Genomic DNA, 239790 nt, shown 5'->3' with positions numbered 1-239790 from the left:
GTATTTATTCAACCATATAAATCCTACAGCTTCTACCTATGCACACAACTCACATAACTGATCTAGGACCCCCAATTTGAATCTAACCTCGGTCATCATCTCTTCTAGTGGCCATTGTAAAGCCAAATTAACAGAATAACAACACTGTCATCAATAAAGATCTGAAGGTTACTTTGTGGATCAGGAATATTAGATGACAACAGATTGACAGTCCTTTCACAGAGAGAAGAAAATCATATCCAACAGACCTGCTGACAACTTTGGATAACTGTGACTGAGAGGATGAAATTTAGCAAGGTTGAAAGTGAAAGTTAATGGTGGTTGGTATAAGTCTGGCGTACAACTCACAGCTTTATAGCACCAGTTCATTATAAAAGATATCTCATTGCACTTTTCATATAGCGCAGGCCTAGACTGTAGGCTAACCCTTGTAATATTATGAAGCCCCAACAGTTCCCACCATGAGCAAGCATAGGTGAGAACAAACTCCCTTTCAGCAGGTATAGAAACCTTGAACAGAATTGTGACTCAGGGTGGGCGGCCATCTGCTTTCACTGGTTGGGGGGGGGGGAGCCAACACTATATCCAATATAAAAACATTAAAAGTGATAGTGTTACAGACAGAACATGAATAGCAGTACTAGTAATGATAGCAACATTAATGATAATAATAGTAATAGGACTAATAATAATATTTGTAGCAACGGGTGTCAAGCAGGAATATAAGGGCTGCAGTCGGCCCGCAACCACAGATGCAGACCCCACAGCCCAAAGCCATGTCTTCTTTGGCATGCTTTGTCCTATTTTTAACACTTAAATATTTATTTACTTATTACTTGACATGACTACAGAGTTTTTACTATAGATGTTTGGTATGACTTAGGCTAGACCAGGTTATGTGACTGAGGAAATCAACATGCACCATCCTAACATAAAGTATCCATTCAAAAGCGGGTCTCTTTTACTCTCTCTCCTGTAGAAGAGCACAACAGCAGATGGAGGGAAAAGAGAAAGTGTGGCAGCAGCATGACAGATGCAGGATCAGAATTAAACAGATGTTGTGTTTAAAACAAGAAAACTGCCTGGTCAAAAGCCTGGTCATAAAGGGACAAAACTTAAATTAGATTTATTAGAAGGCCTAGGATATATATTGTATAGTCTACAAGCTAGGCTCCAGTTTCTTTCTTAAAAAGTAACCACATAAATATTTATTAATTAATCAAATTCAATCATTATTACTTCTTAACTTCATTTTATATAAGGTTGGAGGATTTCAACTCAGAAACTGATGAAGTGGACGTGTTAACACCATACACTGTAGCCTATATAAAAAATACACTATTTTCTTTCATCTTAAGAGTTTAAATTTGCCGTTTTATGTCAATCCCTGCTCCCAGGAGAAAAAACGTGCTCAAATTTCGCTCCTTTTTCTCTGCTAATCAGCCCTCCAAAACTGTAAGCTTTTTAATCAAATGCAGGACTTTTACTTTAACTGAGTTTTATTATGTGATACCAATGAAAACTAATAGATAATTTATTTTAAAACAGATCTTCTTCTAAAACAGTTATGCACATGAAATGCTCCTTTATTATTTTACAGGATGTAAAAATGAAGGATTTTTATTTAAAAAATCACAAAATGATTAATGGTCTTGTATTAACACGAATTTATATTTAAAAATGAAAAGTACTAATCTCATTTATTTGCGACTTTAATAATCATGGATTAGCACGCACGCGACTCCGCCGGGAGAGACAAGAGGGAGGAGTTGGGTGGGTGGTACGTCTCGGGAGCGCGCGCTCCACCGTCGTGACGTCACAGCAGCGCCCGAGCAGTTGGGAAAGCCACTAGTGGTGGACCTGGCAAAGACGGAAAGGAGGGAAAGATAGACAGAAGAGATAGACAGGAGCCAGAGAGACGGATACGAGACGCGGAGACATCCCCGAAAGAGAGCATTTGACCTCGGCTGAGCGTCCGTTACGTCGCGAAACGTCATATCGTTGAGGTTTGACAGCAGCAGAATAACTGAAGAGGATACTGTGATTGGCCTTTCTTAACGGAACACATAGCTTATTTCACAACCGTGGGCAGCAACGTAAACACACCGCAGTGAGTAACGTTATGTGAACTTAGCAGGCAGTCTGGGTGTGCGCGTGTGTATATGCATGTTTTATTACACAGGCCTACGTTTGTGTGTGTGTGTGTTGGCCACTTCTCAGCCTGACGCGTGTGCCCTCTGTTTGTGTGACTCGTAATAAAAAAGGAACATCAGCGCTAATTAAATTGTGACGGCTGCTTTGAGGTGCAGCAGTTTCAGGTCAGCTGTGAGACCTAACAGTAGGGCTCTGTTACATTTCCGCCGGAGGGGAGCAGTAGACGTGTTATGGCCACAGATGATAGGCTACATTTCGTATTTTTGCCAGACGTGCCAGACGAGCCCATTCAACAAGGCTTCCCCGCGTTGTGTTCAATAAACCAATTGTAGCTGTGCAGCCGGAGGCTTTCCCCGGAATAACAGGCTAATAACACCATGTCTCGTCTCTGTACCTCTAAATGCGATTATCAATCTGTTAGCTGTCTTCCAGGCGTGCTGCTGACAGCCTGGTAGTTTCTCAAAGCCATATATTTGCTTCCATAATCCAAAAGTATTATTTTACAGCACCAGTTAAGTGACCTTATTGCACTTTATAGTGGGTTTATCTCCTGTAGCCCGGCGACCCTGTGCGCTTGACGATGAGTGAGTGAGTATCTCCTGTAGATATCACTAATATTCTTATGCCTTAAAATTCTCAATTTCTTCAGACCGTTTGCTTGTTTTCTGAACTCTTTCAAGGCACATATCTGTGTTCTTCTCTAAAATTGGGGGTTTAGTGCTGCTATGGTTGTACAGGACTGTCAACAGCCATGTCTCAGTCGAGACAAGATCAAGCAACACGTAAAATACTGGATAACAACATCTATGCAAACCAAATCACTGCGAGCAAACTATCTAGATCCGATATGACTTGTGTCGATTAAGGCGGGGAGGTGAAATCAGCTGCGTGTGTTTTGCAATGTTCCCTTGTATTTGCACCGCCCCTCCTCCGGGAAAACAGTCAGGGAACTGATCTGCTTCCTCCCACTGAGATTATTGTCAACACTGGACATTTTTAAATGTCCAGGCTCTGCACACCTTAGGGTAGTTTGAGCAAAAGTTGCCCTAGTACTTTTGGGTGTTTTTTTGTTGTTGTTGTAGTATTTGTTTTAATATTTCTTTTCAAAACTTAGCATATCCTGGCCCATAGTTATATCTTTCTGAACTTTTGGGGGGGTTTTTTTGCACTGGCTCCAGGCTCAACATCTATTGTAAAAACCTTAAGGGCTCAACATGACCAACATGCAGAACTTCTCCTGATAAACACATTAGCTCTTTCAAATCACTTCCCAAAACTGACTTTTATCATAAGACCATAATCTTTGATCCCTTGTTTTTTATTTATTTATTCGTTTATCACTTTGCCAGGGGTATGATTTATTTCTATCACCTCAGATAAATAGATAGACTTTCAGAGGGTTTTCGGGTCACCTTCTCAACTCCCTTCATCTTTATTTAAACTGGCAAGTCGACTGTACGAGCACATTCCCCTTTCCAGGACAAGCCTGGGGGAGTCACACTGTCACTTTCTCTTCCATTAACTACTACACACTCCTGAATTACTTTTGTGCTTCCCTGCCTTTGTGTTAATTGTGGAGTCTCAACGGTACATTTTCCATATTTGTTACGTAGGCGGCAGCCATGATTAGATAAGTGTGCGATGTGTGTTTGCATGTGCATGACACCGATGTACTTTTTTGTGCATCCGTGTGTTTATGTGCATGAATGCGGGTGAGTCATAGTGCGTGTGAATGTGCGTTTTGTTTGCCCAGCCTGCATCTCGGATTAATTTCCTGTGGTACACAATAGACTGGAGCTGATAGTATCTGTTCCTTATCAGTGTTGTGCTTTCCAGTGTCTAAACCATATTATATATCTTATCACTGATAGGACTGGTGAAGCAGAGTGAAGTTACAAGTAGCACAGTCCCTCGAGTGTGCCAAAATCTGTATCTTGCCCAGACATCTTCTGCCTAATATTTTCTCCCAAGTGTAATTGGGCTGTTCTGTTCATTGAAAAAGCTCCCATGCAGTTTTGGCAATTTCCAATTCCCATATCAATGTGCAGAATTAGTTGGTTTTTCTCCTTGCGGGAAATGTGTTGCACACAGCCTAAAAAAAATGGCAAATCTCTCATCTTAAAAAAATAAATAATAATTACATACAGGTTTGCATTAACCAAGAGTGCAAACAACACAATTAAAGCAGGAATTAATTTTGCTTGCAGTTACGTTTCATACGTTTTCATTGTCCAGCAGATTTTCTTTCCTGCTCCAATTTGGCTTTGTTTTTGTTTTCATGTCAGCCAGTTCCTTCTTAATATGTCCCTTTTTGTATGTAATTGCTACTTGAGATGTTAAGTAAAATAAACTTCTTTAAAGATTAAGATTACATAATACAGTACAATACAATATACAATTTAAAATCCTTGTGTCTCATTGGCTATTCTCAGTTCACACATGTAATGATAACTTGAGAGTTGCTCTTACACTTTGCTGTACGTTGGATTAAGTATCTTGATAAATGTGTTTTATTGCTCAGGCCAAGCATAACGTTTTTACTCCTAAATTGAAACATAAACATTTTTAAATGTAATTCTGAGAAGTTGCATTTACTATGAAGTATTAGTAATGCTAATTCACCTCACCTTTGCGCTCTTTAGAGAAACACCAATCAGATTTTCAGAGAATTAAAGTTATCATCATAATAAAGCAGCTGTGAGGGTTAAAAAATCCATCCCTTTAAATCTTCACACAGATTAGGTGCAGAATGAGTACGGCTCTCCCCTTCAGCCGGGCTGTCGAGTTGACTTTCAGTGAGATGTGTGACCCCAGACAGCACCAGTGAGTCCTTTCCAGCCACATCATATCACAACGAGCCTGACAGGAACAGCGAGTAATGGAGAATAATAATATTCAAGTTGAGTATAATGTGTTTTTATGAACGCTCATCCCAAGGCAGGAGGCGAACTTTTGTCAAATTTGGCTCCCACGCTGAAACACCAGCCGGCTAAGTATAGGCGCAGTGGGGCGCGTGTTTGTGTGTGTTGCCTTGTGCAGTGTGACAGATGGATGGGTGGTCATCGCATAAATAGAACATGCTGAACACTTTCAGGAATGCTGATAGAGAAAGAGAGAGGCGGTGAGAGGAAGTGAAAGCATCAGGGAGACAAGTGAGAGTCAGGGAGGGAGAAGAGGGATTAGAGGGAGGAGAAAGAGCGACGGGAATAAACAGGTGTAAGTATTTTAATCAAACGTCATCCTCTCTCGTATTGGTAACTAAAAGCATCCCCATCATGTCTGCTTGGCTCTTAAGCGCGATAGTGACATGTTAATTGTAAAGCTATTATAATCAAAAATTTTATAATGACAATGGATCACAGGACTACTTTTAAAAGTTTGCTCATTGTGATGAACCGAAAGGTACAGGTCAGTACTTGGCATTCAACCATGGATGCTTTCTTCGTAGCCTTGTGTGATATTCTAGGATTTTATGAGGCCCAAGACAACATTGTGTGTGTGTGAGAACGGAGGGTGTGGAGGAAAGATGAGACATGCAGAATGCATTTAGTAGCAGTTCAGGGAGGCAGAGGATGAAACACAGGGCGTTGTGTGTACTGGTGTTTCCTGTGTTTTGAACATAAAGGGCATGAAGTTATTGTGGGTCTCAGGTTCAGTCCTGGGCCTGTTTCAGGTGCAATCCTGATTTCACAACACTAACATTAGTCCAAATATTGATCTGCTTAGAGCTGAAAGGATTAGTCTGTTAGTCGATTGACATAAAATAAATCAATAACCAAAAAAAAGAGGCTTCTATGATATTAACTGAATATCGTTGGCTTTAGACTGTAGTCGGACAAAATAAGACATTTGTGGATGTCACCTTGGGCTCTAAATTTGCATTTGGGCTCTATAATCCGTAGATTAAACAATAAAATAAAATAAAAAGTAGATTAGTTAAACATTAGTTGCAGCACTAGATATGATCACAACTTCTGTAACATATTTTACCAGGGCATCGTATTCATTGCAAAGCATGAACTTTAACTCAAGGTCGACTTACTAGCTTTTTTCAGGGCTTTCAGCTCCATCTCCTGGTTTCCAAGGTCAAGAATGAACTCTTATGAACTCTCAGTGCAGCAGTGTTTAACAGATGTTTCTTACGCCAGCACCATATTGCTTTTTCACACGGGTGTGAAAGGGCAAGAGGGATGGTAAGCCTCTTGACAGATGGGTCTTGGACAGTCATATGCTAGCGTTTTCTCCACCTCATGATGCCAACTGCGTCATGGATGTGTTTGTTTGTGTGCTTGTTTCCAGTGCCATTGGTGCGTTTGTATTTGTTGTTTCATCTCTTCAAAGATCTTCCTTGAAATTTTGTTGAAAGCGCAGATTCATTGAACAGTTAGCCAGAGGGGTAGGTTCCTGTGACATTATAAGCTTGAGGTTAATATTATTTTCATCTGACTCTAAAACCACCACAAATCTGTGGGACGCACTGGTGTTTTTTTCATGTGACCCTTAGACTTGAACTGTGGAAAACACAACATGGTGTGTGTTTTTCCATGACGTCCTTGTGTCCGTAAAAATAAAAAGTAGTGTATTTGTGTGTAGCCTTGTGATAGATTGATGACCTGTTCTGGGTGCCCATCACCCATCATTGACTAGTGCCTGCTGGGATAGGCTCCAGCACTACAGCCCTAAACTAGGTGTACCACTTTCAGACTAAACAAATGACCCAGGAGATTTATGTTATTATTAAATTGTGATTGATGATTGTTGCTGCCCTACAATTGGACAATTGGCAGCATTCTGGTCACAGAGGAGAGCCTGTGGATCTTACCACTGGGTTGTCTTCTACAACCAAGCAGAAATGCCTTAACCCTCTAACTGCTCAATGCCTAACTAGCAGAGGCTTGTCATGGCTGAAAAAGTGTATGTTTAATAAATGCTTAAATAAAGGCTTAAAAAGAAGGTAGATGTGCTGAACATTTTTGCATTATAGGGAGAATTGGGTTGGGACATGGGCATATAAATTATCTACAGGTCAGCAGGACCAGAGGGGGTGGAGGAGGAGGAAAGCCCTGAACACACTTTCACACTCTCTCAATCTGTCTGTGCCAATTAAAATTGCGTGTTTGTAGATTGACCTATCTATTTTTCTGTATGTGTTTGGTTTGACTGATTGTGGAGATCTACTCATCTGCTCAGTTTTTGCATTTATTTGTGTAAGTGCATGTACTGAATGTAAGTGTGTGTGTGTGTGTGTGTGTGTGTGTGTGTGCATGTGTGTGGGTGTGTGTCTGTGCTGGAAGCGGGGCCCTGGCCTGTTTCTGTCCAGGTGTGTGTTTTTGGCCTGAGGGGAGACAGAGCAGATGGTCCCCTGTTTGGGTTTGAGTGTGTGTGGCTGTAACCGACTGGTTGTCAGTAACGACTCCCTGGCATAAGGTCTGTTCCTAGCAGAACATCAGCGGGAAAGATGCTGTTACAGGCCTGGGTCGGGATCCAAAGTAGTGGTCGGCTGAAGGGCTTTACAGTTAATCACACTTACTGAAATGTTAACTTCTGTAGTTAGCAATTTGTAAGAGGCCGCATGTTGAGGGAAAGATTTTTAAGACAAACTACAAGAAATGTGTAGAATCTCTACCAAACTGTAAAAGCAAAATCACTTTATATTGAAACTAAGCTAATTATATCGCCACTGTCCAACGTTTATGTGTATGTTCAACTTTTATTGATAATGTAGTGACAATATCTGAATACTTAGTGTCATATTGTGCAATATTGGAAATTGGCATATATTTCACTTTTTGTGAACTGAAGCTCCAGAGTAAATTTAACAGCTTACAATCCTTCATTGCTAACATTACAGTTTTAAGGTCAGAGCCACAGTTTGTACTGTAAGTACTAGAGGGTAAATACTTCTGCACTCTAAGATTTATCATGTGTTATAGAGAAGAAAAAAGTCCAATTTCTGAAGTGGTTTAGTTCTCTTTAGCTCATGCTAGTGAGATGAGAGTGTGGCCATGTGTGTGTCCAGGGGGTCATGTGTCCACTGACCTCGGGATGGCTGAATGATACTGCTGACCAGCTGGACACTGAGTCTAAATATCTGTAAATGTACTGTCTTTATCCAATACAGTAACTCAGTTCTTCTCAAAGTGGGTTCCGGGGACCCCAGGGGTCCTTGAGTAACACACACACGATGACAGAATGTATGACTGTTTTGGTCATGGGTTTAATACACTTTCTGTAATAAAACCAAAAAACCAAAAAATCCTATCAGAAGGCCGACCCTGGGACAAAATCTTATCAAATAGGGTCCCATTGGTGTCAGTTTAAGGGTCCTTGATGTGAAAAAGTTAAAGAACCACTGCAGTAAGTGACTCTAGAGATAACACCTAAAACCAGCTAAAGTTTGTCAGAGTCTGAACAAAGTGAAACTAAGTGGATAGCACATGGTGGGTAGTTCAGGGAGGCTGGGATAGTGCAGTGCAGCCACGGAGGCATTTTTAGCAACATCTGTGAGACGTTGCTCATAAGTTATGTTAATTTCTTGCAAAAGACAGTTGAATGTTACTGATTACACCTTTTAAATTGAGTTCACAGAAGACTCTGATAGGAATTACATTGTACATTATTTTCACAGCTGTGTTAAGTTCAGGGTTTCTTTGACCTGACTGACTTAATCAGACAGTTTGAATATTTATTTCATCCACCACACAAACACACACAGACACTTACCAGGCTGTAAAAGTATGACAAAACACTATTTCATGGCTCTGTGGCAGTTTACATTCTTGGGAACTGCTATCATTAATAATGTAGCCCATATTCACTGTGACTCATGACTCATATTATTAACAGGACCCATGAGCAATAATTTATTTTTCTTTTAGATGTATTTTTTCATCCCACCTTATTGTTGCAGAGTGAAATGGATTAATATCTAGATTTAATTGACTGAATTAAAAAAAACATGCATTATTCAATTTTAGTATAATCTAACTCAACCAGCAGCGAATTATTAGCTTGTATGAAGATTAAATCAGCTGATTGAATGTTATCTGCCATCACCCTGTTAACTAAGGCTGCAGGACAGTAAGTTTGATGTGATGACCAGAGAAGTTAGGACATAGTGGAATCTTGAGAAGAAGGTGTAACGGGTGGCGGAGAGATGACCCGGCCTGTGTGATCATACGATCCGACACATCAGGTGATGCTTTTGCCTTTGGCACAAATTGTGGATTATGTGAAAGCTTTTTTTGACTGTAGTCTGTGAACTGAGCATATCAGCCTTACATATCTCTCCCTCTTGCTGTGTATGTGTGTCCGTGTCAGTGTGGTGGCAGAAATAAAAAGAGTCGTGGGCATCTTTAATGAGTGATTTTTGGCAAAGAGGGCAGATGATTTAATAGATTGCTTCACATGATTTTCTGTTGAGCACCTAGTGGATTGTTTGGCTATTTTTTGGCCTTACAGAAGTGCACAAGTAAATACTGAACACAACAAGAATAAACCAGTGTATTGCTTAAAAGTATGTTAATCAAAACCATAACCTGTTAAGAATCCAGTGTATTTCTTTGTACCTTAAATGCAGTATATCTTTATTCCTCTGATCACTAAGGTTTTGTCTCTTTCTCAATATCTTTTAGGTGATCTCATCATCCTGGGCCTTGCGGATTCCTTTATCTAAAGGAAACCCGTATTGATTACTGCTTTCTAACAAAGCCCACTTATTACAGTGAGGTGTTGGAAAGGCCTTGATCACAGCTATGTCAACACTGCAGCAAGATATTTCAAGTCAAGAAGGACTACAGTAGAAGACTGACCGGGAGTTAATCAGCTGTTACATTTAGTACTTCAGATTTGACTATGTATTTTTGATTCACTTGCTTTATAAATTTGATCCAGACACTCTTTCGTCTCTACAGTATATACCATATTCTCTTATCATGTACGGTAGCTCCCGTTCCGTCTCAAAGCTGGATGTTGTTGGATCTAATGGGAACGGGTCAGTGTCTGGGAGTCCTGGGCGCTCCCCACGCCTCCCTCGCTCCCCACGCCTTGGACACCGGCGAAACAGCAGCAGCAGCTCCACTGGCGGACTTACTGGATCCGGTAAAACCCTGTCCATGGAGAACATTCAGTCTCTAAATGCTGCCTATGCTACAGGCGGTCCTATGTACTTCACTGACACAGTTGACGACCCGGTCGGCATTGGGAGCCTGGGCAGTGGGCTGAACCCCTCGCTTCCCAAAAGCACCATGACCCTGGGCAGGGCTGGGGCCAGGGTGCCCTACGGAATCAGGGCGGCCATCATGGGGAGCAGTCCTAATATAAACACTGGAGGAGGAGGGGGAGGTGGTGGTGCGGTTATACCCAGTGATGCGATTGCGTTTGGTGGGGAGATGCAAAACCAGCTTTCACAGGCGGCTACTGTGCCCCACTCCATGAGACAGGTGAGGCATCGCAGTTCTTTCTTCTTTTATTGCTGCAACCTTGAAGTCAGCATTTTGTGCATGCTGAAGTTTGCACCAACAAAATTTGAGATTTTCATTGTCATTTTCTTCCTCTGTATTCCATTTGTGCTCAGGGTCTATTTACTTTTTCTCTTCAAATCTGTATGCCCTAAACATTTGACATGTAGTTGAAAGTATGATGGAGTTTTAAGAACCTAATGCCACAAGAGCAGACATTTTAAAAGCTGCTGTGTTGTGTGACCATTAAGACACAGCATGGTTTTCTGGAAGTTACCCAGTCTCTCTGTAAAACCATCTCCTCATTCCACTTCACATCGTACACATATGTCTTCTCATTTACTAACTCATGGTAAGAAAACAAAGTGTGTTTTCCAAAAAGTTGTGTAAAAGTATTCCATCAAAAGATGAGTTCAATTTGTTTTCTGGCCTAAAAAATAAATCCTGTAACAGCAGACAAAACAGTTGAGCTCAAATAAACTTCAAATAAATAGGAAATATGTGGATGAAATTGATTTAGGTTGTCAATAATCTTTGTCTCAGCTTTGAGCGAGGAGTGAGGAGTCTGACATAAACATAAAAAGATAAAATCAATTGCACTTAGCAAACACAATGTTTTGTCCCACATGAATTGTCCAATGCTGGAGGGGCTGTGAGATAGATGTTCAGATAACTGTAAAGCTTAATATTTTCTTCTTAAGTCATGCTTCAGCTTAATAAAATAAGAGTTGTGTGGGTATTCATGCAGTATGTTTAAATAGACTAAGTTCTGCCCTCCCACTTCATCTGCACCATTAGTCATAAACTGAAAGCTCATCTCTCCAAGATGTATCTCTCCTTCCTCACCCCTACCTCCCTCCTCCACTTGTTTCTAATTATTTCTTAAACAAGAAGTCCTCTCCATAACCCTCTAAAGCTTTCCTCTATTGCAGGGGTTTCAAAGTCTGGGATTGTGGGCCTCCCTTCAGACAAAGCTTGGAAAAATGTGCCCTTAGTTTACTTAGTTTTGCTCAATTCCTGGATACCTTTGGGATCACGATTATGTTATTTGATCCCATAGACACTCAGCAGTTGAGCCAAGGTAGCCTAATATTGCTGTTTGACATAACTTCTGACGAAAAAGGTCTGTCCTAAGGCATTTATTAATATCTGACTCTGGGAAAGTGGGAAAAATTCCCCCTAAACTACTGTATAGCTGAACTATATCTGTAACCAGAACACACACATTTAGGCACTTCTATGTGATCTCCTTTTGATAATTAATGTTAATATTTTTTTCACTTCTATTCTCTGAGCCTCCCCTTAATCTGCTTGTTGCCTCCATCTCTGAAATTCTCTGCTCTATTGTATGTCACTTTATATGGATTGTATGTCATGTCTGTTGTGCGGATGCTAAGACTCCAAAGCTTGACTCTCTTATTTGTAATTAAAAAGTGTGATTTAAACATTTTGAACCTATTCTACCTTTTTGCTTGCAGAACTGTAAGACACTTTGTGCGTCAGCTAAATTCCTAAAACCAGTTTTTCAAACCAAAGCATCTCTGTTTGTTGTTTAAAAATTAATTGAACATCTTTTAATTTTTTAATACACTGCTGTCCTTGTGTCAAGATTAATTTAACATTTTTATGGGTAGCATGTTCTCATTAATATTGCAGTCAGGTGTGCACTATATGAAGAAATTTTGTATACAAATAACCCAACTTATCTTGAAACAATGGTTTGTTGTAAAATATTGTCTTGATATACTGTAAATCATAAATATTTGCATGCATATTTGTAGTCTTGACAAGTTTTAATCACAGTAACAGTCTCTAAGTGCTTCATCTACAGTATTCAAGTCTGTCTTTGTATGTGTATATTTTTGAGCACCAGCAGTGGCTTTCAGGAGTAGTTTACAGAATGTTTATAACATCAGGCATGAGCAAAAATGATGGTATTGCTGGTGTCAAACATTTTGCACTAATACTGTATGTGTGTTACCAGGTGAGAGACGGTGCAATGTCAGACCTACAGACACAGTTAAGAGAAGTGCTGAGAGAGAACGAACTACTCCGCAGAGAAGTAAGGACACTTGCATATACACATACATACTCCTATCTGAAGGTATAGGCCTTTATTTTACAGTCTATTGTTCTTAATTTAGTTATATGGACAAACTAAAAGCCAGTAAATTGAATATGTAATACATGGAGGCAAGTCATCAATGATGAAGAATTCCTAAGGCCCCAATCAATACAAATATACAAATATACATTTATTAAAACAAAGTCACAACATTTGATGATGATTTCTTTTAGCTGGAGGCTAAAGAATCGAAGTTGAGCTCCTCTATGAACTCCATTAAGACGTTTTGGAGCCCAGAGCTGAAGAAAGAGAGGGCGCTGAGGAAGGATGAAGCCACAAAGATGGCCGTGTGGAAGGAACAGTACAGAGTGGTACAGGAGGAAACACAGGTAGGATAAAAAGCATCTGTGTGTGAACAACTATGTGTGTGTTTCTGTGGGACAAATTCTTTGACAGTGATTTACTGTTTGCGTCTCCGGGCTGGCTTTGCTTGAAACCTAGTAACAAATGAACAAAGATGAAAACGTCAACAACAATCTCCTGACCTTGGTTGAGTTACTTTCATTATGATCGCAGCTAATCCAGGACCTCGAAAGTCAAGAAATCAAAGTTAGAAATGACCTTTAGCCCAACCCTTTTAATTTTTGCTTTGCATAAGGTTTTTCCTTTACTACCTGTGATAGAGTTGATCTAGTCAGTTTTATGTAAAAATATGTGGACTGGCACAAAGGGGAGCATACCCTGATCATTTTGTGGACTGTTCTGGTGGATTTGTCTCGCTGATGTAAGGCGGTAAGACCGGTAAACAGATGAAGCGGGCTTGCTGGTTGGGGACTCCCAGCTGTCTGTTGGTTCAGAAGCCATCTGGATGAGACAGAGACACAGCTAGTCTGGCAGAAGGCCGCACTATTATACAAGAGATGACATGCACGCTTACCCACTTGCAGTCGCACGCTGCCTCACAGTGACTCATTTCACACGCTGTCATCTTGAAACCAGTGCAGAAAGTGCTCAGTCCTCACTACATTTATTCGTAATTTAAAAAAGGAATACATTACATTTCAGTCATTAACCGGTGCTCTTATCTCCGCGTATGTCTGTGTTTGAATTTTTTGGGGGCTTTGATGTTGGTCCAAAGGCTCCCAAGACAAATTGAAATGAAGTAATATGTGGGAAAGGATTTCAGGTTGTGAAATTACATCACTAGAATATTAAATCACTCCCACAAAATTTACAGCCAGTTTGGCGGGTGTGTGAACAGTGTGCGCATGCCTGCGTCTACGCGTCCATAAATCTGAGTGTAAATGTGTGCCATGTGTGCAAAGTGATGCCGTGTGTGAGAGAACAAAAGAACAGATGATAAGTTGATCACTCTATCATGTATTTCCCACCACCACTTTAAAAATCCTCAGTTGCCTTCACACTTATACACACACTCCCCTTTGGGGATGTGTGTGTGCAGTTGTACACATGTTGAGACATGTAAGACTAGTTTGTAATCTCTAATGCTGGGAAACAATATACTCTTAATATCTTTCACTTCCATGCCCTTTCTTTCCTCCGGACAAATCACACCCTTTTAACCAAAGGCATGCTTTTCATTTCACGCTCTCATTATCTCGTCACTTTCCTTCTTTTTACTCTCCCTTTTTCTGTTCTTCTCTGGCTTTTCTCCATCCCCTCGCGCCTTTCCCCCCTCTCTTCTTACTAATTCTCCTTCTCTTCTGCTATTTCTGTCATCACATGGTGAGTCAGCTCTCGCTTTCTTCCCTCCCTCCTACTGTCCTTCCTCTCTCTCTCTCTCTTTGCCATCATCTTCGTGTTAGAAATTGAATTAAGTTACCTCCCAGTCATTTTAGGATATGCGCTTACACACACGCACACACACGTACGCTGTGTCACGCCCCTGCTGAGGAATGCACATCTCATCTCCACCCTCCTTCTTTCCTCCACACTTCCTCACTTATTCACCTCCTCCTTCATGCTCGGCCCACTGTGTTCACCTCGCTTCCGCCCGCCTCTGTCTTTATCTTTTCTTGTCCCTCTGTCTGCACTCCCTCTGCATGAATCCTTTTCTTCTCATATACTTACAAGTGTCAGATTCAAAACCAGAATAACAGACATTCCTAATCTCGTGTTTGTACTTGTTGGGCTCCGGTCCTTGTTAGCAAGATCCAATAAATGACGGTATAATAATCTACAATATTGTCATACTATATGTAACAACTGATCAATTAATGTGAATGATTTCATGACATTAGAAAAGATTAATTTTCTTAATTACTATTTGGTTTGATACTTTTCTACTGTGGATATTTCTTACTTTTCTTTGAAAAGTGTTGTTAAAAACTATTGTTAAAGGTACAGCAGAACAGGCCAGAAACACAACACTGATATCCCATCACCTTATAAATTTGATATTGGTGATTATGTAGCAAACAGTTGCCTATTTCCACATTCAGCAGACATGGAGCAAGATTAGCATTAACCATTGTGTGTCTTGCCAACTGATAAGTCCAAAATTCACTCTCCTCTTAGTACTATTTTGGTTTCCACCAACTTCTAGAGAAACTTCAGGCTTCTTAGCTGATACATGTGTTTATTATGTTCACCAGCTGGTTGCTAACTTTGTCTTTCTGCCAGGCAGGTAGTGTACAGTTGATTTATCAGATCTTTTTTGGTGAAACCAACTGCCTGCTGTGGCTGAAAAAAACACAATGAGAGCGGTAAGAGTGAACCAAAACATTAAAGATGTGGACAGGAAAACCACAACATTGAGCTGAAAGATGCTGAAAGGCCCCATAGAGCTGGTGATCTTTCTGGGTTTTTCACTATGAGCAACACCTTTCACATACAGAAATTGGATCAATTTTTGTATGAAAATCGGTTTAAGGTTGAGCCCAATTGCCTCTGTACTTGTGCTTTCTCTTGTGTCGCCTCCCACAGCCAGTAATTTTCTCTTACCACACCTTCCACTCACTGTCACCACACACTCCATCTCTTTTTGCCTGTCTCACCATTTCACTCCCACTTTCGGACTCCCGCTCTTTCACAGCCCCCTGTCCTTCTCTTCCCTCTCCTTCACTCTCCATCTGGGCCTGTGGAGCTGTTTTAACACAGAACTGAATTCAATAGAACAGACACACCCTGTTCTAATAAATCTATTGACCTGAAAACAGATGCCTGCTGTAATACTGTCAGTGTTGTCTGTCTCCTTTGTCACTTTTAGTGCACTGCCTTCCTTTGGTTTCTGTTGTGTGTTTGATTTCGTCCAGTTTGTTCCACCTCTTTGATCACAGCAGGTAAGCACGATGTTTCACGCAGAAAGAAAGAGAAGCACAGATGAAAAAAATAAAGGAATGTCTGGAATGAAAAAGCTTTACTTACAAGCACACCTTTTGTCTCTTTCCATCTCTTTCCTCTTCTGCCCTCTACGCTTCTGACAATGGTCCATTTGCAAGCAGAAGCAGCAGCAAACATTCATGATTGTAACCATGACATCCAGGGTTTAACTCAGCATCACTGTTTCCATTCTGCTACTAATTACTCTGAAAATAATTCCATTTAACTAAGGAGTCTTAATGCTAAAATGACACATTACTAATGTTGTTATGTTATAGCTAAAATCTAAACAAGATGATCACAATAAGGTGTATTGATATTTGTGTTTTTCTAAATGAATTTAAGAACTGCTACGTTTTTGAACAGTGTGTACTTCTTGTTCTCTGTTCTACATTGTTTATCCCAGCTCTGAATCATACCAACTGAACAATATCCACTCTGTCCATTTCTGGGCCTGCTAGATTCAATCTATCATCTACTGTACTCCAGGCGAGCCATGTGACGTCAGAAACAGCATGTGTGTGAGTTTTGGAGTTTGTGAGAGACAGAGGGAGACCGTTTAAATGTTTGAAAAAGGGGGTTGTATGGAGACTAGGCTTTGTCTGCAGTCTCATACATGTTTCAGGTGTGTTGAGACTGTAGTGTGTGTTTGTGTATGTGTTTGTTTTGTGATAGAGAGAGAAGAGTACCAGGAGGGAGTCTGTGTCCTTGCGCATTTGTTGGCAGGCTTATGTGTGTGTCAGGACAATTGGGCTTTTTGTACAGACAAGTGTGTGTCTGTGGAGGCGCTAGTGGCACAGTATACACAATTACAATTATAAACATGCAGGCATGTTTATAATTGTGTATTTGGATGGTTGTGTATTTTTGCAGAGACAGTGCATGAGTGTTTCTGTGCATGTATTGTATAGGACTACTCTGTACTGCGTCTGCCATTTTTATCAAGTGTGTATGTTGTTGTTTTCATTCTCTGTGTTTTATGGAAATAGAAGGTACGTGGCAGTGGGATGATTTCAGAAGTTGTGTTTGTGTGTGTGGAAAAGTAGAGGTGTTGTGTTTTCATTCTGTTCAATGTGTGTGTGTGTGTGTGTGTGTGTGTGTGTGTGTGTGTGTGTGTGTGTTCGTTTGTGTCCGCTAGAAAGGAAGAAAAGATTAATCCTCTATGATAATAACATGAATCTCAATGAGGCTGTTTTCAACTTGTTAGCAGGTTTTATAGACTGACACTGGTTCAGTAAGATCATGTGATCGTATTGGTATAGGACTATCTGTTCATAGATTTTCACCAAATGCCATTATTGTCCAAATATTTTGGTCTATCTTCAGCCCAGAAGTTCAGTTTTGTATTTGGTTGAGTTAAAGTGGCAAACCTACTAACTACCGAGGCCAGTGGGCAAAAGGTTCACCAGCTCTTTCTTTGTGTGTGTGTGTGAGGAGGTTAATCCAAATTGGCAGGTGAGCACAGTGCCCCTTACACCTGTGCGGCACTTTGCCTTCAGGTCGAGGGCAGGATAGCAGAGACAGAGACATGAGAGGAAAGGGGAGATTTTCTTTTCTCTCTACTCCTTCCTTATTCTTTTTCCTGCCCTTTTCTCATTTGCTCAGTGCAACAAAGTTAGAGCAACAGAGAGAAGGAAACACAGACGGGCACTTGAGTGTCTTTTCCACTCTATGAACATGGCAGTAAATCAGGCCTTCAGGTTAATGTGTAAATCCAATGTGTCACCTGAACTCCGATATTTTTGTTGGAAATGCTTAACCCATCTTCAACAAGTTAAATAACCACAACCAAAAACATTTTAGAAGAGCACACTAAATAAAGACTTAACTACAGTTCTGTATTAAAGACAAAAGGTAGTACTAAAACACATAATAGATATTTTACTGTTTGTGTGCTGACTGAGTAATTATAATTGCTGCTCAGTGCACTTAATGTTATTACACCTGAATTTGAACTGAGCATCTTGCATTTTTAATTTCATTACTCCAAGCTGTCATTGAGCTTGTCCTCATGGGTTCAGATTAGTTTGAATCCAATAGAAATGGACGGTGCCAAGTGTTTCCTGTGAGAGATTTCCATTTACTGTACAGAGAAAAAAAATTTTGCCAGCAAGAGTTTCTGCGCCAACTGGCTGCAAAAAAAAAAAAACAACCCGATTGGCAATCCGTATACCAGCATAGACCTGAGAGAAAGAGAGGGGGGTGGAGAAGAATGGATCATGAAGATGGATTAAGATGTAGAGATGTGTAAAACTCAGACAGGAAGGGGGAGGAAATTAGGAAAGTGGATAAGAAGGATAGATCAAACTGGAACGATTGGGCCAAGTGCCAGGAGGAGGGAGGAGAGCGGGGGAGATGAGTGGAAGGCACGGACGAGTTGAGCTGAGAACAGCAGATGCAGCACAGAGAAATGGAAAGACTGATGAATGTGACGGGAGAGAAACGGGTGAAGAAAAGGAGGGTGGATGGAAACAGAAGTGATAGATTGGGGATGATGATGAAGAAGAAAGGAGAGACGGGAAATAGGGAAAACTTTAGGAAATGTGGCATTATTGTACTGATCACATATTGACGTGTTATTACTAGCCATTTGGCTTATATCCTTTTCTATTTATCTAAGTCTCAACAACAACATGTGAGCAGGAAGTACAGACACAGATGATGCCTTCAGAGAACAAGATTTATATTGAATCTGAGTTTTTGACAAGATGGCAGCTGGATTTTCATGTTAAAAACTTGGATGTAAATCTCTTGGATGGGAGTTACAGATGAGGCAGAGGAAGGAGAGGAGAAGGATTTTTGGAAAGAGAGTCAGAGAAAAAAAGCTGAATGTGCACACACACAACTCTCACAAGGATTCTGCAAACATTTTGTGCATTCCTCAGAAGTCAACGCTTCTCAGCTGCACATCTACAACTCTGCAATTGCATGATTCTTGCAATTCTTGGGTTGCATCCACATGGTTGAATGCGCTTATTGTAATACAGTCGCTTTGTAATAAATGTAATGTATCTGCTGTCTCTCCTCTGTTCTTTGATGTAATCAGACAGCTGACCTTGTCATCATTAGACAAATGAGTTTGGTCAACCAGTCATCTTACCCAACATCTGATGAGAAGATGGGGATGTTTACCAAAATGATCATTGTTTCCTCCTTGGGGGGACCCTTACTTGAGATGTGGGTAAAGTGATCAAATAACCTATGTTCCATGCTTGGAGGATCTGTCAGGGACTCTTAAGAGGGAAATTCCAGTTTATCACAACTTGGATGTTATTGTTTTAGATGTAACCATTGTTTCTTTTGGTTATGAAAACACTGTAGTTGCATACTCACAGCAACATCTCCAAAACAAGGTCCAAATAAGGAAAAAACATTGGTCAGCTCAGTAGACAGGTTGTAGACAAGCCAACAGTAACACCGCCCTCATTGCACAGTTAAACTGTGTGCATGCACAATTATGATAAGTATAGTAGCTCACAGTCAGACCAGGAAGCATTTAAGTTGAGATGAATGTCAATGTGACAGTTATTTAACCACTTCACCTTCCTCACAATCCAAAGTAAGGATGTTTTTGTGTCCACCAGAAAACCCATGTTTCATCAGATGTATGATGACCAAATCAGCTGATATAATCAAACAGATGGGGAAGAGAGAGCAGGGCCTGCTGAGGTTTTCTTTGAATTTCTGAATGGTGGAAGGGCTGAAGCTGGACTGGGCAAATCTGAGTGTGAATGTGTTTGACGGTCTGAATATGATGCAGGACAGTCCTGGAAAAGACAGCATGTTCGCTCAGCAAATTTTTTTTTTTGCCTGTCTTTGATACATATGATACATGAACAGCCTTTAAAACACAGTGACGGTCATCTCTTCGCCTCTCTCTGCCTAACTTGTCTTCCCCCTTCTGTTGCCTGCAGTCTGCACCTCTTATCCTCTGCTCATAAACCCATGACTCATTTTTCCTCTCTTGTGTGTGTGTGTGTGCGCTCATGCCAGCATACTGTACATGTGTGTGTGTATCCAAGTCTATGTGTATGTGTGCAACACTTACTGCCCCCCCACCACGTCTTGGAGTTCACATGTCTTGACTAAAAGATAAAAACCTTGAAAAAATGGTTATTTCGTTATTATTATTATCTCTGCATTCGAATATGTGTGCGTGTGTGTTCATGTGTTGGGCGTGTTTTGTGTGTGCGTTTTTCACACATGAATGCTCATCAGTAGCAGATGGTCCTCAAACCTGTGTTTATTTAGCCAGGATGGAGAGATAGGTGAGAGCGAGAAAGAGAGGGATGGAGAGGAAGAGGGAATAAGGTAAATACAGGGAATGATAGCAGGGGGAGGAAAAGGCAGATGGGCAGAGGGAGGAGGAAGTGGAGTTGGCGATAAATGGACTAGAAAGAGCAAAAAGGAGATTCGCGGAATTCACGGAGAAAGAGAGGAGGAAGAGGGAGAGAGAAAAGGGGGAGTCTCATGCTCAGGAGTCTCATAAAACTTTAACTCTAATGCAGAGCGAGAGAGAGGGATAGAGAGAGGGAGAGATGGAGAAATAGCACTCTTCTGTCTGCATTCCTTCTAAAAAGGCACAGTGTTCTTTTTATATTGGAAAGAAACAGAGAGACAAGAGAGATTTTAAACTGAAAGGAAAGAGAGGGTTAGTTTTCCCTCTTTTCCTACAAGGCTGTGATTTTGTGAGTTTCTTCTCTCACTTTCACTCTCTGTAAGTGTGTGTGCGTGTGTGTGTGTGTGTGTGTGTGTGTGTGTGTGTGTGTGTGGAAGCCTTTGGTAGCCATGTCTTTCCTTATAAGGAGTGGGTTTGGGAAGAGTCAGTGAGGAATGAGCAGAATTGCAGTGCAGTCACGCCCCTTTTTCTCCTGCTCTTCTCTTCTTTCCCCTTACTCTGCCCCTCTAAAATCTATCTCTATGCCAGTCGGTCGCTCTGTCTGTCTATTTGGTTCAAAGAGCTTGACATCTGAAATGCGTTAATGTTAAATAAATGTGACAGCTGCAATGTTTCTTCCCTTCTCTTCTCTCCTCTCTCTCTTTAAACCCACTACTGACCCTGATGTTGCATCTCAAAGTGACTGATTAGGGTCAGCAGTTCTCACTCGCTTTCTCCCTTTCGCTCTCCCCTCGGGGCTATTTTTTAGTCATTATATTCCTTCATTTACCTCTTCCTCTCTTCCATCCACACTTATTCTTGTCTCCCTCTTTTGGTTTTCATACGTATGTATAATCTGACACCATTTTCTTCCGTCAGCTCATTCTTTCGGAAAATGAGGGATTTTCTTCCACTCATTCGTCTTTAAAGAAAAAAAAAGTAATTTCCTCCTCTTCATTATGTTCTTCATCCTCCACCTTTATCCTCGGAGACAGAAGAGAGGGAGCATGTTAATCTCCCTGTTGTCTGATGCCTGAGTGGGCGACGCTTTCAAACTGCTCACGGTCATTACACACACACACACACACACACACACACACATCATGAGCACTGCCTCTAACATTATGTCTGCGTGTGTGCATGCGTTTGTCTATCCAAGTGTGTTTGTATGTGTTGCTTTCACAGTGTGTGTCTGTTTGTTGGGGGGGGCGCAGAATAAGCGAGGGATGAGACAGAGGAGTAATAACTGAGAGATGGTTAATATTGAACGACAGATGAGCAGTGTCCTCAGGGAGGGATGACTAGCGAATGGAAAAATTGTCACCATATTCACAAACGGACTTTCTCTCTTTTTCCTCTAAATATGGATAGGGATTATGTAGACTGCTCATTAGACAACAATGTCTTTTTTGTCGTCATGAATTCATGTTTTTATATTTTAGTTCAAGTGTGTTTCTGCTTCCAAAGATACAGTAATGTATCAGTTATATTAAATTCCAAATACAATTTTCTAGACGAAGCCATTCGATTTGTGAGAAGCCCATTTTAGTCCTTCTACTGAGGTGAATTTGTTACCCAGTGTAGAAAAGTCATAATCAGGTCATGTCGAGCAACCTCCATACTACTGAAAACTGGATCTCAGTTCAGTCATGAAACTTTGCTTTAAGCAGGGCTGTAATGCTGTAATGCAACCTAAGGTGCTTGTCTGTAAGGGGACACAAGCAAATAAGAAATGGAACCATTGCTGTAATGGACTGACTGCAGGCCAATGGTGGTTGCAGCTTCTTTGTGAGACTCATTTCAGGTTCTTCCACTAGGTTTTTGCTCATGAAGCAACCCAGAAGTGTGTTGCTTTAAAGTTTGTAGAGTAAAATAAAAGAGAGCGCAGTAGAGCTGAATAGTGGCGTTTTATTGCAGTCATGTGGATCATTTGATGCTTCTGGGTACTTTTGTTTCTGATATAAACTGACAACAGAGTCACAGGTGGCCACCAGCTCTAATCAGTCGGGCAAAAAAAACAGGATGCTGATAGAGGCTCTTATAAGCAGGTTCTTGGGGGACCTTGTTGTATTTTCTATTAGCATTTATTCATTTCAGACCAGAGTGACCACTAATGTTGTAATTTGCCAGTGATAGATTGCTGAAGAGAATAAAATATTTGCAGACTTCGTAACAAACAGTCGTTTGTCGTTGTTTTATTTACAGCAGAGCGCAGAAGCCTAAACCTGACCTAAGCAATGTCATTTCCCCTTTTCAAGGAGGCTGTTGGAGTGCATGTAAACTCTGGTTTTTGAATAACCTGGTTCCTTAAGTGCATGTATTTACAGTCATGGTGGTTAATAGAGATCGTATTTACAGTCATCATGAAATTTGAGGAGTTTTCAGACTCTCTCGTGCTCATAAAGTACACAGAAATGTAATTTCAGTCCGCTTTGCTCCGGTGTGTATACATAAATGCAATTCCGTCTTATTCATAAAATAAATAACAAATAACATGTTTTGATTTATTAAACATCACTGGGATCAAGATAATTTCCCATCTTGCACTTGTTTTCAGTAAGCTTGATGAGTTTATCTTTCCCTCCCTTTGACAACTGAAGGAAATATTTGTCTTCTTAATTTGTGTCTTTTTCACATTTATACAGTTTAGATTTGTTTCTCTGTCTTGCTGTTTTATCATTGGAATCTGAAAAAATGTAAATACCTTATTTTTAATATAAGATTAAAATTTCTTTACATGTTTTGTTTTACGTGTTGCATGACTTGTTTGTTTTTGTGATCCGACTCACAGTGTAAAACGTGACTATGTCAAGAGTGTGTACAGTACATGTTTGTCTGTTTGCGTTTCTGTCTCTGTTCTGAGCGCTCCCCTTTGTAATCAGGAAGTGTCTGACAGGGTCAAAGGTGAAGGAGCCAAACACCACTCAGCAGAAACTGAGAAGAAAAACAAAAACTTGTATTCTGACCCTCTCTCTATCGTTCTCCTTTTTTCATCCCTCCTTCTGCGTCTGCTGGACACAATTAACACTCTGTTTTCTCGAACGTCTCTCGCTGCCGTCTCCTTATCTCACTCTGTTTTTGTTTCTTTCTGCCTCCTTCCTTTTTAGAACTCACTCCCTCTTTTCCTTCTTTCTCTCTTGTGGTCTGGCATTTCTCCGCTCTACATTCCAGCTGTGTGTGTGTTTGGGGGGAATTTGAAAGAAGCTTGTGTGTGGGTGTGTGTGTGAGAGAGATTCTGAATTCTTTATATGTAACCCTTCAAAGTTGTGTGTATGTGTTCATACTGTGCTTGCTTGACTTTGTTACTGTGAGCAACGCACATTCATTTCTGCAACTCTGACATACTTTTGGATGCTGGAAGTGAAGGGGTGTGTGTGACACTGTGTGTATGTGTGTACTTTCCTGATTACAGTATATAATTATACATATAGGGCATGCATGTGCATTTCTTTAATGCCTAAATAGCACATGAAATATACAATATCCTATACATATTACTGTAATGAACACATTTTTCTTTGTACATACTGATTATAATAATAACTATGGCTGCAACCAATGATTAATTTCATTGTTTCATTGATCTACTTATTGTTTACTGTTAATCGATTCATTGCTCAAAAGGCAATGGCGAAATCATTTATATAACACTAGTCATACATGAGGCATTTGAGGTTACAGACTTCAGAAGGAACTGGAAACAAACTTTAAAAGGTTGAATAAAATAAATTGTACAGGACTGTGCAAATGGTTTAGGCAGGCGTGGAAAAATGCAGTAAAGTAAGAATGTTTTCAAAAATAGACATGTTCAAACATTTATTAGTTATCAGTTAACAAAATACGAAGTGAGTGAACAAAGAAAATTCAAAATCAAATCAATATTTGGTGTCACCATCCTTCAAAACAGCATCAGCTCTTCTAGGTACACTTGCACAAAGTCAGGGATTTTGTAGGCATATCTACAGGTGTATAATTAAACAGTTATACCAAACAGTAGCTAATAATCACCAATTTAATATGTAGATTGAAACACAATCATTAACTGAAACATACACAGCTGTGTAGGAGGAAGACAACTGGGTGAAGCTAACAAGGTGAGGTTACCGAAGACAGTTTACTGTCAAAAGTCATACACCCTGGCAAGACTGAGCACAGCAACAAGACACAAGGTAGTTATACTGCATCAGCAAGGTCTCTCCCAGGCAGAAGTTTCAAGGCAGAAAGTGGTTTCCAGATGTGCTGTCTGAGGTCTTTTAAATGCATACTAAGATTTACTGCAGCAGATGAAAGACACATTATGTTAATTTACTGAATAAATATAATTTATTCTGCAGCATGACAATGACCCCAAACATACAGCAAAAGTAATTAAGAACTATCTTCAGCGTAAAAGAAGAACTAGAAGTCTAGGAATAGTAGATCCCTTATCTCAAAATCATCGTACGTCTGGGATTACATGAAGGGAGGGAAGCAACTGAGGCTGCCTAAATACACAGAAGGACTGTGGGTAGTTCTCCAAGATGTTTGGCACAACCTACCTGCAGAGTTATGTGCAAGTTTACCTAGAAGAATTGATGCTGATTGGAAGGCAAAGGGTGGTCACACCAAATGTTGATTTGATTGAGAATTTTTCTGTTCACTAGCTTTGAATTTTGTTAATTGATAAATATAATCTATTAACATTATTACGGCAGTATGTGTTTCCCTATGCTGTGTCCATGTTCTTTTCTGTCCTCCAGTTCTGCTCTGGGAGTGCTCCAGCTAATTACTGAACAAGGTCCACCTGGCCTTGGAAGGCGGGCTTTAAAAGCTCCTGCGCAAGCATCAGAAGAGAGGCTTCTTGATTTGGGACTGCTGGTCTTGCTGCATCTCACCTGGGGCATTTTTGTGTTATGTTCTTGTGTTTTTGGTGTTCTTAATTTATCGTCTTGTTATGTTAATAAATTCCCTTAATTTGGTTGTTTTAAAAGTGTTTATATGTGTTAAGTTTGGGTCAGTGTTGGGGTGTTGTTCGCCCCATGTTGCCAAAGGGTGGGGCGTAACAACATGTTTATTTTTGAAAGCATTCTCACTTCCACACCTGTTTCCACACAGTACTGTATGTAAGTGTGCGTAATGTATACACATTTTGAGGCAATCCTGACAAAACAAAATTAAAGTGGTAAATAAAAAAGTAAATTGCCCAAGTTTCTAAAGGCCAACAGCCAAAAAAAACAAAAGGATTAAGTTTACAGTGAGATGACAGAAAAGATGCAAATTTTCACAATGGGGAAAGCAGAACAATAATTTTACTCATTTGGCAGATGCTTTTATCCAAAGCGACTTACATTTGTGGAACAACATACAATCATCAACAAATCATCAATACAGCACGAGATCTACAACTGACAATGCATACTAGTAAGAGCAGCAATAAATACTAGTAAGAGCTAATAGCATGTATGGCATCAATCGGGTAAATACTTAGGGAAAGAAGTTAGAGTAAAAAAGTGCAGTCAATACAAGAGAATTGTAAGGGGATAGAAGAAGAAGAAGAAGAAGAGCACAGGAAGTGCATGTTAGATGTTAGAGGTGTTATAAGAGATAATGTTCTCGGAAGAGATGAGATTTCAAGAGCTTGTTGAAGATAGAGACGGACACCCCTGCTCTGATGGCATATCGTAGCTCGTTCCACCATCACGGTGACACAGATCAGAACAGCCGGGATTGCAAATGCTTTGTGTATAGGGATGGCAGAGCCAGGTGGTGTTCATTGGAGGAGAGCAGTGACCGAGAAGGACCCATAAATGTTTTTGTTTTTGTTTTGATAAAGTTCTTCAAACAAATAATTATGTTTTTTTCATGCTTCTGGTGATTGACAAATAAATCAACTTTGTATATGTGCATTATTTAAAAACATGTTTTAGTTGAGCCTGTGTTTGCATGTCTGAGGGAGGAATCATAGTTGGCTGGGAGACAGAGCCTATATCTGCCTGTCTTCAGGGAAGTACTATAAATGTCAGAGTATGCCGTCAACACGTGTGTGTGTGTGTGTGCGTGTGTGTGTGTGCGTGTGTAGCTATTGTATGAGTCAGCAGACCAACCCGCTCACCAACACAAACACACAGACAATAAGCGGAGAAAAGGATAAAATATAATTTAAAATTGTTAATCGTATTTTATTCACGACATTTGTAGAAATATAGAAATAACCACGACTGGACAAGACACTGGCTGTCATGCAATATAAAGAAGAGCTATCGTAAAAGACAGTTGCTTTGATATTATCTCATTACCTGTCATCCAGTCCTCATCCAGATCTCATCTGTCTCTTTCTTTTTTTTCCTGTAATCTTGTTCTTTCTCCCGTCAATGTTGATTAACGATAGCTGCAAGGGAGCGATAGCATCTCTGCCCTTATTTTTTTCTCTTCACTTTCTTTTTCTTCTTTAATCTACTGTTTACTTATACTCTAATTTGTGCACTTTCTCTTATAGCACTTTACTACCTGCATTATTTTTTATCTCTGGAAATACACCATGACTCATGTTGTGATGACCTGGATGTTGTTCAGGTTATGTGTGACGCATTTTTAAAAAAGCTTGGGGACATCATTGTGACAACACACACACACACACACACACTCGGTTTAAACTCTTCCTTTTTCTGACTCAGGGATAGTCATGTCACATTGTCCTCATCCTTGATTGTAGTGGTATTAACCTGCCAACCAACTTTTATAACCCGCTCACCCACTTAAGATGACAGAAACATGCTGTCTTATGTGATATAATCCCTCAGGCAGGCTCTGGGATGCTCTCCCAGCGGACATTGCCAGGACCCCTCAACCAGGAGGTGGAAAAATGTTTTCCTGCAGCCGATGCCCCCAAGTGACGTCTAAGTGAACAATATCTTTTTACCATCAAATTACCACAAACCACTTGACATGCATTAAACAGACGGCCTTTAGGCCCCAGGCGCCTGTTTTTTTTTGGCAATTTCGGATCCATAACCTAGTCTTCATATGGTCATAGGTTTGGAAATCCCCAAATCTGAGTTTCAGTAAAGGTTAAGTCGATAGTACTGATTAACAACCATGTCAGCCCTCTGCAAATGTTTTATAGTCCTGCTGTGCAACAGAAGAGTCTTACTTTGTACTCTCACAATCTCTTCAGCAGCTTCACCTCACGCACCTGTTAATCTCTTACTCCTATTTGTAACTCTAAATTGAACTTCTTTCTCTCCTTGCAGCATCTTCAATGCAACATCCAGGCTTTACAAGACGAGCTCAGAATCCAGCGAGATCTAAACCAGCTCTTCCAGTCCGACTACTCAGAGTCCGGTCACCTCGGTAACCAGGGCATCCCCCCTCAGGAAATGACAGAGGAGAACTTCTTGCGTCTCCACGGCGAGTACGAGCGTCAGGTCAAAGAGCTCTTCCTACTAAGGAAGACTGTGGAAGAAATGGAGCTGAGGATAGACACACAGAAACACACACTAACCGCCAGGTAAAGATAAAATGAAATTCGTTAAGATACGTCATTTTGGGGATCTGTTGCTGCCATTTTGGGCTGCCAATGTGTGAAATGGAACTTTAAATCAATGTTTCTTCTCTAACAGGGATGAATCCATAAAGAAGTTACTGGAAATGTTGCAGAGTAAAGGCCTGTCGTCACGGGCAACCGAGGAGGACCATGAACGAACGAGGCGACTGGCCGATGCTGAGATGACGATCCACCAACTGGAGGGCCTACTGGAGCAAAAAGACAAGGAGATGCTACAACTCAGAGAGGTATTTGTGTGTGTGTGTGTGTGTGTGTGTGTGTGTGTGCACAGGTGTGTGGGTGTGACTGGCGAAGAAGAAACAATGTGCATTCAAGCATTCCCGTGTGAGCGGGTATATGTCTTTTTGTATATCCAGATGTGAGTGTGCGCAAATCAAACCATGTAATATCCAGGCAAGGCCCTTGGCTGCTTCCACTCTTGGCTCATAATCCAGTGTTAATGCAACACAGAAACATCAGCGCACACAAACACAGGAATGCACTATTCATGCTATTTTTTCTACTCTCTCTTGTTCGCTGTGTCTCTTTTCTAACATCTCTCTCAGCTGTTTTAACTCTCCGTTCATCATTGTGTTTATTGTCTCATACAACAGCTTCCTCTAGTGGTAAGATGTTGTTAATGAACAATTCTCTAACAAGGACCACACCACAACAATATGTCATTTAAAGGTTTAATGGAAATTAAGAATGTATAAATGTTTCAGGATGTATGTAAAGGGGAGGGGTGATGATGGAAGAAGGATGTTGTCTGTTAGACTAGTGTTGGAGGCCACCAGGCGGGAAAGGGAGGTTGGGTCGAGCAATCTGAGACAAACGGAGCAGGAGACCAGGGATAGATGGGCTTGACAGGTAATTAGAGGTGTGGTTGAGGTGTGGCCCTGCTGCCGAACCTTAAAAAGTTAACTTGATCAAATGATCAAAGGTGGACATTAACATTTTCAGTAACAAAATGTTTATTTCGGTATACAAGATACCTGTGATGCACTTTGAAAAGTGCAACGCTGCATTGAGTAACAAAAAAAGACTTTAACAGACAGGGAATGAATCAAAATGAAATGTTTATTAATCACTGATAGATCAAATACAGTACACTAACAAAAACAAAAATACACTAATGTGTTTGTCAGTGTACAGACCGACATGTTTTTTTACCTCTTGATGGTAAAGGACAAAGGATTTTAAGGACAAATACAGTATAATATTATATGTCTGAAAATAATAATTATCATAAACAGTTGACAACTTGTTTTGTTACAAGCCACCAGGTTGACAAGTGTTTCAGTTACACACTGAAAGATAACATACAGAAGCAAATGATGCATCATTAAATGTATCATAGGCAGCAAATGACTGAGAAAGTGACTTGGGAAGCGAAATGAAAGGGTTTAAAGGATAATGAGGAGATACAGTCTCTTCAAACTATTATATTTTCTGGCCAGTGTTGCTTTATATTGCATCAGTGTGCTGGACAGGGTTTCTGTTTTTGACAGTTTTTGACAACAGTCATTGGTAATTGCACAACAGAAAACTCCTCAGGGAAACCGGAATAAGGTTACGCAATATCTGGAAGATAGTTAAATAGTAGATAGTTAAAGTGACAATTGCATTTGTCTTGCAGACTTCCCGCTGCACCGCTGACACTTCTTTTTTGGACATTGTTCATTTCACTAATTAACAGAGCAGCCCTGGCAACTTCCTACAGCTGACTGTAAGAGAAATATTTCCCTATTGGGGATGGAGCTGAGGAAGACTATAAGGATTTGAATTTAAGCTACTGAGTACCTAATTGTGCATAATCACTTGACTTTAAGCGCTGAAAATCAAATTTATAGCAATGGAATATTTTATTTTACTATTATTAAAATGATCAAGTACAGTAACACTCACAAAACAGCTTTTATTAAAGAGTAGCTACAGATAATGCTCTAACAAGGGCCTTTTGGAGGAGATTAAAGAGGCCTGTCGATATTTGCTTGGTCACAGATCTGACCTGATGAAAATGGGTATAACAGTGTCAATTAATCAGCAACTGCTATAGAAATGTGCCAGTAGTTATTGTCTTGTAAAAGTACAAGTCAGGTCTAAAACGTTTGCTCGTTGGTTGAAGGTTGGGTAACTGGAGAAGGCCAACAACATGACCAATACCATAATATAGAGGGAACAACGACACTGCAAGTAATGTCACTAAAGTTAGCTAAGTTGTGGCTTAACAGTTGCATCTGTGAAGCTAGCATGCAGAGAGGACATGACGGTTTCCCAGAGCCAGCATACCAGCTCTAGAAAGCGCTACTTACACCTCTCCTGCTTCTATAGCTAACATCACAACAGCAGTATACCTTGGCAAAGTAGAACGTGAGCTGAATGTCCGTGGGCAAGCCATTTAACGTTACCTGACACACAAATCATGACTGGAACGACTGGAAAAATGTTGTAAGGCTTGGTCTGAGGCACTTTGTTTCCCATTTACTGAGCCAGGGCTGAGTACAAACACCTGATTATTATATATTTTACAAATACAAATTCTTTTATTTTTAAGATGTAGTTGTTATAGCTTTGCTTCCATGCTTGTGCAATGGCTGCATCAAATTTACCAGAAACACTCCCCAGGAAGTGATTACCAAACAAAAAATATTTTTTAAGGGAATATCTGAATGTGTGTATGAGTATGTGTGTATGTGTGGGAGGGGTGGGGGGTGGGTCCTGAACATAACATAGCATTCATGTGTGCGCCTTAAGCCATGGCACCCTACTATCCCTTTTACATATGTGTGTTGTTGTGCTTCCTGGCTCATGCATTAGCTGTCTTTGTTAGCCTCTGAGTGTGTTTCCTCCAAAGAAAAGCAGTGGTGCGTACACTGCTGCGTCCTCCCCTCTGCTTTCATTCCCTCCCTCTCTAGTACTCTTTTCTCCTTGTCCTTTTTGTGCTTTTTTGTGCCTTTACATACCGCTACACTCCCCCTTTGCTCTCACTTCATTTGACTAGTGAGATGTGATGTGGTAACAACAGCAAACAGATAGGATTATGTTTCATGTAACTCAGTAAATTAGGGTAGTTAAAATTTAGATTTTTTTTTAGAATTTAGGGGATTTTTTGTGAAAAGAAATTTAGTGTAGATCTACCAAATTCTTGCAGGATTTTCAGTATGCTGCTGAAGGAGATTTACACTGGTATCCCATGAGGCTAGATTTCTTCATTTGAAACGAATTTGTGATCTAATGTGGATTTTTAAAGATTCTTAATCATTTTACATTTTATTTGAACCTAGAATTAGCATCATTTCAGGCTGTCAGATTCGATCCTTCGTTCAGATTTGAGGCTGAAACGGTGTCAGCTTAGTTAGTGGCGTTCCTCGCAGTTTTGGAGGATGTGGGATGGACGGATCGACCCAAGGAGGCTAAAAGCCAGCGCCTTCATGAGAGGGAAACAACTCATTCCCTCCTCCCCCTCCATGCCCGTCTCTCCCTCTTTTCCTGTTTCTCCTTCCATCCCTATTCCACCTCCTTTCCACGTTTCTCCCCCCTTCCAACCCTCTCTTCCTTTCTCCCCCTCATGGCATTCCCCACTGTGTTCCTCTCCATCCTTCCCTGCACCTTCCCCTCGTTCCCATCGCCACTCCATCCATCCCATTGCCCTCCCCTCCTCCTGTCCTCCCCATTATCCCTCTTTCGACGCCACCTCCTCGGTCCATCCTTCCCTCCAGCGCTCGCCATCCTTCCCTGCTCCCGCTCCACGGCCTACACCCACCATTCAGCCCCCCCGCCATCCCTTTCCGTCAGTTGTTGTCGCCTCCTGTCCTGGCCCACGACCTTCTCCCTGCTCACACCATCCCTCGCTCCATCCCTCTGTGTCTTTCTCACTGCCGTCTGCTGACCACCGCGGTGTCTGTGTCTCTCAGGAGCTACACAGGAGATACGAAGCAGCTCCAGAATCAACCAAGACCAAGGCTTTGCAGACAGTCATCGAAATGAAGGTAAACATGTGTTTGATATCAGGTATCAGCTTCAGATATCCAGGATCATCTGGCTGTATTTATTAGCAACCAATGTAATCATACTGATGATTTTTTTCAATGTTATGAATCATGATAAATAAAGTTAACACTATGAAGCTGTTACCAAGTCTGAGTTTTTGCAGGATAATTCAGAAAGATTGTCAAACTGAATTAATTAGTTTCAACCATCAGAGAATCCGCTTTTTATTTTAACTACATGATGAGGATATAGTAGAGTTAGTATTGGCCAACACAGAGTGGACAGTAGAAGTTACCTTTGCAACATGTCAAATTTCCCTGACTAAGTATTGAGCACACAAAGGTGAAATTTTGGAAATTGAAACACTAAACCACATTGAAACCACTATCAAACCTCCTACCGTAGCTCAAATTGCTCCCTTTGGTGGAGGTACATTCGCAGTTTGTCACATATTTTCAAAAACTGCAATATTAAAAGTATTAACAGGAAATAAGTGCCTCTTAAATGTGTCCAATGTAAATGTCAGATAGGACAGATCTGACAAATTAAAGGGGTCCATAATGCAGTCATGTTCACATCAGGACTGGTATTGTTCATTTTTACATTCCTCATATTCATATTTATACTGCATCTCCAAACCATCTACTTTGAATATTGCTAATACTGAAGATCAAGGCTGTAAATTCTGTCAGTAGGTCAGTATTAGCCTTACCTGCCTTCAACATCATATATGTTACATTCCTTAATTCTTCAGTCTGTTACTTTTCAAATGGACTTTCCTGCTGTGCTCATCTGTCAGAAAAACCAATGGAATATATTTCAGTTTTTTTAATCATTTTTATGGCCCAGGTACAGTAAACCACACCCGGTCTTTCTTCTTAACATGAGCATGTTGATGTCCTGCCAGGATGCGAAGATCAGCTCACTGGAGCGCGGCATGAGAGAGCTAGAGGAGGAGGTGAACATGCTCAAGTCCAATGGTGCTCTGAGCAGCGAGGAGCGGGAGGAGGAGATCAAACAGATGGAGGTCTACCGATCCCACTCCAAGTTCATGAAGAACAAGGTGACAGATTCACACATGCACACACCCTATCTACCTGTCTCACCATTTTTATTTTCCGTGTTTTGAAAGATTATGATTACAGGATGTTGCTGGCTGGGAAATAACTCGTCTTCTTTACACTTGACGGATACAACTTAAGTGTCAAGAACAAAAAGGGTTACTGTGGGAGCCACGCTCATTAAAGCGAACCAGTACTTCTGTCATGTGGGGAGATGATTCAGTTAGGGAATTCAGTAGATTTTCTTTTCTCTGTTTGCTTCTTTTGCTTGTTTGAGTCAAAATGTGTTTGTTTTTGTTTCCAGTGGTTTTTGTGGAAGGAAGCAATTCACACCTTTTTTTTTTACTGTAGCTTTTCTTTCTTTTATTTCACGTTTGTCAGCGTGCATTCTTAGATGTTTATAGTAATACACCAAATTATATCATCAGGAATTGGAGGCTTACATGTATTTAGGACCTGGGGCAGTCCTTAATCAACAGCTTTAACATCCACAATCCTCCATGTGATTTGTTAGCCCTGATAAACTGTGAACCAAGATCGCTACTAATTAGTTCTCATGTAATGATCAATATGAATTCTTTAATGGCCAAGTCGCATTAAAACGAATTTTGGTCTGTTTATAAGTGCATAAGGAAGCGATAGAAACTGCTGAGAGAAGTGTATTCTGATTTAAACTACAGTGTCAATATCTTGTAATAGATTTTGAGTAGTTTATGTCATTTTTAATAAAGTTATGTGTTTAATTACCAGAAAATGAAGATATTTTACTAAAAAAACTTTTTCCTTTTTATTTTTTATTTATTTTTATGTATGGTCGTTTATGTGAGAAGCCATAACTCTTTGGTCTTGCAAGCCTTAGACAATCAAGTCCAAAGAGAGTGCAATTTATTTTAAAATACCCTTTTTACCTTTTTACAGGCACATATCAATTAACACATTGTATGATGTATGACACGTTTTAAAGTGGGCCTCCCCTCAGGCAAAGTGTGGGAAAATGGATACCTGTGGGATCATTATTATGTTCTATGATCAGATAGTCTAATATTGCTCTTTGACACATCTTCAGACTACACCAAATACACAAAAACAAAGTCGTTCCTAAGGCATTTATTAGTTTCTGACTGATAAAGAAGGAAAAACTTCCCCTTAACTATGGTATCTCAGTTCTATGTGATGTATTTTGATTGATTGAACTAATAATAATAATATAATAAGTAATGTAATATTTTTTCACTAAGCCTTCCCTGAAACTGTTTGCCACCCCCCTGGAGAGGCCCGCCTCCCACTTTGAAAACCTCTTATGTGTGAGAACCTAAAGTGTGTTAGGTTTTCATAAGTCAATCGTCTCATGGTCTCCCATGTCATAAAGTTTGACAGACATTAAAACTGCACTACTCACTAGCATGCACTCATACTAGTGCATGATGGTAGTAGTGATGCAGGGTAGGATCTACAGTAGGTGGTTTTCATGTATTATTTCAGCATGTGAGGTGTTTAGATGTGCCATATGCTATGGCAAACAAAAACTCTCTGGTTACTCTCACTTGCCGTGGCACACATTTTATGCAGCGCTGTCACATGACAATAAGCTGAGCCTCGACAGGAGTAGGTTTATTTTGCCTGACTAATTTGGTGTGCGACTGTGGCAAGCAGCTGATTCGTTGTGGTCATGGTGACGCCCCTCCTCTCCTGCCAGGTTGAGCAACTGAAGGAAGAGCTAACTCACAGCCAATCAGAGAAGGAGGAGCTAAGGCAACGAGCCAATGAGCTTCAGCAGGAGTTGTCTGCAGTAAGACACCTCTTACTGCTCTTTCTTTCTTTCTTAGTTTCTTCCTTTGGTGATCTCTCGCCCTCTGTCTCACAGATTGACTAATGGCTTCTGCTTGAGTAGAATCCAAGTAGTGTGACTGTGTGTTCAGACAGCAGTAAGCAACTATAACTCTCAGATGCTGTTCACTCTAAGCAGCTGACACAAAATACTATTTGATTTGAGAGTGGGAGAGCAACATGCTAAATCTATCCATACACTACATTTTATCATCGTGTCACAAGCTATCGTCACTTCATTTTCATTTGGTCAATCAAATAGGCCATATTAGCCCACATTGATCAACACCATGTCTCAGTACAGTGGACAGAGCAGGCAATAGTAGACATTAGTCTGAAATTAATGTAGTAAATGGGCAACAGAGAGCAGTACTTGAAATCGACCTTTATGCTTTAAATTAAGGTGTTAAACTGTGGTTAAGTAATGTGACTTTCTCTAAATCCTAGTCTTCCATAGATGTATTTGTCAGTTGGGGAAGTTTCCTAGGGGACATTATTTTATGTTTATTGTGCTGTGATATTTTGTTCATATGAACAGGTTCTGTCAATGATCAATGGCTGTTGACAGTAATAGTTGTTTCTAGCAGTCTGAACTGTGCAATTACAACCTGGGCCTTCAAGCTGACAATCCAGCTGCACTGTGCTACAGTATGCGTATCTCCAACCCTCTTCCTCTTTCTCCTTGCATGCTTCTCTCAACTAGTGGCTTGGGTTATCTTGCTGAGGTTTTTATATTGTATGATAGATTTTCCTGTGTGTGGTTAGGGTCCATTCTTGTTATTTGTCATGGTAAATTATATCCCAAAATATACTCCCAATCACCTCATTGAGATGCCATAGGAACTTTTAAAGGTGTCACTTGTAGAGATGAAGCTGTTTCTAATAATATTTTTGGGACAGCTGAAAGAATCGACCCTGACCCTCTCATACAGTACTAATTACTAACAAGTAGTTTAGAAGTACAGTATATGTTTTAATAGGGGTGTAGTACTACACTGTATGTGTGTCTAACTGGTGTTTGCTTTTCAGGAGAAAAATTAGGAAGGATGCTAGTTTTTCCTTTTTCGTTAAAAAAGTCTTAATGTGTCTAGATCATACTTGATTGAACTCACAGTTTCCTGCATAAACTGATACAGTAGCCCTTGTAGAAGGCCACGCACAAGTATTACTCCAGTACAGCTAGTACATGTTAGCATGTAATCCTCTCTATTACACACTCTAACTGAGTCTTTCTTCTTTCTATCTCCCCCTCTCTTTTCACGTCACGTGTGTGTGTTGCTCAGATGGAACAGGCAAAGCAGGACCTGAGTCGTAAGGACAGCGAGCTGTTGGCTTTCAGGACCAAACTGGAAACTCTGAACAATCAGTTTTCTGACAGTAAGCAACACGTGGACGTACTCAAGGAGTCACTTACTGCCAAGGAACAGCGAGCCGCTATACTGCAGACTGAGGTACAGCTACTCTTATACTAGTACTTTTTGCTGTATATACTGGTACGAGTAATTATCACAAAAAAGTGATCTTTGGTGTGTAAATATTTATTTCCACTGACTTTTAATCGTGTGTGTGTGTTCGCACAGGTGGATGCGCTGCGTCTGCGTCTCGAGGAAAAGGAGTCTCTCCTCTCTAAAAAGAGTCAGCAGATATCAGAGTTGACAGAGGAGAAAAGTACTCAGCATGGAGAGATCAGCGACCTCAAAGACATGCTGGATGTCAAGGAACGCAAAGTCAACGTGCTGCAGAAGAAGGTAATAAAACACCAAATACTTCTTTGATTTCCAAATCAGACTGGATGTCAATGCAGGTTAAGAAAATATATTAAATTGATCGGGTAAATTCAAATTTATGTGATTCTGCTAAATGTGGCGCTTAACAGACATGGATATGTTTCAGTAGATTAATTTCACCTGGAAAGACATGGAGGACACATGTCAATTGAATAGGCTAAAGGTTAAATAAGCCTGAATAGAAATAGTGATCACAAGAGGTGAAAACAGCTTTTATTTAGATGAACATGTTGTTTGTATAATGGATGACAGACATAGAGACGCACACCATTCACTTTCATTCTGCACATCACAACAAGATATGATGTTGTCATGTAATTTTACAACCACTAGATGGCGCTGTAAGACAGTACGTCGTTTGGGAGCTGAACCAGACAGAAGCACAAATAGACAGACTGGTGAGCAGGCAGACAGGACACACAGACAGGCAGGGATACAGGTGTTTACCGCAGTTTTTTGCAGACTTTTCATTGTGTTTTTGTGTGTGTGCATCTCTGCGGTAATGCTGTCAGTTAGATGGACAGGCAGGAAGGAGTGACCCCCTGACTTTGCTGTCTGGCATACACACAGATAGACATACACACACACACACTGGCATTGGATGGATGGGGGGATGAAGGTTGGGGGTTCAGACAATTGTTTATACAGTAACATCTAACAAATTACATGTAATAATAAGCACCAAAAAAAACCCAAAACCAGTCTACAGTTGTATTCTCACATTACCAGCCCTTTTGCCTCTCTAGCCATAAAAATTCATCCTCTTCCCCTTTTTCTCCCTGTCCCTCCAGTTGTCACTTGTAGAACAAGTGGAGAGTGTGAGCAGATAATTGATAGAGACAATCAAGCAGACAGACATAAAGCAGGACAGGGAGGGGGAGGAGAGAGACAGAGTGTGTTTGAAATCAGATGCATACTAATGAGTTCCTCCTGTTCAATAAATGATGACCTCTGCCGTCTACAAACAGAATCCAGTCCAGTGTCTGAGAGGGAGACAGAGATGCTGCTGACTCCTTGTTTATCTAATCTGCACTTGTGATTTCCTCATTTCTTCTCTTTTTTGCATGTGGAAAAAATAAAAATACCATCTTTCTGTTTCCACTTTGTCCTCCTCCTCCTCCTCCTCCGTCTCTCCCTCTTCAGTAGTGAAGGAAATTACCATATGATTAATTGTGAGGGTATTCTTCTGATCTCCCATCATCCTCGTCTCTTTGTTGTTAAATGTAATTTTCTGCTGTATGTGAGGAACATCATGACATAGATGAAGTGAAGCGTCAGCCGGTTATTGTTTTGTTAACATATTCCAGTTCATTATCACAGACGATTTTGGGAGTGAAATGGGATGAGACAGGCATTGCGTGTGTATGTGTGAGTTTGTAAATACAATATATGTATATATATGTGTGTGTGTGTGTGTGTGCGCGCGCTAAGCATCCAGCAGTTGTCAGTTTCAGGAAGTGCAGACGGGATCAAAGAGTCTCGCTGCCTCTCAATGTCAAGTGTGTGTGTTTTGTGTGTGTGTGTGTGTGTGTGTGTGAAAGAGAGAGAGGGGGATGTGTCAGTCAAGCTGTCAGGTGAACAGTTGATTAATGAGGCGCTGGAAATGTTTTACTGTATGAGTACGCACACCCACAATCTCTGTGGTACTGTAAATGTGTGTGTCTCACCTGCAGTGAAGTCAAAGGTTACATACCAATCAGATTTTTTTTGCGACGGGTTGTCAATCGCTTGATTTCCTTTCTCTCTGGCAAAGGAAAGAGACACAGAGAGAGTGGGAGACTGAAATTTTGTAATTTTTACAGCCCAAGTTCACTCCTAACATTACATAAACTTTCCATCTCACTCTTTTTTCCTCAATTTATTATTTCTGTGCTTTTCAACCTTTTGTTCCATCCATTTTTTAATGAATACCACAAAGTTGACATAACTCCTTATCTTTGTCTGTGATCTCTCTCTCTCTCTCTCTCACACACACACACACACACACACACACACACACACACACACACACACTCATTATGGGCTCAGGGAAATAGTGAGTCCTTGCTGATTTTGTGTTTTAACAGAAAATTAATCTGCTACCAAATCACTGTGAAAGGGAAACAGGAGGAGGCAGAGAGAAGAGGAGAAATAGGTGGAAGTTAAAAAAGTGTGTTTTTGTAAGGGTTAAAGATAGCAAAGTTTGTATTTGACAGCCTTTTTCATAGGTTGAAAATATCCAGATAGAATCGCATTAGAACCCTTGAACAAGGAGTTTTTGACCAGAAGAACTACTTTGAAATCAGTGCGAGAGGAAAAACGAGAGAAACAGGGAATGAGGGAGGGAGAAACAATGTTACTGTAATAAGGCTTTTTTTTTATATCGTCAGTAATTTTTAAATGCATTTCTTGCTGTTTTGTGTGTAGCTTTATTTGTTGTCATATAAACAGTTTTTCCCACCCATTAGTGTAATGGGTGGGAAAAGGGCAGTTTCACCTGAACAGGTTATCTATAATAAGCAAGGAGCACTTTTGCCCAAAAATAAATCAAATAATAAAAAGGCCTTCAATGATTATTGCTTTTAGAATGACACTGACAAACATTTGAATGTCCGTAATATAATCATTTTATCAGATTTGTTAAATTTTTTAATTCAGTTTAAATTATTGGCGATGATGCATTTTGATGATTTTGATGAGAAACTTCAAGTAAATAATCTCAATAATTATTATTTGTTTGATATTTGATCATTTATATTTGTCTTATCAATGAGTTATTGGTATCGGCAGATACAGTGTGCCATGAGGAACAAGAAATTGCCGTTGCAAAAGAATTTTGGAAGAATGAAAGGAGAACATTAAATGAATTGATATAATTCAGTTAAGGTTTATAATTCACACTTGTCCATATCTCATAATATAAACTGTTGTTCAGTGTAGTTTTTAATAATTCAGATTTTTTTTGTATTAATACCCTGCAGGTTTGTATCTTTAAGTCTTAATCACATGTATGTTGTTATATTTGTTGTTGTTCATGGTGTTTCATTTTCAGCTAAAGCTGTTGTATTTGTTTTAGTACTGCAAATATTCAGTATTGTCTGGGCTCTAGCTAAAAGCCAGAGTCCCAGTCCCAGATGCCCCAGTGTTTGAAAGCCGATACACTTGTTATTCTTTGGTAAATAAGGGAATTAATTCATCACAAACATAAAAAACACATTGTTCATGTGTATTTCTCTCATTTTCTCTCTGTAGATAGAGAACCTCCAAGATCAGTTGAGGGATAAAGAGAAGCAGCTGGGCGGTCTGAAAGACAGAGTCAAGTCTTTACAGACAGACACGTCAAACACCGACACAGCACTGGGAACACTGGAGGAGGCTCTGGCTGAGAAGGTATACACACACACACACACACCTACACACAAACACAACGCTGGTCAACCTCAGGTGAACTCTCGAGCAAGGTTACATTAATAAAACCAGTACGAGCAAAACCACCGACCACCCGTGTGACGACCAAATGACTCTGGATGAATGGAACTGAACCAATAATCACATTGGCTGTTTTATTATTAAATCATTCACAGCCTGTGTTCATAAAAGATTAGGAACCATCCAACACGCAGTCACATGGCTCGGACTGGTCAGTGCCTGGGTCTAAACATTCAGGTGCTGTAGCCATAAAACAGTCCTGAGCCACCTGAGCATGGCAACTGCACCCTAAACCACCTGTTTGATGATCTGTTATTCTACAGTCAGGACTCCACCCAGATTCTGGGAAAGGACCCAGTGACACTTTTGACCACTTTTAAGTGTTTGATGAGAATATATTTTTGTACTGTAAAGCGCGGTTTGATCTCCTTCGCACGCACACACACACACACACACACACGCACACACAGGAAACAGGGCTATTAATTGTCCAGTGACTAATATTCAGGGTGTCTGCTGGATGTGTGAGTGTTGGCAGGCGGAGGTGGCCTATGACCCTTCACTCAAATGACTTTCACAAGCTTTTTATCATCCATTTCCATTGTTTTGGTGCCTTTGGATGTCTTCCCTTTTTCCCTTTCTTCCCTTTCATTTTTCTTGCTTTCTTCATTTAGTTACTCCTTGTCACACACGTGGTTTTGCTCTGTTCTGTCAAAGCAGAACCGAAATGAGTTTTGTTACCTTTAAGTGTTTTTACTATGTTTTATGCTTCAATTTTATGCAAAACATCTTGTTTGTGTTTCATGCTGTTTATAGGTAATTGTTCAGATGTTTTGTAGTTTTGTCTTTACATACAGTATAAATAACCCTATGCCATGAAATATCTGAATATTGAACATTCACAATCACCTGTTTCTACAGTATCTATATTTGTGAGGAACCTCATTGACAAAATGCGCTTACTTCTAAATAGATCAGTTTTAATCAGTCAGTCGACTGATAAAATGAATCAACAGCCTATTTAATAATCTATTAATCACGGAAGTCATCTTTTTAAGCAAGAATGTCAAATATTCTTAGGTTCTAGCCTCTCAAATGTAAGAATTTGCCCCTCTCCTCTTTTTCTATCATTAATAATTGTTATAATATATATAGACACACACACACACACTCACACACACACACACAGACACACACACATATACAGGTGCTGGTCATATAATTAGAATATCATCAAAAAGTTGATTTATTTCAGTAATTCCATTCAAAAAGTGAAACTTGTATAATGTATACATTCATTCCACACAGACTTATATATTTCAAGTGTTCATTCCTTTTAATTTTGATGATTATAACTGACAACTTGTGAAAACCCCCAAATCAGTATCTCAGAAAATTAGAATATTGTGAAAAGGTTCAATATTGAAGACACCTGTTTGCCACACTCTAATCAGCTAATTAACTCAAAACACCTGCAAAGGTCTTTAAATGGTCTCTCAGTCTAGTTCTGTAGGCTACACAATCATGGGGAAGACTGCTGACTTGACAGCTGTCCAAAAGACGACCATTGACACCTTGCACAAGGAGGGCAAGACACAAAAGGTCATTGCTAAAGAGGCTGGCTGTTCACAGAGCTCTGTGTCCAAGCACATTAATGGAGAGGCGAAGGGAAGGAAAAGATGTGGTAGAAAAAAGTGTACAAGCAATAGGGATAACCGCACCCTGGAGAGGATTGTGAAACAAAACCCATTCAAAAATGTGGGGGAGATTCACAAAGAGTGGACTGCAGCTGGAGTCAGTGCTTCAAGAACCACCACGCACAGACATATGCAAGACATCGGTTTCAGCTGTTGCATTCCTTGTGTCAAGCCACTCTTGAACAAGACAGCGTCAGAAGCGTCTCGCCTGGGCTAAAGACAAAAAGGACTGGACTGCTGCTGAGTGGTCCAAAGTTATGTTCTCTGATGAAAGTAAATTTTGCATTTCCTTTGGAAATCAAGGTCCCAGAGTCTGGAGGAAGAGAGGAGAGGCACAGAATCCACATTGCTTGAAGTCCAGTGTAAAGTTTCCACAGTCAGTGATGGTTTGGGGTGCCATGTCATCTGCTGGTGTTGGTCCACTGTGTTTTCTGAGGTCCAATGTCAACGCAGCCGCCGTCTACCAGGAAGTTTTAGAGCACTTCACGCTTCCTGCTGCTGACCAGCTTCATGGAGATGCAGATTTCATTTTCCAACAGGACGTGGCACCTGCACACAGTGCCAAAGCTACCAGTATCTGGTTTAAGGACCATGGTATCCCTGTTCTTAATTGGCCAGCAAACTCGCCTGACCTTAACCCTATAGGAAATCTATATTTCCTTTATTTTTTATTGTGAAGAGGAAGATACTCCAGACCCAACAATGCAGAAGAGCTGAAGGCCATAACAACCTGGGCTCATAACACCTGAGCAGTGCCACAGACTGATGGACTCCATGCCACGCCGCATTGCTGCAGTAATTCAGGCAAAAGGAGCCCCAACTAAGTATTGAGTGCTGTACATGCTCATACTTTTCATGTTCATACTTTTCAGTTGGCCAACATTTCCAAAAATCTTTTTTTGTATTGGTCCAAAGTAATATTCTAATTTTCGAGAGATACTGAATTTGGGATTTTCATTAGTTGTCAGTTTTAATCATCACAATTAAATGAAATAAACAATTGAAATATATCAGTCTGTGTGTAATGAATGAATATAATATCCAAGTTTCACTTTTTGAATGGAATTACTGAAATAAATCAACTTTTTGATGATATTCTAAGTATATGACCAGCAGTATGTGTATATATATATATAATTTCTTGATTTTATAGACCAAACAATTTATGGATTAATTATGGAAATAATCTGTAGATTAATCAATAGTTTAAATAATAATTAGTTTAAATCATAACCTAAAACCCAGTCTTGAACCTGAAATAGCTATGTGAGTATATCCTTGCTTTCAAAAAAATTGTTAAAATAATGTGATCTGTCCTCACAAAGATAGAACTACAGTACAAGGACACACACATCACAGCCAGTATATACTCTTTTGTGCTGCTTTTGTGTGTATGTGTGTGAACTTTTATACTTGAGCTGGCCGCTGTGTCGTTCTATAGCTGGAGAGCCTCTATAGTTTTTTAGTGGTTGTGAATATTACATCTTGTGCCAGAACATATTACGTGTCTAAAATCACTGTTGGCTGTCAGATCCTGTCAAAGCTGCCATGTACATAAAGTTTAATGCGACTGTTATTAGTATAGAAACTTGATATTGAGTGGCTGGGCTCTTTCTGTCTCTATTCTTCTAACTTCCATCCCTCATTCCTGTCCTCCTCCTCCTCTTTCTTGATTTCCAGGAGCGAATCATCGAGCGGTTGAAGGAGCAACGTGAGAGGGAGGAGAGAGAAAAGGGAGAGGAGATGGAGTCCAGCAAGAAGGAGCTGAAGGAATTGAGGGAGAAAGTCTCCCAGCTGCAGGCTGACCTGGCTGACCGTGAGGTAGAAGACATACACACACTCCATATCTGTGCTGCAACTCAGAAAAACTACCTCTGTCTCCTCTCCCTCTCTGTGTCAAGGAAACGTGATTGATCTATTGCTGCAGGACAAACCTCGGATCCTCCCAAAGTCCTTCGCGCTGAAGGACAACAGCGATAAACAGTCACATTTCCTTGACAACAAAATGCTTCACAACAAATGAAAACAGCGACTGGAGCTGAGTTCCTTTTGCTTTGTGATTCATACAAAATACCACACAGAGGCAGAGAGTGAGAGACAGAGGATAACAAAGCAGTCTTAAGCAGTCTTTGCTGTATTCATCCTGCAGCGGTTGGGCAGCACATTTACAATTAACCATGTCAGGAAAACCAGTGTTTTGCAAAACAGTGTATTTTGACAAAGAATCACTCAGGAGACATTCGGAGGTGTAAGCCTAGTGTTTAGAAGGCATCATAAAGTAAGTTTCTGCATCCTGCTGTACATCCAAATTGTAGATGAAAACAGGGTCAAGATCACCACTGATGCATAAAAAATAACTATTGTTACATTTAGTGCTAAGTTTTTCTCTACAAAGATTTTAGTACAGACCTAGATCTTAGCCCACTTGTTGAGTGGTTTAAATTTTCCTCACTTAACACCACTTTTTTAAACACACACAAGTTTCATGTAAGGGTATGTTCTCAGTTTTGTTAAGACAAAAAATTACACTTGGCGTCACAAAACTGTGAATGCGTTTTTATGCATTTGCATTATTCGTCTAGATAGTTTGGTCATTTGAAATATCCACTTAATTAGCTTTCTTGCTGAGAGTTAGATGAGAAAATTGATAGCGTTCATGTTTGTGAGCAAAATATAAAGCTAGAGCCAGCAGGGGGTCTCCATAAAACCATAAATTGAAGTTTTTATATTTCAGTTTTGGACAGATTAAACAAACCAGATACAGTGTAAATTACTGAGCTGTAGAGGTGCTGGTAGGCAGATGTTTTTACCTTTGGACAGAGCAGGGCTAGCTGTTTCCCACTGCTTCCAATCTTTATGCTAAGCTAAGTAACCGCTTGCTGACTCAGGCTTTACATGTAGCGTACAGATTTGAGAGTGGTATTGATTTCCTCATTTAAGTCTTGGCAAGAAAGGGAATATGCATATTTCCTCAAAACTATACAGTTAAAATGGAAAAATACACCCTAAAATCAAATGCAAACATGCTGTTGTAATGAAAAGTCCATTATGCTTTTTTTGACTTTGACTCTTAAGCTAATTTAAAGCGATTGTAAGGTCATAAAACCTGTTACAGTCCCATTATACAGTTTGAGAAATACATGGGAAAACTCATGGAGAAAAAAAGAATTCCTTTCTACACTGCTAAACACAGATGTGGGGTTTGTCTGACAACAGCAATATATATGTACCTAAATATAATCAGAGTAAGGAGCAAGGTTTCTCTGACCAAAGCCTAGTCTAACATGATGATCCGTAGTCTGGAGTTGGTATTGTCAGTCAAGGGTAAAATTACACGTCTGAGTGTCTCTCCTTCTGGTCCTGTTGGTTTCTGTTTCACTGGCCCTACCAAAAGAGGAAAAGACCAGAAAAGAAAGGGGGAGAGACTTCACGGATGGAGGGATTGAGCTGGAAGAGTGAGAAAGGAGACAGGTCATGGGGAAAGGTTTTGAAGAACAAGGGACAGTTGATCCCACAACTGGGTAGGAAGGAATTAAAAGAAAATGAAGGTCTTAATACAAGTTGCATTATGTTTTTGGAAAATGATCAGTCCTATCAGTAACAGTAACATTGTGCTCACCAAACATATTTGGCTGAGAAAATGAAGGAAAACATTTTTTAAAAAAAATCTAAACAACTGTCATTGTAAACAACATTGCAGTTTCCAGGTCGAGTTATGGGTTCAACTTTGACCTAGCACACTTGCTGCAGTAACTTTATTGTGTAATGGAGGATTATTATCACCTGCGCTCTCTCTCGGTTTTACCTCAAGTTTTAGGAACTACTTTGTTGAGTACAATGTTATCATAACCAGTAGAAAACATTGCCAAAATAACAAAAATAGGACCCAAGTTGAAATAAACTGGAATTATCCTTTAATGCGGGTTTGTGGCAATAATGTTGATGAGCAATGCACTTAACCTCTAACTGCTTCAGTAGAGCTGCTCAGTTTCTAGCACTAAGACATTTTCCTTATCTGTCTTTATCTGTCCATTCTTCTGTCTTTTTTGCTTTCAGACTTCTGTGTTGGATCTGAAGGAGAAGGCTTCTTCTCTGGCTTCCTCCACTCTGAAGAAGGACAGCAGGCTGAAGAGTCTGGAGATCAGCCTGGAGCAGAAGAGAGAGGAGTGTGTCAAACTAGAAAATCAACTCAAGAAGGTTAGCTGTTTCAGGTTTTGGTTTTGGCTGTGTGAAATAAGGGATTATTAATAAAAAATTATAAAAGCATATAAATTAGATGTTGTAGAGTTCATAAATTGTCTAAAGTTTGGCACCTGTATTTGACTGTATTTGGACCAAAACTGGTGGAATAAAAATATTAAGAACAATATTTGAAAGCTCAATGATGTTACTGATAGATGGGCAACATTAACCACTTAAAATCATCAATAATATGAATCTGAGGGGTGGAAAATACAAACAGAAGACAGAAACACAAGTACACACAAATGGAGGATTTTGAACTAAAGAGCCCCGTGTGTCTTTCTCCTCTTCCTTGATTTCCCTTAACTGTTTTCCAAGAAAGCTGTGTGTGTGTGTGTGTGTTTACACATCACATATTCTCTCCCACACAGCAGCCCATAAAATGGTGTGTGTGTGTGTGTGTGTGTGTGTGTGTGTGTGTGTGTGTGTGTCCTTGACGGCTTGCTGACAGCCTTGCCGTCATTTTCACAGAGTGGAGAAGACAGCATTACCACTACACCCTGAGTGTGTATGTACGCCTGTGTGTGTGTGTGTGAGAGACAGAGAGAAAGAGAATGTGAATGAAGGTGTCAGTGGTTCTCTGGTGTTTCTCTCATTAGAGTTTATTTCTTAGTCTCTTTCTGTTACCATGGAGAGAGAAAAGAGTGAAAACTTGTCTACATGTGTATGTGAACTGATTGTGCATGTGAGATTGTATTTGATGTTTCTTTTTTCCTTTCTTATTTCTCTCTCTGTCTCTTCCCTCCACCCAGATCTTCTTATAATATTGTCAGACACCCAAACATTTCCTCTCCACAAAAAGACCTGTAAAAACTGTTGTTCACTTCCAAAACTAATAGGGTTTATGTATTGTGTGACCAAGGCGTGTGCACACACACACAAAGTCTGTCCCAAGAGCAACATTTGCTTCTGGGAAACGCACACAGCTGTTCTAACCTCTAAGCTGTTTTTTTGTCTTTGTTTTTTATTTCATTTGTTTCTTTTTCTCCTTTTTTGTCATCTTCTGTGTAGCTTAGCAGACCAGCACAAAGAATAAAGATGCTGCAACTCAGATTAAATCACTTTTTAATTCACTTACGTTTTTCATGCTCATGGCAATCTTTACATAAATCAGCATTATGTGCATTTGTGTGTTGTGTGTGTGTAGAAACCAACTCAAATCCAAGACACCATCAGTGAGCCAGACTAAAATGCTTAGACATGTTAATTGCATACTGTAACCAAATAACACACACATATTTATAACACAGCAACATTTATAAGTTAACAAATTTGTGTAATACTTTGGTTTATCCCTGCGACCCTGTACACAGGATAAGCGGTTGATGATGGATGGACTTTGGTTTATATTCAAATATCTGCAAAACTTATAGCATTTCTATGAGCCTTCGCTGTAACACGCTAATCTAAGATGGTGAACATGGTAAACATTATACCTGCTAAACACTGACATTTTAGTATTGTCATTGTGAGCATGCTGATAGTAGCCTTTAGCTCAGCTTCATAGAGCTGCTCACATGGCTACCTGCTCTTAGTACTGAAAAATGCTCAGCTGTTAAAAACAAGAAACCCAGATCACTTCAAATTGATTTTCACCATAATTTTGATGCCCTCACACATGCAACAGTTGTTGTCTTGCCTGCTGTAAGAAGCCATCACAGTTTACAAAAAACAAAGCCCTCTAGGTTTTTGGAGGAACGTGGGGAAAATACTAATGACCTGCAGAATATTTCTCTTAACTTAAAAAATAAATCATGGCTGAACAGGTGTTTTTACATTTTTTCTTCCATTTTAAATTTTTACCACCTTTTGAAATAAAATGTTTTATTGGATTATTACTTTAGAACAAAGGGGCCCTAAATGAATTGTACAAAATTCATTAAAATCCTACATGTTTGTTTGCGTTAGCCCGTCTTGGTATCCACTAAATAAGTAAGTGATGCGGCCTCATTATGTTGAAACATTTCTATTTCAAACTATGGAGACAGTCTGCCAATATATCTAAAGTTAAGATCTGGTATGAAAGTATACACATTTTGTATCAGGTTGCTAAAAGACTGTTGTGTAAATATAATTTTATCAAGCAAAGATTGATTGAATTATAGACCAATTATACTCCTAAACAGTTTCCAACGGCACGTGTCACTTTCATCAAATCCATCCAACCCATCCTCAACACCCATGTTGTTATTGGCATATTCACATCCAGCAAATGGTGGTCACCTAATTTTGAAAGCTAACGCTCGGTTTATTTGTAATAATTAATTTCTGTTCTAGGCTCAGAGTGCAGCAGCAGATTCCCAGGCCAGCACTGAACTCTCCGAACGCATCTCCTGCCTGGAGCAGGAAGTGACCCAGCACAAGGAGGAAGCTGGGAAGGCCCAGTCCGAGGTGGAACGACTTTTGGAGATCCTGAGGGAGATGGAGAATGAAAAGAATGACAAGGAGAAAAAGATTCACGAATTGGAGAGGTGAGAGATGAAATTCAAATCTTCCTCTTTCCTCTATATACTGTTGGAGTCTATGGTAATCTTTCCTGCAGCACTAATCCAGACGTTTTCCCTTTATCTCAACCTTTCTTCTCCCTTCTTTCTTCCCCTTTTCTCCTTCCATTTCGGCTTTTGTCATCACTCTTTTCTAATTTCTGTCATTGTACCTTTGTCACGTGTGCATAAATGTGTATGCATACACGTGATTCTGCATCTGTGTGAGTGCGCTTACGTTTGCTCGTGTGTGTGCGTGTGCCCATCACAACCCAGAGACCCCTCTGCTTCTCATCTGTGGCGTTCTCAGCAGTCGCGAAAACAGGCCCCTCCCTCCGCTGCTTCTCAGCAGCCAATGGGGGGGCTGGTGTGGGACTACCTGGGCACGTGAGTCGCTGGTGGCCCTGTCAGTCAGTTAGACAAATGCACGACAAAACTCACTTTGCTTGTTGGAGGACGGGACATGGGAGCACAATTAAAGCAACCAGTGGAACCATGTGGAAAAGCGATATGGGAGTAAATGCCAAATTTGTCAAAAGGGAATTTGATGGACAATTACACACAAAAAACCTCAATTTTTCCCATTGGGAATTGAACGTGTAACCACTAAAGGACCACAAGTGGAAATCCTAGATGAAATACATGTAGCAGATCTATACACATAGATATTGTAGGTCAGCGGTTCTTTTATTGAGATTAAAATACGATTGAACAGAAGTGTGAGAAATTGTTGTTTTCCTTTGTCGTATATATATTAAACTTAATATACTTTAAATTCAGTTCTTGGAAATTATCATGGATATTTTTCTCTATTTTACAGACAACACAATTCATTAAATAATTGAGAAAATAAACAGCAGATTTATTAATATTGCCCATTAATTGCAGCCCTAAAATCCGTATTTTTCTCAGTGTAGAAAATATAATGTTGAATGTTGCAAGCCTTTTCCACATGGCACAGAGCTGAGTATATTCACTAATAATCACCATCGAAGAGTTGCAGCATTGTTTGAATGTTTCCCAAGCCTCTCTGATAGGGCTTATTTGGACTGTTCGGTTCCGTTAAAGAAAATTCCCCTAAAGTTCAGTTATCGGCTCCGGTTGTACTCACACATCTGTGCATCAGCGGGAGGTTTTGTCTTCTGTTATACTGCAGTATGACAAGCCAAACTGCTCCCAAAAGTTTGTAAAATGAGGGCACGGTTTGGCACTAGAATCTCTACTGTGCAGTCTGAAACTCTTTGAGCCTCTGTGCCTGTCAATGATGCAACTCTTTCATTTAGTGGCTCTGTTTTCACGCTTCACTTTTGTTTTACTTGCAGTCCAGGATGCCTGACTTTGCAGAGTTTAACACACTCTTTTTCTTTCATTAGGAGTCTGGACAGTTCACTCATTTTTTTGTATTTCCTTTATGCTAATATTAATGGTTTGTCAGTTTCTAACTACTTTTTTACCTGTTTGCGTAATTTTGGCTTAACGTGTCTATCTTTCACTCTTTATGTACACTATATCTAACTCATAAACTAGTCTTAATCTTTTCTTTCTGTCTATATCTGATTATATGTCTGCCTGCATGCCTGCCTGCCTCTGTGTTTACCTGTCTCCCTGAATATCTGTCTTATTCTGTTTGTCTGTTATTCTGCCTGTGTGTCTGTTCATAAGTCCGTTATGAAGATTACTTCAGAAAACAGCAGCCTCAGGAGATTAAGTCACTTATTTAACTAAATGTTTTTCTTAAGCAGGGTCAGGTGTCTTCATCTCATGGCCAACAGTTAAATAATAAGGTTAAAAAAACAATTTGATGGGTTATATTTTAGTTTGAGTAGTGAGAGCAAAGTTTGTTAGACAGATCAGAGCTGTCTGTGGTTGAAAACTGGTCCGTCTGTCTGTCTGTACGCTTCTCAGTGGCTTTGATTTCTGAACTATCAGATGCTTTCTGTCTGCGCCTTCTCATCTCTTTCTCTTTCTGTCTCTTTAATCTTTTCCTCCTGTTTCTTCCTTGGACACGATCTCTACCTACTCCTACTCCTCTCTCCTCTCTCCTTTCTGTCTGTGTGTTTAGCGGTTTGACTGTAAGACTAATGGTTGTTAATGATTTTAGGGAGATTCAGTGTTTCCTCACTGTGTCTCCGTCTGGCCAGTAGAAATACTAGACTATTAATAATTCAGCACCTGCTGACTTCAAACTGGAGGGTTTTAACTGTGTGTGTGTGTGTTATTTAGTCTTCCAATAGCCACAGATGCAGATTTACAGCAGTACTAGCTTTCTGGATAACATTGTAACGTAAATTTATAGCCGTTTAAAATTGCAGATCGTTGACCTCTTAAGCTCTTACATCATATGTATTTGAGAGATGTTTCATTTTCCCTGTTGATTACAATAAAATAAAGGCTTCTCTACAACTGATTTTTAATATCTGAACTATGCAGGCTGCTCTTAGGAAACTGGAATGGTATTAAATCTGGCCTTAGTGCCATATGTTTGAGAACAGTATCGTGTAATTGTAAAATTAAGATTAAGTAGATTTTTATGAGGAAATTTGATTTTGCTTTTACACACTGACACACACAGTGATTACTGTGCAGTAAGCGGTTATAGAGGTTATATTACAGGGTGTAAGGACCCATGATACTTTTTACATCTTCACATTTAGTGGTTTTATCTAGCTGTTAGATGTATGATGAGCAAAGTTATCCCTGACTACCTTGAGGCTGTGGTTAAATGTTGACACGGGGTTGAAACATGAAAAGGGCAGAACTCACTGTTTTTAAGCCCCACCCCCCTTAATTACTAGTTGCTTTGCTTGTCAAGGTAGTTTCCCATTTTCACATAGGACATGTGCAGTTAACAATTATAACTTTGGCAGATTTACCACCCAAAAGTCTTATTAAGGTATTAAGTTTTCTGATTTCTGTCATTGTACCTTTTTCACATGTGTTTTATAATTATGTATGCATTCATGTCATTCTGCATCTGTGCGAGTGTGTTTATGTTTGCTTGTGTGTGTGTGCCCATTACAACCCAGAGACTACTCTGCTTCTCACCTGTGGTGTTCTCAACAATTGCCAAAACAGGTCCCTTCCTTGGCTGCCTGTCAGCAGCCAATGGGGGGGCTGGTGTGGGACTACCTGGGCACGTGAGTGGCTCGTATCCCTGTCAGTCAGTTAGTCAGATGCACGACAAAACTCACTTTGCTAGTCGGAGGACGGGATATAGAAGCACAATTAAAGCTACCAGACCCATGTGGAAAAGCTGTATATGAAATGAAATTCAAATTTTTCAAAAGGTTTTTTTTTTTTTTTAAATAATAGGTCATTGATTTCAGACAAAAGAAGGCTTCACAATTCAATCCAGCCCTTGTCAATTTTACAGACTGAAATGACAACTGTCACTGGACAGATTTTGTCAACTGTTGCAAGCCAGCTAATTAACGTTGAGCTGTTTGCAAAGTATAGATACTCCTGTTAAAATATTACTCCAATACAAGTGAAAGTTGTTCAGTGACATTTTTACTTAAGTTAAAGTACTGGAGTAATTTAAAAATACTTAGTATTCTGAAGTACATTTTCTCTTGCATTGTGTTGTTGCCAGTATTTGTACTGTGTTTATTTGTCAAGATTAAAACATGTCTCATTTAGTCAGTAACATTAACTTTGTGCTGCAGTGGATACAAACAGGACCTTGACAGGCAAATACACTAAAATACATAAAAGTAATTTGACCAAGAATAGCACAAGGTTTGATGGCTTCTTTTTGTAGGCAGTGATGAAGTTTGTGCGCGGTGAACTGAGCAAACATTCTAAACGATATGAATCTTTCTACATTTAAAAAATCTCAAACATGGACTTCAGATATGGCCATGGGCACATATGTAATTAATGTTTTTTTATTTTCAAATACTGCTGTAGGTACTAAGCTAGTTAGCTGAAAATGTTAATGATTGCAGCTGATGTTGGAACAAACCAATACACATTTTGCACACTTTGGCTCTTATATTTTTGGTTTTGGAAAGGCTAAAATAACTCACCCAAAGTGTTCACATATGTCAGTATTTGTAACTGTAAAAATATTAAGCATGGTGGTTTGGAAAGCCATGGATTAACAAACAAATGTTCCCTGTTTAAGATTATTATAATGTATTCAGCAACTAGGCTTTTTGGAACCCGCAAGCACTGACCCTGTAACATAAAGTGTACTAATACTGACTTAAGACTTAGCCTTGAGCTAACAGCAACGTCAGAGGAGGATACATTTGCCTGTGGCCAACTCTTAGTTTGGCACCTAGGCTAACCCTGGGCTACGAGTAAGCAGCGGGAACATTACTAATGAAAAGATCAGATGCGGGTAAAACAAGGTGAAAATCAACCCTCTCACTTTCCCCTCTAGTTTCAATCCAGCTGTAATGGTACCACGTTATTTATTTCAGTAACTAGGATGGTAATTGGAGCAGACTGAGTGACTTCACATTGAGGGGAAATGGAGCTGAAAATCTGCCCTGATGGCCAAAATAAAGGATTTGGATGGAAGAGTGGAAAACAGAGAGGGGGAAAGAAAGAGGAAAAGGGAAAGGAAGGTGGTGGTGGAGAGAAAAGAACAGTGAGACCGAAATAACGGGAGAAGACGTAGGGAGAGAAAGAAAAGACAACACGGTAGTGAGAATCAAACGAATCAAATGAAACTGACAGACAAGACTGGAATGGGAAGAAATAAAAACAAAATGAGAGAAAAATAAAGGAGGTTTAGAGCATAAACCCTGTGTAATGGGAAATTAGAGAACTTTATTGCGTGTTATATTGTTCTATAATGGACAATTTGTCTCTGGCACGCTGTCATTAGCGGACGTTCCCAGGCATAAGCTCACCCTGGAGTTTGGGCTCAACCAAACACATGAGGCAGGATTGTGTGGAATACTTTTGGGGTCAACCAATTTAGGAAGTGAATTTTCCTCAAATTTCCCATCTTGACGATTACATGCCATGTGCCTTTTGGTGTAGACGTCTCCACAAATCCACAAGCTGCGTACGTCTCAAGTGTCCCCAGCGGGAAGTAAAAGAAGTCGTCCTCAATATAAAAACCACTGAAGAAGGAATAATTCACAGTGAGCTCTCAGCTCATGCTTTGATTGGCTAATTGCTCGCTTTCTATGGTGTGTGATTGCCGTTTCGTCTGTGTGTGTGCCCTTAAATGTTTGTAGAGGTCATGGGAGGTGAGCAGTCCTCTTATGACCCTTAACACTGTACTGAAAAGAAGAAACGCCTGCTTTAAACCTGTCTATGTGACTGTCTGTCTGCCTGCCTGCCTAGCTGTTTGCTTGGTCATGCCTGTCTCCCTGTTTCTCTATCGTTAATTATGTCTCTCTAGCTGTCTCTTTGTCATTGCCTCTGCGTCTCATCTCTTTCCTCTTTGAATAGTGATCAAGCTGGCTAACCTACCACTCAACTCCTGTCTTCCCTCTCACCTTACCCTCTCTTTCTCTGCCTCTCTTTCCCTTTCTTTTATCTTTACAATGCAACGCTGTCTCCTGCTCTACCCAGTCTTGCCTCAAGGTTAGTACTGCATGCCTGTTTTTCTTCTTCCATCACTGTCTTTCTCTCCCTCTTTCTCTCTCATTGCTCTCTTCTTCATTGTCATACTTCTTGTCCTTGCATTGAGACACTCTCTCATCTCCCTCACTCTGTCATAAACTCTGTTTTTAATCATTCTCACCATGTCTGTCTGTCTTTGAAGGAGACACCTTGACTTTTGCTCTGCTCTCTCTCTCTCTCTTTGCCACATCACTGCTTCTTTGAAGAGGAAACCTTGTTGTTTCTTTCTTGCACCCTCCATTATAGCGCCCTGCTAGTCTTACGAGCACTTAGTTCAAATTTCAGGCTACCGCAGCAAACAAGAAAAATGTTCAAGTAATGTATCGCCATCATTAACTTGGACAACTCTGAACTTTTGCTCAGAGTACTTATAACTTCTGTTGGGTTTCTGGCTTTGTGGCTTTGTGGCTCTTATTGAGAAACTACTCCACATTTTGTTTCGCTACTTTTGTTAAACAGTTCAGACACTATATCACATCTGTTTTTGTCAGTGGCTCCATAATTGTCGTGAACATTGCAATTGGACTGTTACGTCGTGTCGGTTTAAAGGAATAGTTCGAGCTTATGGGAAATACGCTTATTTGCCTTCTTGCTTATACTGTGTCTTTAAGGTAAATATGTTATTGAGCCAAGAGATGGTTAGCTTACCTTAGCATAAAGACTACAAACAGGGTGAAGCTCAGAACAGCTGTAAAATTCCCAAGCCAAGTTCTTATTAACTTTTACAGAGGAGCAATAGAAAGCATCCTGACTGGAAACATCACCAACTGGCATGGGATGTGCATGCCCAGAACCGGAGGGCTCTGCAGGATACTCAAAGACAGTACCCACCTCAGCCACAGCCTGTTCACCCTGTTGCCGTCTGGCAGGAGATACAGAAGCATCTGCTGTTGTACCACCAGACTCCAGAGCAGCTTCTTCCCCCAGGCTATAAGACTAAATTCATCCTCAGCACGGCACCATGCAAAATAGATTTTTTCTGTTTATAATTTTATATTTTTTGAAAATATCGTTTGCTTTGTAGCATAAAGGGAACTGCAAACTGCATCTTATTTGGCAAATAATATGACAAATAACTATGTGTTACTGTGTCTTGTGTCTTGTGGTGCTGTATTAAATTGTAAAAATATCCCAATACCAGCATCTCTAAAGCTAATGTTTACGTTAGCGTAACGTAACCTAACGTTAATGTCCTGTTGTCGTCACCATTGTCTTTGTCCTAAGCTCATCTTAACTGGCTGCTGGCTGGAGCCTCATGTTTACCAAACAGATAACATCTTATTCTTGTCAAGAAAGTGAAAATGTTTCTTTAAGTATGGCATCGTAGAGCATCGTCCATATTCCAAGATGAAAAAACTCCCTTCTTTTTTGAGTTTTAAATATTACTCAGGAGGTGCCTCTGTAATGAGATTTCAGCATGCAAAACCCAAAGTCTGAATTTGTTTTTTTCTAACAGACATATCAAAGATCATATTGAAATTTCTCCGACCTGCACATTGTGATGGACCACATAATAACCACTTCTCCGTTCTGTTTCCTGCATAAAACTGGTGGTCTGAGTGTTTTGTGCGCTCTGCTCAGGTCTCCCCGGTGCCAGCTCCTTCTTTGCTCTCGCTTTCTTTTTCATCTTCCAGAGCCACTGTTCCCCCTGCCGTCTTGTCAGGTTTTTCATCGCTGTTGTTCTGGTGTTTTGTGATTCAACTCTAGAGGGGGAAGAAAGAAAAAGAAAAAGTTAGCATAGACTTCTTTTTCTTCTTCTGTCCTTTTTATGTTTTTTTTTCTTGTCTTGTCTTTTTTTCTGGTTGTTTTGATCTTGAGCTAAGGAACTCCTCATCCACTGCCAAATGTCTGACATCAAGGTTTCCGTAGCTTAAAAAGGAATTGCATTGTTTCTGTGTGTGTGTGTGTGTGTGTGTGATGCCTGTATGACTCTGAGCATTGAGGTTGTGCAGGGATTTGTCAGCTAATAGGTGATAACACTACAATTCTCAGTACTGAGGATTTAATGAAAAACACACTTGTGTTTAAGAGTATTCAGAAAATAGACACATCTACAGTACAGTTTACAGTGGCTTGTCACTGTAAACTCTGCTTTTTTATCCTTTTATATTTTGCTTTGTTGCTTCAATTCCCCACAGAATGCAAAATCAAACATCTTTTCCTCTTTAAGTATTTTATTTATTTTCTTCTGACCTTATTAAAACCCAATTTATAGACAAGTATTAAATTAGTAGCCCTTTGCTTTTTCCACAAACTGAGCTTGCACATTTTATGAAGGTAATAAAATATGTAAATTGCCATAAAGCATTGTTATTATACCAAATAAGGAATGGGCTGTTTATTAACAAATATACATATTCCTTTGGTTTGCTAAGAAGTCATTTACAGACAAAGAAATGTACAGCATGTATGTATTATCCCACATTGTGACATGACTAATGTTTTGGGTCAGTTTTTTATATCTGATATATAAAACTTTAATAAATATAATGAATTCCAATAGGCTTATTTGGGATTTGGGAGGGTTAGTACACTAGAGCTGCAACAATTAGTTGAATCATTGAGCAACAAAAAATTAAATGGCAGCCATTTTGATAATTGATTAATCTTTTTAGTAATTTTTCAAGCAAAAGTGCTTAACAAATTCCCCGGTTCAAGCTTCTCACTTTTGAAGATTTTATACTTTTTATGTCATATTTGATAGTAAACTGATTATATTTTGGCTTTTGGACACTATATAGCAAGCTATATGAATACATCACCTCTGGCTGTGAGAAATTAGAATGATCATTATAATAATTAACAAGATCAAACAGTTAATTGAGTAATAATCATTAGTTGCAGCCCTCAAAATCGCAGTTCTTATAATAGTAAGAAAAAGCTTACGTTGCGTTAAAACAATGTAAAGTATGTGTTTTGAGCTGTTGCAGATCCCGGGGGCCTCCTGAACCCCAATCAGAACATAGAGTAAAGGAATGCTTCTTTATTTAACTGTATGCATGTATTTCATGCATACAGTTAACAGCATACTGTAAGTATTCAGACTTAATAGTAGCAGTCTTTTTGTGCTGTTGACTTATCTACAATGCAAACTAGAGTTCAGATCAGAAGACGAATATTAGGCTAAAGAACAGAGTGTCAGCATTGAATTCAGGGACTTTGTTGTTCTCCAACAGAGACACTGCCAAGATCAACTCCAGCTCTCTATCACATGCTTACACTATTACTATTATCTAAACACTTTCCTTTAGTTGTATGTTTAGTTCTGAAATGTGGATATATCCCGTAAATGGGATTTATTTTCACAAGGACAGATGCTATTAAAAAAGACATTTCATTCCGTCTGCTGTTATATCATAGCATTTTTTATAGCTGGTTTCCAGTAATCCACACTGTGGAAGTTTGCACACATACACATGGGTCTTAGTTGCCTTACCTCCTTATTTACCTTGAAAATTTGCTTCTCTGCTTGAGGGATTATCTGTCATTCTGCAAACAACAACATAAGTATTTCTTTCTTTATTCCTCCAAAATGTCCTGCTTGTACTTTTTTAAAAGTTTTTCTTCCGCACCAACAGTGGGCAAGACTAAACCATTATGTTTTGTTTTTTTTCCTTTTTTATGTTTTATAGTTTTTATGGGCTTAATAAACCAAACCAATTTTTCCTGTATTTTCAAAGGAAATACTGAATTCCAAATGGTTAAAAGGAAATCCTTGATGTTAATGTTGGGTCAACGATGTGCAGTAAACATACACGCCCCGAGCATTTCTGATCAAATATTTATACAGGACTGCAAATGTAATATTAATATTACCTTAATGTGGGTCCCTGAATATCAGCAGCATGCTAATGAGCGAGGTTAAAAAAAATATTTTGGAGACTTTGAGGTTTACTGAAGTTTATGAGATTGTATGTGTCTGTGTTTTTATTTTTACAGCTAGTTGCCTGTAGTATTCACTATTTTTTTAAACTTTAATTTTTATTGAAGGCTATTCTATGTTTGTGTGTATGTCTGTGTTTATATATAACATATATGAGTGTTTGTGTGTGTGTGTGTGTGTGTGTATGGTCAGTACATGAGGGTATTTTTGAGGTTTTGCAAAATTTAGAAAGTTCAAAGTGCTGTATGGTAGTGTGTGTTTACCTTAGCATATGTTTGCAATATGTGCTGCTGCATTTGCATGTGTGTATTTCTGTGCAAATGTTGGAAAACATGTTGTTATGTTAAGTGCAGTTGCATGCACAACTGTGTGTTTGCTTCAAATATTTGTGTGTGGTCCGACTGAGAGACTCTAATACAAAGCAGGTTGTGTTTGGAACAGTTGACAGCACCGACTGTGCATGTGTGTGTGTCCCACTATCAGCACTGTGTTGGTAAATGTCCACCTACACTGTGTGTGAGTGTATGATTCTGTGTAGGTTGTGCGTGTATGTGAGTGTTGAGTCGTGGTTTCACTGCACATTTGTATGTGGTGTTTACAACGTTGTGGGTAAAGTGAACTCTTCTGTGATTCCGCCTCCTCCAGCGGTTTTGCAGCAGTTGTTGAAAGCGATTTCGGAGGGAGAGTGAAGGAAGTATTTTACATATTAAAACCGCATCACATGGCACTTTGCCTCCACTGCATCGAGCCATCGAGTTCACCGAGCAACTTCTGTTACTTGACGAGTGTAATGAAAGTGTTTTAGTGTTTAATTAAACACGAGTAAATTCACAACTGCAACTTTTTACCATATTCCTATCACATATGGGTTGTTAGTCAGGATAGAGAAGACATAAGAAATGGAAAGAAAGGACTGGGCTGACACAGGATTTATGCTACACAGTAGAATTTGAACCCATGTAACACCATCACAGTTACATAATAATATAGACATAACATGAATGCGATACATTATCGTACCCCGTAGGGAAATTCTCCTTTCTCCTGACTTCTCCATCGGAAGGTCAGGATCACACATAGAAAAGCACTCCTGAATATAAGGATTTTTGTGAAATGTAACAAAGTAACTGCTATAGAAATGTAAGACAGAGTCTCTAAATGAGTTCAGAAGGCCATACAGTCATTTAATGTAAAACTGTATGCAATGTCATAGTATTGTAATTAGTGGTACATTATTGTTAGCACACAAAGCCATTACAAACCTCATAGGCTTACGGTAGTAATCTTTACAATTACCATTGCCCAGCAACATCGCTGTAAAAGTTGCTCCGTGTATCATCAGCTTTAGTCAACGTTACCATAATTACCTCCACAGAAATGTGGTTGTTTTTGAGTCACGCGAGTTTACAGCAGGGGGAGCAGCGGTGCAAAACACGTTAGAAGTCTTTAATGTTAATATATTTTCGGTTCATTTTGAAACTGTGGGGGAATAAAAAAGACTGTGGCGGGCCGCCATAGTCTCGTTAATTAATGGGAAACTCTATCATAGTGCACAATAATATTGTTTTAAATTAACGCTAGTTTAAGTTGTTACCTGTTAAAATTGGGAAAGCAAAAAAAAAGAAAAGAAAAGTTTTTGGAGTAGTCTGGGGGAAAGTAAAACACAGGAGATGGAAGTGACAAAAGAGGGAGTGGAGGGAAATGAGAGATGTAATGGTCCATGGATGGATGAGAATATTTCAACCAGAGGAAAGAGTGATTTTGCATTTGGAGAGGGAGCGAGCATGGAGGAAACTGAAAGGACAGGGAGGTGAAGTACATTTGTCCTTGTGCCTTGGTCTGATGCATATAAATGATTGCTTTTCTTGCAAATAATTATAATGCATCATGCAAAAAACATGGGCATGTAATTGGAGGGACAGAGCCGTGTTGCTTTTGAAAATTCCAATGAAACGAGAGAGGAGGAGGAGGATGAACTCACTGTGGCCTGATGCAAATGCGTGATAGTTACCCATGCAAATGATCTACGGGCTGATATACATGTGACAAACATGTGAGCAAAAAAAAGTGTTTAGCGTTAGGAGAGGAAGGAGAGTGGAAACTTAGTGTTGAGTCATTAGGAAACATTGCAAACTAAAAGTATTCATCAGGCTCCTACATTCACCAGGGCACCCGCGGGGTCTTAAAAGTATTAAAAAACTCTTAAATTTCAAATTCCTAAAATAAGCCCTTAAAAGTCTTAATCTCTAAATTTCGTTTACCAAAGTCTTAAATTTTTTCTTGTCCTTTCATAGGATTTAATTAATGCCGTATTTAATTAATGCCGTAACGTCATAAATGAATACTTTGTGTGTGTGACATGTAATAATATACTGCGTTTGGTGTGACTCTGATGGTATACGGCAGTACAGGTAACGTTATTGTTTACGTCAGTGTTCAGCTTCTCTGCGCGAATCAGTCAGTTGTTAGAAAAGAATAGAAAACGTCTCGGACGTGCTACTAACGTTAGCTCGACGACTCAGAATGGGCAAGTGTCTGAAATTCAGAAAGCCAGAGATCCGAACAAGTTGGCGGACGAGGCCGAGGGTAGTGGCGCTGGGGTTAGCACAACAAGCTGATCGGCGTGCGAGCCGGTGTTGTGCCGAGTTTTGCCTGCCTGCCGAGAATTGCATCCACCTCCAAATAATGCGTTTAAACGCTATAAAATTCTTTGTGGGCTTCATCAATGGTGATAAATGATTCGAAGTATATATTTTAGGAATTAATTTTAATACACTTAGTAGAAGTACCATTCCTTGACATTCAGTAAATATAGCCTATGTGGTGATAACGCTGTTTGATCAATGACCATAGCAAAGTGTCTAGACAAGAACCTAAAGAGGTGGATGCATAGTTCGGCAGATCAAATTTTGTAGGCTACCTGCCGAGATTTGCATCACCTGTTTTCTCAGTATAAATTACCGTTAGCACCCACGAGGTGCATGCAATTCTCGGCAGGCAGAATTCGGCACAACACCTGTCACACTGGCGAGCGCTAATAGAACAGCAGAGCTGGAAGACCCGCTGCAGGTTACTGGTCAGTTGATGTTACAACAGCAACAAAAGAGACAGGTGTGTATGAGACGAGGACCGCGACACACAGACACGGCGCATCTGGCGCATCTGGCGCATCTGGGTAAACTTACATCACCCAGATGCGCCGATCACGAGAACGAGGGAAAAACAAACCGGAGCCCAACTCCTTATCCCCGCTGCTTTCAAGCTAATACTATATAATATTATTTTTCAAGCAGCCTTTAGATGCTTTAGAAAAACAGAACAGGATGCATAATCACTGAAGCAATTGGCATATTATATTACTTTACCTTATCTAGCCAAGGTGTAACTAATTGTAACAACTCATACCACACAATTTGTTTGTATTTTTGATTTCACCCCTTAAGAGTTCTTAGTGCACAAATATTGTATTCATTTCACAGGTGTCATTTACACTGTGGATACTGGGGACATGTCTCCATCACTTTTTTTAAAGCATATGTTCTGAAAAATGGCTTGCAACAAGAAATGTTAAAAAAAAAACCAAATGAAAATACTTTGAGAAAGGTTTATTTGCACAATAAAAAAACATGCAATGCAATTTAAAGATAAAAGAAACAAATGTGCTTTTTTCAAAAAAGTTTAAGCTAAAAAAATCTGAATCACTTTATTTAAATAAGACAATTCTACCATAAATTGGTGCATAAAATGTCTCCAGAATGCAGGAAATTAAGTGTTTAGTGCTCAAAATTTCCTAGGGGACCCCCAGACCCCCATTTAAATATATTTCAGCATTGAATGTGTAATCAAATAGTGTTAAAATATCTTCTTGTCTTGTTCTCGTGAACCCAATATTGTGAATTGTTCATGTAAGCTAAGAGTATCGTCCACTTTTCAACACAAAGTGACGTCCTTGATTCATTTTATCTTATCAAAGTACAAACACACCCCAAAATAGCTATAATGTGTAAAATATGAATGTATTATAATAAAATGTTTTATTAAATTCATGTAACTTCGTAAATAATTTTCTCGGGCTTAAAATTAATACAGATTTTCCATTAAACGGCAGTGAAGTTGGTATTATATTTGGTATTGGTATTATATATTTCATCCTAGGTGGTCTTAAAAAGGTCTTAAAAAGTCTTAAATTTAACTTTGAGAATCCTGGGGGTGCCCTGATTCACATACGTACAGTAAATGTAGCATGAAGGGGGGAAACCTCAGAGAGCTAACCAGATGGTTGGAGCTTCTTGGAAATCCTCCAATAGGAACATTCCTGCTGGTTTATGACCTGTCACGCACTCACACAGGGCGTAGAGCACAAAATTGATCCCAAATATTTAAATAACTTTATCCCACATTCGGGGTGCAAACTCAAATCAAGACTGAACAAAGGAAACCAAATCCACCATTATGCATCTGACTCCACGCTTACTTCATCTGCTTTCCTGTTTAACATTTGAACCCAATTTGGATGTGATAATGATGTGAATATGCAGGCCTTTAAAATGCAGACAAAAACAACACAAGTAAAAACCACACGTGCACACGCAGCTTAAGACACTGATTATTATTCTGTTAGCTTTGAGCGGCCAGGTGCCGCAGAGCAGTTTTGGCCCCCGTTGTCGCATTCAGTTTTTCTTCCAGCTTCCCAAATTTCTCTGGACAGTTTGGAATTGGGCCCCCTGGACCTTTTAGCAAACACATAGAGGATTTTATGTTACCATCCTCTGCCAATATCATTTCTCAACTTTTCTGGCAGTGATGCTGATATAAAAGCTATTTGATGGATTACTCCCATTACTTTAGCTTAGTTTAGCAGGTAGTTTATGGCTTATGTGGACAGGAAAGATGAAAGAGAGGGCGTGTCATAAAATATTTAGACACTAGAATATATATATATATATTTATAGCTTTGGATGTAAACAAATAAAGTTTATACTCCTATGAATTCAGACAGAAGATTGCACTCAAAGGAGTAAAGCAGTAGAAATAAAATAAGTGAAACAGCATACTGTGAGTCATAAGATTGCAGATGCATGGGTTTAAGCTCAGAGCTCTGTGGCGCGCAGACAATCGTCAAAGGTCATGAGACGATGTAAACAAAATATGCAGCGTACAGCCTGTAAAAAAGGCTTTCGCTTGAGTGCACATGCTTTGCTGCCGGAGTTTGCTGTGGATTCCCATCACTTGAGGTCTACTGTGAGATCATAGGATTGCAAATGCATGGATTTAAGATGAGAGCTTTGTGGCGCACAGACACAAGTCAAAGGTCATGTGACTATTGCAACCTGTTTACACCTCAGTAAACATAATATGCAGTGTACAGGCCCATAAAAACTTTTTCCATGAAGGCAGATGCTTTGCTGCTGGAGTTTGCTGTGGATTCCCATCACTGGAGGTCAGCTCTTTTACTGGCAGCTGCAGCAATGGAAGTAAAGAAAATGGATTTATCTACGAGCCTGTAAAAAGTATTGAAAAATGCAAACATACAAAAGACCTATGCAGAGCGAAAAGAATTACTTTTACTGAGTTTGATCCATTTTTAACGTGTTAGTCAGCAGTTTAGTTCAGTCTTACAAGTGTCTTTGTTGGATGTGCGCCGGTGTGTGCACATGCTGGTGCGCCTACACGGGTATGCTTACACTTTTATCCTTTGTGTTTGAGTTATCTTTCATCTGTGTCATGATTCAGTAGAGGCTGTGAAACCTTACTGGCAAGAGTGTGTGTGTGTGTGTGTGTGTGTGTGTGTGTGTGTGTGTGAAAGGTATGTAAGGTCCTGATCAAGTCAAGCTGGTGTGATAGCTGATAGGTCTGTGACAGAGCCCCAATGGCTTCCAGACAGCTTAAACAGGGATTAAACCCTTTCTCCAGCTCCCAACCCTGCTGCTCCCATGAGGGAACTCTATTTCTCATTCGCCATCTTTTACTCTTGCTCTCTCTCTCCTTCATTCCCCAGATGATGATTTAGACTCTGCTCCCCGACATCCAGTAATCCCTCCATGAAAAGACCTCCATACTTTGGAGAAACCTTAAATGCTATCTAGTGATTAATTCATAGCTTTTTATTTAATGAATTTACTGATCTTTACATTATATTGGCCCTACGGGATTTCATTATGGCGCTGTATTGCATAGAATAGCAAATCAGATAGTCTTGCAGAATCATCTTAATGGCACTAACAGACAGCGTGTCATGAATATGTTCCACTCTATATATTAAATATCAGCTGCACTTGTGTGACCTGCCAGGGAATACAGTTGCAGCATGTGGGGTCGACAATGGTGTTTAATGCTTTTATAGCATATAGCTGGTACTTCTTGTGGCCTAACCAGTTCTTTATTCTTTTCTTTTTTTGAAGTAGCACCATTCTAAACAACTTCTCTGTGTTTTTGTCGTGTTTAGCTTTTATTTAAGGGAAATAAGGGGAAAGAGGGAAGGAACGACATGCAGAAAAGTTCCCTGGTTGGACTTGACCTCGGGATGTTGAGCTTATATGGTCAGCAACTTAGAGAGGCCACCAGGATGCACCATTTTATTGAGGAATGTGTGCATTTTTTGGACATAATCTAAGTGGCTAAATGAATATAGGCCCATTTGTCCCTTTCCTCTAAGCTCTTACTTAGATAAATGTTTTAAGACGAGGTTATTGAGACAGTTAAATATGTTTGAGTCATACTCTTAGAGGTATTGTATGCAAATATTAATTGTTATGATATATTTTTTTTCAACCTTCTTTCAAATTTTTGTAGTCCAAATGCTAGTGATGCAAAGACATTTTTGGAGCTCAGTGTGCAATTATCCTCTCTTCTAAATAGACCACTGCCATTACAAGTGCCTAATTTTTGGTGTGCATTACTATATTGTTACTTCTAAACACTTGATGCCAGAATTTATTTACAACTATATAAAGAAATTAATTATTTGACTTTCTGCTTTCAAGCTGATGCTAAATTAAGTGGCGATTGTTAATTTGTCTATAGCACACAGGATAGATATAAATTTAGTATATATAAATAATGTATGATGCAAATTAGCGACAACATAAATGGCATAAATGGTTAAAAAAAACATGCAAAAGGTTCCTACGTACGGATTAAATATGCACAAATGGCATTGGGAGAATGCTTACGCTATCTCGGCTGCAGTCTGAATGCATCTTAACTTTGTGAACTCCAAGCAAACTTTTTTGGTCACGATTGGTGAAACACAATTACAAGTTATGAAGACATACAGGAATCTAATTTGTCACAAAAATAAGGAAGTCAAAACTGTGTTTGTTCTGTTGGCATGTGTGTCAATGTCATCAGTTCAGATGTATGGTATGATATCTGGACACTCTGTATTGAAACTAAACAAAGAATTATTGGGAATGAGATTTTCAAAACTTTGCAACTTTGTCTCCTGGGAGTGTTTAGAAATACTGTTTGTAGATGATGCATTGACTTTGATGTTGTATTGTGTGTGTGTGTGTGTGTGTGTGTGTGTGTGTGTGTGTGTGTGTGCAGGCAGATGAAGGACCAGTCAAAGAAGGTGGCCAACATGAAACACAAGGAGCAGGTGGAGAAGAGCAAGAATGCCCAGATGATGGAGGATGCCAAGAAGAGAGAGGACAATCTGAACGAAAGCTCCCAGCAGATAAAGGTTTGGAAGGAGGAAGAGGAGGTGGAGGGAGGAGGTAGAGGAGGAAGCTGGGAGTTAGTGGGTGAGGGTGATGGGGGTGGGAGGGGTGAAAAAAGTAAGAAAGAAAAAGTTTCCCTCCTTCTCTCTGTCCTACCTTGAATATTGTCTGCTATCACAACAATGCTTCATCATAACGTGACAATTGTGACAGGGAGCAGCCTGAGGCAATGTCAAACACACTCACTCACACACACACACACACACACACACACGTGCGCACGATGCAGCTCTCGCTCAGGGAGTGTTAGGGGGTGGGGGGGGCTGAAGAGGATGATTGACAGGGAGAACAGACAGAAGATGGAGAGGAGAGGGAGAGGAGGAAAAATGGTTGGAGAAATGAGGGGGAGAAAAGAGGTGAGGAAGAGAGGTGATTATGGAAGACATGAGGGGCCCACGCACTAAACCATGTAGTGGATGATGTGGATTTTCAAATGCCTCCTGTGGTGTGAGCGCATCTCCTAATTATCTGCTGGGGTGTCAAGGGACCACAAGATGAACAGCCAGATGCGGGGTGATAATTGTGACTGTGGTTTTCATCATATTTCAGTCAGTCAGTCAGTTTTTTTTTTCACCTCTATATCTCTACCTTTAATTTCATTTATTCACCCCTAATTTCCCTTAAACTCTCCCTGACTTCCTCTTTCCTTTTTTTCCCTTATCCATCCACTTTTTCCTCCTCCCCCTCTTCTTCCAGTAATCGTTAACCTCAGTGGTCTCTCTGATTAGAGGCAGATGAAAACACTCTTTCTGTGTGTGTTTGTGTGTGTGTGTGAATAAGCTCCCTCTGGCTAAGATTGATTTTTTGGTTTCAGGAGTTTGGAAGTTGTCATTTATGTGTATGAGTGTGGTTAGGAGATGAGCTGATAGCTATGTGAGTCAATCGGGCTTTTGAGACCGCAGTGGTTACAACCATGACTAGTGTGCGTGTCAACCGTAAGCCATTCTGCATAGTTTAACCAGCACTGAAGGCTGAAAATGGAATGCGAGCATAGATCAGGCCGTAAATTTAATTCAATACAATAAGAAGATTTAATCCAATTAAAGTCCATCTCAGTCTGCATAGTTAGACACCAAGTAATGTTGGATCTGGAGCAGGATTCAGATGCACAGCACATGTCCTGGAGGTTTGTTCATGGGCCACTGTAATATCTCATCCTTTCCCTCCCACTCCGTCTGCATCAGTTATTCATTCAACTCCAATTTAAGCTGGAAAGTCAATTGCCTGGCTGGAGGAAAATAGGTCTTTATTGGGAATTAGAGGGGAAGTTCATGTAGTGACTTTACTTAGAAACAGCTTCACGTGTGATTGGGAATTCCTGGGAGTCCTCAGAGGCAGAATAAGTTCAGATTGTCTAATTTGCAAGTCTTTTGCAGCTTATTCCAGTCACTGGGAGCAGCAAACTGGAATGAGGAGTGTCCAAGGTTTCCTGACACGGGACGTGTTAAGCAGGATGTGACAGGGAAAATTGATGTTACAGGAAACTGATTTGATTTAGTAATACACAGTCTGTCAGATATACGAAGGATGTTAGATTAAGGAAAGTTTTATAATGTATATGAGTAAGCCAATAGATTTTCTGGATGCTGTATGCTTAAATTAAATAATCCTTTTTAGACACAATAAAACCATTTGAATACCCAGAAAACTAACATTATATTATATTATGTCATACTGGGTATTACAAGTATCTAGGGCTGCAATTTACTATTATGTTTGTTCAATGAAATGTCAGAAAATCACAGTCACAATTCCCCAGACCTAAAGCAAGTTAACTTTGTCACTAAGAGCATTTTAACATGCCAATGTTAGCATTTAACTAGAAGCACCGCTGTGCCTAAGGAGAGCCTCACAGAGCTGCATGGTTGTAGTGCAATAATAAACGCTGGATTAATCAACTGATGGTCTCAGCGCTGGAACAGTTTATTGAAGGAGCAGGAACCGCTCACTCTCTTTACATTGCAAACTTTCTCTCTGTAGGACGCCCTACGTCAGAAGGAGGAGCGCATTGAGGAGCTGGAGGAGGCGTTGAGGGAAAGCGTTCAGATCACAGCGGAGAGGGAGGTGGTGCTTGCCCAGGAGGAGCAGGCACGCACACAGTCCGATAAACAGGTACTGTCTCTCTCAGTAGCAAACACACATACACAGAAGTGTGTTGCTGCATGTCTAAGGAGAATCCCTACCCCCAACCAGTAACTGTGCGACCCAAACCTTTCCTTAGACTCAACCCCTATCAGTTACAGTATCTCACAAAAGTGTGTATGTTTCCCTGTGTGTCTGTCTAAATGTCCAGCAAAGGAAAAAATGTAAGAAATCCCAAGAAGCGAAATTATGTGAACAAAAAAATACGTAATCTCACAAAACTGAGTACACCCCTCACATTTTTCTAAATATTTAATTAAATCTTTTCATGTGACAACACTAAAGAAATGACACTTTGCTACAATGTAAAGTAGTGAGTGTACAGCTTGTATAACAGTGTAAATTTGCTGTCCCCTCAAAATAACCCATCACACAGCCATTAATGTCGCTGGCAACGAAAGTTAGTACACCCCTAAGTGAAAATGTCCACACTGGGATGAAAATGTCAATATTTTGTGTGGCCACCACTATTTTCCAGCACTGCCTTAACCCTCTTGGGCATGGAGATCACCAGGGCTTCACAGGTTGCCACTGGAGCGCAAGGTTTCTAACATCCACCAGCTCCGTGACATCCATGGACATCCATAACGACATCACAGAGCTGGTGGATGTTAGAAACCTTGCGCTCCTCCATCTTCTGTTTGAGGATGCCCCACAGATGCTCAATAGGGTTTAGAGACATGCTTGGCCAGTCCATCACCTTTACCCTCAGCTTCTATAGCAAGGCAGTGGTTGTCTTGGAGGTGTGTTTGGGGTCGTTATCATGTTGGAATACTGCCCTGTGGCCCAGTCTCCGAAGTGAGGGGATCATGTTCTGCTTCAATAGTCACAGTACGTGTTGGCATTCACGGTTCCCTCAATGAACTGTAGCTCCCCAGTGCCGGCAGAACTCATGTAGCCCCAGACCACGACACCCCCACCACCATGCTTGACTGTGGGCAAGACACACTTGTCTTTGTACTCCTCACCTGGCTGCCACCGCACACGCTCAAAACCATCGGAACCAAATAAGTTTATCTTGGTCTCATCAGACCACAGGACATGGTTCCAGTAATCCATGTCCTTAGTCTGCTTGTCTTCAGCAGACTGTTTGCGGGCTTTCTTGTCAGAATCAGAATCAGAATCAGCTTTGTTTACTAGGTATGTGTACACATACAAATAATTTGACTCTGGATTGTACAATGCTCATGATTTGCTTACTTATACAATAATACAATAACAATACAGTAGTGAGAACACATGTATATACACTATAAATAAAACAGACAGATTGAGACAATAGTGCAATAGTGCCATGAGCAGAGGAGTACTCCAGGAGTAAATTGTTATCACCATTATTGTTATTATTATGTACATGTCGGAGGTGGATGTGATAAACAGGTGCACATACACATGCAAGCATACATGTACACAGTGTGATGAGTGCAAAGAATGCTGGAATAAATAAGTATTATGTGCGGTGTTATGTACATGAGGTAGGTGGTTTTGGTATACAGTATATACAATATGACAATATGAACAGTATGAAAAGCTTTGAAATGGAGAATGATGAATAAATAAATGGTAATTGGTAGCCAGTCAGCAGGAATTATTGGACAGGAATTGTTCCTGACATTGTGAGTCAGAGTCAGCTGTTCATCAGAGTGATGGCTTGTGGGAAGAAACTGTTGCTGACTCTGTTGGTTTTGGCGTACAGTACTCTGTAGCGCCTACGAGAGGGGAGAAGCTGGAACAAGTTGTGTCCAGGGTGAGATGGATCTGTAGTGATGTTTCTTGCCCATTTCCTGACTCTGGAAATGTCCTGAATGGAGGGCAGGTTGGCACCGATGATCTTTTCTGCAGTCCTGCTTCTGTCCTTTTTGGTGGCAGATCCAAACCAGACAGTGATGGACGTGCAGAGGACAAACTGGATGATGGCTGTGTAGAAGTGGATCAGCAGCTCCTTAGGCAGGTTGAGATTCCTGAGCTGGTGCAGGACGTACATCCTCTGCTGGGCCTTCTTGATGATAGTGTCAGTGTTGGGCTCCTGGGATATAGTGGATTCCAGAAACCTGAAGAATACCACAGCAGACACAGGACTGTTGAGTATGGTGATGGTGGGCAGAGTGGGGGGGCTCCTCCTGAAGTCCACGGTCATCTCCACAGTTGAACGTGTTAAGCTCCAGGTTGTTCTGACCGCACCAGAGAACCAGCTGATCAACCTCCTGTCTGTAGGCCGACTGATCACCGTCCCGGATGAGGCTGCTGACCGTTGTGTCGTCAGCGAACTTCAGGAGTTTGACAGATGGGCCACCTGAGGTGCAGTCGTTGGTGTAGAGGGAGATAAGCAGTGGGGAGAGCACACACCCCTGGGGGGCGCCAGTCCTAATAGTCCGGGTGCTGGATGTGATGTCCCCAGTCTTACCTGCTGACACCTGTCAGTCAGGAAGTTTGTGATCCACTGACAGTTGGAGACTGGCACAGTGAGCTGGGTAAGTTTGGTGCTGAGGATGTCCAGGATGATGGTGTTGAACGCCGAGCTGAAGTCCACGAACAGGATCCTTGCATATGTCCCTGGACAGTCGAGGTGTTGCAGGATGTAATGAAGTCCCAAGTTGACTGCATCATCTTTAGAAGAGGATTCCTTCTGGGACGACAGCCATGCAGACCAATTTGATGCAGTGTGCAGCGTATGGTCTGAGCACTGACAGGCTGACCCCCCACCCCTTCAACCTCTACAGCAATGCTGGCAGCACTCATACGTCTATTTCCCAAAGACAACCTCTGGATATGACACTGAGCACGTACATTCAACTTCTTTGGTCGACCATGGCAAGACCTGTTCTGAGTGGAACCTGTCCTGTTGAACTGCTGTATGGTCTTGGCGACCGTGCTGCAGCTCAGTTTTAAGGGTCTTGGCAATCTTCTTATAGCCTTGGCCATCTTTATGTAGAGCAACAATTCTTCTTTCTCAGATCCTAAGAGAGTTCTTTGCCATGAGGTGCCATGTTGAACTTCCAGTGACCAGTATGAGGGAGTGTGAGAGCAATAACACCAAATTTAACACACCTGCTCCCCATTCACACCTGAGACCTTGTAACACTAACGAGTCACATGACACCGAGGAGGGAAAATGGCTAATGGGCCCAATTTGGACATTTTCACTCAGGGGTGTACTCACTGTTGTTTCCAGCGATTTAGACATTTATGGTTATGTGATGTGTTATTTCGAGGGGTCAGCAAATTTACACTTCTTTACAAGCCGTACAGTCAGTACATTACATTGTAGCAAAGTGTCATTACTTCAGTGTTGTCACATGAAAAGGTATGATTAAATATTAACAAAAATGTAGGGGGTGTACTCACTTTTGTAGGATATTGTATATTTGTATATTGTATATTTTTTTGTTCACATAATTTCACTTCTCGGAATTTCTTACATTTTTCTGCCTTTGCGGGACATTTAGACAGACACACAGGGAAACACACACAGACAAACATCTTTTAACATAAATACTCACATACCTATGCCAAAAGTGGCTCATGGCAGCGGTAATACACATGCCCTGTGCCAGCTGAGCTCATTCAGGTGGGGCTGTGTGTATGTGTTTGCCCAGTCACTCCTCATTTGGAGGAGAGGTAAATACATCCCTATTTAAAGAGCTTGTATTTTGTCCACTTTAGCCGCCAACACACAAACAGCTTTTTTTTAAAAGGAGCACAAGCCGACCACTCCAATTTGCAATCTCTTTTATCTATATTGAGACAGTAGGAAAGCTCATATCGGTGAAGGGAAGGGAAGGGTTTAGTGGATTCAGCCTATGACCAGTGAGTATGTGTGTGTCATTCCCTTGGGTACCAGTGACTTAACGAGGCCATAGAGATGGGAAATGTTCTTCAGAGCCTGGATAGGTTTTGACAAGTGGGAAAAAACAGCGTGGGCTGTAAGGATGAAAACTGCCCTGAGAAAACATGGCACACTGTAGCTGTTGGCAAAACGGCTGGACACCATTGTTATTACTGCCTCTAAATGTTGGCCGTCCTCTCTGGCCTTTACGTACCAGGCTACTTCTGAACAGACACATAAAGACAGGCATGCAAAAACACATTTTATTGCTTACACCCTCGTCCATGGTTAATGTTAATGGCTGCCGCAGCAGAATAAGTTCCAGATAGACAGCAAAGCAAATGGATGTAAGAAGATGATGGACAGACAGAGGCAAATTGTTGATGGTTGTTTTGTCATTGCCATGATGAATTATGCTCATTTAGCAAAGATTTAACTAGGTTTACAAAACAAATGTTTCAGGTCATGTGCGGACCTGTACCATTCATACTCAAAACTTTATTTCCAATTCTAGTCAAGATCCTGAAGTTTCAAAGATGCCAAGTTCTACAGGAAAACATGTTTAAAATGATGCACACAACAGCTTGGATTTTTCTTTTGATGTAATGATGCAACCAAAAAGAAATAGCATTTCAGAGGATATTTGACTCCAAATATGATGGGTTCATACAAGCAGATATGTGTATGTCTCTATAAGTACAGGTGCATTATTTTCTCCAAATTACTCAACAAAATACATAATTTGTATAGTTTATCAAAAAAGATCTATTTTATAATTTATCACATTTTGTGATATGTTATCATGTTACAATAATAACCACGTGGCTAAGGTTAGAGAATGACTGCGGTCATGATTAAAAGAACAGCAACGTTGACTTGTGATAGGAATCAGGAAACAAACTTGGTCTCCGTGTTTAAGTGAGAGGTTTTGTTGACATGTCCATCCTTTGTGACCTCCACCCTATGTTAACTTTGTAGCTCTATAATAATGTCACCTGACTTCTCTTTTGCTACTGAAGGATAAAAGTCATAACTACTACGGCCGCTAGAGGGCTTTGTTACTTGGACGTCAATAGAGGACAGCCTCACATAGCCAGTTTCCACCGCAGTGACTTTTCTGGGCGCCCAGGAACCATGTCAGGAACCTAACCTGCATTTAGACTGAAGGAGCAAAGGTCTAAATTTAGTACCTTGGCCATAGTATCTGGTCCCTAAAAAATTCCCCGCTCAGGGGGTATTACTTTCTGATGGCACAGAATCTCTTGGGGCGACGAAACTGATGGGTCACACACAAACCTTCTTCTCAGTTCTCAGAAAAGTAAGATGAAGAGAGAGACTGTGTGCGAATGAGCTTAGTGCACAAGCAAACAAGAGAGCAGAAGTGGTGATAAAAAAGAGCAAAGCAAGTGAACAAGGGAAACTAAATTTTATTTGCTATTTGCTTCATGTAGCCTATGAAAGCAGAAATAGATAACCATGAAACACATTAAGAAGACTGGAATGGAGACAAGCGCTCCTGGAGCTTCCAGTCTCCATTTCCAGTTGTTCTTTTTCCATTAAAAAGAACAACAGTCGTGTGTTGTTGTGTGTTTTTGTCTCTTACGTCACAAATGCTGCCATCATTTTTTAATCCATTATCTGACTAATTTGCCTAATCGGTATGGTTCTTCAGATCCGGTGGGAACACAAACAAGAATACACCAAAGGGACCTTTAGTTCAGTTTTTAGTTTATGTGATTCTATAGTTCCTGGAACAAATTAGTTGATACAGTAGTAACCTGTGGCTTAATTACAATTCCACAAAACAAAGACACATTTGCAGAGAAGATTCGGTTCCTCTATGTCTAGTATGGTGACCAAACGTCCCAAAAAATGAATCCGGTTTGTCCCGAAAATTAGACTTAACACGACTTTTGATTATAGCCTAATTAAACATTTAATACTGATTGTTGTGTAGTTCTCAGGCTCCAGCAGGGGTTGCAGGTTATCTGTAAATTGTGTCACCAGCGTTGTTATAGCCACAAAGTAACACTCGTGCCCTTTTCCCCTTTTTGTTTTCTTGTGGTTAGTGGAAGTTACAGTTGCGAGGACAGGTCGCTTCAGGCAGCTACGGCGGAGAGAGCTGACACGCGCATTGCGCAGACAGATGTGACACTGCACTGATGACATGAATAAAATAAATGTAAAAATTAGGTAAAAGATCATGACTTACCTACATATCCACAGTTGTGTTTTTCCTAATAACAGACAGGTGACTTCATGAACAAAAGTAATTAATTCTAGCATTGTGTTTTGATTTTCAAGTGTGTTAGTGTTCATTGACACTGAATGTACCGGTAGCTAGCCCTAGTCACCCTAGGCCTAAGGCTTTGGGTTTTCTCAAAATACAAAGGTAGGAACAAGTAACACAGAAAGATGGAAAATAAATCATGTTTAATCAACATGCTTATCCTACTGAAGTTGACTGTGGTTTAATTTGTTTACAGTGATTGTGCAAAGCTGTCACATTTAATTTGGCAGCAATATATTGAAATACTTGAAAATGCTACAAAGTGGCAGCTTTAATTAGACATAACTGAGGCCATTTAGGCCAGGACAGGGTGCTGGAGAGTGTCCTCGCGTTAAAATGCTTCAGTGAAGAAGGAAGGAGAAGAAACGTCAGCGTGTGGTGAATGAGTGGAGATGGCAGCCAAACAGTCACCTCACCCAATATCAACAACACTAACTCAGCCTTACAGCACAGACACACATGCACGCACAGGCAGGATAGTAACACACAAGACAGCGTCCCTCATACATTCACACATTCCTCCCAACACACACACACACACACACACACACACACGGCGGAAAGAAGTGCTAACTGCTATTTAAACAGCAGCAGCACAACATTGCATTCAGCAGGAGCCAGATGGACGCGACTTTGGTTTTCTAACTGGAAACGTGTCTCTATATACATGAGTAAATTGTAAATAAATATTTTTGTGTTCCTGTTTTACAACTGCGTCACTGCAATTAACCTTTCACATAATGATTTATAAAATGATGACAGAGGGAGAGACAATTTCCTCCCTTAATGAGGACGGCCTGTTCAAAGGCACATATTATAGTGTTGGCGCGCACATACACATGCACCAAACCAGGCAGATTTACACACACACCCTGACTATATAGGTGGACATACACGCACACACACCTTTAGTTTGTTGACAACCCGTGTGAGTGTGTGTGTGTGTGTGTGTGTGTGTGTGTGTGTGTGTGTGTGTGTCTGTATCTGGCAAAATCGGTTGACCAAGACCACATGAAAATATATTAAACCTTCTCTGCTAGACATGAGTCACTACTGTATGTGTGATCACTGAAGAAAGGTGTGTGTGTGTGTGTGTGTGTGTGTGTGTGTGTGTGTGTGTGTGTGTGTGTGTGTGTGTGTGTGTGTGTGTGTGTGTGTGTGACAAAAATGAGTCAACAGTATGACACACTCCATCTGTCTCTTCAGAGACGAAACTAAAGACAGACGTTTTCTTCTCCACCTTTCCGTCTTTTATTAACCAGACAATTTTCATTTTTGAACTCAGTGAACCTTTGTCTTTCTTTCTTTCTTCTTAAAATCAAGTTCTTACCCTCAAAAACACACAAATACACACATTCGGAAGACTGAAGGGGTTGCTGTCCTCCTCCCCTCCAGCCCCTTCTTTTCCAGCCGGGCCTTGTCACTCCTCACCCCTCCTTGCATCCCTCCATCTACATCTCTGATGTCGGCCAAAGGTCTTTCCCTCTTCCTTTCCCCTCCATGTCTTCCTTTTTCTGTCCTTATTCTACAGTCATCTGTCTCCTCCTTTTCTCTGGTCCTTTCCTCTCCTCTCCTCTCCTCCTCTTGCGGTCTTGTCTGAATTGCATTTTTAACACTGCCTGTGTTTCTGACTGCTCAGCATTTTGCACTGTCTGCACTTTCTTGTATCTTTTTATCTCTCTCATGTGCATTTGTTTCTTTTGCTTTCTCTATCTCCCCTTTTGCTGTACAGTTTATCTTAAACATTTTTACAGCTTTTCTCTTTCTCCTCTCCTTTTCTCTGCTTTTCCTCCCTGCGTGTTTAATCGTATCCACCCTCTCTTTTCTCCTCTTTATAACCATTGTTTGTGCCTTTGATTTTTTTCTCCTCTATTGTCCTCTATATGTCCTCTATTACACCTCTCTCCTGCTTTCATACTCTTTTCTCCCTCCTTCCCTCTGCCTGTTGATTGTATCCCTCGTTCCCTCCCTAAATCCACCATTGCTCTTTCCCTTTTTCTGTGCTCATTTTCTTTTGTTCCTTCTGTTGTATTTCTTTCTCATTCCCGTCCCTCACCGTCACCATCCCCTTCTCATTCTCTGTTTTCTCTTTCCTGTCCCTGTCTTTCTCTCTCTCTCCCTCTCTCTCTCTATCGCTCTGCTCTTTTTGTATGCAGCTCTCTCACATCCCAATGCATGAGTTCACCACAGCCGGCTTTAGGTGGTCAAAGGTAACAAACAATCATCACAAACCTCACTCACCAGTCTTTTATCGTATAATTCATTCATCTTTCATTCATGTCTTCAACATTCAACTTTTTCTCATTCCACTCACTCCACTCACATTTTTCACATTTTTGTTTTAATGCACTGCAGCATGGGAAGTTGATCACAAATCCTTCTTTACTGTTCCATCTCCCATCAGCCCTATGCATTTTTTCTAAAAGGAGTAAAAATCCAGTTGTATAACAATATTTGTTACAACAACAACAGAGAAAGACCATAAACTCCATTAATGTGTTGTATCTTCAGAAGGCCCATGGAGATAGAAGAAAGGAGACAATCACTAGTCTAGATGCTAAAAGTGGTGGAGGAAAGCCAGAAAGTATCACATGGGATCTGAAGATCACAGTGATGATGGAGGAGGTGGTGGTGGGGCAGGATTGGCAGGGGAAATGACAGAGCTGCAGTGAATTTGAATATGAAAGAGCAGCACCCAACCACTTGTTGGTTCAAAGAACACTGAGGGAAAATATATTGACCAGATATGACGTAATAATTTGTAAATGAGAGGAACTGGCATTGTGGGAAAGAAGTGATGGAGAAGACTTGTGAGATAATTAGTAAAAAATCATAGACATTTATTGGATTTTTTTTCTGTCGATCCCTGCTTCTGTCTGAACAGGAGCTTCTTTCAGTTTCAGCTCATCTTCAGGGTTTTTACTTTTTTTTATTTCTGCTAATGCTGTCTATTTTTTATAAAACATGTGACTGTCATTCTCTCTCAGTCTTAATCCTTTTTCTTCTGCCTTTTGTCTCATGTTGCTGCTCTCCTTTCTTTCTACTTCAACTCTTCAGATACACAGGGAATATATCACTGGAAAAGTGAGAAAGAAGTATCCAAAAAGAAAATGGTTGTATGTTTTTGTGTGTGCTGCTATATTTGTGTGGGTACATCTGTTCAGTGGTCTGCACATGTGTGTTTGTGGTGGCAGGCCAGATTGTCATCACGCTGTGAGAAATACAGTGACCTTGACAGTCCGACTTCAGACATTAAACTGACAAACTGATATATTTACCCAGAGAGAGACTTAGATAGAATATATATAAGACAAGAGAAAGGGAAACAACGTAAAGAGAAAAAGAAAACACAGAGAAGAAAAGTGACACGTTTGATGTTCTGCAATCGAGCATCTCATGTGAAAACAGGGAAATGATTTTATAACATTTCAAAAGCACAGCTGCTGTCACATGCACACACACAGACTGAAGGACAAAGGAACGCTTAGAAACAAAGGCTGAAATCTGTGGAAAGCAAAAGCAAATGAAAAAGTTGAAGGTTAAAATTAATTATAAATATCACATTGAGACAGAGAATTTGGAAAAAACAGAAGCCATGTTTGAAATGTGTTAAAGTGTGTGTGTGTGTGTGTGTGTGTGTGTGTATGTCAGGTGGAAGACCTGCTGGTTGCCATGGAGAAGGTGAAACAGGAACTGGAGGTGATGAAAGCCAAGCTGTCATCAACTCAACTTTCACTGGCTGAGAAGGAAGGTCACCTGACCGCCCTGCGGGCAGAGAGGCGGAAGCACCTGGAGGAGGTCCTGGAGATGAAGTAAGTAATAAAAAAACACACACATTTTATTAACGCACCACTGACAAACACACAGTAAAAATGTATTTCTATTAGTGATGCACAGATCGGCTCTGATGTTATCCAAATCTGCATGTACGCACCCTGAATACTTTTTTTTTCGATTAAGAGACCCACACCCACACGGAAATTTCACCCCATCTCTGCTGGTCTCTGTAGGTTTATATCATGTGTGAGAGTGTCTCAGTGTATGAGTGTTTTCTTTAATGATTAGAGAGGCTGAGGACAACCATTTCCGTGCATGCAGTAATGTCACAGCAAACATTGTGGGACATTTAAGCAGCAAAACTAAACTAAAACTTTTAGTTTATCAGGAGGATAACTACTTTTCTCCAAACAATTTCCCTGTATGAACCTGGACTGTGTGTGAGACCTTTTGATGTGTAAAAGAACACACATCATTATTTAACATAAGATCCTGACTGATCTGTCGGCGTGTTGGGAGATTTAAATAACCAATGAAGTTACACTGCTGTGTCTTAGTAAGGAGACGCTTCACCCTATTTAACCCACCCGCCATTAATCAGAATGTTAATTTTTATGACCCCGTGTGCCCGATCCCGATAACTGCAATCCATTCCATCCATTCCATACGCGCAGGTCGAGTATTTAATATCAACAAAGTCACCTGTGACCTGGGATGATGCGGGGCGTAGCTTATATAAGCCCACGTCATCAGGAAAAATGTCCCTTGATTCTTCTCGCAGATCCGCAAATGCAGGTTGAATTGAAGGAAGGAAGGATGAGAGAATAGCCATCGTATTGTCGCTTGAAGCCCTGCAACCGCATGGTTGGAGCTACGGTATCGTCCTCCAAGGGCTGCGATTAATTAGTACGGCTGCACTCCTAAACCTGCTGTTAGATCTGTGTTTTTGTCAGCTGTTGGCTCTCCGGTACATAAAGCTACATATGGGTGATTTTTTTTTTTTGATTATTAAGTAAAGGAGAGTTATTTAATTTGAGTTAAAATAAAAGACAGACTCTCTCTGATATGTTACTCTAAGTGATTTCGCTTATGGGTACAGTTTACGTTTATTGTGAAAAGGAGGAGTTATTTTGCAGCACGTACCTTGAGATCCTCGGGCAGAGGTCTGTTGTCTGTTCCAGAGTCTCGACTGAAAACTAAAGGGGACAGAGCGTTTGCTGTCAGGGCCCCGAGGCTCTGGAACAGCCTGCCCGAGGAAATCAGGTCGGCTGAGTCAGTGAACTCTTTTAAGTCCCTTCTTAAAACATACTTTTATAGGAGAGCTTTTCCCGATCTTATTTGACTGTATTTTATCCCTTTTATTTTATTGTATTTTACTGATTTTATATATATTTTTCATGCTCTTATCTTGTTTTTTTTGTATTATTCTTTACACTTGTTAAAGCACTTTGTAACTTGTTTTTGAAAAGTGCTCTACAAATAAGGATTATTATTATTATTATTATTTTCATGCGTCTTCAATAACAAGGCAAGGACATAGGAGCTCACTTTGATCTGTTATTTTGGGTGTTTTCGCTCCTAGATAACAGTTATTGTTGTGAAAAAATATATATATAAAAGCTGCAAAAATATGCAGGGTCCCACCATATTAGGGACACATGTTTGTCGCTCCTGCATGGCTCCGCTGCTGGCTGCAGATGGCCATGATGAATCCCCCATGTGCCTCGCTGTTACTCATTTGACAGAGGGGCTGTTGGACAGTCAGTGCATGAATTGCAGTTTTATGCCACGGGAACTGAAGCTAGCTTGGCTAGCGGAAGTGGAAGGACTGCAGCTTGAAGGCCAGTTGCCTTCATCTGGCCTTCTGTGGCCTCACAGGTGCGGAGTAGACATAGTCGCCCCCCACTTTCAGGTGCCCCCCCTAGAAAGAAAGCCAAGAAGGTGGATGGTTTGGCGGCCAAGGTAGACACACTAGCCTCAGAATTTGCTGAGATTAAGGGGTTCCTCCTTAACCTTCAGCCAAGCAGGGGGGCTGCAACCAGTGTGGACTGCCCAGCCGGGGGCTCCACCCCTCATGGATGGGATGACGATGCACTGTCTACGAGGGCTTCCTGCAGCCAGTTTTGCGAGGACAGACCTGGGCAGGGAGAAGTAGAGGCTTCCACCCGTGCTTCTGACACCGGTTCCCAGCATTTGTGGAGCGGGTCCTGAGCAGGCTCAGAGGCTGCCCATGCCACAATTAAGCCAGTGGTCCGTATGGCACTGGCACGCTTGGGCTTGGATGAAGCACCAACTGCAGGTACCACAGCTAGTGCATTCTTTAGGTATCTCCCACCGGAGGCGGGTTTTTCTGTGCCACCTTCCCAGCCATACATTGAGGAGCTCCACAAATGCTGGCCAGACCCCAAGGCTTTTTCTCACCACACAACTGACTGCAGGGCCTTGGCTGCCATGCAGAATGCCAGCAGTTACGAGCTGGGCCAGATGCCGGCTGTGGAGCCAGTTATCGCGTCCCTCATTGTGTCACCCACTGAAGTGTTGAGACCGGGCCGTATTGGGAACTCTTTTTCCAACCTGATATTAGCTCTGTCCCAGTCTCTACAATCCTCTGGCGTGGATGCTTCTGTCCACAGCCTCAGTGATGCAGCTTTGCAGGTGTTTGCCCTTATGACTAGAGAGCTTGGTAGGCTAATGGCAACACTTACCTTGGCTCATCGCCAGGTCTGGCTGGCCCAATCCCTGCTTTTGGAGCCAGGCAGGAGGGCCCTGCGCACTCTCCCTGTAGTACCAGGGGAGCTATTTGGCCCTACAGCGCAGCAGGCTTTGGAGTGGGGAATCCAGGCTAACTAAACTAGGCAGCAGTTTGCTAGCCTTCAGGGGCCTACACCCCTACTGAGACAGGGTTTCACAGGGTTATGGCGTCCCAAGGGTACAATCTTCAGTTCCGACGCCAGCCCCCAGTTTTCAGTGGGATCAGGCTGACCACAGTCACCAATTCCACAAAGTCTCAGGAAATGAGACAAGAAATATCAACCCTCCTGGAAAAGGAGGCCATCGAAATAATAGATCTTTGGACACAGCAAGGTGGGTTTTACTCAGTTTATTTTCTGATTCCAAAAAAAGAGGGTGGGTTTCGCCCTATACTGGACTTACGGGGGCTAAACAAATTTCTGAAAGAGTTGCCTTTCTACATGCTGCGTACAACAGATGTGCTCCACGCCGTGGCGGCGCAAAGTTGGTTCACGTCCATCGATCTGAAGGATGCATATTTTCATGTCCCGATAGCGATACATCACAGGCAGTATCTGCGCTTTGCATTCGGGGGCATGGCCTATCAGTTCAAGGTGCTCCCATTCGGGCTTTCCCTAGCCCCAACGGTCTTCACGAGGTGCATGTGGGCAGCACTGGCCTCGATGCAAGCCAGTGGTATGCAGATCCTCCCATATCTGGACGACTGGCTTATTTGTGTTCCGAGCCAGGAACAGGTGGAGCAGGACGCCTCCCTTCTATGTCATGTGTTAAGGTCAATTACGCCAAAAGCTGTCTGATACCGAGCCAAAGGGTGGTGTTCATTGGATTAACCCGGGACTCCTGTCACATGCTGGCTTTCCCAACTCCACAGCGGGTAGAGGCCATACTCCAGCTTCTCCGTCATTTCCAGAGGGACAGGAGGTTGAGGTACAGCCTTTTTCTCAGGTTTATGGGTATGTTGACCTCTGTCACATCAGTGGTGCCACTGGGCCTCCTGTATTTACGCCCCTTTCAAATTTGGATCAATGGCCTCCATTTAGATCCGCAGTTACACAGATCCAAGAGAGTCGGGGTGTCCACCCGATGCCTACTAGTGTTACGGCCATGGAGAGATGGGGCATATCGGTCCAAGGGCATCTCACTGGGTTTGATCCCATCACGTCGGGAGGTAGTGGTAACCGACGCGTCGCCCACAGGGTGGGGGGCAGTGTGGCAGCACAGGACAGTGTGTGGCCTCTGGACGAGCCAGGAAAGGATGAAGCACATAAATGTGCTCGAACTCCGGGCTATCAGTTTGGCGCTGTACGAGTTCCTGCCGTATTTGAGAGGCAGGCATATTCTTGTTCGATCTGACAACACGTCTGCTATCTACCATGTAAAAATCGGCAAGGGGGCACCAGGTCGGCCACGTCGCTGCAGGTGGCACGGCAACTCCTGGTATGGGCTTTCCCCCGCTTGGCCAGCCTCAAGGCCATGTATTTGCCGGGGCCACAGAAGAGGTGACTACCTCTCCTGCCAGACGCCAGGTAGAGGAAATATGGGGCAAATATGGCACGGCAGAAGTGGACCTGTTTGCCTCAGAGTCCACAACCCACTGCTCCCTTTGGTTTTCACTGGGGGAGGAAACGAGTCCATTGGGACAGGATGCCCTGGCACACCCGTGGCCAGATTGTCTCCTCTATGCATTTCCGCCATTCCCATTGATAACAGTGACGTTGCACAGGGTGCAGCAGAGCAACCACAGGCTCCTGTTGGTGGCCCCGAACTGGCCAGGGAGACTCTGGTTTCCAGTGATGCACAAGCTTCTAGACTGGGTCCCTTGGTGCCTTCCGAGGAGGCAAGACCTGCTGTCGCAGCTGGGGGGCCGCATCTGGCATCCGAGCCCGGAACGCCTGCAGCTATGGGTGTGGCCCTTGAGGGGCCTGACCCACTCCTCGAGTTGTGTGACCAGGCCGTGATCCAAACCATTAGGGACTCCAGAGCACCTTCCACCAGGGAACTTTATGCCAACAGGTGGAAGACTTTTTTGGCGTGGTGTAGAGCTCAAAAAGTAGCTCCTGAAAAGTCTTCTGTGCCGATAGTACTGTTTTTTGCAGTCTTTGCTAGAGAAGAAGCTCTCCGCTTCAACCCTTAGGGTTTACGTGGCAATTTCCGCCAGTCATACTAGAGTGGATAACCAGATGGTGGGGTCTCACATCCTGGTGACCCGGTTCCTTAAAGGAGCCCAGCGACGGAACCCCCCACAAGCTATCATGGTCCCCTCTTGGGACCTACCTTTGGTACTGGAATCCCTTCGTCTCCCTCCTTTTGAGCCTCTGGAGCAGTCGGAACTAAAGTGGTTGTCAGTGAAGGTTGCGTTTCTTCTGGCAATGGCATCAGCGAAGCGAGTGAGTGAGCTTCATGCCTTGTCGGTGAGTGAAGCATGCATGCACTGGAACTCTGATGGCACAGGAGTGGCACTTTGGCCTAACCCATCATTCCTCCCTAAGAGGCTGGCTCCAGCCCACTTTAATCAGGTCATTCGGCTAGCAGCCTATGACTCCTCATGCCCACGGGTTCCTGAAGCTGAGTCAGCAGAACTGCTCTGCCCAGTGAGGGCCTTGAGGCATTACAAGCAGGCAACTGCTTGCTTTCGCCACTCTGATAGCCTGTTTGTCTGCTATGGGGGCCATAGGAAAGGGCACGCCCTGTCTAAACAAAGGCTTTCCAGGTGGGTTGTTGAGGTTATCGAGGGAGCGTACCTGTCAAAGGGACAACCTTTGCCTCTTAACAATCGGGGCCACTCTACCAGGAGTGTCTCCACTTCGTGGGCAACTCTGCGGGGGGTGCCTCTGAGTGAGATTTGCACTGCAGCCACCTGGGCTACACCATGCACCTTTGCCCGTTTTTATGGGTCAATGTCGCTGCCCCCCATGCAGTAGCAGCAGCTGTCTTGCGGGAACCCTCTGACTGTTCCCGGTAAGGTGGGATTCCTCATGACGTTGGTAGTAGTCATCCAGTGTTAAGCACTGCGTCTGCCGGTCATCCAGAATTCATAGAACCGTAGTTGCATACGTATCTCTCGTTTTCTATCCTTTTATGCAGATGTACACAACTTCATATGCACACAAATTTGCTCAAAAAGAGTTAATTCATCCAAATTGCATCACAACATATTTTTCCTCTTAACCACAGCAATCCTTTGCCATGTATAGTTTTACATGCTCAGGTTTTGTTTGTGCTTCTCAAAGCATCAATAAAAAATTTAAAAAAAGAAACTACTCTGAATAATTCACAGCCCTTGCTGTGGACAGTCATTGGAACCTTCTGCATGAGTGGTTTCTATGGACATTGTGAAACTTTTTTCCCCATGAAATTGGGTTTCCGTGTAAACTGTGTATAACCTCCACAAACGAAGAAGCTACACACTTCAGTGCCACCTTTAAAGTCTTCGGAAGTATTTGACACACTGGAGGAGTATTTTTTTAAATGGTCCCAAGGTTTAGAGGTATCCTGGACGCATAAAGGTGTGGCTATCCACTCTTCCCATTCCCAAGCAAGGCCAGACACAAAGGAAATACAGTTTAGCAGTTTTTATTATGTTCAGAGATGACTAGTGCCCAAAACACTAAAACTAAAACTATCCTAAAACTTCCCTAAACCAAAAACAAAAATTAAAGAAAAGACAAAGCTCTAAACTAGGCTTTTAATACCAAAAACAGGAGAAAAAAGGGTGCAAACAAAAAGGACATCTCACTCCTATTAACTGCTAGTAGTTGAAACAAGAAAATCTATGTACACAGCCGACAAAAATGGCTAAGGCCAACAAAACAAGGTTGTCATAGACAAAAATCAGAATAACAAAGTTAAGCTACTCACAAAGTCTAATGTGTTCATTACACAGGTTCTCTACTCACAATGAAAAAAAGACAATACACACAGTACACAGGCTCAGGTTGGGAATGGCAGAGAAAGTTCCTGTCAGATGTGGCTTAAATGGCTGCTGTCATCCAGGCGTCCAATCAGGATGCAGCAATCAGCGCTGCAGGACCAATCCAGGGTGCCCACCTGTTCTCCATTACCTGCATACACTAACACACACTCTAAGGGAGGAGAACAGCTGACAGTCCAGGGAGAGACATAAACAAATAACAAAATATGACCCCAGGGTCATAACAGGTGGTTATTCTATTATTGCTCTGATGTGCTGTGCTGCGTGCAGGTGATCATGCAACGATACAGTATAGTGATGAATTCAGATGCTTAAGGAAGCAGGTGGCCAAAAACAAACAAAGCAGCTCTTCTTATGAGCGATATAATGAAAGCTTTGCTTTTAAAGTAATGATATTGTACTTGGTGTATTTTGCACTGTATTGTTTTGAACACCTGATCATGGTGCTTGTGGAAAAGTCAGAGGAAGTTATTACAATTCATCCTGAGGGGAATATGAACGTGTATTACCTTTCATGGAAATCTACCCAATAGTTGTTATAGATATTTCAGTCTGAACCAAAGACCAACAGACTGATACTGCTAGCCATAGAGTCATGCCCTATCATGGCTAAAATTAAAATATGAAACATTGGAGCTATCTGTTTGACAAAAAAGGTATTTACTTTCCTGTACTGTTTAACCTACGCTTTCTGTACTTGCCTCTTCGCACACAAGGCAACACATACAGTACAAAGTTTCCAACCAGTTGTCAGCTACATCAATTTCAGACACGACCTTTAACACTTTCCCTGAAATTAGAAACTCTTGATATCGCCAGTAGTTTCCCATGTCGCTTTAGTGTTTCAGGAAGGTGGTCACTGGTCACATTGACATGATCTTCACCCCACACCTCATCAGCTTTCTCTTTCCTCTTACTTCCTGTCTTTACCTCTCTCCCCCCTTTCTTCTTTTATCGCCCCTCTCTTTCTCTGTGCACTTTAAAGCCATAGAAGCATGTAGTTTGTTAATGCAATAACCATGTACCGCTGTCTAGCTCTTCATATGATTGATGACATACACAGACACACCGCACACACTCATGCACACACTGTAACTCAGTGTAAATTTTTAATGTAATTATAATAGTTGGGTTTGCTTTTTAAGTGTAGCTAAGAGGAGTCCAGGAGTCCAATGATTTCATGTGTTTTCGGCTGTTTTACATCCTCACTGAGACCTTACAACAAGGTCTAATTTAGTGGAACGACGCTTTGGGCTGAAATGAAAGCCAAGGATAATGTCCGAGTTAGCATGTCCTGCCTGTTTAAACACGCTGTGGGACTATCTTTTACTGTGGCATTATGGGAAAATGAGGGCATGCGCTGTGATTTAGTTTTCCTGCACTCTGCGTCCTCTGCGTTTTCTACTTTCTCTCAACTTTGCATTTCTTTGTTTTTGAGAGAGAGACAAAGCGAAGTGTGTGTGTGTGTGTGTGTCCAGCAGCATGTCCATTCACAGGCCAGGTGAGCGAGTTATTGGCCATTTTATCGCCGTGGTAATGACCCATGTGATTATTGTAGGCATCAGCGCTTCAGAATGCAGGACCTGGTTTTGGTTTGTGAATTTGTGTGAGCGAGCACGTGTGCAAGCACACTGTGATTTATTTATTGATGTCTGACTCGTCCAACGGTCCTTTTAAGAAAATACAGCCACCATGATGAATATTTATGTAACAGGCACACACACGAGTGGACACACACATGCATCCATACTTCATGTACATGCACATACAAACACTATGACAGCATACAAACACACACATACACACACAGATCACCCTACACAAATGCTTGGTTTTGATGGTTTGCCCACTGGGCAGTTCAGTGGCATATTATGCACATCACTATGATGCTTCAGTCACTTCTTAGTCCCAACTCTGAACTTTGGTGTGACATTGTTTCCATACACAGATCATACCTGCTGTACAGAGACGAAATATTTACACTGCTGGTGTTTCTGTAGTAGATACACGACCACACTTTATGTATTCAATTGTGAGACAAATATCCATGGCTCAGTATTGATTGCGTTTGACCTTTTCCATTTGACATCATATTTCTTAATCGTAGAATCATAAGTTCTTAATGCACCAATTCTGTATAGAAGTTGTCTCTTCAGAGAAATTGAAACCTCAGTTATGCTTTTCTTATGCCAAATGTTCTCTGTAGGTAATTTCTAGTTTCCGTTTTTTTATTTAGCCAAAGGTAAATGTCCACTAATATTTGTGTATAATTGTAAAGAAGTAGAATATCTAGCTTTTATTAGTAGTTTGTCTGCACAACTCACTTTTTCAGACGGCCCCTTATCCACTCTTGATGTTATTCTAATAGGGGTATTTTGGTGTCTTTTGGGGTAGGCTTTACTGACCTGTGAAATAACACATTTCAACATCATTAATTGCTATATTAACATGTAAATAAACAAAACGTTTCCTTCGTAAGAGTTTGTTACTCCTTTTTCACTCTCTTTGCTTAAACACTATTTCTGTCCCACCTGTTTTAATTGTTTTTCCCAATATTATTTATTGCCAGCACAGTGGTCCACATTGGCCAACCGTTTGTTTGTCTTCTGAGTATTATCAACACTTCCATACAACCTACTTTTTCTGCTATTTCCATACCGGTTGTTTTTTATTTCGAAAGTAGCTCCAGTTTTCTCACCCAGAACACACTAGTTATTCCTCCTTAAACGGCCCGTGAATTGCCAGCAGGGGAGGAATTGTTGCATTTATATGTGATTATTTGACAACTTACTGAAAAAAAATTGGGATATTGTGTATTTTTTTTCCCCTCCATGGAAAGTTTAGATGTTTCAGGTAGCTGCTAGTTGTCTTGCTGTGAGTTATTTACATATCGCCATTGCTCATATTTTTCACAAGACATTAGGGTTTGGTCAGCAAACACGTCATTTGTTTCTGGATTTCTCCCACGTGTAAAACACGAGATGTTTAAGGTGGCTGCCTCCTGTGTCCATATATCTTGTTGTAATGCACATGAAGCTGTCTCTGCACACGCAGGCTGCAGTAACTCTTCTGGGTTTGATGTCTGATTTGTTGCCCGGTTTTACATCGGTGTAAGGTTTAATGTTACTATAAGACATGATATATGATACGGCATGTTGCAGAGGTTTCTGGGACAGACATAGAATGTATTAACACACACGCTCACTCCCATGCTGAAATATATACCAACTACAGCTGGAATACTAACATTCTGTCTTGCTTTCTTGCCTTCTCTCCTTTCCTCCCTTTCCCTCTGTTGCTTCACACACACAAACTCACACACACATTGTAGTGTAGTTTAGTGAGTGTCTATCTATCTTTGTGCCAGAGTTTTCACCATCTGGTTGTATATGTCTTCTTTACTCCAACGCTACACTAACCTTCAGTCCCTGACGTATATTGTTAATTTGTATGTGTATCTCTGTGTGAGAAGAACACACTGTAGTATATCTTGGTGTAGAATGAAATCATTCACATGTATAATATGAATAATAAATCACTTACAACATGCATAAACATATAAATACACACTAATAACATGTAAATACACATGCAGGGCAATCAGTCGCACCCAACCAATACACACTAATCCAGAGACTGAAAATACACAAACAGACCTACACACAGATACACGCATCTGCCCTGCAGGGCCCCAACTTGCCTTTTTCCCACTGATAAATCATCTGCAGCGACCTTCACACATACACACACACCCTCGTAAAACACACACACAGACATATTTTCTTTGCGATATACATGAAATATGCACATGCTCGTTTTCTTCCCAGCCTCGTGTGTGCTTGTGGGCATGTGTGTTGTCATGTATTTGTGCAGTTTGGAGTATGCAGGTGTGTGTGTGTGTGTCTGTGTGTACGTATATGCGTCGCAGCCAGCTGCAGGAATGTGCTGACACTGTGTGTGTGTGTGTGTAACAGCGGGGTGTCAGATCTGAAATCCCAATCTGGATGAATTAACGGCTATTTTACTCTCTGCTGTTCTGTTTTACTGACATTTAGCACACACCACTGCCTCAATCTCTCAAGTCTTTTGCTCTTCTCCTAGCTCATAACATGGTACAGGTATGTTTGGACAATTTTGAGCAGTAATTTTTGTCATTTGGCTTGTAGGTTTAGGTTGTAGTCAATTTCATTCACAATACTTACCTCGAAAAGGTTTTTCAGTCTGAAAACTATCTATCCTTAGACCTGTGATTTGGATAAAGAAAAAAAAATTTTTTACATCTACAATTTAAACACATCTTGTCATTACAGTGACACCCACACTGCAGCTAAACATCTTAAACAGTTGGAATCTCACATGGTTTATTGTGAAAATGGCATCTTCTTCAATCTTTTCTCTCCAGTGAGTTTGCAGCAGCTTGGCTCAAACAGCAGTTTTTAACCTTGTCCTTTCAAGAAGATCCCTCAGAAATAAAGAAAAATGTCCTCACTCACAGTACCTTTTGGAACGTGAAAAGCACGTTTCTTCTCACGTGGCGTATGGTAAATATTGCAGCCACTGGTGATTTGAATATGAGACTTGCTCAAACAGGCCAAAAACAAGCAATGGTTGAGATTGAGATTATTTCATATATGACTGTCAAAACAGTAAGTTTGACAGTTGTGTGCAAAAATATTGAAGATATTTTAAGAGGTGGTTGAACTTGTGTTAATCATTTCTATCACAAGATCACAGATTCCTGGAAGGACCACTGTACAGTAGACAAACAGTTACAATAGTTCTGCATTGATATCATGTGAAGAAGCAAATTATAATTTATGCGCTTCAGTTGGAAAGCATTCTTAATGTGTTCCACTCAGAACAACCACATCCAAAACCATTTGCGTAAATTTATTTAAAATACGGTTTAACAAATATTTCTTGATTTCGAACTAGCCAAATTCAATTAGTGTGAGTATCACTACAGTCTGGAAGAAGAGAGGAAACAAAAAAGTAGACGAGAGAGGAGGTTAGAGGAGAGAAGGTGGACAGGAGAGGAGAAGACACAAAACAAGATGAGGAAAAGAGTGAAGAGTGGACAAAACAAGGAGAAGAAAAGCCAGTAAAGAGGTCAGGGCAAGGGTTATAAATCTCTTTTTGGAGGAGGGGAGGGCATTGGGAGGATAATAAAATGAAAGAACAGAGGCAGAAATGTTCTTATGGCAGAGAGAAGAAAGGGAGGGAACGCAAAGAGGAGAAAGACAGCTGTCCAACAACAACTTAGTTGAGCCAACAAAACTGTGTGATATCCCGAAGAAATTATATATTATATTCCCTCCAGCTCTGTCTCCCTCTCTCTTCCGTTCATCCATCAATCTTTCAGACTATAGTATATATTGAATATATAACAACTCACATCATGTCCTCCTCCCCTGTATTCATGCAATGTCCCTTTTCACCTAATGCACAAAATTGTCAGCTAACTTATTGGTCATTATTTTTCACCAAACAAGAATTATGCTTAAACTGTTGCATGAGCATTAAATTCATCTGTTACAGCAAATGCTCTGAAACATAAAACAGCAAGACACTGATTTCTGTTTATTTGTGAGGTTGTTATGGCGATTGTAACATTAATGATGCTTGAAAAGGCCATTTATTACAAAAGAAAACACTGAAGCGACACAATGAAAAGCCCCTGCTGTAGAGAAACGAGGGCTGCGATGCACTTGACAATTTTTTTTGGCAATGCAAATGGGTCAAGGCTTCCAGCAGCGGGCAACAAAGTGAGTCATGTTACTTTTGTTTGCTTTAGTAGGGAAATAAAACATGATACTTTAGCTGTGTTCTCTGTGTGGGGGAGGCTGCTTTAGGCTGTCAGTTGATGGGTAGTGATTCACTGAAATGTTTTGGGTAAAACGGCAGACAATACCAAAATCTATTCAGATTTGCTGGAATTGAATCTTTCATATGCCCAGAAGAATATAAAAATCTTACTTTTAGCGGATTCAGCATTTAGAATTAGGATAATTTGATTATGTTTACACACAAACATTGCATTTTGCACTACATGCACAATTACGTACTATGAAGAAAGTCTGCAGAAACACCCAAGTTGCTGCACTGTCGTCAGCCTCCTGCAGTGAGAGCCTTGGCTGATGCCTCAAGGTGAACACTATAAATTCAATTTATTTCTCCTTTGCTCCTCTGTTCTTTGTTTTATCTCCCACCCTGCCTCCCTCTAACCCTCAAACCTCTCCCTTCCCCTCTTCCGACATCCCTCCCTTCATTCCTACCGTCCCTCCTTTCACCCTTTTTCATCTCTTATTCCTTGCATCCTTCTTGTCCTCCTTTCCACCTCCCCTCTTTCCATCCATCTCTCTATTCTGAGCCTACATCTGTCTGGAAACGTCATTATCGCCCGATTTCTTTTCTGGCAGGCTGTATTCTCACTATCTGTCTGCCTGTGTCTTCACTGTTGTCACTACACACTGAAACGAATCAAGGATGTGTGTGTGTGCGTGTGTGTGTTTTTGCGTCCCTCTGTGTGCATGTAGTCAAAGATCCTCTTTTCAATGGAACGACAGCTCTGCTCCTCACAGCCGGAAAGCCACCACTAACAATATGACTGCGTGTGTAAAGACGTACACAAACACACCCTCATGGCAGCTATCCCATCAGTAACATTAGAAGTACATGTTGCCTTCAGAAATAAAACGCACACGCGTACACACACAGTCTCTCACTCACAAAACCAGATGAGACATCATGACTGCTTAGAAGCTTTCACTCCCAAAGGAATGCTTGGAGATGTAAACACACACACACACACACACACACACACACACACACACAGACACACATGCATGAAAATACATCCTCCCACACAAATGAATGTACACATGCTTATGGCAGCACACCTTTTTGGTGTGCTGCCATAAGGCAGAGACAAGCGCTTTGATCCCTCTCCGACAGCAATGAGATTAATCCACAGTGTGCCAAAGCAAGTCTGTGTGTGTGTGTGTATTTGTTGTGTTTTGAGAGCTTAGTATGACAAAAAAGGGGCATGCCGTTTTGACACATAGTCTTACAAGCTCAAATCAGGGCACCTTGCTCTTCGTCTCCCTCTTTTCACTCCATTTTTCTTGTACTCTCTGTACTTGACTTTCTTGCCCTCTTCTTTCTGACTCTGGCTGTCTTGCTCTTTCCTTTTTGATTTCTCATTCTCCCTTGTGAGAGACTGAGGGAGAGATTGAATCGGGAGAATATAAGCAATAAAAGATGTGCTTTAGTTAGAAGTTGTATTCAAATAATAGGGTTTTCTTAAAGCCTCTGAAGCCTTGCAAAGCAGTGATCTTCAGCTGAATATACAGCAGAGAAAAAGAGAAGGCCTTGTTTTTGTAGTGCCAACTGTTCTATATTGTAATTTTATGTGTAATCTGTACATGTGTTGAAGAGCTCTCATACCATTTGCACTGAATTAAGGTGAATAAGAAGAGGACAAAGAATGGGATTTATAAAAAGTAGAGGGAACCGAGAACAACAGCAGAATATTTAGAAAGATGGAAGAAAACCAAGCACATCAGAACAAAAAGAATCAAGTGGAGAGAAAGGACAGATAAAGGAAAAAAGGATGCGGCAAAACCTAAACTCGCCTGTTTTCCTCGGCTTATTACAGGTTGTGCATGCCAGGCCATCAAACAGATCATTAAACAGCAATTAAAGAGGGAGAGGGAGCAATGAAGGGGAAAACATATCAAAAAGTAGAAAACAAAACCTGCGTTTTTTTTCAAAGCCTCTGATTGTAGGTTACGTGTGCCAAACGATTACATTTCTATTCTGGAAATAATAAAACTGCAGTAGATAGACAAGGGCCAACAGGACAAACTAGTGACAGACTTGATATTGGCTTGTTGAATATACTATGAAAATAAGAGAAACTGTGCAAGAAAGACATGAGAAGGAGCGAACAATAGACAGAATTATACACTGACGACTCCGACGTCAACAGTATATTCGCGGTTATAAATTACTGCACCACTACAATGTAAAGTTGCCATTTCTGTTTTAAGACTTTATCCTCCTTAATGGGAAAGTTGGCTCACAGTGAGACATTCAAGTCAGTGGAAACACACAGTGAAGAAAGAAACTTAACACATAAACGTACACCATGAATTCAAATAAATAGTGGATTATGTTTCAGCTAAACTCTGATAGTGAAGTTAATCATCAGCCTTTTATTTTGCTCTTAAAATGGCAGTTAGCTGTAAAAGATAATGAAAATCACTGTCTTTATTGATTATTTCCCCCTGTGAAGTATTGAATTGCAGTAAGACAGAATCAGCAAAGCAGTTGTTGCTTCTGTATGTGGTTACGTTCAATGATAGAGACACTTGAGGGACAGTACTACATTTTTTAGTAAGTGTTAACACTGCCTTGTTGATCATTAACTATTGGTTTCCATTTATTTGTGTATAACGTGAAAATAACAATTTGTCCAAACTATTCTCAAAGGCTTTCATGGTGTTGACTTTGGCTGCAGATCAGCGATGCAATTGGCACTTTGTTTGAAACATACTGGGACGTTTGCTTGAGTTTACTGTGTCTGAAGAAGTTGCTTCCAAGTCACCCACTTAAAGCCTAGTTCACCCTGCACAATTTTAAGCCCGATTTCAGGCTGTGATCAGGGGTAAATCAGCGATTGATTGGCAATCACCAGTCATTATGTGTGAACTACTCAACAACGCATCAAAACTTCTCCCTGACTCATTGCTGACACATCGCAGATGCCAGTCAGATATCTAGCATGTCAAAAATCTGGAGGACTCAACATCCACATCTAGCCAATGAGAGCAGGCAGCTACTTTTTCACCGCAAAACACTTTTTACTCCCCTCCAGCCCTCTTTGTAGCTCAGTCAATCCCTGCTACCTGCGTGTGCTAATCCATTCTTTCACCCATATTCTTTGTCTTTGTAATTGCTATCTTTATAATAACAAACAACAGCTGTTTCATGTGTAGGTATGCGTCATTTCCCGTTTCACATTTCGTGTGTGTTTTCTGTTGTAATCTAGTGTAGTGTGACCCCCTGTCACCGATCAGTCACGTAGTGTGAACGCCACAAAGACTTCAAGACTCCCGTTACAAGAAGGCAAGTTGTGTAGTGTGAACAGCACGGCGATATGCCTACGCTGAAAGTCATGTAGTCTGCAAGAGCCATAATATGCATGCGTATCTGAGCAGTCTGACCAACACGCTACTGTAGAGTAGAGCGGCACCACAGGGAGCATCTATGGTGACAGTGGATCAACAGAAACGCATTTGTCACTCTCACATTGTCAAATAAAGCAAAAAATGTTTTTAATAATCGTCTTTCATGGACATTTGGGAGTCACAGGTGTCCATTACTGTTACAAGAGTGAGTTTGTGCTGACAGATTGTTAGCAGATGTCTTGGTCTCTGTAGCTTAGCGTACAAATGGATTAACTGTGAAGAACCGCAGTGAAGACAAAGCTGCGTCTTCAGTCACACTTCCCAGACTGGTGTGTGTGTGTGTGTGTGTGTGTGTGTGTGTGTGTGTGGTCCCATGGAAAGAGCATACTCCCGCAGACCATGGGTAATGCATTTTTACACCTTTCTTATTAGTCACAGTGTGTGTTTTTAAATGTGTGTGTGTGTGTGTGTGTGTGTGTCTGAGAGGAAGAGAGAGGTGAGGGAGTGAGAGGAGAGAGTGTTTTTCTAAGAGAAAAACGGGAGTGAGAAAAAGGGGAAATGTGTCAAGAACAGATCCTCATTCTGTCATGCTGTAGTCCCACCTGCCCTCCGCTTTCTCTCTCTCCCTCTCCCTCTTACTGCCTTTGTCTCTCTGCCTCCCCTTCCCTCTGCTCTCTCTAACCATCTCCCTCTCTCCCCCTTCACGTCTCTTTGATTTGTTTTCCCTCCAAATCCTCCAGTTATTTTATTCCCTTCCCTGTCAATGCTGTTTCTTTCTGTGTGTGTGTGTGTTTGTGAATGTGTGTGTAAGCCTTCTCGCTGTCTTTCTTTAAGCCTCTCTGATGTACAACAGCTCCTTAAGGGGAGCTTTTCTCTCCCTCTCAAACACACACTTATCCTATGCACCAGCTTTAACCTATTTTCTTAACACTCTCTTTCTGGCTCTCTCACTTTTTCCAATTCTCTCTGATGGTCTCTTGTCCCGTCTTCCCTCTCCATATTAAATCATTCATATCCAGTGTCTCTGACCCACTTCCACTATAGTTTAAGACACACACACAGACACACACAATCACACACACACACACAGCTTTCAAAAAGAAGCCAAAATCCTGCTGTTCTCAGTGTGTACATTATCCAGCGGGCTACTTTAATCTAAGCAGTGTCAGTCAAAGATAAAACAAAGTTTCTACCAAATCAGGACCTGGCTGCTGTACTGACAGTTTGCTAATCACTTAGCCATTTCTCTTTTCAGTTTCTTACAATCTTACTAAACAAGTAAACTCTCCAGATCAGTAAACACATTTATTTTGTTGAAAAAAAACCTAGAGGGCATCCTTAACTGTAATTCCCGATAATCATTTTATCATTATTCTGCTTTTCAACGTACCATTATCCCTTTGATGTGTTTGGCTCCGGCTTAATGTAGCCCTCCGGAACAATTTCAAAGTTTTGAATGCACATAAAAACTGCGGTAGGTGTCGATAATTTTCCCTAATAACGTCTGTCTAGTGTCTAATCTAGTGAAGTGAAACTTTGCATTGGCGCTTTTGCAGTAGAGAGCTGCAGTAAAGGGTTTACTATAAACCAAGGCTTTATTGGCTGTCTTTGCTTTGATGCTGCACACATGGCAGGCCAGCACTAACAAATGTTTCATGAAATGTGCTCTGATGTGTGCGTTCATGGCCCTGTGTTTTCTCTTGGTGGGCTATAAACCAGTAGGTGTGTGTCTGTTTACGTGTTGGTGTGTGCGTGATGCTGCTAGAGGCAGTAGCAAAGCCTAACTAAGGTACTATCAACTCCATGTCAGATATATGTTGGTATATATTTAATGTGTGTGTGTGTGTGTGTGTGTGTGTGTGTGTGTGTGTGTGTGTGTGTGCGTGTTCGCCTCCAGGCAGCATTAGCTACCACTGAGAGCCAGCTGTGCCCTCCTGTACTTCACTCCTCTCATCTCTCCTCCGCTCTCTTCGCTCTTTTTTCTTCAAGTTCACTTATTCAAAACATTCCACATAGTCTTTCTCTCCTTCCCTTCTCCTTTCCGACAAACAGTGAAGGCTGTGGATGGGATTTTGCATGCATGCTACGATCATACAGTTCTACCATGAATTTGTAGAAAATATCTGCTGACTTTGCCACCCTTGTGAATTTCAAATTCTTTAATTTCAATTCAACTTTTTGATCCAGGTATGATCCAAATTCTACTATTGGTGGAAAAAATATTTGGTTGTAATCAGCTGTAAAATCAATAGATCAATCTTAGACTCTGTGATTACCATACATATTGTGGCTCTCGTTGACACATCCTCAGTGCCTTACTTACAGGCTCATCAGGGGTTTATTGTGTTTTAAATGTCTTTTACCTTCCCCTGTGCGAGCCAGCTGAGGCTGATCTGACCTCAGCTTGTATCCAGATGACCACATCCCTAACTCCCTGCAGCTGTAGCCAAAATAAACTTGATATTAAATCAAAACAAAGAAGTGCGATGCATTGAGGCTGTTATAGTGAATCAGCTGCCTAAATCAACACATTTAACAGTCAGTAAAATCACAGTACCCCGTTAGTGCTGTCAGTTTTGCTGCTGATTTGTATGTTCTTTGATCTTCCAGGGATAAATCTTGGACCTGCCTTGTCCAGATTGAATAGCATTAGGGAGGGCAGATCCAGTCCACATGAACTGCTGCATAATTCCATAATTAAAGCTTATTTCAGTTCCTGTGCTGAAATTTGCTTTGTTTCTTTGTTTTTGTTGATTAAAATGAATATATATGAATGAAGTGAAATATGAGTATATTAAAACATGTTCAGTCTACTTTTTTTAAAGTAAACCAAAGCGCATGGCCTTCATGATTACAGTAAATATTGATTATCACATAGTTCTAAATCCCCTGTTGCCAGCCAAATGAAACTACCGCTGATTTCACTCGCCGCAGTTTCAGTTGTTGGTCAATGAGGGTGGAGTAAGTTTTGGAAAAAACGTCCTCAAAGTCTAAGTTGCATTAAAAAGTCTTCCTCTGAGGAAAACCTCCCTCCACAGAAATGAGGCCAAGCTTGACACGCACCATGTCCTACAGAGGTTAAAGAGTAAACTCTGGCGTCCTACAAGCAGCCTCCTGTGTAACCAGAGCAGACAGTGTCACAGAAAACAATGGGGAGCTGCTTTGTTCAGTCGGAAACAGAGAGCTGAGAGAGGGGATTATTTCTAAAATAGCTCTGTGTTTGTCTTAGACAGAGACTGGCCAATGTCACACCGGACTGAATCTCCTTTACACACACACGCGCGCTCTTATACGCACACGCTTACAAGCATGTATGCACAGGATAAAGCCTTGGATACACAAAGACAACTTGTGAACATTCACACATGTGAAAATGCAGAAGTACATCCTTGTGAGCACATACACACCTTCAGAAAGACATGCTGTCATAAACACAGGCTGTCACTTGAACACACACACACTGTAGATTGCAGTCGAGAGTGACAGCATGAAAGAGATAACACACCACACATGGAAGGCTGCTTGTGTGTGTGTGTGTGTGTGTGTGTGTGTGTGTGTATGTATAGAAATATGTGAGTGATCTAAGACTGTGTTTCTGATAAAATGAGGGGGCTTAAGTGGTTTTAGGAAGCAGAGTGCCCCCTCGTGTGTGTGTGTGTGTGTGTGTGTGTGTGTGTGTGTGTGTGTGTGTTGGGGTTGGGGTCAGGTGCCTGGTGCGTTCGTGTGTATCTGCTTACTGTCTGTCTTGTCACCACGGCGATGACATCATGGCACACGACCGCCAAATGAAGGAAAGAATGCCTCCTGTCTTCTTTACAGATGGAGAGAGAGAAGAGGTGGAGAGATAGAGTGATGAAGGATGGAGGGGGGGCATGAAGAAAAAGAGATGAGAGATGAAGGGGGGTGAAAGATGCTGATAGTAAATAGGTGAGAAGGAGCCTGTAAGGAAATGTGAGAGAATATAAGTAAAGAATATAGTAAATGGAAATGGAAACAAAATTTAGAAATCCTGTAAAGTGTTTATATAAATATAATGTTGTTTTACTGCTCACTAAAGTAAGGTGTGTAGGAGGGTTGAGTGACAGATAGGGACTTTCAACTTTAAGGCAGAGACAGAAATTTGCACCTTGTACAATAAATGTTAGCTGCGTCATCACAGTGGTCTCATCGAAATAAATGAGCTATATCACAGCTCACAGAGAAGTGATGTGATGTGATGTGTTGTGCAAAATAACCATCGCAAAAAGACAAAAGATCTTGCCAAACTAAGCAAGTGTGAGAGGTAACCCCTTTAACAAGCTTTATTCTTTGCTCACTTTTAGTACACCTTCTTTTATCCTCCTGTGCTCCTCACATTTCTGCAGAAAGGAAAGACTTGAAAGGAAAGACACAGATCTAAAGGCTGCATGTCCACTGGGAACCTGTCGTTCTCACCGTGCTGGCTGCATTGTCTTTGTTAGTTTCAGTGCTAAGGGCACATTACCAGTAGAGCTGAGAGCATGCTATGTTTTTAAGTGCCCTGTGACGGTAGAATTATCTCAAGATTTGGCAAAAGAGAGCTGCACTTGAAACAGATTTTAATGATCACATTGCAACAGTAGTAGCCACAACCAGCACTTGTCATAAGCATGTGTTTAGCTGTGCAAGCTAAGAAAGCCAAGCAGTGAGTGTTTTATGTGTGTGCGTGCGTGCGTGTGTGCGTGCGTGTGTGTGTGTGCGTTACACGGACATGAAGAGGGGACCATTGAGAGGCCCAAAATGAGACGAACGCATCTGGAATAAATATCATTTTATCACCGGGGTTTATAAGTGCCATGTGCTGGCAGGTAACTCTCAGATATGGTATAAAACTAGACGCACTGTTAGCTTTAACAAGACTAATGTTCCATTAGCCTTCTCTGCATGTGCGTGTGTGTGTGTGTGTGTGTGTGTGTGTGTGTGTGTGTGTGTGTGTGTGTGTGTGTGTACCAGTGTTTATATGACAAAAGAAAGGGAAAGACTGACAGTGTTCCAGTGTCTCACAATCTGGAAGAAAGGAAATGTTCTTTCTGATATAAAAAAAAAGTCCAAGAGCTCACATTGGTTTAAAGTTAAAAAAAATATTTAAATGGTCTACACACTTTGTAGAAAAGAATGGTTTTGTAGAAAAACATTTCTATATTCATATGAGGTATTGCAAAGGTATAATATCATATAATATAAAGGTACAGTATCTTTATCATCTCAAATTGTTAATCCATATTTACAAATGGGAATCAATCTACCAACCCCAGTCTTAACTGCAGTCCAGATGCATGATGGGACACTTGTACACTGACAGTGTGGTCAGTGTGGTTGACCAAAGAATCTCTGTGTCTTCGCACAGTCCAAACATATAATCTGTCTTCATTTAGACTCTCATCACTGCATTCCCGACTGTATCTGTATGTTTGTGTGTGTGTGTGTGTGTGTGTGTGTGTGTGTGTGTGTGTCTGAGAGAGAGAGAGAGAGAGAGAGAACAAAAAAACATAAGAAATGTCGGATGAAATGAAGGATTTCAGCGACAGTGTGGATTTGCAAATGTTTCCGGGTAATTTTATGTTTTTGTGTGTGTGTGTATATGTTCATACATGTGTGTATTTGAAGGTGCAGTGGTGGGGTACATGAGAGCAGTTGGTGGGAAATATGCCCCAAATCTTTCCAAATGTTCTTTTCTTGAACTTCACTGTTGATATATTACCTGACAGGCAGAGAGACAGACAAAGAATATATTTGTTCTTTCATATGCAAGTTTGCATCTTTGTGTGTGTTTATGAGCATTTGTGATTGTGTGTGGCCAATCTAAAAGCCCTGTGGGATTGTGGAAAAACCCGTTTGGAAACGGACATAATTCGTAGAATTCTGAGCCTTGGGTGTCCTCAGAGGCGGATCAGCCAGGTCTGTGGCTGATGACGTAAACGGGATAGATGGGATGCGGCTTGTTGCTTCCCGACCACATGGAATGCTATCTGCTAATCTGTCAGCCCGATCATGTAGGCAAGGGGAAGAGAGAGAGAGTGCTGGAAAGACTGTGAGTGAGAGGCATTTATATATGTGTGTGTACTTATGTAGTTAAATAAAGTTACTAGTAGTTAAACACAATGTGGTTAATTGCTAATTTGTGTAGCTTTGGAACCAAATACACTGTGCTATCAGTATCTTGATTGAAACCAGGAGGCCTTGTGAAGTTACAAGCTTCAAGCCACTGCTTTTCCAATACTCGTTCTGCCATGGGTGAGTATTGGAAGTGTCCATGGGTCCAACAGTCTCCGCATTAGTAATGTTTGTCACTATTAAAGAGAGATATTTGCAGTTCCCCCAGCAAAAAGAACAAAGTAATAGCTGCTCTGCATGCCTAGAAGATGGTATGGAGAGAAACACAATAGAAAGAGAAAGAGTGAACATACACTATGAACAAACTGGAAACATCTTGATCGCATGGTTTGCATCATTCTTGACCACCAGGGAGGCCCATATTTTTCCAAAAAATTCACCAATTTTATCCTCTTAAATTAAAGTACACCCAAATTGATATGTAGTCGTGCAGATAGTTTTGGTTTCCTTTGTCCAGATTTTGAAAAATACATCTCTGGGATTTCTGTCTCCACCCCAATTCATGGCTGACTGGAATTAATTTTGTGGTGCTCATAAAGTTGTGAAATGATATTTAGAAGGAACATCTTGTGACCCTGTTACTCTGGATAATCCACAGGAAATTTCAGCAGAAAAAGATGATCCTGTGAATAAATAGGAAAATAAATCCAAAACAATCTGTATGGCTGGATACCACTAGGAAATGGAAAATAAAATTGTAATTTGGGTGAACCAACTCTTTATGGTGTCTCTTTAACAGCAGTACTTGAGCAAGAAAAAGCTGAAACTGCATTCTCCAGTGTCTTATACACCACATCATTTCTGTCTTAAAAGTTGTGAAAAACAGTTCTAGGAGCAATTAATGTCATTAACGTGGCATACCACCAAATGTGGCTTTAATAAAATCAAATTGATTAAGTGGATTTCTAGTATTACTAACAAAATGTATGATTGTTCTCTGTACAGGCAAGAGGCGCTGCTGGCAGCCATAAGTGAGAAAGATGCAAACATTGCCCTGCTAGAGCTCTCCTCATCCAAGAAGAAGAAAACCCAGGACGAGGTGGCAGCTCTCAAGAGGGAGAAGGATAGTCTGGTTCATCAGCTCAAACAGCAGGTAGGATTACTGTGCACACACTTGCACACATAGTCTACTTTGATATTCAAGTGGACACCAGGACAGATTTTTGGTCAGTTATTTAAACGAGAAAAGTTGGAGAGGAAAAAGTGTTGGAAGAAAGGTGTGTGGGGGTGGGGGGTGGGGGGCTTGTGGATGGGCGCTCAGGTGAGGTGGCAATGACGAGTGGAGCAAAGCAAACAAGAGAGGAGAGAGAAACTGAGTCCAGATGTGACCACAGTCCTCCGACCACCAAGGGTAAATTTAGGATTAACCTGCCCCTCCCACACACAAACACACACAGGGTACAAATGTTCTACAAATCCCCAGTGACAACACTTTCGTATGAATTTGTGTTTATTGAAATTTTATGTCCACAGATAGACACACTAACACACATAACCTTACACGGCACTTCGCTGGTATGGATACCATTTAACAGAGCTCAAGCAAACAAATTTGTACACACATCCCAATATGTACACACCCAGGCCAAAAACAAGGATATAAACATGACCAAATGCCTCTGTGGTTCCACACAGAGGTCTATTCACACACTCGGGGACACGCTCACATGCTGTAAAGGTTCTCGTGGGTCTAGTGAATAAACCAACCCCGTAGTGTATGAGCCTACTGGGAGTTTGGTGTTTTGTTCTCCCCTCTGCACTTCTCTCTCTCTGTCTTGTTTCTTCTCACTTTGTCCAAGTCTGTTTCTCTTCTTTTTAACTTGTTTCTCCAATGAGGCATTTATTTGATGCTCAAATTCACATGGTTTTCCTTGATCAACATTAATAAATAATTTAATACATGACAAGAAGGTCAAAAGTCAGAGCTACATGGGGTGGTGATGGCGCAATGGATAAGACACATGCCTTCAGTGTGGTAGACCCACGTTCAATCCCCTGCTGACCCATCCACCAATGTGTCCCTGAGCAAGACACTTAACCCCTCGTTGCTCCAGAGGCGTGTGACCTCTGACATATGTAGCAATTGTAAGTCGCTTTGGATAAAATTGTCAGCTAAAGGAATAAATGCAATGGTAATGTACATTGCTTAACCTAAAAGCTTTTTCCTTTTGTAATGATTGTGTATGGGAAGAAAGATAATAAGAAAGAAGCGCTTCTTTCTTCAGATGGAGAAAAGGGGTCCTACACAGGTTACATATACACCAATTAATATTCATTACATTCATTCGACTTATACCATTATCATAGCTGCTTTCATTACCCGCATTATGTGAGCTTATGGGATGGTCTGTTAAACCATTGCCCCACTCGGCTGCATACATTTTTATTTCTGCATACGTGGGGCCAACAGTCACAAGACACAATAGTGGCGTATAACATATCAAAACCAAACTGAGATTGAAGAGCTTTGTATTCACTATTATCTCCCTTAATTCACAAACTGTGAAAACTAAACTGCTGTTCAAATAATAACAATAATAATGGCGATGTCATCTTCAAAACCGCTCAGGCGGATAAAATGTAACAATTCCTCTGTTGCTAAAGATTTCCAGCTATTGAATATTGCCAAAAATCCACTTAATGGATAGAATAAGCTCAAAAGGATTCAATAAGAAAGATGTTGCACGCGTAAGAAGGAGAGAATTCATGCGTGTGTGTGTGTCAAAGGGTCTTTAAGAGAAAAGCAAAGGGGTGTTAGAGAATGGCTGTGTCAGATGAAGTCATTATAACATGCATCACTCTCCTCTCTCTTCCTCCCTCATCCCTCCGTCTCTCTCTGTGCTATTTGAAGTCATTTATGACACCTCAGGGTCTCGAAGGTGGTTACTGACAACACAGAGACTCTACTGTCTTCTGCTTTGTATGTGTGTGTGTGCAAAGTGTGAGCGTATTTTCTCCCTTCTTGGTGTCTCTTTCTCCCTTTCTATCTCTCTCTCTTTCTGTCTCTCTCACTTTCTCTCTGTGGTTTCTCTCATAATTTTCAGTCCCCCAAAGATGGATCACAGGCGAGACTTCCTTAATATTCCCGTGTGTGTGTGTTTGCCATGGAACCATGCAGTGAGTTAAGGCTGGTAAAGTATTTTTAGCTCGCTCCTTCAAAGTCACATACACACTGATAACCTTCCAGACAGACGGACAGAGACAGAACTGCGGTATGAAGTTATAAGTGAGTGTAAATCAGCGATGAGGTATATGCTTTGGTGAGCTGTAGACTGCCAAATATGGCAGGTGTGAACAGAAAGCAGTATTTAGAAAATGCAGTTCACTTGTATCTTTGTGATGGACAATCCACGGCGCCATTTTTTAAAGTTGTTCTGAAGTGTTTTTTGACGGCTATCACTCATCGGTCAATCTGTGGTCAGTGGACTGAATGGACGTTTTGCTTGAGATTAAATGCCACAAACATCTCACATCTGGTCTGAAATTGGGTTCATAGCAACACCGCAACCTATGCTGCACAGCTTCCGAGCATGTTCAGAGGATCAGATCAAAGTTTATAACTAGCCCAAGACTATATAATTAGAGAAAAAGACACATTTCAGTGTATCTGTACATTATTGTGTTAGTTACTGTGCACCAATGACAGGGAAAAGATAACCACATGTGGTTAGGACAGACTGATAAATGGATGGATACAAGAGAGAATAATCTTTGTATATGCAGTACTAAACCTACATACATAAAAACACACCTGTGCGTGTGTTAAATAATATATGTGTATCCCTGAAAGGGTTTCCTGTGTTTTGCCCTTTGACCCCCAGCTGCAGTGTAGGCAGGAGGCTGTAGATCAAGGTGACCTCAGCTCTCTTCACTCTTCTTCACTTTCTACCTTTCTCACAGTCTCCTTCGTCTTCTTCGTTTTTATTCTCATTTTTATTTTCTCTAGCGGTATAATGGAGAGAGAGAGAGAGGGAGAGTGTTAGAGAGAAGATGTGGTGAAGAGTGTGTGAAAGCAAAGAGAAGAGGGAGTGATTGTAATGTTTTATGAAATGGAACAAGAGAAAAAAGAGGGAGAAGGTGAGGAATATACCACCATCTGTCCCTGCAAAAGACATGTGGTTAACATTTACAGGCTGTGTATGTGTGACCGTGGACTTGGCCATTGTTCCGCACCTGTGTGGCTAAGACTCAGCTCTATTATGGCCATTTTTAACACTTTGGCTCTTCATATCCATGGCTTTGGATAGGTTCATCTTGGTTAGGTATTTTTTTACCTTAGCCAAAAAAGTCTTAAATGATAATACAGAAACACAAAAAAAGGGGTTTTTCTCTCTCTCTGCACTAAAACATAACCAGACTTTGTGGTGGACACAACACCTTCGGCCACTTTAAACCTCTAAAACTTTGAAGCCTGTGAACACTTGAGTTTAATTTAAAAGTAGCTGCAATTGTAAAGGAATATTTCTGGTATTCAAGGTGTAGATCTCAATCAAAGGGGTAGATTAGTCCCTTTAATTCATCAGTGAGCCTGTTAGTTACAGATTTTACTGTATGTATGTGCATGGAAGCCTATAAACTTGTAAAAAATACCACAATTATTGTAGTATTTCTATTTTTGGAGTCATGGGGATTTTCTTCATGTGTGTCTCCTCTCCTGTTACTGTCAAAAATGAAAAACGTTGGACTAATCTAATTTATTACTCCATAGAGACTTATCAGAATGAAATAATTCCCCTCAGTGCTCCATGGAGACACTATACATTGTCATTTGTAATTTTCCACTTACCAACAACTTTCTCTTCTTGACAGAGAAACGAGGAGGGGGGAAACTTAATTTTTTATCATGATGAAATAGTTCTTGTCCAATCATGACTCAGCACTTTTCATTATTGATAATTGCTCAGATATCAACAAAGGTTCTCCTTTCACCACTGGAGAGAAAGACGAAACAGTAATCTAATCTAATATTCCCGAGGGCCTTATCACAATGAAATTATTTTCTTCTAAGCATGACTCAGCAGTCCCCCCCCCCCCCCAGACTTCACTCCCTGCTCATTTGTTTCTCATTCTGTCCGTTGTCAGCGGGCTGCAGCAGAGCCCCAGGAAGGATAGATGGAGGGAAGAAGAAGAAGGGAACAATGAGGGAGGAGGAGAAGAGAAATAATGGTGCGATGATTAGATTAAGTGAGAAAGAGAGAGTTGGCACAGAAACAAGTGAGCTGAGGTCAGCATTCCTGACAATTAGAGAAGAGGGGGAGATGTAAAGAAAGGCCAGTGAGGAAAATGAGAGAGGAGGATTGGGGAGTGTTAATTTCTTCTTTTCCTTCAGTTCTCTTTGTTTTCCTCTCACTTCTTACCCTCTTTCTTTTCCCCCTCACCTTTACTCACCTTGCTCTCTCCTTTCCTCCTTGTACACCTCTTCTTCCCTCCACCTCCTCCTTTTTGTCTCCACTCTCCTTCTCTAGTTCATGGTTTTAGGGATTTGGTGTTTTGGGTTCAACAGTATTAAATATGAATAGAGAACAGACAAGAGAATAGAGAAAGACTGGGAGAGAGTGTAATCTGTGTATTTTAGTGAAATGCTCTTTTTCAAAAGCTAGGTGAACTACTGTAGCTGGAGAGCTTGGCAGCCAGGACATGCTAGTGCTTCAGTCTCAATAGCCCCCTTTCTATTTCCTCTTTACTGTGCTGTTCACTCCCTCCTGACATTTTTTTCAGAATTGTACATCATTTCATTTAAAAAAAAGTTTTATTTAGGATGGGGGAACGCTCTCAGAGCTAACAACTGGCAAAAGCTTGTTAAATGTCATTTAGTAAGCTTGTAAGCTTGTTAGCTTGGTTGCTAAAGGAACAATAAGTTCTAACAAGTTATGATAGCTTCCTCCTTCCAGCTCTATCTATGTCCCCTTACGGGTCAGCACTATTGAGATGGCTTAATATTGGTCAACGGTACAAATTTTTGAAAATGAACAACCTGAGAATAGGAGAAGAAAGTTGGAAGATACAGAAATGAGGACTTGTTGCAGAGAGGAGGGAGGAAAAGAGTGGGAGAGAGAATTAGTCGGATACAAGGGCTTGTTAAGAGCTCAAAAGTCAAAAGGGAGTAGGGGGGGGCAATACAATGCTGTTTCCACACAGGAGAGAAAAACTTAAAATCAATGTTGAAAAAAGCTGAGATCATTAAAGAAAGAGGGAGAAGGGAGCAGAGGGTTAGGTACATTTAGTTACTAAATGTTAAGAGAGACTTAATCATAAAAACTGTGTATACGAGAGAGCTGAGAGATAAAGACAGGAAGAGAAAAAGGGAGGAACTTTGGGGATTATTTGGATTGAGAAAACTCTAAGATGAGCAGAAAGAAATAAGGGGACAAAGACAGATACAGTGTGTTTGCAGAAGAATAGGGAGATTTGGACTTAGAAAAGCCATGTCAGAGAGATCAGAGATCAGGCTCCCTTTTGACACAGCTTATCTTCTTCAACATAACTCTGCCATATCACACTCGTCCTTTGTTGTTCTTTCTTTCTTGCCCCATCCAAAAGTTTGTCTTTTTCTAAATGTAGGACGAGCAGGTTAATTTTTCAATTGTTCATTCATTATTAATGTTTGCATACATGGATGGACAGACACACTTGCAAGTTGCATGCAAACAAGAATCGTAGGTTCAGCTATGTTCAGCTAAAGCTTCGTCAAACTGGTCAGCAATGGCTGTTTTGAGCAGAAGTGAACTCAAACAGTAGGGGTACGCTTTCTCTTGTTGTTTTCATGTTAAAGGCACCCAGCATTCAGTGTGCTGCTCGCACATGCGTTGCTTAGAGATTATGAGGTGACACACTCCAAAGAGCAACGTGTTGAATACCTTTTGCGTAGCATCTCTGTTCACATACTTGCGTAGACCATGTTTGTGTCACAAGTCTGTCTCTGTCCATCCATCCTGAGTCCAACACAGCCAAAGAAATGTGATATGGTGAGTAGTCCTAAAAGCCCCGCCCAACGTGGGGCTCGAACCCACGACCCTGAGATTAAGAGTCTCATGCTCTACCGACTGAGCTAGCCGGGCTTGTTTTGTTGCTAAATTTTAAAAAAGGTTTGATTTCACGGCGGCATTACTTTGCACACTGAGAAAACTCAAAAGGGTAAAAGGTATGGACTCTCATCACACCAAAATGATATAGATAAAGAAGACTATAGTAAATTATTATGTCTAACTGCTTTAACTTTAAAAGAAAAACACAAATACCTTCATATATCATAAATACCCTGGTGACAAGTAGGGAAGATATTAAGGTATGAAAGAAAATACCCCCAAGTCTAAATGTCATCAGGCTTCAGGGATGAATCTTGCAGGTAAAATCTTTGTCAGGAGTGGGATTTGAACCCAAACCTCCATTTGGAGACCAGAAGTCCCTTAACTGCAAAAGGAGGAAGTTCTTTAGTCTGGTGCCTTAGACCACTCAGCCATCCTGACAACTGAACTGCAGTGTTAATTTACTAGTTTTCTGTATTGATATACTTTTGGTGTGGGGAGAGTCAACCCAAATTCTACCCTCCACCCTTCTGAGCTTTCTCAGCAAGGGAGTTAATGCAGCCGTGAAATCAAACCCATTTTTTTCATTGTTCTCACGTACCAGGCCCCCTAGCTCAGTTGGTAGAGCATGAGACCCTTAATCTCAGGGTCTTGGGCACGAGTGCCACATTGGGCAAAACTGTTTTTGACCACTTATCATATCACTTTCCCTTGGATGAATGGACACACTTGGGGCGCAAACATGGTTGACGCAAGTACACAGATACTTTGCGCTACTCAAAAGCAATTTAACATATTGCTTTCTGATCTTAAATTATCATTCTAATCTTATATTATATTAGTATGACACCTAAAAATCTTTAAGCAACTTTGGGCGGTGGTGTTTTGTAATGTGGAGTATCCAAAGAAGGTTAAAGTCAAGGGCAACTGAACTTGTTTGAAGATACTAGAAGAGATTCGTCCCTCATCCAAAGGACTTCTTCAGTATAAGAAAATAAGTCTGTGGAGTGCTGTGGTGAAATACTTTTAACACTGGCTCACACTCTAAACCTTAACAGGATGTTAAATCACAATGCATAATTAATATTGAAGAAAGGGATCAAGGACTGTGAGCACTCTGAGAATTGTGCTGTCTGGAAGTGTATTGTTATACAAAACAAGGTAATGGGACACAACGACTTTTAACAAGACATATCAAAACACTATATTTTCTCTTTGTCTGACTGTGCAGATTTGCACTTCAAAGTCCGACAAAGGTGCAAATTTGCTGTGCTAAACATGGTGTACAACATGGTGCTCAAAGCATTGTGTGAAGGAGATTTTATTTACTCCGCTACTATCTGTGCAATGTAAGAATAGTAGGAGCACCACCTTTGTGTAGTCCGTGTTTCTGGTAGCGTTTTTCTGTTTGTGTGTGTGTGTGTGTGTGTGTGTGGGTCGGTGTGCGTGTACTTGTGTCTCTGTGTGTGTGTGCAGTGGGAAATCCATCTTCTGTACTTATGTGGTTTCAAGACAAACTGTTGACTTTCCATGTTTGTTTTAAATATCTGTGTGTTTATTTTAAAGCTGTCTTTGGAAAACGAGGAAGTAAATAATGTGTGTGTGCGCACCGGAGGAGGCTCTCTTCAACTTGACTTATGTACAGAAACATACGTGTGTGCACGCACACACACACACACAAACACACACGCACGCTTATATGGTCCCACATACACACCTAGTAAAAACACTTTTTTTAGCGCCACTATCTCTTAAAAATGCAGTCTTTCATTTAGCTTTCATACAAACACATGAAAGTTGGCATTCACATTTTTCTTTCAGTTTCTGTCAAACACACACACACAAAACCTCGGTCGTGCCTGTTTAAGCCTCTGTTCCTTGCTGGGCTCAGTGAGAGGCTAAGGGGATTTCGATTGTACAAGACTGACAGATTTAGACTGACTCCCTCCTTGCTTACTCTCTCTCACTTCTTCTCTCTTTCCAGGCCTACTCTAAAGCTTGAAGTGTAACTATAACATGTGAAACAGATGGAGCAGCCAGAGACGAACACAGAGGAGCGGAAAGGAGGAGAGGATAAAGGACAGTAGGGAGAGGAGCAAATAGCTGATTAGCAAGATGAAAATGAGGAAAGCAAGGGAGATGAAATGGAATAGCCAAAATGACTGTCTATGTATGCTGATGTGTGTGTATGTGTGCTTTGTGTATACAGTCTAATATTTGTCTAGGCTCCTTAAGTGGCATGTTAGCTGCCCTGTTATTTTTCCCCACCAGTTAACAAGCTACACAACAGGTGGTATGTCAGTGGGTGTGTGTTTGCGGGTAATATGTGTGCAGTTCAAAATGCGTAATATCTTTATTGCTCTCTTTAATATAAGCAGAACCAACCTGACAAACACACATGGACAGTTGGGAATCTTTCTCTCGCTCTTTTTTTACTGTCCATTCTTGACTCTCTCTGTCTCTGTGTCTTTCTCTCATCTTTCTCTATGTCTCTTGCACACACACACACACTTATGTTAGCCAAGGCGAAGCTCATGGAAGTCATCCAACGCTCTCCTCTCTTCTTCCTCTCTGCAAATTAACTCCTGGAGGAATTTACGGCTAAGAGTTTTCCTCTTATCACACACACACATGCTGCTGAATGTGATTTGCTGTTGCCGAATTGCCTCCTTTTTCACTGCCTTTGGTGTGAGATATCAAAGAGATCTTATTGTGTGCGACTCTCTTCCTCTGTAGACTCAAAACCGGATGAAGCTGATGGCAGACAACTATGAGGACGACCACCTTAAAGTCTCCTCTCCAAACTCAGAGCAGCCCAACAATCACAAGCCCTCCCCGGACCAGGTAAGATCTCTGCCCAGGACAGTCAGCCCTCATCTGGGGAAAATCTCCAAATATCGTCCCAAACCCCACACATCACTTAAAACTAATATCATTACTCTTATGTGGATGAAAGCATGCTCTGAAACAAGATTTCTAAATATTCCTACTATTTTCATTAACAAGTCATCTTATAATATGTATTAAAATTATTCACCTATTACTAGCTAATATTTTTGTCAAAAACGCTAAAATCTTCAAACATTTCTGCTACATGTTTGTCTACAAAAAAAATTCCTGCTTCGACAAACTAACTTCCTGCTTTCTCCAAACTCACGCTGCGGTTGGACTGAACTAACCAATAGGACGATGAGGAGGGCATTTGGGCCTAGCAAATCACACGCCGTCTTTCTCTCTCTCGGTTTGCCATTTTGTACAGAAGGGTGAGCGTCTTCTTTATCTGGATCCAATCATGTTTGGATGTGCTCGTCAATCATCTTCCATCCTTCTTACGTTTGTGTCGTCCGTGAGTTTGTGATCTGGTTCTGGTGTTGTGATTCTGTCATTTCACTCCACGTTTGTTGTTTCATATCGTTTTTGTCTTGATCAGTTCTTCCATTCTTTGATTGACATTCACTCTTGATACTCTACTTTTCCACAAGACTCTCTTAGTAATTTCGGTTAGGGTTAGTCATTTCAGATTCTCTGGTGTGATCACAAGTGAATTATGTAATTGAATACTTTCAGAGTATCTTTTGCATTATGTGCTTCATCTGTTCACTATCTCATCTCATCCTTTGATTTCAATTCATTTTTTTCTTCTGATGATCAATTCTTCCCAGTCTTAAACTAAATTTATTTCATTTCATTTTCACAACATTTTAATTATCTCTTCATGTACATCTTTGTCACTGATCCTCCTGTTGATCAGTGCATCACTTCTTTTTCTTTTTCTTTTCTCATGTGTCAGTCTTTATGCTTTATGGTCTTTCAGGACATGATAATCTCTCATCTGAACCTACCCTGTGTGTGGGATGTAGTTGAGGATTTAAGGTAGCTGCTGCTTTGCAGTACAGTACAGTAAAAAGTTTAGCTTTTTAGGAATGATAGAAATAAAAAGTTTCACTTGATTCCATCCCTGTACAGTTTTTTTATTTACAGAATGGAGGGTTTCCAGTATTTTTAGGACGCAAAGGTGATTAATCACACTACAACCTTCAAGTCCAGAAAGAACAAAAAATAGCATTGCTACAAATAAATCTTAACACATCTAATGTAGAATAGTCTTTCTTAAAACTTTTTGCTTTTCTGATTCAAATCTAAATGTTTCATAAATTTTCTTGAATTATACAACATGTATTAAGGTGTACTCACACTAGGCCCGGTAGCCTTGTTCCGTGCCCGAGCACGATTGTCCCCACTCCCCCGCTCACGTTTACGTCATCACTGGGTCAGTGTTTCCCATTTTTGCAGTGGCCCGCCACAGTATCAACGGCGACCGGCACATATTGATATGTGATTTTTTTTTTTTACTAGGCCCATTTAAAATCATAGTTGATTGCCGAGTAATGCGCATATATTCGCACAGCACCTTGTCTCCGTCTCTCTCTCCACCTCTCTCTCATGAACACCACTGCAAAAATCTGTCCAACACAACTGTCACTGTTGGAGACTCAGAAAAATTATTAGCAAGCATGTAAGGAGCCTGGCTAATAAGGAGAGCTATGTTAACATTTGATCATAGCTGGGTTGTCTAGATAAGCACGCTGTACATAGCTGAAGGTCAATATTGAATGTCATTCTATGAAGAAAAAGCGTTCTCTCTCTCACACGGCACAGTGGAGTTTGTGTCGGGGTTCCGTGCTCGGGCACGGTTAGCAATCACGCTACATGCGCACCGTGCCGGAGTCCAGTTTAACCATGCTCAGGCCCATCTCCTCAAGTGGGCCTGGGCATGGCATGGATACTACATACTGTGAGTGCGCCCTTACATAGGGCTGGACCTGAATATTCGATCGTTGGGTACACATTCGATTTTTAATTTTGAGATTCGAATGTTGAGGGGGGGTTTTGCACGCCTGACCTCCACTCACAGCGGTGAACGTAAGTTTATGTAAAGGGAAAGCAAAATGAAGCCCTTAGGTGTGTGAGAGCACTTTAAACTGAATGATGACAACGGCAGTGTGGCAGTTATGGGTTTAATTATTTTACAATTGCTTAATTTCATTACAGATCAACAAAAAGTAAAACAGCCTACCTTTTAATATTAATCAGTAGCCTAAACTGTAGGCTACAACAAACTAACAACAACATAATAAACACAATATCATTATATTAGGCCAGTTGAATAAGAACATGTAGTAGGCTATAATAAAAGTTAAAAGTGATAACGCATAATAACGTGTTATTTTAGACCCGCTACCGGAAATAGCGATCATGCTGTCTGCTGTCTAACTCCTCATTCTCTCCCTGCACTAGTGTCTACTAGCCTAGACATAACACAGTTAAAAACAAAGTGTTGGTAATGAGTACCTGCTGTTTTACGCTATGAGAATTTTCTTTTTCTCTCTCTCTCTAAAGTGCTGTTTATACTTATGCCGTCAAATTGACGGCATAGCCTCTGCGTAGCCCCCTACCCTACGCTGTCACCTACGGTGTAGCCTGACTTGCACCTCCTCAAAAATGTAACTACACGTCGACTACAGATTCTCCCTCACTCATGTCATTGCCAGAAGGCATTTATCCTTCTATTGCTTTTCGGCGGCGAAGCTTCAAATAATAGCTGTTAATTACTATCGAAACTCAAAAAAAGGACATTCGGGCCAGCCCTAGTATTGTAAGGATCGGATTATCTGGCAAAGTCACTTGGTGACAGTTCTGTGCGATATGACAAAAAAAATCATATCCCGATATAGGTCATTTCATATCCCAATAACGATACATATCCCAATATAGAACATTTCTAGCAACTTCAATGAAATACGGCATTTCCATCTGTAACTCGGGATATTTCTCTGCATCAAAAAGGTGGGGTAAGCTATTCTTGAGAAATCCAACACCAGTACAAAAACCATAATATAGAGTGAACAATGACACAGCAAGTAATATAACTAAAATCAGCTAGGTTGTGGGTTAGCAAACTGTCGCTAGCAGCAGAGCAGCTCCAGAAAGTGATACTCACAGCTCTCCTGCTACAACAGCTAGTATCACAACAACAGCATGTCTTAGTGAACCACAAAGTAAGCTGTATGTCCGTGGGTAAGTCATTAAACCTTGGATAGGGATGTGTCCATTATTTTTAATGCCAATATCTTCCCGGCAATATCAGCACGTGTGGACAAATGGACCGCGGTTAAGTTAGAAGTTGGACCATCTATCGAATGTCCAAAGTAAAACTAATATCCAAATATCCAAAGTTACTTTCAAGTTGGATATTAGTTTTATGTTGGATATTTGATAGATGAAGTCCAAATTCAAACTAACATCACCGCAGTCCAAAGCGCCGTTCCCCCACCAAAATATTACAGTAAAGTGTGGAATTTGCGACACAACGATATAAACGATACAGCATAATTTTAAACGATTGACGTTTTTTCCTGTAAAACGTTTTAAACTAGAGAATTGGAAATTCATAGACGCGGCTATAAATTTTGAAACGATGTAATGCTGAATTTTAATCACGTTATTCAAAGAGTCGTATTGGTTTAATCTGCTGACAGGACAGTGGAGTTCCACATATGAGTTGCATATGCTGCTTTTAGCGCACAGTTCCTCCGGTGGGATTTTCCATTGGGATGCAAAAAGCCCAGAGGTTCACTAACGGATCTAAGTTTGACCCTGGTTATTAATTAGCGGTAGCACCTCCCTGCTGAGAGAAGGAGGGCAGCCAGCACGCACACAGCTGACACTCTTTTTCTTTCCATCTTCATGAGTAGTTGCACTCACGTGTACTGTATAGACACACTTCTCCTTGGTGTAAGGCTGGTAATTCGCCATAGCGCATTACATCAGGACAGTGAGTGATTGTGTCTCTTCCATCAAGGGAATTTTGGACTACAGTTGGAGTGTGAAATGCTTCAGAAACAACTGTAGCAGAGGAGGACACAGAACTCAGGAGAGCACTCTTGACACACACCAAGCATTGTTGAGGAAATCTTTATGGGATTTTGCATTTTTAATGGTCTTCAGTGGTATTAGATGCTTCACTGAAAAAAGACAGCTAAGACGAGTAAATGATTTTTTATAAAGGAGCTCAGTGTTTTGGTTTGTAAGGTTTTTCAATATTTTTAAATGCCTTCATGAATGAAGTCACAAAGCTCTCACCTGTTATATCAAAGTGAAACCACAGCTCAAAAAGTCCACTCATGATAGAATCAGAGTCAGAATCAGAAAGAGCTTCATTGCCAAGTAGTATTTTACATGTACAAGGAATTTGCTTTGGTGATAAGGTGCTACACGTAGACAAACATACAGTTTGTCAAATTACAAATTGTCCTTAGGTGTAGATGTGAGTGGCTGTTGTCTACGGCCCCATCCACACTACTGTGTTTTCCAATTAAAACGGAGACCTTTTGCTACGTTTTCACCTCCCGTCCAGACTACAATGGCGAAAACGAAGACCTAAAACGGAGAAGTTTAGAAACACTGCCGACCCCATTTTGCGTTTCAAAACTCCGGAGGGCGTTTTAGTGAAGACGGGCCAAAACGGAGGACTTTAGAAACGATGACGCAGAAGTCATGCAAAGCAGAAACACGATGCTACTGACCGGGTTTTTGACATGGTATTTTTATTAAAATATTATGTACTGTGCAAATAACGCTTATCTGCCTACACTTGTACTGTGCATGTCGCTGTATTTACTTTGCAACAACTCCCAGTCTATTTTCCGCCGCCACACTCCTGTGTTACATTCAATAACAGTTCCAGCTCCTTATTGGTGCATGCAAAAAAAAAAAAATCTTCGTCTGTATTTATTTTGTCTTTCGCCAAATCATCTGTAACCTGGAAGAGACATCTGCTTCATGTTTACACCGGCACGCGCATGCCCAGTGTACCTGAACGGCCAATAGATGTGCGTTTTCAGTTGTTTTAATGTAGACGGAGATCAACTCCAAAACCGTATTCGTTTTAATTCTGCGTTTGTAAACTAAAACGGAGTAGTGTGGATGGGGCCTAAGTGTGGCCCTGCGATGGACTGGCGACCTGTCCAGGGTACCCTATATTCAGGTTAAGCGGCTGACGATGGATGGATGGATGGATGGATATATAAGAATAATAAAAGAATAGAGAAAAAAAAATACAATACAACTATGTGCAGAAGCTACACAAAAGATAACAAAAGTATCTAATGATGTCATTACTGCTGATGTTAGATAAGTTATTGATTTCTTTTAGTGAGATTAACTTACTTGACAGAATACAATTAGGAGACTGAAATAACATTCTCTCTTGTGTGATAAACTAACTGTGTATTCACATGCTCCCCAGATTTTTCCATTTCCCGAGTCGTGAAGTTGTTCTTCCGACTTCTGTGTGTTCATGTGCTTTTAAGTTGGAATGTGGAGACAACATGAACGCTACTTCATAGATGTGTTGGATTAGCATTATCAGAGGGTATAACCAATATGTAGACACCTAGGTCACTCTCCACAGACAGCAAACTAACCATATTACAAATGACACGTTAGTAAATAAATCTGCCCTATTAATCAAAAGTTTCTAACCATCAACCATATTGTCTGCCATCTTTCTATGTGTATGACGTCAACAACTCGGCAAGTCATGTACCAAAATTTAGTTTTTATTTGAATTCTTACTTTGACTTAATCTTGGTGGTTTAGAACAAGAACAACTAATGATTATATTTACTATCAGTTAATCTGTTGATTGTTTTCTTTAATTAATGATTTTACCCATAAACACTACATTAATTATAAAAGAAATAAAACAGAAAAGCAGCAAATACTCACGTTAAGAAGCTTGACCTATCAAATGTTTGTTCCTCTGCAGTGGGAATGAAGCTTTGTTTTATATTAAAGAGGTTTTATTTGCGATTATCCTCTTTTAAAGTGTAAAGCGTCAGCAGCAGCCATGATTCCTGCTTGCATTGAAGTCTTACCTCCTCTATAGATGCTCCTCGTGGTCAAATAAATCTGTTTGTGCTTGTGTGCTTGTGTGTATGTTTGTGTGTCTCTGTGGGATCTGTGGAGAAAGAAAAATCCTCATTTCATCATTTTATATGGCCGTAGAAGGTTTTTTAAAAATGCGACCAGTGAGTGAGGCTAGCTGAATGTCTCTCTTTAGAGTAGTTCCCTATTGCAGTAGGAGTCTGGTAGGCAGACATGGGAGGCTAAGAAAGAGTCAAAAAACACACACACTCTGACACACACAGTGCCGTATAAAATTATGTCTCCTCTGGGATTGTTTCATACATTGGAAAACACTGTGGACTCATTAAACACACACACTGCATACATTAACTTGTTCAGGTCGTGTAATATAATAAAAACATACAGGCAATCATATGTACTGTATACCTTTATAAAATCAGTAAATTTAAAACTTTAGGTGCTGCAAAGACTTTCAGAGGTTAGGGTTGTGTTAAATGTTTTCATTATTATTACAGGCATATTTTAGATATTTGTTTTTGGTAGTCATTAACTGTTTCTCAAAAAGGAAAAGAGTGCATCGGTGTTGTTATTTCTCACTAAATGTTTTCCTTATATCACCATCATTCTTTCCATTCTTTCTGTCTGTTTCTCATTTGTCTTGCGTTTGATCCACACAGCTCGACTGCAGATCTGGAAAGTGTGGACAGTCATTTTTTTAAGCTTTCTGACAGAATAGTCTGGTTTAGAAAGTATAAGAGAACAGCTGTTGCACATATGTTGAGTATGTTTTTAAAGCAGTGAAGCCAGATCTTAAGAGATGTGTTCACATATTGTCATATAACACAACACTCTTTGAGCAATAACATCATTGTTGCGTTGCCATTGTCGGCACACATACAACATACAGCAACAGAGATTTTGAAATGCAGAATGCGTAAGATCCCTGCAGCCTTTAACTCCATCATTTTCTCTGTGCCTCTCTTTTTTTTCTCCCTCTCTCCTACGGAGGGAAATGTTCAGTAATGTATTTCGTAATGGACTGTAACCTACTGGCAGGTCCTCACTGGAAAATACTGTAACTAGCGCTATTTACAACTTCGATAACGACCCTGTATGAGTGTATGTGTGTTTTTCTGTGTCACAATGTGTTTGTGTCTCTGCATGTACTGTATATACAAGTATGTGGACTCACACATAATGTGTATAACACTGTGTGTGTGTGTGTGTGTGTGTGTGTGTGTGTGTGTGTGTGTGTGTGTGCGTGTGTGCGTGTGTGCGTGTGTGTGCGTGTGAGAAAAACTAGCAGTTGTGAACCAAGAAGGTTTAGCTATCTTGAATACACCAATGGAGATGGTCTGGAACAACACAAAGCATTGTGTGTGTGTGTGTGTGGGGTGGGGGGGTCTAAATAAGGTAAGGAATCAGAATCAGAAGTGACAGTTACTTTGATTTACTGTCAGCTCTCATTGTTGTGGCGATGCTGCTGGAGAAGAGCTAGCAATAACATTTTTTTCCCAACAAAAAACACCCACATCTAGTTCTTTCAGGATTCTCAGACACATGCAGTTATTGAATAATGGATGTTGGATACACACATAGAGTTTTATATGTTATGTTTTATTCAGACATTATCAATGTCCTATCAACTGCCTATCTGCTTTTTGTTCTTTCACTGTTTTGACAGCTAAGACTGGCTTTCAGATTCATAAAATATGTTAAAGCCATGTGTCTGGGATCACATCAGTCATTTTCAACATGCAAGCAGTGAGACAGCATCAATCACTTCATTTTGCACAGTAAATACAGCACTTGAGCAAAAATGTATGACAAGATGTCCCTGAGATGGAAGTGAAGAGCTCCACAATGTTGAGTCCATTAGATTATATATTTCTGTATTTCTTACAGTGTTATATTTTATTATTTCACCTGTACTAAATGGCCTCCAAAGTGAAAAGGGAGAAGCTGTCTTTAAAATCTGTTTGTCGTCAGTTTAACTCATGCTTGGTTAGTTTAACCAGTCAGCTGACATGACATGGCTCATTTGGAGCAGTGTTTGACCAAAACTATCCTTGAGGTTTCCTGAAATGCAGTTTTAACAAACAGCAATAGAAATAGGTATTTTATATAAAATTTACATAATTCATACTGATTGGAAACCTCCAAACTTCACAGAGAATTCTTCTATCTAAACTGTAAAGAGAGATTCGGGTTCAGGAGCTGAGATCAAGTACAGATAGAGAGAAAAGTGATTTTACTGCGCTGCGTGAATGGATCCTGCCGTTGTGTGTGAGTGATGATGGAGCTGAGGGTGTGGACAGACACCAGTGGGATTGAATGTACTTATCAACACACACACACACACACTCTAACAGCCCTCTTAACATGCTTCCTCTGCACTTAAATCCTTCTATTCCCAGAGGAGAATAATGTGTGTGTCTGTATGTCTTATCTGTGTGTGTGTGTGTGTGTGTGTGTGTGTGTGTGTGTGTGTGTGTGTGTGTGTGTGGTTTGTGTGTGTCTCTTTGGGGGGTCTCGTCTTGTACCCCCAAAATGTGTTTAGTTCCTCATTCCCACACTCTCACACAGGCCAAAGTGAAACAAATGTTGCTGTTAAACAAGGGAATGAGATTTATACCTCTCTCAGTTTTATCAAAGCTGTTACTGTTGCGGTCTGGATCAATTTTCCATAAACAAACTAGAGAAATTCATTTGTGTGATGTATTGCAGTTAGACACCTTCAGCTATGATCAGTGCTGAAAATAAGATGATTCCAAAGGAATTTAGCAGTTTTTGGTCTTTGCCTCTGTTGTATAAAAGGCTAAATTCAGAAAGAAATGTATGTATGTCATGAGATGGGTTTGGTGTAGGACACCACCACACACAGACATGCACAAAGTAACATATTTCATAGCACATACAGTGTTTTTAAATTTTGGCTTTTTCTAGACTGATTAATGTCTCTCGCGTTCATTGTTTTATTAAATTATATTAAAATCAGACACAAGACACTGCAGGGATGCCCTGGTCGCCCACCTGGTTAACTTTGCCCTTTGCTGCATGTTATTATCTCATTCCTGCATTTCCGTGGTCTCAAAAAATAATTTAAAAAAAAACAGTTACTGCATTTACTAAGAAAAACTGATTATACTTAACATAATCATTTAAACCAAATAACTTTTTTTTTTTTTTTTTTAGAAACTTAGTTAACACAACCAAATATACAATTAACTGGGCCTTCAAAGTTTATTTTAAAATGTATTTTAAAGCAGCAGCTTTCACATCAGTCAATAGGTTCCCCAAATAAAACAGAAGACATATGCTAGTGGTGATATCTGTTTTTGGTGTGCATGTAAATGTACCAACCTTGTGACTTATTTTACATCGCAACCTGTCTGTTTTCATCTCGCCCTACATGTTTGAATCAGCCATGCTCTCATTTTAATTTTCCATTAACTTGTTTGGTGTTGCATGCAGTTCATACAATGTGCTTAACTGTGCACTGCAGACCTGGCTAAGAGACTTGAAAAGACTCCAGTGTTTAAAATAATTGCTTATTACCTACATAGTGCACTACTGTATCCAAATTCATGTTTTAAAGTCATTGAATTAAAAAATGTAGTGTCTGTGGCATGTGCACTAATTTCTGTAAACAAGCCCACAATGCAATGTGCCAGTGATGATGCTAAATGATGATTCGTAAGTGTCCCAATATCTCAACTTACCACTCACTAAAGAGTAAACTACTGAGTTACTGATCAACAGGGAGCAGTGAACAGCATTCACTGCTGTCAGACCACCTTGTTCCCTCTCTGTCTCTCTCTGTTAAGACTTATGTTTCTATTCTGGTAAAATTGTTTAAACTGCTATCATGGACAGCGTTTTTTGTTGTTAGATTTTGTGAGCTATAAAATGAATCCCTCTCATTTTTGTCCCCTATCACTCCCTTCCTGCTGCAGATTCTCTCTCCTCTCCTGGATCTCAACCAGAATCGCAGCAAACTGAAGCTGTACATCAGTCACCTGACCTCGCTGTGTCAGGAGCGAGACCCAATCATATTGCAGGACTTCGCCCCGCCCCCCGCCTATCACCGCTCTGACTCCGCCTCCTGGCATACGCAGCTGCACAGCATGACGCAGGAACAGGTGAGACAGTTTGTGCACATTTGTGTGTGTGAAAGATGAGGGGAGAAAATCATGCAAAGTGAAGACATTAGTCTGTGTGTGTGTGTGAGAGAGAGAGAGAGAGAGAGAGAGAGAGAGAGAGAGAGAGAGAGACAGTGCATGTGCTCTATTTTTTTAAAACATGGAAGTGAGGAAAACTGAGGACATTTTGTCACTCCCAATTTATCAGTTCCTAAAATCAGTTACTGAGTGTGTGTGTGTGTGTGTGTGTTTCTGTATGTTTGCTTGTACATATGTGATGACATCTGTGAGTTTGTGTGATGGCTGTGTGTGTGTGTGTGTGTGTGTGTCTGTAACTGTGTGGATGTGTGTAGGAGTTGGGCACACACTGGTCGGCCTGGCAGGTTTTTGGCACTGTCTTTGACATTATTGAAAAGATTTACTCCAGCGGATCACCTGACGACAAGCTCCTGGCTGTGGAACAAATACTGTTTCAGACGTTTTATTTTACAGGGAGTAAACTCGGCTTTGAGCTTTTGGCAGCAGAAGGAGGGTTGGTTCATATATGGAGCAAAGAGAGGAGAGAAGAGTATATTTGTTTAACTGTCAAAAGAGTTGTCATCTGAGAGTGGGAGGAGAGCAAAGAAAAGGGAAATGAGGATAAAGAAAGAAAAGGTGAGGCATAGGGAAAGTTGAAGAAACGTTGGCTAACCTGCTTGCGTTGATGTTGCTCCTTCGTCATGGTAACCACTTGTGTTTTCAGATATTGAATATAAACAGTACATTATTAAATTTTAAAATTTTGTGGCTGTCTATGGCTTCCCCTGTCTCACTCTCTCTCTCTCTGTCTTTTTCTCCATATTGAAAACGTATTATACAATACATGGTCACTACATGTGGTATACATTGAAAAATGGTAACTCTAGATACACACACACACACATTCACAGAGCAATGTGACAGAGTGTGTGGTTAGGGTACAGCAGGACTAGTTTCCTACAGTCCTCATGAAAGCCCTATTGTATGTCTTAATTCTGGGAAATGTCTCTGTTTAGCATGAGTGCTTCAGATATGGCACAGCAGGGTTTGGTGTCACTTTAAATAAACTTTGAATATACAGAATTAACTTGTCATTTAATCACAGTGTACATTAAAGGCACTGAGAAATGGTCTGGGTTACTTTCATGGACAGACAGTTACTATGCGTATTTTTCATCATCAGCCTGTTTTCACACAGAAAAAGGCAGCCAGTAATCTGTGGTCCAGCGGCCAGGATCCACATTTAAAAAAAGTACTCTGAATAAAAACTGATTATGTGGGCTGCTGTGAAAGCTTATCTAACAAAACTGAATGCTTTTAGACAACCAACTAACTTCCACGCAGTATTGTATTCCCACCTTATATTTCTAAAAATATATAAAAATACTGAAATCATTTAAATCAAACTGCGCACATGGCCACATCCAAGATAAATTTACAACTGTGGGATAAAAAGATCTTAAAAGACCGTTTAGACCAATTTACCACAAATCACTTATACTTTACATTACTGCTAAACATGTTCAAGACATGATACATTGTTTGGAAGTGATGAATCGGATTGTGGCTCTAAATTAGTCCATCCCAGAAAAGTATCAGCCTGTTTGGAAGTTAAGTTAGCATTGCATAGTATAATGCAGTTGCACTATACCTGCCGAAAGGACAACATAGGTCATTTGATGGTGTCTTCCAAAATAACTGTACGTATGCTGGTTAAGTTTAGCCCTTTAAGGTTTGGGAATTATTGTGGTCACATTTTTTGTTGTTTTTGAACCCTGTCCTGCCCAGTAACCTGGTATGCAGTATGAGGAGCTGCATATCATGTTGTGCCAGACAGATTTTGTTTTGACAAAGGAGTTTTAATTTAGTCCTTTGTCGTCTTTATTATTTATTTAATTATGTCTGTGTATATATTTGTCACCAGGCCGGACACAGCGGCGGAAATGGGGGTGGGGGGCACAAACGTCACACAGACAGACACCACACAGAAAGGACAGCACCTATAAGAGAACAGGGTTGGGGGGGTGACAACAGGACAAGAATATACACTAATTGCCGAAAACACAGATACCTGCAGGAAAACAGGGAGGGGGCGTATGGAGGAGAAAAAAAGACAAGAGACAACTATTGTGGTCATGGTTAAAAGAAACCAATGTTGACTTTTGTGATGACACAGGGACGTGACATGTGCTCTCCCATGTCAAAGTCACATGATCGCAAGAGCATAAAGTAACAAAAGCATAAAAAATTTGATTCAACTGTTTCTACTGTAGTTGTTACTGCAAATTCATTTTGAAAAGCCTGCACTGCGTTACCATGCAGCGTAATGCAGCATAACTAGCATAGTGTTGTGTACATAGCATAGCATAACATAAAAACATGTTAGCTGTGATCAATCCTGTCAAGTATGTTTTCAGTCTGTGGACCTTGATTTTGTGACTGGATGGAGGTGAATGAAACCAGTGGAAGGTGGGGAAATGTGTTAAACAATTTAAAACACCATTGTATGATTTGGAAATTGCAAACAGTAACAAAAATGATTGCTAGTAAATGAATTAAGACACCCAAAAACACTGGATGCTCTTTCAATGCAAAGTCTTTCATTGTCAGTCATTGGCTGAAGAATGGCAAAAATACTTCTTTTTTTTAGCATGTGTAAGATTATCCTAAAATACAAAATTAGAGATGAAACTGAAAAAGAGTTATTTTAGAGAATGCTCATTGAAATGTTTGGTCAAAGTTGGGTGGAAAAAAAGCAGTTAATTACAATACTTGCAGAGCAACGAGGACACATCTTCTATTCTGAGGTTTTGGTTTTTGTGTGAAAACCCACATTTTTTTTTCGTTGCATTCTTATATCCTCTTCATTCTCTTACATTTCTGCCATCACTTTCTCAGCTTCCTTCTTTCTTCAGGATTTTGTGTTTTCTTTCCATTTTTTCCCCTCAAAGTGCTTCCATCACCATTGCCTTGTACTCTCACCTGCTCCATGTCAGTGTAGTTGTGAGTTTTTAAAAATGCAAGTGGTTGTTTTGTTTTTTGTTTTCTTTCTGTTTTTGGTGACATGTTTCCCTTAACAACATCACAGTTTGAATATTTTTGCCTCTCCTTCCCTTTCTGTCCCACCCATACTCAGGCAGTGCCACTCGGCGCCATGCGTCTGCTTTAGACCCCGACCCTGCCTACACAATATCGCAGACACACACTGCCTGTCTTTCATTCTGGCCCGTGTTTCTTGTTTTCCTTCATCATGTGTCAGCATCACCCTGGCTGACCCTCTTAATCCACACGCACGCTCACACACTCTCACACACAGACTCCCACCAGACTGCCATGTTACAGTGTGCCAGCCTCTCTTCTCTGTCTTGTGGTGTGTGTGTGTGTGTGTGTGTGTGTGTGTTTTACAAGCCTCTCCCTGGCTCTGTTAAAATGCCTGGCACTCTGTAAAGCCATTAGGATCATACTAAAATAGCATGTAAAACACACATGGTCAGACACACAAACACACACACGGAAAACTACGTATCCCGCTCCCACACATGGATTAACATGGAGGCACAACAATCATGAATGACCACTGGAGGCTCGTGTACCTGACTGTTTACTAACACGGTGTCTGGTGTAACTCTCCTCTGTTCTGTTAAACTGGAGTGAGAGCCGACAAAGAAGCCTAGATTGCTTGTAACAGGAAAGGGTGGTGGGTGAGAGCAAGTCAGTCTTTAGGGTTTATCAACTGGGCAACTCCCAGGACAGATAACTGGTTGCATTAAGAGCCAGAAACCCTCAAGGAGCCTCACCAGTAAATTCAGGCCTTACAGAGCAAAATCCATGCTTTCTATACTAAATACTAGATAGCTAAACCGAAATACTACTGGAGAAGTGTTTGAAAAACAAAGTTTTCATTTAAAAGATAAGCCAAAATGTATACAAAGTTATAATGCATTGTAAGCAAAGGTATCAACTGTCACTACACTTTCAACGAGCCAATGTACAGAGTGCCTCAGAGTGCTTTTATTATAAAAGTTTCATTTCTGAGATTTCAAAACGCGAGTTTGGAGGGGTTTTTTTTCAACATGTTTTGGTTTGTTTCTCAACAGCAGATGTAACTATACAAAATATTGGCTTCACAATACCAATAATAATACCCAGTCGTTGTGCACCGGTCAGCAGATTGTGAACAAAGAGCATGTTGAATTGTTTTAATCCATCATGCAAACTGAATCAGGATCCTTTTATTGAACAATACAACAATGTGTTAAAGCACTCCTTAATTTATGATGTTTGCCTGATTTAAATGTGATGATCATGTTCCAGTTTAGTCATTTTAAGCCCTCTTTTTCAATCCCCACTGAAACATTTATGTTTCTGCAGCTAAAGAATCCTGAAGAGGAAAAAAGAGACTTGTAGTAAAGCAATGGCTACAATAGCAAAGCTTTACTTGGAGCACTGTGGCTCTAGGAATGGCAATGTTGGTCAGTCCAATACTTGGGCCCAAACTGAAATATCTCAACATCTTTAGATGGACTGCTATGATTTAGATACATTAGATATATTTGATTTTGGCATCTGGTCCTCAGAGCTTGAATCCTAATACTTTGGTGACGCCCTGCCTTTTTCCCTCTAGTGTTACCATGAGGTTGACAATGATTTTCAGTGAAATGCCTCAACTATGCTAACATGTTAAACTAACATGGGGAACCTGCTAAACATCAGCATTTTAACATTCTCATTGTGAGCTTGTTAGCATGCTCAAATGAGTATTTAGCTCAAAAGCATCGCTGGGCCTAAGTACAGACTCACAGTGGCATCAGCATAGCTAAAGACACTTATGCTGTGACCAAATTCGCGTTCTTCCATACTTAGTTATTTTGAGTGCATAATTGCTTTCACAGTGACAATTATAGCAAAATACAGTGCACTAATAGTACCCAGATGGTGTACTTATAACTTTAGGAAAGTTTAGTATGAAACACTGAACACTTCTTCCCCTCAATGGTCGCCATCTTGGCTACATGGTTGAAGAGTAGGGAAGCTGCAGTGGCCGCGATTACTGCGGTGAACACCACTATGCAAATATAAGTTATACATGTGTTTTTTGCTATGCTCTGTCCAGTTGCAGTTTGTCGTTAAAAAGAAGAGGAAGTAATGGACATTTCCTGTCAGAATTAGAATCAGAATGAGCTTTATTGCCAAGTAGTGTTTTTACACATATGAGGAATTTGCTGTGGTGATAAGGTGCTACATGTAGACAAACATACAGTCGACATAAATAAATGTAGAAATATATAAATATGGAATAGAAGAACAACGTTGCAGATACAGTGGGTACGGAAAGTATTCAGACCCCTTTAAATTTTTCACTCTTTGTTTCATTGCAGCCATTTTCCAAAAATCAAAAAAGTTCATTTTATTTCTCAGTAATGTACACTCAGCACCCTATCTTGACAGAAAAAAACAGAAATGTAGAAATTTTTGCAAATTTATTAAAAAAGAAAAACTGAAATATCACATGGTCATAAGTATTCAGACCCTTTGCCGTGACACTCATATTTAACTCAGGTGCTGTCTATTTCTTCTGATCATCCTTGAGATGGTTCTACACCTTCATTTGAGTCCAGCTGTGTTTGATTATACTGATTGGACTTGATTAGGAAAGCCACACACCTGTCTATATAAGACCTTACAGCTCACAGTGCATGTCAGAGCAAATGAGAATCATGAGGTCAAAGGAACTGCCTGAAGAGCTCAGAGACAGAATTGTGGCAAGGCACAGATCTGGCCAAGGTTACAAAAAAATTTCTGCTGCACTTAAGGTTCCTAAGAGCACAGTGGCCTCCATAATCCTCTAATGGAAGACGTTTGGGACGACCAGAACCCTTCCTAGAGCTGGCCGTCCGGCCAAACTGAGCTATCGGGGGAGAAGAGCCTTGGTGAGAGAGGCAAAGAAGAACCCAAAGGTCACTGTGGCTGAGCTCCAGAGATGCAGTCGGGAGATGGGAGAAAGTTGTAGTAAGTCAACCATCACTGCAGCAATCCACCAGTCGGGGCTTTATGGCAGAGTGGCCCGACGGAAGCCTCTCCTCAGTGCAAGACACATGAAAGCCCGCATGGAGTTTGCTAAAAAACACCTGAAGGACTCCAAGATGGTGATAAATAAGATCCTCTGGTCTGATGAGACCAAGATGGAACTTTTTGGCCTTAATTCTAAGCGGTATGTGTGGAGAAAACCAGGCACTGCTCATCACCTGTCCAATACAGTCTCAACAGTGAAGCATGGTGGTGGCAGCATCATGCTGTGGGGGTGTTTTTCAGCTGCAGGGACAGGACGACTGGTTGCAATCGAGGGAAAGATGAATGCGGCCAAGTACAGGGATATCCTGGACGAAAACCTTTTCCAGAGTGCTCTGGACCTCAGACTGGGCCGAAGGTTTACCTTCCAACAAGACAATGACCCTAAGCACACCGCTAAAATAACGAAGGAGTGGCTTCACAACAACTCCGTGGCTGTTCTTGAATGGCCCAGCCAGAGCCCTGACTTAAACCCAATTGAGCATCTCTGGAGAGACCTGAAATGGCCGTCCACCAACGTTTACCATCCAACCTGACAGAACTGGAGAGGATCTGCAAGGAGGAATGGCAGAGGATACCCAAATCCAGATGTGAAAAACTTGTTGCATCTTTCCCAAAACGACTCATGGCTGTATTAGATCAAAAGGGTGCTTCTATTAAATACTGAGCAAAGGGTCTGAATACTTATGACCATGTGATATTTCAGTTTTTCTTTTTTAATAAATTTGCAAAAATTTCTACATTTCTGTTTTTTTCTGTCAAGATGGGGTGCTGAGTGTACATTACTGAGAAATAAAATGAACTTTTTTGATTTTTGGAAAATGGCTGCAATGAAACAAAGAGTGAAAAATTTAAAGGGGTCTGAATACTTTCCGTACCCACTGTATATACATGTGCATTAGTTTGGGTCTGTAAACTATAAACTGACAATATAAAAATATACAACAACAAATATCAACAATAAATATGTGCAACATGGCAGGTCTGTGCACGACACGAGATGAAACAGTATTTACATGTGCAGAGACATTTGTATCATTTGCAAAGGGGGAGTGTCAGTGGGGGACCCGGGCCTTGTTAATGAGGCTAGCTGCAGACGGGAAAAAACAGTTTTTGTAGTGAGAGGTGTTGGTCCTGATGGACCGCAGCCTCCTGCCAGAGGGGAGAGTCTGAAACAGTTTGTGTCCGGTGTGGGAGGAGTCAGCTGCAATCTTTCCTGCTCGCCTCAGAGTCCTCGAGGAGTACAGGTCCAGAAGAGAAGGAAGATTGCAGCCAATCACCTTCTCTGCAGAGCGAATGATGCGCTGCAGCCTGCCCTTGTCCCTGGCAGTGGCAGCAGCGTACCAGATGGTGATGGAGGAGGTGAGGATGGACTCAATGATGGCGGTGTAGAAGTGCACCATCATTGTCTTTGGCAAGTTGAACTTCTTCAGCTGCCGCAGGAAGTACATCCTCTACTGGGCCTTCTAGGTGAGGGAGGTGATGTTCAGTTCCCACTTGAGTTCCTGGGAGATGATTGTGCCCAGGAAGCGGAAGGAGTCCACAGTGGTGACTGAGGAGTCACACAGGATGATGGGGGAGGGTGTGGCAGGGCTGTTTCTAAAATCCACGACCATCTCCACTGTCTTCTGAGTGTTGACGGCGTGATAGGCACTGCTAACTGTGGTATAGCAGTGATCCAAAGTGTTCCCCTCTCTGGTTGGACACTTTATAAACTGTCTGTATTTGGGGAGTTCTTGGCTGAGATTTCCCCTGTTAAAGTCACCGAGAACAATAACAAAGGGAGTCAAGGTTTGTCTGCTCCACACACAGTATCCGGTCGGCCAGCATGCTCTGCGCGTCCTGAACGTTGGCGTGTGGCAAGATGTAAACACCGACCAGAGTGAGTGAAGCAAACTCACGGGGGGAGTAAAACGGTTTACAGTTAATGATGAGAAATTCCAGATCAGGAGAACAGTGCTGCTGAATCACTGTCACTGTCAGTACACCAGCCATTGTTAGTATAAAAACAGACACCTCCACCTTTTGTTTTGCCGGAGTTCTATGTCCACTCTGTACAGTTGGAAGCCAGCCAGCTGCTGCGCGGAGTCCGGTATCAGTTCACACAGCCACGTCTCCGTGAAGCACAGAACAGAAGATGAATAAAAGTCTCTGTTTTTCCCTACCAGAAGCTGAAGTTTGTCCAGTTTGTTGCACAGTGAGTGTACATTGGAGAGAAATATTGCCGGTAGCGGTGTGCGGAGTCCCCAACCCGGCTCTTTTTCCTCTCCTGCGGCACTTCACAGCGCGAGCGACAGCAAAAGAACCCTTCACCAAAATGTCCAATTATTCCAATTATGACACAAGAAAAGTGGGAATTAAATCCGTTGGAGTTGTTCCCCTGATGTTCATGAGCTCCTCCCTGGTGAAAGAGCTCTGGGAATCACAGCTGAAAACTGAATTAACACACAAAAACAAAACAAAGTGCACCTAACACAGAGGCAGCTAAACTCGCCATCTTGGAGTCAGTGCACAATAACCTTGTTCCATTTGAGACAACACTACCTTGTCAAAATTCAGGCACTACGCAAGTAAGTACATAGTGTATATGGAAGTGTAGCCTACTGATGGAAGTATCCAAATTGAGACAAAGCACCAGACTCTCATAAACAACAACAAAACAGTTGTAATTAAACAGTACCTACAGATAATGCTCCAACCAGAGCGTTTGGAGAGTAGATAGAAGATGCCTGTATTTGCTTGCTGACATGAGACAAAATGGTGAATGTAACAATGTCTGTTAAACTGCAACTGCTGTGGAACTGTGCCAGTAGGGGTTGCTGCTAGCAACATAATGTTGTAACTTCAACCAACTGTTGGTCACTTTCATTGAATCTGACATTTGAACGGCTGACTCCTTTCTTGTTTATCTTCTGTACTGACATTTGCTCGGACTGACCACAGTGAATGTACTTGACTTATATTAAATTCAGTAAGTCTTTACATGGCACATCTTTGAGCAAAACTAAAACACCATCAAGCACAGTAGGGAGCTGTTAGCGAAGGCTATGCTTTCAAGTGATGGTTTTGCTGAAGAATTTTTTTGGGTCGTCTGTTCCTGTGTATTTGTTTCCATGTCTCTCTTTAACCTCAGCTGAACTACAAAAGTAACGCTGATTCCAAAAGTGAGGTTTTACTAAAAGAGCTGTTTTCTCTGCCATAGTCATAATAATAACCTTTATGGCTTAATGACGTCTCTAATGAGCACTGAAGAGAATTGGCATCGTATTCCACGCACACAGGAAGTCTCTCTCTCTCTCTCTCCTCCCCGGCCTGAAGTGTGAAGTGTGTGTGTGTGTGTGTGTGTGTGTGTGTGTGTGTGTGTGTGTGTGTGAGTGTGTCTGTTTCTATCTGTGCATGTTTCATTATGTGAAAAAGCTATCAAGATGAATTTTACACATTGTGTTTTTGTATGCATGAGCATACAGGAGTGTGTTTGTGTGTGTAATTGTGAGTCTATTCCAGTGTACATTTGCGTGTGTTCGGTATTGTAAAAAAAAATGTATTAAGTGTTATTGGCTCAGCCGGACATTATATCGCTGCTCATATGAATCCAGTATGATTTGTCAGCCCATGACCCTCTATCTGCTGAAACTAAAACGGCTCCCAGTGAGTGACTGCAAGTGTTTCAGAGCCAACTCAAGCTGGAAAAACCTCAGTGAAAACTGAGTCCACATATTTACAACTCTGCAAGTCATTGTAATGAAGGAAAATACCACACAATTACAGACATCAAATGTCATTGTTGTTACAGTGTAAACTCCAAATAGAAGGATTTTCAGCGAGGAAGAGGGGAATACTGATTTGTCTCTTTGGCTTACATCGCATACATTTCTAAAGTTATACAACAGGTTTCCAGGGCCTTGTGGCTGTTCAGTCAACTGAAGTGAATCAAATGTCTTTATAACAAACTTCCAATGCAAAATAAACAGCCCCAATAGGCTGCTGCAGCCCTGGTGAATTTAACTCTGCTCTGCGAATCCTTGCTGATGTCAAAGCACTATAAATCTGATGCAACATAATAAAGATCTAAGAGCGATCATTTAGTTTTATGAAGAAGAGAAAACCAGACCAGACTGCGAGGCCATTATGTGGAGATACTAACAGTGAGATTAACAGCACAATAGTTATTCTTATATGTGGTATAAAGATGATCATTCTGGTTATTTCCATAGGAAAATGTAACTAAATTATGTATAAATAAAGCACATCCTGCCTCACATATAAAACCCTTTAAGTTTCAAATGTGCGCAATCGTCGTTTCAACTCTGCAGCCTGATGTGTCAATGTGTGACAACCCCTCATGGCTTTAAGGTCACTGATTGGGTGAATTTTGATTGACAGGAGATATAAAAACAGGAAGGGGTGGAGCTGGAACATAAACATCACAGCTGATAATGTAGAGGGTGACTACAGTCGTACAATCGTACCGATAGTCTGGCTGAGTGTGTGTGTGTCTGCGTATGTGGAACTAAAACATCCCCAGTGATTTAAAAAAATATATTTTTTTTGATAGTAGGTGTGCGTGACAAAAAGTTTCCTAATGATAAAAATCCTGGAGGCCGTTGTACTGACTGTGTACAACAACAGTGCGTCTGCCTATTCACCCTAACCCTATGCCTTTCTTTTTTCTTTTTTTATTTGATTGATAGGGGCAAAGCATGTTAATGAACATCATTATAAAAGAATACAAGACGTAAACATGCCGGAGTTTAGAAAGAATGCTAATTTCCATCCGTTGTCCCTAGACAGGTAACAAAAACATTACAAATGACAATATACAAATTTACGATTCACAAATAGTGCCTCAGAGTACAGTTCACATTGAGGCTGAAAACATACATGGATTTAAATCACACCTGTGTAAATAACACTGAAATGAAGGAACAGAAAGGTAATGTAAGCAAAAGAAAGAGATACAGTGAGAGAGATGACCTGCTGTAGATGACCTGCTGCGTTTTTATTTCTTTCACCCTCAGATACTTGGACTTCAAAATTGCAGCTTGACTTGGACTTGAGTGCATTGAGACTTGACTTACTTGGGACTTGAAAGAACAAATTTATCCCTGTTTAAAGTTTTGACCTGGTAAAATCCTCGAACTATACAAATAGTGCGTGCACAGCTAGAATATTTAATGATAAGGCCTCTGCATTGAAAGGACTTGGTCTCTGCTAGATGAAAAAACACTACTAATACATCTTTGCAAGCATTTTAATTGTCAGCTTTGACTTGCAGTTTACTTGGGAAGACATTTGACGTGGACCTGCCTTTAAAGACCTTAAAAGAACTGCTTTTTTTACAGCGACATATTGCAAAAGAGATGCGTTTTTGTGAAAATGGAGGGAAGACAGAGGACAGAGGAGGTGCAGTAGAGAGGTTTGGGGGTTGTGTAGAGCAGAGAATCAGACCCATCCATTCGTGCTGCATTGTGGTCTGGGGTCTCTCTAGGCTTTCATTAGGCAGCTCTGCTACCTGCTCCAAGGATGATTGTTTTCTCTCTAAATACGACGCAGAGGTCCTCAACGACCATTAGACACACACACACACACACACGGAGAAACACAGACAAAAGGAGAGACAGTCAGACGCACCCACACACACACAGGCAGGCCTTCGCTGGTCATTACAGACTAACTGCTGTGTTTTATGCAGATTTATTGAATCCAGGCTTAATGGCTTTACCAGTCAACCTTTTTTTTTACATGCATTTGTTTTTTCTGTCTTTCTCCCTTGATCTTTCCCTCTGTCTCTGGTTATCACTCTCTCCTCCCCCTCCTCTTGATTTCTGTCCTGTTTTTTTCTATCTATCTATCTGTCTTGGCCAGTCTTTCTCTGTGTCTCCCCCTCCATCTCTCCTTTGCTCCTGTCACTCACTCTTGATCAATCTGCCCCCACCCCACCCCCTGCCGTCTAACTCTCTCTAGCACTCTTTCAGCTTCCACCTCAATCTCTGCTTTTGTTTTCCGTCCTCTGTTGTCTGCAATTAGAAGAGAGGCTGGTGACGGTGACAGTTGAAGGACCGAGACTTAAATTAACACAAAGAGAAAAGCACACAGAAACATGCTCTCCACTCTCACACTCCTCTGGTCACACTGTCCAAATCTTGGTTCACAATGGCAGCTGCTGTGGAAGTCCAGCTTCACGTATTTTTCCTGCGTTATTGCTGCAGACCTTGACAAGTTCAAGTTCCTTTTACTGCTGCGTGACCATGCCAGGGGAATTTATTTCAGCACAGACATAAAATCACTGTGACTTTTACGAACACCGAACAAACTTCAATAGATCGATTAATTAGAGACACTTAAAGGTGTATCAATGCCATGCATATACACTGTTATGTGACCAAATATTGATAGTTGTGTAATGCTACAATGTGTTGTAATAGATGAAGGGAGCAGGTTGCTGCACATGCCATGTAAAACTTTCTTTAATGTGTGGTCAAATTTAGGAGCACTGCAGACCTGCAGATTGTATTTTCTTTTTTATTTACAACATCATTGCAATTCGAAAAAGTAAACCAAATCTGAAAATCTGTGAATCAGTTTGAAGTAAATTACCTCCATCTTTTCAGATTGCCCTACTGGGAGGTTACACCTATACACAGTCAATGCCGAAGTCTGTTTCTGCTGTTTATTTCTGCAGCCATTATTGCTGTAAGTCCAGCTTTGTATAGCTGCTCCTAGAGGGCCAGTTTAAGGTTGAAGTTTTTTTTTATATGCTTCATAAGCCCTGTTCTCTGTGAAGGTATTCCACCATAGTTACCACACTTGAATTCACAAGCCCCCCTTCACAAGCCCGCCTCAATCTGTAGCTAACCTGCGTTAGTAAGTGCTAAAGTGGACGTTGGAGAATTGAACTAATAGATTTAAGTTTCCAGACTGGGTGGGGAGACGTTCACCAGGGCTCATAAGCAAGGCACAGGACGGTAGAGAGCTCCCAGATTTGAGTGTGTGTTTAATCCTCTGTCCCCTCCTAACTAACTGCTCCCAGAGGCCGAGCCTGTAAATATGAATATGTTCCTATAGTCAATTTGGCAGATTTAATAACATGTTCAAATAAAATTACCAAGTTATGTTGAATTGCCAACAACACCCACTTCCCTTGTATTTTTCCTCGGCTGTTAGTGCTAAAGGGGTGCAGTGCTTTTAGTCCTCCAGGAGCAGTTTTAGGTACAAGTCCTCAAGCTCTATTCCCACTGCAGCTTGTTAGCCTGCATCATTAGCTGAGCTGCCTGGACTGAAACTGAACTGGACCACGACAGAGCACGCACATCCGGTCACGTGGCTCAGGCTGTTTTGGGCTTGGTGCAGTACAGGCAGCCAACTTATAAAGCAGTCTATATACAGTGTACGTTTGTAAGAACCTAATGGTTTAAATAGAGACAGGCAAAGAGACAGGGATTATAATAGCCAATATAGGCCTATTATGCTTTATACCTTTCTTACTCATAATAGTGTTTCTGTACCACTGCTCAGGGCTGCTGTTAGGGAGACTGGAGACTTTTTGAACCTCCTGATCATATCTTGGTACCTTATTGCTGAGGAATATGAGGTCAAACTTTGTCCTCCAGATTTTTTCTGTGTCCTAACCCTTATCCTCTCCTTCCCCCTGTGTCATCCTGCTGGTTTTGTTTAAATCTGTCATAAAGGTTTTCTGAAACAGTCGACCTTAGTTTTTATTTTCTTACCTTCCACATTTCCTACTTGCCACTAGCACTTTTTTGTCTTTTTTTAGGTCTGTGCTATGTTCAAGCAATCGTGCAATTAATGGAAAACAGTAAGGAATATTTTAAAGGTAATGAACGCCCTTTTCATTGTCGTGCAATTATGTACCAGATTAGATTAGATTAAATTTTTAGCAGATGTGGGTTGTTGTTTTTGTTTTTTTCTAGAAATGTATTTCAATACTATGGAATATTGGCTCTATGGAAAGGATAGGAATTTAGGAACAAATAATTGTGCGCTATATTTCTGTATGGCACTATTTGCCCCAAAACTAAAAAGTTCTTCCTTGGTCCATGACCTAATTTTTCACAAAATTTAATTAATCATTTAATTAAGGTAAAATAGCTTCTTCACATTCATATACTTCAAGTGCACCATTAAAGTCCACTATTAATAACTTTCTGTTTTTGGCTCTCAAAATTTCTTGTTTCATAAATGGCATGCCATGCTTTAAGGTGTTATATCAGTAATGAGTATTAGGAGTGTATAGGAGTGACTATATTATTTGTGCAGTTGTCTGTGGATGTGGGTCAGTGGGCCTCACTATAAGAAGCCCTGATCTATGGCGACATGGGACTGGACCTCAGAACATCATTTCTCCTAAACCAGTCAAAACAAGGTGAAGTTAACTGCTTAAAATGCACAGTCGTGAAGTGGACAGAGACACTTTTCTGATAGAAACACACCTCTGGCCTCAGAATTATCTGGGAATGAAAACTAACTTTGTAAGATATGACCTGCTCAAGGATGGGCTCATGCACTCCAGTTAGATTATATATTTGTACTCGCTCTCTACCTCTACCCGTCTGTTGCTCTCTCTCTCTCTGTTAATCTCTCTGTCTCTATCTCTCTCTGCTGAGTTATGGTTTCTTTAGAAAACATTAGCATTCCTCTGCAGAGAGGTTCAAGCCCTGCAAAGTGTGTCAAGGGGTCAGTGTACACACACACACTCACACACACACAACTTACCCTCACACTCAAGCTGATAACTAATGTTTGTACGTGCGAAGCTTCAACCGTGTATATGTGTGTGTGTGTGTGTGTGTCTCTTCGGAGCCCCTGATAGGGCAGATAATGATCCATAACGATAATGGAGCTTTAATGGCTGCAGTAAAAATCATCTTCAACAAACCCTCTCTCTCTGTCACACACACACATACACATACATCTCACCCTTACCTCTATCTCTTTGCTTCCCACAATCCTCTGTCTCTCACTAAATCAGAACTTGAGCTTGCAAAATAAACTTTAGCGTCATGCTGTGCACTCAAACACACGTGCCATTTCAAACACTCAACCGCTGTATCAAACGCACATTCACACACACACACACACACAAACAGTCAAACAAACACACTCACACAGAAATTATGAATCTGGCAACACCAACTTTCTGTCCACTTCCATTATTTCATCTACATTTCTCTCTGACCGCACACTGTGATTGCATGAGACGCGATCCATGGGCGCTCATAACCACAACATCCAAACTTATACCTCATAACTGGAAACTGTATCATGCAACAATGTTTATATTTTATTTCTTCAGGCCATAAATTACATTTATTGGGTCTTTTTTTTTTCTCTGCAGATGATTAAATTATGATTACCTTGGAGAAAGTTTTGGCTTTCAGTCATATCAGTTATGAGAACATTTTTCTCAACAGGTTAATTGTTGTGATTTAAGGATGTGGCAACTCGATTAGACACAGCTTTGCAATTAAGCCCATAGGGGCAAGCGGTCAGGTTTTAAACATGTCCTCAGTTTAACCACATTATCTAAAAACAGTTCTTAAGAACTTTTTTCAGCCACTGACTGCAGAATGAGTGTGTACACATGCAGTTTCAGGTATACTCATCAGTTTCGTTCATAAAGAACTGGTTTAGATCAGTGGTTTTCAGCCTGGGGGTTGGGACCTTTCTGATGATGAATAATAGGATAAGAAACTTTTGTAATTGTTGTACTAGATACTTTTTTTGTAAAACATTGGATAGTTCTAAATGAAACCATTATGTGTTTTATGGGACAATCTGTTTTTGGTGGAGCTGCTCACAGCTCATTGACATGTTCAACCTGTGAGGAGGGAACACAAAAAAACAGTGGCTCATTTTAAAGGGTCATAAACCTAAAACATGGGGAACCACTGATAAGACAACTGATTGAAGTGGGATTTTGTCTAAAACCCTGTTTTTACTGCATGTGTTGTTTGATCCAGAGAATTCTACTCTAAAACTGCATCTTAAAATGTTTAGAGGCCTCAAAACCTCGAAGCTAGAGCCTTTGCATACAAGCAGTCTGTGGCCACCGAATGTTAACAATGTGGGATAGTTGATGTATAGATTATGCAGATGGCTGTAAATTACGATCATGACGATACGTCTCATATTTTGTCTATTCAGTGTATATAATCCGGTTTTAGATAAATGGCAATATTAGCGCTGTATGACCCATTTGATCTTGATTTTTAAACATCCTTTCAAGTGTCTTTATCTGGTGTAGGTCAAGGCTGTGAGTCAGAGAGAAGAAGACAGCAGGCATATACTAAACCGTTTATCTCTTCTCGGTCATCTTACAGCCTTATCTTTACTGCTGTGTTTTTCTGGGGGGTTGCAACTAAAATGTAAAGCCTTAAGTTCAATTGCCTGCCAAACATACAATAAACAAGTGAATATGTGTATACTTCATAAAAAATAAGGATATATTAGCCAGGGGATACACATGTGACAGCATCTGGTTTTCAAAAGAAGGTGTCTATACAGTATGGAAATAAGATTAATTGGATTGTAGTCACATAAAGTATAAAACATATTACATCATATGTACAATTTACTTTATCGGACCCTCTCGGGCCTCGGACCCACTCACCATAGTCTCCTGTGGGAAACACTGAGTAAAAAGCACATTTTGACTATTTAATTTCTGCAATGGTAAAAAAAAAAGACAAAAGAAATGGAAAAAATGTGAATGTATTTGTTCTTAATTCGGCAACTTTTGTCATTCTTCGGCAAAGAATTTTCATTTCAGTGCATCCCTATCTCCAGCCTAATCTGTATTCTCTCCTCAGACTTTCCTCTGTCTCTCACTCTTGCCTTTCCTTACTTATTATTATTGTACATTTACTGTATATCGATTGCTTTTTCTCGTACTGCATACACATAATCACGACAAAAGTTCATTCAAATTCAAAAGGCTTTATTGACATACATTTAAAGGGCCCATATGCCTCAGTTTAGTATAGCACTTCCTTGAAGTTGAGGTATCTTAAGAGGCAGATTTTTATAAGAATAATCAAAATTGATCAATGATATCCTTACTTTCATTCTCTAGTATTGAGCAAGGTCCCATACACATCCTACATTGATTGACAAATTGAAAACATCTTTCATTAGACCCTGTCTGCCTGGTAAACGTCCAGTATGTAATTTCCACCACAAGTACTACAACACAAACAATCCGTACAGTACTGCCAAAGCAATGTGTGAAAACTGACTTTAACTCACCGTGTACTGAAAACATTGTAAAAGTAATTCTTACAGACTCTCTTCAATAAATAACAACATAATATATGGATTAGGAGCTATGTTTGTATTGTCATTTATAGGGCAGATTTCAGTAATCATTAACAGTATTATTACTTACAGCAGTTTTACACATGAATAAAGCCACTGTAATTTAAAGTGCCACTGAGGTTTGCTGGCTAAGAGATGAGAGCAGAGAGAGGAGCTTAAGACTTAACAAGGAAATATTTTGCCAATATCTGACCCAGGCCTCACACACACACACACACACACACACTAACATAAATGTGGGCTTGTGTTACATGACTGTTTGAGTGGTGCTCTTATTGATACAGATGTATTGGTCATTAAGTCAGTTGGGTTTGACGTCTCAGCTCAACTGCAGCCAAAGAAAATAACATCAGCGCTCTCTCACACAAATGTTCCAGTCTGTATGGGCAGAAAGAACTACATTGTGGTGTTTTCAGATTACAGTTTGATATGCGTGTGTGTGTGTGTGTGTGTCTGTGTGTGTGTGTGTGTATGTGTGTGTCTGTGTGTGTCTGTGTGTGTCACTTAAAACATGCTCCTTGATCATCCATGGGGCTGCGAGTAGAGTGTGTCTTTCTCCCTGTGCTTGTATGCTTGACTGATATTGGAGTTAAAACTCTTAAATTTATATCTTTCACTTAAAGGAACCATATAGTAACATGGAATTTAAAGGAATTGCTTTTACATCTTGGGGAATATGCTTATTTGCTTTCTTCCTGAGAGTTAGTTGAGATTGAAACCCCTTTCATATTTGTTCATTAAATATGAAGCCAAAGTCAGTTAGCATAGCTTGGCATAAAACTGGAAACAGCTAGACTGGCTCACTAGTTCACCAATATATTGCATGTAATTAATCTGTACAAAAACCAAAGTGTAAAACCAAAAATTCTATTTTTTTTTACAGGGGGTTATGTGTAAGTTATGTGCTCAACCACAAAACCCTGGCAGAAAACTCCCCACAAAAAAACACAGCTTGTTTTTTTTTAACACTCCGGTTAAACAAGAAGGATGTTACTTGTTGATAAATGAACCAATCACGGTAGGCGGTTGTTGCTACTTTTGGACAGAGCCAGGCCCGCTGTGTCTCTCTCTTTCCAGTCTTTATGCTAAGATAAGCTGACCAACTTCTGACATGAGAGTGGAACCAATCTTCTTGTCTAGCATAACTCTCTGCAAGAAATCAAATAAAGGTATTTCCTAAACTTAAATATAATGTTGCTATGTTGGATGCACCATTAGGTGATTGTGTTTAAAATATCTAAAATCCCTCCCCTCTTTCTGTGTCTTTCTTTCTCTCCCAGTTGGAGGCGGAGTTAGCGCTGTGCGAGAGGGAGGGGGCGGAGCTCCAGGAGTACGCCAATCAGGTCCTGCAGCAGATCGCCGACAGATGCCCCGACATTTTGGAACAAGTCGTCAACGCTCTAGAGGACAGCTGCTGACACAAATCCACACACAATGAGAGAAACATACACAGGCTGACATACATTCATTAATTAGCACTCAAGAGTCAGAAAGCAAGCTAACACACTCCAAACATTTAACAGGACCATCAGAAGTCTCCAGAAGGCCCCCATAATCCCCTGACACAAATAAAATCAGTGTTGAACAAGAGCATGAAGACTTTCTCTTCCGCCAGCGCTTCTTCACTCATCTTGTTCCCACAAACGGGAAGGGAATCTACAAAAAAATCACACCACTACTGAAAAATATTCTTGCACTGTCTTTAGCCGCTGTAATTTTGAACAAACAGTGCCAGCTAAGGGAAATATTGTTCATTTTTCAGTTACGAGTGCTTTGTTGGCATACAAGTTAATTGGAAATAGTTAATGTTAGTTGAGATATTAAACACGTATTTCCCTAACTACTTCGAAAAGAAAAGAAGGAACCTTCGCTGCACTTGCCATCTGCTTCACGGCGACCATCTTGTGTCCTTCCAGGCAATCAGCTTGTTGGATTTGTAATCATGACTTGATGTATTTTATGGGGTGAAAGTATTTTCAAGCTGTATAAAAAGGGTGAAATTGAGTTGAGCTTGCCAGGTTGTTTCTGATGCCAGACTTACACGCTGTTACCACATTGTTATTTGATTGGTTCAGATACAAAAGTGTGTTTATTTCAGCTGCCTTTGATTCTTTACATCATTTGCTGCTATATTTTTTACATTTGGTTTCTATTTCTTTCCATTTATTGTTTTTTCCTACTTTGTTTTGCCTGATATCTGATGAAAAGCCCCAACATGCAGTAATCTTGACGTAGATGTGTAAATTGTATAGAGAGAAGTTTAATTAACAGAAACACAGCGTTCGTCAGAGAAACATCAGTTTCTTTTCCCATTATTGATGAAAGGCACAAACTACACTAATATTTCCCTTTATTAAAAACACACCAGTATAGATGTCCTTTTTAAGAAAAACATGTTCAGCTAGGGTGTCAATGCTGAAATTAGGTTGAGTTCAGATAATCCCTCACTTACCCATGGCAATCCCTTTAGAATTAACATGTCTGAATTAATTATTAATTTTCCTTTATTAAAAGGAGGGAGTGAATATAAGATGATTGCAATATATTTTTTTGCATTTGATAATCTATATAAAACACTAATCTTGTTTAATTGAAAATATTGTCATGTATTAGTTGGTATATTACATAATATGTCATCCTTTTTTTTGTGACCTGCAAGTAACCACAGATTTGTTCCATAAAACTGTTATTGGGAACGTGTATTGTACCTACATAAAGCTCTGTGTCCACTGGGATCATTTTCTCAGAATCAGTTTCTTGTTCTTGGTGTTTACAGTGGAAAAGGACACTCTGATGCATGTTTCCCACAGCGCTGGCAGCCGTAGCATGATTTAAACGCTTACAGCACCAAGCACTAGAGGTTCAGATTGTTTCAACTTCAATCAAATGCTCCTCTAACAGGTTTTTTTTAGTATTATACTGTACTAATGATTAGTGCCGCTCATCTGACAAGAAATACCTGGTGGACACAAAGCCTAAAGATGGGGATTTACACTGCACACCCAAGTCTTATACCATCAAGGTTTTCTGAACAGGCCAATAAAAAAGGTTTAATTTTCAGCACCTAAGCTGTGTATTAAAGACATGGGTGTAAATGAGGAGTTTAATTCCAAAACAGTACTGCTCTGTGAGGAGAAATCTCAGCCTGATGTTTGGTGCATTTGTTCCTCTGATGTTACCAGTTAGCTAAAAGCTTTCATGATCATGAAGAGTTTGTGTTTGATAAAGGGTTCTTATTTTGGAATGAAACTCTGTCAGATATGAGTTTGTGTCGTAAAATCCAGTTGTTAGTCGTCTGTTTTATACTGGATAGTGTTATGTTCTTGGGAATGGTGGTGACTGGGACTCACCGTGAGAGAATAGAATAAAATATGGATTTATCTTAACTTTACTGTGAAAGGACAGTCATTTCATATATCTAAAAGTCGGATATTCGACAGGTTTGAGCTGTGTCAGTGGTTCCAAACCTTTTTGACGTGGGACCCCTTAAAATGGGGCAATGTCTACTTGTGACCCCTCATTACAGGTTGTATCGCCTTATATGAGCACTTTAACCAAAGTGGGATTTTTTTTTCTCATATTGTTTGTTTTGAAGGATTTTTATAGGCTGGAAAAAGTGAAAGTATACAAGATAAAAAAAAAAAATCAATTAAGAAACATCTTAGAAAATAAATATAAATTTGTGTAACAGAAACATTCTTTCTTATACCTTTAATCGTCTGGTGACCCCTCTGATTAATCCTCACTCACAAATGTTTTTGTTGATGACTGTGTACAAATGATAAAGACAAAGCTTGGAACATCTTTCCCTTTGTTTCATTTCCTTAATTTTTCTGACCTCTCCTTCCTTTCCATCGTTCTCTATCTCCCTCTTTCATATGCAGACTATGTGCTTCTTATCTTGGCTCTAGTGGAAAATTTTCCTATCCGTCAACAATAATGACATTACTCCATACGCCAGGCCTCATCCTGTTCCAGTTCTTTACCACACACGCAGTCCAGCCACACGAATACTATTATCTTAAATGTCCCAACAACTCATCCAAAATGCATTGTTTCCAATAACCAATCGTTTTAAACTTGACCTGTAAATAAAAAAAAATGTTGGTACTAAATATGTACCAAGGAAAGATATGAGGATATAAACAGGTAGGAGTTTGCACATGTCTGTGTGTTTAAGGGTGAACAAAGCTGATTTCAATTTATCTGCATCAGATTAAAATCACAGGAAAGAGGCTATAGAAAGATCTCCACACACACACACACACACACACACACACACACACACACACTTAATGTTTCCTTCTTGCATATGGCAGCAGCTCAGAGCAATGCGTTGTTACTCATTCAAATAGAAAATCTGGTTTAACAGACCCACCCAGCTCGACTGACCTTGAACCTCGACCCTGACCCGACCTCTGACTTCCCCTGTGAAGAATTTTCAAAACATCATCAGGCTGTAAGGGTCGCTCTGTTCTTTCACACAATAAAACACATCAGGCACGCCGAGAAGCAACTCCCTGACAGTCTGTAAATGTAGCACATGTGCAGGTGTTTACCTTCACACATGGCAACGCTTTGTACGTGTGTCGGTACCTGGGTTTGTGTAGAGATCGGTTCTGCTTTCTCCATCTACTGTCCTAATAAAAGCCAGTGAAGGGAGACAGGAAGGATGGACGGAGCGAGAAAGGGGAGGAGGAACAGATACGCATGTATGACTCCCTGATTTATGTTATGGAGAAAGAGAGAGAGGTAGGGAGAGATAGATAAGAAAGAGTGGAGGTACAAAACCACTGAGCGCCAAACATCATTCCATCTTCTTGTCTCTGCTGTGACTCATGTAGCTCAGAATTTCTTTCAGCTATCAGCAGTTACAGAACAAGAAGTATGAAAACCCTTACATATTTAAAGAACAAAAATAAGTTTCAAAAGAAGATGTCTTCTAAACATTCACCTTTTATTAAGCTCTGGACATTTAGAGAGCTTGAAAATGGCCTGTCCTGTGACAACAACGAAATACTTAAAACCATCATTATATTCCCACTGGAAAAATTAAGTATACTCAGTCAGTCAGCTACAAAGTGACCTTGATTTTTGAGTGTACTGTTGGAAATCAACAGTGTATAACAAATTGTGGGTTGTAATGAAACAGCTCTAGGAATATCCAAAAAACAAAACAACAAACCCAAAAGTATTAAGTCTTTGGGAAAACATTTTGCATTCTCTTTGTGATGTTTAATTGACAGTCTCTTTACAAGATCAGAGTTTGGTTAACATCCAAAGGCACGGCCGTTGTCATATCCTGTTTCTTTTCTCTTTTTTTCCAGTTTGTTTGTATATAATACATTATGTCTATATTAAGTCTATGGTTTTACTCTTTTGGGTCTCTCTCTCTCTCTCTCTCTCTCTCTGTTTTTCTCTCTCTCCAATGGGGCTTTATTGGCATGGGAAATACACCTTTACATTGCCAAAACAAGTGTGAAATAAAAACATGTACATTAACGAAAATTGTGAAAATCTCTCGTCTCTCTCTCTCTCTCTCTCTCTCTCTCTCTCTCTCTCTCTCTCTCTCTCTCTCTCTCTCTCTCTCTCTCTCTCTCTCTCTCTCTCTCTCTCTCACATACCCACCCTTGTGTCACTATCTTTGTGGGGACCCGCATTGCCTAGCCCTTTACCCTGACCTTAACAATCACAACTAAATGCCTAACTCAGTTTGCTAAAACTAAGACTTAGTTCCTCAATCAGCCTTTTCAACTCCAGGGATCCAGCATTTTGTTCCCTACAAAGCTGTCAGTTTTTGGACCCCACAAATACAGTAAAACTGACACACCACACACCTTTCTTTGCAGAGACTGAGCGTTGATAAGATGCTGCTGATATCAGTGGTTCACAACACAAAAAACACAGATGTCCTTGAGACTTGAACTTTGCACGTAATTTTGTTCTACAGTGAAATGTAGAAAGACAATAAAGAAATCTTGAATCTTTAATATTGAGATAGCGTTTGCATGTGTGTGTAGTTAAAAAATATATCTACTTATAGTGTAGCCTGGCTTTCCGTACATGCTGTCTATAGTGGAGGACTGAGACACACGAGGGACCTGGAGGAGGAATAAAATTTGAGTGACTGCAGAGGAAGTGGGGACGGCTTGCGTTGGCTTTGGGTAGATGTGGTTTCAATCATCACACATCACATCACACATGACTGAAAAGAAAAAGAAGGAGAGAGGTGAGGGAGAGAAAGAGAAAACAGAGGGAGGGAGGGCTGAGACCAAAACAAACAGAAGCTCAACTTAAAACACACATCCAGTTTACAGTACATATTTTTAAGCTTAATGATTAATGAATTCAGTTTTGGTTTAAAGGCAGTTGTTACTTGTTGGATTTGGATGTTTACTTTATGCATACAGATTTGACATTATTTCCCAAATAAATGGTTCGTAAAGTAAATTAATTACTGATCTGTAGGAGGGATGAATGGAGAGAGGGAGGGAGGGGTAGATGGAGAGACTGGCACGATGGAAGGGACAGAAGGAGGCAGTGAGTAGTAGGAAAAACCTTTGAGAGGAAATAAAAACAATGTGAGAGGAGTGGAGCTGCTAAAATAAACTGTTAGCCACTGGCAGTCCAAACATCCACCAACACTGAAGACGTTTCCCTTATCTCCTTGTCCTCCTCCGTCTGTCCATTCCTGTGACTTTTATTGCTTTCAGAGAACATTCCTCTCAAGCTGCCATGTCCCAATAAGCGAGGGGTAGATAAGATTCAGATTCATTCACTGTATAATACAACCAGCGCCTGCAGAAAATTCAACATGACAGAGGATCTTTTTAAAAGTCCAGATGGCCTTTTTGTCCCAGTGGTCAGGATGGCCGAGCGGTCTAAGGCGCCAGACTCAAGAGTGGATTCCTTCCTGAGCAAAGGGACTTCTGGTCTCCAAATGGAGGCGTGGGTGCAAATCCCACTCCTGGCACAACTTTTATCTGAAAGTTTCATCCATGTTTGTAAAACAAGTTTTCCTTGAAAATCTACTTGCATTTCTCTAAGATCCAAAAAACATAATCATTAACTAAAGTAACCGACACGGCCCTCATTACTGAATGAAAAAATTGGTTGATTTTCAGTTGTCCCAAAACGATACCTATGAGCGTTGGCAAGTAACATTCCAGCAACAGGCTTACCGAACCTTAAATTTGTTACGTAAGTCATGTGACACACGTTAACAAACTGATGCCGAAATAACTACAACATGATGCAGATTTGTTAAACAAATAAATTCATGCGTTGTCAGGTCTGTCAGCAAGACAGCAGGACAACAACTTCTAAAATGTTTGTTTTCTGAATGGAGTTTGGATCGTTCAGGGCTATTCTATGCCAACTTGGCCACAGCAAAGTACAATGACAGCTGGAATAAGTTACAGACACATGTTTTCTGATCTCACCAGGTAGTTCAACATCCTCGCTTTCTTTTCTCCAAGTAATGACCAGTTTTGTCCGGTTTTTAAATAAATATGAAGTCGTAGTCCAACAGAGCTAATGACGCTAACAACAACACTGGAACCGGATGTGCATGGAAGCTAGCTGCTGAAAAGCTCCAGTGGAAGATAAATCAACGTTGTAATCTCAAAAACTAAAGTAAAAAGCTAATTTAATAAAAGCAGTTAACTCCGCGCTCCTCCCACGAGTAAACGCCATAGTTGTCAGAGCATAATCCAGTCCAACTACGGGTGTTTATTTGTCCAAAGCTTTCAGCGCTGCTCCCTGCTCCTCTCCCCCAAGTTTAGCAGCTCTCAGCTGGCCAGCAGATTTTCAATCCCCCACTCTGCCTGGCCCTCTCCACACATCGCTCTGAAGCCGTCGGTGACGCACGGACGATATCAACACTGATAAGCTATCGCGACTCAGCGTCATGCCACTTTGTTGCTTGAGTGGAAAATATTCAACTCTTGCAAATTCCTTTGCGTTGCCTTTGCATCGCCATCGCCGGCCCCGCCCCCTTCACGTCACTCTGTGCCGCCCGACAGGAAATCGCGGCTCTACGCGTGTTTGCATTGACTTTGTATGTAAACTCACCACCCCAAACGCTCGCTACACTTTTGGTCTGAAAGCACCATTAGGCCCAATCCCAATGTCCCCCTAAACCCAAAGCCCTGAACCCTCACAGACTTTACTGACATCACTTGGAAAGTGATTGAGTGCAAGGTGCTGCAAGGGCTCAAAATGCTGTAAACGGGAACGGGACAGCACTTTGCCACTTTATCACATTACCTTGACGACTCTGAAATTCGTTGCACACTTTTTATTTTATGTTTTTGCCTGATTCCTGAAGGCTCTTGCCCTACAGAGTGGAGGAGAGGTAAATGTCAATATATATTTGTCAATAATTAATACACTATTGTTGGTCAAAACAGCATCATTAAGCAAAAACTAAAATAAATAGTTGAATAAACTAAGTATGTAAAGGTGGTTGCTTTCTATGAGAAGCCGCCTAGGCCAAAATTGAATACTTTGCTTGCTCATACATACAAACACGCTCGCACATACATATATACTCCCTTGCACATTCATACATACTGTCATTTGTAAGTATGTATATATCTGCAAGGTGAGTATTTATGTATGTGCAAGGTTAGTATGTATATATGCGCAAACTGAATATGTATGTATGTGCGAGCTGAGTATATATGTATGTGCGAGTAAAAGTATGAATATATCTTCGAGGTGTGTGTGGGTGGGGTCTGTAGTACAGAGGCTAATGCTGTTGCCTTTCATGTGGGAGAACTAGGATCAATTCCCACTCTCTGCATCTGTCTTTGCCAGCAGGTCTGGGGGATATGGGGACATTGATAATATTTTCTTCTTTTGGGGGGGATAAAACTGACAAATCACTAAATGTACATGGAAGAGGAAAGTTTTTGCCATTTGATAAGTAGGTGATTATTCATTATATATTAATTATCAATGTTGTTCGGTGTCTTTATATTTTCAGATGAGACCTAACAATATTAACAGGTCATGCTGTCTGTCAGCCTCTCAACTCCACAGGAGCTGCTGCTGAGTTTATTAACCCTGAGAGGAGTGAAATACTGTATTTTCAGTTTTGAAAGAGCAACTCCTGTGACACTGTAGTGAGTGAGGAGCATCTGCCAATCACAGACTTGGAGCTGATCAAATAAAAGCTTCAGCTAAATCAGTAAATGCCAATGAAATGTGTTGAAAGCAAAACGTGTGAAGGTTTATTACTGGTGAATTAACCCTATGGGCTTATCTGGATGAGTGGTGCAGTGGCAGAGAAATTGATTTTCATGCAGTAGATTCCTGGTTCAAGATTCAGGGTGACAGCAACTCAGCTCTTCTGAGCCCTAACCTGGAGTTCGTGCCTAAAAGCATTACAAGCTCCTTTCGGTTGCAGGTCATCCCCCTCTCAGGTTTTTTTCCTTCCCCCCCTCTGCCTGGTACGAGCGCTGTCCTGTTATGTATCTACCCTACGCCGTCACCTACGACGCAGTGGATCAATATATTTGATATATGAAAAAGCTATACCACGTTTACAATTTTACCCCCATTCACGTTAGCGGAGGGCTAAACCGGAAGTTAGTCTGCTTGGCCAACAAGTTGACGCTGTAGCGCTACTGCCGACTAACGTTTGTGGGTGTAATTGCACATTGACGGACACACGGACGCACAAGTATAAATGCCGCAGCCCTCTAAGTTGAAGGCCTCACTGGACCTTGGTTTTCAGTGCTGAAGAAAAGGCATTTGGGAGCCGAAGGCTGGGTCTCACCGTTGTATATATACAAGGTGCGGACATAGGAGAGGCCCACACTATGGGTGGGCGTGGACTAAAATTCGCAGAAGGGGTAAACCCAATAGCGATAGACTTAGAGGGCTGCGCCTATACTCATAGAATCCGGGTTACAGTACGTAACCCCTGTTTCACGTCATACTGCTATGAACTGTGGGCAATTCCCTCAGGCAAAGTCTGCAGAAATGCAGACTTACGAAAACGCCTAGTGGTCTAAGGCGCCAGACTCAAGGATCAGCTCCTTCCTGAACAAAGGGACTTCTGGTCTCCAAAGTTTCATCCATGTTGAAAAAATCTGTGTATTAAAAGTTTCTCCTTGAAAAGCTTCAGTCACTTCTTTAAAATCTGAAGAAAATCATGCAAACATGATCATTAATAACTGTCCAGTTAGCTGCACAGCTGAAATGTACTGAGCTGATCACCAATTAGCAGATTGTCGGCATAACAACAAGTTCAACTCATTTTTTTTCTTTTGGAAGCAATTTAAAGCAGCAGAGTTGGTGCAAAATCATTTTATGCAGCATGGGGAAATTCTTACCAATAGTTAGTAAACACATAATGGAGAGAGAGACACTTGATGTGGAGCCAAAACCATAAAGGTGTTTTTACGACAAGATAGGACACATTAGTGTTACCTATTCTTTTGCTTTTCTTCCCAGTTGTCAGGATGGCCGAGTGGTCTAAGGCGCCAGACTCAAGGACTTACTCCTTCCTGAGGAATGGGAATTCTGGTCTTCAAGTGGAGGCGTGGGTTCAAATCCCGCTCCTGACATAGATTTTACCTGCAAGTTTCATCCAAATTGACAAAATTGGTGTAAAACTAGTTTGTCCTTGAATATCAACATGAAGTTGTCTAAAATCATGCAAACATTATCAATAAACGTGGCAATAAACGTGCCAATATGCTGAACTCGCTCATTCATACTGAACAAAATATTCCGACATAATCCCGCAACTGTGTGTGCTTGTACATAGCGTTCAGGTTGGTTAGACTATAAAAAAACAACAACAACGTGACTTGTTACACAATAGCTTTGAAAGCACCACACCCGTTTCAGCATGCTGGCTGTGCCTTTTCACACAGACATCGTTCCGGCTCTGTTACCATCCACATTTCCTGCTCAGAAGCGGATCAAATCTCACCCCCCTTTCCAGCTCAGTACCTTTCATTCAGCACAGCGAGACGGCATATTAGCTTAATCCTCACGAAAAACATGGCAGTGTGAAAGCGCCTATTAACTGCACAAGTACCCAAAATAACTGTCCAGTCAGCTGCACAGCTGAGATGTACTGAGCTGATTACCAGTTAGCAGATTGTCAAGTTTAACTCTTTTTTTGTCTTTTGGAAGCAATATGAAGCAGCAGAGTTGGTATACAGTATTTTGAATCTGCCAACACTGGTGCAAAATCATTTTATGCAGGAAGGGGAAATTCTTACCAAAAGTTAGTAAACACATAAGGGAGAGAGAGAAACTTGATGTGGAGCCAAATTCATAAAGGTGTTTTTACGACAAGATAGGACAAATAAGTGTTACCTATTCTTTTTGCGTCTTTTGTCGTTGTCAGGATGGCCGAGTAGTCTAAGGCGCCAGACTCAAGGTTCGATTCCTTCCTGAACTAAGGGACTTCTGGTCTCTAAATGGAGGTGTGGGTTCAAATCCAACTCCTGACACAGTTTTAACTGCAAAGTAAATTCATGTTGAAAAAAGTTTCTCCTTGAAAAGCTGAAATCACTTCTTTAACATCTGACGAAAATCATGCAAACATGATCATTAATAACTGTCCAGTCAGCTGCACAGCTGAAATGTACTGAGCTGATTACCAGTTAGCAGATTGTCGGCATAACAACAAGTTAAGTCGTTTTTTTCTTTTGGAAGCAATTTAAAGCAGCAGAGTTGGTGCAAAATCATTTTATGCAGCAAGGGCAAATTCTTACCAATAGTTAGTAAACACATAACGGAGAGAGAGACACTTGATGTGGAGCCAAAACCATAAAGGTGTTTTTACAACAAGATAGGTCAAATTAGTGTTACCTATTCTTTAAGCTTTTTTCCCACAGTTGTCAGGACCGAGCGGTCTAAAGTGCCACACTCAAGGATCAGCTCCTTCCTGATCAAAGGGGCTTCTGGTCTCCAAGTGGCGGCGTGGGTTCAAATCCCACTCCTGACACGGCAGTTTCTCCTTGAAAAGCTAAATGGAGGTGTTAGTTTGCTGAAACAAAGGGTACCTGTAAGAATGACACACAGGGTTGTCTTTCTGATTAGCTAACACTGCTGCAAAAGCATTTCATGTGGTGAGGGATGTTGAGTATACATTAAACAAACCATTTGCTCTGAGAGCCAAATTCACAAAAGTGCCTTGACATGTCTGGAGATATTCTAAATTTCTCGAATCTGATTTTGCGTTCAGACAAAATTTCTCCCAATCTGCTATGTCCTGACAAACAAAATGGACAAAGAGATAGTTTAGCAACAATGCTAATATTAGATGCAACAAAGTTTAATGGATTCATCTAGAGAAATACCCACTTCACTTTATGAGTTACTATGAGTTGTTGTTGTTGTTTTTAAGAGTGTAGAGAAAAAAGGAGGGGGGTGTCAGCTAAACAAAGAATGAAAAATGCTCAAATAAATAAATCATCACTTTGCTGCAATAACCAGATTAATTACAATAAAGTCCAGCCTGACTTAAGCATGAAGAGCATGTCAGGATGGCCGAGCGGTCTAAGGCGCCAGACTCAAGGGTGTTCTCCTTCCTGAATAAAGGGAATTCTGGTCTCCAAGTGGAGGCGTGGGTTCAAATCCCACTCCTGACAAAATTTTTACATGCAGGTTTGATTAAAATAAATTTACACCAGAGTACACCTCCCTCTGTTTGTGAGTAAAACACTATGAAGATGTACCTACTGACTGAAAAAAAGAAAATGGCTTAATTAACTAAACAATTTAGTCCAACAGTGCAACACTGAGTCTTATTTCTTTACCCATAACTCAAAATACACCAAGCCTTGGCAACAGTGTTAAGATTGGAGACCTATAGGTAACTAAGTAGATTCAAATACAGAAATAATTGTTTGACTCTGACTTCACAGAATTATGAAAAGACTGAATTCATTTTACAACTAAATTAAATAACTGTAGGGCAACAGTTATTTGTTCTTAACTTTGCAAAATTTCAGAATGAGTGGAAGCTTCCCCAGTTGTCAGGATGGCCGAGCGGTCTAAGGCGCCAGACTCAAGGATCAGCTCCTTCCTGAGGACAGGGACTTCTGGTCTCCAAATGGAGGCGTGGGTTCAAATCCCACTCCTGACACAGTTTTTAACCTCCCTTCGATTCTTCCCTGTTGTCTGGAAAATTGCCGATAGACACACTTTCTGTTTCTGTGTGAAACAACCCTCCTTCTCTCCGCCGGTGGGCAGGCGAGCCGTTTCCACATCAGAGCAGAGAAGAGTCGTCACACGGATGAAAAACAGTTCAACTTCTCTTTTGTTTCACTCCGCTCTCCCCTCGCTGCGTCTCGGCGGCTCAAACTTCTCTCACTCGTGTTTCTCAACGCGTAAAAACTTCGGAGAGCAGCCTGCCCTCCCCTCCTCCCTCTCCCTGCGCGCGTAATTAGTTGGAGAGCGTTTGGAAACTTGTGATGGCCGTGAAGAAATCTCACTTTATTTCTGACACCTGTTGCTGAGGACACCGCGCACACAGGCGTACACAACGAGGAGCGCTTGCCACTGCTTTCTGACTTTATTTTAACACTTCTACGTGACATGTTGGGTCTTTTGGGGCACTGACAGCCGGAGACTGTACTTCTGTACGGTCTCATAAATCGACTTTTTGTGACTCGTACAAGAACTTTCGTGTGGTGCTCTGTGAAGGTGATCGAGCAGTGACATGAAGGACGTCTAATGTGTCCACAAAGTGACACTTGGGAAGAATTTGTATCTGTATCACACAGCGATCGCTCTGCAGCCAGCTGCTGCGGGATCTGAAGGGTTTTCCTTTCAATAAAAACACCGATCTGTGTGTAGTTTCCCAGCCGGGCAGACAGTCACACTTTCCTGACTTGAGAGTTTCGCATGGTCGGAGGAGAAACTTCTCCTGGAGAGCTGGGCAACAACTGGATTCGAACAGACCAGGTAAGAATTACATTCATTTTAAATACATTTTTATGAAATACAAGTTCTAACGGATACCACAAAGAAAAAGATGGTTATTACATCTTAAATACACACTGAATTTAACAAGTTTATAGACGGGGATTTGGGATGTGTGATTTACCACCTATCAGTGATTTGACTATATTTAATATCTGTCATTTTATGAGGCTATCATCTTTGACCTGACAGTTGTAATAAGTTGAAAGGAGTTGGATTCAGATAGATCTGAGCTTTAATACTCGCTGCTGTGAGTTGTTTTGCACGCTCTGAACAGGATACACACATCTGAAGTCAATGAGGAAAAAGTTGGTTTAAACTTGGTCCACTGGGTTTTGGACTTTGCTCCATTTGAACTTGTTCACGTTTCGTCCCCACAATGTTTCCGTTGTCACAGTCTACTTACAGAATGGGCATATTTCATGACGTTGGCTCCCATATGACAGTGGTGAAATGCAGTCTGTGTGTGTGTGTGTGTGTGTGTGTGTGTGTGTGTGTGTGTGTGTGATCTGCCTACCCAATCGGCCTAAATGAAGGCAGCCCTCTCGCTTTGCGGTGGAGACCAGGACTATTTTGGTCGAAATGGTGCACAAATGTTTCTCTCAGTCTAGTGAAGTTGCTCTGCCTTCATGTGAGGCTGTATGGCATCTGACACACAAGTCTGACTGTGACTCTGGGAGGACCCAGGACACAAGTTGACTATAATAATGACAAGAATTATAAACACAGAATGGTGTTGGTGACTGGAGGAGGAGGATAAGAGATTGAAGATGTTTATTATTCTGATATATGTGATTGGTGAGTGTACTGTGTTCAGAATAGGCTTAGTTGCTGCTGGTCGGAGGTCAGCTGTGCGTGGTCTGAGATACATGGAAGAACTAAACTATAGAGGACATTTTGTAGTTTGAGGCTAACGTGGTGTATTGTAAAGACATCTGTACAGACATGACAAGAAATGCAAGATGCAATAACTTTGTATTATAATAATGATAATAATAATAATTGCTTTTTGGGAAACTCAAAGTTAGTGTTGTGTGTTTAAATATCTGACTTTTGTTTGATCTACGACTACAAACATTGTTTTTTTATTGACAGGAGGTATTACCAAAAATGAAAATTTATTCAAATATATACAAAGTAGCTGTTAACAAGAGAAACAAAGCTGTGACTTTATGTATGCATTCTCATGTAGGAGTTTGCTTGTGTGTGTGAGTGTGTGTATTTTATCCTGTTTAGCAGTGAGACAGCCACAGATCAGTAGACTTAAAGAGGCATCATGGTGACTGTGGTGCCCCATCCACACTTCTCTGTTTTGTTTTTGTTTTAAAATGAATACGCTCTCCGTCCACACCAGCGTTTTAGCTGCGTATCAGAGTTGATCTCCGTCTACATTAAAACTACTGAAAACGCACTCGTAGTGGCCGTTCACGTACACTGGGCATTCATCTCATGTCTTTCTCAGTAGAGCCAAAAACATTCGTAAAAAGGAAATTCAAAATTCAGTTCAATTTCAGCAGGAAAAGATAGTAAAATGGTTTTGATTCATCACTATACATTACTAACCAAACATGAAGACAACTCGAGACAAACACTGCTTTGAAATCTTTCCCACGTTTTCTTGTTTGGGCAGACATAGCAAAGAGAAGTGAGTTTCTCCGTTTGGCAGCGCATGTGAAAGCAGACTATCAGATTCAACATGTGATGTGATGGCTGCAAAGGAGCTGACAGAAAGCTGAGGTCGTCTGAGGCGGTGACGTCTCCGGTTCGCTTTTCCACTTTTCATGGTTTTAGAGTCTGAAACCCACCTGAGCTGTGGAGCAGACTGACAGCCGGGCTGATAAGCCCTGCAACAGGAGAGAAAGTGTGTGTGTGTGTGTGTGTGCGCATGTGTGCATGCATGGAGGGTAGATAGTAATGTTAGATGTGTAGATAGAGGTGGTGAAAAGTGTTGCTGTCAACAAGTTAGCCATTAGAGAGAGATAATCTCTCTTCCTCCTCCCTCCCTGTCCACCAAGTCAGCTTCTGTTCTTTCTCTTCCCTCCCTCTCGTCAGTCATGACATTATTTTTCTCTCTGTGCCACTGAGCTTTTCTCTTTCTTTTCTGCCTTTTGTTCCCTCCAACCCCACCACCCCATGTCCTGTTGCATTTGATGTTTGGGGTCAGAATTTCAGTGTTGCATGAAAACTTTGCGACTCAAACCATTTTCACATTTTCACTTTAGCTGAATCATTAATTGGTTTTGATACTGATCTTTGATATTGCTCTTTCAGAACCCTTTAGAATAACTCAAAAATACATTTGCCTCTTGCCTTGCCTAAGTTGGTGTTTGAAAAGTTGTTCTTCTTGGAGAGATAGATGGTTTTACCCAAAATAACTATTCTTTTTTTAACAAAGAAGTAGCTTTATTAGCAAGTAAACCAAATGTCAAACTAAAACAAGATCAAGCTATTAATAAATGTGTCTAGGTCCATTAAATCTGTATTTTGAACATTGTCTTATTGTTTTTTTTTTCCCTTTGCCTCAGTCTGTCTGTCTGTCTGTCTCTCTGTCCTCTAACTGGTGAGAAAGACCTTTTCTCTAACCAAACACTGTAGTGCTGCTTGAGTGTCTCGTCCCTTGAGACTCGGTAATTAGGGAAGGGGAGTAAGTGTCTGTGTGTCTCCTCGCTAGATATTTGAGAAGATGGGATGTCTGCAAGCATCAATGGATCCTCAAGGTCGTTCAAGAGTGTATTGCAAAGTCTTTGTGTGTCCCATATGTTCAGACACAATGGGTTTAGAAATAAGGGATTATATAACAACACTCTGAAAGTGACCATTAAGTACACATTTAAGGATTTTCACAAATTCTTAAGTGAAAAATCTGCATGAAAACTGAGACATCCCTCTGAATGTGTGTCCCTGTTTGTAAATGTATATTTGTGCTTTTCAAGTGTCCGAGCAAGGGGGGTGTGGGGGGTGTCTTAACGCCGCATGTGTTACACACATACACACACACACACACACACACACACACACACACACACACACACACACACACACACACACACACACACACACACACACACACTCCATGTGAATAGGATGGCCTCTCCAGTTTTCCAGTTGAAGATTATTTTAAATGCTGGTGTGTGATTGGTTAACTTGTGTCCTGGGAATTCCTCCCAGGACAGCGTCTGACAGTGGTCGACTTAACCTCTCCAATCCTGGTATTTTTGTGTGTGTGTGTGTGTGCGCGCGCGCCTTTGTTTGCATCTGTTTTGTCTGCAGGATGGCGCTGACTTGGTGGAGAAAGAACCGCGGATATTTTTTAATTTAAGGTGTAGCTGCAGGTTTGATTGAACAGCTCCGGTATTTTTCTGATGATCTGATTTTACTTTTTAGATTTAACAAAGGTTTATGTTGTACATGGAGCTGAAACAATTAATCTATGGGCAGAACATTAATCTGCAACTATTTTGATCATAAATTTATAGTAAATTTTTAAGCAGTGACTCCAGACATTCACTGTTTCCATTCTGTCCAATGTGAAGATTTGCTGCTTTTCTCTTCATATCATCTTTATTTAAATCTCTTTGGGTTTTGGACCATGTGAAAACACCATCCTCAGCTTTGGGAACTTTTTGATCGGTATTTGTATTATTTATCGACATTTTATGGACAATTAATCAATGAAAAAAGAATATAGTTTATTAAATAATGACAATTTCCTTCATTTGCAGCCTTACACATTACACTGGGACTGTACATGATGTTGTCCATGAAGTGCTAGTTCTGTGCAGACCAGCGTGGGTACCAATATAATAAAAGTCCATCAACATTAAAACATAGCCCAAAATGTTAAAGTGTTGTTATTATTATAATAGTATAGTGGAGACAACTTGCTGATGCTAAAGATATTTTTAACAAAAATAGATGGATAAACACTTTCTTGATAGTCCTTCTTCATATTCAAAATAATTTCAGCCACTTGAAAATATACAAGTTTACCACTTCACTCAGAGGCAGCAGCCTGCACTTAAGCTGCTCCATTTGTGCGTGTGTGTGTGTTGACAATGCAGTGCGGCCATGCAGTAGTCATTATGGTCAAGTGCTGTTGGTGCACACATTTCTGCGTGTATGTGTGTGCTAAAAATGTGACCCTGTGGTGATCGTTACAGTGTCTGTGCATTCTGCATTCTCAACGCCTGTGTGTGTGTGTGTGCGTGCATGTTTAAGGCCTCTCTGGGCCGGTGGTTCAAGGCTATGCAGTGATGTCATCAGGGCGGTAGGGTGGGGTGACATGGGGTTAGAGTTTGGCAGAGGTCCTGACTCCAGCAACCCTCAAAATGTGTCTGACCAGGAAGTATGTGACTGTCCCCGCTTGTCTGTGTGTTTGTGCATTTGTGTCAGCCTGTGTGTCTGTGTGTATTGTGAGTGTGTTTATGGTGGTAGCAGTCACCAGCTGTATGCTAGCAGGGTCCTACATGAATAGTAAAAGTGATTTATTGGACACTTTTAGAGCCTGAAACCATTTTATAAATCCGGCAGGCTGGTCAAGGGGACAGTCACAGACCAAATGCCCACAAGACAAGCCGCATCAGACCAGAGGAGCCTGAATTACTGAACACTGGTGTGTCAAAGGCTAAAAAATAAAGCCTCCTCTGACCACTGACTTCATTTACAAAAAGATGTATTTATTTTATTTATGGTGTATTTGATAGGGACAGATACAATGTACATAGGCAAACTGAGAACAGCTATTCGATGCAATTATCACAGTGTTTATAGCAGATGCTCATTTGCAACACCCGTCCCTAGAAGGGCTTTCGTGGAAATAAGTCTTTAAAACAGTGAGGTAAAAGAAGGGAAACTAAATACAGCAAGTTACAAACCTGATAGTGGCAATAAGAAATTTGCTTCATCAAGCCGAATGATATTACATGTAACAATTTAGTTATTCACATTTTATTGTCAAGAGCACAGAAAGAGCTCCAAATGGACTAGAAAGAGTTGAATTTCAAACGTATACATTTTCAATTTTATTACTATTTATTATTATCTGGCTTTCTTGTGGCAGAAGTTGTGTCAAAGGAAGTGCAGAGAGGCCCGGTTGTCTGAATACATTGTATTCTCTATCAACACTCTTATACCACTTTAATGGGTCAATTTAACTAACCCAGTTTAATAACAACACTGCAGTACATTGTACCATTGCAAAGGTTGTACTGTTAAGCGTTTGCTGAATCTGTTATTGAGGTTGATTGTTTACATGTGATGGCCAATTTAACCTTGTGGTCATATTGGAGGCTTTACTTTACAGTGTTGTTGAATTGCATAATGTTATGTGAAAGGTTGTTAAATATGTTGTCCATCTCATTTATATCAGAAAGTAGTTTTAGCTAAGTGTGTTTATAAATATGGTAAATATTCTGCACACTCTTTGTGTGTGCGTGGAAGTACTACAATTGTATCCACAGACACTGGTGAGTGAGAGCCCTTTTGAATTACTGTTTGTTCCACTTTGTTCATAAGTTAAGATGAATCTTTTTTATCAAGTTAAGCTGCACACACTTTTGTACTGTAGCTCAAGGACTTTGATTTTCATCCTAGTGCGTGAATCCCCCTCTCAAAGACACAAGCATCCTCATGCTCTCACAACTGAGCTCCTTTTTTTTCTCTCTCTTGCATCCTTACTCCACCCTTTCCACTCCTCCCTACTCTCTTCTCAGTAGCTCCATCCAGTGCTGATAAAACTTTCAACAGCACACCTGCACCAAGTTGGAAAGCTGTCTAACTCACTCAACACACACAGAGACACACGCACAAACACACTATAGGGCACAAGGGCACAAATATCCAAACATATGAGGACAAGAATCTTATTTAGCGTTGCTCACAACAATAAGCCTATTCTCTTGCACTTCTGTCTCTCTTTCTGACTTTCTCCGTTCCTATCTCTCTTTTACTTTACTCTACCCATCTATTTCTATATTTTGCCTTCACATCTAATGTTTACTCTCTGTTGGTCTCTTTCAGTTCAATAAATCTTACTTTACATTTATACCAGAAATGTAATATGAAAATCTTAATCAAATCTGACTGATATTGATATATCACTACATAGTAGGGATAGTCTTTTTTGTTTCTCTCCAATGTTCATTTTCTGACTAATGATTGCTCAAAGTGGGCATGGCTTAGTACAACAAATGTAAAACACCAACGCCTGACATGGGACTTGATCCTACAACCCTGAGATTAAGCATCTTATGCTCTACCGACTGAGCTGGCCAGGCTTTGTCACAAATAAAATGGGTCACGCTTTATGGCTGCATCATGGACTAAGAACCCTCAGAAAGGCCACAGAGACTCAGTGATGACTGTTTGGTGGGTGCCAGGGCCCTTAGAATTAATTTTTATCAGTGGTATCCGCTTACCAGAAGTCAAAATCAGCTGCAGACACTTTTGTAAAGTATTGCATGAACTAAAGCAAATTATATTAGGGTTTATATTTGTCGGTCAATCACAGGTGGACAAAAAAAAAAAAAATGGGAAGGAAAGTCGGGAGTCTGGAGTTGCTCAATGTCGACGGAGTCAAACTTTCTATGGCAGTAAGCGACAGTTGGTTGGTGTGAGGGCCTTTAGATGTGTGTGAATTAATGTAATACCTTGTTTATTTGTGAAGAGAAACTGTATTAGTAGTCTAATAGGGCTGTAGTTGCATAGTTGCTTGTATCCATTGAGGTCCCTGGCATTTTCCCACTTTTGTTATCTGCTCGACTCTAAAATACCAACAGACAACATGGGGCTTGAGATTAAGACTATCATGATCTACTGACTGAGCTAGCAAGGTTACTCTTGAGTATCATATGGGTCATGTTTCCACTCTGCACCATGGACTGAGAACACAGAAGAGTCGAGGCTTTCCACTAAATCTACAATATCTGTACAATGATGTCTATGATTGATTGGCTCTCTAAAACACCAGTGCCTGTCATGGGGCTCAAAATCTGCCACTAGCATGTTAATCGCATGCTTTGGAAGTGACCCAATCTGTGGCAGTCTTCACTCTTTGCTTTAGACTTAGGTTAAACTAAACAAAAAGCAATCAGGTCAACACCGTAGCAACGGGGAGGCTCACAGGTGAACAGATTACATAGCTCACAAGATCAACCCTGGAATACCCACGCCTCCATCTGGTGACCAGAAGTTCCATAACCCAGGTAGGAGTAAATCCTTGAGTCTGGCACCAACTGATACTTAGTTTTTAGTGTGAATGTCATAACCTACATGTAAACACAAATGAAAGGTTTTCAGTTTTATAGGAAACTTGAACAACACATAACAGTTGATGCAATTATAAAAGATGACACCGTGAAGCTTAGATATTTTTGCTGCATAGTATTTCTTCTCTTTGAAAGAAATGCATGATGGCATTGTTTTTTGACTGACTCTGAAACACAAGATACAGTTGTAACTGAGGGGCACTGGAAGCTGAGTGACTGCTAACTAACCATGTTAACTAAAAGCTGTTTCACCCAACCACCCTGAGATTAGGAGTCACGCACTCTTCTTACTGAAAAAGAGTGTCAGGAGTGGGATTTGAACCCACGCCTCCATTTGGAGACCAGAAGTCCCTTTGCTCAGGAAGGAGTCATTCCTTGAGTCTGGCGCCTTAGACCGCTCGGCCATCCTGACAACTGAACCAGACGGTGAGTTTGGAAATTATAGGTTTTCAGATTTGTAGGAGCATTTATTAATACATGACAACAGCCATTAAGCTATTTATCATTACCTGCTTTCTAAAGCAGCATCACGTTTCCGTTATTTCACTATCACCGCTGCTGACGTTGTTTTTTGGAGGGGCACAGTGGTAATTCAGAAACACCTGAAGCTGCTTAACTGTAGGACTTTTCTAACCTTGTTATCTAAAAGCACCAGCAGAGGCAAATGTTTGACTGTACTCAGCAACAGCTGATTGGTGTGAGGGACTTAGAAATGTGTGTGAACTGAATGTGTGTTTATCTGCCAAAAGGGAATGTATTAGTAGTCCAGTTGGACTGTAGTGGTATGGTTGCATGTAGAACCCTTCAGGTGTTTGACTTTTCCCCTCCTTTCTGATCAACCCTAAAATACCTTCTGCCCAACATGGCGCTCAAATCCACAGCCTTGAGATAGAGCTACAGCTAACTAAGCCTTTCATGAAAATAAAATGGCTCCCATTTCTTGGCTGCATCATGGACTATGAACACTCAGAAGAGTGGAGTCTGCCTTCTTTCCACTACAGCTACAATATCTGTACAATGATGTCTCCGATTGATTGGCTCTCCTAAAAACACCAGTGCGTATCATGGGACTCAAAATCTGCCACTAGCATCATGTGACCAACGTGTACATGGCATGCCTGTGAAGAGACTCAAATCTGTGGCAGTCTACAACCTCTGCTCTGCTCTGTCATCAGGGAAAAATGCTGGACTTGTTTCAAAAACAGCATGCAGTGGTTAGTTATTGATCACAGTGAGAGCTGATTTGGTACATGAGGGTCCTTAGATTTTCTATGAACTAATGTAACACTTTGTTTGCGACTGTCTTCTGCCAAGAGATCTTGTATTAGTGGTCTAGTTTTGCTCTAGTTGTGTGCCACTAACTGTATCCAAGGCAGACCTGGCACTAGAGGTCATTTATCTTCAACTGAGCTGTGTCTACACAGAAAACTGACTTCTCATCATTAACAGTGGTTTGGGTGGAGCTTCAGACTTCTGATACCAAAAGTGATAGTATAATATGTTTTCACAGTTAACTAATTCCTGCCACATGACCTTAGATGGCCTGACAGGATTTTGGAGTTGAATGTGTGTCCTGGGCCCTCCCGCTGTGTTGGGCCATAATAAATAATTTTACCATGTCACTGTGAGCCAGTCAAAACACAGCAATGAATGAAGCTGTTCAAATCAGCAGGGTGGTCCTCACACACACACACACACACACACCATACACACACACTGAAATCTTTATGCCTGCTGCGCACGTTCATTGCAGATACAATACAGTTTGGCAAAAACAGGTGACAGTAAGCAGTGTGAATGTGTGTGTGTGTGTGTGTGTGTGTGTGTGTGTGTGTGTGTGTGTGTGTGTGTGTGTGTGTGTGTGTGTTTAGAGAATTGAGAGGGACAAGGATGGAAAAAGGGGGAGAAAAAAGTAGAACTCTGGGCACAAAGAAAAAAGGAGTGATGGTAGTAATAAAAGAGCGATGGAGAACATTTTTGGTCAGTCAGATGAGAGGAAACGCTGCCTCTTACTGGTCACTGTCTGCTACTACAACAGATCAACGAAAACAAATGGAGATCGTAGAAACCAAACTAGTAAATTCATTTGAAATAAAGGGTATATCACTTAATATTTGTGTCACTGTCTGTTGCGCCTTATGGTGTTTGATCACTTTGCAGTCACTGCTGCCTTTCCTCTTTGCAACACTGTGTGGAGAATTTTATAAATAAAGACCTTTAAAACAAACTGCATGAAATAAAGAAAGTCAGATAGAGAAACGGCAACAGGGAAATGTACATTATTCTGTCACAATCTAATGTAATGTCTGCCTATGATCCACTGATCCTTACAGTGTGTCCTTAAGCAAACACATAACCAACTAGAAAGGCTTCTCACTCTGTTTCTCTGCAGTTTAACTGTTTTTGGATTCTCGTGATTTTTCTTCTCATCTTTTGTTTCTCTTCTTCCCTCAACCATCTTCCTTTTTTTTGTCTGATTTTTTTTTTCCCTCTTCTGTGTGCGTGTGTTGTAAGGATGGTTAAAATATAATGAGATTCCCAGTGCCCAGGTGCTCTTTCTAGATAATTACTGAGTGTGTTTTTCTGTAGCCAATCTCCAAACTGAAGCAATACCAAATCTGTCAGCACACACGCACACACACACACACACACACACACACACACACACACACAAACGGGGTAGAGGGAGAGAGCATCAAATTAAATCTATTCCCACTATCTTGTTTCTGATTGCAAGCTAGCCACCCTCCTATCCTCCCTAGCTCTCCTTCTTTTTTTTTTCAATCATTCTGTTGTCAGACCTCTATTTGTCTCTTTTCTCTCTCGCTTTTCACTCTCTGATTCACCTTGTCTTTCTCTCATCTCTACTTTCTCGCTCTTTTCTTTTTCCAATTTCTCTCCTCTGACCATCCTGTCTACTTTATCTATCCCACATCTTGTGTAGGTGTGTAAGCAGAAGATGAATCGACAAAACATTTGTCAGTTGTCTGGAGAGTTAAAAAAAAAAAGAGGTAGACGCAGACATTGATTCACACACACACATGCATTTTTTTGTACTTCAAAACACATCCATCACTGATTGGCTAAAATGATTTATTAATAAGTGTACTGCCTGTAGCTGTGGTTGCCTGTAGACTGACAAGACCAGAGTATTGCGCTAAAACAGACACTGACTCTTTGCCAAACCAGCTCTTTGGATAACGAAGAGAATGTGTTACCTCTGTCTCTCCTGTTTCACTGTGGTTTTATGATGCTCAACTACTTTATGCTGTCCGCTGAACATCCACAGAGCGCATGGACTGCAGTTAATTACATATATTGTGGACTGACACTATTTATATTGCACAATCCAGGACAATAAGTAATTACAAGTACTTGTACTTCTATGACTTTGTTCTAAAATCAGTAATTCTGCTTTAATTGAGAGATTTTTGAGGAAATATTTTGCTCAACTACCTTTGGAAAAAAAAGAAACAGCAGTGTCTTCTCCATTTACACTGTTGTCAACCAAACACCCATCCCAAATGTACATTGGAAATCCTGTATAGTTACAGTCAAGTACCACCAGTCTAAAAAATGCACTGGGGTGAATATTAAATCCAGAATCTGTTTGGAAAAAAACATTTACATTTACTCATTTGGCAGAAGCTTTTATCCAAAGCGACTTACATTTGAGGAGCAACATACAAGCATCAACACAACATACAAGCATCAAAAAACATTGGCGTTTCATTGTCAGTTTGCATTCTTCGCTCGTTTTCGATTTTTTTGATGCAAGATGAAACACTGGTGTAGAGTTTGGTGTTATAAACAATATTTAGTCCATATTTCAGGCTATACAATGTCAGTAAGACATATACTAAGTAATTGACTTTATTGCAAGCAGAGAATATAACATCTCTGGATGGTTGGCTAGTCCTGGAATAACACATTTTAAAAATATTGGCCTGATGTGAAATATTTTCCTGGAGAGTAGGTTTATGTGGACAGATGTGAGTTTGTATTAACATCCCTTTTATCATATTAGAGTGAAAACATGGTCACTGATTTTGAGAGCATCACTAAATTGATGAGGAAAGTCAAATAACTGCACTTCTACCTGTGGAGGATATTCTAGCACTCTTTCCACCCCTGTCTTTAATATATCTTTTTTTTTGTCTCAGCAAAACAGAGCACTTGGCATCTCTCCGAGCCTCACACAAGTATCCTTTTCATAAAGCTGCTGAATCTCTCTGTCGGGTTATGTTTGCATCAATGCAGGGTAGTGGTAAAGAAACTAAATCTGTTTGAGTCTGTTTGGGTCTGGGATTCAAAATCGGAACACTGAATCAACAGTGCTCTCCAATCCATCAGCAGCCACTGTCAGACTGTGGCTAAAAGCTTTCACACTCTGCTAATCAGTGATATAATAGGGTTAAAAACACTTCTGTATCTCCTGACTTTCATCCTGCATATTTTAACACATGCAGCAGCATATATTTCACATCAGCGTCTGCCGTGCTGCTGCGTCGTCTGTCAAATGCACACGCCGCTTGAATAGAGATCAAAATTGTGTTATTCATTACATTCAATAAATGTACGGGGATATGTCTTGTTGTCATTGGTGCAAGGACGTACTGTATACAGGCAGCCCTGGCACACATGTGACAGCAACAGCAGGACCTCGTCAGACTGTCACTGTAAACATGTGCATTTAAATGAAGCAGTTTTTCCTGTAAATCACTCTATCCACTAGAGATAAGTGTATGTTTGATTGTATGTGTTTGTTTCATTCAAAGACATGATGTGCTTTTGGTGTTATATAGATAAAAATGTACCTTTTCACCTTAGGTTTCAGTTTTATGAAACGCAGTGGCATACAATGGCTCACAAGTTAAGAAGTTATTTTGTCACTACTTTTTCCGAGGTCAGAACTCTCAAGGGAATGTAGCATTGTCAAGTTGTGTCTTTTCTGAATCACAATGTCATGCAATTTAATTTTCTCTCTATTTTACAATTATCTTTTTAAAGGTAATTATTATCTTAGTAAATGCTTATTTCCATGCCATTCCAATCCTTTATTTATACATCTACATTACTTCAGATGAATTTCAGACAAATTGTTCATAACGTTGAACAATAGTTATCTTGAGATATGGCTTTTTACCCTAGATTTTCTCCAAGTGAATGGCTAACTTAAATGTTATATGTAATATGGCCAGGACGGTTGAAGTTTTAAAATGTGCTGCTGCAGTAACAGTGGATACAGACAGAGGGCGCTACATCACTGAAACTCATCGCTGACAAACTGGACACTTGTGAGAGAGAGAAGGAGGGAGAGAAGAGGAAAGAAGAATGACAGGGTGAGAGAGGTATAGAGGGGGAGATGGAGGAGTAAAAATTGAGAGGCGTAAGTAGGAGAACAGAAGGCGAGAGGAAAGCTGAAGGAGAGAGAGAGAGAGAGAGTTTGGAAGGGAGCGTGAGGAGATAAATGAAGAGATAGCAGTCCAAGGCGACATTTTAAACACTGGTGTGAGTTCTCCTCCCACACCTCTCTTCCTTTCTCCTCGTTTCTCTTGTGAAGTCTCTCTTTCATTGTGGCTGCTTTCATCAAATTCATTTCACATTAATTCCTCCCTTCCTTTATCTCACTTTCTTTCTCCCTCGGTCTGACTACTAACCCCCTCCTCCCTCCCATCATGCTTGGTTGGGTCCAGGCCATTTGCTTCCACCCCAGCAGGGCTGCACCATTAGTGACCAGCAGGGGAATTGTTGTTCTCTGCATGCAGCTGGGTACAGGTGTCTGTCAGTGTGTGTGTGTGTGTGTGTGTGTGTGTGTGTGTCTGCCTGCTTCTAGCATCAGTTTCAGTATGGTTCAAGTTGTACTAGTTTAGTAGTCTAGTAGTCTAGTTTTGTATAGTTTTCCTGTGCAATGAGAGATTATGACTTTGAATTTTGGTTTTACCTTCTGATAAAGTGGTTTAATAATGTGGTTAAACTTGTTTGACCGCTTGTGTTGCCAGTTACTTCAGTAAATACAGTGCGATCATAACTAAAGCCGAAAGATAAGTTGATTGTTCAATGTTGTTCAACAGAAAATTTATCAGCAACTACTTTGATCATCAATTTACCATAATTTTAAAAGCAAAATGACAAAAATCAATTGATTCTTAAATGTGAATATGTGAATCTGTTTTTCATACTCTTCTATGATATTTAGCTGAAGATCATCTGATTTTGAACTGTTGGTCGGACAAAACAGCCACTTTAAGATGTCACCTTGACAGCAGCTTCATTCGTAATCTTTAGTTTTAGCCCGTTTTGTAACCAGTAGGAACGATGTTGCTGCCGTAGCCACACACATTCTAGCCAGCAAAGCGTGACTCAACAGAAATTTGTTCCTCTCTATTGTTTCTTCTTTCTATATCAGTGTCTCTCTGTTTCTCCATCTCTGTCAACAACCCCCTCCTCATTTTCTTTAAATCTCTCCCCTTCCTTCGCTCTTCACTTTCTTACTCCCCTTCCCCCATCACTAGATGCAGACAAACACACACACACACAGACCCCTCCAGCTCTCCCTTCAGCCTTGCCCACCCTCTGCGGGCGCCGTGCCCAGAGAGAGGCAGCATGAGCTGGGCGAGGAGCCCCAGGCAGAACCCCGCAGCTGAGCCAACTCCCCGGAAGCCTAGAAAGAAATGATTAAGGAGGGGCAGGAGGGAAAGAGGGGGAAGGAGAATGGGGTAAAGAGAGGGAAGATGGGGAGAAGTAACAAATTGAGTGGAGAGAGGATTAAGAGATAAGAGGATGCAAAAGAAGGGGAGACATGCAACAGAGGAGAGGATAAGAGGGGGGGGGGACAAAAGGGGATTAGAAAAATAGATAGATCGATAGATAGAGAGATACAGAAGAAGAAGAAAGATGCAGAGCAAAAGGAGAAAGTGTGAGGCAGTGAGAGAAAAAGACAGAGCTGGGCAGACAGCCAGCTCTCCCAGGAGAGAGAGAGAGGTCAGAGCAATGGACTCATCTCTGGAGAGACTGTGTGTGTGTGTGTGTGTGTGTGTGTGTGTGTGTGTGTGTGTGGGTGGGTGGGTGGGTGTGTGTGTGTGAAAGACAGCTTCGAGAGATAAAGGGAGGAGGGGAGAAGAATACAGAGGGGGAGGAGAGCAGTGGAGCGCAGAGACAGAGAGGAGGACTTAGTATAAGAAACATACAGAATGCCTGAAATGCGACCTTGGAAATCTATATCAGTGTATTTGTGCTGCGTGTTATACATTTAGAGGATCAGGCTGGCATTTCCTTCTAGTTAACAAATCCCATGAAAAGCCCAAACCAACAGTGTCATAGTACGTCTCTCCATACTGTCTGACCTTCCAAACCCGTCTGTGGCCCTCATCCTCAAGCCCCCATTGGTTCTTACTGAAGAAATAAACCTTTTAACAATGTGTCACAATATAAGGTTTCAGTAAAAGTTTGTAGTTTTTAGCAAAGGTTACTCAAACAGGAGTAAATTGTGCATGTTGTACTATTTTCTGACACATGATGGCCTGGTGAGTGTTTACGGTGGCATGGAGGAAAGTGTATGTTAGCCTGATAACGAGACTGAGTTGACATGTTTGACTTCGTTCACATTTTGTTGTTGTTAGCTAATTACTTGTTCGGGGAGGAGCGGTCTTTTTGTCAGTGGCCATGGAAGCTGTGGTAGCGTTTGTTGGTGGGGGTTAACTTGCAATTTTTCACATTGATCTCAGAAATATGTTGATTTAACAGATGCTATTTCTGTAAGTTGACATACAACAACCTGTACAGCTTGTCACCATTTTCCATAGTTCGTTTTGTGTGTAGCTAGCAGTGTTGGGACTAAAGTAAGGCTATTACAGTAATATAACACATTACTAAATAAAATCTGTAATATTATACCCATTACAATCTCAGTAACGCGCATTACAACGCATTTTAACCCAAAATTAAGTGGTGTTTTGTTTTTTTAATAATTCACCAACACTGAGGAACATTTTGGCACCAGAAAAACAAATCCCTGAGTAAAAAAGTAACGTTATTTCCTGTTGTGGGAATCCGACTGTAGGCAAGGTGCAAAATACTGTGGAGCTCGGCTCCTCTTAACAAGACGGTAGTTCCCTGATGGATCATGCAGCACATCTTATTATCCGAATAATCTGCCCATTAAATCGCAGTGAAAGTAACTCAAAAGTTACTCTCAAATTACTAATAACTAGTAATCTATAATGTATTGCATTTTGGAAGTAACTTGCCCAACACTGATAGCCAGGTATGTAGGAAGATGACGACTTAGCTCTGATTGGTAATTTACTGACGGAAACAAGTGTCTAATCGCTGAACAAATCTGAGATAAGGTCAACGAATCAGAGGTCTGGAACCACACTACAGTGCTCGTGTTTATTGTAATGAAGAAATATGTCACCCAGTGCAGTTTTTGGCTCACTGATGATTTTTTAATAGTTTTTGGACAACAATAGGGCTCTATGGCATAGAGGAATAATATATCAGGCTTTGGCTGCACAGGGAAAACCTGTTACTAGAATCAATGTTGTCTTGGTTTTAGTTATGATTGTTTTTTATATGATTTGTTGATAATAATAAATAAGAAAAATATAGAATACCACCTGCCCAATCCTTTAAAAAGGACAAAGAATTTTAGCATTCAAGTTATGTTCAAACAAGAAAGTATCTGTTTTACTGTTTGTGTTCTTGATAACACTGAGGGCATTGTGGGTTGTATGAGGACATCTGTGTGTGTGAGTGTGTGTGTGTGTGTGTGTGTGTGTGTGTATGCAAGGGCAGTGCAGGTCATAGAGTGCTGTGTGTGAGTGTGTGTCAATAACAGTATCTGGAGGCCACAGGATTACGTGACCTTGCATGCCACATGTGCTGTCTTCCACTAACTCTCTCTCTCACACACACACACACACACACTCGCTCAAACACAAAGCCCCATGAAATCCTCTGACTCCTAAGGATCTTTATGAGGTTCCTGCATTCGTCACAGAGCGCTAGGAGACGAGGAGAGGGAAGAAGGAAGGATGGACACACATCATCACACACCAGTGACAGACAGAAATATATGAAGTACAACACAACAGCGCATAGTAACAACAGGCAAAACAACATGAAAACAAGACTCATAGTTCACTCAGAGAGTAACCCTGCTATGGCTGCAGGTTCCATGCTGTAGCCCAATCGAGCCATTCTGCATCTCAGGGACCTGTACCTGCACCCAGATGAGGTGGAACGAAAGTCAGAGAAAAGATGATGTGAATAGCCAAAAGAGGCAGATGTGGAGGTGGCAAAAAATACATTTTTTATGCTGTTAATGTTAATTGCCAAATATGACGTGGAGTAATTGGAATTGGTGGAATTGGATCAAATTGCTGCTTGAATCCAATTTTCCGATCCTGGAAATGTGACATAATTATTGTGGAAGTCAGAGTGGAGAATTTGGTCACATTGCTGCGACCCACATATTGTTGGGTTTAAGCTATTGAAAGAGCTGGTTAAGGTTAGGAAAATACTGTAGCTTTGGTTAAATATTGAAAAAGTCAAAATATTACATTTAGTTCCAGTTTCAAACTTTTTTAGTACTGAATCAAGACCACAGTCTTTCCAAATATTTTCTTTATCTCCTAATTAACGGTGATCATTTTGCAGATAGGTTCAAAATAATAATAATTTCTCTGTTGTTAATAAAATAGTATCTGATTATGCTTCCTATAAAATGTATTGCATATGTAATGTAACTCTTACTGTCTAAAGGCCCTTTGAGACACAATGCGATTTGTGTCAAGCACTTTGCTCGACGCAGTGCAAGCCATTGGAAATAATGGGTTTCAGAGAGCAGTGATGTTGTTGTGTTCTCTGAGAGGGCCATCACTCATTCTCCGGGTATCGTTTCGCCTAAACTAACCCTAAAAATGAATAACACTATAAGTAATGTGCAAACCATTATAATGATCCCCACCTACAGTGATTAAATTATATGAATCATCAAGTAAATGATGTAATCCACAATATTTAATCTCATTTTCGGCTAATGCAAATGAGTATATGTATATGAACAGAGTTTTCAGGACATAGGGTTTAAAGATAGATGAACAGGACAGAGACAAAAATGTAGACATAGCAGGAGGAGGAGGAGGTGAATTTAAGGAGATGGTTGGAAAAGCTGTGGCCCTGAGGGCTGTAGAGATTATTTCAGCTGCTTTGTGTGTGTATATGTGCGTGTGGTACAAGGACAGGTGGGCATCTTCCTGTCATCCTTGTTTACATCTCTGTTTCCCTTAATCATTCACCCTCCCTCTCAATCAATCTTGAGCGTCTTAAGTTTGCACTGAAGAGTTTGTGTGTGACTGTTTGTGCAAGAGAGCTTAAAATAATCTTTGTATTGGTGCGTGTGTGTGTCACGTTTACATATTTAGCAGTATAATCCATATAGTTGTACTGAATGTGTGCTTCTGTGTGTTTCTGAATTTGTTTGTGTGTGTGATTTGTTTGAGTCTTTACATTTGTCAGCGTTTGTGTGTCTGTGCCTGGGTTTTGTGCTTGTGTATGTGTGGCCTCATGTTGCTATCCCTTGCAGTGTGTGTATGCGCGCGCGTGTGTGTGTGTGTTTGCCACGAGCCCCAGTGAGATCCAGCGAGCATGACGGAGAATGACAGGTTGATTTATGGCGAGGCTATAAGTAGAATGACTACTGCTGGAGAGAGAGTGTGTGTGAGGGAGGAAAAAACACGGCAGAGAGGGATGAAAAAGAGGGGAAGGAAAAGAAAGATGGATAGAAGAAGGAGCGATTGAGGATGATAAGAGAAATGGAGATGCAGAGAAAGAGAGGGGAATGACAGAGCTACAGAGGCAATATGGGACAACAGAGGAGAACAGTGATGGAGAAAAGCAGGACAGAAGGAGAAAGGAAAAGAAAGGGGTCAGAAAAGAGACTGATTGGGATTTGGGGAGTGGGATTAAGTTGCCTATTTGCATATGAAGAACGACAGCAAGAAAGAGAGAAAATATGACCAATCTGCAAGCTGCTGCTGGCATGAAAAGATGGATAGAGGAAGAAGAGATATAGGCACAGAGAAAGTTTAGTTGTTGTTTGTGAAGGAGCCTCTGTGAGTTGGTTTAATGACAAACTCGGCTCGGCTCACGTAGTGCAGCATTCTGCGAGTCTCAATAAGAAAATAACATTATCTCCACAATTACATTTACATTTTTAGACATTTAGCTGACGTTGTTATGCAGAACGACACACACAGAGTGCAAATGAGCTTCAATTCCCAGATCAGTAACAACGCAGAGCGAACAATATCCAGGAGAACATTTGAGAGCTCTTACGATTTACCCTGAGCATCATGGGAGGGAAAAAGGTGCTGTGAGACCATAGACGCTATTTCGTCACACATGCAGTCTTTTTGTTCGTATTTTTTATATCAAGCATTTTGTGGCAGCAGCTGTCATGTAAGTGTGAGATGTGAAGGTACATTTGTAATCAAATATTACAGGGATTTTCATTACCTCATTATTATTAGTAGTATTTTGACTTATGGTTGAAAAATTGTTGTTTTACATTTACTTTTTTCAGTCTCTTTTACTCCCTTGTAAAAGAGACTGTGTCTCAATGGGATTTTCCTGTTAAAATAAAGGTCAAATAAAAAAATAATATTAATCTGACACTTCGATCTTACCTGCGATGGATTGGCGACCTGTCCAGGGTGTACTCCGCCTTTCGCCCAGTGTCAGGTGGGATTGGCTCCAGCCCCCCTGTACACAGGATAAGCGGTTGACAATGGATGGATGGATGGACTTCGATCTTGCATTTGGCTGTTGCTTAAAAATAATGATTTATACCTCTTGATCACAGCTGTTTGTTATCCAACCTGATTTGATGACCCTGGTACTAACCAGGAAGAAATTCAATGCTAACATTGTTGGTTTTGGTATGAAAGGGTAAACATATTTTTTTTTGTGGTTTAGTTCTTAGTTTTTAATTATCTTTAGGCCATTTTATGTCTTTAATAGATAGCAAACAGTAGCAAACTGTAGCAGTACAGTATTGGACTTAGTTAACTCATCATAATCGAGTACAAGTTAACCCGTGAAAACACTTGTGTAAGGTCTTCTGTAGATCTGCAGGGAGCTTTCTAAAGTTACCCCTGTGGATGTCATCAGGGTTATCTCTGGATAGCCAAATTGGGGATGTTAAGTTTGAAGTGCTTAGGCATTTCGCCACGCAGGGAAGGTCTAATGAAGAGACACTTTTGTGCTGCATGATGAGAAAAGTAGGACCCAGAGTTTTTGGATCTGAGCTCTGCTCAAGAGCACTTCAGCTGTACACACCAACCTGTGACTTGAGCATGTGTGTATACTTTCTGTACAAAACAGTCAAACGTGAAAATAAACCTTGTCTCAGTTAGGACTTAATAGTTTGACCAGACAGTGAACCAGTGATAAAGCTTCTGGCTGCCTTAGATTTGATTTGTCAATTTACAACCATGCTTTCTTTCGAAATATCTGTGAAAAGAGAATGAGTTTTTACTGTAGTGGGCTAATTCAATGTGAATTGTATGAAATTTAAGTATGTCATGAGATTTGTCCGGTTTGTCCGGGAAACAAGAACACGTCTGAAACGCGCACACACACACCTGCCAGAACAATTGCTCCCATGACAACCTGGCAACCAAGAGGGCTTTGAAGCACAGGTCAGTAGTTTTGTGTGTGTATGTGTGTGTGTTTCTAAACATCAGTGCAACTGGCGATGTCTATTTTCTTTTTCTTCTGACTTCTTTTTTGTTGCTTTTCTCTTTTCATCTCTTTTTGGTTTCTTTTCTGTTTTGCATAGGAAATTGTTCTCATGTCTCTGCCTTCAGGTTAAAAAAAAAGCAAGAGAATGTCGAAGAAATCAAGAAAAGCAATAACGAGTGTTTTCAAGAGAGAGGGAGAGCAAAGGGAGGGGGAGGAAGGAGTGTGAGAAATATGAGAGAGAGAGGTCGATAGAGATGGAGAGAGAGAGAGAGAGAGAGAGAGAGTCTTTGATCTCTCTCCTGGTGGGAGCTGGTCTTGGCATTCATCCAGAAAACCCCACGGCACACACACACCAAACAGGCGCACACACATATTTAGGTCTAGCTGGCCTGCTCCAGGGCTTTGTTGATTATTTCTGCTGGGAGGATCAAAGACGTCGAACCCCCTCCTCTGTCCTCCATCCATCCATCCTATCTGTCACATCTGTCCATCAGTCCATCCATTCGTCAGTCAGTCCATCCATTCTCCTATCAGATAGATTTTTACATATTTTGGTGTCGAAATGACTAGTAGGTATAAAAGTTTTGGAATCCATGCAGTAAACTGACTGCAGTCGCTGTGACACATTCCTTTGTGGGAAATTGTGCCCGTCAAAATTACATCCACAATAAGTGTTTCTGGCAAGGATCCCTACAAGTAACACTCGATAACACCCCTTGTTTTTAACCAGAAAGAGAAGTCTCGCTCAAGGACAATTCTGACTCTGAAATCTCGAGAGAGGCGAGTTGTTCCAGGAAGACGCCGGTGGAAACGTTACTCCAACACAACAAGCTCCTCTCTCCAACTGAAGCCATCTACTGCACGGATTCCAAAAGTTTTTGTGCCTACTAGTCATTTCGACACCAAAATATGTGAAAATAGCAGGTACCAAAATTATGGTGCATTCCATCTACCTCGGAAATTGGAGGTCGGAGCTAGGAATGATGAGTTGCCGAGTTGACGGCGTTCCAGTTACAAGTCGGAAAACCTCGTTCGGCCAGCCATTGTTTACAACTAGCCAGGTTAGCTATTGATACGCCGGTTGATAATAAAAAACGCATTGTGCGCTATTTACTCACACTAAACACTGTAGCAACACGACCACATACAGCTGTTGGACAGCACTTTGTGTACAAAAATTTCTTCCGAAGTCGGGATTCCGACTTAAGGGGGCGTTCCCTTGGAAATTTTGACCTTATAACTCGGAAATTCCGACTTCCCATGTCAAATGGAACGCACCATTACTCTAACTTCTTCCTGAGCAAAATGACTTCTGGTCTCCAGCTGTCCCTTGCTAGTTCTCCAACATTGCGTACCACAGCTTTAAGATGGTACCTCAACTTTCATCTGATCTGCCAGCACTGCTGCACCCTTCTTTTCAGTTTCAGAGATCGTATTTTTTTGTATATATGTAGCCCCTGTAGCTCAGGACTCTCAACTGTTAAGGCGTAATAACCGGCTATAGTCTTCTTTATCAATGAAGCTTTGCTATGAGTGATCCAGCCAGTCCCACTGAGGGTTTATGTAGTTGTGAAATCAGACTCATTTATTTACTTTTCACAGCCCAGCTAGCTCAGTCGGTAGAGCATGAGACTCTTAATCTCAGGGTCGTGGGTTCGAGCCCCACGTTGGGTGGCAGTGGTTTTAATTAAAACGGTCCAACAGTTTCCCAACCTCAGGTTGTCCTTACTGACAACTGTGCTCCTCAAAAAAACAACGCCAGCACAGTTAAACGTACAGTAAGTGATTCTGCAGCAGGACTACCCGATATTTGAACTGAGCTGCCAAACAAATACATTGCTCCCTCAGAAGCACAACCCCCAAATTTTGTTGAAACACCTTTGCCCTTGCCTGTTCATATAACTTTCTTTACTGTTTATACTCTATAGACCTTTCCTCTTTGGCTGTTTCTAGGCTATCTCTCCTTCTTCACAGTGCCTGGAGTCCAGCATGTTTGTATGTGACTGTATATTCCCTCCCACTGCTTCTGTGCATGAGCACCAAAGCCACTTGTTGCTGATTGGCTGAAACAATATTGTAGGGAAGTTCCACACCACTTTCTTTGTTTTGTATTTACTGAGCCCAGGCTGTGTAGGAAAAACAGTTTTTTCTTTTCAGAGCACACACAAAATGCAACAAGCACTTACTAGCCCTTTAAAGGAGACCTATTATGCTTTTCCATATTTTATGACTTATCTTCAATGTTACAATGTTGTATGTTCATGTTAAACATGGCAAAAGCTTCAGATAATGAGGTAAAAGTATTTAAAAGAAATCCCTGTGAGCCAAACCCTCAGATTTCCTCCTGTTCTGAAGTCTCTTTTTTCAACAGCTTTATCTGGGATCCGTTTGACAACACATGGAACTACACGGAGCCGGTATTCCATATATGGTCATTTTCTCCACACAGCTTCACTCACTCTGTCTGTACCACTCAGCGGCAACAACAGCCTGTTACACGTGGTACAGGTCTTGGCCAACCAGAAGACAGTGGTCTTTGAGAAGGGGGGCCTTAAAGAGACAGGAGCATCCACCGCTTGTTTCAGACAGAGGCTGGAATGAAGGTCTGCATGAAGAGCCAGTATAAGATTTTTTTTTGAACTTTGGATCCTGCAAAGCTGCTATACAGAACTAGAATATAGGACTGGGAATGCAGTATAATAGGTCTCCTTTAATAGTGAAGTAACTATGTGATACTGCTTTGGAAGCTATCTTAATAGTGGCTGTCACTTACTTTTCATGTCTCCTGTACACCTGGAAACCTAAAGTTTCCAGATTGTACTCCATGTATCACTTGTCAGGATGGCTGAGTGGTCTAAGGCGCCAGACTCAAGGTTTGATTCCTTCCTCAGCCAAGAGACTTCTGCTCTCCAAATGGAGGCGTGGGTTCCAATCCCACTCCTGACATTCCTTTTATGGTCAGTAGAGCACGAGACTCCTAATCTCAGGCTGCTCAATCAATAGACAGTATATTACTGGACGAAGAAGATTTGAATGGAGAGCAGTGAAGCCAGTTTTGGAACAATAAATACTACTACAAAGCTACTTCCTGTTGGCACCAACATCTACTGTGCATGATCTCGCAGCATAAGCGTGGTTTAATGACGCAGAGCAACGGCAGAAACACTGTAGTTCTGGTAGCTGCATGGCTGCACAAACAAAAGTCTACTGGCTCAGTGTGTTTGTCTGACTCAGATAGTCACTGTTTAATCAGCCCACCTACAAGCTCATCTGCCAAACACCAACGCAACGTCACTGATGGCTGAATGGTTTTTTTTCAGATTCACAGAGAGTTTATAGTCTATCCTATACAGTTACATCTCTAATGTGCGAGGGAGTATCGCGTGTTTTGACGTCTTTTTTGGTCGGCTTCACTGTTCAATCTCTGGCTTATCCTTGTGGTTCAATCCCCACACTGGGCGAAGGAGTTTTTGGTTAATATGGTTAGTTAGCAGTTGGAAAACTCCTTCAGTCACTCAGCTTCCAGTGTCTCTCAGTTAGAACTGTACGTTGTAAATCAAAGTGAGTCAAAAAACAGTGGCTCGTAGCCCACTGAGACTCTTAATCTTAGGGTCATAGGTTTGAGCCCCCCGTTGGGCGAATGCAGTTTTAGAATATGTGGAAGATGGGAGAAAAACTACAGCCAACACAAAGTCGGATGTTTGCTGAGAAGTTTCAGAAAGGACTTGTTAAGCCTACTGAAAGATGTTTTGCTGTTTCAGCTCTGAGTAAATGGTAGGAAAACCCAGCTATTTAACCTCTGTGGGGTCATTGTCAAGATGATCGATACCGCTGGTTCGTTAGCGCTCCTGGCTGTTTTCAAACAGTCTAAATGGTCGTTGGAGACACCTGAGGGCAGGTCTGAACGGCCATCGTTCAGCATTCTCACGACCTTCTTGGATAACTATGACCTGGATGACTGAGAACCTTCACAGACATCTTTCAGAATGGCCCTTAAAAACAGAATTGGTCTAGTATGGAAATAACTCAACAGTCTGATGGGAAGGCCCTACATAAGCTAAACACAAAATGGAAACCACTAGTCAAAACAACAAGCTATGCTAATGTGTAATTTAATTACACTGTACAGTATTGAGAAATCCAGCATGTTGCAGTGCGTAGTGGGAATTTTGTAGCTCTAGATGAGGCACAGAGTGACGTCAACAGCTGCCATCAGAAAGGTCGGGGACCTGTGTTTGTGTGTGTGAGAGAGAGAGAGAGAGAGTATGGAGACTCAGTAACATCTTCAGCTGTTGCTTGAGTTGTAAAAGAGTCATTACCACTTACTCAATATGTTCTGTCTTTCTTTCTTTCTCCTTCTTTTTTTTTCTTTTTGTCTGCCATGTCAAAATCCTTTACTCCTAAACAACCAAATTTAACATCCTTAGTCTCATTTTTCTTTTCATTTTGTTGCTCTTTTTCGTGAAATAATCTGTGTTCCTGAAAATGTATGCTTCCCTTTTCCTCCTGCGTCTGCAGTAATCACACCAGTCAGTGGCAGGCTGAATCAGCTGCTTATGAATTCTCTCTCTCTGTCTCTCTGTTTGAGCTGTGGAGCCTGAAGGTCTAACCTCCAACTGAACTCCCATAGCTTTGTGTGTGTGTGTGTTTGTGTGTGGGGGGGTGATCCTTCACCTCTGACCTTCAGTGCATACCTGTCTGAATTTACAGCTCAACTAATCCTATCTATCTATCTATCTATCTATCTATCTATCTATCTATCTATCTATCTGAAATATATTTTTCTCTCTCTTCTCTCTCTCTGAGGCCCCTGTGCCTTAGGCCGGATGTAAGGGTCATTAAAGGAGCTCTGTGTGTGTGTGTGGACTTCGTACTGAAAATGAGGGCATTGGCCATCCCCCCCATCTAAAAAGGAAATACCAAATTACTGAGGGCCTCCCTCTCTCTCTCTCTCTCTCTCTCTCTCTCTCTCTCTCTCTCTCTCTCTCTCTCTCTCTCTCTCTCTCTCTCTCTCTCTCATATCTCATCAATGTTTCACACAATCTTTTTGCCAGTTTTGTCAAAAATGGCAAATTCTTCAGTTCTCACATTTGGAAAATGAAAGTGTTACAAATATAATTTTCCACATCCTGTATTCTCTCTGTTCTGTCATTTTTGTGTGTCTAAGTTAGTGTGTGAAAGAAGTAGAGAGTGTCAATCCTCTTTTACACATGTGCATACATACTATATTGCAAAACAACTAAGAACATCAGTCCCCTATTTACAGATTTTTTCAATTGCTAACCTGCATTGGTCACATTGTCAAACTCTTCGCACAGTCAGCAAAACAGAAGTGTATGTGGACCAAACTGTGAATCATTTTTCATTGCTTTCACACAAAATGCATTCAATAACAACTTTCTCCAAAATCCATGAACTCTTTTTCCATTACTACTTCAACACCTGCAAAACACAGTATATTTTCAGCACATTTTTCAAATGCTAACACACTGTGTCCAGAACTGTTAAGAACACATTCAAAACAGAATGATTGCAAATATCCTATATTTTCGCTTTGGTACATTTCTAGAATCATCCTTAACATTTGCTAAACTATTTGTGTTGGTGAACTACGTCAAAGGTTTAGATGACAATGATTGATAATGCACATGCACTTTTTATGTATGACATACACTCAACTAAAGGATTATTAGGAACACCTGTTCAATTTCTCATTAATGCAATTATCTAATCAACCAATCACATGGCAGTTGCTTCAATGCATTTAGGGGTGTGGTCCTGGTCAAGACAATCTCCTGAACTCCAAACTGAATGTCAGAATGGGAAAGAAAGGTGATTTAAGCAATTTTGAGCGTGGCATGGTTGTTGGTGCCAGACGGGCCGGTCTGAGTATTTCACAATCTGCTCAGTTACTGGGATTTTCACGCACAACCATTTCTAGGGTTTACAAAGAATGGTGTGAAAAGGGAAAAACATCCAGTATGCGGCAGTCCTGTGGGCGAAAATGCCTTGTTGATGCTAGAGGTCAGAGGAGAATGGGCCGACTGATTCAAGCTGATAGAAGAGCAACTTTGACTGAAATAACCACTCGTTACAACCGAGGTATGCAGCAAAGCATTTGTGAAGCCACAACACACACAACCTTGAGGCGGATGGGCTACAACAGAAGACCCCACCGGGTACCACTCATCTCCACTACAAATAGGAAAAAGAGGCTACAATTTGCAAGAGCTCACCAAAATTGGACAGTTGAAGACTGGAAAAATGTTGCCTGGTCTGATGAGTCTTGATTTCTGTTGAGACATTCAGATGGTAGAGTCAGAATTTGGCGTAAACAGAATGAGAACATGGATCCATCATGCCTTGTTACCACTGTGCAGGCTGGTGGTGGTGGTGTAATGGTGTGGGGGATGTTTTCTTGGCACACTTTAGGCCCCTTAGTGCCAATTGGGCATCGTTTAAATGCCACGGCCTACCTGAGCATTGTTTCTGACCATGTCCATCCCTTTATGGCCACCATGTACCCTCCGCTACTTCCAGCAGGATAATGCACCATGTCACAAAGCTCGAATCATTTCAAATTGGTTTCTTGAACATGACAATGAGTTCACTGTACTAAAATGGCCCCCACAGTCACCAGATCTCAACCCAATAGAGCATCTTTGGGATGTGGTGGAACGGGAGCTTCGTGCCCTGGATGTGCATCCCACAAATCTCCATCAACTGCAAGATGCTGTCCTTTCAATATGGGCCAACATTTCTAAAGAATGCTTTCAGCACCTTGTTGAATCAATGCCACGTAGAATTAAGGCAGTTCTGAAGGCAAAAGGGGGTCAAACACAGTATTAGTATGTGTTCCTAATAATCCTTTAGGTGAGCGTAGATCAATTTCAACCATACAGAGTTGTACATTTCAAGGGATTGGACAGAATTCACAGTTACAATTTTACTGTATGCACTGTAATTTGTTGACAGAGCACGTCATTTTGATGCAGAAAATACAAAAATGAGACCATTTTACAGCACTGCATAGCACAATGTAAACGAGGAAACACACCCTCAAATGCTTTGCAGATTATGACATGTTCAACCATTTTGCATGTAGTGACTTATGCAATGAACTTATGACTAGATGTTTTGGGGGTAAAACTATTCAACAGAGAACTAGTATAATACATTGTGATCAACATGACATAAGCAATTGTGATAGTTTGAGAAACAGCAGACAAATGTACATAATCATTTGCATAAATGTGTCAAAGCATTTGCAATTTTGCAATTTTTCAAAAGACTGAATAATTGCTATGTGCACAAGTGAATAGATGATGTGGAGGTTGAACAAGTAGAATTCCAATTCTGATATGAGAAATGGACCAAAGTGACTGAAAACAACTGTATTCTATAATGAAATACTGATTTATGTGAAAAAAAAACTGTCACATTTCGAAGATAAAAGTTGTTCTGGCAAAACAATTAACTTCATGCTCAAAATCACACATTGTAAACTAAACTCCAACACAAATTTACACTATATATACCAAAACATAGCAAACGTACCAAAATCAATAAATTCTTCCAAAACACTAACACATATTCTCTTCCAACAGGAACATTTAGTCAATCATAGCCCAATGTCATAAAAACACTAATATCAGGTGGAATTACAGAAACTGCATTATTTTATATGTGTCAGGTCTGCTCCTTATAGAATAGACACTATATTGTATTGATCATAGATCAGGCTTTGCTCTGTAGTGTCATTTGAAGCCTCTCTAAAGTTTTGTTTTGGTGAGTTTAGTAAATGCATGCATTTTGTTTCCTTTGCTGCAGAAATTCAGTACAAAAGATGAATGACCCATCTCAGAGTAGCTTTATAGAATATACGGTTTCTAAAAAAAGAAGACAAAGAAAGAATTGTTGCAGTAAAGACTCTATTTGAAACAGGACATAAATTACAGTATTACTGTATTATATTGCAGTATTAGACAATACAAAATATTCACTCAAACAGAATATGCCACAGAAAAAAATGTCATTCTAATCTGCCCGGTCTTCTGCATTTGGCCACATATTCTCATCCACATCACACCTGATATCTTCTCTGACAAGGCATCTCGGGAAGAATCTTTTGGCATGCCTTATCCACCCCTGGCAGTGTTCAGCTGTGATGTCTTGGCATGCAGCATCTATTGCATCCAGGAGGGACATTTGGTCCTGTGGACGATGGTCATAAACCCTCCATCTCCAGGCTGAGAAAACTCCTCAATGGGGTTGAGGAAAGGCGAGGAAGGGCAAGGAAAAGGGACATCATCCTCGGATGGGCGTCAAACCAGGCTGTGACTGCACGGGAATGGTGGAATGCCACATTGTCCCATGTGATCACATATATTGGCAAGTGGTCTTCCACCTGTTCCCTTTCTGCCTCTAGCACCTGTCATTCATACAGGTCTTCTAAAAACAGGATAAGGTGTCAGTGTTGTAGGGGCCAATCTCACATTTATGCAGGAGTGGACCGTTGTTGGAGATTGCAGCGCACATGGTGATGTTGGCTCCTCTCTGGCCCGGCACGGTAACTGTGGCCCTTTTGCCAATTATGTTTCTTCCGCGGCCACGCCTTTTCGCCAAGTTAAAGCCAGCCTCGTCAACGTAGTTCATTTCATGTTGGACTTGATTGGCCTCCAACTCCATGACTCTCTGAATGTAATCCGACAGAGTATATGTAAATGCTTTGCTGTATACCTGCTGTATGTCCTACTGTACTTCAGGTTTATAGAGTAGTTTACTGCAAAACACACTATGTATAGTAAAATAATGACTGTATTGCATAACCTTACCTGGACATTTTGGAAACAGAGTTCCTTGATGCTCTCACCGTTCCTTTCAAAAGGAACTTTGTGTAGTTGTTTCATTCGGACTCTGTTTAGCTAGAGTGGATGTTATGCTGATTGCTGCAATGTTCCCAAAGACAAGGTTGTCCTCTACAACTCTGGACTGAATGTCCTTCAGTTTTATTTAATTGTTAGCAATCACCATGTTGACAATAGCAAATTCCTGTTCTTCATTTAGGAGCTTTCCTGTGCGTCCCTAAGGGAGGTAAACATTGAATCCTTAGAGAGACAAAATACAGTTACATATTAGGACTGGAGGCATACAATCACTGCATTACATGGTAAAATTATTTAAACTCTGCAGTAGGAGGAGCCCTTAGACAATATCCTACCTGTTGGTTTCTCGAAAAGTCCGGACAATAGATGCCACTGTGTTCCGCCTGAGATTTGGCTGTACTCGTTCACCAGCCTCTCTGTACGATAGCCCATGGTTTATGACATTGCTCTTATTTCATCAGTTACCATAAGTCTGGCCCTTCTTTGAGCACCACCACGCACCTCTACCATGTCCCTGTCCGGGCATTCCTCTCCTTTGCCCTTGTACGACTCCTCTCCCTTGTCCTAGCACTCGTCTTCCTCTCCCTCGTGCATGCATTTTACTTACTTTCTTTGTGTTGCTCTATATTTTTTCTTTTCCACACAAGATCAGCCCAAAGAGGTCCTCTTTTATACCATATGGTTATGCAACTGAAAGAACCTCAACACCTGAGTGTGTTTCCTAGATGGGTATCAGCTGTGACTGATCTATTTGCATACCTCCAATCAGCTGTTTCTCAGTAGCAATGGAATAAAATAAGGGCTATATATATGTGTTTCAAGTCACAATATGAAAAGCTTTTCACTTTGAATTAAGCCTGTAAGTTAAGTTTAGAACATAATGTTTGTAAATTTGGCAGTAAAAATCCATTGTTTTGATCTTGGTTGAGCTTGTGTGTAAAAGAAGTTCAAGCATTTTAAATTTGTGTTAACTGTATGCATTTTGTGTCAAAGCAACAAGCTAATTGTATAGCCTACACAGACGGATGTTGTGCAAACTGTGTTAAGAGTTTAGGAAAATTGTTAAAAGTATTGAGAGGATTGTCATAGCGATCGTAAAAAAAACTGTAATATTAGTGGTGGAAAGTACTGGCGGTTCAAAATCTCCTGTAGGTGTTTAGTTGGGTTCAGATCTGGTGACGGTGAATGTTTAATCACCTGGCTGCTCTATTCTTCAAACATATGATGATGATACACGTTGCTTTGTATTTGATGGTTTCTTTTTCTTTTTTTTCTTTTTTTTTTCCATATGGTTTCTTGTCCTTTGTGGTGCCTAAAATAGAAACGTTGTAAACATCTGTATGCTGAATGTTACAGTTTTTGTTCCCACAAGAGTCATGATGAAAGATTTACAGAAATCCTACTAGGTCGTGAGCTGGCAAATTCCCAGACTGTCTTACATGGAACATTTACTCTGGAGCTATCTGCTGTTCCCATATGATGCCTGCAGAACAATAACAATTGGTTTAAAGAATATAGTGTAGGTGGGAAAGGAGCTAGAGTCCAAACGCATGTGAACTTTTATGACCATCTTTTTTACCCTTAGTCTTGCTCATTAGATTGTCTAGGTTGTAATAATTAGACAAAAACAGTTCTTATACTAATTACACTGTATGTACTATTGTAGTGGAAGTTTAAAATGATCATGCTCATATTAGTCTTAAAATTATGCCTACTCTTAAATTAAATTAGAAAAAAGTGTTTTCTTTTAGTGTAAGTACCATCTTATAGCACTAAATGAGCAGCAGAGATGCACATCAGACATCACTAAATTTAGATTGAAAGGAGGTAAAAAGAAGTATGCTAAAAAAGGAAAAGACTGAAGGCAAGAAATAGAAAGAAGCCAGAAAGATACAGCACACGAGAAGAGAAAAGCTATATGTGTGTGCGTGTGTGTGTGTGCGCGCGTGCATGCGTGCTGGAGGTGTGCCAGGGTGCCTTCCAGCCAGCAAGGCTGAACTAGAGGGCCCCTGCTGGGGGTGGAGGGTTCAGGCAAGCCCCCTGCCTCCACCGGCCCACTGGAGCATGCTGGGAAAGAGAGAGGGAGCGAGAGGGGGAGGGGAGATATGGAGAGACAGACAGCCATGGGCGAGAGAGGAGGAGGAGGTGGTGATGTTGATGCAGAAAGAGTGGTAGAGAAGGTAAACCCAGATCTGGAATGTGAGAGGAATGCAGGGAATGGAGGAGTTATCCTCTGGCTGGAAAGAGAAAAGGCAAGAAAGAGACGGGGTGGAGGAGGAGTTGGGAGGGTGAGGGATTTTGAAGACCTAAGGCGGTGCAAAACCCTCTTCTAATTTATTCCCTCACTCCTTCACTCCTCTCTAGACGCTCAACAGATCCAGATGTGCTAAGTGACTTTTTCAAAAGGCACTAAGATCAGTTACAGATATCAATACGGCAGATTGTTTCCCTCTTCTCTTTATTTATCCACATCATTCATCCACACAAATGTAAACTCCAGTGACCAGATGTGACCTATTTCTTCACTTGGACATTATTTATGAGTAGCATAAACATTTTTATGGTGCTTGTATTTTACTTTCACATGGTTTATTTTAAGCATATAGCCAGAGTGACAGTCTTTAATGATTTACTTTAATCAAGCAGCACTGATCAAAAGCAGCAAAAGGCCCAGTGTTACATTACGTAAAGTTTGACCAGTATTAAATTACCATGTAAAACTATGTTACTGTAGCAAGTTAAGCTGTGTGAAGAGGGTTACGGTTTTGGAGTGAATACCTATCTGCAGAGACAGACTGACTGTCTTTCTGTATGTGTGTGTTATAATATTCTATTCTATGCTGTGTTAACTTAAAAGACTGACTCTTTAAAAATCAATAGCATCGTGACAGAGAGACAGGAGTGTGTGTTTTCTGTATGGGTGGTCGATACTAAGGTATGTGGGGGGGATTCCACATTGCTTTCCTGTGATATTTCTTCAGATTTCTGCACGTTCAACCATAGATCTCTACATGTGCAACACATCAACATTTACAATCTTGTCTCTACCCACTCACATTTCCTTGTTTGCTCTCTCATTCTTGTTCTTTCACTCGTTGACTCATAATTCAGTCACTTGATTGACAACACATGCAGTTTCTATGAGGATAATGTCTTTGAAACCTACACAACCTGTAAAGCAATTATTTCCTAAAAATTTGTTTTAGTTACTTTATTGAATCAGTTTGTCTCACTGAGACCTGCCAAGAACAAAAAACAATTACAGTCAGACAATCACATACCCCGCATAGAAGAGACACTAAATTAAAAGTTGAGTTTTACATTTGATTATTAACCTTGGAAACAGCAGTTGACAAAATAACTCCTCAAGACTCACTTACTCGCTTGTTTCAGAGCTGTCAAATATATCACACAGTCTTGGAAGTGTAGATGTTCAAACTTACTATTATCCTGTGCTCCTTAAGAGGTTCTTGTCCATGTTGGCTTAAAGTTGAATTACATTGTACATCCTTGACCGTCATCGTCAAATACTCTGGAACAAGCTATGTCAAACTTTACTTTTAAGATTGTAGATAAGTTGTAGATAAAGCTTTAACATTCACACTATAGAGATGAATATTATGACATGATAGTTCCGTCTGGTCAATTAAGAAGTCCAGCAAGAGAGGACAGAATTATAGACATGAAAGCTGACTTAAACAATAGATTTTATATATATATATATATATATATATATATAATGTTAGTTATTCGTGAATATAAATCTTAAATGACAGTCTGAAACAGGGGCGTACAAAGTTGTGTCATCGGCACAAAAAAAGCGGATGTTGACGCTTACCTGGGGTCAGGACAGCGCTAACAAGATTAATTTAAAGGACCTGTAGATGTTTTTTTGGACTTTTCTTTATTTTCTCTCTCTAAACTGATTTAAATGAAACAATGTAAAAGGGCAAATATTACTCTGCTCAAAGCCCATGGACGTGCACCCTGTGATAGGAGGTTCACATCCATGGGCTATGAGCAGAGTAATGCATAGTAACATGTACTACTGAAACATATGCAAAACGTGTACTCTTATGCGGCATTCAGACCAAACGCGAATTGAATCCACGCCACGCTTTCCTCACGGGGGTTTTATTGCTGGACATCGCTGGAGTGTTCACGATAACGTGAATAAACACAACTTGCCATTACTACAGCTGTATGAACCCAAAGTAAACATTTTGCTGAGATTAAATAGCAATAAACGGATCAAACTCATGCCGAAATAACTACAATATGATGCAGATTTGTTGAACATATGAATTCATGCTTTGTCAGGTCTGAGAGCAAGACAGCAGGACAACAACTTTTAAAATGTTTATTTTCTGAATGGAGTTCGGATCGATCAGGGCTATGCTAACTTGGTCACAATAAAGTACAACGATAGCTGGAATAAAGTTACATACACACGTTTTCTAAACTCACCAGGTAGTTCAACCTCCTCGCTTTCTTTTCTTCCAGCAATGTACAGTTTTGTCCAGTTTTTATATAAATATGAAGTAGTAGTCCAACAGAGTTCTGGGTGCCAAACGATGCTAACAACACTGGAACTGGATGTGCACGGAATCTAGCTGCTGAGAAGCTCGAGTGAAGATAAATCAACGTTGTAATCCCAAAAACTAAAGTAAAGAGCTAATTTAATAAAAGCAGTTTACTCCTAGTTCCTCCCTCGAGCAAACGGCATAGTTGTCAGAGCATAATCCAGTCCGACCACGGGGGTTTATTTGTCCAAAAGCTGGAGTGCTGCTCCCTGCTCCTCTAGCCCAAGTTTAGCTGCTCTCAACGGGCCAGTAGATTTTCAATCGCCCACTCTGCCTGTCCCTCTCCACGCAACGCTCTGAAGCTGTCAGTGACGTACAGACAATCTCAACGTTGATAGGCTATCGCTACTCAGTGTCATTCGAATTCCTTCACTTCGCCAGCACTGCCCCCTTCGCGTCGCTTCACGCCACCCGACAGGAAATTGCGGCTCTATGCGTCTTTGCATTGACTTTGTATGTAAACTCACCGCCTCGAACGCTCGCTTCGCTTTTGGTCTGAAAGCACCATTAGGCAACACTTTCATCATTCAGATACCATTAACTGATGATCTTAGACTACAGTAAGACATAGTCCAGTAAGCATAACCAAGGGGTTGTAATTAATCTTAAAGGTTATTGGAGGTTAATTCTTGTTCTATTTTTCTCTCTTTATACATGTCTATATCTGTATTTTCCACATTTCTTTCTCTCGTGTTTTTCTATTCATGTATTGGCATGACTGTGGAGCAGTATTGCCAAAGCTACTACTAAACACAGCAGGAAATCTGTTTCTTCCTCTACCTCGCTCTCTGGGGGATTTGTGAGACATTCTCGTATTTGTCCTTTTTTATCTGCGTATGTAGCTGCTTGTGTGTAACGTGGGTTTTTTCATATGTGTTTATGTGTATGTGTTGCCTGTGTAGAGAAAACAAAAGGCATACCCACCCTCACCTCTACCCCCAAACTCCATGTCTCCAATCACTGTCTCTCTCATCCTGACAACAATCCTTCTAGAAGAAAAAGGGAAGAGGGCGCAGGGATAGAGGGAAGGGGTTGAGAAAAGGGCAGGTGAACGAGGAGGAGTGGAGGGAGGTGGAGCTGAAATGAGCATCTGGGAAAGAGAAAAAGAAAGAATAATATAAGCAGCAGAATTAAGGGAAATAGATACAGTAATGAGATAGCAAGAAAGGGTGGAGGTGGCAGAGAGGTGAGGGGGAGGTGAGAAGTGTCAAGTGTCACATTTACACATGTATGGGAGGAGAGGAGACGGTGAGGGAGGGGAGTCACAGAGGTAGACGCTATGTGGTGACAGGACAGTGTTACCACAAAAATCAATAGGCCTGTCTGTACTATGGTGTGTGGGGGGGCAGTCTGAGCTTTAATTGAAGTCCTGTGTCAGCGCCATAGTAACACAGACTACGGGATGTTCAGTATTAACATTAACTTTAAACTCTAGCACAGAGCTCCCTGTATCTGTCTTCCTTTCCTCTGAGTGTTTTATCCTTTTTTAGCTCATGATGCGAAGAAAGACTGAAGTCAGGAGTATGAGAAGGAAGGGATAGCTACCGTATTTAACATATATTGTATTCGACAGTGGCTTCCACTGTAACTGTATTATCTGATTTAATAGATCATAACTCAACAAGATACTGGTAGGACAGACGGCTGGTTCATCCTCCCTTTAAATTCCTGTGATCCTGCATACAAACATCTCATGTTGTTCAAGACTATTCTCCCCATCAGTTTTGTCTCGTTGGGAGTTCCCATATCTGACCCAATCACAGCTGATCCTCATTCCCCTTATCGGGCCCTGTATAAATACAGAACACTTGAAGTTGATTTATGGGATGTGCGTTAAGGGTATGCGGTGTATACTGCTACATGCATAAGCTCCAAAGCTACACGTAGGCTACGATGTAGTTGACGTGCGCCTCCTCAAAAATATGACAAAACATCAGAACTACAGTGGCTATGGAAATACCACAAGAACTTTGGTCAGTTTGGGCTGCTTGTGTTTGTCCTACAAGTTTCTGATAGTGAAGACAACATTAAGGAAGTTGGCGAAAGACTGTGGTCTTAACCTTTTCAGTAACACATCTAGTCAAGTTCTCCTCCACTGAAAAGTAGGGATGCACCGAATGTTCGGCCTCCTAAATTAATCGGCCGAAAATACTGTAGCAAAAATAGCACTTTCGGTGTTCGGCCCAATACGTCTGTTTTGTCCCCGGCTTGTCTATATATATGTAGTAATGGCCTATATAACGTAAATAAATAACATAAGATACAACACAGTGGACCACACAGTCTCCACGGCCCCCACCGCGCTGGGGAAACACGCATGGAGGTCACCCGCCGCTCACCACACCGGCTTCCACTGATTGGGAACGCCGAGCATATGGCTGCCCCCACGAAGTTGCAAGTGGCACCCCGCCGGTCACGTCCTACAAACCACACAGACTAATGTGAGTAACCACGGAAGAGTGAATGAGTGCGTGAGCCGAGACCGAGAGCACTCCACTGGCTCTGCTTATATAGCCCACTAATCGCCGCTGATCAGCCTCAGCTGTGAGCTCCACCCAGCGTCAGACTCTGGTTACAGGTACACACCTGCAAGAGAGAGACAGACACACCCACAGCACACAGACCTCACGGGTCGTAACAACGTCAAAAGACCGATCAAATTTTACCAAACAATTACGTTGACATGTCGGCAGTGTGGAAGCATTTTAAAGTGTCAGAGAAAGACAGAAAAAAAAACCCATCACCGTTTGCAGACACTGTTCTGCTGAATTGTCTCCTAGCACATCCCCTCCATCTGTGGCGGACTTAGAAAAGGTAAAACAGTCTAAACCGCTTTGAGGGTTTCTGTCACTCATTTCTGAGAAGACGATTAAGCTAAATTTGGAGTGCACATGTATTCAAGCCTTTATGGTAAATCCACTGAAACGGACCAGTGCGAGCTACACAGGTGACCGGGATCAGGTTAACGAGGCAGGCAGAGAGACAGCAGGAAAACAGAGACAGGCAGAGAGACAGTTAACCCAGAACACACAAGTACACAAACCAGAAGTAAACACTAAGACATGAACTGAGACACAGAACTAGGACACAGGGCTGAAATGCAGAGCTAAACCTAAGAGACAAGACAGATGCTAAGTAAACTTAAAGATGCGGATGAATAACATAATAAACAAGGCTACACAGAGAACACAAGACCAGGAACCGAACCTCAAAACAAGAAACAACTGGATGAAGTAGGGGAACAGAGACGGAACCAACGGAGAAACAGGACAACACTAAACATGGAACAGGTTAAGAACTAAGGCAGATACCAAGAAGACTAAATACAAGACCACAGACAGACAAGACTGAAAACCAAAATACAACAGACTAAATAACAGATAAACTGACCAAAACTCAGAGTGCACTCTACACATGGCTGACAGGCAGAATGTGACACATTTTGATGATTTAATTTATGCAATGGTTAAAAAAAAGAGGCAAAAATGTGAATGTAGTTGTTCTGTCTTGGGTATTTGGCAAATTTTTTCATTATATTCGGTTTCAGCTTTGGCCAAGAATTTTCATTTCGGTGCATCCCTACTGAAACGCTTCTGTTCACTGTGAATCAAGAAATGTAACATGATACACAAGAGTAGACTATTCAGTGATGACACAATGTGAAATATCTTCATCCAGTTATATCACTGTGTGCATAGCCCACAGTCACTCTAAATGAAGTGGGCATGCTTATCAGTTAGCTTACAAAGTTACACAAAGTTTCAGGTGCAGACACCACATGATTCCACCACAAACAAAGTGGGAGGAGGAAGTTTCAGATACAGTTAAACAATCTGACAAGCACTTTGAAGCGGACTGAAGCCTTTAGCATTTTCTCATCACAAGATCACCTATTGGCTGAGCCCAGAGAACAAAAATTCCCTTTTGTGCTTTACCACCACATCTGAGGGACTGTGAGGATTAGGCAAATGAGACTAATGATGGATTGGTTATCTACAACTTTGTTGGAGACACATTGTGATATTCTTTATAATTTACTGTTGTGTGAATCAAGAGGGTTGTCTCCAAATTGGCTATTGAGTGTTTTTTTTCTGGTTACTGCTTTAGTACAGAACTATATTGAAAAAATTAGCGTATAAAGAATAGTTTTGCTCACTTACTTGCTCTCTCATTAGTCCACTCTTTTAAATTTACACTCTTTTAGCCTAGTCTGGTAATCAGCTGTGAAACATTTTTCAAATGTAAATATTTTACAAGGAATCCCGATCTCATAATATTAATACAAGCAACAACCAGTCTTGTGGTTAACCAGTTAGCAATGTCCAGTTCTACAATCTCTACCCAAATAGTTCCTGAACTGTTTCAGCAGAAACCTTTTATGGTGCAGAAAATACAACACTGGAACCAAATTCAGAACTATGCCCCGGCAATATAAATGAAAGTAAAGTTTCTGAGTACCCTAAAAAGTTCTTGGGCTCCTGGAAAAGTTTCTGGGGTGGAAACAGCCATAGGTTGCTTTGTTGCCTCTGTGTTGGTTTCTTAGTTCTGTTCTACCTGCCTTTACCTGCTCTGATTGACCCATTGCCTCCCTTCTGACTCCTGCCTTCCGTACCCCTCTAAATCTGACTGTAAACTTGCCCTTTGACAAAGTCAGTTTCTCTACACCTGCACTCTCTCCCGACTCTGCTTTTGGATCTGTATTCAGTTGTTACAACTCGCTTGTCACAGCTGTGCTCCCCTCCCCTCGCCTTTTTCTCGGTTGTCTATCTTGCATTTTCAGCAGTTATGGAATGAAGTATTGATAGATTTCCTTTGGGGAGACACTTCCCTGTTGATGTTACCATCCACAGAGGACAAAAAACATGAAACATAAAATACACACAAGGACAACAAGAATGAAGAAAGAGGTAAAGGACTTCTGCTGCTTTTAGATGAAGGGTAGAGAAGCTCGCGGTCACATGTGAATGTGTGTGTGCATGTGTGAGGTTGATCAAACTAGTCTATTTGTCAGAAAAGCTCTGGAGAGACCACTTTTCTGACACAGAGGAAGAGAAAAGGGAGGACAGAAGGAAAGAGTTTTGATTTAACATTCATTCATAACATACACTGTTCATATAACATTTATGCTGTAGTGAAGAATATTGGAACATAAATTGGAATAAGAAGGAAAGAGAAGACGAAAAACAGGCATTTGCTTCAAAGTGTCTCTTTGTTATCTGACTTCCTTCCATCTTTTCTCCTTCTTCCCAATCACTCTCTCTTCAAATGTTTCTCCCAGTTTCCCCCTTCTTCATTCCTCTTCGGCTTCTCCCCCCCCATCACTCTCCCTGCCATCCATCTCTCTGCCTCTGTTTCACTTCGACTCCCCCTCTTTTCTCCCTTCTTGTCTTTCTCTGTCACACACACACGCACAAACACACACACACACACACACACACACACACACACACACACACACACATACACACTAAGGCATGCTGACACTTAAAACTAAGTGCACTCACACACACCCCATTCCCTTACTCCCTCCTCTTACCACCCACACAGAAACGAGGACACATACAGGCCACAAAACACACACACACACACACACACGCAGGATCCCCCCCACACACAGAGTACTTTCAGCACTTTCTTCTTTACCATGCTCAGCAAGATCAGATGTCAACTCAACTGACACAACACACGCAGAAGCTGTATTTTACTTTTCACCACGCTCTGTTTCCTCCTCCCTCTTATAGAATATATGCATTTTTAAAAACCCTCTTTCACACACAGACACACTCACACAGAGTGGGAAATGCTGCGTGGCAGGGTTTACCTCTACACACACACACACACACACAAGAGTCATGAGAAGAAAAAGATGAAGAGACACATACATTTAGGTGAGTCGGAGATAGGCGATGGGTCAAAGATGGAGGGGTTGAGGGTGAGAAAGACGGGTTGGAGAGGTGAAAAAGGAAAAAGCTAGAAAGAGATGAGTAAGGAGAACATAAAAAGAAAATTCGGTATTCAGAGATGCAGACATGATAGCCTAACATTTAGCTGCACATGTAAGCAAAGAGTGTTTATTAGATCATCCACGCAAGACAAAAAGGGCTCTGTATCCAACACAGACACACACACATACAGAGTGAAACATGAATAAATGATTTTCATGCACTGACAAAACTACCACGAGCCAAGACGCTCTCACACACATGCACTCTGGCAGAAAACACAGTAAAAATATATGTGCACATGCACGTAAAATTAAATGACATGCATATTTTCATGCAGGCAGACACGGACATGCACGCAGAAACACACACTTCTTTTGTACTGACTGACATAAGAGATGTTTCGACATTACACGCACATGCACGCTTGTCACATTCATATACACAATACATAGAATTACATAAACAATGTATGTAATACAGTCAGCCTTTAAGTGTCTGCATACAGACTAATGCTAATGCTACTCCAAATTTTTTTTACCTTTTTATATACATCATTTGATCCACAATTGTGAGATTTGAACATGTTTTCTCAAGTTTGCAAGCACTCAGTATTGACACTTTTTCATGGATAAAACCATTTGCATACACACACATGACAATGCAGAACCTTCATTAAGGTAACATTAATTAAGTCTGATTTTAAAGAATATTTACAGTGTTTTCCAATTTTATTTTGTATCAAACATGTTCAAGACAAACAAACTGTGCTTGCCATAGTTGTGTGGCATACATTTTTCCTGTGCATTGAGGGATTATTACCGCCATTTCCTGTGTGCTCACTTGCTGTGGCATATAAAGTTGAGATAATATGGCTAAACTGTTCTTGCTCGTGTTTTTGTCTTGTTCCAAGATCAGCATTTACTTTGGTGAGTTTAACATTATCAGTCCTGAACAGAAATGATTAAAGTAAAAATATAACCCAAGCAGTAAAAAAAAAATCAAGTTATCCTTTAAAATAATAGGTCCTACAACTTAGCATTGCTCTGCTTCACATTTATTATAACTCTATCATTCACATTTAGGCTCTTATGTTGTGCTGAAGCAGTAGCAGCTTAAGTGCCTTGCTCAAGGGCACGGTGACAGTAGCTGGCGAGGGAATGGAGAGTGGTTTTCATTCATTTGTTCGGCAGCCTTCCAGTAAAAACAGCACACCTTTAGGCAACCACTGCCCCTGATATATATTTAAGTGCGGGCTGCCTTCAGCGACACACACACACACACTTAGGGCAGCACGGCCACACACCATGTGTACGAGCCAGATTTGGCTCCGTCCTCATGTCTGCCATACGGTTGATTCCTCCCCGCTGTGCACACCCTGCAGGCCAAACACACAGCACTCTGTGTGTGTGTGTGTGTGTGTGTGTGTGTGTGTGTGTGTGTGTGTGTGTGTGTTGTGTGTTTGTTTGTTTGTGTGAAAGTAAGAGAGAAAGATGAAGAGAAAGACAGAGTATGGAAAGGAGGAGAAGCAAATATACAACCAACCGACCAGTAGCTAGGGAGGCGACAGAAACACATTTTACCAGAAAGCCATGTTTCAGAGGAAACATTACATTGTTTAAACTGTTTTTATAATGTTTTCTTGCGGGAAAAATTCACCAGTATACTCCCCGCTGCAGACTACTGCACATGGATAGTTTTTTCTTTGATTTTGATCTTGGGAAATGTTTAGGAAAGTGAATATTACAGGAGAAAATCAACCTTCAAAGCCAATTCCTTTGTAATAATAATTTAACAAGACTCCATGTAGCGGTTTATAATGACACCAGAGACATGTTCTAATGTGCATACAAAGCTTTGAAATTATGCATTTTCGACTTCAAGCCAAAAGGATGCTTTTCAAACCCTGGAAAAGTCCCTCTAAAAAGAAGAGACAAGAAAGCCTTTTCCTAAATAATGACTTTAGTCTGCTCAGACATTGTCCCGTACTATGTAACAGAAAGGTGAAGAAACCAGTTGTCTCAGTGACAACTCATTTTGAAAGGCATTATAGCCAATCATCCAACACAGGTGTTGGATTAACCCATATTTATGTTGTCTGGCGACTTTGCCAGCACAGTGATTTGATCGATGGACTGCAGGACTTTCTGTTGGCCTTGCAAGCTGCAGTCAAAAGACAATTTTATAAGTGAAACAATTAAACATGTCAATGAGAACAACTAAATTTCAGTTATATTGAAGCACAATACGGGTAGAGAACTGGATGGGACAGTTTTGCTGTTTCAGCTTTTTCAGTAACAGCTGATCGTTTTCACATGTAAAGCATTTTCTGACTTACACTCAAACTATACTTGCATAGCTGGGTTGAGGCCATATACGCGAGTATCTACTGAAATGGGCAACACATTGCATGCAGACATCCACGTGCAGCTCGAAATTTATGACCAGGTGGCCTATACGGGCAGACAGGCTGCACGTGTGTGAACATGTCCGCATAGGCTGACACCCAATTAAATATGAACGGAACTCAGTGTGCATCCGCTGTCCAGCCTGCTGTCCACATCCGTGTCCGTTTTGCAGTATATCCGGGTCTTAAGCCATTTTAGTGCGGGTGTAGTCTGAGACTCAGTAGATTGAACAAGCTTGTGTCTGTCCTACATGTTGACTGTGATGCACAGTTGTAGTTTTCAAGTGAAAGAGAAGGAAGAAGAGATTTAGCCATTTTCATATTATTTTAGCATAACAGCATGAACCAAATGCTGGTGAGGATAAGTCTATTTCTATTCTATTTTTCTGTATTAACCTGCCTCAGTGCGGCTATGGCCTACAGTATGTGAAGACTATGACATGTTGAGAGCCAGTATGAACTATTTTAAACAGCTATACATTATATATTTCCTTCACACATGAATTGAATGATAGCCTAATACGTAGAAGAATAACATATAGCAAAGTTGTTTTATAAATGTATGTGAAGACTCCTTTGTAGGAAAAAGACAGCTCGCCATGAGAGAAATAGAGAGAAAGCAAAATCACAAGATGCACAAATGTAGGAGGGGAAGGAGAAGAAAGGATGAAGTAAGAAAGAAAGAACGAAAGAGTGAGGGTGGATAGACAGCAGTCTCTGTGAACCTGCATAGACAAGCTCTGTCAGGCTGCTTTGGTGAGAGAGAGGGAGTGAAAGCAAGGATGTTTTGACAGCTCGGAGCCATCACAGCAGCAGAAGGCAGGCTATGTGTGTTTGTGTGTGTGTGTGTGTGTGTGTGTGTGTGTGGGTGCAGGTGTTTGTGTGCCTGTGCACGTACTGTATTTGTGTGTGTGTGTCTGCATGCACACAAAAGACTAAAGGCAGAGACAGACAGTGACGTTTCTTCTGATTTAGAGACAAAGGGGGGAAAAGGGAAGTCTAGCACAGAGCGTGGATGAAGGACAAGTAAGAAGAGATGTGAGACTGTATCTGTGTGTGGTGTATATCAATGTGGGTATACATATTGATATGTGTCAGGGTGCCTGCCACCAAGTCCCGTCATGCATCATTCTGGTCACGATAAATAAAACCTCCTTATTAGAGGACGGATGATGTATGGTCACCATTTCCACATTATTTCCCCTCCCTCTCATCACTGTAAAGACAGAACAAGCATACAGCTCTTTATCAGCCTTGCCCTGCTTCACCTTCACACAGCTCCACGCAGTGACACTGGGAGCTGCCCTGGACAAAGACAGGCTTCTGCAGCTGTCACCGAGCACCTCAGGAGCAGTTGGAGGTGAGGTCTTGCTCAAGGGCACCGTGTGTTTTTTTCTTCTTCTCCTTTTATGTGAAGGATGGGATACTCACAATCACCTTACCTCCACTTTCGCAGCCAGTCGGGGGTTTTGCACCATTGACCTGCTACTTTTGGCAGATGCCTTTAGGCTACTCTTGCTGCAGCTGTCCATAATCGACAGCTAATGTTTAAGTAAATGTTACATATTTGTATAGCACCTTTCTAGTCTTTTCAACCACTCAAAGCGCTTATACACTACATCACATACACCATTCACACACTGAGCCTAAGTGCTCAAGCCATAGCCACCAGGGGAAATTTCAGGCTCAGTATCAGTATCAGTATCAACGCAAAAAATTAATTAATATAACATAATTAAACCAACTAGCAACACAACAAAAAATGTAAGCTAAATATGCATGCTTCATACTGAAAACAGTGCGTTGTAAAGGTGCTTATTATCAGTTCTTACCAAACAAATAGATTGTTTACAGGGGGCTTTTTTTAGAGATGAAAATATTTGCCTATTGTAGCAGAAAACACTATGAGAGCAGTGAGGATCAACAGTGAAGGTGAGGGCCACAATGAGCTGGTGGCGTTTGTTGTTGCGTTTAAAGCTCAATAGAGCTGAGGGGAGCTGTAGCTAGGTAATAATTCCCTGTAGGTTTGTCGCTACAAGAGAAATCCTTTCACATACAAAGTAGTCATGTGATCTATTGTTAATATAAACATATTGATTCGAGCTGCTTTCAATTTCGGGTTAGCTTCATCCAAGCTAAACTTATCTCTGTGACATCTAGAATATACATAGTTACATATGGCAGCAAACAATTTCTTCAATTTCCAGACAAGCAGCCTACGAGATATATCAGGTTTGTACAAGACAGTTTTCTACTGACAGTCTGTCTCATACATTCTCATAGTTTCGCGTGCCTGTTTGCCAGACAGCCAAAGCACACGAGCAAATAGGCAGAGTGAGTGTTTGCTGTTTGACAAGCGTGTGTTTGTGTGTGTGTGTGTGTCAGAGAGAAGATGTTTTTTTAAGACGCAAAATGATAGGAGGATTGTGTGTGCAGGGTTGTGTGTGTGTGTGTGTGTGTGTGTGTGTATGTGAATGCTTGTATGTGTGTTAACAATGTACCCTCATGTCCCCTGTGTCAAAGCCTGGCTAAATCAAGTCAGCCATGCTGCGTTTGTGTAGAAATGTGTGTGTTTCAGAGTGTATGTGCCAGGCCAGATCAATATGAACTAATCAATAGGAGAAGACAGCTAGAAGGACCTTGGGGACGGCAGATACACACCTGGTGCGCGCGCGCGCACACACACACACACACACACACATACACACACACACACAGCCCCTCTTTGTATTCCATCCTCCATCCGTTTTTCTCTTTATCTTCTTTCACTCCACCTCCCATGTCTTTCTCTATGCCTCTCTATTTCTCACACAAACACACTAATTATCTCACTCTTCTTCTCTTTCACTCTGTTAAGGCTGCAATCATATATGTCACCGCCTAATTTTCTTGCTCTTTCTTTCTCCTTCCTTTGCTTCTCCTTTCTGTATTCAAAATGAGGTTTCATTTGTTGGTAAGAATTGTAAAGGGTCGTTGCATACAGGACTGAGTTCACGCTTCTCTCCTTTGTTAAATCAGAGACAAAACAAAAGTCAGGTCTGACTTTCGAAGCAAGACTCACACGGCTCAATATTAGACACACGCTGCATTCAAGTTGCAAACAAACCTGGTGCTGCAGGTTGATCACATCTGTGGAAGCAGCAGTGGAAAGATGAGGTCTGGACCACTACGCGGCTAGGAAAGTATAGCTGCTGGTACACATCTGAGTGCAGCCTTTAGCACATGTGCTCCATTTAATGTATACCGCATACTCAAAATGCTTGACAGAAATTAAAACATGTGTATAGAAGCAAAGATTTGAATTTTATTTTGAAAGCCATCTGTCTGTCAGTTTTCAGGGTTTGAATTCAAACTACATAAATTGAAATGACTAAAATAATTCAATGATATGCAGTATTTTAATTCCAACACAAGATATTTTGTAATGATTCAATTTCACATTTAGGTATTCAGTTTCTTCGTTGCTTTCATACATGGCCGTCTTTTGCAAAACCTGAAATATCCAGCAATAAATTGATGCTAACTGTAAGAATATTTTACAACATGACTCTCAGTTTATAGATCTGTCTCATCAACCCGGTGTCATACACTTCTTACAGATCTACACACCTATAATGCAATCAATCAAAAAGGCCTTATTTTTATATAAGGGTATATCTAGCTTTTGCCAAATCCTCGACTGGCAGCCTGGTTATCAGGAGGCACACCGCAGCTCTGGTGGACTCTGGGTCTTAGGCACTTTTAGTTCAATTCACTCAACATGCAAATTGAAACTGTAATTCATTTACTGGGAGATAAGAGTGCTACTCTGTCTCAATAATGCCTTTATAGATTGAATATTAAATAACCTTTGGATGGGGATTTTCTTATGGTTTGAATGTCCACTTTCTGGGTTAATTGGATTGAACGGGAAGTGACCCGACTCTTGATTCAATCAAATTCAGTGCAGGTTCGGACCTGTTTTGGCTTTAATTTCTATAAATTCCCTTGAAGCTTGAATCACTTTGTGCTTCCTTTCATTCATCAGTATATATAAGTTTTATTTATATAGGCCTATATTGGAACATGTGAAACAATACAGTTTTTACTGCAAATACTTCCTGCTTTGTCCTTGCTAGCTTTTCTATGGTGTATAATTACTTTTACTTTAGGCCAATATATTTCTTCCTAAGACATTTGTCCTTTTACAACATTAAACATTTAGGAGCACCCATCATGTGAAAAAGTTTGTATTCCATTCAGAAAGTGGAAGCAATGAAGCCAGGTTAACTAGCTAGCATTAACTGTCTTTCTTCCACAGGCCCACTTGTGGTGACACAGAGTAACCAACAAGGACAGAGGCAAGCTTCAAGTCTTTAAGCTAAGCTAATCGTCACCTGGCTGTAGCTTCATATTGAACAGACAGACATGAGAGTGGTATCAATCTTGTCAGCTAGATCTCATCAAGAAAACTAATCTTAAAATGTCAAGCTATTCCTTTAACAGCTGTGGTTTCACAACTTATCTTAAGTTATGCTTGATGGTGCTGCAACGTAAAACAATAAAATGTGGGGTTTGGTTTTGGGTGAAGCTCAACACTGAAGGTCAGGAATCCAACTTCAGCCTCTTATCACCACCTGCTCCTTTTCTCCTCACTGTGTCCCTCCAAACACACCCAACATCTACCTAAAAAAAAGCCAAGAAAAATCACCTATCATAACGTGGTGAAATCTCTCTGTTCCAACGCACAGCATTTCCTGTCAAACGTGTGATAAAACCCCACTCGACAGTTTTCTGTCTCCCTTTCTGGCCATTTCCCACTGTTTGAGAAAAGCATAACAATTTTTAAACAGAGTAAAGAAAAAGTTTCTCTTCATTGATGCTTGAATGACAAGCTGAACTGACAGGAAGGTACAGAGAGCTTGCTGAGAGGCACAGACACAACTGAGTGTCTATGCACATGCATTATACACATACACTTTCAATCACACATGCACGGATAAGAAGCACACGCGTGCGCACCACACCTCCTACGCTACGAAAACATTATCTCACCTGACAAATTAGAATGTGTGCGAGCCTGCCGGTTTTTGACATTGCAGGTATCTGTCACATTTTTGTCAGAGCTTCACGTGTTTTCACATTGAGACAAAGAACACCCAACATGAACCCACATGTCATGGCTGAAACGATTACATCGTTGCAACGTAAAACAATAAAATGTGGGGTTTGGTTTTGGGTGAAGCTCAACACTGAAGGTCAGCAATCCAACTTCAGCCTCTTATCACCACCTGCTCCTTTTCTCCTCACTGTTGCCCTCCAAACACACCCAACATCTACCTAAAAAAGAAAAATCACCCATCATAACGTGGTGAAATCTCTCTGTTCCAACGCACAGCATTTCCTGTCAAAGGATTGGAACGATTACATCGTTTCAGCCTTTTACCACGTAAAAATGCTTATCATTTACTGGTTTCATCTTCACAAATGTGAGTATTGACTGATTTTCTGTTTTATATCAGTGTAAAATGTAAATATTTGGATTTCGTCCACACATTACATTTGTCCAGTAGTTTGGTTTATGATTAAATACCTGCAAAACTCAAGACCAGAATTCCCATCAGCCTCTGCTGTACTTTGCGTTAAATGGAAATTAGCAAATGTTAGGATGCACCACACTAACCTAAGATGTTTTATTGTAAACATTACCAGCAGCAAGTTAACAAAGTAAAGCACGGTGTTAGTATTTAGATTACTCAAAGCACCACTGTGGCTGCCAGCATGGCTGTAGACTTTGTGTTACACATTTAATGGACCGAACTATTAATCAAGTAATCAAAAAAGTAATCACATTAACTGTAAAATTAGACAGAATCCTGTTGCATGTACTGCATCTTTCAAGAGAAGTTAAAACCACAGCTCATCTCTAGTCAGGATTGTTATGGTAGGGAACAGGAACTAATTGTAATCCACCAACTTATTTTTCAGAGACAAATCATCAATAATTAATCACCTAGGGGTTGGATGATGTCATTCTTCCTCCTTTGCTGCAAAGTTAGACTTTCTGAAATGGAAAGAATTACTTTTGACCTTCGCTTAAATTCTTACCTTTGTAGAAAAGCAGCTCATTACTTTCTGAGGAATGTGCAACAGAGGTGTGTGCGTGCCTGGTGTCCAACTGAAAATAATTAGCTGGTCTGTTGGGCAGCAAAGTCTGAAAGAGGCAGAAGCAGGATTTTTGCATAATTGTGTGTTGGGCCAACCATTGCTGAATTTTACGCAGATTTTTGTATTTTGTAAGAGTTTGGTGTGTGTGTGTGTGTGTGTGTGTGTGTGTGTGTGTGTGTGTGTGTGTGTGCCCAGACGGTATTTTAACATGACTAGCCGACTTCTAGCAGCCTACAGTTAAACAGTGACTCACAGATTCCTCTCCCTCTCCCTCTTTCCCTCTTTCTCACCAACCTCACTTTTTTGTCATCTGTTTCTCCCTTGATTCTTTTTCCTTTCTCTTCTGTTTTTTTTTTATACCACTTTCACTCTGCCTTACCGCCCCCTCTGTTTCTCTCTCTCTCTCTCTCCAGGTTGGGTGCTGACTATAGCAGACTTTAGGACAGAGGTGCTTTTTCCACAATCCTCCCTCTTTTCTCAGACTCTGCCAGCCTTAAACCCAGTAAGTTACAGTATGACCATACCATGTCCTTACTCTTACTTGCTTTAAAACAATATTTAACTCCTAGCATATTTATAATGATATTTCTGTGTGATTTTGTATCCCCAAGGGCTCATAAAAATCTAATAAAACTAATTTTATAGAGACAAAAGTCCCAATTACATTTCTTAAGTTTAAAAAATAAAAACCCTGAACTATCCCTTTAACTGTCCAGCTTTGATTGGTTGAGAAAAGTAAAAAAGGAACTAATAGGAATAGGTAATAGGGATTTCAATTCCCCTGCTAAACATATTTAAGGAATACAGTACACACATGTACAAACACTTACACAGAGCTGGTTTGAATATTAGAAACCCCAAATCAAAAGCAACAGCAAATGTTCTGGACTGGAGCTGCTGATAAAAAAAGTTTCCTGACACACACTTATACACACAGCACCCGAGGGCCCCTGGGACTTCAAAGACCCGTCTACTGTACCTCAGCGACACCTCAACACCAGGTGCCGCAGGGAGGAGGAAGGAGGGGTGGTGGCAGGGTAGAAATGGAAATGGTGAGTCGGGGGAGGGGGGGGAGAGACCATGGAGATGAAAAGGAGAGAGAAATAAAACTGGAGGTGGAAGGAAGGAATGAAGAAAACTGAGTTGAGAAATCAGAAAGAGAGATGACAAGAGTAGGAAGTAGGCAGGTGGAGCTGAAGAGGAAATAAGAAAAAGCTTCAAAATTAGGAAGAAATAAGTTCAGAAGGAAAGCCAACCAACAGACAGGCAAAGACCTAAAACAGGCCAGATAAAGAGACAGAAAGACAGACAGGCAGCAGCAGACAAGGAGTTGCAGCCAAAGACAGAGAGAGATGTGGGGGAAGGCAGTAACACTCTGCTGCTAATACCCCTGCTGCTTTGTTGTGAAGAACCCCAGTTCCCCATTTAAAGGTGAAGTATTCCTTTAATGATAGCAGTAAAACACATACACACAAAAACACGCACACACACTCACACTGCTGTTCCTCTCAACCTGACAGGAAATGTGGTTCAGAGCACAACGTGACAGTTCAACTTTTACAACTCACGGGCCAAACGCACACTCACTCCCACAGCAAAGTTCAAATGCAAAAGCATTTATAGCATGAAAAGATTTGTCAGTGACCTATATGGGGCAGAAATGTGGGCCTTTGTCTAATTTGGGATGCCTGTAAGCATTTGAATTAATTTGTTTAGGAGCTGTCAGTCATGCAGACAGGCAGGATATGTGGGTTTGAAGAGAGAATTACACTGAGAGTGAGATATATTCCTAACATAAAGCCATTTGGTGAGTGCTTTGATCCCAGCTGCGTTACAGTGCAACGAGTGCATAGGTTGTTTCATGGCTGCCACAATGAAACCTTTGAGTTACACAGGAAAAATATAACCTCGAACCTGGCAGTGTTAGTGCCTTGCTCTATCTGAAGTCATCCGATTTGTCTCAGTGAGCCATGTGGATGAATCTAGTACTTTTGTTCAATTTGTTGGTCAGCCATTGTGGCAAGTATGTGGACTTTTACACATCTGATCATCTCCACAACAGACTGTCAGCACACTATAGCTCTTGATCCCCTAGGAACCTGGACAGGCCGAGTATGTCTTAAAGGAATAGTTCGACACTTTGGGAAATGTGCTTATTCACTCTTTCTGAGAGTTACACATGAAGATCAATACCACTCTCACATCTGCATGGTTAATATGAAGCTTTTTTACTTTTGGGGAGAGCCAGGCTAGCTGTTTCCCCCTGATTTCTGTCTTTATGCTAAGCTAAGCTAACCGTCTCTGGGTTCCAACTTTACATTCAATAATTCTTGTGAAGGGAGCGAACAAACGCATTTTCCCAAAATGTCAAAGTATTTCTTTAAGTGGATTTGAAACTGTTGAAATATTGTTCTTGCATTTGAAAATAAACCATTCAGATGGAATATCCAGAAATGAAACTAATGCTGGAACGTGATGCCACTGGGTGTAAAACAGTTACAGTTACAAAAGGTAAGCAGAACTGTGCTGAGATGAAGATGAGCAAGTATGGACATGTAAAATTACAAAATGATCTGTACTAGCATGCTACTACATACTAGTGAGTGTAGTGTTCTCCAAATTGGCTTTTAGTGATATGCTGTGTTATTTTTCTTCTTGCAATTTATGTTTTTGTGCAATATAAATATTGGTAGCACCTATGTTCAGTTCTTAGTCCACTGTTCTTTTCATACAATGCAGAGTTAACTTGCACTGTGAACAATATAGTGGTATATCATCCTCTGCAACTACATAATGCTGAACAGCCGGCACTGAAACTCCAGTGCTAAATTCACACTCAGCTTTCTCTATTCAAAATGCAAATTGAGACTGCAACTTACACAATGAGTTTGCATTCCCCTCACAGGTTGTTCGGGGGAAACTGTTTCATTGAAAAAGAGTTTCAGTATTTTAAAATGGGAAGTACTGGTGCTTCACAGGTGGCTTGCACCACCTCCAACGACTTAAAAAAACTAGCAGGAAGGGAAGACAGGGAGGCAAGGTGACCCAATGTAAAAGCATGACAACTCTCCACCCGGCTGATGTGTCCTTGAGCAAGACACCGAATCTCCAGTGGCTCCAGCAGTGGGGTTCTGGAGCTGAGCCTGACCTCTGACCTCCCTGTGGAGGGTGGCATACAAAAAGAGTTTCCCTATGGGGATTAATAAAGTATCACATTATCATTTGAATGCAGCTGATTGTATCTTTGTCAGTCTTCGTTTCAGCCTGCAGGCCTTTCTGTTTAAATGCGTGATATGACCTTGTCTCCTGTATCTATTGGGAAAGGTCTGCAGAACCAAATGTCAAAAGATAAAGAAACAATCGGCTATGTTGTACGCCTCCCACCTCTCTATTCATTTATCAGGATTCAAGCTCCAATTTATTACAATGTCACACCTCTTTCCTTTTGAGTTTACTTCTATTTCCTTTGTTGCCTTGTTGCAGCGTCCATCATTCAACAAACCAACTCATATACAGATTAACCATGTGTGTTGGTAGCCACAAAAGGTACTGTGTAGGCAAAACACATAAACAACAGTTCATTGCTCAGCTGTTAAGTCTACATGTTATTACTTTTTTTGTGATTTTCAAATGGATTTTTAGATGTTTCTGGGATAAAGCGGCACAAAATGTCACAGACAAATCTTTCACATCTCACTGTGCTCTCATCGCAGTGTTATTGCGCAAGACCAAGTACCAGCTAAAGCAAACTTAAGAAGACGCAAGTACCAACATTCTCTCTCTCTCTCTCTCTCTGTGTGTCCTCTTTTTCTGTCTCTGTCCCTGTGGTCAAACAATCCCTCTGCTGGTTCTGCTGGCCTTTATCCCCAAATCCCCATGGACAGAGAGTCAGGAGAGAGAGAATGCTTAAATGCTTTGAATGATGGTGTGGAATGCTAAAAAGTGTGTGCGTGTGTGTGTGTGTGTGTGTGTGTGTGGTTGTAGGGGGGGAGCAAGGAGGAGTGAAGTGAGGGGTGGGGGGGGTCTCCTGCATGGTCTAGGATCTGGTATGCGTGACTGAACAAGAGGAGGAGAAAGAGGGGAAAAGAAGAAAAAAAATCCCCCACCAAAACCTGCCTTCCTAACTTCTAAAGACAGACAATGGCTACTGACTGGTCTGGCAACCCTGTGTGTGTGTGTGTGTGTGTGTGTGTGTGTCACTTCACACACAGGACATGTCCTGATGGAAAGCAGAAAGAGGGAAATCTGCTCTAACCAACTTTAGGTCTCATTACTCCCCACATGCAGCCGCACAGGCACAGCTCTGCCACATATGAAATAAAGCTACAAAAATGACCTAAACTAATTCCCCAAAACCTTCCATTTAAACCATGAAATCTGCCAAACACAACCTGAACACCCCACACACACACACACACACACACACCTCGTGCTATGAAACCTGGAGACTTAAATGTGAAACTCAAACTGCCCTACCAGTTGAGCTGAACAGCTTTCTTTTGCTGCATCTAACGAAAAAAAACAGATGTTGATGATTAAAAAAAATCAGCAGGGTAGAACAGCTTCCTATAATAAACGCCCGGGTGATAATTAATTACACAGGCACTGCAGCCAAATCAAGACGGCAAGCATCCATTTTGAATCTCCTCGTAAATAATAAAACAACACAACAGATTTTTCATCCCTTTTGAGGAGCAAGACTGGACTGATCTGGGACAATACTCAGAAATGTGTGGGTGGTGATTAAAAGCAATGCATTGAAATAAAAGTCCTTGTTGTATTAAATACGCCTGAGTATGGACAATATCATTATAAGACAGGACTATAGCAGTACTGATTGTCTTGTGGGAATAAGCAATGTCAAATTACCTTGTGGAAACTGATATTTTTCACATTCTTGTTGGGAGGGGGAAAAACAGACAGCATGGTGACAACAATGAAGTGCTACATCTACACAAAAGTAGTCCACACAGGCTCTTTTCGTTCATTATATAAATATCTTTAATTGTTTTAACCGTAAGAATATAAAACAATTTAATTTTGGGATTCTGCATTTTTTTTCTTCTTTACAAACACATAATATACAGTACATCTTTTTTATTTTCAAACACACACAGCTTTTTCAGCAGGACACACATCCGTATATTAATTTTCTAGCAGGTCATTGCATTACATTAAAACGCGCACACACAGGCCTCCGTGTGCGCGTCCGCGTGTGCATGTGTGTAAGTGTGTGTGTGTCAGAAATGGAGAGAGATATAAGGAAAGGGAGATGGAGAGAGAGAGAGACGCATTCCGCTCGTAACCCGAGATGGAGAGAGAGAGAGAATGAAAAAATCGATAGCTCCTTATTCTAAGCATGTCTCAAGATGATTCAGGGTATTTTTATTCAGGTAGAGAAAAGAGGAGAAAAGATACCTTCCCCTCTCTCTCTCTCTCTCTCTCTCTCTCTCTCTCTTACCAGTGACAGCAACATGAATCTGAATGCGACCTGTGTTGGCGTTAACGTGGGAAAATAAAGCCATGAGACAAACCCTGATTCGTTTCGATCAGTAAAGGGTATAAGATATAGAAATCACTTCAATTTGAAGTACAACGCTCTGAACAACATCCACTGACATTTATTTCCACCAGCATCCCTCACAAAAAAATACCAATTATTCCTATAACGTACTTACTTATATTTGGTTTTTACTTATCGCTGTTTATTAGATGTAGTGTTCTGATAGGATGACTATAGGTATTTCGTCTAAGGGTAAACTGATAATCTTGTCTCCTTTATATTCGTCAAAGCTTGAGCACAACACGTCTCTGAAGGGTGTTAAAGTTGGACTTCATCCCTGAAAAAAATTAAGAAAACTTAAAATAAAAGAAACTCTTGCACAGGAGCGGGTTTATGTTTTCTTGTTTTTTTGCATAAAGCATCATTCTCTTCAAATCTGAACAGATTTTACAGCTCGCTTTCCCTTTCTCTCTCTCTCTCTCTGGGAAATTGTTGCTGTTTATGGGGTAAATTAACAAAGGTAGTCTGATTGTGTCGTGGTCTCCTTTCTCCAGCTCTGCTCATGAAGGAGGGAGGGAGGGAGGGAGGGGGTGGGGGAGGGGGCAGACAGTCCCTTTAGGCACATTTTCACCCAGTCTCTCATTCTCGCTTTCCTTCTAGTTGTCTTTTTTTTCAACAGTATACACCCTTTGAAAACAACCACATACGAGGTAGCCAAATGTTTTTAGGCGTGATGGCTGTAGCGGAGATTAGTCGTAAATGTCTCAAATCCAGACTCACTGGTAAATTATAAAAATAAAATAAAAGTCTCATACTCAAGTTTTAAAATCGCACTTTCTTTAAATGAAAAGGTGAAGGCAAGTTTGGATGGATGCAAGTTTCACTTTCACCAATGAATCTGGAAGCAAGTGTCAGTAAATGAAGCAGATTCAAATGACACTTGATTTTTTTTTTATATATGAATGTGTGAAACAAGCTCATTTACATTGAAGTTATTCCAGTCCAATGTCAGAATTTATGATATTAAAACTCAGAGATCAAAACAATTGTTAACAGGGATTTTCATGAGCTCATAACAAAAGTACGTTTTAATTGCTTCCTACCGGGCAGAATATTAAGTCATATCAAACGCTAATTGAAATCCTGCGAGGCCAACAGAAAGAAATATTAAACAGAAAATTCTGGTCACATGAGAGAAGCACACCTTACACAACCACACAGGGAAAGGGGAGTTTTTCTCTCTTTTTAATTAAGAAATTTCCCCGCCCATCTATCACCCCCTCCTCCTGCTCCTCATGCCCCCCTCTGTCCCCATCCAAAAACAAAAAGAACAAAAAACAACTAAACATTTCCAATCACCTCACTTTCTCACTCTCTGTCATCTGCCAGAGTCCCAGGTTCAACACTTTAAGGCAGGGGAGCTGTGTGATCCTCTCCAGTCCCCTCTTGGTGATCTTGGTACATCCATACAGGTCGATGCCCGCCAGCTGGGTCAGGTGGTCCGCTATGAGCTCCAGCCCTTTGTCCGTGATGCGCACACACTGTCCAATGTTCAGGGTCCTAAGCTCGTGCATCTGCCTTACCATCCGGTTTATCCCATCGTCAGAGATGTGACATGAGCACAGGGACAGGGACTTGAGCTGGTACAGCCCCTGGGCAATGTATGCCAGGGTCTGGTCCCCTATCTTATCGCAGAAGGAAACGTCAAGCCCGGAGAGCCTTAGGGTGCCCATGGCGAGGTGCATGGTCCCTGTGTCACTGATGTTGTCACAGGAGCGTAGGTTGAGGCTCCAAAGGGAGGCCATGTGGGAGAGGTGGATCATCCCTGCGTCTGAGATCCCGCCACAAAAGCTCAGGTTCAGTACCCGGAGCTTAGTCAGCCCCTTGGAAATGTGTTTGAGTGACAAGTCCGTCAGTTTCTGACAGTCCTGGAGAGTCAAGTACTCCAGGTTCAAGCAGCCCTCTGCTGCGCTGCGGGTCATGCCTGCCAAATGTCCAATCCCCACATCCGAGACATGCCTGCAGGACCTCAGATTGAGGCTCTTGAGCCTGTGGAGGCCCCAGGCTATCAACAGAAGCCCAGTGTTGGTGATGTTGCTGCAGCCACCAAGCTCCAGCACCTCCAGGTTCTTCAGATACTGAGCAATCCTGCCTAGACTGGAGTCTGTGATCTGCTTGCACAGACTGAGGTTCAAAACTCTCAGTGATGGGATCTCCTGCACAAATGCATGACCCAGCCCGTTATCCGTGAGGTTGTAGCAGCCGGACAGATTGAGGGACTCGATGTTAGGCATTCCCTGGATCACATAGCTCAAGCTGCGGCGCAGAGACAGGATCTGGACCCTCCGGATGCCCCTGGCCTGGAGGCTGGGGAACAGGGAAGGATTGGCCCGGCGGAGATGCAGCTTGGCCTCCACCCCCCTCCACACTGACTTGTGGTAGGATGCGTCCCTCCAAGCGATACACACTTGGGCTACCCTGCCTTTGTCCCTCACGTCCAGATAGCTGAAAATCATGGCCAAAATTTCCGGGAAGAGGCACGAAATGTGCGTCTCCATTGTTTTTCAAACCCCAGGCATATAAGAATTAATACTCCACACCTCCAAGGCTGAAAAAAAAGAACCCACTCAAACTGACCCTTCTCATGCAATTATGCAAAAGTATCAACAGTCCCAGTTATCCACTGAAGTAAAAAAGAAATAGGAGTTTGTTTCTCTCTCTTTCTCTCACATTGAACTATGCAAAATCGATCCAACTCTCTCCAACCCCACGTGATCCGGTCTGGTTGCGCAGTAGGATTCAAATGCATTTAGAAAAAGAAAAAGAAAAAAAGAAAAAAGCGTTTATTCCTGCCTCAACCCCTCTCTCCGCCAAAAAGAGGAGGAGAGGGGGGCGAAAGGAAGAAGGAGGAGAAGAGGAGGAAAAAGCGTCAATCGTTCCCCCTCTCTCTCCCTCTCTCAGACGACGCTTCCTTGTATTAAACCTACAAAAAGCCGTCCTCTCTCGGCCGAGCGGGGATCCAGACGGTCGTACATTTCAGAATAATAAAGTGAAAAATAAAAGCAACACTCTTAACGCCACGTATTTAAAAACATTTCCATGATAGAAAAGCAGGAAAGATAGAGCTAGGTTGGCTTTGTAGGCAGAGTGAGAGAGAGAGAGAGGGGCGTCCTGAGCTCAAAGCCTTTGTCTGCTCTTTTCAAACCGACTTGGCAGGGACCCCAGCACTTTAGCTGTACGGGAGGGGTGGAGGCAAGTACATGTATTAATCTTATGTGTTAAAAAACGGAGCCTATAAAAAACAGCGTTACTAAGCAAGATACAATAGCATGCCAACACACGAAAATATGTATGTTAATATTTAAATAAACGGTGTAGCGCGAAATTAATTCGTACTTTTATCAAATCACCCTACCCCCTCCGTGTGAGGCAGTTGGTTTGTCCCGCCTCAGCTGGAACGGTGCGAACAGTTTCCCTTGGAAACCAACTTCTTACAATTCAGTTCACTTTGGGCTTTAACCCTTTGAGCGGACCACACAGGAAACACAGGAAAGCCAACTGGAGAAGCCGTTTTCAGGCCGCTTACATGGCATTAACATTTTGTATTTTTTATTGCGATTTTGTTGTTGTGAATACAAGTAGAACGACCACAGAGCAGAATACAGTGCTCTTTTTGTCTCTTGTAAACACCTCCTCTCTCCACTCTCCTCTTGCGCCTACTTTATTGCAAAACTGAAAAATACATTTCCAGAAACCATCAACATTTCACCATAGAGAGGATTAACTGAAAACTTGAAAAGGAGAAATGAAACCAAACTCATATTCTTGATAATGTTGAAAACAATGGGAAAGTATCATAATTTCAACTTTCTTGGCGTGGTATTTTAGCATGCCTCAATATAGACGTTACATCTGTGTTATGCTAGAACCTACATATATGTGTGTGTGTGTGTGTGTGTGTTTCACTTTTGTCTCATCTGGCATGGCTAATTTTGCTACTTGAAGACAGAGACTTGAAGACTCATTTTAGTCTCAGCTGAGTCTGAGTGTATCAGTAGCCTATATATCAATTATAGCTAGCTATATATAGCAGATATTTTCGAAATTGCTTATGTAAGAAAGCATTAAAATGATCAAATACAGCAGCGAAGGTAAAGAGAACAGTATATCTTTTTTACTTTCATCCCCTGTAGTGGGCCTCTCTCAACCCCCAAAGTAGACTTTGTGTTTGTGTGTGTGTGTGTGTGAGCACATATATGGTCTTTGCATGTGAACAGTATATTTTTTATATGCTTGGGTCTCTCCCTCTCAGTGTTTGTAGGCTTATGTGTGTATGGTGTGTGTGGGGGGTGAGAGATAATATGACAGGGTAGCCGTTTGTTGAAGCCAGTGGAGTGTGGCAGAGTGGTTGAGAAAGAGTAAAGGAGAGGGAGAGAGGAAGAGCTGATGAGAAACATAGAGAGAGAGAGAGTGATAGGAGGAGAGCGGCAGCAGCGATCAGGTGAGGATAACGGAGAGGGAGAGGAGCTGCAGAAACAGGCGTCTTAACATAGAAAGAGGCAGCCGAGCACAACTGACTGCAACTCTTCTCTCTTCCACTTCTCTCTCTCATTGTTTCTCCTCCTTCTATAGAAACATTTTTGTTTTGCATGCTGTAAGCATCCCTCCTGTTCATACGGATTATCAAAGACCCCTTCCTTACATGTATCCAGTGAAAATAGGGGACAAAATCCACAGTCCTTGTTTTGTACAAAAATATAGCCCAAAGTTTTTCTGAAGCTCTTGTGAGGCATCAGCAGTCTCAGTTAGACACATTTAAGAGAGTATCTTCCAAAGTTACAGTCTTTTTAGTGCAAACTTCCTATACCTCTCTTAAGATTTGTCCCTCCCCATCCTCTACCTCATATCACCAGACCTCATCCCCACTTCTGTCTCTGTCTTTTTTTATACCCTCTTTCTAATCCTCTCCTAGGTATTTCCCTGCTTTTCTCTACTTTCTCTCTGCATGTCTGTCTTTCTCTTTTTATCTTACCAGTGGGTCACAGTAGTCTTCTCTGTCCTCTCAAATACACATTATCAGCATTACAAGGTCCAAGGCAAACAATGAAGATGTACATTTTCATAAGAAATATATATTATTTATAATAATCAGAAGAAAACAAAGAGAGATAGATAGATTTACAGTATACATTATCCATATACATATCTATATAGAAAACAAGTATTCTTAAGTAAGACGTATTCGTATGTCAGACGTTGTCCCGCAGGTTTTTCTTTCAGTCGTGGCCTGTGTGTCATTAAAATATCTCTCTCTAGCTGGAGGGGACTCGGTCATGATAACAACTCTAAACCTTTCCATCATCACATGACTAATGCATAAATTGTTGAATTTGAGTGAAAGTGTAGATGCAAAACGAATATATTTTTGTTTTAGTCAATTAGTAACTAATGGAACAATGTGTGGTTCATGCCTTTATCATGGTCTAGGCCTTTATTTTGGCTCTAATCAGCACCTGCCACTCTGCAATTCATTTAGCATCTGTGATATCTTATAACATTACAAATATGTAATAAAAATATGTAATTTTTATTGAAGGTGATTAGTGGAGGTCTCACAAGCTCTTATAAATCTCTTACAAGCTATTTTTATCTAATTGGAATTTATTAAGGCCTATTTTTAAACTCTTGATATAAAATGGTTTCTATTTCAGTTCATCATAAAAGCAACCCCCCACATGGGTCAGATTAGAAACAGCAATAGTTGTGAAATAGCACACAAATCTTTGCTGCAAACATTGATTTAAATATTCTCAAAAAACACTGCCTAAACGCTGGATTCATAAATGCAAATCATCTAAAATCGACCAAAATTGTCTGGTAACTATTTTTGCCGTCCCACTCTGCTTTCAACTTATATCCTGTAACTTCATCAAGGGCAAAAACAAAGCAGCTAACTGCACTGTCCCCTGTGGCTGCCAGCACCTACGTCCTTGGTACTCGGGCGCAGAGTGTGTCATGCATTTTCAAAATAGAGACCCTGACATGAATACCAAGCTTTATAATGATACTGCAAACACCTTGAGTTCTAAACAGAGTTGGAGATTAACAGCTGGTTAGTTTGCTGAACAAACCTCTTGGGACAGGGGTGCACACAAAAGCTAGCTTGTTCATGAACTATAAAGTGATTTGCCTCCCCTAAATGTTCTGATAAACCAAACTGTACCCTGATTTTTTGGCCCTTTCAGCACTTCCCTTCACAGGCTTAATATGTGTTGGATTAAAACAAAACCCAGCCACTGTGGCTTTAAAACTGCCAGCCAGACTGTGTTGTGTACAAGGTTATTAGCAAACTTTTTAATGCCAAACTTGTGTGTCCTTAGTCTTTGTCAGCTGACTCTACCATTTGTTATTTTCTATCTGTGCAGCAAGAAAATAACAGAAAAGAAATGAAAAGAAAGAGCGGCAAGGTGAAACCATAGAGAAAGAAATCATAGAGATAAGAGAAAATAAATGAACAGAAAAGAGATGGGAGGATGTAAAAACAGAGAGAGGCGGGTCTATATGCCACAGGCTTTCTCTTCAGCAGCAGTAGCTGAGTCTCTCTGCATGACCTGCCTGTGTGTGTGTGTGTCTGTGTGTGTGTTTGTGTGCTTGCGCAGCATGCATTTTTTTTCTGTTTTTCGGTCTCCCTCTGTCTGCTTCATATCACAGCTGTGTGAATGTGTGTGTGTGTGTGTGTGTGTGTGTGTGTGTGTGTGCACGCACTGCTGTGGTGTGTCATACCTCTCTTAGAAAACCCGCTGGGCCCTAGCTAGCACTCACACTGAGCGAGAGAGGAGAAAGAGAGGGATGGATGGATGGATGAGGGAAGGGAGAGGAAAAGCAAGAGGGGTAAAATACGCAATGGGTCAGAGTAAAGGGAGGAGGAGTATTTTTAGAGAACGCCTTGGTTGAGATGGAGAGAAAGAAACAGAGAGAAGAGCCACATGCTGTTTTCTGAATATTAAAATGGAGGTTCGAAAAATGGGCTATAAGGGATAAAAGAAGAAGAGAAATGGAGAGAGAGCACAATGTCAGGAGTGCAATTTGGCATGCAAGTGTGTGTGTGTATGTGTGTGTGTCCCGAACCTCTCCTAAGATTATAGTCAACATGTGACCCACCGTGTGCTGACCTGTGTGTCTCTTTTTGTGCGAGTGTGTGTGACTTTATGCGTCTTTATTTGATGATTCAGGGGAGGGCTCTAACGGGATAATTGCTCGCATTTACAACATGCTTCATCTGCACCCGCAGCGATTGCTGGTTGCCAAGGATACGTTGGGCGTGTGTCAACACGTACCCTCTGAAAGCCGACACCTCCCTGAATGGATATTACCATGACTCTGTAGATTCGGTCTTTCTCACACACACACACACACACACACACACACACACACACACACACACACACAGTGTCCATGCACACACCAACATGTGAAAGAGAATGCAGACAGTAACTATGCCCTGAGATGCACAAAGCCTTTGTTTGTGTGTGTGTGTGTGTGTGTGTGTGTGTGTGCACGCACATGCCCTCTCACTGTACACTGTAAGTGATGAATCTTTTATGTTCCTTCAGGTGTTTCGTTGCTTCACCTGTACAACACTGAAACACGGCCTGTGTGCGTGTACAAGCTCCTCTGTCTCCACCCTCTTTCCCTGCTTTCTCATTGTTTTTTAACCTTGTCTTGGCTCCCAAACCTCTGTCTTAAGGTCAGGCTAGGCTCATTTGTAACTAGTCATAAATCACAAGCATTTACACAGTTCTGACGGAGTATACTGGCCCCTTTAGGACCTGGTCACACCGGAATTTTAACAACAACATCTCAAAGTAAAGTAGTAAATTCACTTTAATGGAATCAGCCTGGATTCGATCAAATTTAACAAAAAAAAATCTGTGGTGCAGCTTTTGAGTTCAGCCTTGGTGAACTATGACGTGTGAATTTATGCTGTTGGCAAATTGCAAACAGTTGTGACAGTGCTGACCTTTGGAAGGGAACAGAGAGGAAGCTTTCATATGACCTGTGTCACACTGTCAAATCTTACACAACCCTGCCCTGCTGAAGTATAAACTGCTCAGCAAGAGACCCCTGGTTTGCAAAGACTTAAGAGACAGGAGTCTCTTGAAAAATCTGTTAGCTTATTGTCTGGTTGGTGACAAAGCTACACATTCGCTCACCAGCTACAGTAGTTCAGCAACTAGCCCTGCAAGCACTCACTACGTCACCAAGCATCCAATATAGCGTCCAAGGTAGGGACACATGTTTATTGGGCCTATTATACACGTGATTTTAGCGACATGACTGACCGGCAAATCCATTTCAGTCTTCAGCCAACTGGTGGTATTAGTCGGCAGATAAAATCCATGATGTGATCCAGTCACTGTTTGTTGTTTCCATTATCATTATCATTATTATTAAAAATGAATAAATAAATGGCTGCGTGTTTATCCAGCGGATTGCGCTGTGGCCTCACAGTAAGAAGGTCACGGGTTCAAACCCCAGTTTCCCCGGCCTTTCTGTATGGTGTTTGCATGTTCTCCCCGTGTCTGTGTCCGAGTGCTCCGGTTTCCCCCACCATCAAAACATGTTAGGTTCTCCTGTCAGTGTTATTGACCAGACACTGGTAAAGATCTGGAGTTGGTCCCTGGGTGCTGCACCGCGGCTGCCCACTGCTCCCTTGAGGGATGTGTTAAATGCAGAGGATGAATTTCGCAACATGTATGTGTATGTGACAATACAGTATGACATTATTGTTATTATTAAGATTATTTCAAACGTGTAATTTTTAGGACTGGAAATGGGACCTTCAGCATCATGTACCAGGAGAAATAATAAAAATAGACCTGACGAGCAGAGTTACAGTCCCTGCACATGTCTCTCCATCCACCTCCTCATACAAATCTTTCTATGCAAATTGCATCATAAATGGGCAAACAAGGTGTTTTTTGATACATGTCCATTTTTGGTTCCGTACGCAGCTTTTGCCTCTGTCTCACTCTCTTCCACAACCACCACCCCCTCCTCCTTTTCTTCATCCCCATATGGCTTCTGACATTTTCACCAACTAGAGGACGTTGAGGGGTCGGTCAGGATGACAATAAATAGGATGACATTGACAATGAATGATGTATTAGGTGGCGTTAAAAAAAAAGAAAGAGAAAAGAAGGTTAGAGGCACAAGAGAAAAAAAGATAAGTGGCTGAAAAGAAGAATATAGATGATGGAGGTAAAAATGAGAAGGAGGAGAGCAGATGTTTACGGAGGGAGACAACAGGATGTGACTGCATGGCTCCTTTTCTCTCACTTTCTTGCATCACTTTTTCTGTTATCCCTCTCCAGCTATCTCCACCTCTATTTCTGTGTCTTTCTCTTTCTTCCTTTCCGTTCACTTTCTCTTCTCTCTCTCTGACAGCTCGTCTGTGCTCCTGTCTCGCCAAAACACCTCACATGCTGTGTGTGCGTGTGTGTGTGTGTGTGTTTGTGTGTGTTATGCACTGCTCCAGTTTTTTTGCACCACACAGGCTGCCCAGATATACGTGTGGATGTGTCCTCAACAATGCTTTTCTTTTCTGCCAGCTCTGCAGTCTGACATAGGAGATTTTTCAGCCGCGTGCTCTCTCTCCCCCAGTAGTCAGCATTTTGGCATTTCCTCAATGCGCTCTGTCATCTGGCATGAATAGGCTGCATATTGTTGTGCGTGTAGGTTTGTGTGTGTGTGAAAATGTGTGTTTATCTGGCTGCTTTTTACCCCTGCTTGTCTGTGTGTTGTGTGGGGAACCATGAAAGTAGAAAACAGCTCATTTTCAGTCTTGGAAATTGCACTAGGCAGGTTTTTGATGTGGACATACACGTGCTATTACCAGAGTTGCCGGAAAGATCCCTTAAATCAAGTTCACGGCAAGTGTGAGACCAAGCACAGTCAAGTCTGAAACATAATGAATATAATACATAATACAGATTTGACCAGCATCTGTTTGAAGTTATTTGGGTGTTACTGTGTAAACATCATATAGCTTAAATAAAGATACAGTATATAAACAGTATGTACTATTTTCAGACATATAATAATTTGATTTGTCCAACCTTAAAGCTACTTAAGAATGAAATGCATTTTAAGGGAATACTTTGTCCTTAATTAGCTACAGTGTAGACTGGAACTTAATTCTCCAACTCCTTCTCATCTATATGCTGTAGTTATGATTTATCCTGGGAGACACATTAGCTTTTTTCAATAGCCTTTCCCCATCTCAACTCTAGCCCATAGATAATGTGCACTGTTTCAAAAGGCTTTTTTCAAAAGACTCTCATATACTGAATTAAGTGTGCTAAGCATCATTACCAAAAAACGGATCCACATAAAATTTTGTTCGGCACTACAAATCATCCTGAAAAAAGGAGAAATTTGGGAAGATGGGACAAGTGGTGGGCGGCACGGTGGTGCAGTGGTTAGCACCGTCGCCTCACAGCAAGAAGGTCGTGGGTTCAAACCCTGGTTGCCCCGCCTTTCTGTGTGGAGTTTGCATGTTCTCCCTGTGTCAGTGTGGGTTCTCTCTCTAAGTGGTTGATGATGGATGGATGGGACATATATACTATATATTCTGTAGTGAAATTTAACACACAAGTAATGGAAGGAAAGATATCCATGCTTTTACACATTAGTGTGCACCAGTCTGTGTTCCTGTGTGATGAGCAGTAAATCAGGCCAAGACCAGCAGCGCTCCATCCCCTGATGAAAGTTGCTCTGATTCACATCATAGAGTGTGTGTTTCATACATGTCCCTCTCTTGTAAGTATATACGTGCAGATTCTTACTTCTCTATCTCTACTATCTCTTTGCTAGTTGAGTATGAGTGCAGTTTTACAATGTGTGTGGGTGTTTGTTATTACAAAAAAGTTTTATATACCCAGAGGGCTGAGAAATTTATTTTGACATTAATTTGCTTACTGGAGGCATGTGTGTATGAGAGCGTGTGTGTGTGTGTGTGTGTGTGTGTGTGTGTGTGTTGGTATGTGTGTGTCATTCAGCTTTTGAGTGTTTGTGAGTATGCTGTCTGTATGCTTGCAAATGTGTTTACACATGCATATTTAAATAATATACATATTTGAGTGTGTGTGTGTGTGTGTGTGGGTGTGTGTGTGTACGCGCATGTGTGTCTCAAAGGAAGGGATCAGGGGACCAGTGTAGTTTGATCTATCCCATCCTCAGTGGCTTCTCCCTGGGCTTCCTGATCAGGGTTTCAGTTCAGTGTCAAACGAGGCCAGCCAGAGCTCTATTGGTTGCTTCATTTCCACTGAGGTGCCAAACATGGCTAGTCAGGGCCAACTTAGTAGTTTAAATTTGCACTATATTCTTCAACCAGATGAGATTTATCCATATATATCCATATACATCCACATATATAATACATATACACACACACACTTGGGGGTAAAATAAGTTTGTTAAGTAAGTCAGTACATGGACTTGCCTTTTATACTATCACATGACTTCCTCCTGTAGCGTCAGACGGCGACTATATGTCGCGGCCTAACAATAAACGTAAATATGGGTCATAATAAACTGCTTGAACATTTCTCTTGTGAGGACAAGCTGGTTTTAACGTGTCACATAAACATTTTAATGTTTTAATTTCCACAAAAAGTAGAACAGAAATTAACCATACGGAAACTGAGCAGAAGGTTGTTGTTTTCCTGCTCACTCCACACACTACTGATGATGTATTTAAAGCAACTGACTCAAAGGAATCTTGGGAAATGACGAAAAAGGGTTTAATGTGGATCTTGTAAAAAAAAAAACACGTGGCCACTGCTGAGCAAAATGTCTATGAAACAAGTTAACAGTGAACGCTAACTAGCATTTGCTTAACTGGTAACTGTTGAAGGAAAGTTTGCTCATATTCACTGCTGCTGCTGAGAAAACTTTTACATCCACCATGTAATTAAATGTGTTATTTAATTTAGTTTTGTATTTGCATTGGATTTGAAGTGTTCTGTATTGCAGTGAAATTGCATTAACCTCACTGTTAGATAGTTTTAGTTTGCAACATTAGCCTAGCTTTGTTAGTTTTGTTTCTAGCAAACAGCATACTTCATTTTGCAATTCATCATTAAAATATCCTAAACTGGACACATCATCTCCATTACACAGCAACAACATATCTTTATTTTACATCCGATGCCTTTATCAGAATCAAATTAACCGGCCAAGTATGTTGACATACACAAGGAATTTCAGTTCAGAGAGTGTAGCTCTCAATATACTTGTGTACAGTGCAGAGAATGTGGACACATAAAACCTAACATAAGAAAGCATAAAGATATAGCCACTATATACAGACAAGATAAATATTAAATGCCTTTATTTATCAAGTGACATACCAAGACATACTGTACTGTGGACTATATGACTAAACAGACATATTATATGTGACCATATATATAAATAGGGAGAGTAATAATAGAGTATGTGTGTTCACATCATCACAGTTAAGAGACAAAGAAGCGTGGGAACAGCTGGGTGCACTGTTGGAGAGAGAGAAAGAGAGGGATGGATAGAAACATAAATGGCTGATGAATCTGACATTCGGACTGACAGAGAAGCATGGAAGAAATTGAGAGAGGAAGGAGGATAAGCGCTTGGTAGTACAGAGACAGAACAAAGCAGAGAGATGTAGCGAAACAGATGGCGATACAGAGCAGAGAGAAGTGCGAGAGAGAGAGGGGCTGAGAGAAGGAGGGAGAAAGAGACATAGAAAGACTGGGGAGGAGAAGTATAGAGAAGATATATTTAGAGAGAGAGAGTTTTAGCCTCCCAGCTAGAGGCATGACTCATCTTCTGCCAGCTGACAGAAGGATGGATGGAGGGAAGAAGGGAGGAGATGGACAGAGTAAGAGGAAAGAGAGATGGAGCGAGTGAAAGAGGAGAGGGGAGACCAGGCGTGACGAAGAAAGGAGACACGAAAAGAGAAAGGGGGACGGGTGAATGTGGGAGGAGATAGGGAGGGAGGAAAGGAGTGATGAAGGGTGAAAAACAAGAAAGAGGATGGGTTTCCACAAGCCATCATACATGCAACCACACATGTAAACTGAAAAAAACAAAGAGACAGATACGAAGCCCAAGGCCTTTCCAATGCATTTCCCCCAGGGGTGTGTGTGTGTTTGTGTGTGTTTGTGTGTGTGTGGACAATATAAGCAGTAAATTTCCCCCGTAGCCAGCTGCATTTGGCAGTGAGTTGCTGCACATGTGTGTGTTTGTGTGTGTACATATGTGTTGGAAAAGGAACAGACGTAAAGAAAGAGAGACGAAGGAAGAAAGCCAGAGCGACAGGCTGAGAGAGAGGCACATCTATAGTAAGCAGAGCAGGTAGTTTCATCCTCCCATGGGTTTTCTGTGGTTGCATTTGTAGTTTTGAGTAGCTCTTTGGTCCTTAAAAATGTGTCCATGTGTCTCCACAAAGTTGTCTTATATTCCCATGCCTGCTCTGCCTTCTTTACATTTTACAAGAAAAGTACTAAGATAAGATAGAGATGATGTGGATTTAAAATGTATTGATTGCTGTCATCCCATAAAAACCACTGTAAGCCCTTTATTAAGTAGTTAAAATGTTTTTTGGGTGTGTTTGCAGTATGGGAACGATTATCGGTTATTCTGTGTGTTTGGAATTAGCTTTTTGGTTGGTGACGGTATCAGTTGCTTGGAGAGGACAAAGACTATTCCTCAAGTGGTGGACTGGTGGTTGAAGCCCCTCTATATACAAACATCTGCCCTGCTGAAGTGGCCCTGAGCAAAACCTTGAATCCCTGCAGACTCCAGGGGCAATGTTCTTAGACTGCAGCTGTGCCTCCTGGTGGAGGCAGTAGGCAGCCATTTTTCTGAAGTCTGAGTACTTTTTGATTCTATTTAGCCAATTGCTTACATAAGTGACCTGTTTTAAGCAGGACTTATTATTCAGTGTTTTTATTGTTGCAGTACTACTACTTTTGCTGTAGTAAAAGATCATAATACTTTTTTAGGATAACTGAATTGTGAATAACTAAGACATTTCTGCCTAGAAGTTGCTGAGGATTGCCTGAATGTAGTTCTGGTGAGGATAGGCCACCTCCTCTGGAGGAGGCTCAGGTTCTGCCTGAAGGATACACATCCTTTAGAAAAAGCAGCCCATGAACTGGGATACAATTTGCATGCTTCCTATAAAAACTGCCATAATCAGAAATTTATAGGGCTAAATGTGCCCCATTTGATTAAGATTCTATTTCTGCCTGAAAATATTAACAACTTTGCAAAAATAAGGATGTTTCCTTTAGTTAGGACAGAAAGAGTGAAATTCCTTTCAGGTATCTAGAGTACTTACTCTCTATATACCTTTTTAGTTGAACTAGAGGGTGATACATTTTTAAGGGACAGTCATTTCTAAAAATTTATATTTAACACTTTGGCCTGAGCAGATTCCAGTGGATCAGCTCAGACTTCATCAGCCGACCGCAGCTGGTTTCCCTGCAGGAGAGAGCTGGCTGGTTCGCTCCCTCTAGTCTGGCACTGTTGGCAATAAAAAGTGAGGCTGCTGTTAATCCAGAGAGGAGCTGCCGACTTTCTGAGGCATTGCTCCCTGTTGCATGGCTATTGCTCATATCCTCTAGGGACAAGTCCTCTCTCGCTCCCTCTATTTCTCTCTCTGTTTCTGTGTATCCATTACTTGGACACTCCCTCTCTCTTGTACCCTCTCTGTTTTCCCTGCCTCTTTCTCTCTTCATCTCACTTGGTCCAAGTTTTGTCTCCATGCCCTCACCCCTCCCTGCTGCAGTTTACCCCCTTTCTTTGTGTACTGTGGCTAAACTGCTCCTCCTTGTGTTTGAATAGGTGCATCACAAGTTACCCATGACACCAACAGCTATCGGAAGGGTGCAGTGTGGCTGCTCCAGTCCAGCATTTCTCAATCTCTGGGTCATGTCCCAGAATAAGCTGTTGGCCTGTTTCTCTTTAGTTCCCAAATGGCGAGATAATCAGCATGTTTTAATTAGCTGAATCCTCAAGAGGAGCAACCTATTTATTTAAATTTGGCTCTCAGATGTCTCAACCAAAATGCAGATCATCTTGAAATGTAAAAACATCATATAAAAGTATGAATAGATATTTGAATATGTTGGAATAAAATACCTTACTCTTTATAATCTTATGAGCCACATACATGAAAATGAAAGCCAGTGGCAAAGTTTGTCAGTACAATACAAGACATTTCTGCAATTCTTATAAACATGTACTATGTATGGCAAAAACTGTGTGGTGGGGTAACACTAGGGGGCACTATAGTGTCAATTACAGAAAGAACATTTGACAACAGGGCTGCTGATAGCTCTGTCATTATCCTGAGTCACTGCTGTGTCCCAGACTTTCATTATGCTGAATGTTTCATCTGCTACAATACAGGTAATTGAGGGAGGTTAAACACGCTTGTACCGCTGTGATACAAGATACAGGAATACAAAAACATCCTGAATGCTGAGCTGAAATGAAAGCCGGGTGTATTTCATTACTGATGTTAAAAGACTATGATATTGATTCTGGTTAAACAATGGTTTTAGGACAGGAGTCTGCTTGGTCATGTGATGCTCAAATGTCCTCATTTTGGAGTCATGTTAAATTTTTGTACTAAATTGGTGTTTAAAGACAGTGGTGTCCTGATTCTTTAGTGAAGTAAAATAACTGAAAATACTCCATTATATTTGAATGACCTTTATTTAAAACCCTGTGTAAGTAACAGTACAGAAGTATAGCTCCAAATGTAATGAATATTATTATATGTGACACTGTTAGATTGTACCTGATGCATGAATACTTAAAGTAGTAGTATTTTACAGAAGCTGCTCGAGATGGAACTAATTTTGTTACTTTATGTTTAATTAGGTAGTTTAGTCCAGTGGTTCCATTCTTGGGGCCCGGGCCTCCTCCAAAGGTTTACAAAATAAAACTGAGGGGTCATGAGATGATTAATGGGATAGTAATTAAACTATCTGAGGTGTTTTGTGGGGAAATGTCTCTTTGGCAGAACTGCTAATATACTCAGACATCCGAAACGTGACAGACATCTCATAGACACCATGTTTTGGCCACAAGCCAAAAGTTCAGATTCAGATCTTATACTGAAGTAAAAAATAGCAATACAACAGTGGGAAAATAATCTTGCATTCAAAATCTTAGTCAAGTAAAAGTACAATGTTTTAACATCAAAATACATTTAAAGTACCAAAAGTAAAATTACTCATTATGCAGAATGGCCCATTTCAGAATCATATAATATTAGGCTATTGGATTATATGATGCATGAATGTGTACTTCACTTTTAATGTTGCATCTGATAAAGGTGGGGTTAATTTGATTTGATTTATATTTTGTAATAATAATCTAAAGCTATTGAATAAATGTTGTGAAGTAAAAAGTCCTCAAAAAGGTATTTGGGTACAGTATTTAAGTAAAAGTACTTAAACAGTACGTCCCACCACTGTCTATTTTATAATCTAAGCAGGCCCTTATGTGTTTTTTGTGTCAAATCTAAAAATGCTACTAATAAGTGGCCAAAAAATTAGCCTACAATATTCCCTTGATAAATGTAGTACAGTAGAAGTATAGCCTAAAAGTATCATAGGTGAAGTACAAGTAGATACCTCAGAAAAGTAGGTTACAGATCATTAGATTATACTTTGGGTGTAAATCCAAACATGTGGATCTTTCAAATGTAATTTTGTAAAGCAGGAGTTGATGTAGGCCTGCTGGGAGTTCATGTTGGGAGAAATTAATATGTGCGTTTCACCAAATGAGGGCGCTGCTGTCACACTAACCTCCACGCAAGGGCTGATATTTGATGTCACTGTTGGTGGGGACAATAGAAACATCTCCCAGCGGGAGTTTTTTTTAGAAAGGTAGACACCGCACCAAACCACAGTGAGGTTTGGAAGGCATATGGCTTAAAACTTCAAAAACGTATTGGACTCACAGTAGAGAACAAGAGCTGTTAACCGTTTGTGTAGGCTTACCAAAGATATTACTAGAGCTTCTGGACATCAGGGGTTATAATTAATTGTTTTGATCAAAATGATTATGGACAGTAGTCGCAGGATATTAGTAGGGATATCCCCAATAAATTCCATGCCCTTGCCTCCACAGCATTTAACAAGGTGCATTAGCTCATCTGGATGAAGAGGGCTACAAGTGGAAAAACAAGAAGACACCACCAAAGATAATTTATTTTATTAAGCCTCAGGGTTACTCACTGAGTGATCGGTTGGACCAGTTGTGTGAGTGAGTGTTGTTACATATTCCAATTAAGCTACCTTTTTGTTTTTCTGTTTCCCAAAATGTAGACTACCACATTGTTTCATTGTTTATTCACTTGCTCAACCTGACTTTGACCCAATGCCCGCCCACAGCAGAATACCAATCAAATGTATATTGAAGGCAGCCAGTTACATCACTTCACAGAGCTCTGTGTGTGTGTGTGTGTGTGTGTGTGTGTGTGTGTGTGTGTGTGTGTGTGTGTGTGTGTGTGTGTGTGTGTGTGGTGGGGAAGTTTAGGGGCCCAGGGAGATGAAAGGTGTGCGGTCCCTGCTTAACATTGCTGTCCTATTATAATGCAGAGACGAGTGACATCCGACTCTCCACCATATGAAACACACAGAAATACCAAGACGGATTTGAATGGATTATTGACGAGAAGATAAAAAAAGGTCATGTAGTTTAAAGTTATAATAAACTAATTTAGAGCTTTGGAGTGGCTTTTGTGTTTGTGGGAAACAGTGGCATCCCATAAATGTGTCAAATGCTTGATCGACATCCTTATTTTATTTTCCATTCGACTCGATTTTTACGCACCCAAAACATGGATCCATGAAAGCCAATTGTTATGTGTTATTCAGAAGTGTATCAGTGTTTATAGGATAGGCCTATTTCAGGGACGATAGGAACAAATTGAGGTTTAAAATATTGCGATTTAAACTAGAGGAATTCATATTTCCTATAGTCTATGTGTAATTTGTCATAATATTCTCTTAATATTCCTCAGTGGAATTTACAGTAATTGCTGTGGTTGTTAGTGAATTTGGTGACCTTCTTAGAGACTTTTTGCTTTCTTATTGGTCTAATAAAGCCTATACTAAAACTTAAACTAATAAACTTGGATTGGAATGTTTAAAAAAAAAACTCGGAGACCCATTTCTCCAGGTCCTGGAGGACCCAGATTAATCTTCCCTGCCTCCACCTTTGGTTGTGGACGCACTCTTTTGAGAAGCACTGAGTCAGATCAAAGAGCTTGTTCCACTGCAGGTTCACCGCCCACCGACCCAGCCGCAGTCATGTCTTTGACCGGGATATGAATTGCGGAGAGCTCGCTTCAACACGCCTTTTCTTTAGGTTACTCCGGGACTTTTCAGGACTCCTGACCGTGTGTGTGTGTGTGTGTGTGTGTGGGAGGGGTGTGCGTTGCCTTTTATTATCGCAGACCAAAGAAGAGGGGATTAGACGATTTTGAAGCACTCACCTTTTATTCAAACAAATTATTCACTTCAGCTAATAAAAGGAATTTGACGCACGTGAACTTTTCTGAGGGTTGATTCAGGTTTTGCGAAACATCCAGCCCCCATCGTTCATTCCTGTAACTCTCTCTTCCCTCTCTGTCTTGCGTAGAAAATATAAATGTCCCAGACTCATTTCTCTAATCGATTGTATCGATTATTTATTATCTTCTGCTTTAAAAACTAAATAATTTAGCCTACATAATCGTACCCACTTTAGCGACTGTATGCATAACCATAAATATAATACACAATTTTAATAATGAAGAAGGCCTTGTTAAGAAACATGTATTATCTATAGTAACCCGGGAGTGGTTGGTTTTGCACTTTCTTTCATATACAAAACCTTTGAATACAACATCACAGGTGCCTCTGAGTCCTGAATGTCGACTGTGTCCAATACCCATTTGGTGTACGCACATGCGCCACATGCGCGTGCAATGTGTGGCCAGGGAAGGAGAGGGCAGGAGAGTTTCAAATGTGAAGTGGGGGTGAGAAGAGGAGGAGTGTGGACTAGAGAGAGAGAGAGAGAGAGAGATGCGGAGAGACCGTGAGGGGACAGGAAGGCAAAGGAACAGTGACGTTGCTGCTCAATCAGCGTTTTAATCTCCTGGTTAATCTTCCCTCAAGACAACAACCGGATCACGCATTTCACATGGCAGCTTTGTTTTATTTGTCTTCTTAGAGACAAGGTGGAGATGGAGAAAACGCCTCGCACTCTGCGCAAAATCCAACTTGATGCCAAACCATTTTACGCATGCCTTTGAATTGGACTTTTGCCTCTGATCTGTTGGAGAAAATGCTGCTGTAACTTCAGATCAACTATCGGCTCTCACCCACAGAGAAACTACCTGGGGATTACAAATACTGCCTATTTTTTAATTACTGTTTTGTTTTTATAATTTTAAAGAGAGGCTGGATGCAAAGGAGAGGGAGAGGGTGGAAGACAAGTGAACTGTAATAAACTAATTTAGAAATAGTGTGGGAAAACCACAGAACGCACGTGAGTTGGACGATTCGCCCGCGCCGCAGGGTTTACGTCCAGATCCAGCGACCCAGCAAGACAGAGAAAGGACGCTTCCTTTATTTTCTACCCATGTCTCAACAGCAGAGCACTTTCCCCAGCTGTGTGGAGGTGACGCGGCGGACCATGGACAACAGGCCTGTCCGGAGAAGGCGAACTGGTGCCGTGCGACATCTGCTGCTGGCTGCCGCCTTCCTCGCCTGCAGCTCCCAACTGGTGGTGGTGGATGCCAACTCATGGTGGTGAGTAACCGAATGATCACTGGTAGTGCATTGATGTTTTGAAAGATATGTTCAGGGGTGTGGTGGCGAATGAAAAGCCGGTGAACTGTGACCTCCATTTAGTAGTACTAAAGGGAGGGCAGCCCTTGACAGATTTTTAGAATACGATTTTAAAGATGTATATGTTAAAGCCTTTCATGTGTATCTGAACGATTGATGCCAGGTTTAAACCATGTTTACAAAAGGTCTCATCTTATCATCCATAGAGTTTTGCTTGTATGCTGTTGATAAGATGACAAATGGAAAAATGTGAAGAGCAGGGGTTAACCTTCAAGGACCCCTAAACAGACACAAATTAGACCACAGACCCCCATTTGATGACATTTTGTCCCAGGTCCCCCATCTGATAGGAGTTTTGCTTGTAGATGTTATATTGTAGAGTGAACAGCCAAAATAATCATACATTATGTCATGGTGAAAATAAATGATTCCCCTTTTTGATGGGGACACCTTGGACCCTCCTCAAGGACTACTTGGGGTCCCCAGACCCCAATTTGAGAACCACTGTTATATAGAGCACTAACAGTGAATGGAACAAATGTGAGGGCTCTATCACAATATTTACCCTGGCTTAGCCCCAAATGGTGCTGCACGGCGGCCTGCTGCTGTGCCTAGGACCTTCAATTAGCCACACTTGTTCTTGACTTACAAAACAACTATGCTACAATGCTATTCAGTTGGCTTTGTGCTTATGTAGCGGAGGGTGTGTGCAGGTTAGTTAGGTGCTTGTGGAGTTTGCCATTAGTCAGTTTATGTAGAAATATGGCATAGTTCATAGTTTGTTGTTTCCCTTTAGCAGCCTCCTTCCAATCCAATCCAAATGCAATCTGACAACGGCCATGTGTCCAAATCACGGCATAATACATTTATGGTATATTTTTGGGGGTGAAAACGGAGTAGGATAGGGAAACGCGAGGAGAGTGGTTGCAGTGATGAACACCAGAAGAGTCTATTTATCTACACTTTATAGACCAGTTGTACTAATAAACTTGTGTCTGAACTTTGTCCTCCGCCGCGCCGACCTCCTCTCAGAGAGCGAGTCATAGATCACAGAAACCCTGTCTGTGCCCCTTCTCTTTGAGCGTAACAGATAGAGTTTATTGGTTTAAATTTAGACTTAATGTGGCCTCTGCCTCTCAGGTCACTAGCTCTGACCCCGATCCAGCGGCCAGAGATGTACATCATTGGAGCTCAGCCTCTCTGCAGCCAGCTGTCTGGTCTCTCCCAGGTAAGTTCCTGTCTGCCTGCTTTAAACTTCTTTTTTAACATTTCAAATGTTGTAGGCTAAACACATCTCTTGATTATTGGGGGGGGGGTTGGCTCAAAAACATAAGCATTGACGAAAACACGTGATCTTCCTACTAATTCCCTCTTGTACCTTCTGTACACCTGACTATGAGTAAAAAGGCCAAATAAAGGAGAATCTCCCCACAGGGACCATTAAGGTATCAAACCATTAATGTGCTAATCTCTGCTAATCTCTCCTGTACTACCGTGCAGGGCCAGAGGAAGCTGTGCCAGCTGTACCAGGACCACATGACCTACATCGGAGACGGTGCCAAGACGGGCATCAAGGAGTGCCAGTACCAGTTTAGACAGAGGAGGTGGAACTGCAGCACTGTGGACAACACATCTGTGTTTGGACGGGTCATGCAGATTGGTGAGTTGACTTTCTGATGAGAAATCAGGAACAGCATTTGACAGTAATGACAGGTTCCAATCCTATGTTCTGAAGTGTTGTTGTGCTTTTAAGAAGCTTTTTTGTCCCCAATTCTGTGATTTCATAGTTTGTGTGTCAGTATAGCCAATTTTTCAGTAGTGATTTTAGCAAGCGGGCGGCACGGTGGTGCGGTGGTTAGCACTGTCGCCTCACAGCAAGATATGGGTTCGAACCCCGGTTGCCCCGGCCTTTCTGTGTGGAGTTTGCATGTTCTCTCTGGGTGCTCTGGCTTCCTCCCACCGTCCAAAAACATGCAGGCTAGGTTGATTGGTTACCCTAAATTGTCCTTGGGTGTGAGTGTGAGCGTGAGTGGTTGTTCGTCTATGTGTGGCCCTGCGATGGACTGGCAACCTTTCCAGGGTGTACCCCGCCTTGTGCCCAATGTCAACTGGGATTGGCTCCAGCCCCCCCGCGACCCTGTACGCAGGATAAGCGGTTGACGATGGATGGATTTTAGCAAGCGTACAAAAGCCCAGATGTTACTGTTAACTTTGTTCAGCAAAAAGTGTGTATGACCCTTAATCAAAACAGCAAGAAACGGCTACAGCTCGATTGTGTGTTTGGCTCTTTTGAAATATAAACTAAGCAATGACAGAAAAAGTTGTAGGCAACATGGAAAGGTTTGTTTTGAAAACCAAGCAGAGTATTCAGTCATGTTTGTCGTCTATCTGTTGAACTGCAGTCTTCACTAGAGTTTTTTTTGTTTTGCTTTGGTTGGACTGTTATTGTGATTGTGATTATTAACAGTGTTTGGACAGGCCCTGCAGATCAGGGTGTTGAATATTTGACAGAACAGAAGGGGTCATTTGTGGTCACATGATAATATTCCCTATAATACTCCTAGATGCTTACAGTATATAGTGTGCCTGTGACACTCAATGGGGAGTTATTAAGTTATTAATGGTATTTTTCTATTATCAGGCCAATTGTCATTATATTCCTTTCATGATGCCATTGTTTTTGCACAGGGCTTTACCTGTTTTATTATTATTTTAAGTAAAGTGCAGCAGTAGTTTTACTTAGTTTTTAGTTTTTACTGTATAGGATTTTTCTAAGAATCTTGAGTTCTTCATAGCATCCATTAATCTGTAAAGGCAACAAATACCCCAAAATGGCTGTAATACTCTTTTATTAGACCTATTAATAGTAATATTCATAACATTTTAGATATTGATTTTGCCCTGAATATTACCGAGAAACGCAGGTTTGCTTTGCTTGAGACCCTTTCCTGTTTGGAAATTGCACAAAAGCTTTCGCCTGTAAAACAGCGCACTTGTCGTTCCCACTTTACGCATGCGCAATGAGACGGATAACTTTCTCAGGAACCGTGAAGAGAGGCGGTTATCATGACGCATTAAAACTAGACAAATTTAGAGCGACAAAAAGAAAAAAACCGCGTCATCCATATGCAGTCATTTTAGTCAGTATCAGCGGAGGAGCTCAGATCCTGGATCAGTATAATCTGCGTCTAATTCCCAGCAGGAGATGTGGGAAACCTCTCATCAACAAGTAAGTGTCAAATCCGCTGCGGGCAGCCAGACGAGGTGTTTGCTGCTCTTTCTCTGTCTCCATCCCTCTCTGCCTGTCTCTCTATTGACAGTCAGTCTATCTCCAGGTTTATATGGAGGTGTTAGTCGGCCTATTGTCCCGCGGCTCCTCTTTTGAAATGCGCTGATGAGCTGACACCGATCCGGCAGATCCGGATCTGTTATTTGAAGTCTGGGCTCCGCAGTCTCATAAACCATTCGGCCTCTCTCTCTCTCTCTCTCTCTCTCTCTCTCTCTCTCTCTCTCTCTCTCTCTCTCTCTCTCTCTCTCTCTTTATCCTGGTGCATAATATGTACGAGCATCCTGACTGGGACGCTGCTCCAAAAAAACACACGCCTCAGCTCTGCATGCATACCTGTCTGGCTGGCTGGCCGTGTTGATTCCGGGCTACAGGCATCCTAAAATATATTATGGAGCCATACAACAGGCTACCAAGACAAGCGCGTTCACCATTTAGTGTACCTTAGTCATAGAATTCAAAAGACAAAATGATGTTGGTAAATGCAAACAAATTAACCATATAATGTTTCAGCAGGAATAGAATTTATAGGTCAGCGGTTTTCTGTAGCAACATTACAGGAATATTTCAGTGAAAAAATACCTAGGCCTATATATGTAAGACCACCTAACTCATTACTGAGGAGGGCAGACACCCATATAGATTGAGGATATTCAAGAAGGACAATTTACCCTATAAAAAGTCTGAATTTTAAACTAATAAAACCTCACTGTGGTCTTCGTAAATGCCGCCTTCACCACAAATTGCTCTTTGCTGTTCATATGTAAATGTTTAGTTTCAGAGCACTTAACCTCCTACCTTTCAGGCCATCGTCTTTGTCCTTTTTTCCCCTCTCCTTCTAAATGGTTTGTGTATTAATGTAGAGAATAGACATGCAGGTTGTGTTGTGTATTCCACAGTGGAAAATGGTGTTAGATGGTGTCAGTGTAGAGCAGCAATCAATAACATGGAAAAGTCTGTTGAATGCTATGTATCGAAGAGGAACAGCAGTCTGGTCAGAATCAATATGGTTTCTTATTGTTTGTTTGAAACTGATAGATTTAGTCAGAATCTATTATCTAGTATTATGCTTTAACCCTATCATGATAAGTATGTATCATCAGCGTTTGAGTTTCTTGCCTGTAAGATGAAGTTTGTACATTGACATCAGCCAGGCTCCTCCGCTCCTGTATGTGATTTATTTAAAGGGTCACTTCCCTCAAATTTACAATCCCCTACCTCGAGTGGTATCTACCCATGTAGATCGTCTTCATTCATTTGTCCATGATTTGAGATGTCCATCTCTGAACCCCAATACAGTGGAAAGGATTTTATAGGTAGCACATTACATTTAGCATATATTCTCTGAAAATGTGTACTTTTTACTTTAAATAATCCACAGAACATGCTATGAACAGTAGGGACTGTTTATTAGATTAGAAAGTAGTTCCAATGAAACTGTTGACACAGAATAGCAGGAATTGTTTCTGGAAAGAGGTAAAGAAAGAAATATAATTTCATTCACCTCAATGTATTGAGACAGAGGCAGACACATATGTATTGCAACCCAGGGACACAGTTAACTATCTGAATGCTAGATACCACTAGAGGTGATTAAAATGTGTTTTGTAATCTGGGTGAAGTCACCCTTTAACATTAGGGTTGACTGGTTCACCCAAAGGACATCTAGAAGTGAAAGAGACCAAGGTACCCAAAAAGTTCCCCAGAACCTGTTAGGAGAAATTTGGAACTAAGAGAATGGAAAAACAGATGTGTTTACTTGATTAAATTCTGCAGATCTATTATGGATCATTGAGTTGGTATTTAGGGATGTTGAGTTTAACCAGATACAGATAGAGAGTAAAATCACATCTATTGTCTATTGTTAAGTAAAGTGGGTGTGGGGCTCTGTGTGTGTGTGTGTGTTTTGGGGTTGTTAACCTGAGCAGTTACCCATGTTTCCTGTCAGTGAACACACACATTCACCACAGCTGTAAATAAAGAAAACATGGTGGCCATCCTGACAAAACACTGTGCGTATGTTAAGTGTTGTCTGAAAGCATCTAAGAGTTTTAAATATTTACGTGTTACCTAATATGAACATTTAAACACTTAAATTTTTCTTCATATCAGTTCATTTTGTGGTTTTATTTCCTCTCCATCAGGCTCCAGGGAAACAGCCTTCACTTACTCCATCAGCGCGGCCGGCGTTGTCAACGCCATCAGCCGGGCCTGCCGTGAGGGCGAGCTCTCCACCTGCGGCTGCAGCCGTTCTGCTCGACCCCGTGACCTGCCACGCGATTGGCTGTGGGGCGGTTGCGGCGACAACGTACATTATGGCTACCGATTTGCCCGGGAGTTTGTGGACGCCAGGGAGAGAGAGAAGAATTACCCGCGTGGTTCTGCTGAGCACGCCCGAACACTGATGAACCTGCAGAATAATGAAGCTGGGAGACAGGTACGGGAGACAAAGACACACATGTACTTTTTTTGTCAAAGATGAAACTTAAGCCTAGAGATCTGGATGTGAAGCTTTAGTGAAGGTGTGTGTGTCAGTGTATCTTAACTCTATGCTATGTCTGTAAGAATGTGTGTGTGGGTGGAGGTGGCCCCCGATGGACTGACTTGGCAGTATTTGTGTGTGTGTGTAAGTTATTTATTGGGAGTGTCCAAATGGTATGACTGCTAACGCCCTTGGAGTCTGGCTAGGTCGCCAGGTCAATGCACATTCCAGCGAAGTAACACACACACACACACACACACACATTAGCTCATACACACATAATGCAGCAACACAATTGATAATATGGGACTGATGATGATATTTCAGAGGTGAAACCTGTAAATAATGACTAGAAAACAAATAAGAAAACAAAAAAGATATGGATGGGTGGATGGCAGATAAATAATTGGATCTGATATGTTTTGTCAAACTAGCATGCTCGGGTTTCTGAGGTTTTTGGCCCACTGTGTTTGCCAGTTCCAAACATAATATTGGAGCTAAAGTTGTTTAGAAATGCTTTCAGGTTAGGAGAGCATTACGAGAAATACACTAAAAGAAACCTTTCACCTTCAACTGGGCTGTACCATGTACGCACACACACACACTGGCACACACACACCTTCCTCATAAAAGATCCATTTGCCTGTTCTGGTACACACCGGATCAGGAGAATGTGTTTATCTTCAGTTAGAGGAGCTTTGTTTAAGCGGTTTGCAAGACAAAGATGCTGTGTGTGTGTGTGTGTGTGTGTGTGTGTGTGTGTGTGTGTGTGTGTGTGTGTGTGTGTGTGTGTGTGTGTGTGTGTGTGTGTGTGTGTGTGTGAGTGCGTGTCCTCGTCTCTGCTCCATTTGATTTGTGTGAGAGACAGTGAGCCTGGTTTTGTGCATGTGTATCAGAGGTTAAAGGTGAGGGTCTGGAGAGGTTGTGTTTCTACAGAGGGTCCCATTGGGGCTGTAGGAGATTGTATGAGGGAGACAGATCTACTGCTACAACCTTGTATTAACACACACACACACAAATTCTGCCTTTCTGTAACATACACACTCTTTTGAATGACTTTCCCTCCTCTCTCCTATTTGATCCCTGGTTTTCATTGTTGTCTGTCCATCGAAACGGAAGAGAGGAGAAGAGAGAAATGAAAAGGCGGAGAACGAGTGAGAGGGAAACAGTCTCTTCCTCTTCGTCACTTCTTCCCTCTTTTTCTCTCTCTTTCTTTCGCGGACACGCCGGTTTGTCCTAAGCAGGATTTGTCTTGCTTGGCTGAACAAGGCAAACCGCAGGGCTTTTGTGAAGGTGACAGGGGCGTGTTGCTTTCTGTGTGTGTGTTTCAGTGTGTGTGCACGTGTGTGTGTGTGTACGCTCAGCTTAAATTTGATTTGTGTGGAAGGCGGACAACGTGGTCGTCTGTGTGTACAAGCGTCTGGAGACAAAGACGCAGGGTGAGGGATGGACCTCCGTCACACTCCCCCGACTCTCAAAGACCTCCACACATACAGCGATATACACACATCCACAGCCACCTAGGTCCACTGTCTCCGTTTCACACAAATCAAATGAGGCAGGGCTTGTCACACGGAGACCAAAACAACTAGATGTGCATTCCCAGTCTAAAGACAACAGCAGACCACTTTTGTGCCGGCTCTGCTCTGAAAATAGAAGGAAACTTTCACATTTACTATCCGTCAGCCTGGGGATCACTTTGTTGCTTCCTGCAACATTGATCAGATCTTTGATCTGGGAAAGAAAATAAGTCATAACAGAAGAGAAACATTTATTATGTCTGAATCCAAAGAAAAAAACAATGTGTTACTCCAAGCACAGATCTCCACTTCAGTTGTTGGTGAAATCAGTATTGTCTTTAACCTTGCATGTTGGGCACACAAGCATTGTGCTAACATGCTCATGTATTTTACATTTAATACAAAATCTAAAGGGAAGAGAAACATCTGATGGGCTGTTTGTTCCAATGCAGTGCTCTCATCTAATGTTCAAAAATGATTTACAAGCACAAACCGTTCTTGACTAAAAACAAAACGAGTTTTAAGCAGCTCTCCACAGCAAATCTTCTAGTCTTTATCTGCAGTCAGCTGACAAAGTGCCATCACTTCTCTTTGTGACGTCATTTAACAGGAGAAAAAAAAAGCAACCTTACAGAGGAGAAACATGCAGTAGATGTTGTGCATGGAGAGTAGAAGTAAATAACAGTAAAATTACAACATGGGGAAACAGTATGACAATATTACGTAGATAGAAATGAAGAATATGGATCCAGGAAACTGTTTATTAGTATTTTGATCCCTGGTTTGTCCCCGTGTTTATTTGAAAGTTGCTGATTTGAATTAGCATACTAACACTACACAGCTAAATTAGGCAAACAACAAGTCACAAAATGATCTTAAAACAAAAGCTAAGATTTAATGTAACAGCAAGAAGATCAGGCAGAAAAACATGTCCTTATTCTTGGCTTTCTTTGCTCCTCATTCATTGCTTATCACGCAGGGTGGGCTTTTTTCTCCATTTCTGCCTCGCTCTAGTACTGACTCCACACACACACACACACACGCACGCACACACACACGGCTCCTAACCCCTAACCCTGTCTGAGCAGAACCTATTGTGCCTGACACAGAGACCCTGTCTCCACCACGGATGACTGACTGTGTGTGTGGAGTCAGGTCCAGTGTCACTTTGCCCAGCAGGCATAACCCACCAAATAGCTCAGTGTGATGCAGGACACACAGACAAATACAGTATATGCATGGTTTAATTTGACAGCATGAGGTTATTGGCAGCTTGTACTACTACTAATAATAATAATGAGCTGTTTCTATAGCACCATTCAAAAGGATGTAGCTCAAATAATGTAATCATTGTACAAAATAATAGTAATAGCAGTAAAATAAAAGTAGAACAGTACAGAAAACATATGTAAGTGATTGAAAGACTACATAGAGAGAAAGTTAAGATATCAGATGAAAAGACTGAGATCGGTTTTAGGCTGTTGCTCAAAATCTCCCTCTGATTTTCTCCCTAATATCGTCCAAACTTTTATCCACAGTTTAGGGCCAAAGACAAAAAAAGAACTGCATCCCTAATTTTCTTATTACCGTAGTTCTGTACCTCTAATAAACCCCACAGTGGGGGATCTAAGGAAAAGGCTCGTAAAACAACAAGGAGTCGTAAAATATAAGGATTTTCTCCTGGTGTTGTGTGTATTAAACTAATCCTTAGCCTCCTGTTAACTCCGCTCTCACTATGAACAATGGAGAGATATAAAGTGAAATATTAAATGCATTGCCCTCTTGTTTTCTATTTTAAATCAACATTTTGTTAAATGGGAGAAAATATCAAAAACAGACCCACAAGCCTTCAAAACAAGGCTTCCACCTTCACAAAATGTCATTGTCCTCTGCTCTCAGTGTCTGTCTGACGGGGTCACGGGGGTCGAAACACAGGATTGGAGGGTGCAGAGTGCCATGCCTGCTGGGTAGTAAAGTAGAGGAGAGGGGAACAGGGGTGGGAGGCGGGGGTCGGGGTTGTTTGGGATGCAGGGGTTAACAGAGGTGAGAAGGTAATTGAGATCAGGCAATGCGAGGAGACATAGTGGTGGGTCTCATTTGTGTGAGGCAACATTAGGAATTAGAAAAAACTGATTCAGAAAGTACAGCATCTTGATGTGTATGTCTCACTTGGCACTGGTGCAAACATAACACAATACAGGATTAGTGACAGAGTATATGTGATTCGTGTGTGTGTGTGTGTGTCTGTGTGTTGTGAGTTGTTTATTGATTGCTGCTTAACTGGGGGTGGGGAAGCTGCCATGGGTGAAGGGCTCCCCCTAAAGTTCACGGCTGCTAGGACCATAAATCTTGTACTTCCTGGGGGGTGTTGTTTTTAACATATGTGAAAATAAAAAAGCAAAGCTTCATAATGTTGAGACTAGTGAAGATCTTTATTATATTTGGGGATACAGTGTCTAAGATGAGCTGTTTTGGGGTAAAATAGGGCATTTAGTTAGGATGTTCAGGATATTGCAGGATCTAGAGCAGGGAATTTAGTTTATATTTATATTTTTAGATATTTAGCCCATTTAGACATCATGAATGAGAGAGATTTGGGCAGATAGGTGGATTAACCCAGTGATCTCTCCATACGATACTACAATTTTACTGACTTCATAGCTAATAATAACTTATTGTATAGTTTTCTCACAAGTATTCTTTAAAACGACTCCTTTCTATGTGGGAACACTGTGGGAAAGTGGATTTACAATAGAGCCACATTTCCTCTGGTTAGTTGTGGCCCTTCTATTCTCAGTCAGCTGTTTGTTTTAGTTTGGTGGAGTAGTATTGACAGCAGTGTCGGAGAAAAGCGCTCATGGAGTTTTTCTTTGCTTTGCATTTTGGTGCCCTTTTGGTTATCAGATGATCTGCTATACTGCACATTTTAACAGGAGGGGGTTTCACACCAGCAAGACAGAAAAGCGGAGACAGGAATGTTTCTAGATTTATTGCTGTATAACGCTAATTTAGGAGAAAAGTCCTTCAGGAGGTGTAGCAGTGAGTGCATGGATAAGTGCACAGCTGGCACATGTGGATCTACATGTGGTGTCGCTCCTTTCAGCCATTATTCATATTTGTCCTCTTACATTTCATTTGGTAGCCGCATTTTATAATAGCCTAAATATAATATTTATATAACTGAGCTGATTGGGACCCAAAGCTCTTGGGTGCATTACATAAAGAATATAAACTTAAGTGTTTCCAGGGGCAGTTTGTTAAGCACATTTATTCTGCCTTACTTCGCCAAGTAGTTGATGGGAGAGAGTAGTGACACATGTTCACCACTAGATGGTAGCAGCATTGCAGTAAATATAGCCGATCTACTGCACAACATAAAGGTTTCAGACTGTGTAAACCAAGGGTGTTAAATTAAAGGCCTGCAGGTCAGATCCAGTCTGCAAGACAATTTCATTTCATGTACAGCCCACAAAAACATGGTTTATTTGAAGTATTTTTTTACTCAAAAACACTTTCCTAACCTAAAAGCACAGTTGACTTGGAGCACTGAAAGTTTCAAGAGAGATTAACGGTTGATTTCTTTTATGGATTGTTTAATGTGACTACAGTATGACTATTTATAGTTGACATTTATTGAGGAAAATGTTCTCCCTGTATAGATAGGAAAGCAAAATCAGGATTAAGCAAACCAACCCCATCTATCTGTCTCTTTCTCTCCTACTACCAGGCAGTCTATAACCTCGCAAATGTTGCCTGTAAGTGTCACGGCGTCTCAGGTTCCTGCAGTCTGAAGACCTGTTGGCTCCAGCTGGCCGACTTCAGACGTGTTGGAGAGTTCCTGAAGGAGAAATATGACAGCGCGGCCGCCATGCGCATTGGACGCAAGGTATTGAACTCACAGCAGATGCGTCTCCCCTTCCTAGATTGTTGTGAGCAAAAACACTGAGCAGAATTACCCTGAAAAATAATCTTAAATCTTAAACCAGCTGACTCTCTCTCCACTTCCAGGGCAAGCTGGAGCTGGTAGACAAGCGCTTCAACACCCCGACCCCGGAGGACCTGGTCTACATTGACCCCAGCCCCGACTACTGTCTCCGCAACGAGACCACGGGCTCGCTGGGCACGCAGGGCCGCCTCTGCAACAAAACCTCGGAGGGCATGGACGGCTGCGAGCTCATGTGCTGCGGCAGAGGCTACGACCAGTTCAAGATCTACAAGCACGAGCGCTGCCACTGCAAGTTCCACTGGTGCTGCTACGTCAAGTGCAAACGCTGCTCGACGCTCGTGGACCAATTTGTGTGCAAATAGCACGCTGACAGATGACAGACGGTTGGAAGGGGATGAAAAAGGAGGCGAGGAAAAGAAGATAAAGAGGGAGGAGGTGACGGGATGATGGGGGGTGAAGGAAAGAATTAATTTTCAGGGTTTTGTTCAGGCTACGCTAAGACACACAAGTTCCATTTTCTGACCAGTTTCATCTCCACTCCATTTATATCTTTTATCTATTTATATCGCCTGCCTTTTCACGAGCAAAAGCTGCATAACACCTATGTGGACGGTTTTTTGCACAATGATGGATAGATAGATAGGTAAGAAGAACAAATGGATGCAAGTAGGAATGTGATTTCTTTCTTGCTTTTTGGACAACTCTGACTTTTATTTTTCTCACCACTCCATCATCACTTTCTGCTGTCCTGTATAATTATCCTGATCACAACCCTGAAGGAAAGAGGGATGTAAAGAAGGAAAGACAAACAAAATGGATGAACAAAAAAGGACATCAAGGATTAACGGACCTAGGAAGTGGAACAACTGGATCCTAAAAAGGGGCCACATACGACTAGTGTGATGTATGTGATAACAAAGTTATACGAGATGAAATAAATATATAATTAAATAATAAATAAACATACAACTCTGATTGTTATTTAAAGAGACTCAAACAAACCTAAGGCCCAGTTTGGACCCATTAAACTCTGTTCATGTGTTCGGGAATCATTACAATCATCATGGAATTTGAAGCCATGTGAGTGCTGAACGGTGTCGCCGTGTCTCTTTCAAAGAACGTTTGACCTTTAATCCTGCTAGAGTTGCGCTGACGTTGCTCCACACACTGTACAGAGAACACCAGAAATGCAGAAAAGTCCAGACTGAAACAGGCAGATGAGAGCGGGTAGGAGAGGAATCACTTTTTGGCGGAGCAAAACGGAAAGAGGGTGATTGGAGGGGATAGAGAAAGAAGGACAAAGTTAAATGAACTGAGGACTCATTTTGCAACAAAATGCAGGACACACTTTCACAAGCCACACAGCTGATTGGGAAACTCAAGCACGGGAATTTCCAGCAGTAGATTTCTTATTAGAAAATGTATTAAAGTTCAGTAAAAACACTTAATCTTCAAGTCAAAAAGGACTAATGGCTTACAGGACATGCTCCATCCATTTGTCCCAGTGTAACTATTGCATATTTCCAGCACCTGTGAGCTGACAAGCAGGTTAATGAGGCTCGCCGGTTGCGGCCATCTTGACAACCGTGGCTGTTTAAACAAGCGGCTCCTGGTCCATGACCTTCATCTGACAGTAAAGTGAGCAGAACCTCCATTAGTGAGATTAATGTGCTGTATCTGCCTTAATGAACCCGCACTAAGAGACACGTTCACTGTGAGTGGACCTTTATCTCGTGTTGTTATGCAACTTGTCAAGTCAACAAAAAGCTCTGTGGTGTCCATGATGGTGTTTGTGCAGTTTTGCCACCAATTTAACATTTTATAATGCTGTTATACCATGAATTTTGCAGTTTGTATGAGTTGGGTTGAGAATATTCTATGTAATCCGATCGATAGACCCAAACATGAGTGGACAGAAGAGGACTGAACATGCTGTGGAAAAATGAATGTGTGAGCGTGGAAAAACAGAGGACTGCAATTTATTATGTTCTACTTTAAAAAGAAGTAGTAGATAAGAAAAGAAGGTATATTTTATTATTGTTTTTCATTTTCTATTTTCTATGTTTTATACGTGAGTATTATTGTGTATTCTTTTGATAAACTAGTCTTCGACAATGAGGCTTTGTTCTGTTTTTGAGTCAGCTGCAGTTCTTTGGGAGAAGTCTGATTCCAGGCAACACTTTTCACTCTGTTCCCCACAAACTGGAGAACTAAAGGCCTCCAGTTTAGTTCAGTTTAAAGGGAGGTTTTGGAAAATGATGCTGCGATTTCTGAATACGGAAGTAATGCAGCAAATGACCTGGTGCCATTCACAACAACGATGTCAAAATTATAAATCAGAACATCCGCAATGAATATAAAAGTAAATTATGTTGGCACAAATTAAAGAAATAGACTAATATGATAAGTCATTCTAGACTGAAGCACGTGTGACCATTTTTTCTTTCACTAATTATTGCTTTTAGCAAGTCATTTGTAATGTATTTTTCTTCTGACGTGAATAGTAAACGTCTGTAGAAGTGACAGTGATGCAGAATTGGCTTTTATAACTACCGCTCAGCTGAATTTAGTAAATGGCTCATTATTTCATCGTTTTCAAGGAAATTTGTGACACTGTCACACCAAAACTCCGTAGTAATGAAATTCTTGTTGAAGACATTAAACCTGTGAAGCTAAAGCTTTGAGCTGGAGTCAGCGGAAATGTTTTGTGTGTTTTGTTAGTGTGACAACAAGGCCTCTGAATAAACACATCACCTGACAATAGCCACTGAAATCTACAATGAACATTTACAGATATTTATAATGATATGAAATGATATCTTAGTTGTGTTTAGTTAGCTTAGTTAGATGTTTTCATAGTGTTTATGTATTGATTCAAAAAATGGGAATTTGGAATGGGAACTTAGTTCAAGATTAATTTGATGGAATTTTGAATTAACTTCCTTTTACCTTATCACAATTTGCATTTTGAGAATAGTGTGTGCACTTCCCATATATATCATATACTGTAGGGCTATATACTAATTCAAGTCAACAAAAATTCCCAAACTCTAATCTTGCATTGATCTTTGAATTTACAATTATTTGGCAGCCAATCCTTAGATTTGCAGTTTTTTCAACTCAAATAACGTAGTAAAGATAATGTTTAATCTTATTGATCAATCTTCAGTATTACAGTAGTACTGACATGAGCACATAATCAGAATGTTTCATGTTTAACTCTACATCACATTATGTTTATATGTATGTATCGTTTTCTCACATAAAAAAAGCAAAGTCTTATGTATAAAATTGTCTTCTTGCACTTAGGGATTGATGATTTATTTTTTTTGAAATTGCATCCATAGTATTCCTGCATCTTGTCACTCTTTCTGGTTTCGAGCTTATTTTCTCACGCCTCCTCAACGACCTTTGCTCCCGTCAGATGGACAAACAGCTTGATTCCTCATCTGTGCCACGGCTGCTTCTAACCCTCTGTGTTTGCATCTTAAACTATCACCTTTCAACTACCAAATCACTTACACTGAACTTTCTTCTGGTTACTTTATGGCACCAGCATATAACTCTATAAAATGCTCCAGCAGCTTTGCTAAAGAACCTCGAACAACTTTTAGCACTTAAATGTCAAGCACACAGTCATTGCTAAGCAGGTCTGCAAAGTGACCTAAGCAACATCCCATTACTTTTAGCTGCTCACTGCTAATTGGAGAAGACCACTGACCGGAGCAATATGACTATCCAACAGTACTGTCTGTGTGTAATCCTCCTCATCTGATAGAGGTCTGTGTGTGTGTGTGTGTGTGTGTGTGTGTTGATCTCATCAAAGACAAAACTTCTGCTGATTTTCCTACAGAGACTAGTATTCTACATTAATGGCTTATGTATTTGTTAGTAAGTGTGTGTGCGTGTAGATGTGCATATGTGCAACTGCTGAAGATGAGATTAGTTAGAAAGTGTTACCTGGTGGTTTCTCTAATCGTTTTCACCTGACAGTGTTGCTCATTTGTTTTTACTCCGCTGTGAAACAAACAAACACAATGGCCCTGTCTT

At 41.0% G+C, this 239790-nt stretch overlaps 3 protein-coding genes and 9 non-coding genes across 21 annotated transcripts; 8 read left to right on the top strand and 4 right to left on the bottom strand.

Moving 5' to 3' along the window:
• Window positions 1–1825: 1825 nt before the first annotated feature.
• On the top strand, window positions 1826–140971 carry LOC119918310 (ELKS/Rab6-interacting/CAST family member 1-like). 9 transcript variants are annotated; one of them, XM_038738969.1, is made up of 25 exons: window positions 1826–2110; window positions 4892–5053; window positions 9789–10595; window positions 12598–12675; window positions 12912–13067; window positions 27628–27884; window positions 27997–28168; window positions 31838–31912; window positions 32821–32976; window positions 34671–34763; window positions 36085–36252; window positions 36382–36549; window positions 39820–39957; window positions 43374–43514; window positions 45750–45890; window positions 48213–48406; window positions 48695–48805; window positions 53954–53965; window positions 65436–65571; window positions 67589–67720; window positions 77518–77678; window positions 100594–100741; window positions 109410–109517; window positions 119561–119746; window positions 138448–140971. In XM_038738969.1, exons 3-25 carry the CDS (start codon window positions 10089–10091, stop codon window positions 138583–138585), a joined length of 3576 nt encoding a protein of 1191 aa, XP_038594897.1. In that variant the 5' UTR covers window positions 1826–2110; window positions 4892–5053; window positions 9789–10088; the 3' UTR covers window positions 138586–140971. The 9 variants fall into 9 exon arrangements, 7 of the variants coding, with proteins under 7 accessions (XP_038594897.1, XP_038594896.1, XP_038594898.1 ...); XR_005447417.1 differs by lacking the exons at window positions 4892–5053; window positions 138448–140971 and adding an exon at window positions 109859–109936 and having other exon boundaries at window positions 119561–119697; XM_038738968.1 differs by lacking the exon at window positions 4892–5053.
• On the bottom strand, window positions 106634–106706 carry trnak-cuu. The gene has a single exon. It is a non-coding gene; the product is annotated as a tRNA-Lys (tRNA).
• trnaf-aaa lies at window positions 107004–107114 on the bottom strand. Its single transcript has 2 exons — window positions 107077–107114; window positions 107004–107049 (listed from the first exon to the last, which is right to left on the bottom strand). It is a non-coding gene; the product is annotated as a tRNA-Phe (tRNA).
• Window positions 140972–144029: 3058 nt separating the features above from the next.
• On the top strand, window positions 144030–144140 carry trnal-caa. The gene is made up of 2 exons: window positions 144030–144067; window positions 144095–144140. It is a non-coding gene; the product is annotated as a tRNA-Leu (tRNA).
• Window positions 144141–147633: 3493 nt separating this feature from the next.
• On the top strand, window positions 147634–147744 carry trnal-caa. Its single transcript has 2 exons — window positions 147634–147671; window positions 147699–147744. It is a non-coding gene; the product is annotated as a tRNA-Leu (tRNA).
• A 1932-nt stretch (window positions 147745–149676) lies between these two features.
• Window positions 149677–149787, top strand: trnal-caa. The gene is made up of 2 exons: window positions 149677–149714; window positions 149742–149787. It is a non-coding gene; the product is annotated as a tRNA-Leu (tRNA).
• Window positions 149788–150128: 341 nt separating this feature from the next.
• wnt5b (wingless-type MMTV integration site family, member 5b) lies at window positions 150129–238435 on the top strand. Of its 2 annotated transcripts, XM_038738965.1 has the most exons (8): window positions 150894–151105; window positions 199516–199604; window positions 224310–224467; window positions 225647–225734; window positions 226007–226166; window positions 229937–230229; window positions 235522–235680; window positions 235803–238435. In XM_038738965.1, exons 3-8 carry the CDS (start codon window positions 224352–224354, stop codon window positions 236100–236102), a joined length of 1116 nt encoding a protein of 371 aa, XP_038594893.1. In that variant the 5' UTR covers window positions 150894–151105; window positions 199516–199604; window positions 224310–224351; the 3' UTR covers window positions 236103–238435. The 2 variants fall into 2 exon arrangements, with proteins under 2 accessions (XP_038594892.1, XP_038594893.1); XM_038738964.1 differs by lacking the exon at window positions 199516–199604 and having other exon boundaries at window positions 150129–151105.
• On the top strand, window positions 150174–150284 carry trnal-caa. Its single transcript has 2 exons — window positions 150174–150211; window positions 150239–150284. It is a non-coding gene; the product is annotated as a tRNA-Leu (tRNA).
• Window positions 158690–158800, bottom strand: trnal-caa. Its single transcript has 2 exons — window positions 158763–158800; window positions 158690–158735 (listed from the first exon to the last, which is right to left on the bottom strand). It is a non-coding gene; the product is annotated as a tRNA-Leu (tRNA).
• Window positions 172740–172812, top strand: trnak-cuu. The gene has a single exon. It is a non-coding gene; the product is annotated as a tRNA-Lys (tRNA).
• trnal-caa lies at window positions 173974–174084 on the top strand. Its single transcript has 2 exons — window positions 173974–174011; window positions 174039–174084. It is a non-coding gene; the product is annotated as a tRNA-Leu (tRNA).
• Window positions 204080–207811, bottom strand: fbxl14b (F-box and leucine-rich repeat protein 14b). The gene has a single exon (XM_038738966.1). It carries the CDS (start codon window positions 207161–207163, stop codon window positions 205961–205963), a length of 1203 nt encoding a protein of 400 aa, XP_038594894.1. The 5' UTR covers window positions 207164–207811; the 3' UTR covers window positions 204080–205960.
• Window positions 238436–239790: the final 1355 nt, after the last annotated feature.

This window comes from Micropterus salmoides, unplaced genomic scaffold (genome assembly GCF_014851395.1).
Source record: "Micropterus salmoides isolate LMB-PRFRI ecotype aquatic unplaced genomic scaffold, ASM1485139v1 Ms_hic_scaffold_23, whole genome shotgun sequence".
Classification (NCBI taxonomy): Eukaryota; Metazoa; Chordata; class Actinopteri; order Centrarchiformes; family Centrarchidae; genus Micropterus; species Micropterus salmoides.
This window is presented reverse-complemented; position numbering and strand designations above follow the sequence as displayed.

Coding starts and splice junctions, on each gene's coding strand:
- fbxl14b (XM_038738966.1), bottom strand. CDS start 207,163: ATGGAGACGCACATTTCGTGCCTCTTCCCGGAAATTTTGGCCATGATT.
- wnt5b (XM_038738964.1), top strand. CDS start 151,046: ATGGTCGGAGGAGAAACTTCTCCTGGAGAGCTGGGCAACAACTGGATT. Junction 225,735..226,006: donor AGCTGTCTGGTCTCTCCCAG/GTAAGTTCCTGT, acceptor ACTACCGTGCAG/GGCCAGAGGAAGCTGTGCCA. Junction 226,167..229,936: donor TGGACGGGTCATGCAGATTG/GTGAGTTGACTT, acceptor CCTCTCCATCAG/GCTCCAGGGAAACAGCCTTC.
- LOC119918310 (XM_038738968.1), top strand. CDS start 10,089: ATGTACGGTAGCTCCCGTTCCGTCTCAAAGCTGGATGTTGTTGGATCT. Junction 12,676..12,911: donor ACGAACTACTCCGCAGAGAA/GTAAGGACACTT, acceptor GATTTCTTTTAG/CTGGAGGCTAAAGAATCGAA. Junction 36,253..36,381: donor CCGCTATACTGCAGACTGAG/GTACAGCTACTC, acceptor GTGTTCGCACAG/GTGGATGCGCTGCGTCTGCG.